General features: G+C 33.2%; 6 protein-coding genes, 2 long non-coding RNA genes and 1 other non-coding gene across 25 annotated transcripts; 3 read left to right on the top strand and 6 right to left on the bottom strand.

Annotated features, from left to right (window-relative positions):
* Nucleotides 1-19,841: 19,841 nt before the first annotated feature.
* On the top strand, nt 19,842-23,404 carry LOC123676412. The gene is made up of 3 exons (XM_045612293.1): nt 19,842-20,031; nt 22,664-23,003; nt 23,286-23,404. Exons 1-3 carry the CDS (start codon nt 19,987-19,989, stop codon nt 23,339-23,341), a joined length of 441 nt encoding a protein of 146 aa, XP_045468249.1. The 5' UTR covers nt 19,842-19,986; the 3' UTR covers nt 23,342-23,404.
* A 2,788-nt stretch (nt 23,405-26,192) lies between these two features.
* On the bottom strand, nt 26,193-26,998 carry LOC123675854 (glycine-rich protein 5-like). Its single transcript, XM_045611394.1, has 3 exons — nt 26,887-26,998; nt 26,553-26,781; nt 26,193-26,447 (listed from the first exon to the last, which is right to left on the bottom strand). The coding sequence occupies exons 1-3, from the start codon at nt 26,935-26,937 to the stop codon at nt 26,233-26,235; spliced, it is 495 nt and encodes a 164-aa protein (XP_045467350.1). The 5' UTR covers nt 26,938-26,998; the 3' UTR covers nt 26,193-26,232.
* A 917-nt stretch (nt 26,999-27,915) lies between these two features.
* LOC123675282 lies at nt 27,916-29,160 on the top strand. The gene has a single exon (XM_045610625.1). It carries the CDS (start codon nt 28,009-28,011, stop codon nt 29,158-29,160), a length of 1,152 nt encoding a protein of 383 aa, XP_045466581.1. The 5' UTR covers nt 27,916-28,008.
* Nucleotides 29,161-34,048: 4,888 nt separating this feature from the next.
* Nucleotides 34,049-35,291, bottom strand: LOC123675056. Its single transcript, XR_006746750.1, has 2 exons — nt 34,853-35,291; nt 34,049-34,784 (listed from the first exon to the last, which is right to left on the bottom strand). It is a non-coding gene; the product is annotated as an uncharacterized LOC123675056 (long non-coding RNA).
* Nucleotides 35,292-36,801: 1,510 nt separating this feature from the next.
* Nucleotides 36,802-45,662, bottom strand: LOC123675281 (probable RNA-binding protein 46; the record flags this gene model as incomplete). Its single annotated transcript, XM_045610624.1, has 4 exons — nt 45,072-45,662; nt 42,901-43,078; nt 42,644-42,715; nt 36,802-36,815 (listed from the first exon to the last, which is right to left on the bottom strand). Coding segments are annotated over exons 1-4 (855 nt in total), but the record flags the coding sequence as incomplete, so codon positions are not given.
* An 11,969-nt stretch (nt 45,663-57,631) lies between these two features.
* Nucleotides 57,632-67,646, bottom strand: LOC123676287. Of its 2 annotated transcripts, none has more exons than XM_045612096.1 (3): nt 67,484-67,646; nt 62,382-62,663; nt 57,632-57,938 (listed from the first exon to the last, which is right to left on the bottom strand). In XM_045612096.1, the coding sequence occupies exons 1-3, from the start codon at nt 67,556-67,558 to the stop codon at nt 57,681-57,683; spliced, it is 615 nt and encodes a 204-aa protein (XP_045468052.1). In that variant the 5' UTR covers nt 67,559-67,646; the 3' UTR covers nt 57,632-57,680. The 2 variants fall into 2 exon arrangements, with proteins under 2 accessions (XP_045468052.1, XP_045468053.1); XM_045612097.1 differs by having other exon boundaries at nt 62,382-62,609; nt 67,484-67,641.
* A 2,225-nt stretch (nt 67,647-69,871) lies between these two features.
* Nucleotides 69,872-71,154, bottom strand: LOC123675643. The gene is made up of 2 exons (XR_006746802.1): nt 70,984-71,154; nt 69,872-70,057 (listed from the first exon to the last, which is right to left on the bottom strand). It is a non-coding gene; the product is annotated as an uncharacterized LOC123675643 (long non-coding RNA).
* A 24,931-nt stretch (nt 71,155-96,085) lies between these two features.
* On the bottom strand, nt 96,086-241,695 carry LOC123674906 (zinc finger transcription factor lin-29-like). 16 transcript variants are annotated; one of them, XM_045610052.1, is made up of 12 exons: nt 241,594-241,695; nt 240,393-241,271; nt 177,002-178,035; nt 175,604-175,708; nt 139,237-139,459; nt 119,142-119,335; nt 106,350-106,500; nt 104,772-104,963; nt 104,116-104,289; nt 103,859-104,005; nt 103,624-103,796; nt 96,086-102,659 (listed from the first exon to the last, which is right to left on the bottom strand). In XM_045610052.1, exons 3-12 carry the CDS (start codon nt 177,563-177,565, stop codon nt 102,180-102,182), a joined length of 2,403 nt encoding a protein of 800 aa, XP_045466008.1. In that variant the 5' UTR covers nt 177,566-178,035; nt 240,393-241,271; nt 241,594-241,695; the 3' UTR covers nt 96,086-102,179. The 16 variants fall into 16 exon arrangements, with proteins under 16 accessions (XP_045466008.1, XP_045466013.1, XP_045466016.1 ...); XM_045610057.1 differs by lacking the exons at nt 240,393-241,271; nt 241,594-241,695 and adding exons at nt 209,736-209,855; nt 211,725-212,013 and having other exon boundaries at nt 119,151-119,335; XM_045610060.1 differs by lacking the exons at nt 240,393-241,271; nt 241,594-241,695 and adding exons at nt 209,736-209,855; nt 211,725-212,013 and having other exon boundaries at nt 106,350-106,482; nt 119,151-119,335.
* Nucleotides 224,722-224,835, top strand: Trnal-caa. Its single transcript has 2 exons — nt 224,722-224,759; nt 224,791-224,835. It is a non-coding gene; the product is annotated as a tRNA-Leu (tRNA).
* Nucleotides 241,696-258,285: the final 16,590 nt, after the last annotated feature.

Genomic DNA, 258,285 nt, shown 5'->3' with positions numbered 1-258,285 from the left:
TAGAGTTTTAATTATCCCCCGAATATTCTGATATCTACATATTACTACAAGTTTTCATTTAAAATTTTATGCTATAAATCTTTGTCATACCAAAATCATGCAAAAAATAACAAAAAGAGCAGTGGATGTAAGCTTCATTTTAGCAGATTTAATTTCGAATTTCATATTTTCGAGTTTTTATACAACAGGAAATAATGATTATCAAATCAATTATTTTTATTGAATTCAATGATTTCGTGTTTATAGTTTGTGCACATCAGTGTGACAATGATTATACAAGCTATTATTTCAATCTCGACCATAAAATTAGGGCTATTAACATCTGAACAATGCCTGCATGGGAAGGTCAATATTGGTATTCAAACATAAACTTACTTGATTAGAAATTGTCATTTTGTCAAGATGAGATTTCTATGACGATGTCGGTCGTGCGTCTACTATATACACGGTAACTTTCGAACGAAAAAAAAAGGAACTTGAAAATTTTTGGTTAGGTTAACATCTCGCAAGCCATGATTAACGGGACAAAAAAAAATCGAATTTAGGTTTCATAAATATGACATTTAGAAATTTTGTTTTATAAACTCAAAATTCAATTGGGATGTAAATTTGTGGCAACAGACCTAATTAAGTGGAGATTTTGTGTGCGCATATAAAACAACAAATTCAAGATCGATGCAGAACTTCTTATTGATCGCATCATCAGAAACAGAAAATTGAAGCTGAATATCGAAAAAAACTAATATTTATATGTCAACAAATCCGTCTGAGACGCAACTTTGCATTTATATGTTAGCAGCTATAAAATAACAATAGAATCCGACTAGGTATGTTAAAATTCAATTATATACCCAAGTAAAATAATCATTCGAATGTTCATGCCTTTAGTTAAGTCAAGTTTGCTTTCTGGTTATTTGAACAAAATCGATTCGGTTAACCATGGGTTGGGCTGATTTGGGTTTCACAACAACTTTTGTCAGTGCTCGTCAAATTACCACTAGTTGACTACAGTTACTTTTCAAACCAAAGATCATTCTAGTTAGTAGTTAATTTCTGGATAATCTGGATAACACCAAAAGAAAAAACTAATCATGACCGAAATCTTAATACCTTATTATACCTATTAATTACTATTTGGAGAGATTAATTAATTAATGATGATGAGTATAAAATTTTTCAATATATTTGTTAAATATTTTATAAAATTTATGAAATTATTTATTGAATTAAATCATTCATAAAATTAATTTCTTGCAGCAAAATGAAAATTTCTGCTTATAAGATACCAATATCGAAGAATTTTACAAGTGGGGCGGAGCAATTGTTAGTCAATTTGATCGAAATGTTAAAAATTTGAAGAGGACAAAAAAAATATTCAGAGGAAAATAGAAACATAACAAAGACAGGTTATATTCATAATTTGTCTCTTGAAAATAATGTTGACGTGATAGTGAAAGAACTCATAGGGAAACGTAACCAGTCTAAGCAATCTATATGATGGTGACCGAGATCAATGGAGAAGTGATATGGTCTGCAATATTGATATTAATAAAGAGGAAATATTGATTTGTTGTATCGACGGAAGGGAAGAGGATTTGCGAAACATTTTCAAATTACTTGAATATAAACCCGAGGATAAGCCAAGCGCAAACCAAGCGCGGTCCCAGGGGGGGGGGGGGCTCAGGGGGGTCATGACAACCCCCCCCCCAAAATGAAACGACTTAACACCTAATATGCCTTTGAAGCAGACAAGGTACGAAATGGTCCTATCATAACACTTGAATCCCATAACGGCGAACCTCCCCAAAATTTAAGGCTAGGATCGCCCCTGGCGCAAACAGGGATGATAATGAGATAACTCAAGATTCGACATGATTCAGTGGCATTGATTTGAGAAGACTTCCAAGAAAATGAAGGAGCAGAAATGTGAGAAAAAATTCCATACCACAAAAAAGGTAATTCACTGAGTACTACCTTCATGTAGGAAAAACTAAAATTTGTAAGAATGCAAAGGCGAAAAACAAGGAAAGAACACTGAATATGGACCTCCTGAAAAGATAGCTATTGCTGGCCAATGCTGAATTAGATTAGATCATGTCAGACATGATTGAACTGAATAATTTTTTTTTTTGTAAACAGTGTCATTTAATTTTTCGTTTATTATTTAATTTCAATACATCCCTAGGAATTGTATTTTGACGAATATTTTTATATTTATCTACTTATACATATATTAGTTTGAGAATACTAAACACTTATTATTTTTTATCTCAATGTATAATAGAATTTATAATCATTCATGTTATAGTTTTATTATTATTTTATTAGTTAACTTTCGAGAAATGGTAACCAACGTCTGTGAAACTCTCTTCTGACATTTCAGCCGAACGTATCGGTAAACTTTAGATAACCAAACATTGTGAAACCACTTCTGATGATACCAATCTGCTGAAATTTGACATGAACAATCAAGTGAATATTTCACATAAACAAACTGAATTTAAACGTGGTTGGATCTGTTGTTACGGAAATATTGAGTGATTTTTTTTATATTCTGTTTATATTTTCTATGGTTCTGATGTCGTGATCAACACAAAGTTTTGCATTAATCTGGAAAACGCTACAGTGGCTTAATAAAACACAGTGGAGACACAACTGGTCTCGTTTTTGATTGGCTGCCGGTTTCTGGGTCTAAATATGGCGGCTTTTTGGTTACATTATCCGTTTAGCTGACTTTTGGGATTTTTTCGAGATGTAAGGCCCATTTTATTAAGTTACTGTAGTAGGTATTGTTCAGTTGAATGAATTTGTTCTATATTCAAATTTATCAGGCTCAATAATTCAGATGAAAATCTAATTTGTAGTTTTGAAGTTATCATGAAAACGAAATTTCGGACGGCATTTTGACGGAACCCTAGTGGGATTTTGCCCATCAACGAATTTATCTGTATTCGATATCCGAACTTACCTTTAGAGTTATCGTTTCTACGAACGGACAGAATCGTATTCGACAACTTATTCGTCATCGTGATCATTAAACCTTATATCATTATGCAAACATCTTTACGAAATGATATGGTACTCTGATCAGTGACTGGGAAAACTTACACTAAAGTATATGAAAAAAAAAAGAAAAAACAAAAGTGTGAATACATTTATTAACAAAATTCTGAGAACAAAATTTTAACCGTATCTTCGTCTACGTCTACGTCTACGTCTTCTGTAACATTCAACGTAGTTTTGAATCCAATTATTCATTTTCTGATCATTCTGATCGACTGTTGAATCCGCTGAATGTGTAACCGATGAAGTTGGTTCTAGGATACTTTGAAGGGATTTATCTTCATTCTGGATTGGCATAGAACAAACATCTTTCTGAAAAAAGCAATGAGCTTAAAAATCGAGAGAAATACCTTTGTATGTACAGGGTGGGCAAATTTCGATGTTTTAGCACTACAACTTTTAAACCAGATGAGATAGACAAAATCTGATACCCCATTCTCGGTCTATTTTTCTGAGAAACTAACAAGATTAGTATTCATTTTAGGCCACCGTCTTTTGTTTTCGAGTTATAAGCGAAAATTGGAAAAATGGCGATATCGAGAATAATAATAATAATAATAATAATTTATTCATCACCATTACATCAAATAGAATATGAAAATAAAATAACAAGATTGTGAATGACCTGAGCAAAGCTTGTATGTATTCCCAATCTGTTGCATTTGAATGAATAATTATCGCGTGCAAAAGACCTAAAAATGAAAATTATTGCCAAACGTGTATACAGGAGAAGACCAAGGAGCGCCCAAAAAAAAAACAAAAAAAAAACAATAATAATAATAACAGTAACAAAAGAAAAAAAGAACACATAAAGCGTGAGTCATAGTTGAAAATACAAGCAAGTCAATACTCTCACAAATCTCTCAGGATTTTCCATTATATAAACTTTCAATCTATTTTTATAACCTTTTTGTCGAGGATTACAATTAACTTTAAACTGAATGGGCAAACTATCATAGAATTTGGCGCCATTATATAGAAAACTGTGTTGTAAATGCGTGCCATATAATCTGGGAATCGGGATAGAATGGTTTGAAGCATATCTTGTGACATAGTTATGCTGCACAGGTTCAACGTTTTTCTTTATTTGTCTTAGAATGCACTCATATATATATATACAGTTGTTCAAATTTAAGTTGCCTTGTCTCATTGAAGAGTTCATTTGTGTTATATAATACTCCAACTCCATGTATAATTTTTAAGATAGAGTTTGGAATGACTTGTATAGAATTCAGATAACATTTAAACATCCCTCCCCATATCGGTAATCCATAGCGTAATATTGAAAGAACTAAGGCCTCATACACTCGTAATAGCATGTTTTCATCAAGAACATTCCTTAAATTATAAAAAATATAGACCAATCCCTTCATTTTTTTAATCATATTCTCAACGTGGACATCCCATCTAAGAAACTGATCGATGTATACGCCCAAATATTTAATGGAGCTCTCTTTGGCAACAGCCTGGCAGTCACAATTTATAGATGTGCAACATTGAGAGTGAACAGGTATGGAATCAAAATCTGGTTGACCAGCTGTTGTAAGTGAAAATGTAATGAACTTGGTTTTATCTATATTCAGTTTTAATTTACTATTTTTCAACCAAGCATACACCGATCTCATACCTCTCACAGCCTCCTCATATACATGGTCCCAAGTGTCCCCACAGAACAATATGACCGAGTCATCTGCATATGAATTTATTTCCAAGTTAGGAATGCAAAGAAGTTCATTTATAAATACAAGGAACAATGTGGGACCAATCACCGTTCCCTGTGGTATTCCCATATTGATCTGTAAAGGCTGACTCAAAACATTTCCTATTTTCACACGCTGTATTCTGTTGCCTAAATAATTTTTCAAGAGTTTCAAACATACCCCTCTTATTCCCAGCCTTTCCAGCCTCTCAATCAGCAATCTATGATCGACAGTGTCGAACGCCTTTGCCAAGTCAAGAAACACTGCCGCGATTTTTTTTTTATCATTCAATGTATTCAGTGTCTTCTCAATGAGAACCTCCATAGCATCCACTGTCGATAAACCCTCCCTGAAACCGTATTGTTTGGAACTGAGTAATTTGAATTTATTAAAAAATGCCATTAATCTTGTTTTCAAACATTTTTCAAATATTTTGGGTATATTATTGATTAAGGTAATTGGACGATAGTTTGTCATTTTCTTTTTATTCCCAGATTTGAATGCACAGATGACATGAGTGTTCTTCCATTCTTCAGGCACTATACCAGTTTCTAACACTGAATTAAAAATATGCGATAGTGGGTCAAGTATATGGCAATGAATATTTTTTAACAACTTTGCTGTGATATTATCAGGTCCAGGTGAAGAATTGTTTTTAAGGGACGCTATGCATACCACAATTTCCTCATGAGTTATAGGTTGAAGATATATAGAATGAGAATTTGTTTGCTGGGTTTTTGAAGGAGTTAAATTTCCAATGTTATCGCACATTTTTTTCCCTATATTTATGAAAAATTTATTAAATTCTTTTGCCTTTTCAACGTCATTTCTAATATAATTTCCTTCCTCATCTATTATTTCAATTGGAATACAATTTTTGTGTGAGGACCTATTGTTTATTTCATTAATTGTCTGCCAAATTTTTCTTGTACAACTCCCCGCCATATCTATCCTTTCGCGATAATAATTGTCTTTTGTTATTCTGATTTTTTTGGTAAGTTGGTTCCTAAATTTATTAAAAGAAACCTTTTTCTCGATAGAATAATTTTTTGTCAACTCTTTTTTCATTTTATCCCGTTGTTTTATCAAGCGTATAATTTCTTCCGTTATCCACGGCTGAATCTTCTTTACTGTTTTAGATTTAACATGTTTAACTAATTGAGATTTCCTGATATATTTCTGTAAAAGACCGATGAACTTAAAGTAGGCTTCCCGTGGAGTACAAGCACTCATAACCGACCCCCAATTTTCCCTAACCAAATATGAATTGAGTTTTTCATAATTTAATACATTTATGGGTTCTCGCTGTATTACTTCTTTATCATAATTCACTGGGGAATTAATATTGATCATTATGGGATAATGATCAGTAATTGATGATTGTATAATTCCCGCTGATACTGCAAGTTTACGTTCATTTTTTGAATCAAGCTTCACATAAATGTGATCAATTATAGATTTAGTTAGTTCTGTTTTTCTAGTAGTTTCATTAATCATTGCTCTGAATCCATGTTCTCCCAGACACGATTCATAATCTATACTCATTTGATTTAAATTATTACTTATGTCTATATTTATATCCCCAATAAAAATTTCCATCCCACAAACTTCAGTTTTAATGAAATATTCATTAAGATCACGAATATATTGTCGAATATTTGTGGATGGTGGCCTGTATGTCGCTGTCACTCCACAATTGATCCCCTCTACATCGAGGCGCAAGCGCAGAACATTTGTTTCTGAGAAATTAACTACTTCAATCTCTGCCCTATATCTACTTTTGACATATACAAGTAAACCATCGTTCTTATTATAATGAGAATCATTACTAAACAATTCATAACCATCTATTGAAAACTGTAATTTATTGGTTATATTCCAACATTCAGATAGGACAATCACATCTATTTTCTCCAATTTCAACATTTGCAAATATACCAACAACTCATCAAAATGTTTACGAATACTCCTGATATTAAAATGAACAACATTCAACAAACTGTTACTCTCGAGCACCTCCCTGGCCTCCCCAATATCTGCATACACCCTTGTCTCCTCGAATTGTAAATCTTCAATGAAATCAACCATCACATACAAAAACTAACCCCGCTCATGTGAACAAATCAATTCAGAAAATATTCAATAACATTAAACAAAAACAATCCCAATATCATATCAAATAGAAATTACATTACATTTCAATCAGTTTTAAACTATAATTTAATATAAATCAAATAATTTGACAACTTTGTGTCTAATCCTTCACAATAATATATCTGTATGATATATTCAGTTTATTTTTGTCTTGGAATATATTCCAATTCTAAAAATGACAAATTTAATAATCAACCAAAAGAAAAATTCAAAATGACTAAAATTGTACAAATTGAGTAAACGGTTAATAAATTGAACAACTAAATTAACATAAAGACAGACGTACGTTTCGGAATTTTTGTATTTAATAATACAATTTTTCCTCATCAGTGCCTTACAGTTCAACGGAATTATTAAATTTACAAACTTACCACGTGTATATCTAACCTCAACAAAATTGCAAGTAAGAAACCACTAACTAAACGTAACGGTTGCTTTTGTGAGGATTCACAGAACAAGCCATTACTTAAGGTAGTCATAGATTTCTTCATTGTTATTCTTTTGAAATACATATACACATCGACATTTACAATTGAATAAACAATTTCAGAAATTCTAAATTTATCAATTGGTTGATACTGACTCTCTAATCAATAAATGATTACATCAAATTATAAAAGTTTAATGAGTCTTCTTGATGAAGGATATTTAATATAAATCAAATAATTTGACAACTTTGTGTCTAATCCTTCACAATAATATATCTGTATGATATATTCAGTTTATTTTTGTCTTGGAATATATTCCAATTCTAAAAATGACAAATTTAATTTTAGAATTGGAATATATTCCAAGACAAAAATAAACTGAATATATCATACAGATATATTATTGTGAAGGATTAGACACAAAGTTGTCAAATTATTTGATTTATATTAAATATCCTTCATCAAGAAGACTCATTAAACTTTTATAATTTGATGTAATCATTTATTGATTAGAGAGTCAGTATCAACCAATTGATAAATTTAGAATTTCTGAAATTGTTTATTCAATTGTAAATGTCGATGTGTATATGTATTTCAAAAGAATAACAATGAAGAAATCTATGACTACCTTAAGTAATGGCTTGTTCTGTGAATCCTCACAAAAGCAACCGTTACGTTTAGTTAGTGGTTTCTTACTTGCAATTTTGTTGAGGTTAGATATACACGTGGTAAGTTTGTAAATTTAATAATTCCGTTGAACTGTAAGGCACTGATGAGGAAAAATTGTATTATTAAATACAAAAATTCCGAAACGTACGTCTGTCTTTATGTTAATTTAGTTGTTCAATTTATTAACCGTTTACTCAATTTGTACAATTTTAGTCATTTTGAATTTTTCTTTTGGTTGATTATTAAATTTGTCATTTTTAGAATTGGAATATATTCCAAGACAAAAATAAACTGAATATATCATACAGATATATTATTGTGAAGGATTAGACACAAAGTTGTCAAATTATTTGATTTATATTAAATATCCTTCATCAAGAAGACTCATTAAACTTTTATACTATAATTTAATCTCTTAGGTTAGACTTTCCCCAATTTCTGCACATTCCCATCATTCGAATCATGTTCTTTCATCTTCTTCAGTTCTTCATAATGAGTCCATGTTGTCACCAAATAAGTTCGCTCATTCGATTTGATTTTTATTCGTCCATTGCTAGACCATACATTTTTAAATCCAAATTGTCGAACGGCATCTTTGAAGATGTTATACCTTTTTTTCGTGAGATCTTCTTTAATTCCAATTTTCGAGCTATAGAACAGCTTCCTCTTACTAAGTATGTTATCTCTGTGTTTTTCGTAATGAAATTTTATGAGAATCGGCCTCTGTTTATTTTCGTTTTTTTTCCAAATCGATAACATTTTGAAATGTGTCCCTCGTCTAAGTCAATATTTAGACTGTGGCATATGCTGATGATTTTGTCGTTCACAATTTCGTTTTGTGTTTCCGGAATACCATTTATTATTAGATTTCTAGATTTCATCTCTTGTTGAAGTTGATCAACTTTATCTTCGTATTCCTTTAGTTGTTGTATGATATTTGCATTACTTCCTCCATTGCGCTCTTCAAACATTTCCATCACTTTCTCAGTGATTTTTTCAATATACGAATTCATAACTTCCGCCACAGTCACTCTAACAATTTCCTTGATTTCGGCCTTATTTTCCCTTGTGAGACCCATAATTCTTTATTATCTTCTCAGTTGAGAATTTAACAGAAGAAATCTTATGAAACTGATTATTTACCGGAATTCGGCTTGTTTCGTAGTTCGTAGAATGTGTTCACAAGCGAGGCAGCAGATGTTACTCTGATGGAATCATACACACGAATGAAACATTTATATTTCCGCTAATACTGATGATAGAGCTCTGAAATCAAAACATTATACAGGCACTTTTTTACGTAGAATCCAGTGGCGTGCTCGTATTTCCAAAAGGGTTTTTAATTACGAAGCTATGACCCAAAGTTATGTTGTTTCAAATGGGAACATTAGATTTTTGTGCCATTTTCTGAAAGCTTAATTTTTCCTGATTTCAAAAATATATAACATCGTATGATTCGTATTAAAATAAATAACAGAAAATGGTCAAAAACCTTTTTTTACTTAGGAGTCTCAATATTTCTATGGTTTCAACTGTTGATGAGCACAGAAAAATTGAGCTTTCTATAACAAGAGCAGTGTCCTTCCTTCAATGTGATTATTTCTATGCTTTTCACTTATTTCTACAAAATTCGAATCTAGATATGTTTTATAAATTTTTTTATCTGAAAATTGATGGTTTGACATCGATATACAGTTTTCGACCTGTACCTACATATATTTCAACAGTAGATTCTTGAGGTTGAAAGAAACACTTTTTTCCTTTGTCATTTTTTCCGATTTGGTCTATATGAAAAGATATAGGTAGTCATTTTAAATTTTCATAATGAGCTACACCACCCCTGGAAACCTGCACATTGAAGTTTTTACTACCATCAGATATAACATTTTAACCTTGGAAATGAACTTCTAGATCAAGAAAAACATTATGAACCCACTTTTATAATACAATAAATGACTTATCGCAATTTCTTTGTCGATAAATATTGAATATTTTTCTCTTGATTTAAATCTCATTTTCGATAATAACAACGAATTCGGCATGCTACCACCCATATAAGCTCTTTTATTCATCGCCAATCCAAGGGTGTAAAAATGGGAGGGTATTGGGGGTAATTACTCCCTCAAGATTTACAAAATATAAAATTGCAGAATTATCGCAAAGACAATGAACGAATATTTTTTCATAAAATGAACCAATTGTCATTTTACTTTTCGTCGAAATAAATACGGCAGTATAAAATCAGACCCTTTTACGATTTGAGTTTATTATCACTTTCAAGATAAGATGAGTACTTTTATTGCACTACGAGCACGTTTTTGTCCGACGTTTATTATTTTCCTGTATCTATCCGCTTTCTCGGCATCTTCCCCTATTTGCCATCTATGATTTTTGCATTCGTCATCGGTATACACTTGAGGTTTTGTATCATTCTCATCACAAAATTTCAATACTTTAGTTTTCAAAGAACTGAACTGAGTAATTCGCATAGAAAAATTGACTGGGACATGTTGTACCATTGTTTGTGTTTCGTTCAAATTGCAAATTATTTGCGACGACATCAGTTCTGAATTGACAAATCTACACGGTGTGCCTAAATTTTAGGTACAAATGAAAATGACAAATTTCTCTGATCATTTCAAGAAAAAAAGTCCTATAAGATTAGTCCCCAAACACTTTGTTTTTGAGATACAGGTGTTTTTTTCCATAGAACCTTCCCTCCACAAGATATTCAATTTGAATTGACCATAGATATTTCAATTTGAAGTTTTCATCATATTAGATGCTAATTTGGAATGCAAATCGATAGGGTGATATTTTTTCTGGAAGGGTGCCTGATTCTTTCCTTCAGAACTATTTTTTGGTGAAAAGCTCGTATGTAGTTTAAAAAAATGTAAAAAAAAACTCTGGTCTAGTACTACACTTTTTGGTTTGTTATAGTTAAATTGTATCTGCTATGCATTTCGAGAAAAATAATCCTTTGGAAAATCCAAACTATTATAAAGATCCTGCTGGTAAGCCGTAATAAACGAATCAATTAATAGTTTTGGTACTTATTTACCCACTCTGTAGCGAAGATTAATAAAGATTTGATAAACTGATCTCAGTCCTGATCCTGTTACATCCAAAATTCATTCAATTTTTCTCTGAGTTGTAATTATTACTTTCTTATGCAACAAAGACATTGCAATTATTACTTGAACTTCTGGCATTGAATATTTTATTTTACTATACTTCTCAATGGCATTCTTCATGTTATAGTCAACTATACTACTTGATTCCAAAAGTGAAAATTTAATTCGTTTTCATATTAAAATAATTATGGCCCTTCTGAAGGTATTCCAATCATATGTTCTAGGATGAAATTATCGAATACCAAAATGAATAGAAGTATTCAGTGACATAAAAATGTATTTCAGTATGTAGTGGTATGTTTCAATGTAATCTTGAATGACCTGAAAAAGAATACAGTAATGTTCGGTAGCGGCAGTGTTTAGTGGTATTTTCATATTGATTGGTGTTTATAATGAGTCGTTTTAACCAAGCTACTACCAAAAGATGCGTGTAAAAATTTAGGAATAGTTAAGCTTGGGTCGAGATATTCAAGGTTAAGAGACACTACATTTATGGTTGTTTGAAAATGGCTCCGAACGAGTTTCGTGTGTTTCAGTGTGTTATCAATAAAACACACTGTTTTTGATGGGAGAAAATACTGCGCTAGCTGTGTCAGATAGGTATCTGTAATTTGTGATCGAATTGGAAATGGAAATGCTCGAAAAGATGATGATTCAAATTGTAGGAGTTGAGGTGAGGTTATTCGAAGAACTTTTATTTCAAACTAAGTCGGCTAGTGATTCAATTCTAAATTTTAGGGATTACGACATTGCAAAGGTTTATTTCTGCGGGTTCTTCAACAGAATTCCCTTCAGCCAAAGTACCTATTTTTTTCTAATTTACTCACACAGATTTACTCGAAAACGGCGCATTGTACTAGAACATTTGAGGAATATTTTATTTTTAAAAATGCCTAAAGCGTTGAACCTACTTATGAGAGTTGGGTTCTTCGAATTTTATGTATTTTCAAAGAATGTAATGGTCACAATGAAGAAACTGGAAGATGTGGATAAAATTTTGTGTACGGAGAAGATCATCACATCCATGAAAAACTATATATCTTTAATCATTTCCTTCGATGGAACCCTTTGCAAGATATAACTAAAAAATCCATTTTTTATGGATTTTCATCAACCGGTATATTTTCAACCGAGTCGAAACGGAAACAATGGTCAAAGACTCCTTTATAATGGCATAGGTATATCGAAAGAGAATAATCAAACCTTCAACCTCTGATTCCCTATTATTAGGTATATGTCTTTTCGTTTTCTTAAAAGTATCAAGATATTTATTTCTCTAATTCTGTGGTTATTCCGTTCATTCTTCCACATCTTGTAGAACAAAATCGTGCGAGAATATATCAGAAACGCACTGTTTTCATGATTATATTTCATTATTATATGTTCGTACTCCGAACTTTCCGCCACGGCTTTAACTGTCAATTCATCAATTTGCCCTTAAGAAATCAGTTCTGCCAACCAACAATTTTCGATGCAAAAATCACTAAATGATATTTATGGAAATATTTCATGAATTTCAATAAGAATGAAATGAATTAGAGAAAATAATGTATAATACTCGTATAGAAGGCCCATTCTACAACTCGTTCATTCAAAAACTCGCCACTTCGTTGCTCGTTTTTGAATTTTGAACTCGTGGAAGAATATCAATGCCTTCTGCACTTGTATTATAAATAACTATTTTGTGACATAGATCAGGAAGTGTTAACCTCAGATTTGTGATGAATTAAGTGTATTGAATCAAAAATCTACATGCGAAATTACATAAAAAAATTACACGATCAGAATGATCAGACAGGTCTTTTTGGAAAAAGTAGAACTTCGCAGTTAAAACATTCAAATGTACTTACCTGAAACACGAATATAATGAAAAAAGCAACGACCAAAATTTCTCCGGAAGCCATTGCATGTCAAATCGTATACTGACTGATACAGTCGAGAGAAAATACTCCAGGTTCTAGTTCCAACTAAATATCCTACTATTATCGCCAATTTGAAATTGCATGTTTTCCTACGGAATTTTCCAGTTGCTAAGGCAAGAATACAAATCAAATGTTCTCTCATGCCTTATAGTTAAAGGTAATTAGTATGACATTAGTATTGTGAGCTAGCTGGGAAAATGTTAGAAAAATAACAGGAGAAATATTACGCTGTAAAGAAAATGAGGGGCTCTGATAGAAAGCTAAATTAAAAATTAACAACCGTACACGACCAAGCACTATCCTTCCAATATTTTAAATATCTGGGAGTGTTCCTTTTAGCTGGGAGTGAGAAAGCCGATTGCGGGGAGATTTTTCTCTACTACGCCCATAGGCTGAGAAACAAAAATACATGATATAGGGAAGATAGACTTCTTCCCTAAATCATGTATTTTCGTTTCTCACTATCGCAAAGGCACTATTATTATTCCCGACTTCAGCCTATGAGCTACTCCACTTAAAACAAAAAATCCAAGAAAATACTTACAAAAAATAGCAACAATGAACAATAACCTTGAAACAGCAAATTTAACAACAGTGAATCCAACTTAACAAATTTTCTGTTCCCTTAACAACCTTCCCCTGAAAATTTTCCTAATGATGTCACAGAGAGCTCTCCACATAAAATGGAATAAACATTATGTAATTTCACTGCATTATAAGTGGAGGAACGCTGAAAAATAGCTGAACCAAATCTAGGCAACGAAAGCCTTTGTCCATGCCTAATGGTAACTTCACGAACATCGAGCCTAAAAATCAAATTTTTCATCAAATAAGGGGGAATAGAGGAACTCAATATTCTTTGTACCGTGATCGTCATCAGAAGCCGAAAAATATTTTCGACCCTGAGCCATGCAAGCTTATTTTATCCAACACATTCCCCTATTATGTTTTTTCGAGCCAAAGATGGACCGGCAGCAAGGTTTCTGTACCTTCTGCAATCTAAAAATGCAATCGCAAAAAAAGTCAAGATAAGAAAAATAAATTGCCAATCCATAGCTCAATTTGGACAATACAAGTGACTCACAGAGATACTTTCGCGATGAGAATCCAAAAAATGTCTCTGCCCATACAAATGATGCAGTGCAAGAAAGGATTCTTTCAATAGCAATGAGACATCTCAGCTTACAATCATAAACTCGATCATAAATGATGCCAAGGTTCCTACAACAAGTAGATGATGAAATTTTCTCACCACCCTTATTTATTTCAACTGTAACAGAAAGCATTCTAGGGAAAAAATGTATGTGGAAACATTTTATCACATTTATTTTCAAATTATTCGACTAACAATAGCACATTATTGCAAACAAATCTTCGTTTAACTGACAACACGAAAAACAAGAGAGGGATGAAACGATAGACGAACATGGGTGTTATCGCAATAAAAAATAGGTGAAAATGAATCTAACTACTTAATACATGTACAATATATATCAAAAATAGTAATGGACCGAGAATAGAGCCCTGCGAAACACCTGAGGTTAATGGGCAAAAATCTGAAAAGATGTCACGCAATCGAACACATTGATATCTTCCAAAAAAGTAGTACCAAAAAAACCTCAGGGCTGTTTCGTCCAAACCGAAATAGCTCAACTTAGCACAAAGTATAAGGTCTAAGAGATCGAACGCCTTTGCGACATTTAACAGACAAGAATGGTAGCATCACCCTTATTTACAGATCGTAAAATGTTGTCAGTTATATTCAGCGGAAGAGTTGTAGCACTAAAACCACTCCTGAAACCTGACAGTTGGGCGATAACAATTCCTTTTTGAGTAACGTAATTACAAATCTGAAGATACAGTATTTTTTCGAGAACTTTCGACAACTGGATATACTTATGGGGCGAAAATCGGCCAAATTGTCAGGATTTGTGACCTTGGATAGAAGGTTTACAACAGAGTACTTCCAAGCTTCCGGAAGTATCCAGATTTAATGCAAGAATTAACTATATGTGTGATGCATCTTGATTATTAATAGAATTTTAAAATTGAATAATCAATTACAAGTATTCAAAATGATGAAGAACCAACACATACTTCAATTGCGCCATATTGGTGGATGTATGTGGTCTCCAACCCAAGGCCGTATAGTCAGGGGGGAGGCAATGCGGAATTTTTTTCTCTAGCTGCGGGCGCTACGGCCTTGATGGTATCCAAGGACGCAATTGACACATAAGCTTTCACAAGCTCTTCACTTTACCTCAGTACTTATTTTTCTTCGACATTCTGTTTGAATTTCCTAATTCTAATTGATTCTAATGATGTGATCAATAAGAATTTATTTGTAAAACTTGAGATTTTTTTTTATATTTATTTGTGAAATCTCAACTCAGTTGGCTTTAGTCACTGAAATATTTTTTCGATATTCTGCTCGAATTTTTATAGATCTAAGAAAATGCCATAAAAAATTGTGTATTACGTTCAAGTACAGAACGTTCAAGTTCGATTATAAATAAGAAAGTTCACTAATTTTTGCCGAACACCTGGAGATATTGGAATACAAATTTCTCGGCCTAATTTCCAGCGTGGTAGCAAGTTTTGGGATGGAAATTATTTTTTTGTCGCATCAGTTGCGTCTGTATTATGATAGTATTTCAAATAAGAACCTTCGAAGAATGAACATTCAAAATTATGAATGATACTATTAGTTTTGAAAAAAAAATTCATTATTTTTCTAATAGATGGTGTGAATTATCTGTATCTTGCGTTGTGTAAGTCCGATCGGGTTCCACTAGATGGTGCTAGAAAGAGAAGATTTCGTACTACAAAAACTTTTCTGACTGTTTTGTGATTAGTTGACTCAGTTTAGTTTGGAGTGCGTTAAATATGGACGCTAGCGAAGAGAAAATATGCTTTATTTCAAGTTTCTCTTCGATAAAGGCGAAAATGCAAGCCAGGCAGCAAATGTAAATAGTGTTTATGGTCCTGATACTGTAAATGCCAATCTCCACGCACTGGAAAGCCAATTGGCGAAAATGTCTATAGAATCATGGAGGTTGTTGAGTCCAACCGTCATGTAAGCACTGCTTCGAGTGCCGAAGATCTACCAATGAGGTATCACTCGTCAAATTGATGCCATTTAAAAATTTAGAGGTGACGGTTACAGTTCCGAGAAATGGAATGTATTACGGCCAACGATATCCCCCTCGAAAATGTGGTTGACATGTCCGAGCTATTTTATATAATTCTATTCTGCCAACCTACAAAGCCGTTGTTTCGTTTTCAAAGGCTTCACTCTGTATGTATATGGACATAGTATAAGGAACTTTATACTATCATATGGAATAACAATTCCATATTTCGTGTTGATAGAGACGTCAGAACCCAAAAAAGGTCAAGCAATATATCGAAAAAATATGAGAAATCACTGACGATATATCAGAAGCTTATGAGCGCTCGTTTATTCAATTCCACCCTTGTGATCCACATTTATTTATACCTATACACTATAGGTACTATAGACTAATAGTCTCTCACTGCAGATTCAAGACATTTTGTCTGAATCAGTGTATTGGAAATATGTCTGAAGTATATTCTTTCGAACGATACAGCTGTTTTTAGGATTATATCGAACATTCTTAATCGGCGTTACTCTCGAACGCAACATCTATAATATATTTGCAAATTAGAAATAAAAAAAACACAAAAAAAAAGGAGAAAGATGAATGATTCGTGACCTGTCTTCGAACTTTGGTTTACTTCGATAAATAAAATGATTCTATTGTCTTTGGAAGTAAATGGAAAATGGGATGGATTCTGGTGAAGAAGGAATTTGGATATTTTTTTCTGATTTCCTCATAGATGATGAGAGTTGATGAACAAACAGGAGACACTGGTTGCATTTCAGAACAAAGTCACTGAATTATATAAATTACACTTTCCAAATCTGTGATGTCTAAGGTCTATGAATCTACGATTGCTATGACGATTGATTGAAAACGAGATCAAATTTATTCTAAAATATTTATCACATTTTCATAAGTACAATTACAAAAAGAACAAAAATCTACAACAGGAATACGTCAGGTGGCAAGTACATAAGACCAAAATCATCAAAATATAAACATAAAAACAAATTGTTGGGAGAAACAAGTACATACTTATAAACTAGTTTATGCAAACGTAACCACCTTTTCCCTAGCTCCCAAATCTTCATCTTCTGTCTGTAGATCATCTAAAGTACGCACAATTGAACTGCTAAAACTAAACCTATCTGAATTGTCCTCAACTGTAGAAGCAGTATCTTCTGAAGAAGATTCGGGAAGGCTTTGGAACCTTCTGCCTTCCAGTAGCTTGATGCATTTATCATGCCACAAGTAGACCCCAGTTTTGGTTGTTCCAACAAATTGATCATATAATCAGTTCAGAATGATAAATTATCTGAAAACTTGATTTTTTTCCCTATCTGGCAGAATGAATTGATGTCATACCTATGTTAAATAAGCATTCATGCATGATGTGAAGAGAGTTTCCCAAAATATTTTGAAGCCTTCCAAGACTTCTAAAAGAAAATCAGAAGCAATCATATTCATCATGCGAAAGTTATAACGGGTGTTTTTCAAGAGCTTGGGAAGTTTAAATAATAATACAATACAAGACAAAAATATTATCGGAATTAATTTTTTATCATTATAATTTATTATAATCTGATAAATAATTTCATGACATTTGTTTTTTGGATATGATTTCCGGCATATTATCGCCGCAGCTCTTAGTTACATAGTTCATTCCATTTGTCCAATTTTGTCTACTTTTTCCATTAAATCCATTGACCACATCTATGGCGGTTTGAATGTTGGCTTCCAATCCTCCATCGGCATAACCCAATGACTTAACATAGCCCCATAAAAAGTAATCGAGAGGCGTTAAGTCGCAGTTAACGACACTTGTGGAAATAAAGTTGTCACCGAATTGATTTCAAATAAATTGATGGTTAAGCGCGCTGTGTGGTGAGTTGGAAGGACTTGTTGGGTACAAATGTAGTTTATTTAATTATTTACTCACGGACGAGCCATTTTACTTATTGACATATGATAATTACCAACAAAAAAAAAAGAAATTTCAAATAAACCAAAAATATCAGCAGATATATCAAAACAATTTGAAATATCTTTTCAATTGAAAGATTGGTGCATGAAAAGATCTATCTCTATCGAACCAGCAGCTCGCAATGCTCTATCGAGAGTATTGTTCATTGAGTAGTTGGTTCTTCCAAATTTTATATTGAATTGTTTCCAAGTTCTGAGATTCCTTCGGGCCACATTCAAATTGATTTTTTGTGAAAGATAAGGAAAGTCTATGTAATTGTATACAAAATCTTATACAGGGTGTAGTTACACCCTGTTACCGCCTAACTTCGAGGGGAGATTATACAAGTGATTTGCAACAAAAAAAAACATATAACACGTGGTCGAAATGCTGGCGGTTATTCTTCAATTTAACATTTCTTGATTTCACGGAATTTATCACTTTTTTCCATAAAACCAATTATATCTTATTCATTTCAGCATCCTGATCGAATTTGATTATATATTCCGAAAGAGCATTAAATTTGCCTTAATATGAGAAGTTATGAGTGGCAAAAGAGTTTTACTGACGAGTGTGGTGAGGTGGTGTATATGAATATTCTGAAGAGAGCGAAATAAGTCGTATCTTTCCAATCGTTTTATGAATGAAAAACTATAAATGAGAATATGTTTTCTTTGCAGTAAAAACTTCTCCATTTTGCAGGCTTTCGAATGACATAAATTCAAAAAAGGGCATTTTGAGTTATCGCAGCCTACCACTTGAAAACTGGTTACTTAGCTGGCCAAGTGGTTCTTAAAATTTGAAACTCTGTGGTACTCAGAATAAGAGAGATAGACCAAACATATGTTTTATATTTGTAATCAGGGAAAAAAGAGCTAGTCAAATATGGAAAAATATACAGGGTGTCCATTTGGAAAAATGAAGTTGCAATCAATATGTTGGACACTCTGTATATATTTCATTTTGTGAAATCGTTTTAAAAAACACTAGTCAATTTCGTGAAACTTTTGTAGAAACCCTTTTTTTGTACCTCTTTTAGTTACAAAGTTAACGGGGGGCTCAAATTAAAGTGAAAACCCGGTACATAGTCTTTATGGAAGAAACACTCAAGTCCTGCATATGTCTTTTGAGAAAGCTTATCATTCTAACATGGTAACACCCTGTATAAATTTTTCCGGTACCTATTACCTGGCTTCTGATAGTTTGAAAGTATCGACAGAAGAAAAAAATTAAAACGCGTATAAGAATATTTAGATAAGCCAATATTAACTTTTGTACACAATGTACCTACATATTAATCAACAGAGTTCATTAAAAATCGATCACTTAAATTCTTATATTTCGACATGTATTTTCATGATGTTTTAATTGTGAAGGCATAGGTATATTAATATTAATCGTGGTTAATTTTACTTTTCTTGACCTTTCCGAGCATTTTGCTTGAAAACATTCAATAACGAAGTTGGGAATTTTGTTCCTTATTTTATCCACACACTGTATATAGCATTAAAATATGTGTAAATTCCAATCTTTGGTAATCTGATTGTACAAAAAATAAGTAAAAAGTTAAATGCAGGAAACATAAATCACTTTATTATTTATTGTGTGTCATATTTTTCACGCTTCTATTTAAAAGAACAAAAATTGTTTGAACCAAGGCCAACGACGATGATGAAAACTCAAAACGCCTAACAGGAAGTGATAATAAGTTGGGCATTCATATATTCTGGGAATTGAAAACGAAAATGAACTGGTGATTGGTGAAAAATCGTGGCCAACCTTATATTATTCTATTTGAAAATTTGTCGCGAAGAGAAAACGTTCAAAAATGGAAATTTTTCAATTGGGTGTTGTTTTTTTTGGATGTTTGCTGGTGAGTTAAAGGATTTAAAAAATAAGTATCTCGTCTTAATGGATTCTGAAGTTGTGTACTCACTTCATACGGAATTTATGTAAACTTCAATCGCTACTAATTCGCAAATAAAATACAACTATTGGTGTAGTGTGGCTGTATCAAGTTCATATTTTCAATTCTATATGGGGTATAACATCAGATCTAGAGTGAAGATGTTTTGTGGAACATGGACAGAGGGAAAGGGACAAAACTGAAAGAAATGCTGGGATTCCCAAATCATCTGGACATGTTAAACACAGGAAATTTATTATTAACTATTCATACGAAATAATAAGGTACAGAAACAATGAACTTTGTTAAATTTGCATGAGTGTATTTCATTCCAGTTATTTTATGTTTTTCACTTCCTGTTCTTGGTTGTTAGCAATCATCGTACAAATAAATTATTGAATTTCACAAAGAAAATGGATAACGGTGAGAAATTTGATTTTATGACATCTTAACCAATAACATACATTGATGTAGCAGAAGGATTTTTTCAAGTACTCAAGTTAAATAAGCACATGAACTGAACTTGCATAAAGAAGTTGAATAGGGAATTTTTGGAAAAAAATTTTTGATTTTGAAAATCTATATCATTTGACTATTGTAGTCCAGGGTTATACAGGTTGATTTATTAGCTCTCCGAAAAACGACTTCTAAAAATAAAATCTCGTCTTGGCGAGAATTCTGAAATTTTATATTTTAGGAGTCTTAAGGGGGGGGGGTTAATTACTCGCAGTACCCCACATTTCTACGCCCTGACTTCGGTTCCTTATGTATTGAAGTCAAGGGACGTTGAAAGTCATAGAAAAAACTATAGAGTTGGACGTCGTTTTTCGCCTGTGAACAACAGCTTCAGCGACAGTTCATTTGTGAAGAAGATTTCACACGGTAAACGAGACTTCGCACTTTCGTTTATGGAACTGGCCCCTGAAAAAATACTCAAATCCCCTCTGCCCTAGACACTAGACAACGAATTTGCAACACCCGATACGTGTTCACTGAATATACAGGGTGGCCACTTTTTCAATGGGATTGTATTAGTAACTTTTAAACCATAAGAGTTAGGAGGTCGGTCAAATGGAGAAAAAGTTGCATGCATAGAAGCATTACCAAGCAGTTCAAACAAATCGAGATTATCAGGGCCGGTTTTCGAGATATCATAAGAAAAGTAAATTATGTCATTTTGATTTTTCTTTTTTTCCCACTTTATTTCAAATATTATAAAAAAATGTTACAGGAATTTTTTATTCGACAGTAAATTATTCTCAATTTGACGTAATCAGATTTCGTATCCAACGTTTCGTACTCTCTGGGCCACCCTCAACCTCATTTTCTTCAATACGGACCTGCATATTTTATGACATTTTCCGATTCAACGATATATCATACAATGTCATTCAAAGTTGATTTTCAGGAGATTTTGACCCTCATCCAAAATTAATGGTGTGTATGTAAGAAAAAACAAGTCTATTAACGATATCAATGTTCTGACCCAAATTCAATCGAACCCAGAAAAAAAATCGAGAACTGAGGCCAGTCAATGGAATTTTTCAAAAACTGCTCTTAATAAAATAGTCAAGAGACGCGAATACAATGATTTGAATACCAAGCCTTGCAAAAATTATATCGTAATGCTCTCAAAATAAATTTCGATTCTGTAATTCGTTTCAACGGAACAAATGACAAATACAACAGTAGCGATACCTCGCGAGAAAATTGAGAATGTTTTGGAAGGTATTCAAGGAGACCAAACAAGGAAATGTATAAGAAGAAGAAGTATGGGCTCCAGAACCGTAAGGTGCATTTTACAAAATGGTGGACATTTCGAACACTTACTTCATTAATTTTCATTTACTTTCGAATAATCATTTGGTTTTTCTTTCATAAATGATACTTTCGTTTAATTATTATGAATTGAAATATTTGAATGATTATTATAAAAGAAGAACCAAGAAACCAGTATACTGGTTTCTTGCTTTGATTCTAATATGTTCCATTTAGTTCAAGATGGGTAAGTTGATTTTCTTATCGAAATTTATTGCATGTTGCATGTTGTTAATTAAACTAAATGAAGGTAATACAGATCCGACCCGAAGAAAATTGGATGAGGGTCAAAATCACCTGAAAATCTACTTTGAATGACATTGTGTGAGATATCGTTGAATTCAGTGTTGAAAGTTATTTCGAAAAATGTCATAAAATATGCAGGTCCGTATTGAAGAAAATGAGGTTGAGGGTGGCCCAGAGAGTACGAAACGTTGGATACGAAATCTGATTACGTCAAATTGAGGATAATTTACTGTCAAATAAAAAATTCCTGTGACATTTTTTGATGATATTTGAAATGAAGTGGGAAAAAAAGAAAAATCAAAATGACATAATTTACTTTTCTTATGATATCTCGAAAACCCGCCCTGATAATCTCAATTTGTTTGAACTGCTTGATAATGCTTCTATACATGCAACTTTTTGTCCATTCGACCGACCTTCTAACACTTATGGTTTAAAAGTTACCAATACAATCCCATTGAAAAAGTGGCCACCCTGTAGAATCATTTTTATGATATACTAGGAAGTCATCTCATCTTTTCTCTTAACTCTTCAGATTCGGATTGAAGCTCAAAATACGTCATCACCATTGGATTTCATCAACACTATGAAAACCTCGTTGGAAGCTGCAGGAGCCGGGGCTATCAAGCTAGGACCCATGGGGTTGCTTGGTGATATGAATGGGCAATTTGGATTGAAGGTTAATAAGGAGCAAACAACTTCTGGAACTTCTTCTGCGATCGTAGGGACGGTTAGAAATAAAAGGTTACTTTCAGCTCTCGGTACAAAAGATGGAAAGGGGTACAAAAGTTTGATACATGGAACTAAAACCTCTTTATCTAAGGAGGATCCGAAAAATTGTTATGGACGTTATGGACGTCAACCTATTATAATACGTGAGTGCAATATAAAAATGAAATAAAATTTATTAGTCGAGTTTTTTTAAGTTAACCAATCTAACTCTGTAATAAGTATTAACATATCATAGTCACACCTGTATTGTACATTCTGAAAATGGATTTTGGTTGTTTTTTAAGTTTTGGAAAATTTATTGTGTATTTTCTATCACTTCAGGGATTAAGTTGAATAGCTTGCTAGACTTCGCCCTGCTGTGATAATGATCTGCAAATAAAGACCAGCTATCTATCTATCTATATAACTCAATATTTATGTTACAGCTATTATAGTACAATCTACAACAGCAGCTACAACTACAACAACAGCTGCGGGATAATTCTTGAAATAATTGAATTGAGATTCTAAATAAAAAACCAATAATAAAAAAATTCTATATCGACTGAGTTTTTGTTCTAGTTGTGACCATGATTTACTATGTTTGCCCTCAAAAAGTCATGTATTTCTAGGTGTTTTTGTTCCTTAAAATATTGGATCAAAGGTCTAAATAACCTTTTTCGGCAACCGTCCGGGAAGTGCTCACTTCCCGGACGCTTTTTCTCTGAGAAAGTAGCATTTCCCGGCCTAGTCCGGAAAGTACGTACTTCCCGGACTAGGCCGGAAAAGAATCATAGAATCCATAGCAACCGAGATAACGGCTGACAGTTCATATGAAATTAGTTGTCAAAAATTTGCATGATTTTTGATCGCAATCGCAATAAAATATGGAAAGCAGCAGCGATAGTGTTATTTTACATGGTTGCCGAAAAAATATTGTACGCAACACGCCCGAAAATGGTTTTTTTGGACTCACAGACTTCCAGGACGAGCGTAAGCGTCTATTCGTCCAAAAAAACCCTATTTTCCGGACTTGTTACGTAAATTACTATTACCAACTCAATCGATTCCAAGGTACTCAGAAGGGTTCTATCCAAAACGGATAATTTAATTCATTTGATAAAGTTACCTCTTGAAAGAGAAATTCAACCAATATGTGTTTTGAATAGATAGTCTCTTCTACATAGACCTCTAGAAAACACTTCATGTTTTTGTTTGTTCCAACATTTTTGATGCCTTGGTCTCTAAGAGACCTCTCAGAAGATAATAGCTTGTACGAGTTTTGTTTTGTGTAGGCTTTGTTACTATGTATCATCTTCACTTCGGGCAATGTTTGATGTAATGTTATTATATTGCAAACTCCTTGAACTTTCTGTTTTAAATATGTCAGAATATGTAGATGTTGGTACATCATTCAGAATATTTTCATCTCAAAATATAAAACATCTAAAATATACAACACCACCTCTGTAAGATTGCACATAAGTGTTTCTATTTCGGTTTTCTCCTTCTTTGAAAACTCATTTTTATAAGTGCACTAAAAAATACAAAATCCAGAAAATAAATTAATTGAAAAGGTTCGATTGCAGCGTGCTCCAACTGACATTTCAAGTTATTCACTGTTATTCATTATAATTCAATGGTTCCAGAAGATTTCATTGTTAAGAAAAAGCAGTGGTCAATACAATCCACAGTTCACATGCTGAACGAATATCAAAGAATGAATAATTGACGATTCTCTCACACTCACATCAAGAAATGGCCATTCAGTCTTGTAGGGCCTTATAAGAATTCTTGAATTATAGAAAATTACTTAGAAAATTTTGACTTATTTTTTAGAAACGTTAACACCCTGCAGCTCAAAGGTTAAGAAGTTCAACACATAATTTACTAAGAATTTGACTTCTTAAAAGGAGTCACACTCATTAGAATCTTCTCATATTATGGAAGACCCTGCATATAAAGAAATCCAGCATATTATAATGGCGATGAAACATGCAGTTTCAAACTATTAAGAAATAATTACTTTTGCCTGAGTCAAGCAATGAGACACACTCTTTTCTAGATATACAGGGTGTCCCGTAAAGACCACGTCAAGAGATAATGTAGATCAAAGGATAACCCACCTGCTATGACAAAATTCCCATTATAAAAGTCTTACCGTTTTCGAGATTTTTTTTTTTTGAAAATAATGAATTTTTGGCCCTTTCAATAGTTTTGCCCTTACGGTTGGTACAATTTTACATCTTTCTGGTAAATTTTTTCAGTAAAATATTGCTGAAGAATGATTTCAACGTTTACATTAAAAACATCCTCCGAAAATTTTAAAGGGGGGCTATGAGAAATATTTCTATTGGAAATTTTGGTTGTGGATTATTTTGTTCATGAAGTTCAGCCGAGCTACTGCTGCACATTACACCAATATATTGTCTATTTTATAGTGATTTCAAGGAGGTATCACACAAGTCATTTGTTATTCAAAGAAAAAAGATATGGCTGTTTTTATCCAAATGGGTACGTTTCTGACAAAATCAAGTTTGTCAATTCTGTTGAGAAAACTTCGATGTTGCATTACTTAGTGAACACTGGCAATTGTTTACGTGCGAAAATATTACTTGCATAATTATTCACCTCAACGAAATTCAATTTTGCCGGCAAATTTTGGAAAACATCATGCAGATCTAGATTTTTTTTGTAAGATCATTTGGAGCGACGAGTCTTCCTGTACCAAGGATGGGCAAAACTATTGAAAGGGGCAAAAATTCATTATTTTCAAAAAAAAAAAATATCTCGAAAACGGTAAGACTTTTATAATGGGAATTTTGTCATAGCAGGTGAGTTATCCTTTGATCTACATTCTCCCTCGGTTTGACGTGGTCTTTACGGGACACCCTGTATAGAAGAATGAGGCAATAATTAAAGTTTTGGTAAAAATGTATATCCTTCGGTTCCGTCCGTAGTAATGAATCAGATTCAAAGTAATGGAGTTTCTGAAATGGCGATAAGTCTGAAAATTTCAAAAGAAAACAGTTTATTAGGAAAATGGTTATTTATAACTTTTGATTTCCTCTCCCACAAATTATTTATCTACCTTTCGGAATTATGGCTTCGGTTTTATCAAGGCTTATTTTTTCAGTAAAAAAACTTTTGACATAACAAAAAAAAAAAGAATTAAGATTTTTCACTGATTAAATAAGTCTTTTCAAGTCTTAATGAAAGCACGAATTGTGCCGGAACGTCGGTAGATACTTAGATAGTTTGCGACATGGGAAATTAAGAATTACGAATATCCATTTGCCTGATAAATTGCTTTTAAATTAAAAATCAGAGATGATATTTAAAAATTACAACTATAAATTTTAAGTTTTTCTCTTTATTCTAATCAAAAAATTTTCAAGCTGTTGGTACTGCAGTTACACCAGAAGCAGTGCCCGATGCTGCAGCTGCTGGTACCGGGAAACCTCCCGTACCTCCTGCTGCTGTACCTCCAGCTCCTGGAATAGCACCACCAGCTCCTGGAATAGCACCACCAGCTCCTGGAAAGGCACCACCAGCTCCTGGAATTGCACCACCAGCTCCTGGAATCACACCATTAGCGCCACCCCCACCTATAAAAATGAAAGAAGAAAATTTATTGAAAATATTCAACGCCTACTGGCAGATATTTAGTTTTTAAAATGAAAAATTGAAACCACGTTATTATCAAACGTTACCAATGATGATGATTGGTGGACCACCTCCAGTACCACCTCCACCACTAGTTCTGTATCCCCCACGGTAACAGTCAGCTTTCTTTTGACCCTCACCAATAAGACCTGCTAATCCATAACTTTCTGTAGCTCTCAAACTTTCCGTTTTTCTCATATTTCTGCTACGAGATGGCCTGAAGATTGCATCAAGATTGTCGTCCATGCCATTTTTCAGAGCAATAGTTATAGTAATCTACGAAAAACATAACATTTTGTAACGATATTTGATGAATAATCATTGAAAATTGTTTGCTTCATTATTACCCAAAATTCAACGAAATTATTATCAACAACTCACCAATAATAATAAGAAAAATAGCTTAGGTGCTGAAAGGGAAGTGGACAACATTGCGAAACATTCAAACTCGAACTAGGTACGATAACATGCATTATGCGTTAAGATTCCAATTTTTATATTTTCGACAACAGTGGGTATACACTTCCTCTAATATTAACTTTTTTCATCACCAAATGATAGTGGGTATATTATGAGCTTGAAATTCAACGGAAATATGAAATTATCTCTGTTAGACTAGATTTATTCGAGGATTTTTTTAATATGAAATTAATGAATTTTGAATAATGTTCTTTTCGATACATGTCATGGAAATTTTCTGGAATGAATGATGGATATGTGACTAGGATTCAAAATGTAACTGTCTCTCAAAATTTAATTTTAATATGGTTTATCAAATTACCTTTTGAAGACCAAGAACAAGAAAATAAGAAATGTTGGTGAAAAATTTTCAAATGAAATAAAAGTTGTGAATTGCTTATTAATTATTTGCTGAAATGGATCTTTTCGGTTTCCAATATATTTTTAGTTTTAGTTTCAAATAAGTAGGGATGTGATGAAATAAATCTTCTGAGGATTCTAAAAGTCTATCGTATCGGAATAACGAATAACTTTTTAAAGTACTTTTGAAAGGATTGAGGTTAAAGATGTTGGTTTGGTGAATTTGTTTTAAAAGATTCAGTGTGGAAGTGTGAAAAACTCCACACTTTTTCATAAAAAGTATTTTAGGAAGGAAAAAATGTATTTTTAGTGTAACTATTTTTTATGGATTCAAATTTTAATCCAGTTAATGATTTAGGATATGGGGAATGCAATAAACGTGCTCAACTGAATTCTAATGAATAAATGATAATAGTTATTCATACAACAAGTGAGTTAAATGAATGTTTATTCATGAGAAGAAAGTTCAACCCACGAGCCCGAAGGGCGAGTGGGTTAATTTCTTCGAGTGAATAAACATTTTTAACTCACGTGTCGTATACAAAATTTTATCCCATTTTGATGAAATTTCAAGGAATGAATACTTTTTAGAGGAAATATTAGGTATAATTCAAATTCATAACGAGATTTCCCTTCGATCGATGGTTGCTAGGGCACTATGTAATTAATTGTTTGCAAGTGTCAATGAAAATTATAGAACCGTCAAAGAATTTTTATTTCGAAAAAATGTTGAGCGGTGACGACGAGGTTGTAGTTCCTGAGTGCATTATACAAGAAGCAAATGAGGCAGCAGAAGCAGTAATTCCATTAAAATCAAAAATATTGTACGAAAAGCAATATACGGCATTTTGTGCCTGGAGAAATAATAAAAAAGCCAAAGGTGTCAACGAAAAAATAATTTTGGCGTATATTTCCGAACAATCCAAGAAAGTTAAGTCGTCGTCTTTATGGTCCTACTATTCGCAACTCAAGAAAATGTTGGCTCTGAAAGAAAAAATAGACATCGGCAGATTTAACCAAGTCACCGCCTTTTTGAAGCAACATTCCAAGGGATACGTAGCAAAGAAGTCGAAGGTATTCACAAGAGAGGAGTTTGAATACTTTTTAGATGCCGCTCCTGATGAGCAATATTTATTGATAAAGGTTGTTTTTATTATGGGTGTTGCTGGAGGGTGTAGAATCGGCGAGCTGGTGACTATGACCGTAGATGACGTGGAAGATCGGGGCAGCGTATTGGTTATTCAGATTCCAGATACGAAAACTTATAAGAAAAGAGTGTTCACTGTGGTCAATGGTACTAATAAGGTTGCTGCACTCGATATATTCCGCAAGTATAGGAACTTGAGGCCAAGCAAAGTTGCTCACAAGCGACTATTTATAAATTATAAAAATGAAAAATGTACCGTCCAGCCTGTAGGTGTGAATACATTTTCGAAAATGCCCGTTACTATTGCAAAGTATTTGGGCCTTTCTGATGCTGAACAATATACAGGGCACAGTTTCAGGCGTTCTTCTGCAACCCTACTCGCAAATTCTGGGGCAGATTTGACAGTTTTGAAAAGACATGGTGGATGGCGCTCAAGTTCTGTTGCAGAAGGATATATTGAAGATTCACTACAAAACAAAATAAATATTTCTGAACAAATACTTGGTGGGGTCACAAAAACCGGAGTTCCCGATGCAGAAATGGATATTCCAGCAGGGCCTGAGAAGTCCTCAAACACATGTGCTATAACGACTGAGCGTGTTTCCTTTGGAGGAGGTTCAGGTTTCCAGTTCCATTTTCAAAATCTTAGTAATTGTAATTTTTACTTTAATGATAGAAATGACTGTTAATGTAGAATTTTTGATAAATTTTAATAAACATACTTTAAAATGAGTTTTACGTGCATTGTGTGTGGAAAGAATAATTTTCAGAAAGTGAGTGGTGAACATTTTATTCCACTAGTGAATTAAAAAAATTTTAATTCACTCAGTGGATAAACGTCAACTTACCCTTGTTACCATGGGTTGAATATTGTCGTCTTTAAACGTCAAAATGGGATAAAATATATTAATCAATTTCAGGTTTCAGATCCTTCTGGTGAGTTTTGACTATACATATAACGCTCGAACATGTCGTTTTTTTCTTTGATATGATTGAATTGGATGATCGGATGATGCGAATGAACGATTATTCTGAATTAATATAGATATTATAGATATTCACGATGCAAAGATGTTTAAGATTAGTAAATTTGATAAAAAAATCATTTATGAAATTCGTTTAAATCAAAATAAAATTATTTAATATTCGTTCTTCCAGTAAAATAGATTTCCTAGAGAAAGTAGATTATGCCACCCTCCATTATTGGCCGCCCCTCTAGAGAGAACCCTGGATTTTCAGGCTCCTAATTCAGTTTCGATTTTAGAAAAAGCTTGAAAATTTGTTTTTTTTGTTTGAGATTATTGAGTAAAACAATTGGATGATGCGGATGAACCATTATTTAATTCGAATGCGCCCACGCCCAATACATGATATTTGATATAAAAAAATTAAGAATATTATAAAATAATGGAATGTGGTATGAAATAATGAAATTTCTCAAGAAAGATCAGTTGAAAGTGATGAAATGGAATTGTTTTCTTATATTCTGCATTCCATTATGAGGACTCAACATTCTGATTAGAGAATTAAAAAGAAAATAATCCAGAACCCCAAGTGGCAATAAAATTCGGCAACGTAACACCGACAAGACTGATAAGTGCATGTGTTTTTTATGGTCAATAAATCGTAAACAGCACTATGAGGGGAGACTTGCCAAGTTTGCATGGATGAAAAACTAAGGAATCTTCTTAGTGTTGCATATTTTGTTATCTGTCTGTTGCTATATCTCCTTGATTACTTTGGTTACTTGGAAATTGGAACCTTTTTCGCATTGTATCCATGGTGTATTTACGGCTCGTTTCAGGATCGTATTCTGTTCGACTTGAAGTCCCTGCAGATAGATCTTTATGGCGTATCCCCAAGCCGGGAAAGCGTAAGACATGACCGGCCGAATTGTGGACTTGATGTATAAACAGACCAATGCAGACTACGGGAGCGTCAGCGGGAGCGGAAACGAAACTTTTGTGGGATGTAAATCTACGGCGGGATATGAGGGAGTGCATACTGGTACGAATAGGACGCTTGCGAATTGTGGAATGTCTGCGAATTAATTTCGGTTCGCAGCGTGCAGTGTTTTCCCGCAGTTCGCACAGTAGTTTAGTCTTATTATTATCGCGTTGGTGTGCATGCTATGCTATCTACCCGCTGCCGCATCTAATGCATCGCTCCCGCTCTGCGTTGGTCTGTTTATACCTTAAGATAGAGGAAGCTTGTTGAAAAGAGAGATTTTCCTGCTTTTGCAAAGTAGCGGTTGCAACGCTGCCGCTGCTGTATTTCCTTTCGTCACGATTGATGTGACGTGTTGTTTCCAAGTAAGCTTCTTGTCTTACTCCCATAAACTTGGCCTCGTTTTTTCATTCGATCTTCGTACCGAACATTACGACTTGTCCTTGGGGATCATTTTTCTTTCTCAGGGTTTACTTCAATTCTCCATCGAGAAAACCACTATTGATGTCTGTAGATGGCTTCTTGTAGGTACTTCGTTGCCATTTTGGGACATCCCGAACTAGCAAGAATGGCAGCAGTTCCATGGAGTTTTATACAGTTTTTGGCATGTCAGTTACATATATTGTGAACAATAACGGAGACGGCAGAGAGAACTCCGTGCTGAAAGAAACCTCTCTGAAGACAATACTACGTCACCTCTAGCTCTAAACCTGCGAGAATGCAGGTAAGAGGCTAAAAGTTGGACCATGGAGAGTGGGAAACCGGCCGCAAGCAGTTTGTATAGAAGTTCTTTGCGCCATGCTTTATCAAACGCTTTGGCCACATCCAAGAACACATCCCCTGTGACTTGTTTGCGGTTATATCCATACGTGATTTGTTCCACTACTCGGAGCACTTGTTGCACAGTGGAAAACCAAACTGTTCCAACTGTATGATCTTCCTATCTTCTGTTATTCTCTTCAATCTTTTCAACATGACCTCTTCCGTAATTTTTCCTATGCACGAGAGAAGACTGATCGGACGGTAGTTCTGAGGAAATTTAGCATCTTTGCAGGACTTGTGGATTGAACCACGTTGGCTTTCTTTCATTTCTCGGAAAGTACTTTAGTCGTATTGTAGCATTGACTATATTCGTCAGTGCGACTAAGTCTTTTCGAGGTAGGTTTCGCAATGTCAAGTTGGTGATGCTGTCCGGTCCTGGTGCCGTTTTCACTTTACTCGACATAATTGTGTTCTGGATTTCCTGAACGGTTGACGTCGTCGATGTGCTCCAAATCCACATGGTTGTAATCGGGGTTGCATTGGCTTTCGAGGTTATCTGCGAAAGAAGCTTCAGCCTTTTTTCTGGACTATATAACATTCCTTGTAGACCGTGAATCGTTGGGGTTGGTTTCCTATCTGAGCGCAGTGCTTTGGCCGTTCGCCAAACACTGTTGTCTCTTTTGGAGAGAGAGATTATTTTATCTTCCCAACGATCATTTCGGTCCTTTCTGAGAGCCTCCTTGACTCTATCCTTTAGCTGATTGAACACTCGATGGTGCTCAGGGCTGAGTGTGTTCTGAGCTCTGAGCATCGCTCTGTGCTTCTCCCTGATAAGCTCCTTGGTATCCTCTGGGATCCAGTTTTTCTGACTAGGCAAAGATGAAATTCGTGTTGAAGCGTCCAATGACGTTTTGGTGTTCTTCGTTTACGACGTACAGTCCAGTTACTTGGAGTCATATATGAATGTAATCGGACCCATATTTGTCATCATTTGATCCTTGAAATCCTGTCAATTCAAATTATCCATTCCATGGTTCTAACATTTCATTTCCTTCAATTGTAGAAACTGGTATTATATGAATAGAATAAGGATTTTCTCAGTGAGAAAATATAAGAATTGAATATAAGAATTTACATTGTACATTGATACAATTTTATCAAGATGTGAAGAATAAATAATACACAAAATTTATATCCAGACACAATATTTCGTCAAACGAAATAATTTAATCAGATTATTTATTTACTTATTCATTTTGTGAAAGAAAACAAATCACTTAAACCTCTCAAACATACATACATGCACATTTAGCAGTGATTAGCAGCTCCAGAAAACGCGGATTCTGGTGAAGTTGGTGGTATACTCTATATATATATATATATAGAATATAGATACTTTTTTGCTAGTTCTGACAATTTTCGGGGTGCTTGTATCTATTATTTTTCCACTATTCTAGTGTATTTAAATCTTTGGATATTGGCGTGAATATCTTTTTCATTTAACAATAATTCGTATGATTCGTATTATTTTTTTATCGATTCATCTAAATGGTTTTCGACAGGTAATTCTAATGCCGTCATTTCAATCGATTGCAAAGTTTCTCATTTAAACCCTTGCTTTCCTGTTCCATATGCATTGCCATTTCTACAAATTTCTTTATTTCTGTGGACAAATATTGTTTTATTTTGAATGGCGAACTGACGCATATTTCTATTCGTTTAAATCTAGGGTCCAAAAATGTACACACATCAACTGGAGAAAAACCTCCTCTACCAAACTGAATCAGAAAAAAGTTTGGTGAATCTTTCGTAGAATTGAATAAGAAGAGTATTTATTGTTCCTAGAATTTGTTTGATCATTCTTTTTTTCAATAAAATTTTGTGATATGATTGAATTATCGGCATGAATATTGAAAGTGTTGGCTGAGGTTCCATTGATAATAAATTGGTGACGACCTCAAGAGATTTCAAGAATTGCATAAGGTGAGAAAAAAGTGAAATCATTAATTTGTAATTCGTTGAAATTTTTAACTGAAGGTTGGAACCTATTATCACAATGAAAATACTCTAAATATTCGGTTTGTGATCTAAATAACAAGTTTCCTTAAACATTAATTAGAAATAAGAAACCTTACGATCCTATATTTTAAACTTGATCTATATATTTCAAAAACTATGAGCTATGAGGAGAGCTATGGAGATAGGTAATACTAAAAAAATCTTGCAATTCAAACGCTATGTAGTTCGGTAACCAAGCGTTAGCGGACACATGTTTATGGAAAAAAGTCCTTATTTGACCTGAAAAATACGACCCTGAAATCTTGATACTGAATTTCGAATCACCCTGTATAATGGATTTATTATACCTGTATACCTGCAGAAGTGAGTCTATGTAGAGCCATAGTATATACTACGTTAGAGCGCCAGAGAAGATGTTATTACGTCTATTTACCCAAGGGGTAATTTGAAAGATCAATTATCTTCTCTTTGCATGTAATAAAAATAATTGTTGGCTTTTCGAAACGGTATATGGCTTTTTTCGGTATAACCAGGGTACTCCCAACTTTCCAAGAATAACGAACCTTTTTACATTTTTGCATAGTAACAGTGAATTTTGTTCGATAATATAATTGCTGTTCGTTAAATAGATCTATGTAATATTTATGCATATTTATTGCTAGAGATTAACGAAGATCCAGTCCTGTCATCAGTGTCTAGGTTTTTTGTGTGGAATATGCCACGGTAGTACTTTCTTTATTATAACCTGTGATAATAAATTCCAATTATAAAGTTGCTGATGAGACAATTAATCAGTCATAAACAATTAATTAATCAGGGTTGGGTTAAGTACTTTTAATCACAAATAAATTTTTAAATCTGAAATAACAATAACTATAATCTAATAAGTTTCTTACAAATATATAATTCTTAGTTCTAATAGACTGAATCGAAAGATTGCAATACCGTGCACTTAGGACAATTATACACTAATGAGTAATTTAGATAATGAAGTTCTAGTTAAAGCAGTCAAAATGTGAATAATGAAAAATTTAAAGTATCAAGCTAATATGGAATGTAATCTCTAAGAATAAGGATGAAGTTGAATTTGGAAAAATATACGATTAAGAAAATTTAAAAAAAGATACTCAATTTGGATAAGTTGAAATATAAGACAATATGAAATTATGAGTACTAAACTTTGAGAACTGCGAATACAAATCTGGAATATTAAATATACTGAATATAATGTGAAAATTACAATATTTAAATATTGGTAATGTTAATATCAGAAAATATAATAAAAATTTAGAAAAGGAAATGTGCCAAAGGTGAATTTAATATTATATCCAAAATTGTATCTAATCAACAATGAAGAAAAAAAAACCATGAGAAGGAACTTATCTTAAAATTAGGGTGAATCTCCTCCCCAAGCCAACTGTACCAAGTGACTCAAAATGAAACGGTATGAAAATCTCTAGCAACAAATGTAGGACCAATTGAACAATTTTCCCAGGAGGTATGCACCATTAACTCGCAATTTTCGTGAAGATCTTGAATGATACCAATACGTCCAATAGAAAAAAAATTACCATATAATAAAAATCTAAGAATGACAGAAAAAAGTATGTATTACTTTAAAATTCAATTCAAATTGATCACAAGGTAACTTACCCTCGTTGTCGAGGATTTTCACTCAATTGTAGCTCACAAAATAAATACTTGATTTGACTAGGCTATCCAAATTAAATTGATTATTGCCTTAGCAGAAAAATTAATTCAGCTACCATAATAAATTTCAAAAAATGCCGACTTTAAACTCTACTGCTCGCCAAAATTTCGTCGTTACTCTGTGAGAGGCTACGATGGAAAAAGAACGATATTCGAAATGCATTTTCAAAAGAACTCAAATTGAATGATAACCGAGATACAAAAAAATGAATGAAAAAACTGAACGTGTTGATGTTACTTTTTGTGTTTTAAATGCAAGTTTGAATTTAACGCTATAACATGACATCTACCGGCAATGCAACATACCTCCTGTTACAGAAATCATTAACCACAGGAACAAATTATAAGGAATACTGTAAATAATTAAATTCAAATTCAAACCGTAACAAATATTCGAATAAATATTAACTGAATAAAAATTGAATATTTATTGAATATTCATTGAATAATCAACGAATACCTTTTCAGAGAATACTCATTGAATATTCAATGAATAGTTGAATATTCATGACTATCAATGAATAATCAAGCATGAATATTTATTCGAATATTTTATTCGAAAAATCGAATGAACTTGAGAACGAATATTCGAATACCAAAAGGCAAAAAAGTCCCAGACACGGACCATACCTCTTATGACACACTGTATAGGAGTAACGAGGAAGGAGGGGGACATAAACTTCCACCTCTTTATAAAAAGAAATAAAGAATGCAAGTTAAAATTTAGAAAAATCAAATTTTATTCTGTAGTATTCACGTCCATGTCTAAAATTGAGCAATTTATCACAGGAATTTGGACCGAAAAAATTAATAATCAACTATGATTTTGCCAACGTTTCGGAACGTCTCATCATACAATTAATAAAATATATTTTTAAAATAGTTAGCCAAAGTAAAGAATAAACAAACGGTTTCGACGTATGTCAGTCAAATAAAATTTTATAAACAATTGGAAGATTTTGCGTTTTCGAAAGGGGGGGGGGGTAACCACCTATGAGACTACTCTAGTGACGCCACTGTGCCATAGAGTATATATTTATGAATGGTATTGTTTCTCGATTAGGTACATTATTTCTGAAAAACGAAAAATATTTCACTTCAGTGCATTCCTCATTTTTTAAATTATTTAATAATGTCCATACGATTTAGGTATGGTTTGATTATTCACCTAGTGAGATTTTGGCGCCTACTGACATTTATTGTTGGATAGAAGGGTTCATAAATCTGGGGATATTTGCTTGCCCTACTGTTGCCAACAATTCAGAATGTTACCTTGTATCAAAAACAAGATTATTACTTCATTTGACACATTTACTTTGATTTTCGTTGTTATTCTTTCCTAAAACGATTTGGTTTAAGTAGAGTATCCGACTAAGAACACCATTTTTGAAAAATAATCTTCAGGAATTTCAATTCCTCCGAAAGATTTGCGAAGATACCATTAGCGTTCAAATTGGAGACGTAATATCGAATAATTTTTTATCTATCCTACTGAAAATGTTCATAGTCACCTCGGAATATCTTAGGTAATTCTGGAATTATTGCAGAAAGAATAATTTCTTCAAATAATGTTTATCCCTGAAGTGAAAAGGGTTATTGTTTGCAGGAAATATTTTTTTATTAGCATTTTCTACCGAAACAGCTTGTTACACCTGTCATAAGCAGTGACGGCTCGTGCCCTCGAGATGTGGGTCGGCCACACTCCGGAAAATTACGAACGTATATATCAAATTTATTAAAATTCATTAGTTCCAAAAAATGAAGTGATGAAATGTTATAATTAAATCCAGAATTTCACAAAAAAGCCGTTTCATTGAGGAATTATCCGTGAGCTGAATTTCGGAATCTATTTTACGTTTTCGACGTCTAGCACTCGGTGGCGTTACTTCTGGGAGTTTTTCTACTTCTGAATATAAGCGAATGAAATACTCATCTTCTGTGCGAAATTTTTTCAGAGTCGATAATAAAGAAGTGATTCTGGCGTTGCAATAAGTTATATCTGATAACTTATGCTGGATTATAGAAAAAACGGGATCTGTGTATGTAAAATCAAATTAAAAGAGTGGAGAATGAACAAAAATTCGAAATCATTCAACATTTTCCTCAGACCGGTAGCTTCACGTATTGTAATATCATCCCATTCATCTAAATTGTCGCTGATATGATCAAAAACTTCAATTAATTCTTATCTCTTATCGAATATTGTTTTTACAGCGCGAGATTTGAAATTCCAATGAGTTTCCGAGCTAGAGGGTAATCTTTTTTTGCAAATTTCGTCTAGAATATTAGTGCGTTTACTTGATTCAGTGAAAAACGACGAAAATCCTGAAAGATTCGAAAAAAACACGCTATACTCATTGATTTTCTTGGTCGAATCTTGTAACACTAAATTCAATTTATGTGCATAACAGTGCGTGAATAGTGCTTGAGGAGCAATTGTTTTTATTCGCGCTTGTAACCCATTAATTTCCCCCGCCATCACAGCTGCCCCGTCATATGTTTGACCTACTAATTTAGTCGCTAAATTGAAATCTTCAAAATTGTCCAACAAGGTATTGAAAATATCATTCGCGGTTCGACCTTTACTAACATCGAAAAAACCCCAAAATCGTTCGGATATTTTACCTTCTCGAACGAAGCGGAAAATTACTGACATCTGACAAAAACATTTAACATCCGTTGTTTCGTCTATTTCCCAAGAAAAGCACGCAGAATTATTTATTTCCTCGCGAATTTTCTCCCTCGAAATTACAGAACTTTTGAAATCAGGATGTTTTCGAAGTTAGGAATATATTAATTATATTTTCATGATCAGAAAATCAATACCTAACTACTATCGAACGGCATAAATAAGTTCTTTTCTGATTGAGATGTAATATCCCATAATTAACCATTCATTTGAATATATTAATTATATTTTCATGATCTGAAAATCAATAGCTACTATCGAACGGCATAAATGAGTTCTTTTCTGATTAAGACATAATGTCTCATAATTTAATAAAAATATAAATAAATACATAAATTAACCATTCATTTAATTATCAAATATTTGAAATAAACTGTGAAAAGTTGCTGCTTGACGCTCTGCAATACGATAACCGGCTAGCCGACCCTGTGTATTGGGAAGCGACCTTACATCGAGTTGTTGTGCCGTTCTATTGAGTGGTCGTATTCTGGGCGTATGTCGTAGTATCTTTTCCTTTACGTAGCGCTCTCGGTAGCGCTGGTTCCGCCATCGGCTCTTGGCCGACCTAACGTGATGAGATGCTTTCAGTGACATTCCAGGGGTTGCAATTGTATAATTGTAACATTTGTGTTACATTTCAGACCTAATGTCACGGTGTTACGTACAATTCTGGAATAACCTGTTTGGGGTGATGTTACGAAAAGTAACCATTTACGATTGTGGTTTGTTACAATTTATGAAAGGGAATAACAACGCTGGATGCTTTGGAAATCGAATATTAGGTGGGTCCGAAAGAAAATATTGGCCGGTATAAGCTATATTTTCCTGTTCTGAGTGGAAATATTCATTACCGAGGAAATTTGGATATCGAAATCGATAACTCCGATTGAGTTTGAATGAATTGAATATCTAGAATTATTTTCTATTTCCCGATAATTTTTGGGTCGGCCCGGCCGACCCTGCCGACCCTGACGAGCCGTCACTGGTCATAAGGATCCTTTTTGGAGATTTCAAGAGATAGTGTGTTTGAAGAGAAATGTAAATAAGTTGAAAGGATGAAGGAATATATAAATAATTTAGGTACGTGCAACACATTATCATTTATTATATAAAATATCAAAAACAAGTAAAATTTAACTACACTGAAGTAAACAAAGAAATGTAATAATATACAATATAATATATAAAATAAACAAACAGTTAATAATGGATAGTATAAAAGAATTTCCAAATCTCTCAGAAATTCATAAATGATACAAAATCAATCAAAAACTAATTAACTAGTTTTAAATGAACTATAAGAAGTTCCAAATCAACTCCAATTTGAAAAATTCACATTTATAGTGGTATGAAATTATATTGGCTATTTTATGGCAAAAATTCATTTCAATTGATACCTATCCGTACATTTTGGTAGCATAAAATTTCACAAATGTAAACTCATCTAAATTATTCAAACAATTGAATCTAACGACATCTATGAAAATTTTAATCAAGAGATCTACCTATATAAAATCCTAAAAATCTAGGGGCAAATTAATGATGTTAAGAGTAAATTGAATCACAACGAAAATAATCAATTGGAAGAATTGTTGGCAAATAATTGGATTCAGTACTTTCATCTTTCAGGGGTTATTTTTTAAATTGTTCTCAATTTAAAATTGATCCGATGAATCTGGAATTTTGCTGCTGGAACTCTGAAAAATCAATTGGTATTTTAATTGAAATATTCGACAATCGAAAGAAAATTTGTATTGAAAAATCTCTTTTTTTTTTGTTTCGAAAATTTTATCCGTTTTTGATGAAAATCAAGACGAAATTCGAAGTTCTGAAATTACCAGAAAAAAAATTGGAATGGTTATATATAACTTCCTAGTCGGATTCGTTTATTGGTGGACTTGTTGTTTCCATTCAAAATTTGTGCTTTGGGTATCTGATTCGACTTACGAATGAAATATTTCTTTATGAGGTCGGTTTTTCGAAATTCACCTCCAAAAAAATTTCGAACAAATTGAAAAACACAATTTAAAGAATTGGAAAATTTTCCATTATATTCTTACCCAGGAGCAGGGAAAAGTTGGCCAAGTATATTTATATTCGGCATCTCTTCCGTTGTTCAGATCTGATCGGAAAGGAGATGTGTTCGAACGTAAATGGTCCCAGCGCGGCCAATTTTCTTTGTCTTCTTCTCTAAATTTCGGTTCTTCAAACTGAAATTCCGCTTTCTTAGGCAGTTTCTCTGGAATCGCCCTTTCTGTTCGTGGTAGTAATGGCCATTGCTGAAATTCTGATATTGAACTTGGTACTAATTTTGGTTCCAAAGATGATGACCTCTCATGTACCCCTAACATATCTCTCTTCCTTGAATCATCAACTCGATTAAGCAAGATGTTTCGTGAGGAAGCAGAAGATCTGAAGAAATCACTGTGTTCGATTTCAGACCAATTTCCAGAGTCATTCGAATCATTAATATTCAGATATTTACTTAATTCCCTGCTAAGTTTTTCAAAATCTGTCATCACTGATGGGGGAGTAGATAACCGAGGAAGAAACATCGAATTCTCCTTTGCAAAGCCATGTGATTTCCGCTGGTCTTGAGAGGACATTATACTCTCTAGTTTTCGATCACTCCATCCAGCTTTTGTCCTTCAGAAAATGGATTATATTTATTAAATTACATAAAATAAAATATTAATTTCCATCAATATTTACAGATTGATAACTAATGGTCAAAATATCGATGAAACCCAAATATGTTAAAAATTGAAAATCATAATATAATTCTGCAAAACAGTTAAAATCACCATTTATAAACATTACAATTAATTATTCATGTAAAAACAGATTCAAAACAGAAGGCACAGTTAAAGAAAATACGAAATCAAGAGAAATACGTAGCGAAAATTCAATATTTTTATGGTTGATGAACTGATCGGGTGAACAACCATTATTTTTTTCGTGTTAATAGCAATATCAGTACCAAAGAAAATTAAGAGGAGTTAAACCACGTGACTTTCTCGTGATCTGCCAAAGTTCAACTACTCCTGTCTCCTCTAGTACATGAAGAATTCAAAATACATTTTTACGTCTTTATTTTTAATTTTAGGAGACACGCATTTTCAGCCTTCGATGAGACTTTATGTATAATATTTTATGTGAAAATTCATTTAAAAATAAATGTTTGTTGGGAAAGTTATATCATACCTATATTTATTATTCAAAAAAAAAACTTATTTTTTTTCCATTCCAAAAAATTTATAAAAAGGACTTTCCGCAATGATGAACTTTTCAAAATGAACAATGGTGAAAACTTCATCTAAATCGATGATCTTTAGAGTAAAATAAAGCGTACTAATTCTTGAACTGATTCCTGAAACGATATAGACCTCTGTTAAGCAGAATATTGAAAAAAATATAACCTTAAAATTCCGTTGCAACAAGTCAGACCTAGCTGAGATTCTGTTAATATTATTATTATTATAAGTTTATTGACCAAAATTAAAACATTCTCCAGAGTAAAAAAATAAAAATAAAAAAATTAATAAAATAACAATTTCAATTTTATGCGAAGTTTCGTGATGATTGCGTCCTAAGAATTATAAAAAAAGTGGAAAGCGCACTGACGTGAAGCCAAAAGCTCCAAGGACACGATTGGAGCATGAATGTGGCAGCATTTGAAAGCTCCTGTCAATGTTTTCCTCTTTTTCAATAATTTTGACGCGGTCAACATTTTTTGAATAGGTGAAGCATTCCAAAAACTGAAAACATAAAAGTAATTTGACCACAATCAAAGTTTTGCGAGACCGCTATTGCATGTACAGGCAGTGGCGTACCCAGACATAAGCCTTGGGGGGGGATAAAGAAAAAAAATGTTCAAATTTTCCTTCTTTTGAAGAAGTTTTCCAAAGAATTTTGCGCATTCATAATAAGATTGTGATATATAAGGTTGTTACATATAATGGATATTCCTTCTGGGGGGGATATATCCCCTTATCCGCCCCCTTGGGTACATCACTGTGTACAGGTGTCCCGAATTCAATGCTCACAGAAAGCATAACGAGAACTATAAGAATTGGAGAAAAAATTCTCAAGGACCCCTGATTATTTTTTTCGAAATAATAATATACCGAAAAGCCGATCATAGATATATTGATTCGTTCTTAAATTACATGGTTTCTGTTCGAGATATTTTTAATTTTCATAGTTTATATGAAACTCGTAACAGATCATATAAATCAATTATTGTTTTAGAGATATGGTGTTTCTTAAATGGGACACCCAATATTTTTCTAGGCACTAAAGCAGTTTGCCGCATATTTGTCGAAAAGCATCCCGTTATCGGTATTTCAAAAATATTGAGTTTTCGACTTCATTCTTGAAATTGGACACCCAAAATATAAATATTTTTCATTTATTTCAAGATTTAATCAATTTTGTGTCTATTTCATTATTTTAATGAAGTCGTATATGTGGTGTCACATTTAAAAACACAAACTCTCCTCTATATCCCTAAAACGATAATTAATTTCTAATCAAATGGCACAACATTTATATAACTTGATCACAATTATGCAATGAACACAAAATGAATTAGATCTCGAAATAAATGAAAGAATATTTATATACATGTAGAGTCTCATTTCAAGAATGAAGTTGAAAAACTTAATATTTTTGAAACGGATGACATTTTTGAAAAATGATAAGGACACGCTTTTCGACAAATCTGCAGACGAAAAACTGCGTTAAAAAATGTTTTCAATATCTCGAACAGAAACCAAGAATTTGAAACCAATACAATATTTGAAACAGTCATTTTTCAGAAATGCTCTGTAACTCTAGAACGAATCAAGATATCTATGATATGTTTTCTGATATCTTATTATTTCGAAAAAAGAGACCGGAGTCGTTCAAAATTCTTTTCTCTAAGTCTAATAGTTCTCAGGGTTCCCATTATGGGGTCTAAATAATTGAATGGAATCGAAGTAAAATTAAAGAAGGTATTTGCTGAAGGAGGTGATTGTATTATACTTACAACATTCTTTTACGATACTCTGGTTTTGTATACTCAGTGCTCGGCTTAGCGAAAACAACTTCAACAGGAGTATTTCGATAATGTTCTGGAAAAAATAAATTAGTGAAAAAAATTATTGTGCTTTTATTCTCACAAATGGGTCATTAATCGTTGCACTGGGAATTTTACTTTGTATGTTTTATGTTAGCAAATCCAGAGTATGTCCAACAAAGCAAGAATTAAAAATATCAAGTAGCAATAGAAGTTTAAATGGTTCACTCAAAAACTCACCTTTCAAAGAAAACAAAAGCTCCAGTGCTATTTCTCTTGAAACCAAGTGGATGAAAGCATAATTCTTGAATTTATAAACTTTTTCTATGAACTCAGGTTTGACATAACTCCCAATTACTGCTTTCAGATACTCTCGTGATTCCATAACCGGAAGGTTACTGAGGTGGAGAATTTTGACCTAAAAATGTATAATATAGTATTAAATTTTAAATTTTTCTTAGGTGTTTGGAAACACTGATAATTCAAATTTGTGTATGAATCAAATTAAAAAATATTTTTAGTTGAATTTTTTTCAAGCCCTCGATCTTTCATTTCGTCATAATGTCTGTTATATTCGGACTTTGAGCCGATCAGATGATTTTATTATCTTCGATGACTTTCAAATTTCAGAAATTATTTGAAAGAAAAATTGTTCCAAATAAATTACAGTAGATAATTTTAACATAATTTAAAATAATGAAAAATCGAACCTATGCTTATATCATGAATATGTTAATCACTCGAAACCTGGATCCTATTAATTTAAAGGTACTATTGAGAGAGAAATGGAGGGCTATTGTTTATTAACTTATCAATCGATTATAAATTAGTTTGATTCCATCACAGAAGATATATCAATTTAGCGAAAACCAACGATTGTTAGTTGCCTTTAAAATTCATTTTAAGTATAATAGAGTAAATGCACTGGTTATCCGACCGGCACTGGTTCTCGACCATTCCGTGATTTGAGATAAAATAATAATAAAAATATATCATGTAGTGCAAAATTTTTTCGAGTTACGTGTTCTCGACCGTTCTACCCTTCCAAGATAGTTTGCATAGTAGTGGTATAGGTCAAAGTTTTCGCGCTAAAAATTAATTTATAATCGTCTATCATAGAAAAGGGTTCTTTCTCGTCCTCTCTTAGAAAAGTGCTTTGTGATATATGACCAGAAAATAGTAATTATTTCTTATTTTAAATTAATTATGTGTATATATTTTGTTCCATATCAACTATAGGATATATTTTTGAGTGTATTTCAATCAAAAAGCAAATAAATGTATATTTTTTTGTTCAATATTCGGTGGTCGCGAACTGATATTGGAAAATTTATATCTTTTATTTCTCGACCAAAGTGGTCGAGAACCAATATGTTACTTCAATAATTGTTTATTTCAACAGATATATTTCTGTTGGATCATTTTCGTTTTTTTTCGATACCCTGATTCATTTATATATCTACTTTCTGAATATTAGTTTGCGACCACCGAATTACCGTTGAAACTTATTTCTACCCTTTATTTATTCGCGGTCGAGAACCAATTTGATTGTACTTAATTCTCGACCACTGGTGGTCGGTGTTTTATATTTTATTTACTCATTAGTTTCTAAATAGATATTAAGAGCAAAATAACCAAATAATGTTGTATGAGTTGCTATTTTGAAATATTTATAGAAAGTGGAAACTTTTGCAAAATAATTTTTTTTACGTTCCGAGTGTTTCTTACTTGATAACCTCATCTGAAACTTATCTGAGTGATAGATAGTAATGTCAATGGTACGGTATGAAAGTAAGTACTAATCACTCATCTTGCTCTTAAGTTTTTTATAAAATTTTCAAGTGGAGCGGCCACTATTATTAGTGGTCGAAAACTAACACAAAAATGGTCTAGAACTCTGCGGCGTGGTCGAAAACCGAAGATTATTGAGATTTTCTATATGTTTTCACATTTCAAAGGTTAAATGCGTAAAGAACGCTTAAAATTATATGAAAAATCATTTAAAAAACTCGCCAAAGAATCGATGAACAGCAACACCATTAAAATTTTATAAGTTTATGTGTGAAAAAATCGTGCTCGAAATCGATGTTTCTGTTAACTGGTCGAGAACCAGTGCATTTACCCTATTTAATACCTATACGCGTACAGCCTCTTGCCTCTGCGAACAATGTTTATTTTTAATAAACTATTATCATTATATAATATATGATAATATATAACAAAAAAAATCAAATCCATTTCTCGGTAATGATTTCGATAAGGAAAAAAACGAAAGAAAGCCGTAAATTTAGATTAAGAATATGAATTTTTCAGTAATTCACTCGTAATTCATGAAATGAAAACGACTAATCGAGATCTAAAATATAGGTAGGAACGATAAAAAATGATTGATCTACTGATGATATACGTACCTTCTTCATATCTTCTTCACATACCACAGGTTCTGCTACAGACCAATCAACGATAACTTCTTTATTCCAAAGACACATATTCATCATTTTGTTTCTCATCTTTGCAGCATACTGATGTGTCGGAAATTCCACAAATACGAACCCTCTGTTCTCAGACCTGTTGGAGTAGGATCTATACATGATGACATCTACTATTCCTGTTATTCCTTTCTTGGCCAGCTCCAGCCAAACCTCATCTTTCGTTTTTTGAACTGGTATTCCGCCAACAAATATTCTACAGTTGTTCATGGAAATTGACACCTTAACGGGGTAACCTGGAGCGATTTCTCTACCGTCCAAATATTTCACAGCCAAATGCGCAACTTTATTGTTGAGGTAAGTAACATAAACGAAACCTCTATTACCTTCGTTGTTATGGTCCATCATTAATCTCAAACAATGTAAAGGTCCTACACGCTCGAAAAATGGCACTATGTCATCTTCGTCCAGATTTTGAGGAATATTTTTAGCAAAAAGTTCGACCCTTGGTTCATCTTCAGATGTTGAGAACGATTTTAAAATTCGCTGGCCTCGGAGATTATCAACTTTCATGTCGTTTAGGTAAGACTTCATTTTATTCGATGTTTTCGTCACTTAACCAGCTATCAAAACAAATCTACAGCTGTAACTGTCGGCGAGTGAGACTATAAAGTTTTTGTGTTGAAAATAGTTTATAAGGCCCTCGCAGAAACAGACAATTAGGTGGGGTAGTTACTTTTTATTGGGTGGTTTGAGTTTCTTTTTTGCGATTGGTTGCATCAGGTATGGTTGGTACTTCGGACAGTTGGGATTGGACAATTCTTGTTTTTTTTCCGAACATTAGGAATTTCACACAAAGGCAAAAAGACTGATTGAATTAAAAAAATAGAAGAACATTGAAGTGAAGTTAAAAGCTTTTGAATGATAGTTCTTTCTAGCATCAATTTCAATTTTGACACCACATAATACTATTAGGTATATGGTTTCCAAGGGTGTAGTTAGAGCATGGATTAACGAACAGTGCTTTCCTAAATTTATTATTACCTTTATTTCAGTAGAATGTTGTATTATCTAGGAAGAAATTATATAATAACACTAATATAAATGGGAAAAGTAAAGTCAATTTTATATTGCTGTGTTTTTTATCTTCTCTATTTTCAACTCGTTATCTCACAATTTGAAAAACAATAGAATTATTCTAGATCATTGTTTCATAATCTTTGCAATATGGTAATCCCTTTGACCTATTAGAAAAACTGATTTCACAAAGACCTTCAAATTTTATCAATACAAAGAATAAAAGCAAACTTTTCATTAATCACAACATATTTCATACACCGGGTGTTCTTTAATTGAAGGTATAAATGAAAATGAAATAGTCCTTGGATAATTTTAGGAAAAGAATGGCCTATAAAAATTGGGCCGCAAATTTTGTTTTGAAAATGCAGGGTGTTTCTTGTAGTCTATATCTTTTTATACTTTTATACGAGTTAATCAAAACTTTATGAATCATTACTGCCGATCGGCAAAATAAACACTGAAATTAATAATTAGTTTATTGTTCACAACTTACTAACTAGATTTTTATGATGATTTGGGTTTTCCTGAGGATTTCGAGATAAGCGTTTGAGTTCGAAATCGGTAGCAGATACTAAAAAACTATAGGAAACAAAAAAGATTAGTATCGAACCAAAGATTCTCTTTACAACTACCAGTGGGCCGTGAAAAAGTTCTAAAGGAAAAAAGCGGGCACAGCTCTAGCAAAAATATCACCCAGTAGATCTGCAATTGAAATTAGCATATAACGTGAAATGAAACCCAATTTGCATCATCTATTCCAAAATTTCAGTTAAATATCCTTTAAATTACAGATGCTATCAGGAGAAAAAATTTAAATTTAATAACCTGTATTTTGAGAAGAAAGGGTCGATGTTCATAGAACTTTTTTTCAATTATCTAAGGAATCTTTCAATTTATTTTGTACCTCCAATTAAGGAACACTCTGCATAAACAAACACACAAACATAAATCAATTGAATCAAATTCAATCAAATTTTGTAGTGGATTCTATGCATATTAAATTAATTAAATCCTGAATAAAGAGTACTACGGTGAAGTACATACTGACAAATGAAAATAATATTTTTATTATACTATATATAATAATATTCTAAATATATACTGTTCTTCGATTTTTGCTTCCTAGTTTATTGAAGTTATGTGTTTGTTATGTAAATAAAATAAAGTATTTACTTATTTCCACTTTTTCACATATTTTTGTTTTTTCTCGCTTGTTGGTCTTGGAATACCTATATTACAAATTTTTAAGATATGAATTACCAAATTTCATACTTTGATTATTGATAAAACTTTTGTTGGTATACCTACACCTGTTTTCTGGACTAATTGCTCTATCATTTCATCAGAATGACTGTACTTTCTCAATTATGAGCAAAAATGATCTCAAACAATAATGTTTGCCGTAGGAAGGACCTAGAAATTTAGAAATTCGTAGGTGCGATGAGTTCGACTTTGGATATTTGTTATTAATGGACAAAATCACATTAGGTGTTCCGTAAATATGACCGTTTGAAATTTTGGTCTCTTGTTAATTTGTAGACTGCATAATTCGATCGAGAAGAAAATGAGCATGTAGAATTATTTATTTATTTAATTTACGTGTCTCAACACTTATGGTCATTGACACGAGGAATAAGATGTAGAATGTATTTTCAAAACTTGCAAAATTTCATGTCGATTTTTTATCTAGAACCATAGAGAATCCATGAAGAAAAAATACCCAATATTTTCTGATCACATAAACGACGTATTTAAGATTATGAGTGTCGATATGAAATAACAGTTCAATAGAAAATTCGATCTGAGCATAGGATTACAACATTAGAAAATTTATGAAGAACATTGAAAACAAATAGGTACCCAATATTTCCGTGATTGAAAATTCAATTCAATTTAGCATGGTTATAAAGATAACCATGTCCTGTTTAGTGCAAAATTTCGGGCTGATAGCGCAATCAGAACCATAGGAACCATATCTAAAAAAAGCGTGATATTTCAATCAACCACAAGTAATCACAGCTTGAGGACTGGTGAAACAGCAAGAAAGGAACAAAATCTTTTATTGAATTTTACCTACGTTTCAAATCTTCATCGATTCTTTATCAAGTCTACAAATGATAAAAAAAAATTACTAAGATATTTGTTATTATTTTTTTTATTTTCTGTAGCCCTGATGAAGAATCAAAAAAGATTCGAAACGTTGGCAAATTTAATAAGGGTTCCTGTTCCTTTCTTGCTGGTGAAAACCAGTTGTCAAGCTATGATTACTTGTGGTTTATTAATTACAAGCACGAGATTTAAATACCCTAATATTTCAGTGAAAGCAGATCCAACTGGTTGAAATTTTGCGTATAGGATCTATAGAATAGTCATTCCAAAAAATGAGGTGAGCACTGACGTGAGATCAAGAGCTTTTGAGCGCTTGTCATTTAGCACCCTTGCCGGCCACATTTATACCTATACAAGTTAGGTAGTCTCCAAGGGTGCAATTAACGCATTGATAAACGAGCGCTCAAATGCGGCTGACATCTTCACCTCAGTTTTTGCCTTGTTTCTAATCGATCCTATAAATCTCAAATTTTTATTGGAACTTCTCATAGGTATTTAAAACTACACCAATTCCATTGTCACAAACACAAAATGTTCAGAAGATTACGTTTATGACCTTCAGGGCAATGGGATCAGTAGGGAAATGTTTGAAAACAACCTTCCTTTCTCCATTATTCAGTTCAACTGAAAAAACCGACAACATGTTGAATATTTCGACACCATAAAATCCCAATAACAAGGGTTGGTTTTACCAATAATCTAATTGTTTAAGGTTTTGGGAGTTCAATTAGGAACACATTGTGCTTTTACTTTCTTAGAAGATCTTTCACACTTGTTTTGTTTACGTGAATGGCTTCCACACAGTGGCGTTACAAGAAAGGTATTATGGAGTGATTTTCGAGCAATTGAAACTAGTTCAGTTAATATCACAAAATTCATGTTTGAGAATTATCGATCTTGAACATTCCATTTCACTATCTGGTTAAATATTTTTCGTACGACCCAGTTTCCTGGACGGTATCTATTGACAACACGGTAGATCTTATCACGGACGGCTATGATCTTATTTACCAAGACGTCGCCTAAATTATTCACCTAAATTATTCGCCAAAAAATTTGTGTCAATCAACGTCAGAATGATTGAAATTAATTTAGTTTCTCAACTGATTCTACAATAGGTATTTGAGCAACCAGTTGGGTAAAGCACTATTTTTCGTTGCGCACCTTAATAGGTATATGTATCAGCATGAAATTTCGAACGGAGCTTTATATTCTTATTCTACATCAATAAGAAATTTTTCATCTCGATCGAATCTTGATTTTGGAAATGCAAATTCGTTAATCTGATTTTGCAGCTGGAATAATCTTGTGCTGTGTTTCATGCAAAAAGGTTTTGTTTTTTATGAAAAAGGCGTACTAACATTTTAATTTGATTTTCGTGTTCTAATGGTTTCTAATGGTAAACTGTGATGATTTTATGAGGTATCAAATTTAATTCTTCGATATTTTAGTCGTTTAAGTTACTATCTGACTGGGAGTATCTAGGAAATACATATGTAGAAATTGAAGGACTTAATTTCCAAAATTCATTTTCATCCTCTCTACCAATACTATGTTATGAATGGAAATAAACACCAATTATAATTATTGATTTTGACTGCTCTGTATGAATTTGATGATTATCTTCTCCGAATTTAATTCCAAAAATTGCTCTTGGCGAGTATTTGTCTGAAGATGTGATCTCATCTTATCGCGAAACCGGTAACAAATAAAATTTTCACAAAAAAGTAATTGTTAATATTTATTCTTGCTGTAAAGTTGATAGATTCATAGTTTACATTTTATCAGATGTTCACGTCTTTTTGTTTTGAATTATATCTAGTTTCAAAAGACTATTCATAGTATGATCATGCATACTTCCAATCAATATTTAACGCAGCTTGTTACAATACTCAGTATGTGCTGAGAGTTGTAGAATGAAGAAAAGTTTAAAAAAATTCATAAAATTAAGAATCTCAGCTGATAACATCAAATATTATCACGAAAGAAATAAAAACAGGACCGTATTAAAAAAAAATTGAGTCAACCATAAACTCTTTCGTTTGCTACTAATCTGAAAAAAGTGTGCCCTTCAAAGTAAAATCGGAATTCATTACAACTAATGATGTATTTTTTCATGGCAATAACGACATTCCTCTAATACGTGTAAGAAATTAACATTTCGGACTTCAAAAGAAGATACTCAATAATATGAGTACTCCCCTGGTCCTGGAAATATCAAAATTACATGAAAAGTTTTCAAGAGTTGTAGTGAACAAACCCACAAAATTCAAACAAAATCGAACTGCTGATTTCCGAGTTATGGTTATCAGAAATTCAGACCAATTTTCATGAATCGCTCTGTATCTCTAAAACCAACAGTCTCAGAATACACCATAAGCTACTTTTCTGAAATAACTACACCCTGTATACGACCACATATATTCCGTCATAAGTTAGGTAGCCTTCAAGGGAATAACTGTCGCATTAATAAACGAGTGCTCAAAAGCGCTGACTTTGTGTTTGATTCATTTTTTAATCGATCCTTTAAATCTCAAATTTCTTTTGGGACTCCTCGCATTAAAACTACACCAATTCTATTATCACAAACATAAAATGTTCAGAAGATTACATTTATGACCTTCAGGGCAATGGGATTAGTAGGGAAATGTTTGAAAACAATCTCCCTTTCTCCATTATTCAGTTCAACTGAAAAAACCGACAACATGTTGAATATTTCGACACCATAAAATCCCAATAACAAGGGTTGGTTTTACCAATAATCTAATGCTTTAAGGTTTTGGGAGTTCAATTAGGAACACATTGTGCTTTTACGTTAGAAGATCTTTCACACTTGTTTTGTTTACGTGAATTGCTTCCACACAGTGGCGTTACAAGAAAGGTATTATGCAGTGGTTTTCGAGCAATTGAAACTAGTTCAGTTAATATCACATAATCCATGTTTGAGAATTATCGATCTTGAACATTCCATTTCACTATCTGGTTAAATATTTTTCGTACGATCCATTTTCCTGATATTGAATATTCTATTTCATTATATGGCCAAAAAAAAATCGCGAATTCGAAAGTGGTTCTGCTAGCTTAACCGGGGTTAAATATCTTTTGTATACGATCCAGTTTCCTGGTTTAGTTCCGTATCTTTAAAGTAATTACCAAAAAATTTTGGGCAACCAACGTCACAATTGCATTAATTTAGTTTCCCAACTGATTCTACAATAGTTATTTGAGCAACCAGTTGGGTAAAGCACTATTTTTCGTTGCGCAAAAGAACAGCAAAATAGTGCTTTCCAACGTTTTTCACAAAAAAGTTTTCTGATTGTGAATAGGATGGGACCATTTGAATCCAAATCGGAAGAACTGAAAATTTGAATGGAAAATGCAGGTATTAATACATTTGGAAATATTCCGAAAATAATCGTTTTTGAAGTTGCTAAATCTTTATAGGCGGTCATCGACTTCTCACCTTGTGAATTCTGGTGCTGATTTGCATTGGGGGTGGAAGCCTGATATAGTGGCTGAGGATTATGTGAAGAATTCCATAACCAAAAAGCAGGAGTTTGCCACAAATATCCTTGGTGTTGATTTCATGAAAAATACCGCAAATCATAGCTAAACAGAAATATATGACAACTGGGATCAATATCACCAATTGATCAAATTGTTTCATTAATATTTATATAAAATTGAAAAAATGAATATCTTGATGATAATTAGTACACTAATTTCAATGACAATAAAGCGGTCGTTCAAATAGTCCAATCTTACAATTATTTTATATTTTTCGCTTTTCGTAACTTCACAAAAACACCAATGAGTTTCGAAAATGTCCAAATTGAAAAAACTAATTTATTCCGTTTGTAGATAATTTTATGTGTTTGTGAAAGGGTACTGTAGTTTTTCATCAGACAATATATAATCTTCAGGAGGAATAGTAGATAGAACTCCACGAAATCATCAGTTTCAGTATTGGAATTTCTTGAATCCAGAGTGGAATTTCGTAATATCCATTAGCCAGTCAATTTGATTTGACAATTTTATTAATTGAATGAGATCGTTGAATCAAATTGATAAAGAAAAATGTAAAAAATAGATATAGGGGATTAGGACCATTGAAATCAGGTTACCTATTTGGACTAAACCTGAGCTAATGTTTCGTCCATATATTCATATCAAGGATACATAGAAAACAAACAAAAATATGAATGGGAGTAACAAAAATGTATAAATAACAGGTAACAAAGTTGAATAAAATATATGCTAACCAAGTTGATTTAGTCTAATAAAAATTCTTTGTTTGGATACAGAGAATATTGGAAATTTACTTTTATCACATTTTGAAGAAATGAAATCTAATAAGGAAGAACATGCACATTAAAAATTTTATCAAAAATTGCAATCACTATCAGAAACAACTCCGGAAGGAGTAATTTTTGAATTTCGTAAGCGCACAGATGTCATATTTGTCATATTTATGTGTTTTAAGTGTTGTGGAATTCCCGATATGTCCGATAAACTAGCTTATAGGTAATTGACTTTGTATAAGTCCTGTAAATGAGGTTAAAAATATATGGATATAAATTGAATCGCCCAACTAAATTATCATTTGCATTACTGACGAAGCAAACTCAACAAATTTTAAACATTAATTATGTTTCTTCACTGCAACCATTTCATTTCAACCAGAAGCCCCAGCGCTTGTTACGCTACTGTTACACTAATGTTCGTAATGCTCAACCGAATTCACATAGACGGTTTTAACTACTGGAGATATTTTATGATGTCACGTACAAATGTAATTTTTAAATAATTTTATTTGGGTTCATTTCATACCCAGGGTAGTTTAGCAACATCTGTGTTCGGTTTATTTCTTCGATAATTTCTCTCTCTATGGCGTTGTAAAATTAGGTTTTTAGAAATCCCTTTAAGGGGCCCACTGAGGTTCATATTTTCGTTTCCAATGGCCACTCATTGAAAAAATATTCTAATAATATTTGGTCTACTTGGAATGTTCAATTCATTCTCTTTTTTTTTTTTTGAAACCCAGCTATCTGATTTCAGAGTTCCCTGATGATATATGAAACGGTTTTTTTGTATAATAGAACTTTTTAAACTTTAGTTAGTTAGATCACTAAAAAATGTTTGGTATTTATGTAGTTCTGTTTCATTTTCATATTGCAAATCATAATGCAATGGATGAACCTGAAAAATTTAGGTATACGTCAGCTGTTTGAATCTCCACAGTGGCGTAGGAAAGGTTCCCGCAGATCTCGTGATGAAGGGGAACGGCACTAAGGACCCTCGTTAAGCTAGCAGAACCACTTTCGAATTTTTGATTTTTTTAGGCGATAATTTCAGGCTCATTTTGGGCTAATTTATTACCCTATTCAATAATACTTTGCTCCTGAATTATCGGAGAAATCGCGGGATCTGCTAGCTAAACCCTAAAGCTAGCATAACCCAGGGTTAAAAAAAAAAAACATAAATTCAGAAATTTGGTAATGGGTTCAAACGTGAGCCTAAAAAGAACCTTAAATTATGGTGTAATCAGATTTTCCATAAGAAATTGATTAGCTTGGTGGTTCTGCTAGCTTAACGTTAAGCTAGCAGATAAATTTTTGAAAAGGGTAATAAATAAGCCTAAGATGAGCCTAAAATTATGGCCTAACAAAAAATAAAATTCGAAAGTGGTTTTGCTAGCTTAACGGGGGTGCACTAAGGGGGCTCCTAAGCCTAAAGAAAGATCATAAAATGGGGCTCCAATATTTTTGTTCTGTTATAATTCCAATTTTGCGATTTTTTCTGTTGATATAATGAATAACACACATATATATATATATATATATTCAATAGTAGCCAATGAAAGTATAATTAGGAGCAAATAATATAAAAAGCATAAATTCTTATCGCAATTCAATCCAGTAGCTGATGTACGATAAGGCTGAATAGGCTGAAGCCTAGGGCGAAAAATTGTAAGAGGCGGCAAGAAGGACCTTATTGATTCTTTATTTTGATTTACAGAATTAAAAACGGAAACCGAAAAAATCACGAACATTGCAGATTTTCCGCCATTTTGGAATTTGTTTTCCAGAGTTCTTCACCTTTTCTGAATTGAGCATTCAAAAATATTCTGATATGACCAGAAATTGTAACTTCAAAGGTTATACATAACTTACCTCAGTATAGAATATTGCTCAGAAATAACGGTGAACATAAACATAAACATAAACGCTGTATATGTCATAGGGCAACTTTGGAGATATAAGGTGAGAAAGTTTTCAAAAATAAAAACTTTGCCTGTATGTATTTTCATTTTATCTCTGAGAGATCATTTCAATTGAGATATTCCATATGAGATATGGTTTATTGTTAGGCAATAAATTCACTGGCCCCGAAGGAATTTCTGCAAATTCCGACAACCCTTGTATAACAGAAATATTCTGGCTTCCTCCAAGCCTCCAAGTGACTTTGGATAAACTATACCAATCTTTCGAAGAAGTAAAACAGAAACAGTTTTTCATTAATTTATTTATTTTTTAGTACATAATTCGAAACCAACAAACAACGAAATTTGTCGAAATCGATCAAAAATTTAGTGATTCATTTGTTTCATTCCCATTTCCAAGGCCTTCTCTGCTGTTTGCTGTCCTTCTTTGACGAATTTTTTGGCCATATCGACACCAGTTTGCATAGCACCAGCAGCTTGCTGAGCTCCAGGTATTGGAACACTTCCCATGGCTGAAGTCATCTTGCTAGCAACATTTTGAGCCATTTGGTCTGGTGATTGACAAAAGCCAAGCTCCTAGTGAACCAAAAAAGTTACATTTTTTTACTAGAAATAATGATGTAATAAAGTGAAAAAAATCATTTTGCTTCATTAGGTATTTTCATAAATTTGCGCCTGTCATTTAGAAAATTTCTCAAAAATATAAGAGATAACTACGAGTGTTCGTGTAAAACAAATTGATGTACCGCATTGGAATTTCTGGTTCTTGGTTTCATTATATTATTTTCAGGATAAACATTGATTAATTGAATAGAGATAATCTTGCAATTTTCACTCTGAGGTCATTATTATACAATTTTTTGGTTCGATAGAAAAACAGCTTAGAAAATAAAATAAAAATAAAAGTTGTTTGAATTTGGACTTAGGACTGAAATAAAATTTCAGATGAATATTCAGAGTACATAGTTTATGATTTTATTCCAGTCATCTCGGAAAACGAAATTTCGAAATTAATTCCGATGAATCTCTACTTGCATCTATAATTTTTTTGCTTCATCAAAATATTGAATCTTTACACAATGAAAAACTCACCAGGAAAATGGCGAAGAGGAGAGTAAGGCAGATGATTCTTGAACACATTTTACTAGTTTGGTTCACCACATGCACCTAGAGATGAATACTTACTCCAATCATTTTTGTTGGGTTATTTATATCACACACTTTCATTTGTTGATGCTGCTAACTGCAAAATAATTGAATTTTTTCCGTACTTCCGATTCGGATATTTTCGCGCTTTAAGTCAATATCATTGGATTTGAACGATTATCTCGTTTTGGTCTTTGGTTACCTACTTGTAATTATATCGGTAATTTGGTTCACTCTGCCACCTATTTTTCCCGAATATAATAAAATCTCATGATAATGTTTATTTAATTTTAAAGGAAACATTTTTGATCCACTATTTCTATTTCTGCTCCAATCGATTTTTTTTCTATTACCAAAACGGAAATAATCTCTGAGAGGTTTGCCTCTTTACTATACAGACTGTTCCATGAATAACTGTAGGTACTCAACTCGATCTTTGAAAACTGTTTTCAATTTTGTCTACATTTAACTTTTTCATATTCAAGAAAGTGGACTTCTGTGTGTTGAATTTTATACACTGGGGTAGGAAAAATATTTTTATGGCCAAATTATCTGTTGGCATAGGTAATAATAATTTACTTAAGAAGTTCGAAAACTACTGGTTTTTTTTTGACGATTAGACAATAGACTTCTATGGAAGTCTAAAATTCCAAAAAAAAATGTTTTAGAACGTGTTTCGTACACTTGTTTTTAACCGTGTGAAAACATTTCTTTCCTTTTTTTATTCTTATTTGTATGAAATATTGAAATTCTGTGAATTAGAGAAAATAATGTATGATTCTCTAACAGAAGACTCATTCTGACACTCGTTCATTCGAAAATTAATATAATAAATGTTAATTGATTAATTAAAAATGAAAATTATAAATAACTATGTATTTTGTATCAATGACCAATTCCCTATTTTCCTTTGACATACCTTTCAATTTAACTATGGAAAAACCGATTCGGGAATAAATATATTACGACTAAAATGATTTCAATTTAAAAAGAAATAGAATAGTATCTGGAAATGGAATTAAGATATCTATTATCTGCTTTGTGATATCTAATTATTTCGATGTTCGATGAAGGCTCAGACTATAAGACTCAGAGAAAAAATGTTCAAAGACCCGAGATGGTCTCTGCAGGTTTTTTCTCTGAGTCTTACAGTTCTTGGAATGTTCTCAGTGAACATCAAATTTGGGACACCCTGTAGAACAGTGGCGTAATTAGAGTTGAGTTAGGGTAGGTTAACTCCTTCTTTGAAAAGCAAAATCTCTCAAATTTTTATATATATTTTTTTTGAATTGTTACTTACAATTTTTTTTAAATTCTTCTAATCAATCATATTACCTTATGGGAAAGCAATATTTGTCGAGCAAAAGTGTTTGATTTACGATGTTTTCCTACGAGAAATGTTAGTTCGAAGAAATGCCATTTTCCAACTTCGACATCTTAAACATCTAAATTAATTATACTGATTGACTTCAACATTTTAAATTTTTTCAATATTGTTAACCATAAATGGCAATGCGAATTAGGCTTCTGCCTGGTTCTTTATCAATATAATTCTTGTTGTTTCTGACTGAATTACAGTAACATTTGGTAATTTGAATTTCCAGACATATTTTTTGTTGATCTAGTTGGGAATACCGCCCATGAATTTTGGCGCCCTAGGCGACCTCATACCCTGCCTACTTCCTAGCAACGGCCCTAAAAGTGGATTACATCTAGGATTAATAACAATCTCCACGAGAAGAGCGATTGTTTTCAGAAATCATGGTGAAACTCAAATCCATATGTTTTAAATATTAGAATATGAGAACAAGTTTTTATTTTGAAAATTTCCTATGTTGTTCAACATTTAACTGTAGATGTTTCCGACCTTTCTAAATCAATTTTTTTTTATTGTCCAGGGAGAATATGTCTAGACTCTATGAGATTATAGATTTGGGCAAGATATTAACCTGCTGAAAACATAGAATTGAAATATAATATACCATTCTTGTGATAATACAATTTTATTTCGATTTGAATCAAAAATCAATATTTCATTGTAGTTTGGCCTTTCCATCAGGACCTATAATGTACTTTATGCGAATAGCACTTGGTGGAACTGGACCTGGTGTTTGTTCTGATTCGGTTGTTTTGGGTAGGCTAGTAGTAGTTTCTTGTTGGGTTGGCTTAGCGGTTTCACCTGCTTGTCCAGTTTCACCTATCGTCAATTTTACACGAACATTTTTACTGGGGACTTCTTGCTTTGATTCATCAGAATTTTCGCCTGAATGTTCTTCAGAGCTTTTTAGTACCTGTAAATTATTTATTATTTCACTAATAATTATGACGATTTCACAATTACACACCAAAAAGAATGATTCTAGCTAGCTGTAGAAGCTGAAGAGCTAGCTGTTCAATCTATTACTAGTGATATATTATATCATATGCAATCAGTGTTCAAGAAATACAGAAATGTTTTCATGACTTTTTCCGATTATGATAAGGCTTTTACAAAAATTTGAAGAATTTACAAGATTGATTCAACTTTCTAAAATATGCGATTTTCACTTGGAGAACGAGCATAAAATATTTTGCGTCAAACGCAATAATTTCTTTTCTGGAACACGATCAAAGAGGAAGGCAATATTCGATGCTGTACGCCTTGTAATGAAGGGCATCAAGGAATAAGCAGACATCAAATATTATAGCTGAAAAACATCTGAGGAATTATTCAGATTGGCAATACACCGGCAAGTATTCTCTGAAGTGATCGCCAACATCAGAGAGGCCTGTGAAGAAGAAGTATATAACTAATTATCAGATTTCAATTGGGAGAGGAAGTTTTCTGAAGATTCCTCATCCTTTTATGGTTGTGCTCAGTGAAACCTCTCCCTAAACAAAAGAACGTTACTGAAATAGATTTCAACATTAGAGGCATATATGGATGATTAAAAAATATGTCAACAAGAAATCATTTGAAAGATTGAAAGTGATGGTCAAACTAGTGGAAAATTGTTTGAAGGATGTATGTATAGGATGATATTGAGGCGGATAAGAGATAGAAGCAATGTATGTAATGAACTGAATCAACCATCAGTCAACGAAGAAAATTAAGCAACTACTGTTAGAAGAATCAAATAAATTCTGAACAGAAACAACATGACAAAAGCCATCAATAGACATACAATATGCATGTTCAATCCTAACAAACTCTTTGGGTTTATTTCCATGGAGTAAAATAGATGTCGAAAACTTGCAATGCAAAATATGGACTTCGATGAGAAAAGCAATCAAGCACCACCTGAAAAGCAGCATTAAGAGGACAACTCTACCAAGGAATAAAGAGGTAGGGGTCTGTTGGAACTTTTTCATCTTGATTATGGAAATATATAAAGTCTATGAAAAAAAGACCTAAGAAAATAAGATCAAGTAAGCACATTGATGTCCACAACCATTGTATGAATAAGACAAATCAACACCATTATAACTGCATAAAGATCATTTTTCATTTCACAACTAGATAATCCATGAAAAACTGCGAAGAAGGAAGGAGAATTTCTACATGAAAGACATTTCAACCAGGTGAATAAGGATCATGTCGACATTGCAGCGTTGAACTATCCTCTCACATGCAGTAAAATGTATCCAGAAACGTCAGGTCTTCTCCTAGCCATCCAAGGTCAAGTGATATCGATAAGAAACTAGTACGCCCATAGATCTACCTTGTAGGTAGATCAATATATCCTGTAGATCTACCTAATAGGTAGATCAATGTTGTCCATAGATCTACCTTGTAGGTAGATCAATGTTGCCCACAGATCTACCTTGTAGGTAGATCAATGTTGTCCATAGATCTACCTTGTAGGTAGATCATCATAGCCCATAGATCTACCTTTTAGGTTGATCAATATAGCCCATAGATCTATATTTTAATTCATTCATAAATACTTCCATATCTCCTGTAAAATCGATATCGCACTGTATAAAAAGTATTCATCGCACGTATATCTTCGCAAATTATGCAAGAGAAAACAAATCTAAAGCTCTTATTCCAATTTCCAGATTTCATAAGGTCTCGATTTTCCAGAAATGTATAATTGGCGCTTGAAAATTGTACACCCTGTATATAATCGTCAATCCCCACCTGTATACCTTCAAGAATTATGCAATTGAATGATAACCTATAGAGCTAACATGACAACTATAAGAAAAGTTTTCAGTTCTCCAGAGACATTTCGGAAATTGTACACTCTGTATAAACGTTATTCATCGCACGTATATCTTCGCAAATTATGTGAGAGAAATCTAACTTGAAATTTCAATTTTCAGATTTCATAAGTTTTCAATTTTACAGAAAAGCATAATTGGCGCTCGAAAATTGTACACCCTGTATAATATGGTCAATTTATCGAAAAACCTCTTATAGGCAACTTGAAAAAAAACAATGTATAATCGTTATTCTTATATGTACTTTGAAAATCGGAAAAACATAATTATATGTGTATACTACGAAATCATTCACACAATAGACTAAACAAAAAATTGATCCATTTCAATAATCCGAAGCATTCACCGCCAAATAATATAAAAATTAATAACTGGCGAAAAATTAAGAAAAAAAAAATTATCACCTGCTGCAAGATTTGAACTCGCATCCCAAAAGAGACCTCTGATTGTACGACCGCATCCCTAACGACCCGGCCACAATGCCTTTGCATAATTATGTGCATTTGTGCTCCTTATAGGAATAATGTCAAAATAACTGGTGACAGAGATTCTATAAATTCATGAATTTCGTTTGAAAAATCGTTAAATATAAGGGAAATCGAATTAAAATATCTCTACCTACCAGTTTTTTTCGCCTCAAATGCTGATATCTTTCCAAAATGATATATTTACCTTAACAATTCACATGAAACGGAATGCTTCAAGATTTGACCAATTTCCATGAAAATATCAACAAAACGCAAAAATACCATCATAAAAGGGCGGTACATACAGGTGTAGTCTATTATTTCCTCAAATTTCTCGTTAAAAACTTTTCAAATAACCAAATGACTCCTGTAGAGGCTTCTGGCAAACCAAGCTTTCCACTGACACAAAACGATTCCGCTTGAAAATATCATAAAATATACATGGAAAAAGGGATATAAATCGCATCTGATTCATCTTTTCTTGTATATTTCCTCTCGATTCGTCCAAATTTCAACATTTCCATTAAAATATCATGTGACGTTTCCCATTTTCATTCTGTATTTCGACGATTTCATGAATGAGCACAGAATTGGTTAAAACGTCAGAATATTTCGAATAGATTATTAGATTGATCCTTGATTTTATTATACAGTTATTCATATTTCAAATAGTTCTATTCATCAAGAGCCCTCTAATGGACACAGTAAAAATAATATAAAACCTAAATATTCTAGAAACGTCAATTGCCGCGGACGTTGCTAGGCCCGTTGCTACCCAAGGACATCGTAGTATTTTCCTATTGGTCGTTCACGTCGACGTGAATCTGGAAATTCGTCGGGAAATTTCCCAAACTTTATCCGTTCATTCCCAGGTAATCCCGAAAAATCGGGAAACGGGAATATCCGCGGGAGTTAATTCGACATTTTCTCTTTCTTCCCGTACTTTTAGTTTTTCTCGTATCTCTCCCAGAGCCGAGAACACTCGACCGCAAAATCGGTCCAAAATCGTTCGATTTTCGGTGGGAGGAGCGCTTACGAGTTTAATATAGTATAGACTATCGTGAACAGATCATAAATGATCAGACAATAGGGATGCCCAACGAACGATATAATCTAATATATAACGGGTGAATGTCAACTTTGTGTAGAAAAAGAATATAAAGAAAAACACAATGCAGTAGGCTAGATACTTCAAGCAACTAAGAGAATCTATATATTCTCCCTAAATGAACCGCTTTATTCAGATAAGATTTATTCTGATAAGAAACCCGACTGCGCAGTGGGTTTTACCTCCTGCGCTGATAGGCTGAAGTCAGAGGATAGTTTCATTATTAATAAGTGGAAGATCTGAAGCAGCAGATGTGATTGTATTGTGTTGAATCTTTTTGGTACTTCAACCTTTATAATTCAACTGTACTATATTTATGGAATACACACTTAACTTTTCTTGAAGACATAAAACAGCTCATCTTTAAACAATATGCTTATACAAAATGATAAGTGGTTTCTACCCTCATTTTTTTTTTAAATTGAGAAGATCCTCTGAGACTTTTCCTGGCTTAAAATCTGGAAAATATTGACATTGTGACGAAATTATATGTCCTATTTTCTGGAAGTAGTGCTCAAAAAGGATATTATTCCTTAATTTGGTGTTGAAAAAGAAGTATGAAACAAGTCACATTGCATACTGATCGAATGTCGATATGAATTCTCGCATGTTCCAATATTATATTAACGCAACCTGCCTCCGGCACTGTGGATTATTGAGCGTAGCTCTAATTATCATTTGACGTTTTTAATTTAGTCAGTGATTTTCATTTTCTGAAACTGAAGAGATTGGTTTAAACTGCGTTAAACATCATTAAAAATTCCGTGAACAAGATTGTAGTAACTTCAACTTTTGAGGATAGTACCGAATTAACTGAGAACTCGATAAGCTTCACTTTTGTGATAAGAGGTCTTTAGATATGCTTATTTCCTGATCTTGATAAATATGCTGTGTGACTGTGTGTTTAAGCTATATTTCAGAAGTTTGAGTATTATTATCTCAATTATTGTTACCTCCTCTCCAACATCATGAACAACTTTGACCACAAGGTTTGCTCCGTTTTCTATATCTGACTCGATCTGGTCAACAATTTCCTTCAGGACTTTATGTACCATCTTAATGCCATTTCCAATGTTTTTCTCTGCGGAATTCACTCCTGCCTCCACTGCGTCTCCGATTTGTGACAATAGTCCATTTTTCTCGAAGAGGCTCAACTTATCGATTTCTTCGGAGCTTTTTGACTGAAACAACGATTGAGTTGAGTAGAATTTCCATATTCCATTTTCAATGGAAGCCTAAGAAGGAGATAAAAGATGGATTATATTATTCGGAAATAAACATATTATTTCCTAAAGTTGTTCATTGTAATTCAGGAAATAATTCAGATTATTCGAAAAAATACACATTTACTAGAGTTGTTTATTTTAATTCAGGAAAGGATTTAAATTCATACAACCTTACTTGCTGTGGAAAATGGAATTTGTTCAAATCTCGAAAAAAAAAATTCGAGAAAACTCGTTATGATGACATCCAATTCACATCGTATCATTTAATTGTAACTTATTCACTTTCGTATGAAATATTTATAAAGAGATCCAATTCAATAGTGCGAAAATGGCGAATGCGAAGGTTGCAGATTTATTTATCAAGTTTTCATCCAAAATTGTTCTCAGTTATTCTGTTTTTTGTTACATACAGAGGTAAACAAAAAAATGAAAAGTAAACTTTTATTCAGAAACCCCTATGGAGTGATTCGTTGACAGACGAGAATGTTTATGAACTCTAAAAAAAAACTCTTAGATATTGTCTCATCTTCACTGAACATTTCCTCCTTTTATTTATTGCGATATCACTATTCTGTAATTGATGTTGAGTGTTCGTTGTTTCGATGAAATATTTATTGGGTAGAAGAACTTTGTTCATTAGATGTATAAATTACATCCAGATGACATTTAACTTTTCATATTGATGTACCTAATACCTCAGCATCATTTTCATTGTCCACTTGTCAATGTGCAGAAGTTATAATAATCTTCAGAGTGTGGATATATTTTTCTTGTTTTTATATCAATTTAGGCACTTATTGTTCAGTGCACTTCAGAATTAAATTATATTTTTAAATATTTTTTTGTAGTAGGCTTATCATGATTTGTTTCTTTTTGTTTTGATAGTATAATTATTGTATAATTTTATAAGATAGTTTAATTATGTACACCTGTAATTGGGCTTTACGGCCTGTTGGATGTATTATTTTCAAAATAAAATAAAATAAAATAAAGTCGTTCATTAACTACTTCGGATAATTTCAATGAAAGTACATTATTGATACAAAGTAAAGTATATCCAAAGTCACTTGGAGGAAGCCAAAATATTTCAATTATACCAAGTTGTCCAAGTTATCAGAAATTTCTTTGGAATTTATGAAAATATTGCTAACAATACTCTCAAATTAACCCCGGTATTTAGCAAATCGTCTTGGAAACAAGAATGTCTCGATTCATTTGATATTATTTGGCTAATAATTCGGATAGACCAGTGTGGTCCATAGGGTACCTATTTTTGAAATGCATTATTACGTAGGTTTAGTTCGTTGTGTGATTGTTTTTAATGATTTCGACTATGATGTTTGACAAAATTCTGTGGTTTATGTAAAATAAGGTGAATATTTTGCAATTAGACCTATTCCTCCATTTATTTTCAAAGTCAGAATTGATATGAAGAGTTCTGGAAAAAATGATTTCGCAAAGATCTTCATACCACTGAAGGAAAAATTTTTGGTGAAATACGAAAAGGACTTGGTGAGATTAACCATCAAATTTTTCATTATATTTTTTGATTTTATCAAAGTTATTAATGGTTTGAGTAAACATGCAGAATACGGAAATGACCTTGAGGCTCTATGATTTAGTACGTCATAACAGCAGCTACGTAGCCAGATCGAAAAATCAATCAAGTATTCTATAGAAAATAGAAATATTTTACTATTTCCTTATATCTTGAATATTTATTCCGATTCTGAATTGGAAAAATTTAAGAGTTATTGAGGAAAAACTTGAAATTTGGATGAATAAATTTGAAATTTCATGAAAGGTCATTAATTATTCGTACTTGAAAATTTGATTGTTTTATTAATTCTCAACCATCTTAACGATCAATTTAAAACAATTCATGAAATTTCGACTCTTCAGTTTCTTTTTATATTTTCTGGAAATCATAGACTACTCCATTCAATGAGAAATTTCCTTAGTTCAAGTTTTTCCTCGATAACTCTTAAAGTATAGGATTTTCTTGAGACCGCTCTCTTTCTATATCTACGTGAAATTGACAGAATGAATAAAAAATATTGGTTTTTTCCAAAAAACTTTGTCATAAGATTTTTGATAAGAATCTCATTAATTCATGAACTGTTGAGCTTATACCCAAGTATTGGCATATTGCTGAAATTATCATCAACCAAGCTATCATAATGCAATAATATACTGGGTGTGCCATTTGAAATAAGAAAGTAGTACTCTGTTTACGGTATAAAAGGAAATTGTAGAGGTCTGAAAATATTTAAGGGAGAAGGATCATCACCACAAACCCCAATTTACAAATTTTCAGCTCAAAATTATTATTAGTTTTCCATAAACAAGAGGCCATCGCGGTGAATCACCCTGTACATCATTATCATTTAGCCTTCTACTTCCACTGAGGGACATAAATTTCGCCTTACAATAACGAAGAAATAAAATTCAATTCGGCAACGTAGCTGCTGATTTGACATAGAAAATTCGATGTCATTCAAGGATCTCAAGGTCATGCATCTATTCTACCCTAGTTGTCTTATCTTTAGACAGAACATTTCCGAATTCATCTCAAACATTTTCCTGCTCTTATAATTTTATGCAACGATCAGTTCATCATCGTTGATGATGTTCCTTGATAGTATATTACAGGTCAAGAATAAAGAATAATCAAATCATAACACCGTAGAATGACATAGTATCATTTTTGATGTGACAGCAAAAGCTATTCACGTCGCAAATTTTCTGAAAGAATCGATATCTGAGTCCCATACATACGCAAAAATATTATTTTCAACTCAAGGCTTCTGAAAGTGTGCGCCTATGATTTATGACTGTTTTGCAATAATCTCTGGCCAACATGGGCGCCCGCAGAAATTTTTCTCAGGGGGGGCAAAATGAAAATTATTGAAAAACGATAAGGCGTCATTGATTATCATTGAAAACCGGAAAATTGTTGTGAATCCATTACTTTCCTTTTTTCCTTGCTCTTTGGATTGATAAAGTTATATTGAGGGTGTTGTGCTGAAAAATGAGGAAATCAAAATCTATGGCCCCCCCCCCTGCGGGCACCCATGCTGGCCAAGCGTTTTTATAGACTAATTCAAGTGACTTTGGATATACGTACTATACAACCGATCGAATAATGAACCCAATACTTAAGTACCTAATCAAAATTCTATTGATTTGATGAAAGTTATTTCTGGATTCAATGAAAACAATTCATTAATATAAATCAAATCAAATTAAATTAAAAATTGTCAGGGAGACATCATATATTTATAATTAATTTCAGACGTTAACCAATTTTTCAAAAAAACTAGTTTTGAGGTAGTTATCCGAAAAGTTAATCATTCTTCAAGGTGCTCTTTTTTATTTCGATTTATTGAAAATGTAGGTATTAAATTGGCTAATTGAAGTTAGTGTGAACCGTTTTTTTTTAGCGGAGAGTTTCATTCTGAAAAATGTTTCTGCTAATAATGAAAAAAAGGTCTTGTAATCAAGAATGAATTGAATTGTCTTGAAACATTCCTAGCAAATAAGGAACTTGAAATTGTAAATATTGTAGAACACTGGTGCAGTCGTGAATATGTGAAGACCTTAGAATATAGATACAAGGAGCGGAAAGTTAACATTTGTGCTCGATCTCGATTCCCGAATACAAGAGAGATGGAAATTTAGTGTCGCCAATCACAATCGAGCTAGCCGATTGTATTTGCGAGCCATAGGCGTGGAGAATCCTGATTTGATTGTTGCAATGAATGCTTCATCACAAATCCTTTTTTCATGACTTCACAATAGCTACATCAATAACTGAGAAAAACATTGACCCTTTTGAAACACGAAAGAATTTTTATGAAAACTATTTATGAGCATCAATTGATAATTTCGAAATAAATCAAATTATGTTACGCTACTGCTATAGTATCCCATCAGACAAGAAGTGAGGAATGTTGGCATCAAAAACAAATGCATCGGTTACCTGGTGGTTTCCGTTCCTCTTATTAATGTTCTTAGGTGAAGACCATGCCCATATCTGGATTGTAGAAGGTGAACTTTTAAACCAGAGGAGATAGACAAAATCTGATACTATTCTCCTCTTTTTTTTCTGAGAAACTAACAAAAGTAGTATTCGAAAATTAGAAAAATGGCGAATTCGAAGAACATTTTCTATCTCCGCTAATACTGATGATCTGAAGATCTTAAAACATCATACAAGGACTTTCTTACGTAGAATTCAATTGCCTGTGTGTATACAGGGTGTCCCAAATTTGAGGTTCGAACGAAAATGACAGATTCCTTGGACCATTTAAAGAAACATAAGTCCTATAAAGATGGGCTGGCGAACGCCTTGTTTCCGAATTTTTCAAATTTGATTTTTTTTCGAGTTTTTTCTAATAGACCTTTTCCTTTACAAGATTTAAATTAAATTTGAACTAAAAACTTCATTGAGATTTTGTCCGTTACCCTAATTTTCCCTGTGTGTACAGGGTGTCCTAAATTGGAGGTACATACGCAAATGACAGATTTCTTGTATTCTTGGACCATTTCAAGTGAAAAGAGTCCTATGAATTCGAGTTGTTAAAATTTTGATTTTATTAGGAGTTTTTCTTCTCAAAGTTCTTTTCCTTCACAACATACATATTTGAATTGAATTTAAATAAAAAGTACCTCCTCGAGTGAGAGGTTGCGGGTTCGAGTCCCGCTTGAGGAATTTGGAACTCATGGAAGAATATCCATATCTTCTGCACTTGTATTAGGTAGAAATAACTATTCCTGTATGACTTTCAAGTAAGATTTTTCAAGGAACAAAAAAAATCAATACTCACGGAAGGCCTACCCTCAATTTTTGTCAATACTAACACCAGTATACCAAGAAAGAGGACGATATGGTGTTTCTCCATAACGAATTTCTAGTTGGTCACTTTGGAATTCTTTTTGAACGTGTTAACAGTAGTGGAGCACGAGGAAAATCTGCGTTTTATATTTATAGCAACAACGCATTAATCGATTTTCAGGATAAAATGAAATAATTATTGTCCTCTTTTGAGAAAAAAATTATTGAATTAGTTTCCGTCAGGAAATATGTCAAGTTATGCTTTTCCAACGAAACAATTCCGGTTTTCGTTGTTACAAATGTAGCAATTTTCCTGCTTCGAAAATGAAAAGGAAAAACCTGGTTTATATTCCACACCTACCGAAAGATAAGAGCGAGTCCAGATTGTGAACAAATTTGAGGAGAATATTTATAAGAATTGAATTCACTATTTCGAACTGACTGTCCTTTCCACGTCAATTGAGTTAATTAGTAGATATCAATTTTCTGGGTATGGATGAGAACAAGATACAAAATTCATTCTTAACGAAAATTTAAAAAATTTTAAATTTAAAAAAATTACTGTTGCAATTGCAGTGTGGATAAGTTTGCATATGTAATATGAATATTTTTTTTCCTGATGTTTTCAACAGAATATAATTTTATGTTCAGTTATCGAATTATTCTCAAGAATTGTACTTTTTTTTGTTATTACAAATTTTGTTTTTTTTTTCTTTTTTTAAAGAGGTTGAGTAAAAGTAGCTATGCTTAACTTCGCCTCTTGATATGTATTTTTCTTTTCTTTAATAAAGGCAATTTATTATTATTATTATTATTATTATAACTTTTGTAAATTTTTGCGCCATGCCCGTGACTGACGTGTTCGTGTTCATTTGTCCTCTCGATACTCTTATTCGGATATGCTCAACTCTTTTTCCACACGCATTTTGAATCACAAAGAGTCACTTTCCCACACACTCAACGGCAGTTTCGTGTGGGAAAATACCACTATCCGCACTTGTTAGGAGAATAACTATTTTCATTTTCATAAAAATCCGAAAACTGGCGGCAAATCGCGACACAATCACGAAACGTCAAAAAGATATTTTCTCTATTTCAGTATCGTAATGAGTTCATTACAATATAAAAACAGTGCTGTAATGAACTCATTACAGCATCGTTTTCAGTTATATTTTTCGTTTTGTGGTTGTCTATACTGACTTCCAATCCAATCAAATTTCAACAAACGTCAATAATCGTCAATATGATATGATTTGGATATAGTGAAATGATTCGCAACAATATTCGCAATTTCTTTCAATTCTGGTGGTGTTAAATCGATTTCGTGAGAGATAATTCACGAATTTAATGCCTAATTGTAAATTATTTCAAAATTCGAAACTTACGATCCATATCCAAATTCCGTAATCTGTCAATATTCGTAACAGTTACACCAACTGCGAAAATACAATGCAAAAGTCACTAGGATATATAATCTGAATTTTGCATTGAATTTCGACAGAAACTTGACTGAAAAAGAGAAAATATCGTCTAATACTCGTTGCAGAAGGCCATTCCAACACTCATGCGAATTTCGCATTCGTGTTGGAACTTGTTTTAGAATATACTATTCTACACAGACTTTCATTCGTTTCCGTGGCAACTATCAAAGGTTTCACCGTATTGGTTATTTGCCGTGCGATTTACTTTACAGGTGCTATCGTATTGGTTATTTGATCGTGCTTTCTGTTTACGGAAGAGTAAAGCACACAGTTTTACATTGCACAGTGACAGACAGTTATATAGTTGGCAAGTTGTACAAATTTCGTCATTTTCTGTAGGGGGAGTAGAAAAAGTTTATGCTTCTTCATACTCTAGGACAATAATGTTTATTGAGAATTCAATACTTGTGTTTCGTTCGATCCATGTTAATCATAGCAGAACTTTCCAATATAATTTCTTCATATTTTTCACATTTTTCTTATATTTTTTTTTAACTTTGATTTTACTCCTTTATTTTGCTGTTGATGGAATATATTCCGTGCTATAACCTGAGTAAAAATATATAGAGGGTTTTCCAATAAGAGGTTTCATTTTTAATAGCCCGCCATCTGGACATCTGTCTATATTTGACATTTTAAGTAAAAACTACGCCATTGTAAAAATGGAACGATACACTGTTCAACAACCCAATGAAAATGTTAAAATTCGCTACAAAAACGGTGAACATTTTGCAGTCACAGTTTGCAGAAGAAGAATTTTGGATCGTCGTGAAACATCTCTTCATGAAGGTGATTGTAAAATTGGTTGAGCCTACGTATCTTTCGAACGTGGCTTAGGAATTACAAATAGTAATTGACAACTGCTTTTCAGTTTTTGGCCAAGGTGAATTAAAATATTCTTAATGTTCTTTTCTATTTATTGTGAAACTACATGATAGGAATAACAAAATCGTTCAATAGTTTAGTTCAATAGCCTTCTGCATTATATTACTAGGGTGGTGTATAGGGTATAGGTATATTACCTCTTCCTAAAGAATTGTTGGAGTCACAATCGGTCTGCTAATAGGTATCATAACTTGTGGACGCTGAAAATATAAGAGGAATATTGAAGATTGGATGAATTGCATAAGTTTGTCGTAAAAAATTTCCATGTAGTGTAATTTAAATGTTTACATTTCAACTGTCAAAGACATTACGAGTTTCAAATATGCTTCCCTCTTTTCCTTAAAAATAGTAGTAACGACCAATGAGGCCTCTCTCTCTCTCTCTCCTGTATCTGTATATTTCTAATATAGAGCTCACATAATTTTGGTTATAATATGATGAAATAGGAAAGATCTACGTTATGTATACCATCCAAAATGATTTGCTATAGAAAACCGGGAAATTCCAGGAAAAAATAAAATAAAACTACCACGTTATTGAATTGAATAAAAAAAGATTATTAATTTACTCGATTTCATTGGTATATTTATATAAAGGCATTTTTTTTGGTTAAGTGTACGGTAAATAAACGAACATAAAATAAACAATACTGGAGCCCAAAATCCTACACTCAATTTGAGATTTTTTGTTTAAAAAGCATTGTTGGTTCTGGTTATAGTGAAAAAGTTGAAAAGCTCAACTTCTACAGTAATTTATAGTATCATCAGAAAAAAATATTACTAATAATATTAAACTGATTATTGGTTCTCATTAGAGAAGTGGATAATTTCTCTTAATGATATAAGCACTTTTAATATTGATAACCAATAAAGCTAGTCGCCGTTATTCACATGTTCTGAAACCTTATATTTAACAATAAAGTTACTGTTTTTTGTTTTTAGTACTTGGGGCTGGATAGTTCGACATAGAATTTAATCGAGAATATTCCTTAGCGAATATGGAATCATTTTCGGATATAAATTTCGACCTATTACCTACTCGACACATTTCTGTACATATCCTTGGATATAAAATTATGTAACTGCAATCAGCCAAGATACCTATAAAAAACATGATTCGCACTTACTGTTGGGTCAATTTCCCGATGTAAGACGACTTGGTATGGAACACATGAAACAATAGCAATTATTGCAAAGATGAAGATCAAGCAAGTTTTGAAGTGCAACATTTTTCGACTACCTGATGAAATATTTTTCTTATAACTGAATAATAATGTGAAACTATTGAATTTTTTCATTAGTATAAATACTCATTCCGTATCTGAATTTTATATTTTCCTGAGACTATTTGGAAGGAAATGCACAGATAATATTGAGGAGATGAGGAAATTTATCCTGTTCACAAATAGTGAAGTTGATTGCATTTAGAACAAAGGAAAATATTGATAATTATATTCCGCAAAGTTTTTATCTCTTTTGATGAGAATGAAACTTCGCAAATAGCTATTACGATTATTAAAAACTATAATCAGGGTTATGTATTTCTTCAAATTCACGGTGGTCAATAGATATAGTGTTGTACTATTACATTAGAAATACCCAGGGCCGTCGCCAGACATTTTGGCGCCCCGGCAAAATGAAATTTCGGCACCCTTCTTTATAGGCAATACTCAACAAAAAAAACCTATTTTTGGATATTGTTAAAATATTGTAGGTTTGGTTTTGTATGACCAAAGATGTGAAAACTATCACGTATCACGCATTCACTAGACGTCTGATCAGTTCCCTATTTGCCTCTTAATTTTGATACCTTAGTTCACAATCATATCAATTACATTTTCTATCAATAAAAATAAAATTATATCTTTATAATTTGCATCCATCATCCTCATTGCATCAACTGATGGTTCCCTGATGGTTCGTATCATTTTGAGAACTAAGGTACCTATACTGAGTCATATCCTTGGTTATTTTCACTGCGAAGAATTTCCAAAAAAAAAATAATTTTAAGCAGAAAATTTTAATGTAAGGGGAGGTTTATGTCTTTGTCTAAAAAATATACAATATTTAATTAGACCTTTCGGAGAGACCTTCCTTCTTCAATAAAAATGACCAATTTAATAATTTACAATATGAAACAAATTAATTAAAATTGAAGAACGTTTACAATATTTCTTATTATATTCACAATTTGAAAATAATACGATAAATTTCCTTTCTCAATTATCTGTTATAGTATTACAGTTTAAATTCAAATTATATTATAAAATCATTACAATACCTCTTTTCGAAACTTAAAATTCTCAAAATCATTTGATATATAATAATAATAATAATAATAATAATAATAAGGGTCGAAGGGTCCCTGTCCAGGGTAACGGACGAAGCCGTGTGGAAAGCAGCTCAAGAATTCTCCCACCGTAGCTCTGCGGATCGTAAAAAGCGATCAAAGGCCGTCTCCCCCACGACACGGGGGAACCCATGAATGATGGTGAATTTGAGGAATAGGAATATAGAGCCGCTGCCTGAGGTTCGTCAGGGCGTGTCTGGAGCCGGCGCTGGACATGACAGTATGCGGGACGTCGGTGACAGAGTGCTTAGGAGACGGGCGTCTGTCGAACAAAATGCTACGCCTCCACAATCTCAACATTCTAGGAGAAGAATAACACGAGTTTCTCCGACCGCTGAAGGTGCTGCGCAGGATCCCCAACCAGCACTCACCCAAGCAGGTCTACCAAGAAGACGCATGAAATGGACAAGTTCGATAAATGAAACGATCATGCGCATATACTATGAAGTGACTAATATGGAAGAGGATAAAATAGGCTACCGGCAAAAATTATTTGCAGAATTCGAAAGAAACTATCCCGAACTCCAAGTTTCTGAGCAAAGAGTAGCCGACCAATACCGGGTCATATTGAGAAATAAACTTGTACCCGATGAGAGACTTAACACCATAAAAAATGAAGTCCAACTGAGGCTACAGAATAGAGACCTCACTAACAACGAAAGGACAATTGAACAAAACTACGAATGTGCTGAAAACCAACAGAACATCAATGCACAAATGAACACTGAGGAACAAAACAACGCAGATGTGATAGCAATAAGTGATGCTCAACGACGGAAAATATATGCTGCACCCGTCGAAAATCCAGAAGAAGACCAAAGAGAACTACTGGAGCGATTATCTGCCACAATGAATAGATGCGTTATAGATTTTGAGGGCACAGATCCATTGAGACGACCGATTCTACCAAGATTGAGGACATCCAAGAAACTATCTCATCTTCTGGTCATGACCAACAAGGAGATTATACCAAAGTATCTTTCTGACTACCATGATCTCGAATCATTACACCTCATCATATACTGTGCAGCATTTTCAATAGCAACAGTGCTAGGTGTGAAGCCAAAACCTAAAAGTCAGCAACCAGCCAGAGAAAAACAACAAAATAAACCACATTGGCAAAAAAGACTAGAAAATAAAGTGCACAGCATCCGCCAAGATATTGGGAAGCTCACCCAATTTGCAAAAGGTTCGCCGTCTAGAAAATTACAAAAAATGGTGAATATAATGATGGATCGTCACCGGCAACATACAACATATGATCCAAACAATGAAAATGCTCAACAAATTTTAGACACATTGAAACAAAAACTTAGTGTGTACTCCGAAAGACTCAGAAGATACAATGAGAGCTATAGAAGAAAACAGGATAATATGATTTTTGAAAACTCCGAAAGAAAATTCTATAGAATGTTAAACAACAATATGTCAGCAACACCAGGAAGTTATCCAATCGTCGAGGATATTGAGAATTTTTGGACAGATCAACTGGCTTCACCAACCCCCTACAACTCCCAGGCTGATTGGATAAGAAGTGAAGAGAAATCCTGTGAGACAATAGAACACATGCCGCATAACGCAGTTTCTATAGAAGAATTCCATGAAATATTGAAAAACGCACACAATTGGAAATCACCCGGCCCAGATGGAATCCACAACTTTTGGTTGAAGAAATTTTGGTGTATACACGGCAGGCTAGTTGAAACCATAAATGAGGTTATGAGGAATCCAACGGAAATGCCCAAATTTCTAACAACAGGGACCACTTATCTCCTACCGAAGGATCTGCAACACACAGCGGATCCATCGAAATACAGACCCATTACATGTCTACCAACAATATATAAAATCATCACATCATGTATAGCATCTCGTATCTACAAGCATTGCGAGACAAATAACATAATGACAGCACAGCAGAAAGGATGTTCCAAGAATGCACTAGGATCGAAGGAACTGCTGATCATAGATTCCATCATATGTAACCAAGCCTTCAAAAAACACAGAAATCTTTTTATGACATATTTTGACTATAAGAAGGCCTTCGACTCTATTCCACATGGGTGGCTGACAAAAATTTTGGAAATATACAAGATCGATCCAATTACAATAAACTTTCTGAAGTATGCAATGTGCAACTGGAGAACGAATATCGAACTCTCTACGGCGAACATAACTACTAAAGAAATTCCAATAAAGAGGGGAATTTTCCAAGGAGATTCATTGAGTCCCTTATGGTTCTGCTTGGCGCTGAACCCCCTTTCTAAACAACTGAATGCTACTGAAAAAGGTTTCAATGTCAAAGGAAATAGAAATACCATTACACTCAATCATTTGCTATACATGGATGACCTAAAACTTATAACAGGCAACAAAAACCACTTGCAAATTATGGTCAAACTAGTGGAAAATTTTTCGAAAGACGTGGGGATGAAATTCGGATTGGACAAGTGTCGTACGATTAGCGTAGTGCGTGGAAAAATCCAAGATGAACCAATAGCTCTCTCCAATGGACAGGAGATAGAAGCAATGAAATCGGACGATCTTTATAAATACTTAGGAATGAAACAAAACCGACGAATAAACCATCAAAGAATGAAGGAAGACTTAACAACTGAGTTCATTAGGAGAATCAACAAAATTTTAAAAACAAACCTCAACAGCAAGAACATGACGAGAGCCATCAACACATATGCATGTTCAATTCTCACATACTCTTTCGGTATCATTCCATGGAGCAAAACAGATATGGAAAACCTGCAACGCAAAATGAGAACCTTGATGACGAAAGCACACAAGCACCATCCGAAAAGTAGCATTGAGAGGACGACACTGCCGAGGAATAAAGGAGGCAGAGGTCTGCTAGACATCATGGAACTTGCCAATGGTCAAATTGAATGCCTACGAACATACTTCAAAGACAAATCAGGCACGTCAGAGATCTACAAAGTACTGTGTGAAGCAGACGAATCAACACCTTTGCAACTGCACAAGGAGCAATTGTCATACAACCACCAGACAATCCAAGAAAAAGTGCAAAGATGGAGAGAAAAGCCCCTACATGGACGACATTTCAACGAGGTGAACCAGGATCATGTCGACATTGAAGCGTCGAACTATTGGCTCACATCAGGTGCGATGTATCCAGAAACGGAAGGATTTCTTTTAGCCATCCAAGATCAAGTGATCTCAACAAGAAATTACTGCAAGCATATCATAAAGGATCGAACTATTACTGACGATCGATGCCGTTATGGGTGTCCAACGAATGAGACAATCCAACATATCACGGGAGGATGTCAAATGTTTGCAGGAAATGAATATAAAGAGAGACACGATGCAGTAGGAAAGATTCTACACCAAGAAATGGCAACTAAATTAACACTAATTCATTCTGAAAAAGTGCCATACTACAAATACCGACCGGAAACCATCCTGGAAAACGAACGCTATAAACTGTACTGGGATCGTACAGTTTTGACTGATAAAACAGTCCCTCACAACAGGCCAGATATATTGCTAGTTGATAAACATCAAAAGGCAGCAATACTCATCGACGTAGCAATACCCAATAACAACAACATGCGTCAAAAAGAGGTCGAAAAAATTTCAAAATATAGGGACCTCGAATTTCAGATAAAGCGCCAGTGGGGAATGATATCAACGAGAACTATTCCAATTATCATCTCAACAACAGGAATAGTACCCAAAAATCTCAAGAGAAATATCAAGGAACTAGGTCTTAGTGAGTATATATGTAATATAATGCAAAAAGCTGTTCTTTTAGGTACTGCAAGGACGGTGAGAAAATTCCTAGGAAGCGAAGGACAGGTCCAAGGATCACGTGTGAGAGGACCAGAAGTTCGACGAGAACCAGGGGGACCACAACGACCGGACACGACCGAGCTCTGCCCTTCTGATATTTTAAATATCTGGGATTGAGTGAATGTTCCTCTTAGCGAGGAGTGAGAAGCCGACGGCGAGGAGAAATCCTACGCGTATAGGCAAAAGTCGTTTTTATAATAATAATAAGGCCTTTATTTCGTTATAGAAATCTCAAGGGGAAGTTCACCCATAGGTGTTCTACCACTTAACCCTTGTTGATACATGAAAGAAAAAAAAATCAAATACATATATACATTGTGTGCAATCCATCCAATAACATTGATAAATAAACAATAATAGAGCATAAAAAATTGAAAAAAAATAATAATTTCCTTTTTTACCCTCTCGGAGATAGAAGGTGAGCTAGGAGGAGCTGAGCAGGTATTCTCTGATTTTGTTCCTGAATCTGTGATCATTAAGTTGTTTCAATTCATAAGGTATAACATTGTACAATTTACAGATGTTGTATCTAAAACTTCTTTGAAAAGTTGAGGTTCTATGATGAGGACATGTAAGCAAATTTCTATATCTGATATTAACATTGTGAACATCAGCTCTGTATTGCAACTTATTGAAGAGATAAGGTGGTCTTCTCTTCACAACTATTTTATGAAAAGTACAGAGAGCATGATAGTTGAAACGAATTCTCATAGGAAGCCAACCCAACTCCACCAGTTTATGGGATACATGTTCAAATTTTCTAATACCGAAGATAAATCTTATACAGTTGTTCTGTAACCGTTGAATTCGACCAAGAGAGTCCTGGTCCAAGCAGAAGCTGAACACAGGGGAGCAGTAAGTAACTTCGATAATACCAGACTCTCACACAGAAGTTTTTTAGTATGGATAGGTAAATACGATCTATGCGGATATAAGATTCTTAACGCTCCATAAGCTCTACCAACCGTATTCTCTACATGCTCGCGAAACCTCAGCGACTCATCCATAATTAACAAATTACGTGCACTATCAACGAAAGTAACAACATCATTCGCAACCACGATTTTGATATTATCCTTAACGAGTTGTCTATTGTTTTTGGAGCCGAATGCAAGAGCAAATGATTTTTTTGCATTCAAAGACAAGCCATGTCTCCTAGCAATGTCCCATAACCGATGTAAATCCTCATTGATTCGGATGGTTGCATTATTTAGCTCATCAATGAAGAAATCAATGAAGAGCTGAAAGTCGTCGGCATACATATGCACCCTGCAGTGATGAATATACTTCACAAATTGACTGGTATACAAAATGAAGAGCAGGGGTCCAAGAACCGAGCCTTGAGGGACTTGAGACACTTGATACACTTTTAGCTTTAGATATTTTAGTACCCAATTTAACAATTTGCGAACGACCAATCAGATAAGACTCGAAGAGATCGAGTGCGCCCTCAAATATACCACAAGACCTCAGTATAGCAATAAGAATATCATGTCGGACAGTATCAAAGGCCTTGCTGAAATCGAGTAACAGTAATGCAGCACATTTAGATTCATCGATTGACCCAAGAATATCATCGGTTACACCCAAAAGAGTAGAGGTGGTGCTGTAACCCGGACGAAAACCGGACTGAACATCAGGAATAATCTTATTTAATTCAAGAAACTCTTCCAGTTGTACCGCCATTATTTTTTCCATTAACTTAGACAATCCCGATAAAATACTAATTGGTCTAAAATCCGATACTCCCATAGGCATAATATATATATCATAATACAAAATCTTATTCATAAGTATATTTTAAAGAGTGTTTAGAAATTGTTCAGGCATAGATCTTGAAATATTGTCTGTATAGGACGACATATATGTATTTCTATTTCTTGAATAATTAAATTTTTCTCCAAATTTCGAAATTCTTACTTTATGTGAGTATAATAATTTTTTTAAATTATGTAAATCAAAATAGAACAATTTATACGCTCAATCTGCCGATTCTTAGAATTTGCTGCCCTAGGCTTCAGCTTGCTGTTGAATCCGCCACTGTTACAGACTGATTACGAAGTCAATGAGAAAACTTACCTTCAATTTGAATCCCTGAAATCCAAAGACACAAAAAATATTGAATAATTGAACTCTGAATACACTTGCAACGTGGTTGTGCGTATTTGTTTCTCTAGAATAGGAAATAAACTGAACAGATTCTGCAATATTAACCCCCTTCTCGGAAAACAATATCATGATTGGAGAAAGGATAATTATTTTGCATTTTTGAAATATCAAAGAAGCTGCCTTAAGAATATCCCTCATTATGAAGTTGAGTGAGATAACAGATAATGCCGACAAGCTTTACGACCGTAAAACACATGTGTAAATAAATAGGGGAGCACAGGGAACGTAATGCCGACTGAAACTTGTTATTTTTAACATAATGGACTGGTTTAGTGATGTTGATAATACTATATTTGACACGATAGAATTAAAATATAGAGCAAAACTGATAAATCAGTGAAAAAATTTTGAAAATCCATCAATAAATGACTGAGAAATAGATTATTTAAATTTACGTATTTAAGCGCGGAACGTCTTTGGTCTCCGACTCGTCTGTGACTCACGCCACTTGCCTGTGATCGCTACACCATAAATTACGTTTAAATACTCAGCCGCGCCAAGGCTCTCGCGCCGTTTGTAGTTGTACTACTGTACAACTACAAACGGCGAGTTAAAACTATACTTAGTTTTAACTCGAGTTTTGTTTTTATGTCACCATAATGAAAGAAGGCTTCGTGAAAGGACAAAGTTATTTTTACTCAATAACTTATTTCAAACCAACTTACACCTTAGTATTTTTATTATCAGAAATAGACAGCTAGTGCTGATAGGTACTTACATCAAAATGATCTTCACACACATATGAAGTAGTTTTAGGTCCAATTAAGTCACGCCTAATTAATTTGCACCACTTCTTCCTTCGATTCATGTCATTTGTTAGATGAAAAAACAATTTATTGGGGTTTTTAATTGTCGTGTTTGCACACATAGGCACAATACAATATTTGTAGGATTTTTTTTTTATTTCAGCCATCGTGTAACGAACAAAACACGACACGAACGGCACAAGTGATTGTACACCAATGAATTCGTAAGCACTCTGCGAATACCAGTCGCCTCGTGTAAGTGGCGTGACGTCACACACTAGACTATGAAATTATTCTTCCAAGCGCAAATTCAAAGTCCCAGAACTTTTTCATTTCTAGAGATATTTCAATGATTCTTCCACATTTTTGTTTCATTTTACTTAAATGTTTAGAATTAATCCTTAACAAAAAAATGAAAACTAGTCCATTGAAAAATCTTTCTCTATATTTCCCGTCCAATTAACTGCTGTTGTTTTGTAATTTTATAACTAGTTGAGATCGCCTATTCGATTTTTTTGTACCACAAAGCGTGGTATTTCCACTAAAAAGAAAATTCTGTGTCAAAAAGTATGTCTTGTTTCATTAACTGACTTTGCGCCCCTAGAATTTGGCGCCCCGGCAAAATATTCGGTATGCCGGTCCTGGCGGTGGCCCTGGAGATACCTTCAGGACGATGAAGAAATTTGAAGATGAAATCAACTCATTTCATTGGACGCTCGTCTCCTTGGATGTTTGAAGATTAGCAGAAATGTTTCTTGTACCTATTACAATTAGGGCACTTCAAGACTATGATAATAGATATCAGAGATGTCGCTTCTGAAGTCTACCAGCAACAGACAACCATGGAAAATAGGTAGTTCTTCGAGTCTTCAACTAGAGTAAGAAGAGTGTTTGATTGTCTCAGTCTTTACTTGTCGGAAATTCATCTTGATGATTAAAAAGTAAAATAACTAAATAATAATTAATTAATAAAATAAAGCGGAAATAAGTTATTTTACTTTTTAATCATAGAGTAAGAAGAGTATTTTCAATACTGAGTCAATAGTGCTCGATTGGTCTTTAACTCCGGTAAATTTTGGGATAGGAAAATTATTCAAATTTTGAATCGACAGCACTGAGCGCATAAGCTCAAATTATTTTTGACCCTACAGGCAATCCGAAAGTGGCGAAACACGATACCACCTTGTTTTTTAAATGGAAATGTCCATTGGGTATATCATACTCATAATTATCGATCGAGCGAGCACTATTGGCTCACCCTGTACAAAGGGTTTTCCAAAAAGAGGTTTCATTTTGAATATCCCGCCTATGGAGATATATGGAGAGATATATCTCTACCCAACATAATTCCGCCATCTTGGCAGCTGTCACTTTTGAAGCTGTCTACTTTTGATATTTGACAAATAAAAACTACGCCATTACTGAAAGTAAAATGACACACAGTTCAAAACTCACTGAAATTATTAAGTCACTACAAAAATGGTGAAAATTTTGCAGTTTAAGTTTGCAAAACTAAAAACTTTTGGGTAGTCGTGAAACATTTTTTCGGCCGGCGATAGAAAAACTGGTGAAAAAATTTGTTGGGACAGATTAGTGATGTGAAGAATTGAAACCATGTGCGTCCCTCAACAACTGAGAATATTGGTGCTGTAGTCCGTAGTGTTGATCAAAATACAGTTTTGCCGATTCCTCATCGTCAATCTTGGGAATTAGGCATTGCAAAAACGACATTACCTATAACTTTTTTCAAATAAAGACTTAGACTTTTAAAGTTGAGTTAACACAAGAACTCGATCGGGTCCAACAAAAGCAACGGCGTATCTTGGCTGATTGAGTACTTGAAATGCATCAAATTGATGAGGATTTTCCTCGAAAAGTCATCTCCAATAATGAGGCCTATTTTCACCTAGGAGGATACGTTAATAAGCAGAATTATGGCATTTGGAATGGGGTTGCTCGGAAAATCCAAGAATTATATGGTTGAAAAGCCACTTCTTCTTCAACATGTCACTCTTTGGTGCCTTTTTTGAGCAGGTGTTGTGATTGGATCTTACTTATTCTGAAATGAGGCTGGTTACGGTAAATGAATTGCACTACCAAGCTATGATGATTCTTTTATGGTAAGATATTGATTTGAACGCCGTTGTCGCCGTTTATTTTCAACATGAGGGCACTACCACACAAGCAACGAAACAATAGCAATTTTGCGAGAAAAGTTTCCTGGCCGTGGTATTTTTCGGTGATCACAATAAACCACCGAGTCCTTGTGATTTAACTCCTTTAGGTATATGCCAATGCCACACAATCGTTTCAAGACCTTAAAGATGGAATTGGTGAAGTTATCGAGGACATAGAGCTGCAAATATACGAATTGTTCTGATTTTCCAGATAAAGTTCATGAGCCATCTTGAAATAATCGGAATCAATTTTGCGCATTCTGGATTCTACCAGGTGCTGAAATCTAGTATGTATATTTGGGTTAGGACATTAGACATTCCATTGGAATGCCTACCTTAACTTAAAATATCCTCGAAAAAATATAGTAAAAAGACCGAAAATGATATAAAATGGAGAACTGGCATTTCAGGAGGTAGAAACGAAGAAGTCTTACCAATTGTCAGAGTTTTCTTTCTTGGCAGTGGCGGATCAACCGGTATGCTTAGTATGCTGAAGAGTAGGACCTCTGATTGAATCAACTTTTCTTTAGGATGAAAATTTTTCCTATAAGTGACAATGAAAAATAACGAAATAAGGAAGAATAGTGTGTAAATTGCCACGATCACACGAATCTCAAACAGACCCAGAACTGATGGTTTTCAGGAAATAAAAAACGAATGTACAGTCCATTCAGGAATTATTGACATCTCGGGTGGCTTTGGAAAATCGAAATTGAATTGGTACTGGCTCATTCAGTAACATTTTGAATTGCAGATTTCGGGTTGGCATTGGAAATGTCATTGACAGGAGGTTAGATTTCAGTTTGTTTGTGTTTTGATCGAAGAAATTTTGAAACTTAAAAAATGTATCAATTTCAAACACACATTGATTAGTTTATTTGAGTATTTCCCACAGTACTGTTTGAATAAAGAAGGCAAGTCATTACAACCTGGATTATTTGTGAAGACCTGTGCAATACGATTTCACCTTCAAAAGAATCATTGAATGATTTGATTGTTACCAGAAGCCGAGCCAAAAGCAACCAATATATCAGCCTGGATGAAATTTGACCAAAAAGCATCTGGATTTTAATCAATCAAAGACAATATTACATAAACTTAATTGATTACAAGTTCAAAACAGTTAATAAACGGAAAATTCTTATTGATAAACAGAAAAATATAATAAGTTGAGTACGATTTTATGGTGAATACAGAGAATATTTGCAACAAAATTTGAAATTCATTTATATGAAGGAAACTTGGTTATTTGAAAATGCCAGCATTATTCAACAGTGGACTCTAGAAAGAAAACAAAATGTTTTTCAAGTATATTCAAGGGAAAGTAGAAGGAGCACTGTTTTGAATGCTGGATATTTGGATTTTACCTGGATGTTTTGTTTTGACAGTGGTGATCATGAGGATTATATAAATCTATGAAGAGAGAATTATTTTATAATTGGATGGCTAAACAAAATCTTGGCATTGCATCTTTAGTTTATTTATATTCTTTATTGAAATTAAGTATTGTTATATCTGTTTTTTGTTCTTCAATGAGTAATCCAAAAATCTAATCAATTCCAATTGCTTTATAGAATTTTTAGTGAGTATTTAATCGAAAAATATATTCAGAAGAGTAACTTCAAGAATTTCTTCACCTCTTGCCCACTTGAAGATAATAATAGAATGCAAAAAAATTTTAAAATTCACAAATTAAAAATAATTTCATGTAAAAATGCTTTTAGTGAGTGAGTTAAAGCTGTTATGGGCAAAATAATTTATGTAATTTAATAGAAACTAGTATAAAAGCATTTCAATAAAAAACAGAAAACTCGAGTACAAATAGTACCTATATTTTTCATACAAGTTTAATCAATCATTCATGTCATGAACAGTTTCAATAAATAGTGACTTTAGAAAGTAATTTACACATCGGCTGATAAATTGGTTCCAATTTTAAAAGTTACAGTACAACTGTGATGTCAAAATTTTTCATATACTAAATGGATTCTTTGAATTTTATTTCTGTCTTATTATGATATGGCTCTTCCATTCACTAAGCTGCACTATTTAAATTTATCAACCAGTTTTTTCTGTTTTCTTCACCAGTTTAGACACCACAGTTAAAATGATCCATAAGAGTTATTCAATGAGAATTTTGCAAGCAGGTTGGTATCCAGTGTCCATCAGTAATGCAACAATTTTTGAAGAGCCTTTGGTGAAAAGGAATATGCATATCTTAATGATTTTCAATGGAATCTTTCATGGGCGACTCTTAAATGAATAGATATCTCTTCATTGGATTTCCTTGAAATGAGATAGCATTTCTCTATATTTTTACATTATATAATCTGAATTTCAATTTATGAAATCATGACTGTATGCGCCCCTTCGTAATAATCGTAATTTCGAAAATTCAGGATCTTTCGGATACAAAAATGATGAAAATAATTTAAACTGGTTATTTCTTTGATGAACCATAGCAATTTTTAGTGATATTTTTGTAACCAGAAATAAAGCCGCGACTAGACGTTCATAGCCTACTTCGATGTCAATAATTCCTGAATGGACTGTATATGCTTCTCTACTGTCACTGTGGGAGACAACACTATTGATAATAAAAGCCATTCTATCATTCAAACTGATACGAAGGTTGTGAAATATTCTGAGTACAGCGGTGAAATAATTACAAAATTGAAATTCGATAACACTACTGATAGGTACCAAAATTTAGCATTTTGGCCACAATCTATAGACATTGATGCAATTGATATTTTGAGAATGTGTCTCCGAAAAAATTTTCCATAGTTTCAAAATTGTAGCCATGATAACAGATAATGTTCCAATAATGCAATAACGGACAAAAGATAAGAAGGCATTGGCTATCCTACTCATCAAGTAGCAGAATGTTTTTTTTTGTGAATTGTTCTCCTCAGATGAATCAAAATTTGAAACTGGAATGAACGATTACGATTGGTCCAATATTACACGATTACTAGATATACACCATAAAAGCAAAAATCACAAGCAGTAAATGATAACATGGTTTGCTAGGAAGGAAAGTAAGAATACCATTGACACACAAATAGAGCAGCAAACTGGAGGTAGTCTACTTTTACAAAGTATTGGAAAGGGTTGAAACAGTTTATAATTTTTGTGTCAAAGAGGCTTGACATTGAGAGGGCATAGAGAAAAATGGGACTCACCCAACAATGATAATTTTTTGGGAATTATCAAGCTAATTTTAGCATTTGATCTGTTTCTTCAGGGACATTTGAAAAATGCCAATCTGTTTCAAAAATATCAATTTTCTATTTGTCTAAAATTAACTATGAAGAAATAGTTGCCTTAATGGGAAAGCAAGTACTAAGAACAATAAAATTGTAAATCAAATAAATGAAAACGATTTTCAGTAGGTAATATTCATAAATTGTTGATTCTACACCAGATTTGGCATATATTGATCAGCTTTCTATAATTTTGAGATACAGCTATGTAAGGTGTTTGACATAAAGTGTTATGAACGAAAAAAAATTTGGTTATTCGTTTCCAATTTCCTTTGAATTTACAGACACTTCTTGAAATTGATTTCCACCTGTCGAAGTGTCAGCTGTTGAATTCAAACACGAAAAACTAGAATATTCGCCTTATTTGGAAAGAGTTTTCCAAAGAAGTTAGCTTACACATAATAAGATTTTAGTTTTGAGATCATGCAAAACACATCAAAAGTTTAACACGGGTTATAATAGAGAATATTGAGAAATTTCACGTCATCCACCCTAAACTAAGAATCGACAGAATATATACTAAACCTACTGATATATCTTTGTGAGTGAAGATGTCATGGCAATAGGTAATGAAATTCGAAGTACCGACAAACAGTCTATTTGCGTCAATAGGATAATTAGATATAATATGATATTATTTATTTACTTTAAGGTGGAGAAATTGCAATAAGGGTTGCCGCCGATTAAATTCGAGTAATTCGGAGCTTTAACTTCAGGATCTCAATAATTTTTACGCGATTTTCATCATCAATTTGGCATTTGTAACCCGTATGCTAATAATGATTGTGCCGATGACAGTCCGGATCAGATCAAGCCCTTTGATGTAACCGTTGGTTGATGAATTCGTGGATTCAATTTTTACACGCTTAAATTATTGAGTCTTATAATGGAAATTTTGCTGGAGGGGGAGGGGGCACCCTTCTTCGGTATGCCACAGGCTGTGGCGGATCAAGACAACTGGGGGCCCGACACGCAAGGCAAATCTGGGGCCCCTTTACATACTTCAAAATATGTTCAAACGCAAGGATAAACAGCTTTCTATTAATGTATAATAATCAACATAAAATATATAAAATTTCGAAAATATAAGAAATTTGAAAAAAAAAATAACTGAAAATCTAACATCACTTGTGCAAGAATGAATTCATTAACATGAAATATATATATACGGGTCTGACGTGCTACATATTTGCTTGACATATTGGAAGCATTGTCATATGTTTGGCCTCTACACTACATATATATTTGTGAAACAGTATTTTCTAGATATTCACCATCGGGCTGATCTATGGCAAAAAATCCCAAAAATCTCTCCTTCCTTTCTTCTCCTCTGCTTACATACCTCAAAATGAGCGTTAGCTGATCGACATGGTTCATGTCTGGATTGGAATCAACAAAAATTGAATGATATCTAGCCTCTCGAACTTCTGCTATGATTTCCTATTTCACATTGTTTGCCATCAAATCAATAAATTCATCATAACTTTGATGTGATCGATAATTTACCTTGCCTCGACCTACCTGATAAAATCTGTTCGAATGATCTCTCAAACAAATATCGAATTCAGATAAATACTCCATCCAGGTCAAAAAATTTCTTTTTCTTGCGGGTTCTTCACCCCCGTTAAGCTAGCAGAACCACTTTCGAATTTTTGATTTTTTACACCTTAATTTAGGTTTATTTAAGGCTAATTTAGTACCCTATTCAACAATTTTTTGCTCCTAAATTGTCGGATAAATTGCGAGAAATCAATTAGCTTGATGGTTCTGCTAGTTTAAAGTTAAGCTAGCAGAATCATCAAGCTAATCGATTTCTCATGGATAATCTGATTACACCATAATTTTAGGCTTTTTTTAGGCTCACGTTTGAACCCGTTACCAAAGTTCTGTTTCTTTAAAGAAACCCAGGGTTCTGCCAGCTTTATGGTTAAGCCATAGTATAATTCCTTATACTATGGTTAAGCTAGCAGAACCCAATCGTAAATAAACTCTCCAGAAAAATTCAACTTACATATTAATTTTAGTCTCAATTCAGGCTAAATTATTAACCTATTACGACATATCGAGATATCCAGGGTACTACTACAACTACATTCATCAATCATCCCATACCGGCAGTAGGTACGTAAAAAATGCAAATCGAATGTGGATATGGAAAAAATTATTACGGCATAATTTTAGTCTCTATTCAAACTAATTTATTACCCCATTACGAAAATGTTTACTCAGATTACCGAGATCTCATGAGTATTATTGCTATATTCATCCCATTCCGGCAGTAGGTAGGTACGTGAAAAATGCAAATCGAATATGAATATGGAAATAATAATTACGGCATAATTACTGAATTTACTTTACAATTCGCTGTTTCCTATAAGAACTCCAGTAATAACGTGATTCCAATAGAGGGTAGAAGCGGTTTTGTTTGTTCTCATTTAATCAACCTAAAGTAGGAAGTCACAGTTTTTTTCCGCAATCCATATAGCGAATTACCCATTAGCGGCAAAATCAAAGGGGGTTGAAATAAATGATACATCTGGAGGTTTGATGACCTGAACCAAAGGGCACGCATTTTGTTTAGACGATGTCGTTATTATTATTTGTTTTTGGCTGTCCGTGTTCTTAGCTCAATCATAGGTGTTTTTCACGTCGCATATTTTTACCCGGATTTCTTTCAACGGTTTACAAACTTCATATTATGTGTCTAATACCTATAAGCAAAACAAATTGAAAAATAGACACGGCTGACCTAAATCGTCTTTACTGAACAGTTTAGGTTTATGGGGCCCCTCTGCTCCCGGGGCCCCAAGACCGCGCTCATTGTGCCCATAGGGATGATCAGCCACTGGCCACAGGGAGGCAATAAGGAAAATGAGCGTTGTTTTGTTGAGCAGTTAATTCAATTTGATTCCACGGAAATCATATTAAACTACATGTAAGGTTTCGAAAAGGAAGTCTACTGATGCCAGAACCTCTTCCATTTAATTCCATTTAATTGCAGATTCATATTCTACGGCAAAAAAATTAAAGTTGTGGAACAATTTTTCACCAATCGTCACAGATGGCTTTGTATTCAAGTGTGAATTTTCCGTCTGATCAACATAGGTACCCCTTCTATTGATCATTCACATAAAATTCGCATGTTTTTTGTTGAACTGTTTGTTTTTTGTATATTATGTACTATCAGTGATCATTTGGCGAAATTATGTGTTTTTGGTTCAAAAATCAAAATAAGGATGTTTCATTTCAGTTGAAAGAAGATTATTTGGAATCTAGTACAAATCTACGTCAAGGCGTCTATCACTTAATTTCATGTGAATTATTATAGAACGGATACGTCGATTAGAAGGAAAATTCAAACTCGATTACAGAGCCATCTTTCCAACAAGGGAAAATTCAATGGGAAAGGGTCTAGGATAAGCTTAGAACATTAATAATATCTATATTCTAAGAGGATAAGTGGACGTTCCATTCAAAACCATCAACCTTTTATTAGAAACATTAAAAAATGTTTACTTTTCGATATTTTGGACTGATTCGCACCTTAAAAAAATCACGCAAATATGCACAAGAAATTTCCAGTTTGGTTCGCGCGAGTAAAAATAATGTCTTCTCTTTTTCAACAAACTCTGGACACAACTTTGTAATTTCAATTCAATATTTTATTTCTTCCTGAGGTGAATTTTGATATTTTAGCTATACATTTCCATTAGTGTTAACGTCAACCGATCAAGTAGGTTTATGTTTTTATTAAGTTTTTTATCTTTATTTCACAGGAACTTCAGATCAGAGTGAAGACAGACATAGAAACATTTTTTCACGGCATAAGCAGGTTTTCATGCCTCGAGTGTAAAGCCGGCATAAAGAAAACTTCTACTGTTTTTATGATTCGAATACAGACGACGCCAGCAGTGTGAGTAAAGGATACTCTTTTATTCGGCTAACACTAACTGAAACGTTTCAGCATAGATGACGCTAATGGCGATCGATTTTTAAATTAATACAGAATTCCTTAAAACTTGAACATTTACTGATAAATTGGATCTAGGAAAATTTTATGTGTTTCCGTTTATACGAATAAATTATAGCAATATAGTGCAAGTCTCAAAGTAGTTCATTGAACTCAAGCAGAGATTGCTCTCACAAAATGAAAATATACAGGCTGATCAAGTTTGAAGAAAATTGTTTTTCTTTTGTGCCTTTAATATAATAATTCAAAATGAAATGAATTTTAGTGTGAAGTTTTCTTGAACTTCCAATGATAATTTTTTTTCTATCCTTGACGAAGTTTTCCAAATTTAATATCTTATAGGTATGTGGTTTAATGCATTGATGTTAAAACTAAGCCAGATCATATATTATGTAGGCGGGACTATGGCTATGGTCATAATATGTTTTAGGAGTCTTTCAAGTATGACGTAAGCACTTCTTAGCTTTGCTTATTTTTTATGATAAGGGGGGTCTAGATGGTGATTACGTCAGCAGTAGTTATAGAATAGAACATTAATTATTATACGCCTCAAGAAATTCATAAAAATTGTTTGAGAGAAAAGTTTAAAATTTTATTTCTCGAACGTAGGTATTTGGTTTTTTTCATGAAATTATTCGTAAAACCGGAATAAGGTAACAAAAATCTACCCTCGATTTCAGCAGCTGGTATTAAGTAAACAGAACCGATCTACGACAGAGATATTGGAGGCAATAAAGTGATAAAACTGTGAAAAAAAACCAATTGCTACTCATGAAAAGAAGAAAGGAGAATTTCTTATAATGTCACGTCCCGGTCCGTAATGCTTTCAAGATGTTAACAATGTGGAAATGAAAGCTATTGCAAATGTTCAAAAGTATCCTTTTACAGTTCCGTTTTATGGCTCTTATGCCTATTACCGAAAACAAAATGGCAAGACTTTTTCCCAATTTCAGAATTGTACCTAAAAATATGTACACCTACGCTAATTGTATCAATGAGTAAATACCTTCAAAAAGACCACTGGACGCCATGACAGTATCTTCAGATAACTTTGTACATAGGAAATCCAATCCCGCATCAAAATATCAATCCCGCAAATCCTCGGGATTAAAATTGTCAATCCCGCGGATCCGCAAGAATGCGGAATTGTTAACAACATATATACTCCACCTATTGAACATGCTCATAAGAAGGTATAATGATACAAAAAACATACGATAGTACAAAAGTGTTTATTTCATGGCAAAAGCTGACAATTTTTGCCGCGAAAAAATTCGAAAAATCTGACACAAGATACAAAGATCGGGAGGGCATGCAAAGCTTCGAAAACTAATTGGTATTAAAAACATGTGTTCCGCTGAAAACATTTGGCATTTTAAAGATACTAGTTCTGAATGCAAAATCGTAGGAACTTTCCGTATATCGAATGTGTAAACAACTTCCATATAATTCGAAGCAAAGAGAAGAGTGTTGTTTTTCGTCTTTGTGAAATACATTCATCCCTCTTTCAATTAGGGTAATAGGCAATGCTGTTTATATTGGTTGGGTTGCCATGTGTTATTTATTGAACAGGCGGCTTAGTAAAGACTGTTTGGAGATTTTTATAGCAGGGAATATTGATAAACGCTGCGGAGCGGACCAACCTCATGTTGTTTTCAAGAATCAAGACTATATTTTTTTTAGAAATATCAAAAGGCGGCTACAAACTGGTCTAATTTGCCGCCCTCGAATAGAGGCGTAATTTATGAGTGGTTCATTGCTTTCTGGGACGTTTCAAAAGATGTTTGCGCTCTTATTGTCTAATATGCAGTTTTAATGTTGAATATCGCAGATCCCGCATGAAAAATCCCGCAGAATTTGCGGGATCCAGCATTTGCGGGATTGGATTCCCTAGTCACAATGTCTGTATTTTTTAAACGTTAAGGTTCGACTCACTGATGATAAATCTGTGGTCAAAAATAATTTTGCCAATTCATCCGGTCTGGGCGCCCTTAAAAAATAAAATAACGGAAACCTCTGAACCTGAAATTTTTATGGCAGATTTGAATCCCAAATGCCGCAGCTTAGTTTGTTCGTCCGAAATATTCTTTTCCAAATAATTTCAAAATAAAAAAATCAATTGAGATGAAATTTTGCATTTAGATGTAATAATAATTTGGAGCTTCACGCTTCAAGAAGTGACACTAGTGACGGCTTATCCACTAGGCGTTTTTTGCCTTGAAATGTCCTATCCCAACCGGTGTTTCTTGTTTTGAATTGCAATAGTTCAAGTTGAAAATTCTTCAGAAAAATGGTATTTGATTTTGTGAAAATTTTAGCGCCTATCACGCAGTCCATCGAAAGGGGGGAGAGGACGGTGATGATTCACCTGGGGTCCGTGATTTTTGGGGATCATAATTTTCAGAATCCCGTAATATAGTAATATAGAAGTATAGATAAAAACGTTTTCCACTTTTCTAATGAAACAACATAAGACGTCGCCATCCCTCAACATTATCTATCCTTGTTCTTTGGGGTCTTATGATGTATTCAGGTACTCAATAGTCAATACGATGTTTATTATGAAGACTCTGGGAACGAAAGGCAATAAAAATAGATAGGTAGTTATGAAATAATGACAACACGTGCGTGCGGAATGTTTCCTCTTTGTCGGTATTTTGGAAGTGAGATTCTAAAATAGAGTGCTTGTTTCAATAAAAACAGACTTGTTTCCAAATAAGAAACATCTGCAAAATATTTCCTATTTTGTTTTGCCATCATAAAAACTATTCAGCTCTGTTGGAGAATCTTAGGAAAAAAAAATTCTTATATCTTATGAATAGAAATGACAGTTCTTTCATTTTTATTACCTTTGTTCTTATATAATACCAGATTTGCATTTTTGTTTAATCCACACCGTTTTTCATATGCTGAGTGAACTAGTGTTATTTTGAAGAAAAAAGTTGTACATTCCGAAGTGAATTGATATAAAAAGAATAAAAATTTCCTTCCCTCTAATAATAAGTGCATATATTTTCGAAAAGTTTTGGGAACTTTCATTTCGGAATATAATATGAGAATAAACTCTCTTACTATATTCCGAAGTGAAAGTTCCCAAAACTTTTCGAAAATATATCCACTTATTATTATAGGGGAGGAAATTTTTATTCTTTTTATATCAAGTCGATACCTTTTGTGAAAACCCATTTTTACTGATTTTCCGTTTCTCTTTATATTGAATTATTTTGACGAGAAACAAATTGTAATAAACCCCTTCCTTTCTGAGCGGTAAAGAGTCAATGGAATAGCGGCTTTCCAATGACTATAAAAAAAATGATTTTGTTATAATATTCCTCAAAATGAGGAATGGGATTCGACCCCTTCGCACTAGGGATAGGTCTTCTTGTTGATTTTCTTTCTTGGAGACAGAACTAGATTTCTAGGTTAATTGAAAGCAAGTAATTTTTTGAAATTTAAATATAATAAAGCAAAAAAAATTCCGCTACGAACATTTTTAAGAAAATATCAACCAAAAACACAATTTTTTTTGAGATTTTATTTTTACCTGTCTTGTACAATAAATAACGATTACTACTCGGTTGTTAAAGGTTACGCTTAGAGAATTCTTAGTATTTTTGGTACCAGGATTCAGGAAAATTGTCCGCTTCAGTTATTACTTATTATATAGTGACCAGTTATAGTAGTTGATTTTGTAGTTATATAAGGTAAAAACTAAAAAAGTTGGCAACACATTGGTTCCAGAAATTTTGTCCTGTTAAGGGGGGTGTTCGTTTGTTAGAGATGTCCGCAATGAGAGTTTTCACTCATTCACTGTATACCGAAATTGAAAGAATTTTCCACAATTTGTCGGAAATAGGAATACCCCTCGAGATTCATCATTAGTAAAATTGTCCTTGCGATTTCCTTCTAGGAATACCACATGTCTCTTGTCTTGGGTTTCTCCATTTCATTTATGACCCATCATTATTATCAAAATGCAAAGGGATGCATTTAAGAGGCAATTCAGTTGTTTAACTAGTGATGGTACAAATTTTGTTATTTATTGCATATTAGGTGCGATATCCTCGAAGGGATACCATGTGCCTTTTTTGTGGATGTCCCCATTTTATGAGACCTATTATTTTTATGCATTCGACGGTAAAATTTGAAAGGAACTAATAAAGTTGAGTTTTCACTATCAAGAGAACTTTCCAAATAAACCAAAAAAAAAACATATTTGTAATCAATTCTATTTGAGCACGTGTTGGAGTTTACCGCGATATGGTTCGAAATTTGTTTCGCACGTTTTGCTGCGAGTGGTTCTTGGGTTGTTTCCCTTAATTCCCTTAATGCTGGCAGAAATATTCCTGGAAGAATATTAATAAAATCATTAGGGACTTTTCGACCGAATGGATTCATGTTTATAAATAGGGATTCTGATATTACATTTTTCATTAAACACAAGTTGATGAAAGCAGCGTACACGACTAGTCGTTTTACAGGGTGACCCAAGGTTAAAACGTCAAACGTTTAGGATCATTGTTTCAGGAAAAAATAAGATTTGTTATTCCCATAATCATGTGATCCAACCTGCTTCGTTTTCTGGATAAGTTTTTAGACAAAATAAATTACTTAAAAACTTTTTGTTTGATTTCGAGACAATGAAGGGATCCTTTCTTACCAGCGGGTAATCTAATTAATATTATGACTACCCATTGTACGCCACCATTATTTTCATACGTTCATTTTCCCAATTAGCCATTGGAATCCAAGAGCGTCGATCTTTTTTTTCTTGGGGGTAAATCGAAAAATTTTTTTTGACGACAGCGTTTACTCATATCTGTAATATGATAAAGAATGATTTGATAACGAAGTTGCTTCGTTTACGAGATACAGGGTGTATCTACTTTTTGTGATGCATACCTATGTATAAAAGTTTATTGAATATTCATTGATTTTCTTTACAGATTGGTTAAATAAGTACTAAGACTTATAATTAATTATTTATTCATCACAGCTCACTGGATCTCATAGCCGTATCTAGGACCTCTTGCGCCTGTCGCAAAATATTAGACAGCGCCCCCAATTTTCAAAGATTTTTTTTTATTCATTATATTTTCTTATAGAAATTTTTTGTTCATAATTTAATTTCATAATTACGTTGAAGTTTCAAAATAATACATAATATTATACAGGCTGTATATGAATCGTTGCGAAAAATTTCTGGAAGCGATTCCTTATCAAAAAATAGGGCGGGTCTTTCATATAAACTTTTTTTTGAGCCTCCCGCTGCTTAGTTGCAGCCCCCTAAAGATGGCTCCCGAAAAAAGTTTTCAATTTATGAAAAGTTTATTATTTTTTTTTTTTGTTACATTTATTTTATATTTGTATCAGTTTTCGATAAAAATAATGTTTTGAGATCCACTTATTAGATAAATGTTTTCTCAAAAATCGTGAATTTTATCACAAATTACAAGAGAACTTATTCGTTTAGAATGGATCAGTCTATTGAAAATTAATTTTCTTATTGTAAAATATGAATAAAAAAATTAATTGCGACACAAGTTTGAGGGGAGGTGTTTCCTACCCCTTGAAATTATTGAGGAGCACCACCAACAATTTTTTGAATGCCTTCTCGACCTTATAAAATTTCAGCTTGATTATAATATATAAGGAGATAAGTCCTGAAGATCTAAAAAATCCATTGTTATAAAATTGTATCAAAGAAAAAGAAGTCAAACAAAAACAGAAGGTACCGATGGTCGAAGAAATGCCGACAAGCTCAAAAAAATAGTGAAAATAAGGGTAAGCACACATGCCGAAGAGCGACCGTAATATTTATAACTAGATTACGGCACTTTTGAACATAGCCATATTTATATTGTTTCTTACCTCAAAGTTTTGTTGATCTTGTAATTATTTTAGGCTTTGTACTCAAATTCTAGGGAAAGCAAGCAATATTTTAAATATTTCCAGATTTCTCGGCATCGCTCGTTGCGAGGCGTATATATACATGAAAACCGAGTTGTGATCTTTCGAATTATTTCGTGTGGAGCTCCAATATTTTTTCTTTTGATATTTTTTGGTGCCCCTGCGGACCTTGCGCCCGTGGCTAGTGCCACCTTTGCCACGCCCTATATACGGCTCTGCTGGACCTTATAATTATTTGAATTTTCCTGAGGAATACAGAAGAATTGTTTGACAAGAACCCTTTGAGTGTAGTACTGGACCAGAGTTTCATTTTACATTTTTTGAACTACCAGTGGTTCACCAAAAAAAATTCTGATGGAAAGAAGCGGGCACTCTTCCAGAAAAAATATTACCTTGTAGATTTGCATTAAATAATTAGCATATCACATGATGAAAACTTTAAATTGGAATATGTATATGCCAAAGTTAAATATCTCGTGAGAGAAGGTGCTATGAGGAAAAAACTTGAACTTCTTCATTTGTATCTCGAAAACAAATTGTTTCAGGACCCATGTTATAGGACTTCATTTCTTAAATTGATCCGAGGAATCTGCCATTTTCGTTTGTATCTCCAATTCAGGAAAACCCGGTATAATCAATTCAAAATTGATGTATTTACGAATAAATTGCAATTTGAATGAAGAACAGTAAATTGTAAATTACAACACAGACAATTTCTCGATGTGAATAACTCAGTTCAGTTCAACTTTGTGATGAAAATTATTCAAAAAACTGAAAACAAGTGTATACCAATGAATAATGCAAAAATTACAGATGACGAAACAAGGGGAACGCCGATAAAACCTGTAGATAAAAGAAAATATTAAAACCTCGGACAAAGTAATTATCTTGAAAGCGACAATAAACTTATAAACAGTAAAAGGGTCCGATTTTTTGCTGCCGTGTCGTTTTCAAAGAAAAGTAAAACGAGTGTTGGTTCATATAATGGAAAAATTTTCGTTCTTCGTCTTTGAGAAAATTCTGGAATTTTATATTTTGGAAATCTTGGGGGGGGGACCGGTTAATCACACCCAGTACCCCCTCATTTCTACGCTCTTGGAAATATATCATGCAATTCGTAATGGTATTGAAAGAAGCCATTTATTGCCACCAATCAGCTTGCCAAGTTGGATTTAGAAATCCATTTTAATAATCCTAAAATTTGTTATTTTTTCTTTAACGATAAACATAAATGTTGATGTATATTTATTAATAAACGTTCAATTAATTTACTTTGAAATTTGTTATAGCACAATTTTCTATGGCAGTTTTTGAAAGTTAATTGAAAATATTTAATTTCACTGAGATGATGACCGTTATCTTACCCTTATTGTTATGGGATGAACAATCAAAATGAGATAATATATTATAATCTTGTTCTTGATATTCATGATCCAAATTTCTGAGAAACTATCGTTTCTCTTCATATTATTCTTCATTTAGCGTCTTTCATCTTTTATTCTACTTAGATTAACAAAATTGTCAGGCTTAAAAAAATTTGTAATATTCTGGAGATTCCCTCCAGATATTTTTCTTATACAAATACTCCACCCTAATCATATGGTTTATATGCAATAGTTGAAGCTTATTATTGATGGCTAATATTGTTAAACAAAAAAGGATATTTTTAATGTAAGTGTTATGTTGAATAACCTTCCTGAATTGTTTGTAATGCTGTGATTGTATATGAATTCTCTAACCATCTTGAAGTTTTTATTGAACGAGAAGAAAGGAGTATCAACAATTTTAGAAGGGTTATCGAAAAGAAACACACAGGTAATTTTTGCAATTTGCTATTTTCAGATATCAGATACATTTGTCACACATACATCATACACCAAAATTTCGATTTTTGTTTCTTTCAAAAACATTAACATAATTTATTCATCTAATTCACAATTTTTTGGTGATCTAGTGCCACAGAAATCAATTCTTCAAATCGAATTTGTAATGCCTCAATTTTCACAGATAAGTTTATTTCACTAGACTAAATTCTCAAATTCTTCCGTGGAAAGCTTCAATTACACACCGTGTATATTGCCTTAGTCCCTATAATGTACAATTTTCAGATTCAATTCGTCTAAATTTTTACAAATTTTGTACAATTTCGAGTGTATGTAATTGAGTGATTTCCAAATTTACAAAACCATAATTCAACAAGTGGAACAACGTTTCATTTATGCAACATTCATACAGGAATTCTGTAATGTACCTACAGTTTCTTCGAAAAAAATATATAGGAACTTAAAAATTAATTAAAAAAGCATAAGTTACTATCGAAATGGCAGTCGAATGGAAAATAAAATGGCAAATATTGTAGAAAATTAAAAATAGTATGTAACCTCACTTAAATCTAGTTCAACATTTCACTCTTGATATACAACAATTCCAGAGGAATTGCTCAAAGTATCCATTTTTGTCAGTACAATTCAAATAATATCAAACTTTAAATTGAATATTTTCAACATCTAATTAACTTAAACTATATAACAATTCAATAAATACATTAAAGCAAAAGAAAATTCAACTGTAGTTTCAACATTTACAGTTAGAGAAACTAGAATATTTTGAGCCTCAAAGATTCTTGAACAGATAGTACGAATTTTGATGAAGACCGCCAAGTATTTGGGGAATTTTTTATCACATTCAACAAATTCATTTTACATTTTTCCTCCTTAAGATTTTATTTTCTTTTTCAGTTTATGTTGAAGTTATCAAGACTAGATTTACAGATTTTTTTTCTACTTGGCGAATGAATCTCTATCAAATTTCGAACATCAGAGTTCTAGACACTTTCTTCGAAAGTAACTATGAATTAACGATTCTTCAAGACAATCCTATAAAAATCCAATATTACATCGGATATATCATTGGAAACTGAATATATGGTTTTCGCACAACATTGTTTTATTTTTGGATTGGATATGTTGAGTTTTGTTTAACCGAACTGAAAGTTTGAACTTTTGCGACGAGTTTTGTATACTGGAACCCCAAGAAGTTGATATTACCTTGAATACATTCAACAAAAAACTTGTATTATTCTATTGTAGCTACATCGATGTCAACAAGAAACATTCAACTATTAATCTGTGCTATATCTGTCATAAGGAATTGGCAATATCAACTTTTCTATTGATTATCATCTGAGATTTTTTTTAATAGGAATTTTCTCCATAAAACCATACAACATCTGAAGATTTGAAAAAGAATTTTCAAACGTTCAGTAGTTCATCTAAAGATAAACTATGTTGGACGGTTGAGATATAATAAATGTCGAAAAAGGTTGCAGATTCGAGTATACAAGGGCAATGTTGTACGATGGAGTACCTTACAGTATGACGTATACGAAAAAACACAACTTAACATTAAAAAATTGCAATATAACACAACTAACATTTATATTATTAACTATCTGGGTTTACTATGGAATTACAAGTGGTTTGCCAAATGTAATCGACTGAATTTTGAACGATTTGGAGTATCTGTAGTTGCCGAAAAGTTTTGTTTTTCCCAAAAGTGACTTTTAGATTCCCTAGTTTAAAATTTAAGTGTTGATCTGTTGGAATTAATATAAACGGACCAAAATGTTCTCAACTGTCTGGCTATCGAAAGCGGAAATAAAAATCAACAGAAAACGAAACTAAAAGTGTCATTGTATAACTTCTATCAATTTTGGCGATGTTTTTTCGTTTAATCTGTATTCGTTAATTTTGTATATAAATTCTGAATATATTATTGTAATGAAACGAGGAAAACTCTGCAATGAAAATTTGTTTGGTTAATTTTCCATGCGGAGTTGGTAAAAACTTGAACGAAAGTGTGGTATACCGAACTTTTTTGTATAGCATAAGAACACTCATGCGTTTTGACTATTGCAAATAAAAAATTTTAAGTTCCACAACCGACGAGATGCTGTTCACAAAAAGGGATTTTCTTAGATTTATATGCTCTAATAAGCTGACTGTAGCAAAGCTGAGGGTTGTACAATACACTATGAACATGGAAAATCATGAAACACCAACTGGGGAGAAGATATTAGAATCGGATTGAAACGAAAATGGTAGACAGATATGAATTTAATTGAAATTATAGTGTTCCAGTGAAGCCATTGATCATGTATTGAAAATAACTACGTTCAAAGCTACGTAAGCGTTTACAGAGGGATCGAAGCCTACAGCATATTTTTTTTGAGTCCCCTTTTGCTACACGAACATGACATACTCCATCAGTTGCATGAAACAAGGAAAAATTGTAGAGAAAAAAATCTGGTTTGAACGTTAAAAACGGTGTGCAGAACTGCACATGTATTGTGGGCTATTGCAAAGAAAATTTTGTTTTGATGTAATTTTACAATAAATATTTGTCCATTCGGGCATTAAGACTTGAATATTTATGTAAAATACACTGGTGGTGGAGAGTGAGCTGGGCCCACTCCCCAAGGGCTTGCTAAAAATTTGAATTCAAAGGACGTCTCTGTCGAGCACCTACGCTTGCGTATGTGCCCTCCAGATCCGACCCTTGACTGGGCTATTGTATGATTTTTGAAGGATAATAACTATTGTTATTATAGTGGGCAAAATGTTTGAAGCACTCGGTGCAACTGGGCTATTTCTTATGTTTTTCACTATGTATTTTAATGTCGTCATGATCGGTAGAATGTGGCTCGGTTCTTCTAGAACCGCACCTTAGTCACTTTGTCTTCGTAAAAGGGTGATTTTAACAAGATCTCTCAGTCCATATAAAAGGGTGGAGAAATTTGAAAAAATCACCTGAATCCGTTGCTGAACTTAGTTTGAAAACTCGGAAAAAAGAGCTTTGAATTTTTATGAATGAAGCCGAAAGAGTTAATTATTGTTAATTTAGTCGCCTAAGAGCTATAAGTTCACCATTTTTTTGTATTCCGTCGAAAAACAACCTCTCACGAATCAAAACTGTGTATTGTAAATTACCTCTGGTATATGTCGATTTTCTTCGTCACTTTTGAGGGAATCATAGCAGAAACTGCTATCCTGTATCTATTGTATTTTTCAAACTATTGACTATGAATGACTATTGAAAATGCTGTGGAGTATATTTTAAAAGAATTTTGTTTTTAGTATATACAGAATCCGATATTAAAGACCGAAATTGCCGAAGTTTGATTTTAACACCAAAAATATTTTTCAATGTTGTTGTGCTTTATATACAATATATTCATATGATATATACACTCAATAAAATGCCTAGTTAATCGAAACAATGGATTCCGTAAAAAGGTATACTTTCCAGATAAACTTGAAATTCAAAAAATTTCCTATAAATTTGTTAAATTTCCAAAGGAAAAATATTTTTTACATATTCACATTCTCTGTATATATATAAATTCTGTTGTAAGTACTCTGTTTTCAAAGTTTTATATATATGAAAAAATAAAATATACGACATTCTCTCAATCTCACACGCTCTTAAAAAAATCGAAAAGGAATAACAATTTCCTCTTTGTACTCGCTTGTGGCAAAGTAGCACTAACCGGAAAATTGCCACGTAATTGAAAAAATAAAAATCAAGTTGATATATTCCATTCTAATCACAGTATTTTAATTGCATAATACAGTGGGACTTCGAAGATCGACGCCCACTGTCGAGGTTTTTTAAATCGATTAATTTAGTGATATCGATCTGGAACTAGATGGCGACAATGGGCGTTAATCGGGAAGATCCCTACCAAAACAAGTTTTATTGCTCTACATTCTCGAAATTTTCGAAAATCAAATCACAGAAAAATTTTGATATTACAAAAGATGTATGAACATTCATCTAAAATAAAATATAATCGCATTCGCGCTGACCATTCTCATTTTTTGTATATATTTACAGTCTATCCTATCTCTTAAGTATTTTATACCATCAGTGAGGTATAAATGTTCAACACTTATACTATACAAATCATATATCGTTTTTCTTAAATGATTTCTGCACTTCCAAAGTGCAAATTATATAATTGGTGATGACTTAGTCATCGATTTGAACTGAACGGGTCGAACGTTTATTCCATTTTGATTCATTTGGCACATTTTTATTCAATTTTGACTTTCGCAGTTAAATAAATAACCAGGAATTATCTAGAGAAATCCTATTTTCTGAAATTATTGAAAATTTCTTTGAGGGGAGCAAATTCGAAAAAGATCACCAGATAAAATGACACTTGTCGAAGGAATGTTATTTGAATTCATCACTTTTTTTGAATTGCTAATTTTTAAAAGAATAAATACTATTTCAACTCTTTTCAGAAGCAAACGAAATTACTATTTTGCCTTATACTCTGCATCAGTTAACAGATAAATCTAAATGGGAGATAAAGGCTAAGGAATTCAAAAGGTTATATAAAGAAGAGTTTAGCTTTTCAATGTTTTGATTCTTTAAATTTTTTTATACTCTGGGTGTCAACAGGTTAAAAGAAAATGAATATATTCTATATAATTTGGTTGACTTCCTGATTCTAGAGAAATAAAGATGTTTTGATCAATACTCCAATCCGATTAACTACGTGAACGATGAAGGATAAATCCTGTTGCTACATTAATGATAATTAGAAATATCTAAGAATTTCAACAATACCTATCAATTTAGAATTTATAGTTTCTCAGGATTGAAAATTATAGTCGTGATATCAGAGAACACGGTGTTTTCTATTTAAAATATTCAAAAATTTTTTGTTTCAGTAAATAAAAATCCCTTCCGAAAAGTTTAAGAATAAGAGGGCATTGAATAAGTAGATTTGATATAAATTTGAACTCTTCATTTGTTTTGTCCATTTTCGAATTTCTCCCCCCAATATAGCTCATAAAACGAATATCTCGGTTGAAACGGAGTGAAAAACGATTTTAGGAACTCTGCAAGAAATTTCAATGGTAAATCACAACCTATTTTCAGAAATTATTGAAAATTTCTTTGGGGGGAGCAAATTCGAAAATAATTACCAAAGGAATATTAATTGAATTCATATTTTTTTTGGATTTGCTAATTTTTTAAAGAAAAAATACTATATCCACTCTTTTCTGAGGAAAACGAAATTAATATTTCGCCTTGTACTCTGCATCAGTTAACACATAAGTCTAGATGGGAGATAAAGGCTAAGGAATTCAAAAGGTTTTATGAAGAAATAATGCAAGCCTATAGAGCAAAACAAGATGTAGACTAAGAGTTTAGCTTTTCAATGTTTAGATATAATTCTTTTTGTACTCTGGGTATTAATAGGTTGAAAGTAAATGAATATATTTTATATAATTTCGTTGATTTCCTAGTTATAGAGAAATTAAGATATTTTGATCAATACTCCAATTCGAAAAACTGAGTAAGCCACGAAGGATAAAAATCCTGTTCCGGCATTAATGATGATTAGAAAAATCTAAGAAGTTCAACATAACCTATTAATTTAGAATTTATAGTTTCTCAGGAATGAAAATTAGTGTAGTGATATCAGAGAACATGGTGTTTTCTATTTAAAACATCTAAAAATTTTTGTGACATTAAATAACAATCCTTTCCGAAAAGTTTAAGAATGAGAGGGCATTGAATAAGTAGATTTGATATAAATTTCAATTCTTCATTTGATCTTGTTCATTTTCGAATTTCTCCTCCCGGTATAGATTACAAAACAAATATCTCAATTGAAACGAAGTGAAAAACGATTAAAGGAACTCTGCAAAGAAATTTCAATGATAAATCGGAACAATCATATTTGAAAAAGTGGAAGAAACGTTGTACGTCAAGATAAAATGCAGAAAACAATAAGCACTCACATTAACCTATGTAAGTATATATACATACTTGTACAGGTAAACATATATTTCTATGTTCAACGTAAGACACGTTCAGTAATAGCTAAAGTTTCACGGTTGGTTCTGATTTTGCTGCTGGCCGCTGAGAGAAAAACCCAGCGATCTGGGATCGCTCCCATGCAGCCTCAAGGCCTGTTCCAACCTTTGCTCCTGTAGCCTAAGAGCCTCCGTGAGATCGGGACTCAGTTGTTGCGAAGGCTGCCCTTGATGGCTTTGATAGTTACCGTTATGCCGAAGGGGATTGTTGTTGTCCTGCTGGTTCAGTTGAGGTAATGCCTGGCTCATGGCCAGCCTTAAGGCTGCCTCCGCCTGGGATCTTAGCAGAGCCTCCGCGTGTTGCTGCATCCTCAGCGCTTCCTGCTGTTGCGATTGCTGAGAGTCCATCACCGAAGAGCGCATGGGGTCCATGTTTCTTATGCTTTCCATGGAGGCTCGCATGGCATTCATTGCATTGACGGAAGCATTTACTGCATTGAGTGCATCGTTGTTGATGGGAGGTGTGGAGGGATTGCTATTGTTCACTTGGTTGGCCTGAAAAATTAATGGTTGTTATAAGAAGCCTGGGGTTAGCCAGGGTTTGTATTACCACATTTATTAAATCATGCTGAAGTCGCGTGCGATGTCTTGCTCTAATTATAGAAATTTAACGGAAACTGAAATGGCGAAACCAAGAAAATAAACAAAAATTGGAGTTGGGGAAGGCTTTGTTGAAATTCAGTGGATTTCTGAATACGTTCCAGAAACAAATTATCCAACGATAGATAGAAATATAAGCCCCTATTTGAGTCTTCAAACTCATCTTCAAATTTCTATAATCTTTAAAAAGAGAACAGAATTGCTTCAATACTCAAAAGGGTTACGAATGAGACATTTAATAAAAGGTATGAGAAAAACCTTCTACAAGAATGTTTTTCATTTCAAGTTTTTTTCACCATCCTATAATCTCGAGTTTAATGGAGCCCATAATAAAGGTAAGAAAATAAGTTGGGAAACGTAATGAAATATGCTAACCTGTAGATTTTTTCATTTGGAAATGAAATTAATTCACAGCAGCAAAGGGAGTAGAACGTGGGCTATTTCTGATAGAAATTCAATAAATTTATTACATATGTTTAAACTGTCACATACATAAATCGGAGAGCCCCTACTTGATAGAGCTCTGAATTGGTTCATTTGAAAACAGGGAAATGATCACTTTACATTTTACTTCAAGATAGAATTCTAATTTTGTATTGACAAAATTTAGATTTTATCATTCAAATGTACACCATTAAGTAATTTTTAGAGAAGGAGATTTATCTACTAAAGACAGAATATTCAATCGAAAAAAAATTGTTTTTTATGGTTTGAAAATAATCGTTATGGTCTAGAAGATCGTTTATAAAAGAGTGTGTCTAGAACGTATCCATAACTTCCATTAGTTTTAGCCCATACTAACGAAATATTAAAATAAAATAATCAATACTACTCAAAGCGTTAATAATAAAATACTCACTTGTGTCACTCCTAACCGCATGAGGTTCGCGATGTTGGCAATATTGGAAGCTGGATCAGATCCAAGACCCGGTGGTACACCCCCTTGACTGACCATATTCGCCAAAGCCGCCATTCTGTTTGCATTGTGTAGCTGTTCTTCCACGTTGTATTGTTGATGAAGTCCATTGTTACCTTGAAATTAAGGATTTGGTTATTATCATGATCAGTATTGAGGGAGGGATATCTACACTTACTTCTTAAAATATCTCCTAATTTAGTGTTACAGTTGTTGTTATTGTTATTCAATCCACCAGCATCCGAACCAGTTGATGAAAGTCTTCCGTTGCCGGAAGAACTATCACTATGGGCACTTGGGGACGCACACATAGGGCTTCCTCCTGCTGAAAGAAATTGACAAACATAATATCCCCAATGACTCAAAAATTGAAATGTAACATGTGTTGAAAATAGGTAACTTTTCAATGAAACATTTATTTTCGAATTTACTTACTTTGTCCAGGTATTGGAGGTAATGGAAGAAGTCCGCTACCAGAAGCAGACGCCGAAACGGCAGCCAAGAGTGTTTCTCTCTCCCTTCTTTCAGCTGCAGCTCTTGACAGCACATATTGGGCGGCAAACTGATGTTTGGGATCCATCCTCATGTGCTCCATGTGACTCAGAAGACCTTGAAATTGGAATTAGATAAGTCAGAAGCTCAACAGCAGTGATGAAATCAACCTAATGCCTCCCAAGTTTGAAAGGGTTCGAGAGCATTGTACGTGAATGGATTGATACCCCTGCTTTCAAACTAAGTGGTAGGTGCCAATGTGATAATGTCAACAAATAAGTGAAGACTAGGTCTTGGAGAAGAGATACAGGATGAAACAAACAAACACGACAATTCTGGGAGAAGCCTGCTTGATTTTATTTCTTTTTGTTTCAGATAATTGTCCAAACATCGATTTTGTGGCCGTGGTCCTCAGGTATTCCAAAACTGAAATTTAGATTATGATACGTAGTAACCAAAAATATCAAAACAGTAGGTTCAAGAAGTGAGTTACGTTCGTTTCGACAGATGATGGTGTGCCCAAGGGATACATCCTGGGCCTCTCGGATTCATACAGTGTTTCATCCTGTACTCGTAGTTAGAAAAGAAGGTTTGAATACCTGATTCATGAGTAAAAACGGCTTGACACACTGAGCATGGCCACATTCTCAAAGATGTCGATAATTGCGACGTTTCTGGATGGCAAGCCAAATGCTTCCTCAGAGATCCTTCGTTAACGTAATGCTTGCCGCATACAGGGCAAGGATGATTTGCTGTCCTTCTCTTCGCTAAATAAGGATCGATGACGTCAACAGAGAGAGAAAAACAAGATCAAGCAAAGCACCCCAGGATTTTTGTATAATAAAAGCGGTTTGTGAACAATTGGAGACATCCAAGTCGTTAATTGCTCTTTTGACTATATCCATACCTTCGGAAATTATGCACTGAGGATGTCTCGAATAGTTCGTCATTTTTAAGAATACTTCTCCAGTTTCAAAAGGTCAACAGTAAACTCGTCTCTTGAGACTCGAGACGGGTTTACTGTGAGTCAAAAATAGTGTTAGTAAGCATATGCATGCATCAGTTGGATAAGGGTTCCGCAAAAGCAACCAAAAAAAAATTATTCTTTTGTTTAGTCGTCCTACATATTATGTATATAGTACCGAAGAAAATAATTTTAAGCGTTAAATAAAGGGTTAAAGCGATAAGAAGCTGAACTAAAGAACGTTGGAAAGGATTTCGGATGTGATTCTTGGATTTTTTTTTACAGAATATGCAGTTCGTCTGAAACGGTAGTTTGGATAATGGATAGTTTTCAGCAATCATTGCTTCATTTTAGGACTTCAGGGGAAATAAATATATTCTACATTGATGCTTACAACCGAATTCATGTAACTTGAAGTTAAGTAATATATCGACTAAAATCTCAAATTAAAGCTACACAGGGGCCATATGAATATTCGAAAAATAAACCATTAACGAAAAGTGAACACCATGTCATTATTGGAAAACTGATATAATAGAAGACATTCGGCTGTATTTGTAGCGTTAAATTATTTGTCAATGACAATCAAAAGTCCGAATCATAACAGAAACTTATTGTCAAGCAGTCATATCACCTCAAAACCCTAAAGCCCTATTTATTTACATGGAACACGAAAAACATGATGAAATGCCTCCCTACACAAAATCGACAAGTTCGGCAATAAATCAGTGTCGGATCTCACTTAAAAATACAAAAGGGACCCTTTTATGTTTTCTCGTCTGTACTACATAGAGCTTCGATTAAGGTCTTTTTAAAAACCACTGCTCGAATCCATTTTTAAATTACTTCATCATTAACTTTTACTCGTTTCTTTCTTTTGTTCCTATTCATTCGTTAGTTGGCATTTTCTAGTTTGTTTTGGACTCCTGTTCTCGTTTAGAACAGTTGTTTGTATTTGAAACATAGCTAACTGTTCGCTCAGTGACGTACTTCGAATTTTTGATATTGAGATATTGGAAGTGGAAATACATAGGAAAACGACATACTACGTGATAAAATAACATGGACACAGAAAGTACTAATTTTAGGAGAATTGAAAAAAAAGATCAATCATTGGTTCTTGAAACTAGATTTATCTAGAAAAATTAAGTACTTTCGGTGTCCAATTCAGGAAATCAGCAGAATTGTACTCTAGGACAGCTTTGGTACTTACTGGCTACCCCCGAAGCGTTGGGATCTTTGTGTGTGTGTTTCATGTGCTCCATCAGGCTTTCTCCACCGATGAACATTTTGTGGCACAAGGGACAGGTTGTGGCATTAGGTCCGCCAATGAGAGCTGCATGTTGCTGCAAACGACCAATGCACTGTTGACAAATTTGTCGGTTAATGACATCGCCCAACCAAACCAAACCGTGGTCATTTCTAAACCGCAAAATTCAACTATGTTTGGTTTGATTCGAACATTTCTTCCGATGTACACTGTTTCTTTTTAAACAGAGGGATCCTCTAAGTTTTCCCCTAATTCTTCCAGATTTTGCCATGTTGGCGAAATTTCTTGAGATTGGGGGAAAATATGGATGCTTCTTGGAAGATTTGGATTGCTTTGATTGATTGATTGATTTTTTGATTAGTTTTTTCTTTCAAAAAGTAAGCAGATACAGATAAACGGAATATTTTTCGATATCAAGAGTGCATTTCCTGTTCTAAAAGTGTGACCTCAGTCGAGACTTGCAAGGATTTATGTCGGTTTTTTGAAGCCAAGGTTTTTCGTTGATAAAAGTCATGAATTATCTGCTGACTGCACTTCCTGCTGGCCTAGGTGACGGTCAACCAAATCGATTCATTGTAAATGTTTTTGATAAGTAATGAATCGTTTCAAGGTCTATAATAACGAAAATTTCGAATGCAAACACTGAAGAATGATAGTATAAAAAATATTTCATTTTACGTAAGTTTCGTTCATCTATTATTCGATGTGTTCATTAAAGTGTATCCGATGTTTTTTAAAGTAAAAGAACGTTGAAAAATACGGCAACGGGCTCTGAATGTGATAAAGAATACATGATAATTAGAAGCGCTGCCTGGGAAATTAAATGAGGAAAAATGAGGGAGATTTCCGTTACCCTCGAGCTGAGAAAATCATCATACAATTTTTCCCCGCTTATTTCGTCGAGCAAAAACAACTCTGAAAAAGACCTTAATTTTTATAAACTCATCTGTATGTTAAAATTGAGTTAATGAATGGGTGAAAGTTTTGAATGATAATTTTGTATCATTAGAAAATGTGAGATGATGAAATTCATTTTGGGGACGTATAATCTTCATATTTGTCGATTTTGGAGATTTGAAATTCGATCACTGGACAAGAATGATTCAAAAATAGTGAAATATACTTTTATTCCGAAAAGAGAGTTATGGAAGTAGTATATGGAATTTTCAACATGGATTAAAAAAAAAGTCATGCACTCAGAAGTTTCATAGACTACTTGTCTAATCGATGCCAAATACATATTTATTATGAAGTCAATTTGTTCTCAATATTAAAGTGTTTTATATTTCAGTATTTCTTTCGTGAAAAATTTTATTCTGAACATTATCTCATTAGTAATGTCCATCTGCTAATATTTATTGAATTGAACGTCAATCGCAGAAATGCTGATAATTCTTTCCCCAACTGACAACTCGATCGATAGGCTCATATTAAGAATGATGACAGAAAAATGGAAGGGTTGAATTTGACCTATATTTGATGAGTCATAATATCGAATTGAAAAAAGGGGAACATAGAAAAAAAATCCCTGTAACGAACCGAGGGAAGAGACTCATCCCTCTCTCTTTAAATACATCTCTCTTCGTCTAGCCCGTTCGTCACGTGTTCTGTGGTGCTTAGAAAAAGGGAAATAATTAGGTATTCGACACGGGATAGCAAATTAGAAATTATTGTTCCTTCGACCCCTTTTTTCCAAGTGATGAATCGTTGATTCATATTCATACTTGATGACCGGGGCTACAAAAATATCGGACTGAGGGTGATACAGATAAACTTTTGATCTATTCGATTATTTATGCAAAGTTTCAACACAACATGATGCTACTACATAGGAACTTCTTATCTACATATAAGAGGGGTTGAGTTAAAAAAGAATAATACAGTTATTCGAACAATTTTTTTCAAATAACAATTTTCAAATTATTTAGGTTGGTACATTTCTTGAACTAAAAAATAAGATAATAATAATCAGTCCGCCGAACCTAAGAAAGAATAACGCCCCACTAGAGGCTCTGAAAAAAGGTGGAAAACCAATGGAGTAAAGCCAACTGTAGGTTGATTTTTAATATTTTGTATTTTCATGTGTCAGAGTCACCGAAAAAATAACACCTCGGCGCATTCATTCGTTTGCATTGTTTGGGGAAATAAAATTGATAATTCAAAATATGACAAATAATCCAGAGCTAGATACTTTCATTCGGCCAGTGATTTATTTTTACGTGTAGAATGTATTGAAATTGATGGTCAGCACTTCGAACATTTATACCTTATTCTGTTAAAATGTAAATAATTCTCTCATTTCTTTAATTTTTTTATGAATTTGATATAGGGGTAAGTATGTGTATACAATTAGTAGCGTTTGTCTGCTGAAAGTTGAATCAATATTTTGTAGCATTTATTTAGAAAGATTTTTACTGCTGGGTAATGACCTACGTTTTTATCCCTTGAAAATGTGGTATGCAGGACTTGACAACCCGACAACCGTATATTTTTTAAGGAACACCCAGAATTCTTATCTAATAAATATCGAACTTCATGACTCGTTCGAACTTTTATTAACCATAAAGGATTTAATAACCGACAATGACATGCTTAGGAGAATTCCATGTTGTGTTTGAAACGAAAGACCCACTTGAGATAGGTAAGTAAGGTTACATAAAATGCCATGGTAAATAAAATGGGAATGCGCTTATCTATCTTTACCTTTTCGTCGACAGCCCGCTTGTCGATTTACTCATGGCTCATGTACCAGGGCAGGTTGAAATGTAATTAAATGATAGTGTGAGTACCATGAATATGACTTGTACAGGCAATGACAGATATTTCAAACCAACATTATGAGAGTGATTAAAGTCAGCAATGAATCGAAAGAAGAACCAAACCAACTCTCATTGAAATTATAGTTTCAATTTTTGAAAATGAATAATTTTTTGTTTTCGAAGTACCAGCATGAAAACTAGACAATTTGAACAAAATGAAATGCTCCGTTAGAGTTATACGTGCCTTTGCTGCGAACGACCTAATCTAATGAAATTCTTCTCTTTATATTCCACAGTACGAGCTTCTTGAGTTTATCAAACAATGCGATCAATAATAATTCTTTAAGATGAAGGTTTAAGTACATGAATAATAAAAATATCGTGAATTTTTCCAAACATTGTCTCAAATAACTACGATTTCAAGTAATTTATATGGGTTGTTCTATCATTATTATAGGACATACTTCAAACGTATTTAGTGAGTTAGATAGTGAATTAAGTTTGATTTCTTTTTTCAATATCCGTAAAATATGGAAAAAATCATTGTACATATAAAAAAGAATTCATTTATAACACCATATTCATGAAATTTATTTATTTTTTTCAGACATTTCTATGATTTTCATTTGATATTCTATTTGGATTAACTTATCAGTTGGTGGTTGAATATAAGTAGCGCAAGCTTAACTACTTTTTGTGAACTTGGTACAAAATGAAGACATTTTATTATAAGTGTACGGAGAAAACCATGGAAAATTTGATTATCAAGACCTTTGGGAAAAGGCATCACTATAAAATATTAAAGGAATTCTTGCCTTTTGAAACAACTGAAATTGATGCTCAGATGTCTGCAAACTGTTTTCAAATCGAACTGCACCTCATTTCTATCCTACTGGAATTATTAAAAAAGTTTGCGGACATCTGAGCAGATCATATGAGGGATAAAGAGTGATGAGACTTTTTCAGCGCAAAATATGCAATCATTTCGAACTCAGAATTCAGACTATGTTTCTCTTCATTCACGTGATCCACATTTCATTTTGTCAAAATGGATGTTTTCAAATATTTCGATGATTTCATTGATTTGGCTCATCTTTAATTTATATTATTAAAAGCTATCAAAAGAAGAGTTAAGTAATCATATCCCTCTGAAACTGTAAACGTACAAAACTATTCATTTTAGGCAAGATATGTCTCAACAACAAATGAAGACTACTCATTAGTCTATTTGAAAGGCAAAAAAAAATCAGGGAATGCTATTTGAATAATTGGAAGTATTGACAATTTTTAAAAGTCATTTTTAAAAAATTGTAGTGTCTTGGGGACCACCTGTAGAATGATTCGTAAATTTGCAGAAGACTTGATAACTTTTCGGGAATGCAATAAAAAAAATCGTACAATTATCTTGAACAATTTTCAAGATATGATATTCAGTACGAACCATCATATCCATGAAATTTTTCGAAAAAACGGGCCTACATCAAAAAGTACTATAGATAAAATTATAACAAGTGGGTTACTTCGAAATCAGAATTTCATGGATTTAATGAGTATATCATGAAAATAGAGCATTCTTATCAAAAAGAAAAACATTGTGGTATCGTGTTTCACCACTTTCGGAATGGCCTGTAGAGTCCAAAATAATTTGAACTTATGCGCTGATTACTGTCGATTCCGTCAAAATTTGAATTATTTTAGGAAATATTTGAATTATTTTAGGAAATATTTGAATTATTTTAGGAAATATTTGAATTATTTTAGGAAATATTTGAATTATTTTAGGAAATTCATGGATAGGGCCCTGAATTTCCAAACGAAATCGACCGATCGAGTATTATTGACTAACTTTTGTGGTCTTCAAGAACGTATGAATGCAATAACTCCTGACTTCACGTCAGTGAATTTCCTAATTTTCTCATGAAAGAAATTGTAATTACACAAATTGTTGAATTGATTTTTTATAATCTTTATCCATTTTTTCGATGTAATTAACATAATATGTAAGATGTATACGCTATATGTTGGTCGGTAAAATGTTGATACGTCATATGCGGACGCTTCGGATGGAAAAGAAGACTACATTCAGTACGTAATTTACGCTCCTCGTTAAATAATAACCTGGAACGCACAAATCGATAATGATCCCAACATTCCTATACATATGAACGTCGAAAAAAAACGAAATGGCGTCCTTCCTGCGATTAGAAGCTATCGCACCATTGTTGCCATTACCTAATTTGCAATTGTTCCGCACGGTTCTCATCAGATCCGTGAAAAAAAAAATGAATACTTTCGCTTAATTGTTTTTATCCGCCGCGTCGATCTTCCAAAGCTCCCCCGACTTTCATTTGTCCGTCAGTCCGAAGGCTCCACCCAGGCGTTTTTTCCTTACAAATCGTTCTGAACGAACGCGTGAATTTTTATTTGTGATTTTTTTACGCACGCGAAGCCGCCACCCCGCCCACTTCCGCTGGAAAAAATCGCTATAGGGGAAAAGACAAGCGGATGGAAACTCCCAGGTCGGAGGAAACGAGGGCTATTATCTACGCTTCTTTCCCCTTTTTTCGTATGTAGGTGCGATCTCCGACGTTCGCTCTGATGGTCAGACTTATCGACTTTCACTCTCGAGAAAGTTGGAAAACAGAGGCGTACGCGATTTTCCGACCTCCCATAAGTTTCAACGGAACGTGTGAGGTTAATTCATAGAGTAATAAACATATAGATAGGGGGAGTATACGCAATTTTAACATGTCCCTAACATGGTTAGATTACGTTTGTCGGATTGTGATATATTTTCAAATCCACAATTTTTACTATATCATTATGAATGTATATTATATTGAATGAGTTATATTTATTTGAGTGATTCCTGATTAAATATGCAAATTTGAATATTAGGAATCCGATATTCTTCCTGGTTGTCGAATTTACAATAAGCAGAATATTTATTATTTTTTGTATCTACCTGCTGAAATCCAAGATTTGGCAACTTTTGCTCTCCTAGTGTCATCGGTTGTTTCACGTCGGCGTCGTTTGGCGCGCTTGAAGTTTGTTTTCTGAATTTCTGATATATTTAGGAATTTTATTTCTGTATAATTCGAGTTGATATGAAACGTTGATTCACTATGTGATATGAGAAGTGCATTCTTTGTGGAGAAACCCGAGAATTGAGTGAAATATCGTATCACTGATATTTTCATTTCCGCGCGCTTCATGTCTAATTTGATAGTTCATGATGGGGACAACATTTTCTGAGTTAAAATTACAGTTGCTCCTTCTATCTATGTTTATTACTCTGATGGTTAATCCCAATATCTAATCTACATCTAATCAAAGTAGCAACGTCAGTTGTTACATGACTGAATGTCAGTTTCAACTACTCTTCACCATCAGTTTATTTATTGAATCGTTAAAAGAGTGTACACTACCTTTCTCACCTGGTTTTTCAATGCAGATTCATTTCGATTCTTTGTGGAAATCGCTTGATCGATTCTTTCAGTTTTTGGAAGAATTTTTTTTCACGAAAAATTTAGAGGTTTTGTTTTATATCAATTTGACAATTGAAAGGTCTTTTAATTTCAATTCAAACATTTTTTCATCATCGTGAAATAACCAATTTTTCTAAAACATTACTTTAGGCCAATTGTCACTTATGGCTTTCTTATTTGATAATAATTTCATTTATTGATATTCTGAAGTTTCAAATTGAAATACACGAGAACGAAGGATACAATTCACGGTCTTTCGTTTATATTTGAAGTCAAGATGAGATTGATGGGAAAAGGCCAAAAAGAAGAACTATCAAACTGATATCATACAAGAGAAATTATAATTCGTTTTTGAAAAGTTCTAAATACATGGTATGTAGTATCAGAATGTAGAAATTACAAAAATTTTGAAATTCATCATTGAATCAATTGAGTTACGATTGAAAAACCTTTCAATTTTCAAACTGGTATAAACAAGAACTTTAAATTTCTTCGTGATAAAAATCCGTGAGTGTATTTTGAACTGCCATACAGTGGTTTCCTCCAAAAATTGGAAGAATATATCAAGTGATTCCGCACATATTCAAAATGAATCTGCGATGAAGAATTTAGTGAGAAAGGTATAGTGCACACCCTCAAGTTCAACTAACAGTTTTCTATTCAATCAATACATTGATTGGTAGATCAAAATTTGTGAAACCTGCCATAAATGACAATTGATTACCTACTAGTAGCGATTTATTATCTCGAATGAAAATATGTTAAAATTCCTATTTCTTAAGTGACATTACACTTCTCAGTCGCTTACAATATTAAAGTGAATTGATTGGAAGGCTGCGATAATTCAGAATGCCCTTATTTGAGTTAAGTCATTGGCAACGATATATAACAAACGTTTGTCATTGAATAAAACTATACATCGAATATGCACTACACAGAAGAGGAAAAATTTGAAATATTTTCGATTTATGTGAAGAACAATAAAAATAAGACAGCTACAAGGAGAGAATATATGGAGTTGCATCCAAATGACCCCATTCCAATTTATAGTGAAAAACGTATGTCATATCGTTGCCAACGAGATTACTGAAAAAAGGGCATTTTGAGTTATCACAGCCTTCCACTTGAAAACTGATTAAGAACTCAGCTTGCCAGGTGGTTCTTAAAATTTGAAACTCTGTGGTACTCAGAATATGAGAGATAGGCCAAACATATGTTATTATATTCGAAATCAAGGGAAAAAGAGCTAGTCAAATATAGAAAAATATATAGGCTGTTCTATTTGAAAAAATAAAGTTGCTATCAATATGTTGCCCACAATATATTTCGTTTTGTGAAATCATTTTAAAAAACACTAGTCGATTTCGTGAAACTTTTGTAGAAAACATTTTTTTGTACCTCTTTTATTAACAAAGTTAAAGGGGGTCAAATTATAGTGAAAAACTCGGTACATAACATTCATATTTTGGTTGGCTTCACTTTGGATATTCCGTGGACAAATTCAATTCTGAAAGAGAACCTTCAATCTTTATTCGCCAATTGATTTCGTTAATGGGCATAATCTGGTTGATAGTTTCTGAGATAGAGCTATTGCAATAAATACCGATGACATTGGCAAAGTTATCTGTTCATATGTAAGAAAGTTCATATCTTTAGAAGAATTATATTTTAAAGATATCAACTAAAAACTACATGGTTTTCTAATCATAGTTTTCATTTTGAATACCCCGCTATCTAGTCAGCTTTCACTTGTGAAGCTGTTATCTGTTGACATTTGACAAGTAAAAACTAAGCTATTACTGAAAATAGAACGATACACCTCTTATTGAAAAAATTGTTGTATATATTCAGCTAAATCTAAATGGTTTAACGATGTAAAAAAAATATTAAGTTTTTCCGATTTGGGGGTCAAACAACTGTTCTAATACAAACGCACCAAAACAACGGAGGCCCTTAAACATATCGAAATCGTAGATTTCCATCAGAAACTCAAAGAAAAAGTTTCAATTTCCTTGGGGAGAATAAATAGCAATACAGCAGGCAGGATAACCCGACCACCGTATACAATTAAGGAAAAAGGTATATGCGTGTATAAAATACATTAAAAAACGTTGCATGCTAACCGGGCATTCTCCATTTCTTTGTAAATTGTGGGGGGTCGCTCCCGCACCCGTTAACCTCCACTCTACGAACGTATCCCCCCTTGAAAAATCGGCATCCGATGCATACGAGAATTTCGGAGATATCAGGCAAAAAACGGTTCATTTGTGGGTAAAACAAGATAATTCATACATCAAGATATTGCCATGAATTTACAACCATATCTCAGAATATTTCTCCACTGGAAAAAAATATGAAGGATAGTTTTGATGAATATCTAACTGCGAGATTCGAACCCGGGCACATCTGAATAAAAATTTCAAAAACTCACTCCACTCCGAACGTATAAGGTATACCTAAGCTTTTTATACAATATTGTATTCCTCAATATCGTAGTAATACATATTTTCAACATGATGATTATTGTTGATGAGTTTTCAAAAAATGACTTTTTTTATTTTGTTTTAATTTTGTTGTTTTGTTTGTTTTAATTTAGTCCTCAAAATTCACGCATCGTGTTCTTGAAATATGAGGATCAATGATTTATATCGATTATATTTTGTACCAAGTTTCATGGCGGATTAAAAAATTTTTTCATTCAATTAAACAGGGTGCTCTTAATTTGGAGGGAAGGAAAATGAGAAATTTATTGGATAATATAAAGAAGAAAAAGATCAAAAAATATGAGCAAACGCTTTGTTTTCGAGATACATGGTGTTTCTTGTAGTCCTACTTCTTGTGATGACTATACCATTTTAGTAAACCTTTATCAATTTTAGCTACATATTCGGTAAATAAGTACCAAAACTCATAATTAATTTATTCTTTATGATAATTTGTTTTTTCCGCAGGATTACTAGAGAATTTTTTGAAAATTTTGTCTCGAAATCAATAGCAAATAGGACAAAACTACAATTAACCCAAGGGTGTAATACTGGACCAATGTTTTTTCACATTTTTTTGAACTACCAGTGATACTCCAAAAAAAAATTCTGCAGGAAAGAAGCGAGCACTGGTCCAGAAAAAAAACCAACTTGTAGATTTGCATCAAATATAAGCATATACTTAACATGATGAAAACTTTAGATTAGAATATCTATGCCAAATTGGAGTAGAATATCGTGTTGAATGAATATCTTTAAATAATATGAAACAGTGTAAAAATGAGAGTAACCAAAAGAGGGTAACAGAACAAAAAGCATATTTTGCGATTTTTGTTGGTTTGTACTTATGTACACACTGCAGAATCACAGATAGGATATTCTTTCGATTTTTAGAGATGAGAATAGATATAAAATATAAAACGATTGGAATGTCTCATTGTGATAGTTTCAAAGTGAAATAAACTTTATTCAAAAAAAGATTTTTATGTAGACGTTGATAAAAGCTAATATTCTATTTATTCAATATACTTATCAATATTCATTAAATGATTTAATAATGTGCAGTACCCTAGATATGAAGTTTCATCCACAATTATTTTGTTTGAAGTCCCCAGTTAGAACTAAATCTGATCTTCAATCAACAAGAAGTACCCAAAATAATTTTCAGTAATGAGTTGAGGCACATTTATCCTTACTCGAATAGATTTTTCTATATCCGTAAACGCGTCGACATGCAAATAACCGCATCAGGTGCAGATAATCTAAAAATCTGCGAAAGTTTAATCCTCAATTATTTCTTAAAATATTCTGTAACTGGAGGGTTCAACCCTTTCTCGGTTATAAAGGGGATTATCGGGGCATCTTACCGAACCCTCACTTATCGAAGAATGCGGAGATGAGATGCTAGGATTAGATTTTTCGGTTTTTATGACCCACTGTAAGGCTCCTGTAGCTAACTGATGGGTAAATTTGGACACAGGTGAAAATATGTCTGGTGCATTGCTCCCAAGTTGGAGATTATCGGAATAAATTCTCCCTTCGATCTGAATAGCTTTTAGGACCATTTTTAACAATACAAGAAAAAAAATTCCAATCTAAAATTTTCTTGATTCAAATTTATGAAATGGAAAACACAAAAGAATGTTCATAATTCGCTCAACTCCTCAAAAACTATAAGAGCCTCTCATAAGAAATAATCTCAGTTCGTGTGAAAAAATCACATTATGAAAATCAATATCAAAACCCTCGTGGTTATTCATTCCGATATAGAAAATGAATTGAAAAAAAATGACTCAGTAGGTAGCACACTAGCAATGTATATTTTCAATTTCATGATCATTCTTTCTCATCAAAGTCACGAGCAATAAATAGTTTGAAATTTGAATTTTCTGCCTTTAAAATACAAGGATCGCGTTTTCGAGTTGGGAGCATATCTATCGAAAACTATCATAACACCGTTTAATAACTTTTCCGGTGATTTCCAAGATGATTATCAGTTGACCCTCCCCTACATATTACTCCCAAACCACATCTAACATCAGGAGACGCCATATTCACTAGAACGTTACGATATCGTATATCTGCGTACATAAGAATCATAAATACGAATGAACAACGAAAATTTACGACCGAATTTATTCTTGCGAGCAAAAAGATTGCATGAAACGGGACAGTACATTACGGCAAATTGATTAGTTAGAAAACTTTTTGAAAAGGTAGATGTTGAAAGAGAACATCGATTCAGAAGTTGTTATACGCCCTAAACACGATAGTGGTGTATGGAAATATATTCACTTCTGTACGTAACTATTCGAAATGAGGATTGTTCAGGGGTTCCGTTTGTATTTTAGTTTATTATTTAAGTTTTCAGTCTACTTTTTTGTCAGTTTGTATGAATTCCAAAAATATTCCAAACCATAAATTTCATCTATATTGACTAATACTCTACAATAACACATATTATTCTATATATTAAGGTATACAATTCTTTGGTCTTCAAGGGGGCAATATGCGCATGAACTAAAGTTCCTAACGCCAAGTCAGCACTTTTCTCGAATTGTTTTATTTGTTTCCCTTGATTTTTTATAAATGCTGTATTCGATTTTTGTATCAAATTCCAATCACCAATAAACTTGATGTGGTTACTTCAAGCTCAACTTAAAAAAGTTATTTTCTCTGAATAATTCAAAATGTTTTTCAATGAAAGAAATTAACCAGAATATCTACCTACATACATATAACATACATTGTATGTTATAGAGTTTTAACGAACACTTTAGGTAGGTATTCTGGTTCATTTTTTTCATTCGATATAAACTGCAATCAATCTGATTTTCGAACTGAAAGTTTTATTCAATGAAAAAAATGAACCAGAATATCTACCTACATTATATGGTATAGAGTTCTAACGAAAACTCTATAACATACAATGTTTGTGTGTTATAGAGTTTTAACGAAAACTCTATAAATATTCTGGTTCATTTTTTTCATTGAATAAAACTTTCAGTTCGAAAATCAGATTGATTGCATTTTATATCGAAGCTACTGAATATCGAAAAAATGTCCTACATCTATGTTTCTCTAGAGTTGAATATTGTTCCGTACTAAACAATGTTTCATGAATATTGCAGGTTAAATAGATCCTACGAAACAATTTGTAAGGAAAAGAAGCATAGTTCTTTTCATCAGAGTAGGTAAATGTAGTCGATTTTCATTCCATTTATAGGCACTGCACTTATATGAATAAATAATTGAGTTGAGTTGAATAACAGTGGTGAGAGTATGATTGAAAATAATTATTTATTATTTCAACAGAAAAGTATAAATCAGCCGCAATATTCTCTCATTAATGAATCCCATCAATTCAAAGCGGTCTCAGAACCATAAGGTTTATTTCTAGACGAAGAATTTTAAATCCGCAACTTTTTATTGAGGTGGATCTGTCAGGAAATGAAAAAGCCAGGTGGGCTTTCCCACACTCACGAAGTCTTGAAAATTCGGAGTTTACCCAGGATTTATCGTCGGAAAAGTTTCGAGGCGAAAAGAACCACAATTTCATTTTCATTTATTCTAATCAAAATTGAAATGTTTTATTTTTGTTCGCTACTGGATGCCTGTTTATAATTTACCACCAAGGCAAAATGAGGGGGTTTGTTCTGTTGGTATAATTGCGCCATTAAACAAAATTCTGACGTATTCTCAGACTTCGACAAATATCCTTGACACTGCTCTTTATTAAGTACTTCCAATCGAAATCTTCCACTCGAAAACATACATGCAATTTTTGTGTCAAAACCAACTGAAAAAAAAGTTTGAACCAAAGTTGAAAATAATAATAAAATGATAAAGAACGAACTGTAAAATATTATGTTTAAATTAATATAAATAACCAATAATAAATGAACGATCACTGAAATGCACCCCTGGAGATACATCTCAGTTCAAATCAAACCAGAATAAACTTATAAGAGTTAAGGAAAATAATAAAAAACCAAGTGTACATACATGGCTTACTTTCGACGTGTGGGTTCTCAGGCTGGACTCTGTTGCAAAACCTTTTCCGCAGATGTTGCAGTGAAAGGGCCTATTTTTCGCCCTTTCCACCTGAGCGTCGTGATTCCTAAGGTGTTGCTGCAGGTTGCTTAGCTGGATGAACGCTCTTCCACAATCAGGTAGGTGGCATTTGTAAGGACGTTCACCTGAAGATTAATTAATGTTAGTTATTCAATTCGATGAAGTTATCAATTTATTTGAGCAGTTGTAAAAATTCTAACAAATTTATTAAAAATGTAAATTGAATGAAGATGCATGATGGGTTGGTTGGCATTCAATTACAAATAAAGTCTGCTACCTAAAAGCACACGTGATCTGTTAATATTTGCCCAGAGGAAGGACAAAAATAATGTTGCCAGAACGATTGAATGATAACTAGAGGTTAGGAATATTACAATAGTTCCAACTTTCGTCGTAAGGTTATACTTTACGAATCGTTTTCTATATTTTCACAAAATTGGTGTTTTGTATGATCATTTGTAGGATTTTTCACGAATATTTATATACAAATACATCAGTTCTTTTTAGGGATACCATATTATTAATTCTTTTTCGAAAAATGAATAGTTACCAAAATTATTTTTTTTATTCGCAAATTGAAAATATTGAAATACTACAATGTAGATTATTCTTTAGAACAATTATGTGAAAACCCCATGAACATCGGTGATTTGTAAGAAGAAATATCTCTCATATCCTTTTGAACTGAGTAGCCACGTGGAGGTGTCCCTCTTAATTTTAGTATGTTTCATTTAAAGAAGAGTTTGGCAAATGTTTTGACAGGGTTATTCGATTGGAGACTTTGAAGACAACTAATTTAGATGGATAATGCATATTTTGTATTTCATTGACTAGATCCCGATGGCATAAGTATTACAATTTATTTTTTATTAATTAATATTATTAGGAAGTATGCATTAAATTTATTGATGATGAAATTAATTACCTCAAATAAAAAAATTTTTATAATTTGTTGTGATCTTTCAAAGAAGTCAAACAAGCAACACCTACTACATTCTTCATCAGAACACTTCAACGAAACAAAATTCCTCAATTTGAAGGTATGTGTTCAAAATGAAGATCTATTGCAAAACTTTTTTTATTCCTTTGCCTATAGAAACAATAGTTTCCTAATTGAAAATAAATTTATTTGAATGTTTAACCCTTTCGAACGATCCCAACAAAATTAAACAATATTTATGAAAATCGTTTTTATTGGTAGAACATCTTCTCAAAATGCCATTTCTACAACTATTCAGCAATTTCAAGTAGAAGAAATATCTTTTTACCCTTCTTGTCAGCATGTAATTTTTCAAGGAGAGGACTAAGAACTTGAATTTCCGATATGGATTCACCCCCTGAAAACTATCACACTTATTCGGTAACACCCTCTAGATAACATACATTTATAACAATTGTTCGAGATAGAACATACTTTACTTCAATAAATTTTAGACCAAATCTTTTCGTTTTGGAGTGCAGAAATATCCGAAAATTTTTACTGTAGTCAAACTGTTCCAAAATTATTCAGATCTTCCGAGTCCAGAGGAATGGGAGATCACATCATTATGGTAATGCTTCCGGTTTTCCAGATAAATGTGAAGTTGTAAATTGTGATTTATATTTTGTCCTTTGCATTTTTAGTGTCTTATTAATCACAGTTTTTTACCGATTTTACAATGGAGTTATAAAATATACAACCCTCGTTAGTTCCTTTTCGAAAGCAGCAAATTATTCACAATACATTAAGAATCTGGTTTCCGCTTTAAAACTCTTGATTACTATTTCAACTCGTCATAAAAGAAAGATAACAATGGTGCCCCTTCTTCTACTAGATCCTAGTTCCGTTTCCGAACGAAACGAATAATTCATCGAAGTTGGCCGGTTGAAGTCTATCGAACGGAATGGCTCCCTGCCCCTTTTGATCTCCAAATTAAAAACCTGTAAAAACTTCTTCGACAATTCGGGCTAATAACCAAGTTTTCTTTTTTAATTTCAGATCCACCACTAATCCGACTGTAACTTCGACAAAGGGTTGAAATTGGTCACATTCCTTAGCGATTAGGGGTTCTGAAAAGTTTGATCTGCTTTTTATTCGATACCGTCATTGTTAGAAGGGTTGTTTGTTTCATTCTTAAAGTATTACCCTTTCGTTTTTTGGCGTTCCATAGATTGACATTACTTCGTTTGTGAAAGGGGTTGATTGAGTTTTATTTTTTACTTAGGATATTCAATATCAGTTTGGACCCGCTCCTACGATCATTATGCACACTAATTGACATGTGAAAACAGAAATAAAACCGTTCAGTATTTTGAATGTCTACATACAGAATACCGCAAATTAAAGAAAAATCCCTTCAGGATAATAAAATTTAAGTTTTTCGAAAATGTCAACACTGTATTTCTGGGTGAGGTTCTTCTACAATTTTCACTTTAGTGAAAGAGTTATTATTCAGATCAGAATATTCGTAAATTAATTTCTTCCAAACTATGAAGGGTGGCTAGAAAATATTGTATTTAGTATCATAGAATACAAAGTCGTGAAATTTTCGAGAGTACATATTTTTTTCATTTGTTCAGCTGATATTTTGACCTTCGAAATTCACAGATTATTGTAGAAAATTTTGTGCCAATAGCTCTTCAAATACCTCCTGGGAATTGAGGGGATGACAGTGAAATAGATTGGTTGATAATCGCGTTTAAAATTAACTATATTTGTAAATATCAATCTCGACAACTATCTATGAATTTTCAGGTTCGACAAATTTTGGCGTTTAATATTTAAAATAATCTCGATAAAATTTCCGCATCAGCATCAACTCAACACAGGGTCTAGTGAGCCGTGAACAAATGCGTGAAATATATAATTTCACAGTTTTAATTCAATTCGAAATACCCCGTAATAATTATCGCCATCCCATTGCAGTTTTTAAGCGCAGCGCTAATCAGCAGTGTAAACTCCATCTCCGAAACGATATTGGCAAAATTATTTACTATCGTATCAATAAATCCAAATGCCTCCTCTACATTTATTCCACATAGGGTGGCCGTGTCGGCAAAACCATGTGGAATTTCAGCTGCATGTGGGGTGCCCCGCTCTATCCCTGAAATGCACAATGCACATCGTCCGTAGTCCAGTACATAGGCCTAAGCTCCACCCTTGCCAATATATAACGCCCCCCGTTCGTCTCCCTGCATTTCTACCCCCTCGACGCACCCTCTTGCACATTTGCAATCATCGTTGGCGCGTGTACGCCATGTTTGTAAAATTTTATTCAAAAGTAGGCATTGGAATGCTATCGATTTTATCATCCTGTGTCGGGGGTGCTGGAAGGGGGGCGGGTTTGCTGATATTTGCGTGTGCATCCCTCCGATTCGCATGTAATATTTCAAATGAAATTGTTGTTGGGTTCGGGACGTGTCCGATTTTTTTTTTTGAGGTTGGTTAGGGACGGAATTGTCCGATGGAAAATATTTTTCTCTAGCTCGAAAAGTCCACATTGAAAAATTCAGGTGCTCTGTTTTTTGAAAGGATAGTAATTCAATATTAGCTGATTTGATATAACAAATTGAAATTTGAAATAATTTAAATATTTCTAATTCCAACCTAATTCATATTCTTTCTGTGGAATGTGTATCTTCATATCAGCTGGACAATATTATTAAAGATCAAATCATTTTTCGTTAGACCTACTGTGATAATAATAGAAGGGGGATTCTGAATGAAATAGATTTTGCTTCTAACATTCTCTGAATAGGTATATCCACTGCAAATTGAAAAAAAAAATAGGGATAGTGATTTAGGTATTACTTCCTCCAAACTCCATTAACTTTCATTCTTTGAATTTTCTGGTTCATTATTCCCCTCACTATTCAACAAGATCTAAAGTCAATTTGTCGAAAATTATGAATTCATGGAATTAAACCTACATATATTCTCAGCTTTAATAGAACCATGGTTGAAAATTTTGAAATTTGAGATATTTTTTGAGATGCAGCATTCGTGTATACCTCTCCATAAGATGAACACAAGAGAGATTATAAACAAGATTTGCAGCATCCTTATCCTTCTGAACGGAAGCAATGGGTTTACACACATAAATATTAAGTTACCGTACTTGCCGTTATAAATAATGCTGGAAATGAATGCTAATGAACTCGATTTTCAATTTCTTTAAATGATCTCAAATTAATTTCATTACGACTTGTTTAAGCACATATTATTTTTCCTCATAGTGTTTTCCTTTGAACTATAGAAAAACTTATTTATTAAAATTGCCCTTAAGGTAAAATATTACCGAACGAGAAAAGATGAAAACAATTTCTTAAAATGGAAATTATATCATAACAAGTTAGTTAAGATGTAGCACATGGCATATTTGTGAAATTTTTTATCATCGAGTTTTCCTCCGAACTTATTGAGACTTAGTTTGTAAAAATAAACCGAAAGAAAAAGATGCAAATTTCGATAGAAATATCAGCAGTGGCCTTGAAAAATCACTCTCTGATCATCCCTAAGTGTAACTCCTGCTTTTCAATCCCTGGTAGCGCCAGGCTCGTAGCGGGGTACCTAACCTATCCCAATTCGGATTTCCCACACGTTCTACCTCTGATGAAAATTCGAACATATCCCCACCTCTCGTTTTCCACCCCTCTCACCTCTGTTGTCATGAACCAACACACACTCACGCACTCGTCGAGCTATTTCAACTGATACAGATTTTATTGACAGCATCTCGTGGACCAATAAAACGAACGTATATAATTGTGATATGGTATCCAGAGAACATTCGAAAAAATATTTATTTCGATTTTGGGGTACGACAGACAGGGGAGAACCTCCCTAAATCCAATTGGAACGGTTGATGTGTTGGGATGTCTGGTAGCCTTTAGGTGTTCCGAAAAAATAGACCTGTTTACACTCAACTTTTTGTAGCTTAAATGGTGAAAATTCTATGAGTTTGTTCTATTCAAATGTGGTACAGCCAAATTCGTTTTGAGTTTATATATCAGGATCAGCAACAGTTTCCCAAAATTCTAAATTATCAGAGAAAAGAGTTCATCATTCTCAATGGCAAACTTTTCATATAGTCTGAGCAAAACAAATCTTGGAATTTTAATAATTTATTCATTTGAAGGACCCCCGATCTCTTTTTTTCGAAATAATAAGATATCAGGAAGCAGATCATAGATTTCTTGATTGAAGAGCGTATCAGAATAATGATTGTTTCCAATATTTCGCTATATCTTGGTTTCATGGTCATGACTCCGGAAAAACCAACAAATATCAATGCTTAGGTTCAGTGGAACTCGTTTTCTTTGGTTTTTGAATGACTATTTTCTGTAGAAGAAAATATTCAACTTTTCATTCGACACCTGAAGAAGGTCTAATAAAGGCCGAAACGTTGTGAAAGAATGAAGTGAAACTTGTTCATTTTTTGATTTCCTGAGACCGATATTTCCCAACTTCAATTATTACTTGGAACGAGATTTTTCTATCTATATGAAATTTTCATTTTATTCAACTGTTTGACAATTTTGGTAATAACAGTTGCCCCTCTTAATATATGGCCTGTGTATCTCAAAACAGTTGATAACAAAGCCAATACTATTTGACATTATGATAGTGTACTCGAACTGAAAGTAATGACAAAAAATCAGATAATTCTAAGGACGAATTTTTCAATTAAGTACAGGTTGAATTATGACGTGAACGAATTTCATTTCAAATAATTTTTGACTGACCCCGTATCTAACAATGATTTTAATTAAAAACCAGTCTAAATTCATTACCTTATGGGTCAGCAATATTTGCCGCGCGAAAGTGTTAAAATGAAATGTTACTTTAAAGAAATGTCATTTTACAACCTAGACTTCGCGTAAATCGAAAACTAGACATATGATTGAGTTGGACCCATAGACTTTCTTGTCTCAGAGGTGATATTCTACTAAATACGAAAAATTCAAAAAATTAACCGATGATAATTTTTCCATTAGGCTACTGCATGGTCCAATTCAGTCGAATATTTTTGAGGTATTGATGAAGAATTTAGTGATAACTTTCTCAAAATACACGCAGCACCTACATATTTCGAAGAGTCGGTTGTAGTTCTTGTCTATCATGATATCTATCATGATATACTTTAGCGAACTAGAGGATTCATATTATTTTAGCATGTAAGCTAACTTTCTCAAAATACACGCAGCACCTACATATTTCGAAGAGTCGGTTGTAGTTCTTGTCTATCATGATATCTATCATGATATACTTTAGCGAACTAGAGGATTCATATTATTTTAGCATGTAAGCTTCATCAATGAAAACAACCTAATTGTTTGGGGTGACTTTCGGGTGAAACTTCGAAACTGGAAAACTGAAATCAAACAATTCCACTTCCTAGAAAGCACCCAACCTAATCACCCAATTCTATCCGTTAAACTTTCACTTACTACGGCATATGCCTGTTACCTATGCCAGCTCGTGGCAGCCGAAATCCACCTTTCGACACGTGCCCTCCGTATCCTTTTTCCTCTCTCAACGACGTTTCGAAAGCCGCTCAGGCAGAGTCCCTTATGCAGAACCCACCGCCAAGAACGCACACGTACTGTTTTGCATATGACATGACAATCAATGGGGAAGAAATTTATATATTTCCTCCAGGAAGTTTAAAAGGGTTGTGGATATCTCCGAGGCCCTTCCTTACAAGACATAAATTGTATTTATTTGTTTTTGTGAAGCGGTCATTTGTTTTGAGGGGTTGAAAGGATATATCAGTTTGTAAATGAGGTGTTTTAATGCAGAGATAAAGAGGGAACGACGACGCTCGGAGGACGGTTTGTGAGGCGTAGTTTTTATTCAACGATTTAACGAGGAAATAAAGTCGACAGAATGAAGGAAATATCTGCGGACCATTCAAAAAACTTTGAAAAAAAATTGAAATAAATATAATATTTAAAACAAAAATTTCACTAAAAAAAGTCCGTAGATTCTATTATCGTTTTTTTTCTTGTTAAGAGGGAAGTGAGTGCTCAGTTCAAAACGAAATTAGAGATATTTCTTCTAACAAATCACAGATTTTTATAAGGTGTTCAAATAATTGTAGTACTTCAATATTTTTAATTTGCGAATAAAACAATAATAATTTTGACATCTTTTCTTTTTCGCAAAAGAATTGATGATATAAAAACCCTACAAAGCACGGAAGTATTTTACAAATATTCGTATGAAAAACTTAAAAAATCATTACAGAAGAGACTATACCCTAATTTCGTGGAAATTTATAAAAAGACTCGAAAAGTACTTCCTTCCGTTGAAAGTTGGAACTATTGTAATATTCCTAACTTCTACTGATCATTTAATCGTTCTGGCAACACCAAACATCACGAGAATGTCACGTGGTGTTGTTCCCTCTTAATTTCTTTCTTATTCATTAGGTGCTGCGTACTGAGGATAAACCAGTTCCATCGAATCAAGCCCCATATTTCAACCTGTTTTCGATATCTTCCTTATTTCACCGCGATAAAAACTCATTAACACCTCAATTATCGGCTTGACATCGAAGAACCCTTCCTGCACCTAATCAGTGATAAAAATTCCTATCGATGTTAACGAGAAGCTTCCGTGTTAATTTAAAAATATAGAGAAGCACATCCGGTGCATACAACCGGAATTTTTACACCCTTTTTCATTCGTCTTCCTTGTCCGTAATGACCAAGTCACAGTTCGGAATATTAATAAAGACTTTAGACGAAATTACCTTCTTAATGTATTCAACACCTTCGTCGTCTTCCCAGAAAGAATTGTGACTTCAATTCTCACCCTTCATCCGTATCAGATTTTTATATTTGCATCTTACGACAGGGGTTGCAGAGGGTAGTTCTTTCGGTCGGACGTTCCAGAAACCCTTTTTTCATCTCGGGGAGCAGAAGAATTTTCCTGGGGTTATCTCAGACAGATTAGAGGGTTTTTAATAAACGTTAAGGATCGTTACTTCGACTCACTAGGTTTGTAGGTTACAAGGGTGACTTGGAGAGCTTCCACTAGGGAAGAAATAGAAAGTTTATTATATTACGAATGTTGGAAGATCCAATGAAAACTTATGAGAAATTTTCGAGCGTGATGATCCACCCTGTATAGCAGTAGGAGGCGCTATAAGTCACTGTCCGCATACCAAACAAATATCCACCCTTTCTTATCTTCCTCAAACACATTCATTACCTAAATCAAGCCTGCCATCGACCAGATCGAGAAAAAAAAACAAAAGAAAGGTTCGGAGAACAAATGCAAACCGTTCTTTCATTCAGCCGGATGGACATATGGCGTATACGAGAATGAGAACAATTACTTTTTCTACTTGAAGTACACCTTTATAATGGACTGTAACGATTATTAGTCGTGTGGAGACCCACCCACTATACAATCGAGCTTAACCCTTGTACGCACATTGTTTCAAAAATTTCGTTACACACCTGCCCCCCTCTGAACCGGTCATGCTTGTAATTCTTCCACCGTGTATATCGCTTATCTTATCGACGAAGACGAATGAATAATGGTTGGCCGTGGTTCGAGAATAGCAGCATTGCTCTGGCTCATTTTCAGCTCTGGAATGATGCGTCTCCAAGTGCAATGATTTAATAGCAAGGCGATTTGTTAGTAGGTGTCCAAGAATTATCGGATCAGAATACGAAAATATGTATTTTGTTTTGATGTTTGAACAACTATTAGGAAAATATGATTCACTGCTACTCTTTAAAATGTGTACGGTATCCAAGGGGATGATCGGATTATGCCGATTTTGCAGTATGCTCGATCCCATAATTTTCAGTTCATCGGTTTGCAAAATTTTTAAAATTCAGGTGTTGGTAGAGTCAAGGATTTTGGAAATATTAACTTTTGGTGAAAATATTACATATTGGTGGCAATGGTGGGTCTTACTTAAGAGATAGGGAACAGAGAACAATACGGTAATACTATTGATACTATGATAAACAACACGGGTGTTCCACAAGGAAGTATTTTGGGTCCAATTTTCTTTTTTTTTTGGTCTATTTTTATCAACGATGTAAGAGGAATATTTGATGAATACACCATATCTTGTTTCTTGACCATCGTTGCTGATGATACGAATCTACTTGTGTCTTACTCGAGCTACCCAAGGTTATTACAAAAAATGTTCACTCTACCAGAAAAAATACAGCACTAGTTTGAAGAAAATGACTTGATTCTGAACGTTGAGAAGACTATGAAAGTTCTATTTCGCACCCGTCAGCAAATAATAGATAGAATGGTTAAAAACATCATGATTAATCAGGAGTTGAAACCCAATCAGTGCACTAAATTCTTAGGGGTATTTATCGTGAGCATCTCAGCTGGTCAGAACATATAATCAGTTTAGGTAGAAAGCTGAATTCGATCACTTACAGTATTATAACACTAAAACGAGAAATCCCTGAAAGTCTTTCATTTTGCGAATTTTGAGAGTTTGATGATATTTGGACTGGTGTTTTATTGAATCCCTTTTTGGAGAGACCTGTACATTTGGAAAAAACGATTCGTTTTAAAATGACACAGTTTATCTTTCTCTATCTAGTCATTCTGAGCTTTCCTAAACGAATCTTACTCTCCGAAAAATTCACCCGAACTTAAAGCTGTCGAATATTAAATATCACTTCGTAACATTATCTACAAGGATTCGAATCTACCAAACCCATATCATCAATGATTTCACGTAGACCAGGTGCAAGACACTAATAGGATATATATCCCAACCATCGTAGTTTTTGCTCCATTTTTTGTGTCAGTCTCAGTGCCGTAACCCCTCGGCGTAACATGTAATCATTTGTTTCAATCAATGGGCAATTTTATAAGAGTAATAGGACGCTAGGAACGGTCATTTCATCTTGTATCGGACATATGGTCCGTTGGGGGCCCAACTAGCAACGATTTATGCGTCCAGTATCATTTTTTTTTTGCTTCATATGCATATGTTCCGTGGTTCGATTCCCTAACCCTAAATAATCAAACCATAAAGGCACATCTGCTTGAACCAGAGGTCAAATACGGAATAGGCTTTCGTGGACATTCTAAAGGTGACGCACCAAGCGCACATCGAATTTTTAAATTAGTTTTCATTGTGGCGTTATCGAATGGGGCAATTAAAAAGGCACGTGTGATATGGTAAACACCTTTACCAATTTTGAGGTATGGGAAAATGCTACACTTCACGGATTTCCGATTGGAATTACACGGTCTTGGTCAGGCGATGAAAGCCGTTGTTGGTTCTGTGAAGACAAATGGTCCCTATCAGCTGTCTCAGAAGTGTGGACGGGTTATGTCTATAATTAGTCACATGATGAATGCGAAAGTAATGTTTGAATCTCTTTTGGGGATTGAAAGAATAATTGTTGAGGTTCGGCTCTCACTGATTTTAGATGTTTTCTACAGATTTCTGTCGGAGATAATAATGAAATACAATATTATTTATTAGCGGAATTTATATGAGTAGGAATACTTTTTTCTATGGAATTTGCTCCGAGATTTATATTATTATTATTATAGAACCTACTTAGTTCCTTAAAATTCAAATAATAAGTTAGAAGACAAATTTCGATATACACCTGTAATGTAAGAATATGTTTACTATTGCCGAAAAATACCTCATTTCGGCAATAAACGCAAGTTTCAATCGAAGTTTCTTTTAATCTAATTTTTATCTAGCAGCGCGAAAACGTTCATAGGTGTCATGGCGTTCGCTTATGACGTAAAATTTAAGCAATCCTCTCCAAAGCATTTAATTTTGTGTCCATGCAGAACGAACAAAATATACTGGATTCTAATTTCATGTTCATCCCCAAACCACGAGTAAACAGCGAACAACAATTAATTAGCACACAAATCAATCGAAACACGATCAGTAATAACAACAAAACTTCAAAGCGACACGAGGTAGGGTTCCACAGAATGAAAAACTTGCTATAGTTCGTGTGTTTATTGATTATACTTAATAATGACGTAATTCGCTGGATTCGTCTTCCAAATAACATGGCCGATTGATATGTGTAATCCATATTTTAATTTTATTGAAAGTAGTCATTTTTTCTAATCCGTATGTTATGATCTGTCCCTAAGACAATTAGTTCCAACCTATTTACCAATAACTTCTTGGATTTATTTGGTCAAACGTTGTTTTAAATCAAGACCAATTTAATCCTTTCAATATCCGACATGGTATTCAATAAACATTTGATCTTCAAGAATTAATCTTTTTTTTCGTTTTTTGGAGACTTTTTTATCAACTATGAATTTTTTTTTGGTGGAAAAAATTGATCGATGATGTTAATTTTTCAAGGTTCGTCAAAGGTAATTCTTTGAATGACGCAAATTTTGTTTGATTTTCATCATATGTTGAAAGCCGAATATTACAAAATTTTCATAACTACTTGATGAAATGATGTTTTTGAAAGACTGATTTCGAGGTAGTAAAGATAAGTTCGACTCATTTCAATAACTTCCAGAACTCCAGTTTATTCTACTGAACTGAAAAATATTGAACAATCATCCACCTGGTATGTTCTCACCAAAGGAAAGTTTTCAACAAAATAATTTAATACTTAGCAGAACATATTTTTCTTGTAGGTACAGCTACTAAGGTGGTGACATGAGTGACATACTTGAGAAAAAGAACAACACATTTCAACAAAAATCTCCTCAATGCAAACAACAGAATATTGAATAGAGATGAAGCCGTTCCGCTAAGAATCCAGGTATGTAGGTATATAAAATCACATCCTAAACGGTACCATCTAGAGCAAAAATGACAAGAATAAGACCCCCCTCGAAATCGTCTCGAAGCCCCAGGAAAACTTCCAAACCTTAGATTTTCCTCGCGGTTTTCGATTATACGGGGTATTGCGGATTATTTTAACATTCAAATATCATTCCTCTGAGGGCAATTTGAAAGTACTACGACGAAAAATCTACTGAGGGTCACAATCTCATATTTGATTAGTTATTATCTCCATATTTGAGGTTTGATGTTTTCTTTAATGATAGCAATTTTGATACTCTTCCTTTCAACTATTTTTGTCATAATGAAAATATATTTTTTTTCTGGACATATACCCAGTGAGGGATCTACCGGTATAGTGACGGGGTCCAAGGGGCGGAGACCCTTCGGTGAGCAAAGCGAGTATTGAATATATTCTTGTTGGGATAAAATTATGTTATTTTTTCATAATAAGTATAAGTTTCACTGCTCAGAAAGAGGAGAATTCAAGTCACCACCTATATAAATATTGTTCCTAGATTTACAAGGTTGACGACTCCTTGCTCATGTTCCTGATGTTGTTAAATGTTTCGATCGGTTTGAGATTTTCGTAATGAAATTCGGGGTAGGTTGTGTTATCGTCCTACGTACGGGTAGTAATAGCAACGCGGGCGAACATGTTACACGAGTTCTGTAAATACAGGCCTGGGAAAGCAATTCTCGCGCGCTATATAACGTCGGATTGCATCCCCTGAAATATACCCCGATATCGGACACTTCCAGCATCGGAAGCGAACGCAAATATCCCGCGAATCGATGGCTAGCAAGCGGGACTACGTAGTTTACGTTGTCCGAGAGGGTGCCTCGGACCGAACCACCCTCATCCGAGTCGATAGTGGACACAGGGATCGGACCAACAACCCCTCTCGTCGTGATTTCTCATTTAGGACGTGTTCCGTCCAGATCGAACGTGTATGTGTGTGTGTGTGGACCGAAAATGCACCCCGTCGGCGAAAGGGTGTTGTTGCATCCGAGTCGGATGAAGTGCAGGGTGGCGGAACATCCCATTAGTGCGCTTGACCGCCGAATAGAAGAGGTCAAAAATTGTCTGACCGATATTGCGATGCGGGATAATGCCCACTGGTGCACTGATGGGGTGGATAACACCCCCTGTATCATCTGTGGTCGCGGTGTACTCTCTAACGAGTCCGGGGAAAAATGAGGGAGCTTCAAATTCTAGCGTAACTGTTGCAGACTTTGGAGTAGTAGTTTTTTTGCATTCAATTGATAACAAATTCTGAATATTTGAAGCAACCTCGGGAGCAACAAATTATATGCTAGAAGTTGTAAATTATGAATTTTATAGCGAATTGAAAACGAATCCTAATAAAAACGTTAACCTCTGATTGAATTAATATTTGTATCAAATTTAGTGTAGTTTGCCTCGTAGGTAATATGTATTCATAATACAGGTGCAGAAGGCATTAACATTCTTCAACGAGTTCAAAAAGTTATTGAATGAACTAGTGGTACAATGTGCCTTCTGTACGAGTATTATACATTATTTTCTTTAATTCACTGAATTTTTATTGAAAAGTTTTTATATTACATTAATAGAATATTTCCATAAATATCGTTCAGTGATTTTACATAGGAAAATGTTGTTAGGCAAAAAATAGTTTTTGTATCAAAAATTTCACAAATAATAGATGAATCCGTGAAAGATGAGTCCCTATTACCAACATATATTAAAATTCTCTTATAACCATGAAATCTGTGAGAATCTGAGATATTCTTGCATGATTTTGGTCTACAAGCTATGACAGAATGAACGAATTTACTACTGAATTGGAGAAAATTGCTTCCGAAATGGCATAGGAGTGCAGTTTTTTTGAAAACTAGTTGAAGTTTTTATCAAATCATCGTTACTCGTAAGGGATCTGAAATAATTCGAAATTTTTTTTTTTCGAAAGTGTATTCATTTCATGTATCCACCGAAAATCTCCGTTTTATTTTCTCGAAATAAAATGTAAATATTCACATGGAAGTTGATTTTAAAGGTCAAATGAGTTTACTCGAAGAAAAAAATCTATTATAAATATCGAAATTATGACATCATTTTGCTAAAACATTCACTATCTGATATATCATTTACGATATGTAATTTTTTGTGTAGAAATACACTTTCAACTGACAAAATATCAAAAACAACCCAAAGAAAAATAAATTATCCAAAACTGTACGATTGATTAAACGGTCACTTAATTGGATAACTGAATTAACATAAAGACAGACATACGATTCAGAAGTTTTTATTTTAAAATACTATTTTTCCTCATCATTGTCCGAGAGTTTGCAATCTTACAAATTTTATATTCATTTCACTAACTTGCATTTGACGATACCGTAGGATAACTGTCATAATGGTTGTCCTGGTAGGATTCTCGCCCCCTATGTGAATATTCTCTCCTAATACAACAACTGCAGATGAAGCCATTGCTACATATTTGGGAATTTGTTCGGTTAAAACTAATATTACATGGAAATAATTCATTCCGCATTTCCTGGGACGAAATTCAGCCGAAAATCAATTAAATTTGGTCATAAAATCGACATATAAATTAGTATATATAGGATGCATGCAGCAGAGAGAATAATTGAATTCGAAATTATTTATCGGATATTTAGCGGAATGCGCAGCTACCGGTTTGTGTTGTCCCAGGACAATTGCAATCAATAATAGAATGCAAAAAGCAAATTTTGAAGGTCTCAATAAGCATTGAACTCAAGATAATACTTTTTTCCTCAGTTAGAATTGAATTTTTGGACTCCAAAGTTTATTTGTACACTGCGACCATTTTTTATATTTGGTAGGTAATTGTAACAAATAAAGTAGGGCATCTACCATCTACCTAGTTCAATTTTTGAACCGATGGCGATGGTTTTTTGCAAGGCTATCTACCGCTTAACTCTGGTTGTGTACATATCAAGTATGTGCTAAGTTTGAAGCTCTCTCCTCATGTCTATTACAGTATAGATCCTATCATTATAAATTTATCTATTACTGCCAAAATTCAGCCTGCTGTGAACTCAGAACGAGAAAACTCTTAGTTCCTCTAACAGTCCTCAAGATGTATGTCTTCAAGTTGCCCGTAGTATCTCCTTTTTTAAATGATCAGACAATTCTCATTCTTCTTTTTTCTTCTTTCACATAGGCTTAAACCATCAATGATGTCCCTATTCGGAGCAAAAACTGTCACTTCTCATCTTCCTCTCTAGAAGTGATCTATCTTTTGCTCTTTCTACAGTTCTATCCTACCCCATTCCCTCTATATGCGCATTCCATCATCTCTTTTTTTTTAGTTTTACAGTCCTGGATGCTTTGCACTTCATACAATCTTCTTATATCTTCACTCATTTCTCTTTCGTAAAAAGTTTTTCCGGTAATTCTTTGAACAATTCTCATTTCTGTTGATTCCAACATAAGACTTGCATTAGATGTGTCGGGTCTAGCATCGTCCATATAGGTCATGATCGGTTTCAGTTGATCATACGATGAATCACTCAATTTATTGAAAAAGAAGCAAGTTGATTGGTATAAGAAACTGTCACCAATTCAACCTGAAGTATCTGTAAGAATGGACTACTCTAGAAGGTACATTCAAGTATCCTTCTTTCCAGAAGATTTTTTGATGGCATTGCTCTGCAATCGTTTGTAATGATACTGGACAGATTAACCATTGCAGCTTTAGGCCCAGTTTCACCAAATGCTTTAATCTCGACTTGGCTCTTAAGTGAGGCCTTAGATCACGATTAATGTAATGTAGCGTTTCACCACACTCCAAAGCGCCATTAAATCGACCAATCGCGATTTAGCACTAATCGGCCATTTTTGGAGGATTATAACCTTTCAAGTTGAGATTGATAATTATTTATCAGTATGGAACTCTTGTCTATGTAATTATTTTTCCGGAAATTTCTAATTTTTGGGTCAATTTTATCAAAATATGACTATATGTATAGGCTCAATATTTCCCATTTAAAACACATGTAAACTTTATTTTGTGTTTTATGAAATTTATTGCAAAGAATAATTTATTGATATGTTTGATTGAAATATTATTTAAGAAGCAGTTAAACTTATTAATAAGAATAAATAAGTTGATAAAATTACTTATATAGTTTTTTTTCCAGAATGTGTGGTTTTGTGAAATGGGATAATTTATTTTTAACTTCTGCAAGTTTCCGACATTTCGAAGCACATCACTCGACATTTTCGGCAAAAATTAACTTTGTTTTTTGTTTACAAGATGACAAATGATTTGAAATGTTATGAGTTATGAATGAATGACACCTGACACCTAGCGCCAATGGTGGTCATCACTGCTAATACGATACAGAACACTATTAACTCTTTGTTCACAACGTTGCCAAATGGTTTGACTATTTAATCGCGATTTGGTTAATCGCGATCATCTTCGGACGGGTTGATGCATGGTGAAACAGAAAACACTGTTAAGCCTGCTTTAGTAACAAGCGGAGTTTAATCAATCTGGGATCAAGAGCTGATTGGTGAAACTGGGCCTTAGAGATGTCTGTTGGAATATCTTTTCCTCAGTGCATACCATCAGATTTGTGTGAAAAGCTACAAAGGCAGGAAGTGCTCCAGAAGAACATCTTGGTGAGATAACTGGAAGCAAGTGATTTAGCCCAACAACTGCTCAACTTTTTCATTCAACAATTGTTCCAGAAACGGTCAAAGCATTCCAAGAATAACAAAAAGTCTTTTTCGACAGTTGTGACAAATATCTACTACTGCGAGTCCCTTCGAGGCTGCCGAGGCAAAAAGCCAGTCAGTTAACGCCGAATCTTCATCTCTCTCTCCTTCGCATATCCTGACGAAATTAAAAAACGCTTCGAATCTGGCCGCGATAATTTGAAATGACCGGCAATCGGCCAGACGTAGATTGATTGCTGATCCGTTGGCAGATCGACGATTAACTCTCTGGCTTGTTAGGGGATGGTCAGACCAAATTGGCCCGGAGGGCTATCGGAGAAAGAAATATTCGATTATACCCTCCGCGTTTTTTCATTAGAACGATTAGGGTGTTTATTTGAAATCAATTTATTACTGGGGCGCTTTTTTAGGCGCATTGTTTTCTCGCGGGAACGTCTTTTGATGATCGTCTGCTATTGAGAGGGATGCATAAGGAATTTACGGTCCAGATTTGAGTCCTGAATATATTTAGGGGATGTTGATATATGCTTAATTTGATTTAGAAAAAAAGACAGATTTTATGATAGGTCGAAAAATTCTGATAACGAGTGTTTTCTCAGATGCATGAGTTTCGACACTTGAGAATGTCAGAATGTGTTGACGTTTCTGTTCGTTAAGGTTTGGCAATTCATCATGAATCGTTTAACGCCAGAACAACGCTTCCGAACCAAATTGTGGAAATTTATTTAAAAAAAATAAATCTCTATGAGGAGTTCATTGAGCACGTCCATTTTAGGGTCAAGTAATTGATCGTTTTCGTACTAATTCTACTCATCTCGATTCCAAATCATCAACAAAACAAAGAAATGTATATACCGATGAGAGTATGGCTGCTGTAGCGGGAAATGTTGAAGAAGATGCCCAATTAATGTCGATACGTCGCCGTTCTCAACTTAATGGCCTTTGTCCGCCTCGTAGCCGAGGCGGAAAATATGCTGGTAATCAAATTTAAAGAATAAATATCATGAAATCGTCCACTGTTATAATAAATTCATACGCATTAAGAGTTGAAAGAGGTGCATCTATCTATGAGAAGTATTGACAAAATTGTGTCATTTTATAGAGTTCTGTCCGAAATTTCGCATCCAGATGTATATCAGTATTTGGAATATTCTTTTGCGTCACATTACCAGAACCATAGGAGAATTCGAGAAAAATATAAAAAATATAATTTCTGATATCTTTATGAAGACAGATCCAATCGAGTTCACATATTCCAAGTTGGTAGAAAACAATAGTTTCAAGCTTGGTGTAAAATTTCATTTTCGAATTCGAATTCTGAGCTACAGAAGAAGATGAACATTTTGCCTATTTGATCTCTTTGATTGAGGTACAATTAAATAATTGTTTACTTCCAAGCGAACTAGTTCTAGTAAAATATTGTAAGCTTTGGAGTTGTGAATAAAACTCATCAAAGAAGTCAATCATACCTTAGAGGTCACACATAATGCAGTTCTGAAAATTATTCTCAGTAAACCATGACTTTTCCCAACTAAAGAACTATATGAGTGTAACCGATTGATGAACTTGCGCAACTTGTATTACTTTTGCTCTTTTATATTTTTCTTGAAAGTAGAGGAGATTTTTCCAACCCTAAGCCTCGGTTACTGTACTAGAGGTAACACTAGTAAGAATTTGGTAGTCCCGTTGTTTCATAGGAACATAAATCATAGATTTCCGATTTTCTTGCTACCAAAAATGTATAATCATCTACGCATCAAACTGAGACTGAAAATAACAAAAAACTTCACAAAAAACAACTAACAACATTCATTCTTGATAATAAATCAGTTTTTGAGAAACTATTTTAATTTTCAGTACAACTTCTCATTCAGTGTCAACATGTATCCAGTATTTAACAGTTCTCCGTTCTGTTCACTTTTCTTTTTTATTTCTGTAGGGATGTAGCTGAATACCTAAATTTGTGGCAGGAATTGAGCACACAAACTTTGTTTAGGCAAAATTTCCTGATTATTGTAACATTGTATCGAAAGTGATGATGAATAAATTATTGAATATATTATTAAGTAATTTTAAGGTCTACTGACAATTTTCCTTAGTAGTTTCAGACAAGTTGTTTCAAAAACTCACAACAGCACCTCAACATCTTATTAAATTATTCGATTAGTAAAATTTCCAATCGTTTTCCATAATATTCGAATCGATAAAATAATGACACGTTCATATAACCCTTCCATCATCACTTCCTAACTAATCAATTTCTCCTCAAAACACTACGTTCTTCTTCGAGGTGCTGAATCATCACGACCTCTTCAACCACCGCTTGACACAATTTCGGAGCCCCAAATTAAACTCGCCAACTGTCGCTATCCGGCAAAAAAATCCGAACCTAACGTATAATTGTCCATTTAAATCTGGGGTTCCCAATATACCATGTGCTACCACAACCACTCAATCATGCCTTCTGTTGATGTATCAGTTGCGACACCTGTTTCTAGAGAAGATAGGGAAGAAGATATCGAGACCACCGAGACGATCTTTTTGGCCGTTACTCCCAGGCGGAAGGCCAGGTTGAATTGGGTACCGTAAGTAGAAAAAAAGGGGAATTCGGAAGTATGAATTCAGGTCATGAATATTGTATAAAGACATTGTTGTGTCGTTCTTGTTAGAGTTGTATTACAAGAACGACCTAAACGGTGATCAATTTCAAAATGTAGTCATTAATTTTCAACAATCGAAACAGGAACCCAAAATATTTTTCATCAGAACTGACAACCTTGAGTTAACGAGAAAATACTATTTTATTGGAAAACACTATAAATTCCCTTAGAAGATCAGAATCTATTAGTTAACGATAGAAACATAAATACCGTGTTCCTAAATTGGAGATACAAAGGAAAATGAGAGATTTCTGTGATAATTTTAAGAAAAAAAGAGCCATAAACATGGGCCGCAAAAGCTTTGTTTTTGAGATACTAGGTGTTTCATAACATAACTAACTGGATCTTCATAATCATTTTCCTGAGGATTACTAGAGATTTGTTTGAAATTTTTTTCTCCAAATCGGTAGCAGATACGACTAAACTACAAGAAACCAAAAAGTATTATTACTGGACCAGAGTTTCTCTTTAAATTTTTCTAAGCTACCAGCGGTCCACCAAAAAAATCCAAAGGAAATTGGCATTATTCCAGAAAAAATATCACCCTGTAGATTTGCATTCAAAATCACCATATCACATAAACTTTGGAATTGGAATATCTATGACAAATTTGAGTTTTACCTATATCCTCTGAAGGGAATATGCTATGAAAAATGAACTTGAAAAACATCAAATTTTAACATCCCTTATCTCGAAAACAAAGAGTTTGCGACCAATATTTATAGAACTTTTTTCTCAAAAATGATCCGAGAAATCTGTGATATTTGTTTGTACTTACAATCTAGGAACAAATTCATTAAATCATTACGAATGACTAGTAGGTAAACTCATAACACTATCTTCCAGCATTTTCCCAAAGAAAAAAAAATTAAAATAAAACTTACCTGTATGCAGTCTTGTGTGTTGTTGTACATGGCTCAATTGCTTGAACCTTCTGTCACAATAGGAACATTTGTATGGTTTTTCGCCGGTATGGACCCTGATGTGTTGAACTAGCTGGTGGTTGCTACTGAAGCTTTTTAGACACTGCTGACACTGATGTGGTTTCACCTCAGATCTGCCTGTGAGTTCTCTGGCATGCATGTGCATGGACTTCGTCATGAAGATCTGGAAGATCACAAAGATTGTCAGCGAAACATCGTCAAATCATGGGATGTTGTTTCGTGTATGTGTGTGTTCTGGTAATTGTTCCAGTATTTTGGCTAATATCGTTCTATTCGGAAATTTGAAGATCTTTCTGTAGCATTGAATTTTAGCCAGAAACGAATGATTTCCTTCTGACCCTGAGTGGATGAGTGTAGACTCGTATACCTGACAATTGCAAAGAGAAGCGAATATTGAATATGCCTCTTATGGTAAGTGATCCATATAGAGCATTCTTCTTTGAGTTATTGTCGACTCACTGTTAGTACATTCACTTGCTCACATATTGTGTTTATCATCCATTAATTCATCGGAAAAACCTTGAAAGCGGACTGTCGGCATCCTTACGAGAAACTTGAAAAAGGTGTTTGACGAAATGGAAATGTGAGTTCAAAAATATTTGAATTTGGAAAGCAGTTGGTTGGTAATTTTTTGTACTGAAAGTTATGGAATGAAGTTCCTATGTATCCGTTGATAACCTTTGGGTAAGAATTATTTTAATGGTGTTGCGTACCGATAGATTCTACTATATACTGTTTCCAAATCCAAAAACATAATGATTTTGTGTTATTTCCAAGAAAACAGAAGTAGTTCAATAACAACACTACTGAGGGTAGGACTATAATACCGTATAAAAATGCTATGTGCAAGTTTGTCCTAAAAAACCTTTCCATTCGTCAGTCGTTCAAAAATTACCTTAAACGGCCAACTCGCTCTCACATTTACCTAGTAGAATAGCTGAACTTACTGATAAGACAATGTTCGTGATCTGCACTTTCTATTACGCAATTTTATACACCTATTTTATTCGTCATATTGACCTGTTATAAGCTATTTTAACCAGTCTATTAGTAGGCACCGGTGCAGGTATATCTTGCAAATCTCGGATATAATTATACATTGCGTTGTTATCGTGAAAGCATATATTATTCAACATAGACATCTCTTTCCTTAGTACGATTATTATGTTGTACAATTCCATGTTCTAGGATTTGTGGAGATTCTGTCTTGTTCGTTTATTGGTGATGATATCTGTTCTAGAAAATACCACATTGAGGGGAATGGCAATTTTCATTTTTCACTTTCGTTTTCTTCAATAAAAAATATTACGAGGGTGTCGGCGTATCATTCATGAAATTTATGAAACAAAATGATTAACCTATAAGGTATAATAAGTATTTATTGTAGAAGACGTTAAATTTGTACGTCATCTTTGAGAGGATCTCTTAGCGTCGAGACGCTTATTACTAGAAGATAATGCGATATTATGGTCGTGTGCAATACAAAATTTTTTTTAAAGTAAGACTTCAAATTCAGGTGCCACAGAAATCACAACTGTGTTGCTCCGTTAATTAAAAATTAAAATTAAATTCAAACATTTTATCAACCCTTGCAGTTAAAGTGATAATTTATTTACTCAAAAGCGTTGCTTTAAGAACATTTCAACATTAGCTATAGAAAAAAGAATTTATACGTGTTGAAAGCGTCGTCAAAGCCATATCGAAAAAAATGACATAAGCACTGACGTGAAGTCAGGAAAACACGATTATTCATACACCAATTGCAGCCTTTGATTTATCTTCGTCAAGTGAAAAGCATAGAAATAATCAGATTGACGAAAGGACACTGCTCTTGTTATAGAAATCTCAATTTTTCTGTGCTCATCAACAGTTGAAACCATAGAAATATTGAGACTCTTAAGTAAAAAAGGTTTTTGACCATTTTCTGTTATTTATTTTAATACGACTCATACGATGTTATATATTATTGAAATCCGGAAAAATTAAGCTTTCAGAAAATGGCAGAAAAATCTAGTGTTCCCATCTGAAAAAAACATAACTTTGGGTTATAGCTTCGTAATTAAAAACCCTTTTGAAAATACGAGCACGCCACTGGATTCTACGTAAAAAATTGCCTCTATAATGTTTTAATTTCAGAGCTCTATCATCAGTATTAGCGGAGATATAAATGTTTTTCAATATCGTCATTTTTCCAATTTTCGCTTATAACTCGGAAACAAAAGAAGGTGGCCAAAAATGAATACTACCCTTGTTTAAAAGTTGTAGTGCTAAAACATCGAAATTTGCCTACCCTGTACTTTGAAATTCGTTCTAATCCAGGGACAGGTCAATTTTTTTCTATTCCGAACGTTTATTATCAGTGAGAATAGTCTAAAAAGTGGAATTGGAACTGCTTTCGCCGGGTGCCTCTCAAAGATTCGAATCCGTCAAGAGCGGCCTGATCTAATTGTCCGAAAAGGGGCAAAACGAACGTCTCCCCGATTTTCAAACGTTATTAAATCTCGGAGACTTCCAACCCGGCAATCCAAAAAACCAGGAATAACTGAAATGAAATATTAAAACTCGAGTATTATTTTAATAATGACGAATTAAGAACGGGCAGGTAAGCCGACGATGAGATCGGACTTTCAGAATTCCTGATTAAAAACCGAGTTAATAGCCCGGCAAGAGAGTCGAGGATGGGTTAAAAAGTTGCGAAAGAAATCGAGGGGTATTTCGCCGACTGTCGAGTTTAATTCCGCGATATTTTATTTCCGCGACCCTCAAAGACAAATCCGGGTAAAGTCGCTCGTCGAAGAACTTCTCATCTTTTGATTTGCATTTTCACGTTTCGGAAAACGTTTACTTTGGAAATGGGGACTCTTTCCCAATGAAATTTTTATCTCTAAACTATTGCCTAAGTAGTTTTTCAATTTGAAAAGTTTTAAAAAAGCCTTATATGGAAAGCATTAACTTTATATACTTCCGCGCAATATTTACAAGTAGTGATAAAAAGAAATATTAAAAGAATGGTTACTTATTATACACGTGAAGAAGGTTTTGCGTTCAAAATTCAAGTTTTTGAATGAACTAAGTTATGATGAGCTTTCTGTACGAGTATTATACATTATATTTTCTCCGATTAACAACAAAATATGATTTTGCAGACACAAATCAATCATCAAAGTATTACTTTTTCCGCCTAGGTAGCAAATTAACTACTTTCCTGCCTAGGCAGTAAAGAGATCATTTTCAATGCGAATGAAACATTCGACATTTTCTGACAATCGATATTTTTTGCCACCTTCCTTATTTCTGGAGGAGTTAGAACTTCTGAGTCGCTATCACTGTCCATAATATGAATATATCCGATATTTTTCCAAAAAAACTTTCAGATATTTCAAAAGTTGTGTTCAAGCATAAAGCTTGAAATTGTTATTATTCGCTACTAACTAGGTAGCATTTTGGAGTGTAAGACTTTTTTTCAATATTCTGCTTGAATTTTCTGTAGTTATGATAAAGCGAACAACGCGAAATTGCCCATGAACCTTGAAATTGATATTTTACATACGAAAGCAAAATTTCATTCCAATTTATCAAGAGAATAAAATTTCGAACAGCCTCATTTAAGAAACCCCTAATCGGATTTTTCTCATTTGAGATTCCAATTTATACCTTTTCAAGTCTATCAGGGGCTATTTAAAAAATGTTTTAAAGCTGTTCTGTACATTGAATGCTAAAATATTGAATATATACCGAAATGAAGTGTTTTGATCATTGGCGTAATTTTCTTAAGAATATATTCAAACTTGATTCTATTGATTCTAAAATAACTGATATTTTGCATCGTCATAAATTTTTTGCTCAAAGTCCAATATTTTCCTCCATATTTTCCCTTTATAAATATGGAGTAGGTATGCACCAAATATTCTTACTGATTTTCGTTTCGTCTCATCTTCATCAATCAATAGTACGACAGCTTGGTGACGAAAACGATCCGTGTATGATAATATGAATCGAGCTTCAAAGAATTTTTTCAATTCTTACGCGACCATGCCTTCTACACACGGACATCAATCATCGAAAACAAACCGCCATCAGAAGTGGCACGCCACAAATTGCTTCAGAATTTTATGGTCAATACAACGCCAAATTATCGACGAAAGAAAAAAGGGGCAATAAATTCAAAGTAAACATTTACGGACCCCTACAAAGTTTACCACCATTTCAATTCAAATTACGGTACAAGAAGTTAATGGTCGATTTGGTAAAAAAGCCACGGTATTCTGGATATCGGCGATAAGGGCCGGACCGAGGACAAAATACCTAGTTTGATCGTCATCCCTAAAATTCATATTTAGAATTCAGATTTCCACAAAATGAAAATTTCAAGGCAACTCAATATAATCCAATAAAAAATACTCAGTTAGATTCAGCTAGTTGGGAAAAATATCACGTTTCGGTAGTTGATCAACAAAAACAACATCCACTCCAGTAATTTTTCTGAGATAGCGATGATTTATGGAATCTTATATTGTTAGGAGTATAATTGATGAGAAATAATGAATAACGAAATATTGCATGAAAAACTGAAAAAAGAGATAAGGAAATAAGTAGCAACTAACAGTATAGATAAAGAATGATTGTTTTGACTTCCAGTTCTAAGAATTGCATAATTATCTGCCAAAGGTCCCAATATGAACTCATAGGAAATTATAAAATATAAACTAATTCCGATTATATTATTTTATTTTGGTTGTTTCCTCCAACTTTTATAGCATAGTGAAGAAGACAAGTGTAGATAAAGCCGAACCATTTCTGACCTGAGATCATGAAGGAGTGACTCTAGAGTACGTAGCCGGTACTGCCCTGTGTCATCTCGACAATACCGTACAACATCTGCTGTAAAACTTTTTTATACGTTGCCTAGCAAGCGAACAATTAAAGAGAAAACGCATATTGATCAACGTGTACACCTACACACGTTCTCAGATACAGCCAATTACTTTACTTCCTGTAAAAGTTGAGAGAGTATACCTTCACTTAAAAGTTAATCGAAAAGCATAATCGAAGACGTGAAGGAAAAAAGGCAAAGAACGTTAACCCCACTGTGTCTTGGTTCATATCAAATACTTCTTTGGAGAAATATTTTTTTCATCTGATTGAGAAACAGATATTTCGACTGTTAATTTTTGGGTGCAGAATCCAAAATAGTTCTCAAATTTTGTCTGTCAGATTTTTTTTTTTTGAGATATGTTACATTTAGAGTTTTTTCATTTTCAACTTGTGTATATTTCATGTTAGAAATAACTATGTATATGTACTGCCATCATGCAGATACCCCATAGTTTTTCATCTTTCATATTTTTAATGTCCTGATGAAATCTTTTTCTGTGTTTTTCACTAAAATCAAAAGCTTTCTGGGAAGCGATTTAGGTGGCTAAGAAGGGAGTTTACCTAAGACTACACAAAATAATTTCCATCCCGATTTTTTCTTTTCGTTGTCCTGTGTTATTAATACAAATATCAGAAAGGAGACCATAGGTCTATAGGCCTTTAATCATTCAAATAACCAAATGTGAAGTGATACATATTCATGTGCGACATCAACATGGTTTTCCTTTCATAGAAATTTGTTGCAGCAACAGAACCTAACAACGCCCTCCTTCATTTCATAGAAAACTCCCCCTCCCAAACCAATTACTGACTCGTTATTGGTGCTGCTACCGTGTTGAGCGGCAATTTTTCAAGATGATCAAGTTTTAGGATACAATGATGAGTTATGCCCGTTATCCAATACTCCAAACTGTCCAAACTTCCTTGTGCGCTCATTCGATCCTCCAACTGCAAGAACACGGAGAAGTAGCGAACCACAGAGCGAGAAATATGGCCATTATCATTAATGGCAAAAAACGAAAATTAAAGTAGCTTAAAATTGCGGTCGGACATCTGAATTTCGTGCCGTGATATATTGTCGAGCGCAGTTTTGAAATTGCTTTTTTCATTCAGTGCAAGACAGCCAGTGGCGTAGGACGCAGGAGATGGGGAATTTCGTAGAAGAAACATTCGGTGTTTATTCTGTGATCTTTTTCAGCTGTACATCTACTGAGTATTTGGATTGAAAGAAGCATAATGTGTTTTATAAAGATTTTTCTTGTTGATTGTATTTCTGTGCAATCTTATACTGCTTACATTTTAATTTATGTTCAACTCAATCTTTAGGGTTCAAATCATCTCAATTCCATTTCATATTGCTTACTAATTTGATATTCTTTTTTTGAGTTCTATCAACATGATACAAGGAGCAGTAAAGAGCTTTTTTCCAAAATGAAAGTGCTCTACCCTTTTTTTTTTCAATTTTCGTGATGACAACAATCTAGATGCATTAACTTCCGAAAAGAAGAGAGATATCTTGATATCATATTCCTCAAGTTATTTTCGGCGAAATATTCCTGATATTGAAGTTTTGATTTGAAGAATTGGCATCAATCTTCGATTGATTTGTTTATTTTTTATACACTGTTTTGATATTTCAGCAGCAGAATTCTTCATATCAGGAATATTTCGTCGAAAATAACTTGAGAAATATGATATCAAGATATCTCTCTTCTTTTCTTCATGGTAAATACCTATTTGTGAAGAACTGAACAGAAATCATACAATAGTATACAAACCACGAATATTCACGATGTTAAACCCAACATCAACCCTTGGCGCCACTGAAGTCAGAAGTATAATGTCTTTTTTATCTCAGGGGATGGAGAGAAACCTCACGGTATACAGAAGTAAGGAAGGGTTGTCCCATAACTCATACTTTTAATTCTCTTTCTGTGCGCTATCGAAAGAAAACGTAAGCACGAAAAAAGACGGGGTAAATTATGACGATGGAAGTGATAAATCATCCCTTTAAATTTCATTAATAATTTATTGCGAAGTCGTTTCGGGATTATCGTGATCTGAACTACCTGTTTTTCGGAAAATCCATACTTCAAACGTTTTTCGAATATCACGAAGAAGAAGAAGATTAAATTCTGTGGAAAGCTTTTTATATCGTGCTTCGATTATTTCATCGGAGCATAAAATATTACACAGTCTTTTTACCTGTTGGTAGTCGAACGGGACGTGGTAGGGTGGAAACTGAAACATACTCTGATGGTGGTAAACACCTGAAGACGTGCTAGGACCTGTATCAAAGGTTGGAAATGTCATCGTCATCGCACTGCTGGTGTACATAGACATGGAAGGTGTAGGATGTGATGATTCATTCCAAGTTAGGTTAGAATGCACTAGAGTATTCTGAGGAGGGTTAACTATAGCACTTTGACTCGTGTTCATTCTTGCACCTTGAGGAGACAGTCTAGGAAGTGGGTTTCCACTGTGGTCATTGTTGAACATTTTGCTACTCCATTCAGTATGGCAATTTGAGTTTTTCTTCCTCAACACTCGTTATAACAAATCAATTTTTGATTGTATTCCTTCCACAACTGAATACTTTTTCATTAAAATCAGATTATGCACTTCGAAGCTGGGAGGGAGACGGAACGAGAAAGCCATAGACACGTTCACCCTCGTATCGTTTTCTATGTACACGTCGAAACACAAAATTGAACTGAACGACCAAAATCGACTCGTTGTCGAGATTAGAAAGGAATTATAGGAAAAAGGGGTCTAAAGTTGACAAACTACTAGTAAATAATTTAAATTTGTTCTATATTTATAATTATTATTACGAATCTGAACGAATATAAATCAACTTTTGTTTCATTCGAGATATTTGCGCCAATTTAGAGCTTATTTTCAATAACTTCTTGATTCCGATATGAAAATTGGTCTTAGCTGCATTACAATCGGCCAGTGGAAGGCGTGCACTCGAAACAGCGAATTCTGTGAGTATTTCAGTCGTTCGGATCTACTGGTTGACTGAGCGATTGTAATTAGGTCAGATAACAAGTGTTCTAGGCAAAAATCACAAATGCAATTATTATAATTCAAGTGAGCACGCCGCAGTCATGACTTATGACGTGCAAGAGATCGCAGACGGGTAGATCTGTTGTGTTTATAATATCTCTGTGACGTAACTTCTTACTGGAGGACAATCAGTAAACATCCGGGTAGTAGAAACGTGGCCATCAACCGATTTCATCTCATGACGCAAAGTCTACTGAAAATTCGGTTGTCGAAGTCCTATGAATCGTTGGCTGTGTCGTCAACATGACGTTTCAGGATGATCTAAATGTTTATTGATACAGATTTTTCCTTAGATTTCAAAACTTGACGACGATAGAGAATTTCTAATGTTTAGCCTGGTGTTCAGTTGGTCGAATGGAAATTGAACAGATAACAGCATGCACTTGTATCGCCATGCAGGCTACTAACAGTGATCATTCAGTACCTTATGGCGTACCAACAGAAGTGAAAAATCTTTATGAAGAAGATCTAATGTTCAAGGTCCTACGGATAATTGTTGGAATCTTCAAAAGCTTCACAGTTGTTACTGTTTCATTTGAAGGGAATGAGAGGAATATCCAAGAACTTTTTTGGGTAAGCTGAAGGTTGAAAACAAAAGCATACTCATCCAAATAGAAAGTGTATCTACCGCTTGACAATTGGTTGTTCTCAATATTCGATACTCATTAGTATAATCCTTAACTCTTACTCAAACTACCATTCTGGATGCTATGATGCAAAGGCTATTGCTTTTCCGTTTATCATTAAAGGTCTAAAACGTTTTCGAAGAAGCAAGTGGCACACTTAGTAATCAATGTTATCGGTAGAATTGTATTGAATGCCATGTTTCTCATTGAAAAACCCTTTCAAATGGATAGGTTGTTTCTTCAAAATTAAATGAAAACTTTGAACCGCGAAGTTGCAAACCTTGCCTATTAATATAGAAAAATATGTTTTATAGATATTCTGAAAGATTTGTTATTTCGACAATTCCTGTCTACTTCAACTTCAAACTAAATATAATACTAAGTTGTATATAAAAACGTAGAAGAAAATGAATACCCCAATTATGAATCTCCATCGACAAAAGCCTCAAAAACTGGCCTATTACAAAACAATTGCCATCTCGTACACTGAAATCGGTCGTAATAATCACCTAATACTCGTTAAAATACTTTCGACCTTTTTTCTGTTTTCTCGAAATTTATGCCGCGACCAAAGACGGTCATGAAGAGCACCGTCGGACATCGAATCGCGTCGTCAATCAGTGACCTCTCTGTTCCACCTCGCGCAACATTTACGATCCGAAGAGAGACGGAAGAACCGGCTGAAATACATCATGGACAAGTTTTAATACGTCCATTTCTATTCTACACGAGAAATTAAAGCCATTCAATTTGTTCGGTTCTAATTTCTTGCGGCCTTTAGTTTATTTACGAGTTTTATGTCTCCATTTTCGACGTTTTTCGATCGTGCTCACTTCGGTGTCCGACAGATGTCAATACAATTCGAGTAATTAGGGACACTCATTTAGATTACAATGTGTATTGTGGAATGTGTGTACTTTCCGCTTGATGTAATGCGTTTAACTTGTTTTTATGATGAATTAAAGTACATGTTCATCCAATAAAACGATCCTTCTGAAATAACCGCATATTTGTTATCTATTTGAAACTGCGTTATCATGTTTTGGCATGTCGAATTACAGACATTTTGTATTGATTACTGATATTGACTTTCTACACATCGAGTAGATGTAGCGATATAAATACAAAATTCTTCTTAAAAAAATAATCCTTGAGAGCAATAATAAGCCTTAGAAAGGCCATCGTCACACTATATGTTTTGAAGATTTCATTTTGAAAAAACATCCCTAATATTCTTATGATCAATGAACTGAAACAACACAAGACATTTTCGAATCATTTCTTGACAATTTCACATAGAAGAAACACAAAATAATTATTTATAATATATACTAATAATTCATAAAAATAATATTGCAGAAGGCATTGATATTCTGCCACGAGTTCAAAATTCTAAAACTCTCCACTTCGTGGCTAGTTTTTGAACGAGTGTTGTACATAATTTTCTCTTATTCACCGAATTTTAATTGAATTCAATGGAATATTTCCATAAATACAGTTTATTGATTTTTGCATTGAAAAATTTTGGTTGGCAGAACTGTTTTCTGTATTAAAAATTTTACAGATAATAGAATCCAATAATAACAAATATTATACTGCAATATAACCTTAAAATCTCTGTGCAACTGAAATATTCCCGCAATATTTTGTTCTAAAAGGTAGGCAGAATCAACCGATTCGCCACAATATTAGAGAAAATATTTGTATATAACTATTCAATATACTGATTTGACATCAATCTTTCCAACATAGAAAAATTAATTTTGAGATTGATGAATTAAACCATATACGATAAAGGATTTCACAGAATATTTTTTGGAGTTTAGTTTCGAAATCATTATTTTTGACTTCTCTTCCCATTTTTATTTTATCAAGGTAATAGTTTTCATGTTTCTTCAGGGATCTTGAAAAATTACTCGTTTTGGTATCCAAAACACGAAGTTCAAATACTGTGTATGACCCTTCTCAGAATGATGTACTTTGGTTTCCCTTATTTGTGAAGCAAGACGAACAAAGTGTTATGTAACAAATTTAGCTTATTTTAGATTTTATATAAAAACATCTATATTAATAACTGCTCATACCCTTATGTTTTCATTTAAAAACGAAATGACCTTGTTGAAATATAATTTCCAATAAATTTCTGAAATATTCAACCGGTAACGAGTTCAATGCTGTCTTCTTGATTTAATATCCATAATTCTCATATTTTTCATTGCCGTCAACTTGCCGACATCCTGATTCGATTCCAATGAAATCCAGCGTTGGATAAATCGAAGGAATAAGGAAATGCAGCTTGAAAAAAAACGCCTCTCAATGGTATACGTGGTTGTAGATTGAGTCATCGAAATATCGATGTGTTTTTTTAGGTCTGTCCTTCGATTGCAATATAATTGAAATGCCTGTAGAGGATAAATAAGTTATGAAATGTGTAAATTTTAATTTTTCATTCTAGTGGTAATAACATTTTTCACGATTCTTCAAAAATGTTGAAAGTTATGATTTTAATATTACTCCATATCTATTTGATTGTTTCCTTCAAATCAATTTTCACTAATATTTTTGTCGGGTTAACTCTATGAAGTTTCGGATTATTAACATCATTTTCCTTGAAATGTCGTTGGAGTAAGCGTAAAAGTGCGCGAATGATACAAGGCCATCTTGGGTTTATTGCCTTTGGTCAAGCGTTCCATGGGTTTATTTTTAAGCGTCTGGTTTTTTCAAGTACTCAGACACCTACAGACTTATCATGACGAGGTAAAAGTTCCACAATGTTTACAATTCCACGACTACTAACTCGATACTATTATACTCGAGTGTACGGCATTTCAATTTCAATTGAAGTGCAATGTTTGGAATGCGTTCATTCGTCAATTTTTCTCGGTGCATGCATTATGAATCTATATTTGTGAGAGAAGTTATAATGGACTCTCCTCTGTCCATTGATTCTTCATGATTTGTTCTAGTGTTCATATTTTCATTTTTTCCGGAAGCATGCTTATCGTTTGAGATAAATTAGTGTTTTTTTTTAAACGAAATGCATATATCTAGGGTTATATTAATGTGAGATGAAAAATAGGGCATTGTTATTAGGATTTATTAGTGGATCCGACCACTTATTTCTTCATGTTTTCGTATCGATATGAAATTATGCAAATTTCTAGCCTGTTTTGAAATTTATTGAAGATCTGAAGAAACGAATTCAGTTAACCTCTATCAACATATATGTATGTGATCAACATTTCACAATTATATTGAACACGTAATCAATGAATATAAAAGTTTTGGTAAATTCGACAGAAGTTTGTTTCAGCTTCTCAAATATTTCAATGGACATGAAAATAACACATTATGACGAAGACGTCCAATTTAACCACCATATTGAAAATATTTAATATAGATCTCCGACCAAGTGTTACTTCAGTTCTTCCAACTGAGGATGGAAAATTATGATGGACAAACAAAATTTGAAAATTCAACCAAAGAGCTTAATGATGAAAATAAAATTTCCACTAGAATTTCTGCAACCAACCAAAGATCATACCATAATCAATCAAGAAATGCTATGAGTCCTCTGAAATAAACCCAAAAATATGTTACTCCAGCGTGATTTGAGAATAGAACCAATATAAAAATTTCGCTAGAGACAACCAATTCCAATTTATTATTATTCCAAATTCATTTGGCACGTTTATTTCTAATTTTACATTACGATAAATGAGGAAAATTCTCCGTTCCGGAATTTTATGGAGAAACAACGACATTTTAAGTACCCCTCGAACAGCCAACGTTTTTACTGCCGCCACAGTCCACATATAAGAGATTAAAGGCTATTTTTAAATCTGCAACAACATTTTCACAGTTGAGATAGGTTATGTTATCGCAGCGGACCAGCTGAGCGATCGGCGACGATCGCCTTCAGACTTTTACCCATAGATTAGCTGGGCATCATTGGGTGAATACACTTTGAAAAAGGCAGCTCGCCTCTCAAAAGAAATAAAAATAAGAACAAGTTAAAAATGCATAGTTGTTTTGTTGGCATGTAGAGGGCGTATATCCATTATAAGATTCATGGTTAACTTGATATATTAGAAGTTAGGATCAGGGTCGGATCTCTCCAGAGGAACGATTATGATTATGATATTCACTTGCGTACCTGGGCTATCCGTTGGAAGTTTTGACCTAAAGTCATTGAACAATTTTTATCCATGATTTTGGTCGTTGAATTTGGGACAGGAAATGTTTATTGTCAAAACTAAGAGAACCGCAAAGACTCAAATACACAATTTTCTTGCTGAACTTAATACAAGATTCCTATGAACTTTTAGTTTCTCTTTCTCTGAGTAATTTGAACGAAAATGACAAAATGATAATCTCTTCGCCTATTCTTTTATAGCTCCCTGTATACTTCTTGGATGGCTTCAAATAATCTTCGTCCTGATGTATTACCACAGTCAAGAAAATAAAGTCACCCTAATAGAGTTTATATTGAGTTTAGTAACTTTTTAGAAGCTTCAGGCCTTGTGGATTCTGAATTACCTGAACTTGAAGGATCTTCTTTGCGGCTTTGCTTGAGAAAAGTCATGACGAGTTAACAAGTGGTATAAGTAGTTTTTGATTTCTCAATGCATTAACCAATAATGACCGAAACGTTAATTTCACGAACTACTCAGTATCTGAAAATCCAGATGAATTTTTTATTGCCTTCGTTGAATACGTAAAATTCCAACTAATATTCAATATTCTTGAAAAAACAACATAGCAGTAAGAAATTGGAAAATATTCGCTTAAGAATATCTAAAAAACTGACTACGAGAAACTATCTAGTCCCAAAACCTCCCCTTGCAGAACCCCAAAGAGCCCAAAGGAGAAAAATACCACAGTTACGGCCCTGCAACCCCATCAGTCTGGTTTCTGAACTTTCTCTTCATAAGTCTTCTTGGATACTTCTTCAAATTTATTCTCCTATACGTGGACATTCAATTTACATGATAATGGATTGGAGGTTATGTTCATCGCACTATTTTACACCGGAGGCGTATGACTCTTGCGAGATTGTTAGATAAAGAAGAGTGAGGCGCATATTTCGGTGAGAATGACCAATGCGGCTCGGTATTCCGGTATAGATCTCCTGCGTGGGAAACATCTCGATCTCGATCCGTCATATTGTAAGTCACAGACATGACAAATGTCAATTAGCCGCACAGAAACATAAGATGTCGTTCTGTGCTCATTAAGCGCACAGAACTTGTCGAACGTCATCCAGTTTCCAACTGAACAAACCTATATCAAGAGGAGCTTATTTTCATGCTAATTCCGATACGTGAAAATCATCTAGCGTATATTTTCAACAGCTTTATAAAGCCCGTTCTCCATTTTTATCGACATCTAGTGTGGGAACCCGAGAAAGAGGTCGAGAAAGAATCATTATCGATGAATTTGTCCACAATTTATTTGTAGTTAGTCCGTTTGACCGGAAGCAATACGTTTTATTCCGTAAAGGCAAGATGTATGCACGAGCTTTTTTAAAAAATTGCACTGGAGTTCGTTCCCATGTAACGGTAAATCTTAGATGAAGCTATAGGATTTCAGTTAATTACTATGTTAGTACGCGTTTTGATTCTTGCTCATAACACGAACTAGTGGAATTAAATCTCAGCAGACGGAAATGACAGTAAAATTCTTTATATCAACCGGTGAAAACTTGAAATATATGCATTTAGTTGAAAATATTTAACCATTATAAAAAAAATTGAGATTTTAGATAAATATAAATGTTTAAGATTTTTCAGATAACAGAGATATTAGATTTCTCCAAATGGTTATTCTTGGAGTATCAAAAGTTACAAACTACGGTCGAGAAAACACTGAAGATGCCTACTGTAGTAGGTTCTGTGGTCGGCGAAACGTTAGGTAAAAACGCAGCGTTTTTCAGATTCCACCACTTCTCAGGATGATTGAAGCATATTATCAAACGTTCCTCTGCTTTACCGTCCTTTTCTATCTCATGAAAGATTTCAAAATACGTTTTTACGTCTTTGTTCTTAATTTTATAAGAACCGTTTTTCAGCCTTTGACAAAGCTTTTTGTATAATATTTTTTTGTGAAAATTCATGAAAAAAATAAATGTTTGTTCGAAAAGGTAGGTATATCATGCATAGCTATTGTTTAAAATCATTCTAATTTTTTAATGAATAAGGAATTTTCTGAATGATGAATATTTTGAAATAATTAACAGTGAAAGCCTGATATAAATCGATGGGCGATCGGTATAATAAAGCATACCTACTAATATTTGAACTGACCCATGAATCTGTATAGACCCTTCTCAAAAACTCCAGCATTGACAGCCTTCAGAATCACCTATATACTGTTGATAGTGAGATTTAACTTGAAATTGAACATTACGAAAAATCTTTCAATACCAACATAATAGATCTAATTTCAGCGGAAGCTCTGGCAATGGCTCAAGGGAGAATCGAACTAATTCTAGAATATTTCGAACTCACGGAAGCAAGAAATGTTCGATGGATATGATATATTTCACCTCTATGATCGAACGCAGTCAGCTTTATGATTCATGGCATCTACAAAACTAAAAAATCCCTAGACGGAGCACCTACCGAGACTTTATGACCCTTTTATGCCTCTAATTGAGCGCATTTCTCACAAATAACTATAATATCGCCTTCTAAACAATCTCTATAGCAGAATGGAGGAGAGAAAACAATATCCTAGCAGTAATGATTTCTCTTGGTGTTGGGCAAGATTTAGTGATTCGTCAGCTATTAACGGAACACCCAGTGGAAGATGGTCTATGCATTTCTAGTACCTACTTAGAACTTGTTCAGGTTTATTATTTCTAATAATATGCCTTTGGTATCGTTTAAGAAAATATAAATTTCTGTTATCATTTCCATTTCAGTCACTAGAAACGACTCGACAAGTCTAAGAGTTGATTTCATTGAGGTTGGTTTAAACAATAGATACTACAGAGTATTATCCTGTGATAATTTATTTATAAAACTCAAAAAACAACAGATAAACAACTCGAACGAAAATAATTGAGAAATTCTCTCTGAAAATGTTTCAAACCATCAGCTTGTTTTCATTATAAACCAAAATAAAATGCTTCAAAATTACGGTATATGCATTTTTCATGTTTACATGTGAAATGAGAGTCCAATTCTTTATCGAGGGTCACGGCACCGAAATATCCACGAAGGTTAGTGATTTATTAAAAAAGTTAATCGAAACAAGAGTAACACAAAAATCCACTTTGTCAGAATAATTTTTTCTCCTTCCATCGAAACATTAAAATGATCCCATATTTATCGAGGATATTCATTAATATTTCACTTCGAAATCCGGAGTAATTTCCAATTATTTTGACGTTTCAACCTTTCAAATACATAAATAACGTGACAGATCAACACAAAAATGCGTGGGAAAAAGGTCTGTTCCAACAAAATAACAACGGCTGTTACTAAATAATAAATATCGAAACATTGCATCAAAGCGTATGTCCTTAGGCTATGAAAGTCCCATTTTATCCTGAAAAATTGATTTTCGATTCATTCATTATTTCCGATATTATGGGAATTTTGAAACATCAGTCTCTCTTGTTGGTCACACTTGAATGCCTTCGACAACACAAATACTTTACTCAAAAAATTCGTAGCCTTGCTTATATTTAATTTCCAAAATTAATGAAACTTAAACATGATATAACACCCATATGAACTCACGATGATAGAGCATTTGATTCGTATCTCGAAAAAGTGTGAAATTTTTGGAAGGACCCTCGTATAAACTGAAGGTATTATAAACTTCCTCAATGATGTGGTTAAGTCCTTGAACGTATGTGCATTTTTACAACCACACACAATGTTATTGAAACGCTTATAACCGATAAAAATGCTGCAGTGATACCAGTTCCTTGACCTATCCAACTTGATGCATATACGCTTGCACAAAAACGTTGTCCATTTTTTGTCCTCCTTGGTCCATTCGATGTTGAAAATTCAGTTCGGTGATTTGTGAATTGAAAGCGTGAATTTATAAATACAAATACAATTCTGGAATTTCTGGAGTGTATTTAATTTTTATTATTTAATTTTCAATCAACATTATGAAACTATAGGATTTAAGATTGCATTGAGTCTGAAGGATTATTCAGATCGAATATGACTGAGATGAAATAAGAAACATTGCAAATTTTCGACAATGTTCTTTCAATACCCCATAGTATGGATATCTTAAATCATCTTAAGAAAACTGTTTCTGGAATAAAATATTTGTAAACTAGAGAATTTGATCTCAGCACTTCTGGCCAACTCCTACAACTCAGTACAGCATTGACAAGCGATAAGATCAGATCAGAATATTGATTGATATACATATAATATAATTATAATTAAGATCTCAAGGAGAGAAGAATTATGAACTGTAATGTAAAACTTGAAATGTTCCTCGTGAAACAAACAATTTGCATAGTCTACTGAGGTTCATTTCTTCTACTTCCAGGAAATGCAATTCTGTCCGAATTATATATCGCGCAGATTCATTGAAAATACGCTGGCTAACAATAATAACGAAATCAATGAGGGAATGAGAGATAGGAAATGAAGACAGTAAGAATTCAATAATATTTGAAGCGGAAAAGAACGCAAGAATAAAATAAATACTGTTTGAATCCTCCTCCACACAATACTAACAGAAATATTCATTTTGTTAACTCCATTAACTAAATAGAACAAATTTTCTATAGATACCAATTCCAGGCTTCCAAAGGAAAAAGCGAATCGGAAAAACCGGCATTCGCATTTCCCAGAATGATATAATGATGGAGCGCCTAATAAAAATACCACAAATCCAAGTGACACAGCTAAAGGATGCCGTTTTTCGAATTCTCCTATAATGAAGATAATTGCGAAGCCATCTAGACGCCGTTGACGAAACAAATGAAACACGTTCTCGGACCTAACCTATATGGAACGTTGTCATAAAAAGGTGTCGTACAAGTTATAGAAATAACGATCTATACGCTGACGGGCACGTCGTAGATTTCGTGCTCCTTCGATTCCTGACAGGTTTGTGACGCAAAGGACATCATTTGTGACATTAAGAGACGTCCGATGCGTTCGGTTATCTTTTTGCCGGGTTTTTTTCGCGACGGCAGGAAGATTGATTCGAGATTATAATGAAGGGTAGTTCCTGAATGGGCAAGGAGGTTATGGCGCTGAATATTCGAACAGTGTTCCAAGTAACAGCGCTAGATATAAACCATCATTCAGCTCCTTTAAAAATTTCATGACGATTCGGCATCTCTAATATACAGGGTGTTTCCTAAACATGCGGCAAAAATTCAGGGGGTTGTTCCTTGGACTATTCTAAGAATATTTTGTCCTTTGATGATTTTTGAAAAACCTATTTGTTTCGAAGATACAGGGCGAACAACATTTTTCATATTTTTAAAATTAATAATAGTTTAAATAAAAATGCGTACCGCACTGTGTTTACTAAGTAGGTACAATTTATTTTTAAATTTGTTTAACAACATTCCAATTACTAAAAACGGCCAGTTTTTTGACTAAAAATTGCTAATACATCACAAAACGAATTCAAATGAAAACCGTGTTTAATCTGTATTCCTTTACCATCTGCACTTATCAATTTTTAGTCAAAAAACTGGCCGTTTTTAGTAATTGGAATGTTGTTAAACAAATTTAAAAATGAATTGTACCTTCTTAGTAAACACAGTGCGGTACGCATTTTTATTTAAACTATTATTAATTTTAAAAATATGAAAAATGTTGTTCGCCCTGTATCTTCGAAACAAAGAGGTTTTTCAAAAATCATCCAAGGACAAAACATGCTTAAAATAGTCCAAGGAACAACCCCCTGAATTTTTGCCGCATGTTTAGGAAACACCCTGTATAGGTTAAGAAAAGTTTTAGATCTGAATGTATTATCAGAACACGTATAAACACTTCAGAAGGACGGGACCATCTCACTTGCTTCTGCTAGGTCAGTAACACCGAAGTGTGTACCTATTTTCTCGATTATCATTGAAAACCATTGTTATGATACCACGCAATTTTATGATCGGTTATGAAAAGATCAAACGGTTAATGTTATTGCTATATTGCACTTAATCGATTGAGTGTCGTCGTATTCGTTTAAACTTCAATGATTGGTAAGATTTTTCTCCGGAAACTTTGTCAAATTTTTTTTTTTCTTGTTGCAGGTGACGATCTTTTTCAAAATTAATGTACTTATTTAGAATGATATTACACAGAGATCGGTTGAGCAATGATTTCTATGTCGGCCTCTAGACCCTGTTAATCACACGGAATCTTCTGAGATCACCATAATATTTCCAGTTTTTCATCAATATCCTCATCCATCTTGCGAAGTACCGTCAGAGAGATAGCTAATCAAATATAATTACCACTTTTAATCAAGAAGAAGAAAAATCCTGGTTGTACGAAGGCATAGAGGCACATTCCACGGCAGACCTCTATTCATTAAGCTCTATCAAATATAGTCCTAAACGCAGTACGCCATAAAGTATATTTCTGTAGCCGTTATATGATGTGAGACCAAGTAGGCGAGTTATTGCCGCGATCTTTTTCTTCCTTTTTAATATGCTGGCCGCAAAAATAACTAGCCAGTACTTGGTTTATAACAGACTTGACCTGACCACTATAAACTACCATATTCTTGGCTTTTACCGCATTCTTCGTCGTAAGCAAATTGGTTTTGGAGGAAGGTTTCACGAAGGATGCTTAGTTATAATCATTTTAATGGAAAAGTGCTATAGATTCTGAGGTAATGAACTATGGGAGGCGAAATATGACGTTAGCAGAGGATACTGAAGATACACTGGGTGTTCCAAGTTTTACTACTATCTATCTATCCCAGAAATGAAATTTCAGTTATTGTACACAGTTAAGTAACTCCTAAATTCTCTCTGAATGTCTTTTGTGTGGAGTAACGTTATTCATTATCAAATGGAGATACTTTTATTAGAGTTCCAATATAGCTACACCTAAAATTGAATTTTCTTACAAGAAGGTATTAAAGACAAAATTTATCCTCTAATTATTTTAGTTTCTTGCTATTTCACCAAAATACATCTCAATTAAATCAGACGATTCAATTTTATCACCCAAATTTCAATTTTCGAATGGCGTTATAATCGAATGAAATAATAAGAATAATATGGTATTATTTGTCTCTATCGATGAAAATCTACTTCGTTTTTGTTACTCATTATAGGTAATTGGTACCATGTAATAGTAGGTACTTGTTGCCAATTTTATAATTGAATGTGAATAAATAATTAATTTTTTTTTTCTAGTTGGATCCATTGATTTGGAGTATATAAAATTCATGGATTGTGTCAGTCAATTTGAAGAATTGATGGGATATAGCAAACTTCATATTCAGTAGAACATTCAATTCAATCAATTAGAACATGTTTGTTTGATTCTACACATTCGAAGCATGAACTGAGAACATTTCGTGGAGAAGAAGGTCAAAAAATCTTCTTCCAAACGAAACTACCCATCAACATGGTACCAATTTGATCGTCAAGGAATATGTTAGTATTCTGAGTGTTTATATGGACAAAATTGAAGAACCAAAAAAAATATAGATCAATTTTGCAGTTTAGGTTATTTCATAGGAGAAAAAAGGTCTTGAAATTCATAATAATAAAACAATAAAAAAAGGAAATATTCATAAGAATAGATTGAAAACCTTTCATTAGAATTTTGTATATTGATGAGTATAATAATAAGACTGAAATAATTTTTGTGTGATGAATCACCTTGAAAATAATATTTTCACTCTTTCTCAAAAATTAGGTTATTTTGCAATGGTGCAGTCTCCAGTGTAATTTTAAATAGAAATACAGGAACCTAATCGCTGAAATATGCAGATGTTATGACGCCATCACTGCAACCTTTCGCAAAGAAAGTGCGTAGGAAATGCCAACATTAAATTTATCATCGTTAATTTTGATGATTTCGAATAGTCAATCTTGAATTCAACTCAAGTATTCAGTGAATTTCTTTGAAATCAATTCACTTTTAAATTCAGACAAATATTCGATACTATTGAAAATTGTGCGTAATTCGCAAATTATGGATATGAATTGTGTATATCGAGATTTAATTAGTATTAATGTCGTTTATCGTCATAAAAGAAATAATCGAAATATAAACAATTGAAGTAGATTGTTGAATCCCTGAAATCTCAGTAGCACGATAGTATTTAATGATAAAGAGGCGAGTCATGATAGCAGAGACAAAAAATTAGGTTATGACCTCGACACCACCAGCTATGGGGTTGTTCCAAAAAGAAAATAGCATTTGTACGTACTGTAGGGTCATTTTCCATCATATTGATGAGGCTTCTATCGAAGCACCATGGGAAATCCTTCGAAAAATGTCACATTCATATAAACTCCAAAAAAAGATCGAACTTATTCAAAAGGAAAAAAGTCATGAATCAATGCCCCGGTAAGTTTTCGATGGTTGCAAGTCATGACACACTGGACCGTCACCCACAATAGTTGTAAAAAACGAGACGATTTCGATCTCAATCACAGAGAAATGCGCGAATTGTCCCGTAAACAACACAGAATATCATGTTGGTCAAATTCAATGCACTTGTTAGTTGCAAGTTGCTTTTTCTGTGGTACAGCGCAATGTTCGAGCGAGTAAGTCGAAGGCGGCCTTGCAAACAAATGAAACCCTGGATTTCAGATGTTTTTTTGAAGAGGGGGAACAGTCAAGGGTAAAACGCTGAACAAGATTTGCTTTTATGATTTTATCGAATGTGAGGTGAGTATAAGTCTGGATTTATTTGCTCTTTCGGGTGTGGGACCAGGAAATGAGAGCAATAATCGGTCAATTTGTTGGAAAATTGAATTTGTGAACTGGGAATTTTCGTTTGTTCTCTTTACTCTCGGGCGACATGTGTCAGATGTTGAACAGTTGTTAATAGCTTTATATGTACCCAAGTGAATCAGCCAAATTGCTCTGAAATTTTCTGGTATTATATTTGAACTATTGCATATGCTGATGCAACATAAGAGGAATTAGGCGAAAAGTCGAGAGTATTTATTCGGCTTTTTGCATTGCTTTTCGCAAACAACAAATTATTGTAATTTGGGTAATATTCACGTTAGCACGAATGTGGGGTTAGGTATTTCATTCAACCCACGTACATTTTGACGAAAATGAATGCCTATTACTCCAGTGTCGGTAAACTGGCTTGTAGCAAAGGGTCCTATAAAAAAAATAAATTATAAATGACATGCTTTTCTACATTTCACTATTCACTTCTTCAGTGGTTTGTAGGTCAACTTATGATTTCATCCTCTCCAAATATCTAGAAGAATTTTATTGAGAGGTAATAAATCAGTTTCAAGTGAAATACCGTTTTAGTGTACCAACTACTTCCATATCCCACATTTCGAACAATCGAAAATAATAATCCTTATGAAAGAAAGAAAAATATTCCATTGCAAAAATATCAAAAGATCACATTATTATAGTTCTCTCTATTCGATATGATTTATTCCAGGAAATAAGAAGAAGAGTTTGTAGCTCGATGATCTACTATGCTTTATAAATCTCACTATACGGTCCAATGAACAACCTCTTGGTCCTGTAGATTTATCAGTTATGTCAATTTACCGCCTCCTTGATCCGATTGTATAAGACTGAGTTCAAAGGATCATGAATTTACCATCAGACACATTTTCAAGAAAAATAAAGGATACGGTATATATTCTACTTCTAATAATTAAAATATTCAAAACTTCAGATCAACGTGTGCATTAATATTAGTTTGAAGTGCTGACCATCAATTTCAATGCAGTTTTTACGTCTTCGTTATAAGCTATAATTTAAAGACTCTCTAAAATTATGGAAAATTTATCAAAACCCTCCTATAGCGAAATAAGTCGTACGTTATCTTTACATGTTTTCCTGTAGCACGACTGAGCTTCTTTTACTTGACGTAAATTGCTCAGATCTAAGTAAAAAAATTAAAATCGTCATTGAAGATTGAAATGATTATGTCGAAATACTTCGACAGGGACATTTACAAATAAAATAATAAAGCCGAAACTTTCGACATTCCGATGGAATCTTAATCATTGGGTCAATCGAAATGGGTAATCTGAAGAATGTTCCCCAGCCAAACACCCTCCCAATTCGTCCCCCCCCCATAATTACGAAGAAAGAACGTCGATGAACAAGGGTCGATACTTCAGAAAAACCCATTAAGAATTCAAAAACACTCGTTAAGTTCGTACAGATGAAGGTGGACCTGATTATGAATTTTTGAATGTGAACAAATTGAAACAAATTCTATAGAAAGAATGGAAGATGTGCAGAAGTTGAATAAACCGGTCGCAGAACAGCTCAAGGAATGAAAGAAAGGAGCACTTAGGGGATAACTCGATTATCGGGGTATTTCTGTGGTACTTAAGAGTTGGAAAAGCCGGGTTGGCCGCTGAAAAATTCGGTGGAAATGTACCTAGCATTTTCGGATGGAAAACTCGGTGAGAATTACAGTCAATTCGTCGCGGCGTCTTTCAAAACAGCTTTCCCTTCTATTCTCAATGAGGACTGGTAGACGATAATTTCACGAATGTCTCATTATGTTTCGAATTTTTAATTTAATGGATACCTATTTAGTTATTACCAACTTACAAGAGGTGATTCTTTATGAATAATAATGACAGTTCGCTATAAACAACTTTTGTTCACAAATGCTTCGTATAACGAGATACAAGGGGTTTCTCTGAAAAAAATGACTATTTGTTGCCCTCAATTTTTCTGAAGAAAAAAATGGTACGCCACTGAAATATTTCAAACTAAATATATTTTTTTGCGTAAAAACGCAGCCGTATACAAAAAAGGTATTAAAGATTTTTTTGTCACAAATTGAACAAGGAATCCAAAAATGATTTGCAACTTGAAATAACTCAGTGGCGTACCATTTTTCCTTAAAAAAAATGATCATTCACCCGTATGCTCGCCAATTCTTAATTACACGTTAATAAATGCTCAATAACTTCCTCTAGAATTCCACAAAATATCATTCGAATAGTCTTTAAAAAAAAACTTTTCCACTTCAAAAATAGGAGGCTAAAACAACTTTCGTATTCTTGAACCTCTTTTGATTCTCCTCATTTTTCTTCGCTCTTCAGAGTCTAGTTCTGGAACCATTTTTAAACTGTTCAAGCATCTTAACATGGTAAATTCAAACCGGAAAGCACAATAAGAAAAAAAATTAATTAGTTTCATGACCGTGTCCAATGAAAGAGCCGAGCCGAAAATTTCCATATATAAACCCGGAAAAACTAATGAATTTTCCATGCCTCCCGTTTTCAAGAATGAATAACGTGTATCTCGATCGTGTGACAAGCATGGGGTGGAATTTTCGTATCGGAAAACTCGCGAAAATTCGAGCCCCAGAAAACAATATACCCGATTGGAGAACGACCGGAAAATTTCAATATCGTAAGCGATACACAAAGCCGATCAGCGTTGGAGATAAAAATGGGGGATTGGCGTGTTTGAGGGTCGTTTCGGCCCAAAATTTTTCAAATTATTAGTTTGGTAACGTTACAATTTTATTATATCGCATGCTGACAAGTTTGCATCGAATTGAGAAACTGGGAACATTGCTGCATTTTACTTTTATCGTTTACTAAAATTGGCTAACAGAAATTGCTCTGAATTATTACCTTTACTTTTCTGATCTCAGTTTCGTTTTGATGATGCATTTCATTCAATATAAAAAGATTCTCATACTTATACTACAACAATTATAATTAGATTTTAGTAGTTGCAATAATTCATGATAAGGAATCTATAGTCCAATCAATTTGTGGTCACAAGAGCCCCCACGGGGAAGTTTTGGGGTAGTTTTGATTTAATCGAAATTTTTTTTTCAATGTTCCGTCACGAAATGTTGGTGGCAAACCTCATATTAGGATTCAGCACCAAAAAAAAACATATAAAATCTAAGAAATTTAAACTTCTCCAAAACTTTCCTGAGAAAAACACATATTGACTGTACTACTATTCTTCTTCAAAAGACGCGACTACGCAAGAATACATTAATTCAAGTCAATAAAATATTCAATAATTGTTGGAGATCTTAAGAAAAGGGATAATTGTGAAGTATATTTCAGAACTATAAATAATTCAACACAACAACAAGGAGAATATATAAAGATGATAAATCTAGTGTCCTCAAATTGAATTGTAATTATTGCTCAATGGTTAATGTTGGTCAAACCACAAGATCGTTATGTACATAAGATACTCCATATTCCCCTTGTTGGGTTCATCTTTGTCATTTAACAGTAGCTTTGAAATTCTCGCGCCATAAAAGATTTCATTCAATATTCTAATGCCCGTAACACAGCACCAGTGGCGACACCAGCTTTTCAAAAACAGTGCTGACCAAGGGGGGGGCAGGTTTTTTTTTGGGAGGGTTGGCCAAAGTAAATCGAAATTACAATACAGCTAATCTTGTAATTATTTTAGCCTTAGTATGACAAGTTTAAGGGGGGTGGGGGCAACAGAATTTAAGGGGGGCCCGGGCCTGCCCTAACTCCCCCTATCATCGCCACTACACACCACGATTTTTGTCGCCTCTGTTAAAATGTCGCGTCGGTAGAATTCCGACAGAGGTGCAAAGAGAGAAATAGGACCCTTTCTCACTACGCGGTATGAAAGACTCCTTACTTTTGTATCGCCAACGTAAAAATTAAAAATTGCCTAATGTGTAACGGGCTCAAGAATCTCATCAAATAAGCATAAGATTATGTAAATTATATCCGGAAAAGAAATAGGAAATGCTTTAAACCTTTCTGCTTTTTAATTAAATTTCGTGTTACTGATGAGCCCCCATCCCTTATAATTTCATCGTAGCCGCCTCTGACTTGCAATTCAATAAGTCATAACCGTGCAATGACCCCGCTATCTCTATTATTCTTTGATAAATCCCAATATCACGGTTCGAAATTGGTATCTACATTTTTTTCGAGCAGGCTATGCGAGGAGACGTTGCGCTTGTCGCCTCGAAATGTCAAGGAACCCGCGGTTAAACTCATCGCGACTTTTTTGCCCACGCTAGTATATCCCGCGATAAAAAAATAATAAATAAAAACGTGAAACTGACCCGCACAACTTAAAATCTCGTGTCTGTGCCCGAGCGGCCTACTACGACGATCTACGGTCGCGTATCTGAAAAGTCAACGCCACCTAAGCAAAACGCGGTAAAAAACCGGTCCGGCTCTTATCCACGGGCTTAAAAATCGAGTGGCCCGAGGCGGCGGCTGAAAAAAAGGACGAACGAAATCTCGAGCCAACGCCAACGTCGTTTTCGCGACAATGGTCAGTCACGCGGGACTCTTCGATGTCGCCGATGTATTGTTTCTATGATCTGAATTTGGCTGCATTCGGATGCGGAAGTGAGATTGATTGACAGCCAACGAAAACCGCCTCTGATGAATTCTCCGAAATGAATATAAATGTGTTAATTTCGACGACAAATGTTATATCTCAGAAAACCTTACTTCACATTCGAAACATTTGATCGAACTGAACGAGAAGATTTTTCTCCCTCAAACAGAACTGGCCAAATAGCAATTTCGCCAATACAAATAAAACGTTTCTTGTATATGAACGTTCTTGACTCCCTGTTTTCTTTCTATAAATAGAGTGCAGATGTAAATGCATCCAATATTCAAACAATGAGTCTCAATGACAACTGACTCATAGATGAATGTAGAGCAATTTGATGGTTATTTCGTAAATGCATAGGGAAAAGTACGAGCTTCATAATATGCCGGGTTGTATACCCTTGCAATATAAGGGTAAAATTTTGAAGGAAATTGATGGAAGTTATTACAGTTTTATTTATCTTGGGAAATATTGACAAAAAAATACTAATCCATTGATATATTGAATAATATTTCTGAGGGAAATTGAGGGAAGTAATTGCAGTTTTATTGTTGAATTTTTCTTGGAATATGTCGACAAAAAAATCGCTCATTCATTTGTGTAGAAAAATTCATTGAAGACAACCAATAAGCATTAAATGAAAAATAGTACCGATTGCCTTAAGGTCAGTCGGTTTGATATAGTCTAAAGATTTTTCAAAAAGAGATGAATAAATATTGAGTTGCGTTCAACATAAGGTAATCGCTCTAGAATACTAGAATCTGGTGAAATAAACATAATAATTTCCCAAGAACCAACAGATCTTAACCTCAGAGTAATAAACATAGATAGAGGAAGCATGTATCATTTTCAGTAAGCCATTTTGTCCCCAACATGAACTATCAAATTTGACATGAAGCGAGTAGAAATGAAAATATATCAGTGATCAGATATTTCATTCAATTCGCGAGTTTCTCCACAAAGAACGCAGTTCTTATGTCCCATAGTGAATCAACGTTTCATATTAACTCAAAATATACTGAAATAAATACCTAAATATATCAGAAATTTAGAAAACAAACTTAAAGCGCGCCAAACGACGTGAAACAACGGATGACACTAGGAGAGAAAAAGTTGCCAAACTTTGGATTTCCGCAGGTAGGTATGGAAAATAATAAATATTCTGCTCATTATAAATTCGACAATAAGGAAAAATATCGGAATCCAAATATTCAAATTTGCATATTTAATCGGGAATCACTCGAATAAATTTATTTCATTCAATATAATATACATTCACAATAATATAGTAAAATTGTGAATTTGAAAATATATCACAATCCGACAGCGTAATCTAACCATGTTGGGGACATGTAAAAGCAGCGTATACTTCCTCTATCTATATTCATACTCTATGTTCTTAACGTATCACTTTTTGAATAAAATTTAGTTTATAAATTTCGGTGTCAGCTTGAATTGACCTTGTGGCTTTTTTAACAAGTTTCTTTTTTTTTCTATTTACGTATGTACCTAGTTATTTAAGTCCTGAAGTATATTTCAACTTCAACCAGAATCATTTGCTATGCTTACCAGATAAAATTACAGTACGCCGAAATATCATTTCTTTTTTTTTGTATTAAAAATTAGGTGAATGAAAATTAATAATTATTAATATCACTAATTGTTTCGTATTTTCATTTCACATTCTCTTGTGCATCTTTGAAAAATCAATCCTCCAACTCAACAATTATCTGCTTCCTTATCCACAACTAATCCACAAGAGTTACGAATTTCCATAACTTGTTACGATATAAGAATTGCACGCCCGGCAACTTTCCCACGAAGACAACGCAACATCCCCAAACGGGACAGTGTCATCCACATCTCCTGCGCTATAATTAAAATCGTTCTCAAGACAAAAACTGTATACATTGCCCATTTTTTCTTGCGTGAGAAGATTCGTTTCCTCTTCCTTCAGATCCGTTCTTCCCATTCAAAAGAAATCCTTGTTCTTCCGGACAAGTTCCTATTCTTCTACCTGCCCGGCCGATTTGCATGCGGATATAATTTGGGGTTAATTTTTTGCCTGAAACAATCGCGCATCGGTTGGGGTCCCGCGCCCCTTCGCACTCTCAAGGGTGGCCCAAAAGTGATATGCATATGTGATTAATTTTTTAGTCGGTGGCTTCTGTTTGAGCACTTTTTTTCGATCGGCAGTAAATGAAAAGATATTTGTGCTGGGTTTATTGAATTTCGAGCTGTGAAAGGAAAATTTTCGCCTGTCATCTAGGGGGTTGGTTCAAACAGGTTTTGACTGTGTCATTTTCACACACTTTGTTCTAGCTTGGAAATGAAAAGATGAATGAATGGGAAAACGATTGTCATTCAGGACGAGTTATCTGTGATGAATATACTGACTAATGTGGTCTTTTTAGCGGTTTATCATCATTAAGACTATATGGAGAGTTTTAACTTTATCATTAAGGAATGAAGTTTCACAATTTTATTTAACAGTGTTTCAAGCTTCAACAAGTTATAAAGCTTTCAAAATTATCACTTTTTTGTATTCAAATTCGACCTCTCCAATATTTGTTTTAATAAAAACTGAAAATTCGAAAAAAGTATTTCATGTAAAATTGTTTTCAATCCAAAACGTGTGCTGATTATTCAAAGTTTACAGTTTATTCTTCGGGCAATATATACAGAAAGTGCACCTTGAAGAATTAATGAGACTTTAATAATATTTCTCTTCTCCAATATCGTTTGTTGCAGAGATACAGGGTGTTGAATATGAAAAATTAAAAGTACTTTTCATCCACAACTTTCGCACTTTCCGAAATTTTACCATCGAATTTGAAAGAAGGTTTGTTTTCAACAACTGCTTCATTCAAAAAAATTATATTTTCAGTTGACACCAGTGGCGTACAAAAAGGCCATCATAGTCCCTTTTCTCCCCCATTTTTTACGACACTGGTAAAATCATAAAAATTTTGCACTTTTTGCATTCCCCATCAAATTTTCAGTAAAAAAATATTTGTTTTCAAGAAAATTGCGCTTTCATGAATTCAAACATATGTAACTAGAAATGAAAAATTTGTTCGACAGAAATTAATTTTGCAATTCCAATAAGTGGTCTAAATAACAACTGGATATTCACCAAAAAACAATTACACTTTCACGTGCATTTTTCCACCATTCCACCAAAGAAGCTTTCTTACAGACGTGCATGGTGTTGAAATAATAATAATATTATTACTCATTGTTTGTATTCATAAAAGCGCAATTACCTTGAAAACAGTTAGTTTTTCCGGATTCGAACAATATTACATTTGTTACTCAAAATTGAATGGAGAATGCGAAAAATGCAAAATTTTCCTGATTTTACCAGTGGCGTAAAAAATAGGGAAGAAAAGGGACATGATGCCTTTCTTGTACGCCACTGGTGGCTACTGAAAATGTGTTTTTTAGAAATGGATCACACATTAGACACTAGAAATTCTTTCAAATTTAATTGAAAAATTTTAGTTACTGTGAAAGTTATGAAAAAAATTTACTTTTTGATATTCAACGCGCGGTATCTCTGCAAAGACAATATTTGAGAAAAAAATATTAGGAAAGTCTCATTTATTCTTCAAAGCGAATCGAACAAGCCTTTATATTTACAGTTGCCTGTCTTCAATGACGATTTGATTCAATCAAAACGAATTGCATATTTGAATTCAACTTGTCGTAAAACCTTGAAGATGTTCATAATTCGGAATGAGCAGAGATAATGATTCGAAAGATGGACGTTTAGTTAATTCTCGGTTCGTTCGTTGGAAATCAAAAACGATTTCATGTTAAAGCCTCACTAGCAGCACCGATGCAACAATTTCACCCGGATTTAGGTGGAAATTATTTGGAAAATTGGCAGTAAAGGATAATTTTACCTTCCATTGTTCCTGAATGATTCGATGTCCAAATGAACCTCTCGAAAATTACCTCAAAACACGAATATTATTAAAACTCGCGAGAAGGAGCTATCGGGGGCGCCATTTCGGACACGCGGGAAAAGAAGACGGTAAAATTTGATGGAGTTTTCTCATAACATTGTAAGAAATTATTGACAAAGCGATTCGACTGATTATTTCTCTCATTATGAAATGTACCGAACAGAAACCACCATTTTGGAAATTAATTCTGATCAGATGAGTAATTTAATCTCAAAATATATTTCCTATTTTCCTTTCATCAATAACAAATATTTCGTTACACAGCTTCTTCAGATTTTACAGTTTGAATAACTGAAATTTCAAAATGGAACTATCTGTTATAAAGTAAATGTGAATGTTATCAACAAGGTATTCTGGGAACTCCAGCAATAAATGGTTTATTGAAAGGTATTTGGAAGCGGCGAGTTGTTAACGTCTACTAGGTCGTAATATTGTGTATAACCTTTCTTTTCGGTGTGTAGAAGTTATTCGAAAATGTTAAGTTGGTTTTGGTGTTAAGAAAACTTTTTACATGTTCAATGATTTAGTTTTGAAATTTCTTCCTGTTTTTACATATATTCCTGATCAATCAGCTCTTGATATCTAGGTTCTCAAATTATATTCATTTTATAAATACGTGGCAAATTTTTCCCTAAATACTATTGGTATTATATAGAAATATATTTGAAAATTAAGATTCCTATCATTTCAGCCACATGTTCGAAATTTTACACATTGAAAATGAAAGTTATGCTCCAACTCCGCTTTAGTTGATCTAAAAATAGATAGACACAATAAAATTGGAATATTACTAAAACCTCCATATTGACGTTAACCACTGGCTTTAAAATACATCTCTGTAAACGAGTAAAATAACGATCATTTAATTTTAAGAATTTTTGTCTAATATCAAGATATATGAAAGTAAAAATAATTTTCGATAAAATTTTTACCATTACAATTCTAAGGTACAGTATTGCCATATTTGACAATACTGTACCTCAGAATTCAAAACGTTCACAACCAAAATTTTCTAAGGCGCTTTTCAAAGACAGCAACTAACCGAACTAATAGGTAGTCAAACCTATAATTAATTTGGCACCAAAAATTGTCGAACCTTTATCAAGACCACAACAAAAAAAGTAGTTGACTCTATTTGATCGCATACCATTTGTCCTGCCAATTCAAGTGGTGCTTTTTGGTAAATGATTTTATATTATGCTACTCCTTTTCCAAGTACAATTATGCTAAAGCTATTCTAATCGATTGAATTTATAGCAGAGTGGTAATTTAATATTTGAGAGATCTTTGAAGATGAACGTCCTTGAATACACAATTTTTCATCGCCACTTTTGTTTCTCGAAACCCACCCCAATCAGTCCGAAAATATCTGTCTTATCCTTGCTGAAGACGGATATAAGAAGAGGGATTCAGGTTCAAATTGACGGGGGTAAAAGAACTAAAAGTAAATAATAATTTCCAAAACTTCTCCCCATCTGTTTGTACAGAAACGAATGATGAACGTGTTGGAGTGTAACATAATTGAATATTTTTATTCATGACTGGGACTTGATGCCAGGAAGAGTTCGTCCTGTTCGTTCTTATGATGCTATACGCAAAAGAATATTTCCCACGTAGATTGGGCTCATTTTGTCCAGTTAATAAATATATAGGTAAGTGTAGAGTTTAGAGGAGTTTAGATGAATTTGAGTAGTCCAAGTTGATGGTCTTCTTAAAAAAAACCCTGTACATTTTTGGTCCAAACCGCAAACAGTCTTATAATACTACATATTTGTAGAGTCGAAAAAAATTTTTTTTTTGCAATATTAAAAAAAAATGTGAGTCCTCATCGCCACCATTTTTTCAATAAGAACCCCGTAACTCATGAACCGTCCAGTTTTTACCCAAGGTATGGCATATTGCCGAAATTTTCATCAAAAAAGCTATCTAATGATGCAATAATATACTGGGTGTGCCATTTGAAATGAGGAAATAGTAGTCTGTTGTAGAGATCTGAAAATATTTTAGATTATATTTTAGATCATTTTCTCAAACCCCAATGTGCAAATTTTCAGCTCAAAATTATGATCAGTTTTCCATAAAGGTCTAATGGGCTATCCCGGTGTATCACCCTGTATATGTATAATATAAAATAGTGTGAATTCAAATTTATTTGCTAACTGTAACTATAACTCCTTCTTTCGATGTGCCTATCGCCACCCCAAACGAATATATTCTATAACAACTTCTAGATTGACTTTTTTGACTTCCAACCCTTAAAAATCATGATCGTTAGACACCAGGTTGTCGCAAAATTACGTCGTAATTTTCGAGATCTGCCAGCCGTGAGATGCGTGAATCAGTTCACACAGAATTACGCCCAATCGTTGAACCGAACGGGGTGCAAATTTTCGCCCCAGGCCACCCTGTCTAAAACCAATACTTATTGACACCCTCGTCCGATGAAAAAGTCCCCCATTCGTTCACCGCGTCGTTATTAAATATTGAATTGTGTCAATTTGTTTTTCGAGGGGTGGACAAAAAAAAAATGGAAGCCCATAATAAGGGTGAATGGAAACTGTGTTGGGGCATTTTTACTGAGAAGTGTTCGTTTTAGAGAATTAGTTCGATATATTTCTTGGAGATTTTATTCGTAGGATCATCTTCGTATTCTAAGGAATAAATATGTGTTTGTCATGTTGAAAACAACTCGTATTATTTGTGAGTATAGGTACGTAAATTAAGGTTTCGTTTAGATTATCCTATAGAGAAAATATTCAACTGTTTAAGTAATTTTGGAATTGATTCAATATTGACTAAAATATAATAGATGCTGATTGAAGAAATTTTAATCGATGTTATTTATTTCGTCAATATTTTTAATTGAATAGCACTTCTAGGATTCGAAATATTTGAATGTTCCAGAGGTATGCTCTAAAAAATGATGAACCAAAATTACTCATTAATTATAAGATAACGAACGAAATATTAGAAATAATTGGTATCCATATCACAGTAGATACTTTAAGGAAAAAATAGCTTTCAAAAGAACAATTTTAATAAAATCAATCATTAATGAATATTATTGCTAATAGTTATCAGAAATCAACTCCATTTTCAAATTTTATTTATTTTATCCCTACAAGTCTTAACTGAAGGAATTATAGATAGATATTTCTTTCCCTACAACCTACAAGTCTTGTTTGAAAACCTTCAAATCCGGTTACTAATATTGGTTATATCTATTGAATCATTAATTTTTATTAGAAATAAATTTGTTGTATTGAGGGAAAATTTCAATATCATCTTCCAAATTATTTGTTTTAAATCATTTTCATCTGTTATAATAATTTGTAATAATATAATTTCACTTAGATTTTACGTAATACGAGTATTAATTGGGAAAACTATCGAGGTTGTACCATCTTAATAATGAAACCTTATTTTTATTTTTAAGATTTTTGTTTGAATGTTATATATTGCCTTTATTATTGATTATGAATTTTTCAGGTATTCTTTGATTGAGTCAGTTAGAGGAATCTAAATGTCTTGTTCCGAACGATTATCTTCTGTGAATTCTCCCCGAACCTCCTGTATATTTTCGCATGGAAGATACCCCTTGAAATTTATGGCATGCTTTTCCCACACACGATATCAAGCAGCGATTCCACCGACAATGAAAAATGGGTGAAAATCCAACGAATAACTTTCCTATGTAACATTTTTCAACATATCGAACGCTTTCCCATTATACTGGTACGCGCTGGTACAAATATGCGTATCAAACAAAGAAAATTGCATCCTATACCTTATACCCGTCCTCCTTCCACCCTCGAAATTCTTATCTACGTCTCTCTCCTCCTTCGGGGTCCGTGGTGTGCGTGAAAGGCCTTCTAGATCCTTATCGTTTTTGCAGTTCGTTTTATTTTTGAATCAAATTGTCCGTAGTTGTAACCAAGTTATATTTTATATCGCTATAACCTCATCTTTTATATCTTTCAAAACAGGATTCTTCGGAATCGTAAACCGATACTAAATTGGTATTTTATTACCTCGGTCTGTGATTTTTTCGAGGCAAACGGCGACACGGAAATGGCAGAGAGGTTTCTTTTCGAGCCCTCGTTACCTGAACAGATCGCTCAATCATATTCGAAGTCTGTATTTTTTTAATTTTGAGCTGGGATTGGTATTTAATGGCTGATGAATATACGTCCAAAATTTCGATTCTATCGGTCCGGCCGTAAAAACGGTAAATCCTCAACAAGAAGACGTAGAGCTTTGATATTTTTAGGTTAGGTTTGGATCTTGAATAATGCGGTAAAGTTTGTCAATGGGTCTAAATATGGCCGATCGAAATTTTGTTTTTTCGATCGAGATAAAAATGTGAATTTGGATGTAAATTACCAAATTCAACCTTTGTGGAAAATTGAATTTTAAATGTATAATTAGAAAAATAAATAAGGAATATCGAAAGAATATCATCCAATTTTTCTATGCACATAAAACGGTTGAGTTTCTGGGTGTTTATATAAAACAACAATTTTAATAAGATGGATAGAAAAAAAAGCCGTATCGTTAGGAGCTTTTGAGCGCTCGTCATTCATGTATCATGTGAGCTCTTGAATATAGACACAATTCTCATTCTTGGAATAATTTCAAACTATGTAATTGAATTTTTGGTATGATCCATCAATCAAAACGCGAAGGAATATTAATTTAGAAATTTCATCAGATTAACATTATATTTATCGGAATAATCAGACCTGTCTGCTGCGTGGAAGGAAATGATTCAAATGTGCTCAAAAAATACGCTGGATGTAACTATTTGAATATAATTCGATATTTCTGTCATTCCAATGGAAAATTTAATCTAAACTCAGTTCAATCACTTAAAATTCACGTCAAAATTTTCTTCCGATTATCTGCTTATAACTTTGTTTTCAATTTCTCATATTATTTAAAAAATTGCTCTCGTTGCTGTTTGGAGTTTGAATGTCTATCTATACAACGTAACAAATTTAATAGAATATGATAGCTATTGGCAAAACATACCATTGAAATTTTCGAGGCCTGAGTGATTATTGTAAAAAAAAAAATCATTGAAAGCGTAATCACTAATTGCGTTATATTTGAACAGAATTATTGTATTTATAATACGAAATCGTATTTGAAGATAGAGTTTGCATATAGGAATATAAAATTTTCCCACTTTAAAACATTATTAACTGCCATCAATATCCAATAATAAATATTTATTGCTAAAGAATAGTAACTTTCGATAGAATGCTTGTGTTAACAATTTCGACACTAACCATTATATTCGTTTTATTCGATTAAATCCCACTACGTTTATACGATGTGTTTTCGCATTCTCTAATTAGTAGTTTTGCGAGTTGTTGTTTGTAAATTTTCTTCGAGGATTTTAAACATAAAATTAATTATATGAATAACGAAGATAAGCTTCAAAAACGTTTGTTTCAACAAGGATTTCTCAATTTAATTATTTGATAACGATGACTCGTTCATGGTATGTAGAAAAATCATTGTTTTATTGTGTGTGCTTAGTGTATGTGTGTGTTAGATACTCACCTTTATTTTTCGACATGTTTAATTCCAATACCCCATTTCATGTCTATCAGAATATATCAGAATAGGAGATAAGCTGGCTTAATAGGTCAAGGATACATGCACATTCATACGAAAATTACGGATAATTCAAGATAAAGAAAAAATACGTCTGGATAAATTTTTTGCCAATGTTTGTTTCGTTCGACAACTCGCGAATGTTCATAGTCATAAGGAAATAATTTAATTACGCCAATCAGATTGTAACAAATGGCAGTTCAACGCTTCCATTCTATATTAGAAATATGTAACTAAATATTTTTTTTTGCTATGCGACATTCTTCGATAATGACAATTGATCAGAATTTAACCAATCAAAATTGCTTGATGAAACTATGGTAATATTCCGAAAAGATTTTTTTAACACTTAAAAACACAAGGACACATTCCAAATTCCCGAAAAATACTGTTTGTATAACAAATTTTTGGACTATGTTGTAGCACCATTTTAAATGAAATATTGAGATAATCATCAATGACAAAATCATTCAAACTTTAAATTCTACATTGAATAATGATAGGTATAAATTTTTTTTTGTTTTTATGGTTTTGATTTTAGTTTCAACAGTATTCTCGGTATTTTTCAAGGTGAGGATAGGAATAAAGCAGTTGTTATGGAAGAGTACTCTACACGATTGAACAAGATCCAACTCACACGCTGCAGGGTAGTCCAGCATTCTTCTAGAGTCCTTTCACTGATAGAAGAAGAAGATGTGTTCCTTTGGAGGCTCATATCCGGTAGAGTTAGTTGGGAAAGCAACTGTTTCAAATGAATTAGTACAAAGAAGACAAGGCTTCACGTGAAAACCATAATCTGGATACGGTGATTAAGATTTAATTGAATAATCCAGTAATGATTTCCATTTTCACAAATACAACACAGAAGCATGCTTCGAAAAAAAAACTAAGAAAAAACTCAATAAGACAAACGAAAAATAAGCGTGAAGGAAACATGTTCAAACAGAAATCAATTTGACATAAATCTTGATTTTATATCTTCCATCTCTCGGGAGAAAGCAACAACTTTAGTCAACATCAAAACTTCCTGCCCTAACCGCCGGATCGAAAAGAGATGGTCTACAAAGCACGTGGTTTCCCAGAGTGAATCAACCGACGGGAAAGCGTCGTTAACTTCGCGACGTCTTCGCCTAGAGGGCGTTATAGTACGGACGTAAGAGACTTCGCAGGCAACTGAAAACGATCTCTATTCTATCGTTTGATTTTTTTTTAGTTTGTAGTTGTTTTGGTCGAGTGCATATCGTGAAGGATGTGGAATATATCGTGCCACGCAGTGGCGTCCGGTCGTCTAATAACCCCTTCGAAATTTTCACGTTTGTAAAAAATAATTGATAGTTTAGAAGGTAGTAATCATTCAAAAAAAATCTTGAGATCGTTTTATTAGGTACCATTCTCTCTGGCCTGTTAATTTCAACATATGGTACCGACATATGCTAGTGGTCGAACGGTCAGTCTGTTAGTTACACTTTTAAGTAGAGGCGTGAGAAATTCGAAGGTTTGTGCGAATTCTGGAGGTCCATCAGAGATAAGTTGATTCATTTTCTCTTTTCTTCCTAATTATTTTCAAATGCTATTGTCTTTAGTATTATTAATTTATATTTAGTAAGATTATAAACTTTACTAATCCAATAAATAATCTCGGTTCAATGAATGAAGCCACAAGCTTCATTTGATTTTGAATTTTATCTAGTTCGTTCCCATTTGGAAAATATTAACTATTTTTTTATGATATCTTATCAGATATTTTTGACAGATTTTCATTGTGCAATCTCTTTGGTGGCCTCCTCAAGAAGAAATTTTATATATGAATTTCAACGTTGGCAGAATATGTTGACATAATTCATTTCCGTTTGAGCAAAAAATGAAAAAATCAACAAAATGTATAAAAACAACAAAATAAGAACAACATCAAATATTCACCGAAAAATGCCCAAAAGAATACTAAATTTGAATAAGTGACAGAAATCAGTTCAAGTTATGGATACTCTTTTGGAATTTTTCGGGAAAACATCAAGAATAATTGAAAAAAGCCCACCTGTATATCGTTCACCAACTTTTCATGCAACTTCTCAGGTGAGTTCTGTCCGCTTCCGAGATGGTGCTGAGTCATCTGCGCTAAATGTTGCTGAGCCAGGGCGTGAGCGTGCGCAGCCTGCAAATTATGGTGCTGAGTGTTTGGACTACCCATCTGAGGCGTGTGCTGCTGGTTCTGTCCGTTATTCTGAGGCTGCTGCTGTTGCTGGTGGTTATTGGATTGCTGTGACATTTGACTATTCGGTGTCATCTGCTGAGCATTCTGAGGGTTCTGTGGTGTCTGTGGGTGAGAGTTTGGCGTGTTTGACTGTTGAGGCTGCTGCAGTTGGTTCTGGTTCTGCTGTTGCATCGCCATCTGGTTCTGCGCCATAACGTGGTTTTGATTCTGAGACGAGGTACTGTGCTGAGAAGGCGAATGAGCAGGAATGGAATTCGCACTTCCTGGCACCGGTGAATTCTGGTTTGAGTTGCTCAGGTTCTGAGCCATCATCTGAGGCGGCCCTCTGGCCTGGTTCCAAAAATCGTTGTTCATCTTGAATACCGGTCTGTTGTTTACCTCTGTCATTGGCGGTATCTGAAGTGACAGAGGCGTTGCCCTTAGGTCTAACGCGGTATTTTCTTGAATTTTGAAGGAATTCTGTAACCACTTCGCTACAAGATTCTCATGTTCGACTTTGATATTGTTGATGAGCGTCTGTTCCTCCGTGTTGAAGATTTTAGAAAAATTGTCCAAAATTTCGGAATTTTGGCCTATTTTCAGGCCGTCTCAGCGACGATCTTCACAACGAGGAATTTTTGTACTTAGTATTGCACTTTTTCTGCGTGAAACGTTGCGCGTTTTTCTTCTTGCCGCTCGTAAGGCTGCAGGATCTCGAATGGGTCTCGTTTTAAGGGGTGAAGGTATCACCTCTTCCTATGTCTGTCTTTGTCCGTTGTTTTTTTTAACAACAGCTGTGTTTCTTTCGGCTGTTGGTATATGTTATGGTCCCTTTTAAATACCAATGTACTTAGGGTCCGATAGGGGTTGTTGTTAATCTGAAAATTAAAGACCAGCATATAAAAATCCATATCAATAAAAATGAATTATAATTTTCATCATGGAGGGAAATCAGAGGCTTCGGTAAATTTAAATTTGCATTCCAATTCTCTGCTTATATCTATTTTGTCTCGATATTTTTTCAGGAATAAATTGTGAATTTCTAGAATATCTTGTACAACGAAAACCATTCGCTTTAACTTTTAATCGAAAAATTTCATTCATTAATTTATTATCTATATGATGATAAAATAATTTATTTACATTGCAAAATAATGTGTAGGACTATGTATTCCTTTAATAAACCACTCATCGTATGTGACCAAAATATTACTCTTATATTAAATACTAGCATCAGCAATGTCATTGAATTAAAACTATTCAAACAAATTGCATTCAAAGTCATCACACTTGATGACTTGATGAAGAATCTGTTCATCAGGCAAGAACGACAAATTACACTTCCTTATTTGGGGAAGTTTACTGAATGAAAAACTTCTCGAAGTAACAATTTAAACTTTTATTTTTCTTTCATCTATTGCTCCTGTTTGAAGGTTTATGTTCGGCAATCAAGTAAACGAGTTGAATTGATTTCGATTTTGGCGTGATGTAGTGAGATATGTATGACATCGAATACTTCTTGATAGAGAGAAATTAGCGGGATACATAATTGAAATTAGAATTGAGATTGTCAAATCGATGGTTCAACTCATTAAACAATTGTACCGAATGAAAATTAGGAATTTAATGATAGTTAACTGTGGAACAGCAGCATATTATTTATGTTTTCCTTATAGGATGGAGAATATTCTCTGAAATATTCTTTTTTTGAACAACATGCCGATCCGTTATCAGAGAAAATTGAATTATAAAATTTATGTAGTTTATAAATGATGTTAAAAAAATCGACAATATATTCCAATATAAGGAGGAACAAATATCTTAATCATACTTTTCGAAGTCTTCTTCCAATACAACTAGCTAAAGATGAAAATGAATTCTTACTTTAGTTTAATTATTGAACTACTTTCATTTCATGTGCTTCGAAATGAATTTTTGTGAACTTCTATTGAATTTATACCCAGGCTACCTTCTAATTGATTATTTTTTCTACCTTGATCTACAGAATTCATTTTTAAATTGAAAAAATTCATTCAAGATTCAATGAGTTTGATTATCTTATAGACAAGAGTTGACTTCCTCTTATTTTCAACAACATTTTCAAAATCTGACTTGAAATAATATTGATGATTTTATTAAAAAAGAATCGAATGAAGACTGATTTTAAAAAGTTTCACTTATCAAATTTTTCAGTATAACTCAATCCCCAAAAGATTATTAGAGAATTCTAATATAAGTACTCGAATTTCTTTAAATGAAGATATGAAGAACGAATGAAGATTATATATTTGTAAAATTCTCTATTGAATATTTATGGTTCAGGAAATGAATTGTTTGAGAAAAATCCCAACAAGTTTTCAAGTAATGTCGTAAATTTGTTGGATTGTGAATGACTGTGAATATCTGATACAATTGAAAACATTGTCGAAAGAACGTAAATCAATCTATCATTTAAAAATACTCAAACTTTTTAAATTTGTCTATTCGGTCTATAAGTCCAAGAAAATTCCTCAAGATTTATATACATAAAGAAGCGTAGAACACAGTGAATACGAGAAAAAAATCCAAACAGCGCAACAATCTTCCAACTAATTCTATCAACTCACAGTTGAAAAATATTGCACAAAATCCGGAAAAATCACAAACACAACCGGAAAAACCACTGAATTTCTACCGGTATCACAACGTTATCGCGTTATAAACGAATCCAACGGCCGTACTCACTTTCGTCCACAAAAATTCGAACTTGGAAAATATCTCGGAACTTTGAACTTGATTATCGCAAGTACGTTTAACGGGGAGCGTCGCGACGCTACTAGACGCCAAGAAAGTTAGGATATAACTAAGAAACCGACGGATTCTAGAAGACGCCCCACGTCGTACGAGAGCGCCTTCGGACTAAGAATTTAAGGGAGTAATTCACATTGACGGAGACGAAAATACCCAAGTCTTACGCGAGGGAGTGAAACGAAACAAAAATACTGATAAGGAACGAGGGAGAGGCCGCTATACAAGTGCAACGGGGTCGAGAGAGAGCCCCGACCCGCGTAAGGGTTGCGACCAAGACCGACATACCCAAGTAAACTGCGTCAGAGCGAGAAGGAAGAACGTTAGACTTCGTTCTTGAAGTAACCGCCAACGCGCAAGCGTTCCCGTTGATATTTCAGGGGAAATAAGGAGTGATTCCTTTCCCCCCCTACTTTTAATCTACAAGAAAAAAGCTTCTTCACGTTTTTTCTCATCCCCGCCATCTCTGAGGGAGGGGAGGTTCGGACGTCGGAGCCGGGAATTTTAAGGGATGATTTCAGAAGGAGAATAGTGACCAGTTGTACATGAGGGTGGGTTGGGGAGTATGCAGGGTGGAAGAAACTGGTCCGACGGGTTTTTACAAGTTTATTTTCTGCAGGTGGATTTTTGGTGTGAGGAGGGAGGGTTTTCGGGTTTGTTCAAATCAGTTTGATGACCTTTCTTGCATATTTAATGATATTTGAAGTTTATCCCTTATGGATTCAGTGTTTTTAATTTGTTCTACTAATAGTTTTGTAAGTCAGTTACGAAGATTTTTTCAAACCATTTTTTCGAATTAGTTCGGTGACCTCAGGATACTTTTCCAATATATTGATGAAATATGTGTTTGATGCTGAAAACTCATGAATAAGCGCAAAAAAATTAACATTTTTTCAACAGATTGAACTCCTCATAACAAGATTCCAATACATTGATTAATTTCATTATCGATTTTAAACTTCATGAATTACATATTGAGTTTTCAACGTAAGGACTTCAGAGTCTTATGATAATTTTCCACTGATGATCGCAGGTACCTATAGCATATTATGAATTTAATTGAATATTTTATCGTCTTGGATATGCAAAAATATTTCAAATAAGTATTCGAAAAATTATTTTTCCAAGAACGAATTCTCTCAACTAGATTGGGAATAGCTTATCTATTTGATTTCAATCTATTATGATGAATTCACTGAATTCATGTTTTCGGAAAAATAAATTAATACATATTAAAAATTGGAAAAATTTCTTCAGATAATGCCTAAACTGGGAACTCAAAAATAATTGCTATTGGAAGAAATTGATAAAAGTTGTTAAATGCAAAAATCGAGTCATTTTATTTTTTCATTGAATATTTATGAAGTACTCTTATTTTCTAAAATCTCACATTTTTTTTTCGAATCAGGTTAACCATTTTTATAATAATTTTTCATCGACTTTTTGTTCCAATCAAAATACTCATTTCAATTTCTGATGAAATTTCCATTGATGGAGAGATTCTTCATTCGAAGTGTGGGATTCCTGGGATGAAACAGAAAAGTGATTTTCACGACCTGAGAAAGTTGGTATTGAACGACGCTGCCGCTAGATGGCGGATCATGCCAGTTTAGATCCTCGTTTGTTTCGGCTTGTCTTTGCCAACTTTTCGATGAAATCTTTCACGTTGTATTAAGATGGATAGATCAACAGAGGGGAATTATTTCAAAATTCTGGCCGTTATATAATTTAATATGGAGGACTCACATTTTATTTTATATCGACTCTACTCGGTTTTTCTTTCATTACCAGAATTAGATTCTTTGTTAAAGAAACTCACCCAATATTTGATAGAGATGATGAACTTATTGCAATTTGAGTTAATCTTCTGGAGAACCGTTCAAAAATACCAGAAACTCCTCGATATATAGGTTTTTGTAGTTCATGTTGAAATACGTATAATTAAACAGTCGATTAAACAATTATTTATCCGCTGTCAGAAATTTTCTGGGAAATCAAAAGAAATTGGCAGGAAATGTGTTATTTCCTAAATAATTCCCATTGATTAAATTGTGTATATATATTTGCCCAATTGAAAATTAGAGAAAAATGAAAACCCCATCAATTTAATTCACTTGATAATAGGAAATTGATATATCAAATGAATATATGAATATACATATAATTAATTGATTATAATGGAAAAATCATATTTCATATTTTAATCTCATGAATTTCATAACAATTTGTTCAGAAATCGAAGTTTTACAAATTTGTTGAATAAAGATGAATTGATATTGGTATAGTTATTTATAATACAAGTGCAAATTGCATTGATATTCTTTCACGAGTTAAAAATCCATATGAATATCAACAAATAATAATAAAATATAACCATGAAATCTGTGTGAAACTGGCATGTTCCCACACAATTTTGTTTTACAAGATATGGCAGAATAAACGAATTTGCCACAGAATTAAAGAAGGAAAATGTTAATTCTTCGACCACATATCCTGTTCAATTGATTGATTTCACCTCTGCAAAATAATTGAAATAATGTTTATTTATATTCATAATAATCGAATGAGGGTATCAAGAAAATTAATATACTGAATAATTTAATCAACAAAAAAAAGGAGTTCATAGAATACAACGAATTTCATATAGGTACATTTTCAATGATAAGAAGAAGTCATATTTTCATTGATATACTGATCTTATTTATGTACCCCACTCTTAAATTCATCTTCCCCTCCACTCTTTCATCCCTACCTTTTTTTCCCCCACACCCCGATTTTTAAACTACTGAACTTCCCCTCCAATTTTTTTAAACCCCTCCTATATATAATTACATGACCACCCCCTTTTTTCTCGAACTAATGGGGTGACATAATTCTTTTCCACCCTCTTTTCAACCCACCCCTCGACCAGACGGCGTGACTAGGAAGCTGTGACTCCCTTCCACTTTTTCCGAACGTGCCATTCAAGGTTAAGTCCCTGGTTGTACAATGTCAATGGCTTGACCTTGTCGCCGGTACCCGAACAGATATATGCACGGTTTGTGGTGCAAATAAAAACGTAGATACTGCGTTTTTATTGGCTCTTACACAGGTCGTATTGACTTATATATTTGTTTAGACTGTTCCTTAAGTAGGTTCTCGCTTTACCCGCGAATCCGTCAATGGATTCTTAGCGGAACTAATTACTAGATGACAACTTTTCTGGATAATTATATAGAAATGGTTTCGAAATGAAGTTCCCATTTATCACTGAGAGAAATTATATTTTTTGTGCGTTTTAAGCCTTTTCCAGAAACGTGGATTATTTGGGATGTCTGGTATCCAGCTAAAGACTCAATAGTTGAAAATTTACATTGAAATCGATCGAGTACATAAAATTTCTTCAACTTATTTGATTCTTTTTTCTTTCTGAAGTGAGCTGAATTCGAAAACTATAAAAATATTGACAGCACTGATAGTAAGTCTGAAACTTTTGACCGCTCGTCTGTCATGCGACAATTGAGCCCTTGGATACCTATATAGGTACATTTCTGTTATCCCAAGGGTGCAACTAACAAATGGGTGTATGATTTCTCAGTAGCTATTGGATAACCTATTCAGACAAAATATTCTGCATAATGCCGTTCAAGTATTACATAAACACTACAGGGGGGTGGAGGGGGTTTTAGCTTTACTTATTTTTGATGACATGGAGGCGAAGGGGTCCAGATGGTGATTACGTCAGCAGTAGTTATTACACAATATATTTGTTATTCTTTTTAGTTGTATATTATTCTTTTTTGTGGTGAATATATATTTATTGGAAAATATTTTCAATTTCAAGGGTTTAGAAATGGGGGGGTTCTGGGGGTAATTACTCCCCCCAAAATAGAAAATTGCAGAATACTCGTAAAAACTAAGAACAAAAATTTTTACATAAAATGAAATTCACGGCAGTAAAAAATCGTACCCTTTTACGGTTTATGAGTTTATTATCGCTTTCAAAATGAGTACCGACTTTTATTGCACTACGAGCAAGTCTATGTCCGTGGTTTATTATTTTCCTCTATCTATCTACTTTGTCGGCCCCTTATTTGCCATCTGTTCTTTTTGCATTCGTCATCGGTATACACTTACCCATTGTTTTCGTTTTTTTTGTATCATTCTCGTCACAAAATTTCAATACTGTAGTTATCAATCATGTTTATTTGAATCTAAAATAAACATCTATCTTATCTATCAAAGAACTGAACTCAATAGTTTGCATGAAAAATTGTCTGGGATATGTTGTACAATTTATTTATTGTGTTGCATTCTTATTGCAATTCATTTGTGAAAACACTTTGTTTTTGAGATACAGGTGTTAAATGTTAAGTCTTCTTCTCATAGAACCTTCCATTCAGGTGATATTTAATTTGAATTGCCCATGGATATTCCAATTTAATGTTTTCATCATGTGGTATGCTAATTTTGAATGCAAATCTACAGCGTAATTTTTTTGTAAACCGCTGGTAGTTTAGAAAAATGTAAAAAGAAACTCTGGTCCAGTACTACACTCTTTGGTTTGTTGAAGTTTAGTCGTATCTGCTATCGATTTCGAGAAAAAAATTTCAAACAGCTCTCTAGTTATCCTCAGGAATATCCAAATTATTATAAAGATTCAGATAGTAAGCTGTAATGAATGAAAAAAGTACGACACACTAGAAACACCATGTATCTCAAAAACAAAGCGTTTGCGGAATCTCTCATTTTCCTCCATAGCTTTTATTTAGGAAAGCTCAGTATAAGGTTATAACAACCGAACTGGTAATAAAAAAAACTATTTCGAGCACAAAATCTACCCTCGATTTTAGCAGCTGGTGTTACTTGAACAGAACCGATATTCTTCAGAGAGATTAGAGGCAATAAAGTGATAAAACTGTGAATAGAAACCAATTGCTAGTTATGAAAAGAAGAAAGGAGAATTTCTTATAATGGCACGTCCCGGTCCGTAATGTTTTCAAGATGTTAAAAATGTGGACATGAAAGCTATAGCAAATGTTCAAAATATACCTAGGTATTTCAGTTCTGTTCTCGGTTCTGTTTGTACCGCTCTAATGCTTATCACCGAAAACAATATTGCAATATTTTATCCAAATTTCAGAATGTTACTTGGTACCTAAAAATAGGTACACTTACGCTGTGTCCTACGTGAGCGATTTATTGCGAGCGATGAGAGCAACGCGACCAAACGCGATATATCAAACCTTGGAATATAATAGCGCTGTCCTACGTGCAGTCGTATCGGTCGTAAAACTGTTTCAGGCGATTTCGCGCTCTGTCGGCGATCAAATTGTTTGATATTTCCAAGCGGAATTCGCGCGAACTTCAGTAGTTCTTGTTGATGCAGGCACGTTTACTTCGACCGCTCTACAATGAATGATTTAAACAAAGTTTTAATACTGGCTGTTAGAAATTCCAGTATACTCTGGGACAAGACTGATAAAAGATATCATAATCTACTGTTGGTGGATAGAAAATGGAGTAGAATTGCCGATGAACTGGGGGAAACAAGTAAGATTGACGAATTAACTATAGTATTATATACACTGAGAGAAGTGTTTATTTGATATTATCGAAAATGCATTATAGTTAATGAATCATTTATTGGATCTATGGTCAAACAAATATTAGTTTCATGGAAATAAATAATTCATTTGAAATCCCACCAATAATCATCATTTATTATTACACTTCATTTATTTACGCATAACTTATATTAATAATGCTGAAGAAATATCCATTTGAAGGAAATAAATATAGTTGAGGTTAATATATCATTGAGTAATAATAAATAAACCTTTTTTATATGTATCCATGCAGATTGAAAAAAATATTTCAATTCAGTAAAGGTTAACGTATTTCTTAGATTTTTTTTTTTTTTGGTTTTTTCTATATATAGTCAAATGTTCACTATATAGTCAAATGTTCTAGGAAGCAATCTACAATAACTGAGGAATAAATTTGGAGAAGTCCTTAATTGTTTATTTAAGTGGTGAAACTCTCCAAAATTCATTCGTTCCAAAAAAATTTTTTTTGTTGGATTTCTTTTTCTTCCCATTTTTCTGCGTCTTACAATTAGCATTTTTAAAGCCACATTTTCACATATGAATAATTTACGTTTTCTTGACCACCTCATTATAACTGTTTCTCTACAAGTGTATGACAACGGACTGATCTTCCGCAATGCACAATCCCAACCCAACCATATTTATGTCGCGTCGTGTCGCGATTGTAGATTTCAACGTAGGACAAAAAAAGTCGCGCTGCTCACATCGCTCGCGTAGTACATAAAATTGGCGTCGCTCGCGTCGTAACATTAGTCGCTCACGTAGGACATAAGGTTATGCTAATTGTGTCAAATTGGTAAATTTACCCATGGATAATAATGAGAGTATCTTCAGATACCTCTGCAAAAAAGTATTATACGTTGTATCTAGATCCTCCCGCAAAGTAACTTTAATGACAAGGGGGATGAGGGGGCAAATAATTGTAATAAATCTGCTTACGTAATGCTTGAACCTCCCAAAAATGTATTTTATGTTTACTTGAAAAATTTAAACTCAGTAGGAACTCTTTGTAATATTAGGTAATTTTCTCGATAATTTGCTTGAATTTCCTATTGTTTTGATGACGCTATCAACACGAAATTTCGTTGAAACTTTTATTCTAATTTCACACACATTTCAACTCGGTCGGTTTGTTGGGAAATATTTGGTATTTCTTTTCCCATTTTTTTTCAAATTCTCTATGGTTTTGTTGAACTTGAAATTTAGCGCAAGAAAAAAATTATTCCGCCAGTTGTGTGGTCATAAAAATATTTGTTGATTTTTTTTTGATATTACTTAATTGTGTCATTCGAGATCCGAATCTATCCTGAAAAATTCAAACTTTTTGACCACGATTCCGTCATCAGTGAGTTCAAAATTCCCGGCTCCATATTCGAAAGTTAACATGTGACTAAATTATACAAAAATTCTATTCAATAAATATTTTGCAATCACATATTGTTACTCTGTAAACTTTTGTTTCCATAAAATTGTGAATAACAAATGGGTTTCAACTTGCAATTCATAGGTAGATGAATTTATTAGTCAGTTTATCATTTACATTATGTTGGGAAGTCTCAATATTGAACAAAAATTTGCTTGATACTGAGAAGTTATGGTTGGAATTCACTGACTATAAGGAAGATCTATGGGTAATTGAGTATGTTCCACTATTTTATTATTTAGTACAAAACTAACATGGTAAAAAAACAATAAAACGAATACACATTCGTTTTCTTGTATTTCATAAAATAAGGTACATTTTAAAAACTTCCTTGTGTTTATTCATACACACCGAATCGAACATTTCCTTCAAAGCCATTGCAGGAAACAAACAAGCAAATCGGCGGAAGTGGAACATTTGCGAGGTTGGTACAGTTGGTTACATTTTACCAAAGTGCAGGGTACATAAATACATAATCTTGGCGTATATCTTATCCAGAAAATGCCAAAAATGAAGTGTTAGAGATCACCTGGGAATATACAGGCTGATAAGATCGCATCGGATAAATATTCAAGATACACCCACTAATTGTCGAGTCAGATTTTGAGAGATAAGTGGATATTTTGTTTAATCTTCGTTGTTGGGCGTAGAGCAGGTGTTCCTCAGATCGGAATGGCTATTATTCACACTAAAAATACTTTGAAGAATGGTCATAGAATTTCAGGATGAGTTCTGTGTTGAATCTTTTAAAGGCATTTGTATCGATAACTAATAAATTTGAAGTGATAGGTATTATTAATTTCATTAAACATTAAATATAAGGAAAAAAATTTAATTTCAAGAATACACAAGAGATGATGACTTAACTAATACCTGATTAGTATAAAGGAGAATTCACACGTGTCAAGTAGCTTGGGATTCATCAAGCCAAGTAGCTTGACATTATAACCAACTACTTGACTTGAAAATAAACCTCTTGCAAAATTACATACTTGAGCTTATTTATTGTTGGAATGTTGTTATGTTGGAACAATTGCATTTAAATTTTTATTCAATAAAGACCTTTATTATTATTATTATTATTATTATTGCTTGACTTGATATCAAGCTACTTGATATTACCTGAGCTTGATATGCACGCATCGCACGGCATGTATTTCTGCAATCTCGTGCGCGCTTAGACTAAATAAGGGTATTCCTCGAGTACCGAGAGACTGAAACATTCGCCAGTGTGACTTTATTAGTAGTTTTCTCACATTTCTATGAAATCTATTGGTGGATTTTGGTATTTCAGAAATGTCTTTCCAAACTTGTACCAAATGGCCAAGGATTTTTTATCAACGCCAGCATCTTCAGCTCCTGTTGAAAGACAATTTTCCAGAGCTGCTCATACAGTTACGAAAACCCGCAATAGGTTAAACGACAAATCTATAAAATGCCTCATGTGTCTTAGATCCTGGATGGAAAATTATGGAATCAAACAAAGCCTGGAGGTTTCTCAATATTAAGAAACTTTATTTTTTTAATATTTTTTATTTTGTTATGATTTGTAGTGATTTAATTTATGTTTCTATTCCAAAAAAGTTGATATTTACTGTTCTTTTATAGAATAAGTTTAATATATAAAAGTGTTTTCTGCAAGGTTCCTTCTCATTTCGTCATTTTTTATTGATGTGACATTACACAATAAAACTGCTAAAAATCAAGTAGCTTGATATGATTCAAGTACTCGTTAAATAAATACTTGACTTGAGATTGAAAAACCAATACTTGACTTGAGCTTGAGTTGAAATCAAGTCAAGCCGTGAATCCCTACAAGTGACTAAAGGTCTAAAGCAAGTTACTAAATTAAGTAACTAAAATCAATTGTGGATGCGTCTACACATATTTTAGTATTCTCGTTTAGTATTAATTTTAGAAATGGGTACAAGTATTCGAGCGTTAGTGACAAAATGTATACGAGATACATGTGTACATTGTTAATTTCTGATAATGTAAGCTCTAGTATCGCAGAAAACAAGCCTTTCTCTATATTGTTCAAATTTTCGTACATATTTTAATGTGGTTTCAAACCTACATAATCTATACTAATTAGAAAAACGAAATTACATTCTTTAGTATCACTAAATTTATTTGAATTAGAGTTACATACTCGAGTTTCGTAGTACTATATACTACATTTTCAAAATGAAAGGTTCAGTTGATTAAGGTATATAATTTCTTATAATAAACCTTTGGAAATGTTCACGGTAAATGCCTATTTTTCTAACGCTCCCTGAAATGTTCACAATTTATATTTAATTTATATTTGGATAGAATGTTTTACAACTTTGTCCCATGCTTAGTATCAAACTTGTTAGATTTTTTCACTTATTTTCGCTACGACTTTTTTTTTCAATTTTTTAGAATTCATCTAATCCACTTTCAATACGTCGTAAAGAGATTTTCTCGAGAAGTTCTTGCCGAATTTCAGGAGAATATTGTCATCAGAACTTTTCAGCTATATGAAATAGCCGACAACGATGACATAATAATAAATCACATCTTATGCAATACATACAACAGTTCTGGGATGTCCATGACGCATGAATGAACCAGCCCCGAAATGTTCCTAACACGAAGTCAATTAATTCCTTGATTTTTTTTAATTACGACAAAACTTGTTATCCTATACCTATTATGATGGCTCGAAAACCCGATACCAGAATTGCCACTGAACCAAAAGTGTACATGAATTCAATGAAAAAGTTCATTGAAATGATGAATTCGGTCATCATTTTTCAACCGATGTACAGAAATAGAATAAGAAGTCCTTTCTTCATTTTATCAAGAGACAACTTCCATTTAACCAATGAAATGTTAATTGTTACAATGTTCGGTTCATATAATCGATCGGTTGTACTCTATACTACTTGTATCAATAATGTATTACTGTTCAACATCAACACACTTCAACAGAATCGAGGTATTAATAATATCAATGAAGGGGGTATACGATTAGGAATGAAATTTCATTATATTCATGACAAAGTACATTGAATCAATTGAATCAACATGATCAATACAATGAACAAATTTTTTGCATTGTGAGAATGAAAAATAAATAAATTCACAACTTGTCGATATACCTATTCAGAAAACTGAGTTCTATCCTATACTAACTAAGAGCCAAAATTTGAATTGTGTGCTATTTTGATAGCTAAAAAGACCCGTTGATTATTGCACGACTGATTGACAGGTGACATATGTTACCTATGTCAGGTATACTTCAACTAGAGATCAAAGCCAAAGAATCTTTTTTTTCTGGGTTGTTTTTGTTCGAAGATGAACCAAAAAACCAGCCTATGAGTACAGAAGGTTTGAGTGCTAAGATAAACCAACTGATTTAAGTGGGACCAGTGGCGACGCCAGTTTTCAAGAATAGGGGAGGGGGAGGTCATGATGTCCAGGTCGTTTACTTTAAATTAATTTGAATTTTTTTTTGCTGTTGGTATACATATTTCAGGGGGCGGCTTCATCTGCCCGCCGTCTATTGCCGCCACTGAGTTGAACGATGCAACAAAATACCGCCGCATGTAGGCAATACCGTTATTGAAATTACTGCAGATCTCTTCATTGTAAGTACATTGTTATGATTGTCATATCGAAAATTATAATATTGAAATGCTAGATAAGAAATATTGTATTCAGTATCACCGCAGCAAGTCATTTTCAATTTTATGTGTTGTTAAGTTTTCTAGAAATTATATTTTTTATTGTTTTCTTGATTGTTTGCTGCAATTGCTTAAAAAATTCATGGGTCTTATTCTTGAGGATGAATTCATTATAGCTAATAGTTTTTGACCAAATTCAATGGGAACAGTTCTGAACACCCCTGAATAAAACTTTCGAAGACGCATGGCTAATTTTTTTATTCGATTTTTGGATTCCTTACATTGCAAAACGTTTACTTAGAAAATTTCAAGGTAAGCTATTTGTTTTCTCGATTGAGTTATTATTGAAAATGATTAACCGAAAAAATTTTACCAAAAATAAGTGCATAATAACAAACAAAACCGTGAAGGATAAATATGAGATGTATTGTTCGATACAAAATTCTCAAAATATACAGGGTGTTTCCTAAACATGCGGCAAAAATTCAGGGGGTTGTTCCTTGGACTATTTTAAGCATGTTTTGTCCTTGGATGATTTTTGAAAAACCTCTTTGTTTCGAAGATACAGGGCGAACAACATTTTTCATATTTTTAAAATTAATAATAGTTTAAATAAAAATGCGTACCGCACTGTGTTTACTAAGTAGGTACAATTTATTTTTAAATTTGTTTAACAACATTCCAATTACTAAAAACGGCCAGTTTTTTGACTAAAATCATTAGTTTATACCACTCCAGTAGAAAATGTGGAAGACTTGCGAAATCGGATCATTGCTGGGTGTAACTTAATAAGAAATGATCCTGGTGTTTTTGAAAGGGTTCGGCAGTCAATGAGGAGAAGATTGGATGCTTGTATGCTGGCTAGAGGTGGTCATTTTCAACAGTTTTTGTAGGTTGAGTTGAATTTTCATGTAATTTTTCATAATAAAATGTTATTATCTGAAATTTTGTTTCCCCTATATCTTCGAAACAAATAGATTTTTCAAAAATCATCAAAGGACAAAATATTCTTAGAATAATCCAAGGAACAACCCCCTGAAATTTTGCCGCATGTTTAGGAAACACCCTGTATATCATTTATATTACCTACTTCATAAACAAATCTATAGGAAATGAATTTATGAATTTTAGAAACTATGCCACAAGATATTTCTCATGAGTTTTTTTATCGGCCTTATGAAGATATTGTTTTCATTCGCATTGAAATATTCTATACTATTGAAAAAATATCATATATTAAAATAAACATTTTTTGAGTAAGGATATTCTCTTTGATGGATTCAGTGCTTACTTCATGGAAATTCATTTTAATTCCATAAAAATAAATATGAATACTTTTTAATTTCCAAAGATTTTTAATTAATTCAACAACTGTTGCGTCGTGTGAGCGGCTTTATCAAGAATATGTTACATTGCAAAATATTAATTTATTAAAAATCTATGAAAATTGAAAAGTGTTTATATTTATTTTTATCAAATAAATAAATATTTTTTTGTAAAAATTTTATGAATCTCGGAAGATCTATAAGTCACCAATCATTCATCCTTCCAATCTGGATCGCAGCAAAATAACTCTTCGTATTCCAATTACTGCATGTAAAAATCCTGACGTAGATAGGCCTCTTTATCTTCGGGATCTTCGCAACGTTCCTCAATCACTCGGAAACCGATGCAACGATCTCAATGAAATAATAATTCCAAATTAGCGAATAGCAGAATGCGCTCGACTCCTTAGAGACCTAACCAGTTCTTGCTGCACGTATATGCAATTGCTTCAGCTCGGTCTTAATTATACATTAAAAGAGTTTATAATAATTGAAGTGTGCAATTTATCAAGGCTCTAATCTCTTCCGCGATTGCCGTCGAGGGTTTTAGACTCTGCGAACTGGCAGAGTTGACCCGGTGAAAAATGCATAACGGTGATCAATTTCGAATAACTGAACAAAATATGATGAAGAACGAAGAATTTTTTTCTTCGGCGTTAATGCCAGGAAGCATCGCAACGCGGATATTAATGAGGATGACTTTTTGGTTTTTTCTCACAGCTGAAAATTTTGTATGATGTGTTTATGGCATACTATCTTGATAACTCTTCTTCTATTTCTGATACACAATAAACACGTGTGATTATTAGATTAGAAACAGCGTAGATTCTACAATTATTTTCTTTGGAAAGTGGATTCTGAACATCCATCAAAAGGATGCTGATCCAAATATTCAATGGCAATACTTTGGCATCTAGAAGACCGGTGGTTGTCGTCAGCATTTTTCATAAATTACTGAATGATGATTGTGCTGTGACTCTGTGCTTGTTCGAGAGATGGAGTCGTGAGATGCGCACCTCTCGATATATAAACCCAACCGTGCTACGGAAAAGTCACCATGCTCCGCTAGGGAGATGAGAGCTGTATTTGGCAAAGATCACGGATTGCAAGAAAAGTTTTCTGGCCGAATTTTTTTTAGAAGATTTGTTCACAATAGGACATCGAGATCTTATGAAAGATATTTCTTTTTTCAATGCACCATAATCTATTCAAGATCTAAAAGATCGAGGACTTGAAGCCGCTAATGTGCGAACTGGTAAAGGAAAATGGTATAGTGCTGAACCATAGCCGTGGCGGCTATTTGGGTAATATTTTTTTCATCGTTAATGGCATATCTTCCTCTTTGTAATATCATAAAAGCCCATTAATTTCTCTCAAATGATCTTAATTCAAAATCCAATAATTTCAGAGAAACAATTCTTTCCTATTTAATACTGAATTTTTTGGATTTATTTTAAAGTTAGCTACGTGAATGCAATCATGCAAATCAAGCAAATGATACCACAAAAAATACTCTCAAAAACAAATTGAATTTCGAAAAAAAATTATCGAATATTTCCGTGGTCACGACATCAAGTTTTTGGGTGTTGATATGAAATAACAATTTCAAACATATAAAAGAAAATTCAAAGAGAATATTGGAAGAATAGTACATATTAATATCAATGTCGTGATTACAAATTCGACTGGATTGAGAATTTGCAAGTATCTGAAGAATAACCATTTCAACATTAGTGCAAAATTTCATGTTTATAGTGATACCTTCACCCTTCGAACGAAATTCGCAAGATAATTTATGCTATAATTCTACAATCAAATGCCAAATTTCATATCGATCGAGTATGCACATCTGAACAAGACCATAGCCTTATTTTATCAAACGAGTTGCATGTTTCCATAAATTGAAAAAAAGGTTCGAATCCTCGAGTAATATTAGTTATTTTTATTCCCAGAACCACTTGTATGAGAGAAAATAATAAACCATTGTGTTATTTATCGAATTTCAAATTCTACTAAAGTTCTACTATTATTCTTCATTCCATAGCGTGACCCATAGATATCTGAATAATTATTTTGAATCATCTAATTGTGCACTGAATGAGAACAATTCTATTTTATTGCTATGCATATGACTTCGAATTATATATAATAAAATAATTGTGAAGATTAACACTGAACTATAAATATTGTGCTAAAAAATACGACTACAATAACTTTCACAGTTGTTACGATATTCGAACAGAATTGAAAAAATATGCTTACAAAGGGTTTCATAAAACTTTGATTGACCCGTTGATTATAGTTTTAAATCTATGGAAGAAATGATTTGATAGAGCAAACCATCACTATAAAAATTTCATGAAACCCACCATCAGTCTTTTAAATTCTTTCTTGTGAACTATTCGAAATCATATCGATTGCTATTTCGGCATTGATAATCGTCACTTTAAAATTTGAGGTTTAAAAAAATTTTACCAATTGGTATAGATTATATCATTTGCACTATTCGGTATGATCATGAAATTGACTTAATCACAATGCTTCAATTAAACAGGTCGTGAATTATTCAGTTTTTAAAATTGGTCCGATTCCTGTGCAATTTTTTTGTCAATTTTCACGATTAAGCTGATTTAAGGCAAGGGCGTAGACCCTTTTTTCTTGGAAGGCGGGTTTTCGAAAAAAATTTTTGTCAATTATTTCATCAAAAAGAAATATTTATGAAACGTTTATACGCAACAAGGAACATTTTGAAAACAACATACTTTTTCCCCTAATAAAACATTTGATAAATTTGTGATTATAATAAACAAAGAAAACATAAATATAATATGCCTATAAATTAATGACTCATAACCAATTGTTGTGAAAGGGAAATAAAATTATTCACTGGTTTTAGTTTGTACAAGATTCTCCTCTTTATATTCTCAAAATCAATATCGAGTTCGATTTCCCTATGGATGTATAATAAGGCTAAACCTGCCAATCTTTCGTGACCTATTGTTGGTCTGTGTCAAGTTTTCAACCTCCTCAATGTCAAAAAATTCCTCTCAGAGCTCGCCACACATACAGGCATTACGGAGATCAAATATAGTGACAAGTAAACTTTCGAATATATTGACTCGCAAAATTTTAGTGCCATCAATGCAGTATCTGGCATATTTTCTGTCTCAATGGTGCAACTCTCATTCTGTTGCTATTAAACTAAAAATGTACTATTAATTCGGAAAATTAATTCCGTAAAATTCTGCCTGAGACCAGAATCATATTTTCTTTCTTATTCAAATTGCAGTTTGATTGAAACACAGCACGGACAATTTTTCGATGCGAATAACTTAGTTCAGTTCTTCGACAACTGCAGTATTGAAATTGCGTGAAGAGAATGATACATAAAAATAAAACCGAAAAGATGAGGTAAGTGTTTAGCAATGATGAATGCAAAAATTACACATGGCAAAACAAGGTGCGACAAAGCGGATAGATATGTGAAAATTATAAACCTTGGACGTAGACATCATGCTCTTAGTGCAATAAAAGTACCTAATCATCTTGAAAGCGATAATAAATTCATCAACCGTTAAAGCGTACGATTTTTTACTTTAAATTTGTTTTTAAATTTTCGTTCGTCATCTTGGTGAGAATTCTGAAATTTTGGAAGGTAATTACTCCTGGTGCCCCGAAGGGCGTAGAAATGGGGGGTACTGGGGGTAATTACTCCCCCCCAAGATTTTCAAAATATAAAATTTTAGAAATTTCGCAAAGACGAAGAACCAAAATTTCTCCATAAAATGAACCAATAATAATAATTTCACTTTCCTTTTAATCGACACGTTAGTAGAAAATCGGACCCCTCTACGATTTATTAGTATATTATCGCTTTCAAGATGAGTACTTTTATTGCACTATGAGCTCGTCTTTGTCTTAGGTTTATTATTTTCCTTCATCTATCCGCTTTCTCGGCATCGCCCATTATTTACCATCTGTGATTTTTCAATCGTTATCGCAATACACTTACCCGTTGTTTTCGGTTTTTTGTATCTTCTCGTCACACAATTTCAATATGTAGGTATCAAAGAACCGAACTGAGTAATTCGCATCGAAAAATTGTTTGGGTTGTGTCGTACAATTTATTGTGTTTCATTCAAATTGCAATTTATTTGTGAAGACAACAGTTTTGAATTGACTATATCTATAGGGTGTTCCTAAATTGGAGGTACAAATGAAAATGACCGATTTCTCGGACCATTGCAAGAAAAAAGTCCTATAACATGAGTCCATAAACGTTTTGTTTTTGAGATACAGGTGTTCAAGTTTTTCATTTATAGCGCCTTCCCTTCACAAGATATTTAACTTGAATTGGCATAGATATTCCAATTTAAAGTGTTTATCATGTGCTATTCTAATTTTAAATGCAAATCTACAGGGTGATTTTTCTCTGGAAGGGTGCCCGCTTCTTTCCACCAGAATTATTTTTTTGTGAACCTCTGGTATTTTAGAAAAATTTAAAGAGAAACACCGGTTCAGTACTACACTTTTTGATTTGTTGTAGTTTCGTCGTACCTGCAATCGATTTCGAAAAAAAAATTCAAACACCTCTCTATATTCTCAGGAAAATCCAAATTGTTATGAAGATCCAGTAAGGTAGCTGTGATAAATAAATTAATTATAAGTTTTGGTAGTTATTTACCAACTCTGTAGCGGAGTTTAATAAATATTCGATAAACTGGTTAAGCATAAAAAAAGTAGGACTACAAGAAATACCCTATATCTCGAAAACGAAGTGTAGTATAATATAAGAACAATCGAATTGTTAATAAAAAAAATTGATTCGAGTATTGGTTCAAACTTTATTATCAAATCTCTTTTTCTCACATTATAGATATGAGTAAACAATGTCTTGAAATTTTTTTTTTCGATAACCCCCCCCCCCAAAAAAAAAGATCTACGCCCTTAGTACCTCCCAATATCTACGTCCTTGATTTCGGGTGCAAGGTGAAACTTGAAACATTAGGAATATCTAAAGCACGAAAAACGAATCCGGCGACCATATCGGGCATTTCTACCAACGTGCAGTAATAAAAAAGGCGAATCGTACAAAAACCGAATACCAACAAGACCGGACAGCCGATACCAATTAATAAAATCGGTTTGGTATCCTCATTAAACTTTATGCTAATGCCAATTACATGCAGCCAAGTGCGGCATTCGCCTTCTTTTCTTCTTTTTATCGGAACTGTCCTACCTTCACTTTCATTAACAGTCGAATATAATAACCCCAACTTATTGCTTTAATGAATACATAACTGACGCCTGAGTTTGGTTTGGTTTGATGATGGATTGTGTATCGACATCAGACAGAAAAAATGAAAAGGCAGAGAAAGTGGTTGCTGGATGATTCCAAGAATAATCGCAAATTATTGTTACAGTTACAGAACTATTCACCTGTGTTCAGTTAAGATTCTGATTGCTTTTCTTCACATCGTCTTCTGGCAGAAGGTACAATTGTGAATTTGTTTATATTTACTTACTTAATTATGTTATTTACCCAGATACTTCCTTTTGTTTCAACAATATTTTGGAAATATTCGAAGATATTAGAACTTTACCCCAGTGAAGATAGCAGAACCACTTTGGAACTCGAGATTTATTTTTGGCCATAATTTTAGGCTAATTAATTATGCTATTAATTTTTTTTTCCTCTCTATTGTCGAATAAATCGCGGCTTCCTAACCTAACCTAAAAGCCTAATCATGTGATCAAAGAAGGCTTGAAGGTTTCTCAATATCAAGAAACTTATTTTTTTCATTTTCCTTAATTTGTTATTACTATTATGATACTATTTATAGTGATTTGAGTTGGATGCCCATTTTGAAATGGTTGATATTTTTGGTTCTTTCAAACAATATAGTTCAATAAATGCAAGTTCTATTTGCAAAGTTCCTTTCCATTTCATCATTTCAGCATTTATGTGGCACTACACAATAGTAAAAATCAAGAATCTTGATAGACTTCAAGTACTTGATAAATAAATATTTGACTTGACTTGATATTGAGAAACTACTACTTGACTTGATTTCAAGTCAAGCCAAGCCAAGTAGCTTGAATATCAAGTCAAGCCGTGAATCCCAAATACCAATGTACACAAACACAAGTTTGGTTTTAACAGAGGATAGTTTGTTCTTATAGCTGCTGTGTGCTTCAACCTTCGAACTATCTTTTCAAGTTACTAGCAAACGTGAATACATTTACTCTACCGAAATGAGCATAGTAGAGTATTTCAGAAAAGAGTATGCAAAAGAACTCTACTACTATTATTCTAATGTATACCAGGCTTAAGACTGACCTGCAATGCACTTGCACTTTCCATTGGTTGTCGGAATGTTCAAATTGAAGGCAATTCGATTACTCTCCAAATGAACTGACAGAAGTTGGTACGTAGTGTGTAGAATTTACTTGAACTCCGGACAAGTATTATCTTGGTCAAATAACTTGACAAGTTCCGTACTGAATGGCCGGCGTACTACACTACATAGCGATTAAGCTTTTTTAATTTTTTTTAATATTTGGTTTTTGATACCACCGTATTATCAAACGGTATCAACAGGAATGTTGAGAAATTAATATTCTATTGATCCTATAATTTTAGCCTTAAAATTTATCCATATTTATCAAATAGTTTTTCAGTTTTCGGGAGAGGCTATTGGTGTCAGTCATGTGGGTAGTGTTGGCTCGATTTTTTGTTTTTTAATGGAAAAAAATATTTAAAAAAAATTTCAATACCTACGTTCTTTCCCAAATTGATATTTAGTGGAGATCTGTATCTATCTGTGTTTTCTAGCTTAGTCATTTCATGAAACAGAAAACAATTCCTCCATTTTGTCGAATTTTCGTGGTTATTCGTTATCTGATCCATTGTTTACTTGTCTAGAGAGTACTTAATCAAATAAAATGGCGTCACTATGTCGAAATGATAACCGTAACCTTTGAATAAATATCTGACTCGAATATTGTCTGAGTGTTTAATACTTATTTCCTATCTATGCTATAAATATCCCACAAATCACATACTTCTGTTTTGCAAAATATTTTATTTGGGGATTTTTTTGGAATGAAGCGCGAATGATAACAATCTGGGTGTGTTTTTGGGAGAGTTTTGTACTATAAAAATATCTCGTGAGGGTATTTTATTGTTCATATATGTATAATAAATGAAATCCACTTCATTGGGAATTGAGCTTCGATTTGATAATTCATTATTTAGTGATTTTTTGTTGGAAACTTAACAGAACCATCAGGCTGACAAGACATGAATTAATTATTTTTAATATCTTTTGTAAGTTGATAAAAAAGTTACACAAGTTCTAATTTTTACATTCATCTAGAAAATCAAATTTTATTTGATTATATTCGGTGAATTACTAGTTCACCCAATTAATGCGTATGGTACTATGCTTCCTTGTCCTTCGTTTTGAAAAGTCAGCACTTCACAGTATTATCCTCCGAATTCTATTCAACCATGCTAAACGAATACCATGAATTCAATAAGGCTCACACTCTTAGAAGTAGTAATACATCAAAATCGGAATAGTAGAACGCAAAATAATAATATGATCTCGGCCATTTACGGTTTAATCTGAATACTTACACCAAGTTCCATTTAAATCGGTTGATAATTGGCGAAATCAACGCTGTTACAAAGATGTGCGCACACACAGACAGACACGAAACCAAAGTTGTTCGATTGTTCATTTTGCGGTCATAAATATAAACGATTGAATGACCGCCCATTTAGTCCATTCATTCTGAAGTCGTATTAAGTTATAAAAATTGAAAATTTCACATTATTTTTAATCATAAAAACTTACGAAACTAGTACACAATCAATTTATCCACAGCAATATAATATTTATTAATAATAATAATTATTTTTTTTTCAAATATCATCTGAATGAAACAGCTCATGGTTTTTGCAAAAAGTTGAAAAATATTACAGGCAATGTGCAGCGTGATGTTTATTACAGTTTACGTCTTGTCCAACTGACAAATTCACATCGCCTGCCATAAACTATTACTTTTTGAACGTATTGCAATATATAGTTAATAGCTTAATTTTGCTAGTAATTAGATTCCAGTGAATAATTGTATAATGGTGTTTTTACGAAAAACTTTCCAAAGGACCTAGCCAATCTATATAACATTTGGTATATCCATCTCCTCTTTCAAAATAATTCAATTTATTATGCAGTGAAAAAGCCTCATTGAATTAAAAACTCAAATTACTTAATTAACGCTGATCGATCACAATCGAAAACAAACAATCCTTAAAAACACTACACACCTGCTTTACACCAAGACTGAACCCACATTATAATATTACGTAATTCCTATCATCTGAAAAAATTATTCACATCTTGTACCTTGCAATTAATAAGGTCGCGTTCAGTTACACCTTTATGCTTTATGTATTTTAATCCTGTCGAATGAAGATATATGCGCTTATTAATGTTAAAATGCAGTATCTTCGTTTGACACGACAGGAAATTAAGCTTGGATGAAAGTGAAATTAAAACTACTGTTGGTCGGTAAAAAGTGGTTGAATGTGTTGGACGTCAGACATAATGATCGGCCTCTGAGATGATAATTAGAGGAAGGCCGGTCTATATTTGGGAGAACTTAAAATAAATAATAATATAATAAAGAGGATTCGTTAGTAATTGTCGGTTTACGTATTGATTGTGAGTAGCTGATTGAATTTCACAATACAGCTTTCCATGTATGTAATTGATAACAGAACATTTTTTTTTTTTTGTTATTAACAAAGTTCTTCATTGTATATTCTTATTAGTTTATTACAAATTTTATAGAAACACGCTAAAAAACACCTATTCCAATTCATGCTTATTGAATCAGTTCATTTTTCATTGAGTGCTTCAATTTTTATATATAACAGCAGAAATAATAGAAGGCTAACTGTACAACACGAAATATAGTTTGGTTACTAATATTAACAAAAATTCGGTCCTCTGCTGAAATCAATGCCACAAATAATTAAAGACTCTACTGGCTATGGTTTTCTGTCTGCTCTATCAACTATTTAGATATATTTATCATCCTGTTAGATCAGCAACAAACAAGATGATACATCTAAATAGTCGGTAAAGCAGATAGAAAACCATGGTTTTCTGTCTGCTCTATCAACTATTTAGATGTATCATCCTGTTAGATCAGCTACTAACAAGAGGATACATCTAAATAGTCGATAGAGCAGATAGAAAACCATAGCGAGTAGATCCACAGAGTCAGCAGATGAATAGAGTCAATGATCTAATTAAATTTAGATTTTATTTTGGGTCAACATCAGGTTCTTCAAATATTATACAATTGTAAAAAATAGGGATAGGGAGGAATTGACTCCAACATACTGATGAAATACTCGATGTTCTTCATTCTCTCCTCCATGGTCACGTGACCGGAGGCCCAATCTTTCTCTCTTTAACGTTGGAGTCAATTTTCAGCATTGTCCGATGCTTCAAGGGCGCATCTAAGTATTACCAAATCCTTGAAAACAGCTAATAAATTCACAAAATTCAATGAAAAATAGTGCTCATCTATTCATGGAGCTGGTAATGCAATAAAACTGATAGATGCACAGATATTGAGATTCAAAAGATAAAAATCAATATAAATAATCAATTCTTCACTTCTGGTTTGAAGAAAAAAATCTGCTGTCTCAAAATTTTATAGTTCACTGTTTAGAAAAAATCCACCCGTTTTTCAGAAACTTTAACCGCTATTTGCTTGAAATTTGGGAATTAAATGTCTGTCGCCGTTTGTTCCTGACACGATCGATACATTTATAAGTTTGAATCAAGAAATCGAATCAGAATAAATCAATTATGAAGTACTATAGCCCGTATAGTTTCGGAATTATGAATTTCTTGAAATTTTAGGTAAGTATATGATTTTATATCTATTCTTTTTTCTTAAATACGAGAAGCAAAATCATTATTTTCTGCTGTTGCCGATCAAAATTCAATATTAATGAAAACCTGACAACTTAAAACCTTCAACTTGGGAGCTATCTGGTATAAACAATATACATAGATAGTTTCTGAAAAATTTGGTTCCATAGAAATAATCTCTGGAAAAAAATGTTTCCTTCAGTAAATGAAATTATTTTATCAAATTGGCAATTAGAATATAAAGTATTAATTTTTCAATCACGCTTCAATTTCACTATTATCCTGTAGTTTACGTTATTTTCCATTACGAAGAATGAGAAATCTTATCATTATCATTTCAAAAGTCGCCTCGTCGTAATGATAAATCCTGATTTTTTTTCAAATTTATCACGCATGAACGCAATTACTGAAGTGCATTTATCTATTCACGATAAAAAAAGGTCCTATAATACGATTGCGTTTCAAATAAAACCCCCATCACTACATACAAAAATAATCCCTTGACCTAGCCAACTCATCCAACATTAGCTCATAGAACACAGATAACTGAAGAAAAAACGACAGATAACAACAATGTTGAAAGAGAAAACTGGGCTAAGTGCAAATATTTACCTTGCGCGAGAAAAACAACGCATCCACCACGAGAAAAAACATGAAACGTAAAACGACGACAAACAGGATCTGTCTTCTTTACCCGTTAAATGTTAACACAAAACTGGAATTTTTTGCGCCAGATTTTTCATTCGAAGCTGTATTATTTGTTGAACTTGGTACTTTTAACGTTATCTGTTGATAACGACAACGAAAAAAATCTGATTCCCATTTTTCGTAGATTAGGGAAGTTAGTTTTGATAAGAAAGAGTGCAGTTTTGACCTCTAAAAGATCGTTTTTACGGTATTGCTCCTGCTTGATGTTTTTCTATCTTGCTCTACTTATTCTGGAATCCATTTATAGGGATCAGAAATATAAAGAGTTTCAAAACGTAAACAACTCGATTCCGATTGTAGGTATTCCAATAATAATGTGCAATTCGATTATAGAGATGTGCCTCTACCTATTGTATATAGTGGGTTCTATCAATACCACTCGATTAAATAGAAATAGCTATTATAGTTTTCTTAATAATTAGGAGTTGTCGGTAATTTTTCTGATTTATTCATACCAAAAATTTGCCGTGAAATTTCAGGATTGTTAGAAAAATGTTTCACTTGAACGTTAGAAAGCTTCGATAATAATTGATATCATTAGAAATAATACATAAAAAATATTATGATGCACTATTATCACAGGTTTTCAGTTTACATAATATTTAAAATTAACTACCTATTCAATGAAGGATACTTCTTAATTTTCAATATTAGTTTGTATTATTATGCAAGGAGACTTATTTCCGTTGAGCGATAAAATAAAAAAATGTTAAATTGCCGATGAATGTTCAATGTTTTTTAATTCTTGAAATATTTGATCCGAATCTTCAATTCAATACACAATGAACAATCGTGAAGAATAATTATTCTATCATATACATATTTGAAGTCTCATTTCGATTTCATGTCATGGAAATTTGATTCATAATATTATTGAAAGAGTTTTAAAAATTTTTACTTTTAAATGGGAATTGTGTGTATTCTGGATCACTTCTCTGATGATCCTTGAAAGATTTATAAGCAATCCACGGTGTAATTTGTGGATAATCAAAAACATTCAAATTAATGACTTAATTGGATTAGATATCCCAAACACTGGTCATGAAAAGTTCTACCTTAGACACATTTACAGATCAACCATTGCTTTGGGGGTCGATTAGTAATTTTTCATGTATATTTTCCGTATTGAAAAAAATTAAATATTCATTTTATTGAATTATTTATATTTATGCATTAAACATAGATAAAATTTAATTGAATTCTTTGAAATATGGTCATGAAATATTAATTTTCAAAATATTAAAGAAATATCATAATTTTGGGGAAATGTTCAACATCATCTGGGGTATTTTCAATGAAGAACCCTGTTTCAGTCACACCATCTTCGATGTTTTCTTCATTCACACATTTAACTCAGGGAAGAAATAAAAATGCACAAGAAATATCATAAATATTTACTTTTCCGTTTGAGAGTCAGTAACTTAATGGCATGAATTGAGTCCTATTTTACCAATAACACAACTCATTAGGTCTTTTGGGTTCAAGTTTGATTTTTCCTCTTACCTTGATTATAATAATTCCCCAATGACGAATCATATTAACTAGCTTTCCAATGACATCGATAGTTTTTTTTTTTAGCTCATTCTCATTTTATGCTAAACTTCCACCCTACCATAGCTCTATAGGCTTCTGCAAAATAATTTTTTTTTTGTTATTGGACAACAATTCTTATATCTTCTAGATTGTCATCAACAAAATGTAATTTTTTTTTGGAATTTGTACACGAGTTGATTCAACCAAATTACGAGAATAATTTCATCTCTGAAATGAGAAACTCACTCAAAAAGTATTTTATGTTTGAAGTTTTTATAGTTTTAGTTGTTTAAAACAAAAAACGTTTTTTTCACTCTATTCCTGGATTCCAAAAGTTCTAAAACGTAAACTGAAAATTTCATGTTGGGTTAACATTTTTTTTCTCGAACGATTTCAAACGTTGATTATCGAGAATAATAAACCAAAATGAAATTAATAAACCTTCTTTTGCTATTTGCTACTCCATAAGATATAGATAACAAAAAAATAAATCTTCTATAAAAATCCATAACATTTACTCTCGTAAGAAAATAAACCACGATATGGAGCTTTCATCTCTCAGTATAAAAATATGAATGGGTTCCAAGTCTACAGAGAGAGATGGATTGATTTTTTCTGCATCACATCTCCCTCGCATCTGTTTTTACATTCGAGATATTTTTAAATGTGCATATCTTCAATGCCAGCAGCTTTTTCCTGGTCTGTGCATTTTTGCAACTGATCAGGCCTTCATGAATGCGATTATGCATTTTTGAGCCACGTGATCGCCTCATTTATATTTTTGGAATTACGTATTTCGAAATAGGTCGAGATGATTCGTTTGATTTTTGTGTGCGGATCCTGTGATGGGTAACGTTTGATTAGAATTTTTTCATCAGAAAATCCTTTAGGTACGGAATACTTTGAGAACAAAACATATTCGTTTAGATTTATTATTCATTTGATGTTTTATATGTGGAATATACCGGGTGTCCCAAGTTATCGCATATAGGCAATATCTAGCCTATTTGACAAGATGATAAAAAACTAAAAAATTGTTGTAAAATATTGTCAGTGAGAATTGCATGTCATTCTATTTGGAATATACAACGATAGCACATACTTGGTATTTTTCCATTAATAACAACAAAAACATTAACATTCTGTGAAGTACGAATTGCAACGAAAATAGCTACTATGCAATTCGAAAAACGAAGAAACATTCAAAGCAAGTGTTCAAACTCATTTATTATTTCCCTATTTCTCGGTTTTTTAAAACAAAAAATTCATCTACTTTTCATATGCGAAAATTGTACAAACATGGGTGGAGGCATTTTATTTTTATAAAGATCAATAAATAACGTAAAAGAAGACGCAAAATATTAATGTTCTTCTTGTTAATACCAAGTATGTGCTATCGTTGTATTCCAAATAGAATAACATGCAATTTTCATTGATGATATACAGGGGGTGCTATTTGAAAATAAAAAGTGAGGGGAAGCTACCACCGGGCTGTCAAATGTGAGAACCTTTTTTAAACCTTATTGAAAAGATATTTTCATGTTATTCATAGCAAAATTTTTAATATCTTGTCCAATAAGCGAGATATTGCATGTATACAATAACTTGGGACACCCGGTATTAGAGAAGTTTGAATTTATAATATTAATTATATAATATTTTGATGATTTGAGAAACTTTACTATACGAAAAATGTAAGTGAATGTAAGTGCATATTAAATCACACAAACTATAGTTTTTGTGCATTTGGATTTATTGGTTATAGAGAACAAAAAAATACTTATAAATTTTATATTTCTTGAATTTTTTTATGTTTTAAGTGAAGAAGGAAGAGCTAATCAAAAAAGGATGGAATTGATCTTTATTTTCCCGAAAACTAATAAGTATCAGATGTGGGAAATATTATAGAAGATTCAAATCAATACGAAAAAGAACAATTGTCTCCTCACAATTGTTAAGAAAACGAATGACATATTCAACTGGTTCTGGAAAGCTAATGTATCAGTTTTCAAATTGGTATTGTTGAATATGGAAAAAAAGGAGAAAATAAATAGTTGCATTGAATCTTGGCACCTTTACCCAATAAAAAATGAAATATCTCTATTGAAAATAACAATCACAAATGAGTAATTGAAGGTAATTAATCTGGTGCTCTTCTTCAAATGAAGTTATTAGGATGTCTTATGCTCGATATTGGTCAGAATGATATTTCTTTCAAGGAAATATAGACTTCCTTGTATAATATATTCAAATCACCTGAAAAATTTTCAATTTCATCAATATCTACGGAGTTCTCCATAACAGCAAAGAGAGTTGTAGATTGTTAGATCTCCTGAAATGAATATGATATAATATCCAAGAACTTCTTTGAAAAAATTTAAAGAGAAAAACATTGGAAGTACCGATTATTACTTTCTTATATTTCTTTTCTTCCTCCATGTTTAACAATGCTAGAATTCGAACCTGATTAAATTCTCCAATCTTTAGATATATCACATTTTGTAAAGAAAAATAACATCACCCCCACTCTTTGAATGAGAACTTCTTTATATTTCTTGAGCTCACGAATAATTTCCAGATAAATCTCATATCGAATATTTGTTGTAATAATAATCTAAGAGATTTAAAAAAACTTCGAAAGCTTCAATACAAAACTTTCCCAGTATATTAATGAATCTGAAACAAGGCCAGTTGTCATCATAATATTGCCCCAAGAAGAGATCCTTGCGGATTATCGTTAACACCAATACTCATTTTTCAATATCAGCCACTTGTAGACCACATCCTCCGTCATCTTATTCCCTTAAATGTAGCACGTGAGAAAAAGTTCACCAATGGAGTAGAACAGTTCGATTAAAACATTTCTGTCCAGATCACCGATGGCAATTAAAACGCTGAATTTAAATAGAGAAAGAAACTAGACACACACGCTTTTTCTGCACGTACAGCTCGCCTGTAAGGTCTCATTTCCTCCTTTATTATTTCAACCTAGATTTGAGAGAATTAGAAAGTATGATCCTTACAAGAGATGGCAATTACTACGATGTAAAGGTCTGGAAATAATCTGAAATTTGCAATGTGTGGAAGGTTTATTCTAAGGGGGGAGGTGCATCATGAATTTTATTTTCGGGTTTCGTAATGCAATAAAAGATAAGAACGTACGAATTACAAGGATTTTTCCTTTGCAAATGGAGAAGGAACAGATTTCTTAGATGAAGAGAGCTGGAACTGGCTCGATAAAATATTTATTTATGATATGAATCCACTACTAAAATGTAACTCTGCTGTAAAGATCATAATAACTGATTTTCAAATACTTATTAGATATCCCAAATTTTATTTTATAGGGAAAATTATTCTTACTCAACTCAAAATAAAATTCAAAATTTGTATATAAAAATGTACTCGGAGATGATCTATCACTTCATTATAACTTATTGAGAAACCAAGAATTCAAGAATACAGGAATGCTTTCGATTTGTTGATTCGATTTTGTCGTCGGACACATTAAACCAAAGTTAGTATGAACATACAATTCTTTTAAGAACGATTTTTAAATTGAACCAATATCGAATAAAATTTTTTGGAATTTGCACCATATCAATTTTTTTTCTGTAATAACCCCAGGGGTCAGGATACAAATCTTAGTGCTTCGGATTAGTTTGAAATTAAACGGATTAAAAACGAAATTTGTAGTGCTGACACACAAAAAAAATTAACACAATTCGAAAATGAAAGTCAAATTAAGGAACAGAAAATGTATGTAAAATCTCGACAAATTCTTTCGAACAATCATCCAATTCATCTCATATGATTTTTACGAATCCTTGGTTGAATTTCAATTATTTCCGCATGTCCGTCTAGCCGTAAACGTAATAACGTAAAAACCTAGAAATTTGAAATTTTCAGTCAAGTTTCGAATCTCGAATGCCTCTTTTTAGTTCGGGAATTGACAAAATCCGATAAAAAAGAAAATTCTTGAAAATTATCCGAAAAATATTTCAGTAAAAACGGGCGCGATCGAGATTCGATTTTACCTAAATATACATATAATATAAAATAACAATTTCAGCTTTATACGAATTTTCCTGGAAAGAATTAGGAAACAATTTTAAAAAAATGCTAATATTTCAGGGACAACAGATCAGATCATCTTCAGTTTTGGTAGTTATAGATATATTGTGTATATTAATTTCTAGCTTGATGCAGAATTTCATATTGATTGGGTCATCAGAAGCATTAAAAATTTCAACGTTAATTATATGGAAAAATATTTCTGATAAAACAGATCCCGTCAGGTTAAAATTTAATTTGTTTATGAAAAATAATCACTCGAAGGTCATGTGCAATTTCAGAAGGATCTTAATGTAAGAGATTCTCATCCAGATCAACTAACTAGCACATATATGACAGGCACTCAAATGCTTTTGACGAGTTTTTTTCTTCCTGAAACTCAAATTTCTATTTCAAGTCATTACCATTTTAAATCTATATAAAAAAAAATTCGTTACGAGCCCTGAAATTGTTTCTTGAAAATGTATTGATAAAGCGGAAATTTAGAATTTCGGAAGCGCACGAATGGAAAAGCGATAGAAAAAAATTGAATAAATAACACAAACTTTATATCTCCTTGACTAATTGCTAATATTTTTTTGAAAAAGGCACAAAAATTCAAGTATTCAAGAATTTTAAAATTCATCCAAACTGAGGATGCCATTATAATAATAGCGAAACAATGTAATTTTGAACTGAAATCAAGTGAAAATTTCAATATTTTAAATTCACTATTGTATGAAATTTCAGAATCTAACGATTGTGAAAATTAAAATGTTAAATTTATGAAAGCTTGAATGTTAACTCTGAAAAAGTAAATCAATGAAAACAGAAAAAATAGAGACGGCTCTAAAGGTAATGAACGAATTTTATGCTCGTTGAAAGAATGTATGTATGTAATGACAATCAACAAATAAACTCTTTATTTCCAATAATTGGATTACTCATAACTTCCTTCTAAAATGGTAAGTATAACTCAAATACATTTTTCTTCATTCATTTCATTTCACAAAATATCTCAAATAAGAAAAATGAACACTCATTTCATTATATGAGAATTCTGTTGAATAGTGAATACCACTAATTAACCAATTCTCAAAATACAATGTGATAGAATAAAACAACACGTCCCAAAATTTATGTCTAGTGAAAAAGTCATTATACATTATAGATGACAATTATTTTCTCGAAATATTTCAAATTTTAATTTTGGAACTAATAAAAAATTAGAAAGTTTAGGCATATGAAAGATTCAAACAATATAATATATAACAAAGGCAGTTATACTTCAGTTTTATTTAATTTGACGATTATGATTTTTCAAGTTTACTTTGAAGATTCAAGTGATACAAAGTGTAAACATATCAACGTGATCATTTGAAAGTGTATTTTCATAATTAATTAAATTTAATGATTTAGTAAAAATTTGACTATTCAATAACCACAAATCATCTATTGAAAATAGAATGATTCCAATAACTCATTGTTATAGACTATAAAATAATTCATTTCAATTGAACACTTCAACAACTGATCTTATCTTACTTACGTTTCTAATCCTAAGATCATAGATGGCAAGAACAAAATCACAGAAAATTGTCAATTGCAGTCACAAAAAAATCAGTCTTTCGTTCGATCATCCGCCAATCCAACACGGGACCATGACCAACTGAAGAAAACAGGACGATATTGAAAACAAAAGAACGGCCTATAAATAAAACAAAATCGCAACCAGTCACCTACACCGAAAAAATCTAGATGACCGTGCCCTCGCCAAAAAAAATTCTTCTACCCAAGAAATCCCAAGAATCGATGACACAATATTTACTCTGCATAGATAGCTAGATTTGCTTTGAGACCCGTCGAATTTGGGCGGGGAATTTTTAAAAGTCGTGAATTGGTTGGTCGATTTTTTACCGCAAGATATAAAAATCAAGATGGCTGTTCAAATAGTCTATTTTTATCTAGACGCGCTTAGAAATTCTCACCGGTTTTATTGGACGGAATCCCCCTAGAAACGTCGGAAATTGTATCAAATGAGGATTGAACGAAACAGGAAGACTCTCCAGACAACGTGAGTAACCGATAATTTTTGTTAACAATTTAATAATCGAATTGAAGTATTGAGATTGGGTACAGTTGATTAGAGCGTGTTTTAGTATACAAATTCACGGTTAACAATGTCGATATAAGTACAAACGACATTTCGTATGTATTAATTCCAAAAAAAATATAAAAAATTGTACGTAAGGTCGAACTTGGCCTAGAAAAAAATTTACTGAATTAGAAAATGACTATTCTATTCTCGAATGGAAGCAATAACGTGGTAGTTAATTGATGTTATTACATTCGTTGAAAATATAACATTTTGTACGATACAATACACTATTCAAATAATCGAACACAAATACATAGAAATGTACTTATATTCTTAATACAAATTATTTGGCATAACCTATAGATAAACAATCTTTATTGAAATCCCGAAGGTTATTTACCGAATCTTTACTGTATCCGAAACAATGTAGCATAACGAAATTTTTTTGGTTACCTTGCCGCTTCCTTCTAATCAGGAATCATCAACAGTGTAATTGAAACACAGTCAATGGAGGATGTAAATGATGTTTTACACTTAAAATTCAGGAATTTTGTGATATCCTGGAAAATTTATAGGTTTTAATGATAGAGGATATTAATTTCTTAAAATATTCAAGATTTGAATATGTTTTGTTGATTCCTTTGTTGAAAAATTCTAAGAAAATATAATATTTCAGATGATAGATTGGGGGACCCGACTTGTTAATCTATAATGCAAAACATACTAACTTAAGGACAAAATAAACATTTTTGAATTTAATAATTACACGAGAGTTAACTGATATATAGAAGAATCACGAGAAGAATCAATCAATGAATACAATCAAGAAAAGAATTTTTGTAGGGGCTACTGATTTGAAAAATAATTTAAAAAATTGTTAAAAAATTCTGTTTATACTATAAGAATTTCTATCCATTCCAAGTTGAGAGATATTCATAAATAAGGAGTTTTGTTCAAATGGAGAAATGGGAAATATTGAATCGTTTCAGTTTTCCTCGGAAAAATCAGATTGTAGGAATTTGATTTTGCACAAATCCGCATAAATCATACAGGCATAGTATGCCAACATTTCCCTTTTGCATTTTATCGGTTTTCTAATTTCTTTCCTGCAATTTATCACCTTATTTGAATACCAAAACACGAACTTTTCCAGTGCATTCGATACACCGCAAGATTTCCTCGATTTTTTATCCTCCTCGGTAATAAATTTCGAAATAGCGTGTCTTAACCAGGCCAGGAAATTTCTGACTATTTCTAAGAAATTAATAAATGCACCCAAAGGTCATTTCAATTTGAATAAATAAGAAGATTTGTTTTTGTTATTCTTCTGCGCGATAAAAACGGCCGTTCATTTGTTTCCATTTCGTTATCTCCCGCAAAAAATACTTCTCTATGGCAGGGCATGGAACTAATCACTTATCCAACATTTTTATCACTGACCAATCAGATTCACGTGCTATTCGATCTTCGGTCACTCAAAATCCAATCACGTTTCACTGTTACCCGACGAAATTCGGTAGTTCACCGATTGCACTTATCAACTGTCAAAAATATCAATTGGTTAACTCGAACTAAGGTGTCAAAATGTAGTAGTTTTGGAACTTGGCGTTTTCTACACGATATTCTATAGTCCGAAACGTGTCGATGGTCATTTTAAGCATAGATATCTATGATTTAGTTGAAACTTGCATTGCATCGGAGACTTGCCGCAAGAAAAGCTCGCAAATGCATAGGAGGCGTAGAACCGGGTGGGGGTATTTGAAATTGCATAAGTGAGTCTAGAGCATTGAATATTGCATTGGTTACTTAGGAATGCAATTCGATGGAACAGCGGGAAGAAGAGGAAGAAAGACGCGGTCTGGGGTCACAGAAATAGTATAATGGTTCGGTGTATTTTTGCGAGGACGTTGCCGTCACAGGACGCATGAGGAAGAGGGCGTTTGGAATAGTTTCTTACGATCCGTCCTTTTCGAAGATGGACGTTGGTTCTGGAAATATACGTGTGTATATACGTGCATTGTTCTCTGATTAATTCGACTCCGCGTTTATTGTTATACAGAAGAAAGTTGTGAGATGAAAAGAGGGAAGGAATAATAATATTATTTCTACCTAAATATTTTATGACAAAGTCATCGGCGCTCATGAAATTGAATATTTTCTGTGTTATTTTGTAATGAATTATTTCATACTTTGGGATTATATTTGCAATTCTTAACACATCTCAATTGCATTCAACTTCAATTGAAGTTGCCATGATTGGTGATAAAATTACCTTCGAAAGCTCAGGTTCGATTGGTTGTTTAGTGAATTGAGATCAATTCGTTTAGTCTTCAGTGGTCCCCGTTTTCAATTATAAATATTTTATTCTATTGTTGAATGAAAAGTAAATCATACCACTGAAATTTTGGCAGGAATTTTATAAAAAAAATTATAAAGTTTGTCATTGAAAGGTTTTCTGATGAATTGCAGTCAAATTCATCAGAAAACTTTTCAATTCATAAAATTTCTCTATAAAAAATAATTGCTGAACCAATTGATGATTTTCTTAGCTAATCATATGTTTCTATTTCCCCTATTAATCCTATTATATATTATTATTATTATATATTATTCATCCTCAAAATTGAAAATACGTTAAAGTAAGATGACAACAATAGAATATTTTTGAAGGTAAACTCTACTTTCCATATGAATATTTGATTACGAAAAAATAACTAGGGGTGGAAACCTTCGACCTTCTATTCATAGATATATTTCCTCAATTAAATTCCGATATTATGTGAGAGATAAATAAAATTAACCTGTAGCTCTCCAATTCAATCTAGTTAAAACTACAATGTTAGATATTATAAGTTTAATGTTGATGAGGCACTGAAAAAATATGATAAATTTACTTGGATATGCAAATGAATCATACCTTTCTATCTAATGAACGTAATCGAATTATTTATTATAATACAAAAATGTCAATTTCAGAAAAAAATGTTGTACAACTTTGTTTCCGCCGTTTTGCAATAGAAAGGCTGTAGCGGTGAGTGGTAGTCGAAATTAATAAATCATAAATGTCATACAATGAGTGGAAGACTCGTGTCAAACGCAACAACAATTGGCAGGATCATTGGGATTTGTGACACAACAAGCCATTTCAAAACGCCTGAAAGTCATGGGAATGATTCAGAAGCAAGGAAATTGGGTGCCGTACTGGTTGAAGCCGAGAGATGTTGAAAGGCGTTTGTTTGCTTGTGAGCAGTTGCTTGCAACGCAAAGACAGAATTTATTTCTGCATCACATTGTAACTGGAGACGAAAAATGGATTCATTACGATAATCCCAAGAGCAGACAATTATGGGGATATCCCGGCCATGCATCCACGTCGACGTCCAAACCGTCATGCTCAGTTTTTGATGGGACCAGCTCGGCGTAGTGTATTATGACTTCCTGAAACCGACTGAAACAATCACATGCGATCGTAATCAAATGCAATTAATGTATAAAAGTATATAGTCTAAGGGTAATTCAGTGAGTGTGGAAAGAATTTTAATATCTTAGAAAAGAATTTTACGTTTAATTTTTGGTTTGAGCACTCGCACCTCATGTTTTTGCTAATAAGCAGATAACGACTGTGTCTTCATTATATATTTATAAGTGTTTGATTTATGTGAAGGAAAATAATAGGAATCTTCTGACAGTCATCGCTACAATACAAGAAATGTATCAATTCTGTTTGTTCCTGCTCACAGAGATCCAAATATGAGCGTTCTCCTCATTTTCAGAGTATAAGGTTGTATAATCATCTTCCAGTTTCGTTAAAAGAGTTTGACGTTACTGTGTTCAGGACTAAACTGAGACAATTATTAGTGAATAAGGCTTATTATAGTGTGAATGAGTATTTGAGAGATGCAGATGTTTTGTTTGATTTTTGATCTCATCTGGTGCCTACTTGCACAAGCTTATAGAATTTCTTTTTTTCTTTGTTTTTTGTAGTGGACGTATCCTGTATGTACATATGTATGTCAGAAGGAATTTAATAAATATTATTATTATCATGAATTCCCTGAACTTTTGATATTATACCTATAGTACGGTTTGAACTTAGCCCAATACTAGCCAGAACTCAAATAGAATAAAAACGGGTATTTTTTTTGTATAAACTGGTTTTTGAGTGTTCTCTAATGAAATATTCACTAAAATTTTGAAACAAAAATTTCTCAATCCGCAGAAAATTAGCGTCCCATTTTTGGGACGATGGCTGAAAGGGAATGATATATAATGAAGATCTATTTGGATAAAAACAAGACGAAAATGACCAACCACTTTAGTAGCAACATTCATTCAATTAATTCATAAAAACATTATATACAACAAAAAATAAAAAAAAAATTTTTCAGAAAAAAAAATTTTTAGGAAAAAAAATTATTTTTTATGGAATGGTACGAAGCAAATATCGTGGTGGGGTACAATCACATTTTTCGCAAATTCTTGTGTTATCTCGAGAAATAATATCAGTCTTTGAATATGTCACTTGCCCTTTCGTCCACGTTAGAGTATCGTTACTCTTTGGAATTGAATTATCACAGTTTGAGCTCTTTTCTTTGGTCCACTTTACTATTTTTTCAGATAAAGGTTCGTCGTCAATATCAAATTCGGATTCGTCAATAGGGTTAGAAGTAAACAGTTCCATCGTACCTGCAACATCGACTATTTCTTCTCCTTCTAAGTCGTTCTCTTCAAAATTTTCTGTGTCGGTTAAAATATCCGGGTCAGGAGGAATTATGGCTTCCTCAACATCTTCTATTGAAGATGTATGTATGTATATATTTTGCGTATCTCTCCAAAATTCTGGATCTTCAAATATGTGTTCAATGTCACAGACAGTCATATATTTTTTGCTACTCACAATTATCACTTCCAGCCAATGTCCCAAAATTGGGACAACAAACTCAACAACGAATTAGTAACAGATTACGATGTGAGTAATTTCAATTTCATTTCGTATCGCACAAGACACTATTCATTTAAAAACTGCAATGGTCTAATTATAATTTCTTCGGCAGGAATACATTGAAAACACTATGTATGTATCACAACCTGAACGCACCAGACAAGTGCCAACTTGTTGAATCAGTAACGGTTATTTTATTGTTGCTGAGAGCCATCTGACAATAAATACGGGAAGGACATACTTTAATCTATAAGAAAATACCACTTCACTTTTGATTTCAGTGATCGTATTGAAGAAAGCCGGAAAAAATGGCGCGTCCCAAAAAAGGGACGTTGGCTGGTGTTGGGTTAAAATAAACTATTCCGGATTGCCACAGCTTGTTCATAATATATTTTTGTTATGACCATTTGAATTCTTAAAGAACTTAGGTCCAGACTATAACTAAGTATAATTCGTCAACACAAGCTAACAAAGAACCATAATTCAGCATTACATAGATCGGGTTTGTTGCGTGTGTTGGATCCACGTCCGTAAACAACTAATCGAAAGATCGAGAAGTCAGAGGCTGCTGAGGAATGGTTGCGGAACGACCTAGTTTCGAACAATATTCGATTCATTATTTTAATCGACAACAAATGAAATCTTTTTTGTTGTATTGCAGGTATTGGCGTCGACGCGGATACCGCCTTGGGTGCTTAGGCCTGACGGAGCACCTGGTTTGTTATGGTTTTACGAAATGGGTGAAATTTCAGGTGCCGAGATGTTGTGGGTGGATGGAATTGGATTGAGTGTGTTCCGGTACGGCGAGCTCACTCTCGGTCTGTTATTTTTGCGGTCGAGGATCCAAGACCCAAACAAGATACGTAATCGGCAAAGACGATGTTTCTGCTTCATTGTTTTCTAAAGAGCCAAATATATATGTAGTAGTCCTCAATTGGATGAATACTTGCATTGAAAAGTATGAGGATACTGTTTTGAATAGAGGACAAAGTTATCTTCATGTTTCGATACATTCTGAATGTATTTATACGGGAAACTACTGAACGTATTTTCATGAAATTCAGCACTTATAAGTATTTCACGATGCTGATGAAATCTAAAATATTTTCAAGGCATGAGCACCTCCGGTTTTTCCGGAAATGACGTCAACTTCCGTTTTTCAAATTAGAACACCATTTTTTTATTGCAGAAATAGATTCCTTAGAAAATTTCAAGTTATTTTGATGTAACATTTTTCAGTTTTGGTTGGAAAATTCTCTCTAAGCGGGAAAATTCGAAAAAAAAATCGAAAATAGAGCTCCGCTGAAACAAGAATAACTTCGAGGTTTTTAGATGGAAAATTTTCATTTTTGGGATTTTTCAAGATGTAAGATTGATGTATCCACTTTGAAAATCGAAATCGCGATTCATGATACAAGGGGTGAAAAAATCACTTTCAAAGTTAGGGATGACAAAATCGTGAAAAATCAATTTTTTCAAATTAAAACCCTATTTTTTTATGGCAGATATTGAATCTACGTTAAAAAATAATGTGAGTGTATGCATCACACCCTTGCCCTAAAGTGGATATTTTCTGAGTTATTCACAAAAAACTGTTTTTCGTCTTGAATTTTCAGCTATTTCTTTTCCCTTCACGCCAAAAGGATGAAATTTTCAGGAACTGTTACTTAAACCATGTTTTAGATTTTACTACCCTAATATGCAAGAGAAAAAAGTTACAGGTTGTTCCTAAATAGATGGCGAATTTTGATTCGAATTTGTATCGGAAACCTCTTTATTTCAACTAATCGGCCATCGGTTTTCTCTCCAGTGATAAATAAATAATTCCTTATAAACCAAATGCAAAAACTTACCATGTTTTACATTCTTTTTTTTTTAATGATAGATATCATTAATTACATCTGCCAAATTCCTCTTTATTCAGTAGCATTTTGTGTTTCCTATTAATTTGGTGAAAATTCGTATTAAGTTATAAAATCGATCACTATGCCTAATTTTCTCTTGCATATTAAGGTAGTAAAATCTAAAACATGGTTTAAGTAAAAGTTCCTGAAAATTTCATCTTTTTGGCGTGAAGGGAAAAGAAATAGCTGAAAATTCAAGACGAAAAACAGTTTTTTGTGAATAACTCAGAAAATATCCATTTTAGGGTAGATTCAATATCTGCCATAAAAAAATGGGGTTCTAATTTGAAAAAATTGATTTTTCACGATTTTGTCATCCCTAACTTTGAAAGCGATTTTTTCACCCCCTGTATCATGAATCGCAATTTCGATTTTCAAAGTGGATACATCAATCTTACATCTTGAAAAATCCCAAAAATGAAAATTGTCCATCCAAAAACCTCGAAGTTATTTATGCTTCAGCGGACCTCTATTTTCGATTTTTTTTTCGAATTTTCCCGCTCAGAGAGAATTTTCCAACCAAAACTGAAAAATGTTACATCAAAATAACTTGAAGGGAATCTATTTCTGCAATAAAAAAATGGTGTTCTAATTTGAAAAACGGAAGTTGACGTCATTTCCGGAAAAACCGGAGGTGCTCATGCCTTGAAAATATTTTAGATTTCATCAGCATCGTGAAATACTTATAAGTGCTGAATTTCATGAAAATACGTTCAGTAGTTTCCCGTATAAATATGGGTGAGGTTCCTCGTGAAAGACCCTGTATATGATTCTTTTAATTTTTGGAAGAAACCTTCGTATGGCAATTTAATTTAAACTCACTATAATTTTTTCACAAAAAAATTTTAATTTTTGTTTCATATCATTTTGAAAATTGAAGGGTTTTTCCATCGTATGTCAATTATTTCAATGATGACCAAGTCTGGGTTTTTTGACTGATTTTTATTCAATGACTGTGGAATGTTCCTCCCTTGTTTTCACTATCTTTGTTATGTTATGTTGACTTATTTCATTTTTGAGATACGTTAATCTTACCTTTTATATACTTTTTGGATAATATGTTTTCATTTCTTCGAATGTTATATAAGCCATTTTCGATGATAGAATACATAATGTTTTTTGATGATTTGGATTCTTTTTATGCAGAACGATATTTATTTCATTGATCATTAATATGATTAATGAAAAAAATAATGTTTTGATTTTTTCCATGCTGGTCAGATATGTTGTTTGGAATTATATTTTCATCTGATTCCAGTGACAAAACACAGGTGGTCTTTATATATAGGACTAGAGGTGTAGGGACGCCTCTACTAAATATAATTTTTTACTATTGTCTAATTGGAAGACTTTTCTTCCTTCTGCATGTCACTTTTTTCTTCTATTTGGTTCTTTGAAAGAGGTATTTCTTTCTATCTGTCTTCCTTATTGAGATTTGTATTATGTTTCTTAATTCCCTATTATCTTGCTCTTTCAACGTCTCTATTGTCTTCTTTATTTGTTTGTTAGCTATTTCCTCCATAGTTTCAATTTTCAATTCTTCTCTGATTTGTTGGTTGCTTACATACCATAGGGCGCCAACCGCTGTTCTGATAATTCTATTTAGTGTTGTACTTTGTGACTGAACTTTCTTATTGTCTTTCGTATTATACCAGGCTACTCCTGCTTGGTATTAGCACTATTTTTATCATACTCAGCTTGCTTTCTAAGGAAAGTTCACATTTTGGGTTGAGCCCATGCAATTACTCCGTTTAATTGATATATTGATAAAAAGAAATAGGAAAATGAAATGAATCAATAAAAAAATATACAGACAAAATATATTCCAGAATTTTTTGAGACAAATTAATCGATGACGTTCTACGTAGTTCAATATTTATTTCTCTGTGAATCGATAGTGGAACATCCGTTCAGTATCTCCTGACCTATGAAGTTTCTCGAATATATTTTGAAGAAAAGGATCTCTCCAGAGTAGGTATCAGCAAATTGTAACAGGTAAAATTGGCAATTTCTTCAAGAGTTTATGAATATTTGGAAACAATTTCCAACTACATTCTCCGAGTGTTCATATAGTACGATTTTTTCACACATAAACTTATCAAATTTTAATGGTGTTGGTGTTCATCGATTGTTTGGCGAGTTTTAAATGATTTGTCAAATAATTTTAAGCGTTCTTTCCGCATTCAACCTTTGAAATGTGGAAACATATAGAAAATCTCAATAACCTTCGGTTCTCGACCCCGCCGCAGAGTTCTCGACCATTTTTGTGTTAGTTTTCGACCACTAATAATAGTGGCTGCTCCACTTGAAAATTTTATAAAAAACTTAAGAGCGAGATGAGTGATTAGTACTTACTTTCGTACCGTACCATCGACATTACTATCTATCACTCAGATAAGTTTCAGATGAGGTTATCAAGTAAGAAACACTCGGAACGTAAAAAAAAATTATTTTGCAAAAGTTTCCACTTTCTATAAATATTTCAAAATAGCATCTCATACTTATTTGGTTATTTTGCTCTTAATATTTATTTAGAAACTAATGAGTAAATAAAATATGAAACACCGACCACCAGTGGTCGAGATTTAATTACAATCAAATTGGTTCTCGACCGCGAATAAATAAAGGGTAGAAATAAGTGTTTCAACGTTAATTCGGTGGTCGCAAACTAATATTCAGAAAGTAGATATATAAATGAATCAGAGTATCGAAAAAAAAACGAAAATGATCCAACAGAAATATATCGGTTGAAATAAACAATTATTGAAGTAACATATTGGTTCTCGACCACTTTGGTCGAGAAATAAAAGATACAAATTTTCCAATAGCAGTTCGCGACCGCCGAATATTGAACAAAAAAATATACATTTATTTGCTTTTTGATTGAAATACACTCGAAAATATATCTTATAGTTGATATGGAACGAAATATACACACATAATTCATTTAAAATAAGAAATAATTACTATTTTCTGGTCATATATCACAAAGCACTTTTCTAAGAGAGGACGAGAAAGAACCCTTTTCTATGATAGACGATTATAAACTAATTTTTAGCGCGAAAACTTTGACCTATACCACTACTATGCAAACTATCTTGGAAGGGTAGAATGATAAATTTTTATTATTATTTTATCTCAAATCACGGAATGGTCGAGAACCAGTGCCGGTCGGCTAACCAGTGCATTTACCCTACGCAACATTTGAAAAATATTACAAGAAAAATGCCCCGGTATGTGGTTAAATTATTATATTTTGGTATATTGTTATGCAGTCGTTTTATTCAAAGACTATTCCATCTCAGACCAACTTCCTCCCCTAATCATCAACCTCTTGTGCTGAAATATGTGTCGAATTGCGGCAGTACCACTTCCCCCATCATCCTTCAATCCGTGAACCGACCGAAAGCTCCATGCACCTTTCTTCGATACTTAACATATCGTACTTCGGGCAGCACTTGATGTGGGAGAGCGCACCGTCCTAGAAAAACCAGTTACGGCTTACAGAACCCGCACCAAGCGCGTATAGTATTAATTCCACCTATAATAATCTCTTCTTTCGTTCCTATCTAGAAGTCCAACAAACCGGCGCGCAACGGTACATTCGAGAGCTTCAGAGTTGTCTGGTCTAAACTCTCTTACCTGATTAGTTGAGGAATTTCTTCTCTTTCAGCTCTATTCTTCCCTCCACCTTCATGAGCTATGCCGTGTGGTGGGCGATCTACGAGTTCACGAACGATCTAGAAGGCGCCATTTTAAAAAATACGATCTGTAGGATTTGGGAAGAAAGAGAGCGAGCGCTATATGCAGAACGACTTTTCGCCGATTTTGGCTACAATTTAATTTGATGTCACCCATGCACAGACAGCTTGGAATTGGTAAAATGGCAAGAAGAATATCCTAGGCTAATCGCCCAAACAGGGCCCCCGCAAGGGACATCAACGCCCGCGTGCGGAACATATTTTGGCGCCCCTTAAAGGGGGGAGGTGAAGAAAAGCACTGCTGGATAATCGGAAATTTTTTTTTTTTAGGTTTGTTAAGAATTCAGTGTAGAATCGTTGAAAATCTATCAGCAACCTTCATTGCCTTAAGAACTTTATGGTGTTAGTTGTAATATAATATAATACATTTCAAATGTGTTTCAAAACTTAAGCTGTATTTTTCTATAAATTATTCATAAAGGCATAAACATTTAATTAGGATCAATCCAGAAATTGAATAGATGTTTGTCTAGATTTGGCTGTTGCAAATTCTTTTATATTATCAATCAATCAATTTTATCGAGTATCTTTTGCTGTATATCTAAGATTGCCAATCCAGGAAATCTTTCTTATGACATGGTAAAGTTTAAATAGCTTTTAATTTAGTGAATGATCTCTTACCAGAAGCAACATACACAGGTAAAGTGAGAAGGATTCTTGAGGCAATACTAAGATTCGGTAGAGAAGAAGTTAGATTATTTTCAAAAATATATTGTAGAATTTCAAAAGGATTTTCGCTTCAGATAATGAGAACAATCTTAGGGCTTTCATCTCGTTGAATAAATCATTTTCTTTCACGTCAGCGTCTTTTTTTCCTGATCAGTTAGCATTTGTGGAAGAGCATGGCAGCATTTTAATAGAAATTCTTCATTCAATAGAAGAATATCTCAAATAAAACAAAAAACGTTATCGTAATCAGATATCATATCAAACCCACTATTTAAGGAACTTAGTGTTGGATCAATTATTTTCAAAAAGAAATTTTTGGATCTTGAGGTGCCTCATCCGTCTGTTCATAATCGAACAATTTCGGTTTATACTTTCGTCTTACAGTATATAACAGAGAAAAACCTTCTCTATTATCTTATCTATCTCAAGAACAGTCGCTAGTTTTCCAGCTTCCGCATGTTTTTCCTCGAGAACATTATCATCCCTATAATTTTTGAAATGATCAACTAAATTCTTCAAATAGTTTTGGCACACTATCTATGACAATCTATGTCAATCACTACACTTTACATTATTTTGCTTACAATATTAATCTGGAATGAACATCCAGCTTGGAATTGGTAAAATGGCAAGAAGAATATCCTAGGCTAATCGCCCAAATAAAAATTCTCGATTGTGTTATTAGAAGACTAACAAGAAAAGGTGCATGAAATCAGGAGCTTTTGAGTCCTCGTTCTTTCAAGCGCCCATAGAGAACATTTATTATTAATATGGGCGAGCGCTGAAAATTTCCTATTTTGTTTGAATTTTCTATGATTCTGATGATGCGATCAACACGAAATTCTGCATAAAGCTGAAAATTGTTCTATTATATTCACTTGCAAAATCTCATATCTTGAGATCTCTTCTCATTGATATGATACTTTTTTCGATATTCTACATGAATTTTCTGTGGTTCTGATGATGCTGCCGAAATTCTGCACCAGTGCACCAATCTTGGAATTACTATTCTAAATATATACGTACTTTTTACACAATCATTCAATACATTCTAAATTGAAAGTACAGGGTCGTATCTAGGGCGCGGCAAAGGTGGCCCTTGTCACGGGCGCAAGGACCGTAGGAGCGCCCAAAGGTATTAAAAAAAATTTTTTGAGCGATACCGAGGAATCTGGATTCTGGAAACATTTAAAATATGGCTAGCCTTACCTAGAATTTGATTACTAAGCCTAAAATAATTACAAGATCAACAAAACTTTAACTAAAGGTAAGAAACAATATAAATATGGATATGTTCAAACGTATAGTAATCTAGTCATAAATATTTCTGTCGGGTGTCGGCATGTTCAAAGGTGCCGCATTTAGATCATAAATATTACGGTTGCGCGTCGGCATGTGTGCTAACCCCTATTTTCACGAGTTTTTTGCGCTTCATCAAGCTTGGGGACTGTGGTATTTCTTCGGCAAACGGTACCATCTATTTTTGTGTGAAGTGCGGCTTCTTTTTCTTTGATATAATTTTATAACGATCGGTTTTTTATATCTTCAGGAGTTATCTTTTTATACGTACATGAAATGTGTATTTCAATGGTTTAAATGAAAATACGTAAATATTGTATACAGAATGTTTATGAATAGTTGCGCAGAAAATTAAGTGGTGATTTCTTATCAAAAATTGAGTGGGTCTTTTATATAAACTTTTTTTCAGCCCCTTCCTGCTTATTATAGCCCTAAAGGTGTTGCACAAAAAGTAGTTTTAAATTTTTTCTTGAAAACCAAAATATTCACTGAAATTAAATTGAGCTGACATTTTATGCGGGCAAAAAGCATTCAAAAAAATTGTTGGTGGTGTTTCACAATAACTTTTTCTTCATTCATATTTTACAATAAGAACATAAATTTAGGATAGACTGATCCATACTTAACGAATAATGTCTCTTGTAGTTTCATTGAAATTCACGGTTTTTGAGAAAAAAATCAACAGATATATAATACGCCTGAATTGTGGAAAGTACCTCATATTTATCCAATAGGCGGATATCAAAACGATATTCATTTCGAGAACTGGTAAAAATATAAAATAAATGTTAAAAAAAAAATTACAATTTTTTCACAATTTAAAAACAAATTTTCGGGGGCCATCTGGAGGCTCAAAAAAAAGTTAATATGAATAGTACCTTGATGCGGCTCTGACAAAGGTGAATGAATGATTTCAAAGGATAATTTTAAGAAAAAAGTTCTATAAACAACTCAATTGAATTTTTCTTGAATTCTCTATGGTTTCAATCATGTGATCAGGTTGAAATTTCGCAAGAAGCTCAAAATTATTTTTTTAAATCATCTCCCAAAATCTAAACGCGATCAATATGATTTTTTGCATGATACTTCAAATTATCATTCAAAATCCAAATGCAAATTTTCATTTCGATCGAATATGCTATTTTGAAAAGCAAAATTTCGAACAGCCATATTCAAGGAACCCCTAATCTACAATTTAGCTGCGACATTCAAATCGGAACGTACCCTGCAGATTTCATGTTTCTAGATCATACCGTTCGATAATAATTATGTATGTGTACCTACACGAATTTGAAACAGGTTTCATCATCAGCGAGTCGAAGCTAATGGTTTGAGACCATTTCCGGTTCAAAATTCGAAAATCACAGAATATGTGACAAAATGATGGACCTAGATGGCCGCTCAAAAATTAAAATTTTCACGTTTGGGAATGAATATCATCGGGTGGTTTTCTCATCTAGATAGAATAACAGACATCGGTATAATAACAAAATAAACCATAGCTCATTATATAGGTTGTATTTATATACTGTTCTGTGTTCTCGTAGGTCGCTGAAATAGACGAATGCTCAAAAGCAGCAGAACCAGGCCAGTGTTTTTTTTATTTTTTATTAAAATTATCTTCTTTACTCTTTAGTGCCGAACAGATTGTATTGAATTTAACCACTAAATCTAAAAGTGATCATTTATTGAATAAGTTCGGCTCGAAAATTACAAATTTATAATATGATGTTATGTCCAGATGAATCCGATATGCATCTAAAATCTGTGAAAATATAAGAATAACCTGCTTATATGTAAACCATTTTGAGATATCATTTGGCTTTACATCGAATAGCTGTATAGTTCGATGTGATACACATGTCAGGATGGCCGAGCGGTCTAAGGCGCCAGACTCAAGTGACACTTGCCTGCATTGCAGGTTTCGGGCGTTCTGGTCCTCTCTGAGGGCGTGGGTTCGAATCCCACTTCTGACAAATTCTTTTGAAAAAGTTATGAACTTTTTTTTGTGTAAGTTGAAAGACGTAGCCTGACATAACATATTATATAGACAATGTAGGTAGGTAGCAAATAGCTTTGTTATCTATATCTATTTTATTGACAGAAAACTAAGTAATTTTTATTACTATTCAAAAAGAACTGAGTAACTCTTATAAACGGATTACTCCATTTCCATATGAAAGATGAAATGTAAAAAGACCTTTCATTACTAAAAGTCATTATGTTCGTTTCAATTCCAGTTATTTAGAGAATAATCTCAATACTGGATAGTCAACCTATAAATTTCAATACATACATTTTTCGCATGATTATACAATTCAGTTAAATATTTCATTCACATCAGTATAATTCTGAAATAAAATCTCAGGGGTTTGACCATTTCCGAAGCAGCAGAATGCTGAAAATACTCCTTTAGCTTGAATGATCAGTAAGGATCATTGTATAGATACACTTTTTTGAGCCGTATAATATGTTCTATTTGTTTATCATAGTATTTGTTTATTTTTCTAAAATAATGGCTAATTTACATATACTTTCACAGAATATACCATATGTGTATAATACATTGAAAAAGCTCATTCACAATATTTGTTTACAGCTATTTAATATACTTACTAATATGAACACTATAACTACCTATACACTATAATTTCAGTTCAATTAAAATACCTACCACACCTACATGAGTGCACTTATGCTTTTTTATGATAAAAATGTGTAATTTGCAAACGAAAAACCCAAATCTTAATTTCTAAATATGTTCGAGACTCGAGAGTAGTTTACACAAAAATCACATCCTCAAATCTAGGTAGTCTCCTATTTCCATCCTGAGTACGTTCCTGTATATATAAATATTTATTGTTATAACTATGACCATTCATCATTTTGACTCTGTTCTTTTCAACATTTTATTAACCATTTTCAATTATCTTCATCGCGTCGTGAAATCATGAAGCTTCATAGTAAGACACACATTGCGATTATTTATTCTCGGATTTCCTATCGAATATGACTTATTATTATTATTCATTTATCGAATTGGTGAGAGAGGAGAAGATACTACCACCATTGTGTGTCTAATAATAAAGTTAACAGTAATTGATGGCAATTTCTCGATGGTAGTTATTAATCAGATATTCTCCGCACAAAATTATTTTTTTTTCCAAGGGCAGAAAGTATTATCAACTATTTTGCGATTGCGAAATTTCTGTTAGAGTTAGAAGTGATTTCTTTGTATCAGAATTAAATGAAACGATAGTATCTTGAGAATTCCACTTCCTATCGAAAAAAAGTAATAATAATAAATAGGTAACGGCTATAGCAGGCGCTAGCAGGGCCACCGCCAGGAGCGGCATACCGGAAAATTTGCCGGGGCGCCAAATTGTAGGGGTTCAGAGTCAGTTAATAAAACAAGACTTTTTGCACCCTTAAGAACCACGTCTTCTTTTCACTATAAACTTATGAATAGAGCGTCGTACTTTAAAAAAATGCAGGACGTTTTTAAATTGTGACGCATTCGAGTGCATACCAACAACTAGATGAAGAACAACATTTGAATCTTTTCAAAATTTAAGAAAGGACAATCTCTATTACCAATTAAATATCAGAAAATTTAATTAGGATCATATTATACTTCAGGATTCCTTCCGCAATCGAATGGAAAAATCCCCAAATAATGGACAACAATAATTGTAATTTTACTTCGAAAATTCAATTCAAGTTCCAATTCAATTATCAAAACTTGGTATTTCCTCAAAATCATTGAGAAACGTTGGAACAAAGTATTCGATTCATCAGTTTGAATTTTCATATAAACGAATTTTCATTTGCCAGACTCGTTTTAATGTGCAGAACCTGGACTAATAATCATGACATAAAAAATGATATTTGTAATTTTCTTCAATATTTCATTTTACTGCAACTTTAGTGATGAGTGATAACTTATAGGAGTAATTCGTATTATGAGTTCTCATTTCCCTACACTTCTATAACGTTTTCTCGATTTCAGTGAATTTTGGTGATGAGTGAAGTTGCAATTTTAGAGAGATCTATACCTTGGCTTCCTCAGAACTTCATCAACATTCAATACTTAATCAAATATTATATAAAATCTTCGATGGTGTCATCTCATTCTTGAAAATCCTTCTATTTTGAAAAATATCCTTGAATTTGAAAGATATACCTATATGAATTTGAATAATTCTTTTCTTCGATGATTACAAATGCCATCCCTTTCCTTGATCAGAATGGATATCCTCGTTAATCTCAGTCATATTTCTCTACGATATGAACCTATTGATCAAGGATAGATGTTCGATAAGCTATTTTTAAGCTATAGTAATTGTGTTGCCGTAAACGCTCAGATCTATCCTTTTTTTCTGCTATCTGAACCAACCCAAACATCTTCAAACACATTTCAAGTTATCTTTGTTTCGTAATCGGTAATTTAATGATTGCGTATAACCTACTGAATCATATATTGAACTTTCTGAATGAAAAAAATCTCTTATCGGAGTCCATGAACAAAAAAGATGATTCAAGAAATTGCAAATGCTAAAAGCTTTCTAACAATATATTAAATTATTGTTTGCCAGAATGAGCACATATTTTGTAACATTTTCCCCAAGAACATTCAGATAATCTTCAAGTTCTGTAAAAGTGCGTTTGTTTTTATTTACTTACATATCTATTATAATTCTTGAAAACTTGAAATGAGGAAAACACATACACGAAGTTAGGAGCTTTTGCGCGCTCGTCATTCATGCGCCAATTGCACTTTTGGAAATCGCATAACTGTTTATAGATATATTTGTGCTCTCCAAAGGGTGTAATTGCCACAGGAATGAACGAGAGCTCAAAAGCTCCTTGATTCATGTAGGTGCTTTCCTCATTTTTTTTCGATATTCTGCTTGAACGTTTTATTGTTACGACGACGCTATTAACGCAAAATGCATCATGAAGCTTGGAATTGTTATAATTTATACAGGGTGAGCCACGGTCGATGGTACCCTAGACTTTTACGGAGAACGGAAGGTACGATTTTATTGGAAATTTGGTACTAACAACTTCGATATTTCAAATGGAACACCCTGTATATTATTACTTTTTTCAGTTTGCCGTAGCCTCCTTAATATGTATGTGTTAACTTCCTTGTTCCTATCTCTAGAGGTTTTCCATAATGTAATAGATCGATTTACTTCTTTGTTTGCGCAGACTGTTTACTCAATGAAAATAGCTTAGTTTTCTTTGGATGCTATCGAGTTATGAAATAATAAATAATAATTTATTCATTTTTTTTTTCAGTTCTTTATATGTGGGAAAGAGTACAAAACATGGTCGGGAGAATGCCAGCACAAAAGTTGAAGTTGTCCGTGCTCATATGGCATTCTCTCGACCCAGAAATTTTTTTTTACCGATATACATATTTTTCAAACAATTGACACATTAATGATAATTAGAAATAAAAGAAGTAGAGGGGGACCGATCGGAAACAAAACTATCACAATAATTACTAAATGCAGTAGGGCAACAATTGGGAGCTTGACTGGAAAACAAGTCAAGCTCAAGCCAAGTAGCTTGAAAATCAAACCATGCCGTGCATCCCTATGACTGAAGGACAGAATCGAATTTCATGATGTATAGGTCATCAGCGAATCGAACCTTATCGTTGTAGGCCATTCCCGGTTCAAAATTCGAATGTTACAGACATTCAAAGACAGTCTTTGAAAGTATGTACGAGTATACACTCTTCCTCAATTCCAAAACTAGCGAATGGATGTCATTACTTCCACAGGTTGATTTAGTTCAGCTCAGAGCATTTGGGTTTCATTGAAATCGAATAAATAAAAAAAGGTTATTGTAATTCCACTCCGACGAAAAATGGATAAAAGAATTGAGTCGTTATATTTATACCTACGTGTATCTCCTAATAAACTATGAAGACAGTTCGTTTTATAATCGTTAAACTACACTCATAGGAATAACATGCACTTATTAATAAAAAAAATTCAAATGCACAAAAATATGTATTGAATCTTTTGGTGAGATCTGCTGAATGTTTCATTCAGTGTATCAAGCTGTCCTGTACTGATTTTATAACCTGAGAATTCTCGTTGAAAAGTAATAAAATGACTGTATAGTACCTAAAGAACCATATAACCTCAGGTCCTTAAATTATCCTCTTAGATCTGCAAGCGATCTCTCTACATACGATAACAAACTTAATAACGCCGAATAAAAGCAAAACAACTTCTTGCCGCGATCATTTATATAATATAAAACCATCTATTAATCTAAGTCATATGCCCAGTCCGGAATAAAAAGAAAAGGAGGCGTGCGATTCTATGCGCAACATACGGTATTTGAACTTGAGACCTTTAACTTCGATGTCAAACTACTTCCATCTGTGACCGTTACACCCCTCGGTGTAAGAACTTTTTCTCTTGTTCGCGCGGCGTGGTTGAATCGACACCGAGAGGCCTCAGGTAATTCCTATTTAACCAGCTTGCGTATGAGTTATATCCATTGGTTGATCTGATGCGAAATATATGAGGTTTTTTTAATGGATTTCATGATAGATCTCGATGTAGGTAAAATATTTGTTGAAAATATTTGCATCAAGAAGATCTACTTCTAACTGCCTTCACGGGAAAACTATGCCTTAAGTTTCTTGAAGGTACTTCAACGTAAAATTATGGAATCAAGAAAAATAACAGGCAGTTGTGATTGGAAATCTTCAGAGATCCACCTATCAGGAGAACTGAATCGACTTCTGCCCATCTCACCACCCCAGTTTCAGATGCATTCTGATACATGAAGCTGAAACCTGCCGAAGGTCCAGGGTTAGAATGAAGCCATGTGGAAAGCAGCTCAATAATTCTTACACCGTAGGTCTACGGCTCGTAGAAAGCCATCAAAGGTCGTCAAATTTGAGGAATAGGAATATAAAGCCGCTATATGAGGTTCGTAAAGTCATTTCTGGAGCTGGAGCTGGACATGACAACATTCGAGACGTCGTTGGCAATGCTGAGGAGGCTCATATCGAAAAGAATGCTACGACTCCACAAATTCAAGAACCTAGGAGAATAATAACGTGACTTTCTCCGACTCCTGAAGGTGTTGCGCAAGATCCTCAATGAGGAATAAAATAAAATGGATAAAATCTATGAATGAATCATTTACCTTGAAGATGAATTTCACAGAAACTATCTCGAATTCCAAGTTTCTCAGTCAAGAGTATCTGATCGATAACAAGTTGTAAAACTGAAGCCCATACAAAAAAACATCTGGCTACAGAATGGAAACATCACTAATAACGAAGTGGCAATCGAAGAAAACCAAGAATATGGCGACAATAAGACCAACAATACACAAATGAATGCTAGGGAACATTCAATAGTTGATTTGGTATCAGTGAAAGTCGAGCAATAACCAAACATATATGCTGCATCCGTCGACAATCTGGCATAATGACAAGAACAAGAGGAGATGTTAGGGCGTTTATCTGCTACAATCAAAAGATGCTTCCCAGAATTCGAGAGCACTGAACTACTAAATTCATCTATTCTGCCAAGATTGAGGACATGGAAAAACTCTTCCAACTACCCAAATTTCTTCCTGACGACCAGAATCTCATAGCATTGCACCTTATCATTTTGTGAGCAGTCTTCTCAATAGCAACATTACTAGGGCTAAAGGCATAATGCAGGCATCAGCAACCAACACAAAAAAAACTACATAATAAACCACATTGGCAGAAGGAGAGAAGCCAAAGTAAAAAACCTGAGATGGCTGGCACAATTTGCGAAAGGCCCCTCCTCGAGAAAATTCCAAAAAATGGCGAGGATAACGATTGATTGTCATCGACAAAATACAAGTTATAATCTGAATAATAAAGGTTCTTAACAATTTTCGAACAAACTCCAACAAACACTGAATGTATACTTCGAAAGACTGAGAATTTATATGGAGAGCTTGAGAGCTATAAACGAAAACATGATAATATGAATTTTGAAAAACCTATCACCGTTTCAAACAGACAGGAGATTGAAGCAATAAAATCATACACTCTTTACAAATATACAAATCAAAATTATTCCAACTATAAAAATTTGAGGCACTGACTTGGCATTACGAGCTTATATGTGTTCATTCATGCACCTCTTTCGCCCACGCCCTTGGAGGCCACAACATCTTAATATATCTATCTTAATGATGGGTCTGGTAATAAAATTCTCTTCAAATTTTGCAAGAACATTCGAACGGTAAGTTGTCAGATCTATTGTTGAGAAAATATTTGGGCATTTTTTTTTTAATTTTCTGTGGATCTAGTGACGCGACCGTTATGAAATTATGTACACAGCGTTATTTGTACATCCACAAGAAAAATTTCAACTCAATCGGATCTCTTGCTATTAAAATAGTAAGCTTTTCTATAAAATTTCTACAATTATACAGATGCGATCAACAAGAAATTTTGCAACTAGTTTGAAACTGTTATTCTTCATTTGTACCCACACAAATTGGCTGCAGAGAAAAAATTTCTCATTGTTTATGAGGATTATAGAGAAACTGTTCATCAAAATCCATTCTAATTCCAGAAAAAAAATTAATTAAACTCGTAGTAATTCCAGCCAACTATCTCCTTATAATTTGAATTTCTGAAACTCGTAGTAATTCTAGCCAACTATGTATCTCCTTATAATTCGAATTTCTAAAGACATAGATCAAATTAGAAAAAGGCGAGAAAGATGAAATTTCAAAACCCACTTTTTTCCCGCGTATGAACACGATCAGATTACGGATTTCATCTCCGGAAAGACGGCACCGGTCTAAGTCTTCAATAAACGCAACATATGTTAGTTCAAGAATAATTAATCCCTACGCAAAAATAACCCGAGTTAACAAACTCTCATAGAGAAAAATAAATCGCTCGGAGTGAGCTAGAGAGAGAAAGGATGAGAGACGCGAAAAAATAAACGAAAGTAAAAAATGTATACACTTGGAAGAGACCATAACCTATCCCAGCGCAAGCTGAGTTATTTCAGTTAAAGTAGGCTGTAAAAGAACGCAACAAGATAAAAAAAACACATGCAAATAAAGTACTGTAGAAAGAAACCTTTGGGTCAACGTACTTCGGTTGTGAGGCTGTCTCTGTCCCCCGCACTGTACTGAGAGAGTTCAGGCATAGGCGTAGGTGAGGATGGGAGAGTTAAGACGAAAAAATTAAGGATGTTTTTTACTTGTAGCTAGAAAAAATTTGATTATGTATTCGGAGAGGTGCCAATCAGAATCTAGAGAAATTGAGCATTGGAATTTCGAAAAAGACGACCTTTTATAAATTTTGACAAGAAAACAGTTAAATTTAGTATTTTTTCACTTAACTATAAAAATGCCACATTAAGATTTAACCAAGTTAGATAGTCCAAAATAAGTAAATTGATAGATATGAGCAAGGACATATTTTTCCAGGGGAAAGGCAGGCTATCATTTTGCCAAATGTCTGTTATTTTCGAACATATAGCCTTAAAGGTTTCTTTAACCGATTGGGTTCGACTCACTGATGCAGAATTTGAGGTCAAAAGCAATTCTGTCCGTCTGTCCACCATTTTTAGACAACTGACTGTGCTATATACTTCTTCCATCTGATCAAAATGAAATTTAGAAATCCGTTGCAAAATGGTAAAACGAGAGTTCTTGCAAAAATTCGGTGCGGATCTTATTATAGGAAAAAAATTCTGAAATTTCGATAAACTTACGGCCGGTTTCTGAAAGGCCAATCAACGTAAAATTCAACTTAACAGCTGTCAATTCTATGGCCAAGCGTCATTTGGGTTGCTGAAAGTAAGGTTAACTCCTTTTATTTGAACATTCTGCGTCACTTTGGGTTTATGAAATGCGGTTTAATTTTTTTTTCAAGTTAAAAGATCCAGATAACATAGATAAGTTAATTTTACACTGTACAACATTTCGGAAACCAAAATGGATATGACATCGCTGTTAAGTTGAATTTATATTAGTTGAACAAAGATTTGATCAGTCTTTTAGAAACCGGGGGTATTTGTATATTTAGATTCATTTACACGAGAAAAAAAAAGTATCTCTGATCTGATGAATCATAGAATATCTTTCGGAAGATGAACAGATTTGTTTAGAACATTTTTGATATTAGAAGGGAGGGTCGAAGAAATACAAAGATGTAATAGGAGGCAAATTTTCTTGTTTTTTTGCAAGATGATGCAGACCTAGTTTAAAAAAAAGTAAATTTCAGAAAAAGATCAATTTCATTCGAAATGAACAAATTTCTTCCATAATTTGGTGTCGATATACAATTATGACATATGTTTAATAAAAAAGAAAAAGTCTAAGCCTTCAAGGGTACATTCTTCGTCCCTAAGGAAATTTTTTCTAAAAAAAAAACTTCGAATTGAAATTTTATGATCTCATCGCATATCATCAGTCCTGAATGTTTTGACTTGCATTCAAAATATGTGAAAAATTGAACAATAGCGCAAACCTTCTGGCTGCACGTCAATGTTTTTCTCTTTTTCGAACATATCGACTAGGCTAGGAGTAAATATGACCATTTGGAATTTTGTTTTCCAGATTATTTCATAAGTACTAATGCGATCGGCATTTAGATGTGAAATAAGAATTTCAAGCTTTCTGCAAAATGTTCATCGCGTGACCAGAACAAAAAACTGGAAGAAAAATATCGAAAAAAAACGAATTTTCCAAGCAGACCCGACTGATTTGAAATTTGTGAAAAACAATAACAATTTCAAGCTCGATGCATACTTTATATTAATTGGTAACCTCAACCATAGAAAATACAGACAAAATATCTAAATGAAATATACAATATTTCTGTACACAACATCCAATAAGGTTGAAATTTTACTGGTAGCTATAAAATGATCATTTGAATGTTCACACCGAATTTCAATTAATCGTTTCATCGATATTCCTTATCTAGATAAAATAACCGACAACGATGACATTATAATAAATACATCCATATAATAATAGATATGAGAGTATGAGGTATGAGTATGAGTTCTGTGATTTTCGATATGCTCAGCACTCAAAAGCTTTTGACATCAAGTTCGTTTTTCCCTTAAATATTTTTCAAGTCACGAATTGTATAAACATCAATTACTCAAGAGTCAACATAGTACAAAAAAAATGTCAAGAAATTTCCTTACTAGAAGCAACTCAAAAAAAGAAATATATAATAATAAGTCGTCATCTTTCATCAAATATAATTCATCTCACTAACCGGTATTATGCTGAAATCTCTGAGTGTCGAATCTTGAAACACCTTTTCGTATTTCTCGATGTCGCGCGCCACTGTCTTATATGTATACATGCACAGCCTCCTTATAGTTAACAGATTCTGTGTAGGGTAGGTCAATGTATTTCGTCGTCGTTTTATTTCACTTATGCTCCGTACACTCCATCGAGTTCTTTTGACTTTTTTCTTACGTACGAAGCATGTTGGTTCTTCGGTTCTATCTTTATAAAACCCACAGGCATCGTCCAAACTATCAAGGTTCATTTGCCGGGCGCAACTCCATTAGATTTTCCGGAAAAATCTAATTGTCAGAGTAATTGGTTTATTGAATCTTTGTGCTGCTCGCAGATATTGGTAGTCCAGACCACACAGGATGGATTGGATGAATGAATAAGAGACGCCCCTGTTTTACAATTTTCCGACAGCATTGGAATTTTTTACTCTCAAAATTTGGGTTTACCAAAATTTAAAAATTGTAAAAGAGTCCTTACTTTTTAAATAGTTTTATTTCGTGCGAAATCGATGATCAAATATGTTTTTATCATATTATGATGTCGATAATAATATAATAATTTTATGTAATATAAACGCTAATGATCTAGTTGCGTGTATTTAATAAAAAAAAATACTGATAATGTTTTCCTGAATTATGAATACTATAAATAATATATTTAACAATAGTTTTTCTAAATTGCATTGCTTTGAGATCAAAATCCTAGTTAGGAAGTAATGCCTAAAGGTAGGTAGATATAAGTACAGGGTGTTTTTTTCAGAGCTATAGAACATTAAATTGCAATAAAAAAACGATGGATTATTCGATTGACATGAATTTTATTTATCCGCAAGATAATCTTGTGGCATTATATCCTAAGTATGATTTCTGGCATATGACCGCTACGGCTGGCTCGGATGTAGTCCAATCTGGACGTCCAATTTTCGATGACTTTTTCCAACATTTGTGTCCGTATATCGGCAATAACACGGCGAATGTTGTCTTCCAAATGGTCAAGGGTTTGTGGCTTATCCGCATAGACCAATGACTTTACATAGTCCCACAGAAAGTAGTCTAGCGGTGTTAAATCACAAGATCTTGGAGGCCAATTCACAGGTCCAAAACGTGAAATTAGGCGATCACCAAACGTGTCTTTCAATAAATCGATTGTGGCACGAGCTGTGTGACATGTTGCGCCGTCTTGTTGGAACCACAGCTCCTGGACATCGTGGTTGTTCAATTCAGGAATGAAAAAGTTAGTAATCATGGCTCTATACCGATCACCATTGACTGTAACGTTCTGGCCATCATCTTTTTTGAAGAAGTACGGACCAATGATTCCACCAGCCCATAAAGCGCACCAAACAGTCAGTTTTTCTGGATGTAACGGTGTTTCGACATACACTTGAGGATTAGCTTCACTCCTAATGAGGCAGATTTGTTTGTTGACGTAGCCATTCAACCAGTAGTGCGCTTCATTGCTAAACGATAAAATGGACGTAGTGCGCGATACGTATTCCTCACAGAACCATTATTTTCGAAATAAAATTGCACTATTTGCAAGCGTTTTTCAGGCGTGAGTCTATTCATGATGAATTGCCAAACCAAACTGAGAATAAATCACTTGACAGCTTTTAAATCGGTCGCCATCTTGAACAGAAATGCCAACTTAAAGTTATATACCTCGAAAAAAACACCCTATATTACTGTATTATGCACCTAGAAGAAAGAGAGAGGGAAACCGATAGAGAAATACTCTGGTAGAATCTTCTGCAGATGGATCACGCCAAAGAGCTCCTAATAGATACCGCAAAATCTAAAAATTATTTGAATCGCAATAAGACCATGCTACACCCTTCTCACTTTCTATCGCTTTAGGAAGCACCTTATAAGAAGATCGTTATCAGAAACTTATGAGTTTAGATTCTGTGGGGAAGAAGAAAAAACTCTTGGTCACCTGGTCTCAGAATGACCAAACCAAACGCAAAAAATGCTACCAAAGAGAAATTTGTAGACCCGAGAATGTAACCTTCTTGAAACCATCCTTCGAGTTAATTAGAACTCGAACTGAAAGACGAGCTGTAGATGGTGCAGTAGTGAGAACAACTTTGATGGGGGCACAATAGACCTCTAAGTCCCGGTGCAAAGTAACCAGTAATCAGTAATCCAGGGGATGTGACTAAGTGAAGATGCATTTACGAAAAATATTTATTCTTATACCTATCAAATTTTCTTATTCATGGAATCTTCATTTACGTTTAACGCCGTTTTGACAACAATGTCGAAATATTTCATATCCATGTGAATTTCTGTTTGAGTGGTTGTTCCTCGACACATCGCTCATTTCTTCAGGAATTCTGAATTTTTCGGAAATAGTTTCAAGCGATAAAGCTGTACTCAATGCAAATTACATAGGTATTCATTCGTAATAAATTCGAGTAGTTTATCGAACAGAATTACCCAATGTACACACAATAGATCTGACTAGATTGAAATCCACTATTCAGTTTGTTTAGTTATTTGCAGAAAATCAGATGCACCCCATCTATAGTTCTTTTCATCCTACTAACTTTTAGTAGATACATATAGGGCAATAGTACAATTGTTGTTATTTTGAATGTTAATTTCAAACTATGGTTTTGGTGACAATTAATCCTAATTTATATTTATATTATACAGTTTCTTGTATAATATAACAAGGATATTATCATCGAAATTTTTTTGATATCAACACAAAAATAACAATAAAAATATTAATGATTCACACCCTGTCCATCCAATATTCGTTCTAAGGAAGGCTTGCAATGTAATAGACAAGAAAAATTCAGCTTGCTGTTGCTATGATTGCTAGAAATAACGAAGAGGAAAGCACTTTTGTGAAGCACCAACCTTTGAGTGCTCGTTCATTTATGCGGAAATTGCAATCTTGGAGACCATAGAACTGTATAGTGTAAGGTATATACAAGGATGTAATTGACTCATGAATGAACGAGTTAAATATTTTATATTCTTCTATCTAAATCTATAAATAGTGGAACCATTGCCTATCAGGTACCTGAACTGACTGAGTAAGAAAAAAAATCATACTTCCTCCGTTACATATAAAGTTGAGCTTAATGAAGCAATTTGTAAAGGCTCTTGATAAGAATGGGTCATGTTTTACATATATAGGGGTAAAAAGGCATCAGTTGAGCACAGAAAAACTCAAAGCAGGAATATTTGACGGACCACAAATAAGACAATTAATACAGCATCCTGCCTTCATAAAGTCAATGAATCAAGTTGAAATCTTGAAAATTTGAGCTCCTAGGTAAAAAAGAATATGTTATTTGAATTCAGGACATCGAATTGATTTAGAATCAGCTCAAAAAAACCTCGACAGCAAAACATCTGTTGCCCTGTGTAATATATGTGTAACAAACAAACTCCTTTTACTATTACATTGAAAGAACTTGGAATGAATGAAAAACATCTTGCATACTGTGACTTGTGATTTCACATATCACATATCACATATCCCAATAATCATATAAGACACCCTATATTGGAATTTTTACTCATGCATCCTCAGAGCGATTTCACCCGTTCATTGATCTTTCTACTCATAAGCAAAGTTCCTCTTTATCATTTACGATGTTTATCTATTCGAATCATGCCAGAGCACATTGCGGATGCCAGTTCAGAAAACTTTACATTGCGTTGTCAACAAAATGAAGCGTTGTCTAGGTCAAGATCGGAAGGTGTAAACAAAAGGATTCAATAGTTACTTGGAGTAGTCAACAATTGAAGCATTGAACAATCAATGACTAAATTAAGAATGACCAAAATATGAAAAAATTCGAACCATTTGAAAGAATTTCTAGATAATTTCTGAAAACTAATACAAATACATTTATTTTCTTTAGAGAAAAGTGAAAACCAGAAATTCAATACACAGTTACTCGATATTGAATTTCAAATTCGGCATCATCTATATGTATGTTTGAGGTAGGTATGACAAGTCATAAAAACATCACATTATCACCTTATCAAAATTTGGCCAACAGTTTCGAAGGGAGTAATGAAATTTGTTTTCATAATACATAATTCAGAAAATTACAATTATGTAGATTAAATTTAATATTAGTGGATTTTTGAAGAATATGGGATCAAATCAAGTTTTTTAGAGGACTCTGAGTGGCATTAATAATATATAAAAATTCAGACTTCCTGATGTTGAATTTGATAGATTGATATGACTTAAATCTGAACCTATGGTTGGTATCTACACTTTCACAATCGCCAACTTCGCTATTCAAATTTAGAAGTCGTTTATTTCAATCAGTTCTCAACTAGGTAACTGTACTTCCTCATGATCTAACGAAAATCATGTTCCCTGTCTAGGAAGTTAACCTTAACATCTGCTCATTAAAGCTTAAGAGCCGATCAGTCTGTGAGATGAATAATGACTATTGAGATCGAAAGAAAATCTATCGTGGGGACCATGTTGGATCATTTGTTTTCTTGAATGGAATATAATATTTTATGATGCTATCTTCCTAAGGTTTGTGGTAGATGAGGATGATTATGTCTTCTGTGATTCTAATATTTCTAGATCATAAAATAAAAGCTCTAGGTCTTCGAGTATTTTTTTTATTTTTTGAGCCGTTCAATATATTACCTACCATCAACTTTGCTTTTTGAGTGCTCAAAATTTCTGTATTTCGTAATTTTGTTCATGAAAAGATTTGAACTGAGTGAATTTTGTCCTATAAATTATTTCAGAATATATTTTGCTGTGGGTAAAAGACACTTATGAATGATTACGATGAAAATATTGAATACTCTGCTCAAAATTTAAGTAATCGACTTGAAGTGACCGCTTGATTAAACAACAACTCATCATCATTTTGAAGCTATACTTTTCATTGCAAATTTTTGAATGAACTCGTCACAATTTCACTGCAAGTTTCTTGAAAGTGATTAACTTTCGAATACTTCGATACGAATAATTTTTCAGAAAGAAATAAAAAAATGCCAAAAAATGGTAGACTCCTCTCAACTGAATGATATAAAAAATACTAGAGGAATAACATACCTATTTCATTTTTCAAAAAATTACGCCCTTAATGATATCTCATAATACTTATTTTTGTGAGTCAACTTCCAGAGTGTTTAAGCTCCCAAAGGACACAAAAAAAATTTTATTTGATTCTTATGACTGGAAAATTTTGAAAAACTATCTATATTAAAAATTTATTTCAATTATATTCTACAGAAAATTGATATAATCCCCTAATTTTAGACATTTTTAAAGTTTAAATTTCCATGGATGTTTTTTAATCATCAATGAAGATGATTCTTTTTTAATGCATTCACATATAAAATTTATATACTAAACAAAATTTCAATGGAATCTTGAGAATTGAGATGCTGACTAGATTAATCTAATAGTTATCAATGAACACACTTTTTTTTTATTACGTTGGCACTTATTCATACGTGAATGTAAAAAAGTTCATTATGAGAATAATCATAATAGGAATAAGTTGTTGACTTGAATGATTCGAATATCATTAAGCGAATGTAAGAAAGTTATTTTTGTTAAGTACAAGAATATTTTTATTTTTATGTCGCGATCCATATCTAAATCTCATGTTGACAAATGAAATCATTCTAGTTCATTCGAAAAAGTGTTTCAAATGGGAAGGGAAAAGATTTATCTTTTCAAAATGGCGAACATTAGGCGCATCGGACAAATTTTTTTCTTTAGATTCTAAATCCAATAAAACTATTTCCATCCAAAATACATTAATAATCTAGGGTGTGGCGTAGCAATAAATATATCAACATTGTAAAAACAAAATTGCAGAGAATCGGAGCTCTTCTATTGGTCAGCGCCGACAAGGGTAGTGTTACGTCACGGCGGCCATTTTGGACAATCGCACTGAAGTTGTTCAAACCCAGCCATCATCGACATTTCGAATTTATAACCTAGAAGCGGATTTTCGGAAAATTTCGAAAAAACGGAGCATGCGCAGTCGAATGATATATACCGATAAAAAAGTTATATACTGAATTATAATAAGTTAGGGGTTGGAGGGTGGCGCGTCGGTGTATTCATTGGAAATTGATTAAATAGGAATTGCGAATTTGCATGCATTGTGAATAGGCTGAAAACGGAAACTAGAACAATTTGTTTTATTGAATTTATTATTAGCCGTTTCATTTTTCAGCCTTTTACGATGATTTTACGACAGTTAACTTACCCCCTTTGTGTGGAAGTCCAAACTCAATGTCCTTCCAGATGAGGTGTCGTAGTTGGTCGGTTTTCAGTCACTATTAGGAAATTTTCAACAATTTTCGCTAACAATTTTATACTTTCCAAAATAAGCCACGATTTTCCTTTTCGATTTTTTTATTATCTTTTTTATTTATTTTTTTAATAATATACAAACTTTTCTAATAGGAAGTTTTTTAAGGCCGACAATAAGGCACAAGAGTCGTATATTTGGAAAAATATGTTTTTCGTCTTAACTGAAGAATCTTTTCGAAAAAGTTACACCTAAACCGAGAAATTAATATATCCTTTTTATATATAAAGATCACAGACGTTTCAAGTAGTTCGAAATGTTAAAAAATCAATTGTGTTAAGATCAACTGAGATGTTCAAATTATATTAATCGTTTTATAATCAATATCAAATTGTCAATTGTTGTTATTCTATTGTTAATTAACTTAGCCCGTTTAGTTAGTTGCCCTGTTTAAAAAATATCTAAGTGTGTTCAACAAAAAGACTGGAGGGAAGATTGCCCTTATTATTATTATCAAAGTTTGAGGTTTATTGAAAGAATTCTTAACCGGCACTTTTAAAATATTGAGTCTGTTATGATGTTTTTTGCCCGATACAGTTTTTCAATATTTTAAAAATCCGTGAGTTATGTAGAGAAATTTTTTTTTAAATATGCCCTTCAAAAAGCCACGTGCGAAAGAAATTATTATATTTGAACTTAGCTTTATTTTCGGTAAAAAAATTGTTCTTTTGGTCTATAGCTGCTGCGTTACAATGTGCGTTTTATCTGAATGAGTTGCCGAATTTGTTTTATCACGAATGTTTGATTTGTACTATTAGTTCCAATGGTGAATTTCTGAAATAAAAAAAATTTAATTAGAAGGAAGTATCACTAAGAAATTTTGGACATTCAAACTTAAAGCCCTTGATGCATAATGGTTGAAAAACATGCATTCCACAATGAACAAAAATGAACGAGTTAGCCGAAAGTAGTCTCAATCATGCACAAGCATGCGCCTCTCTTTCTAAGAAATCTCGAAGCCAACGAAAACTCAAGATGAAAAAGAAACCAGAAGGTGGAAGAAGGAAGCACACACGATTGCAGAACACTGTGCACCACACACACATTCACAGTTTAAGGGTGGCCATGCACACAAATAAGAATTTTTTCAACTTACAGTTGATTTAGTTTATTGTGATTTTTTCGTAATTTAACTGTAGGTTTAGACTGGGTAAAAAGGGTATGTTGAAGGGATTTCGAACGCAGTTAGCTATGCACTGAAGCTTTTCCCTGATTTTGCAAAGGCAGGGTTGGTAAATGGCCGACAAGTATATAGAATTGTACATAAGCCGAGGTACATAGATAGGGCTTGCCTATCACTCGATAGGGATGCATTTTGAAATCGTCGTACGCTTGTTGTCTCTCTTCACTGTTTGGGTAGTGGGAACGGACGTTGAGCGCTACATTCGATTAGTAGGCGTTGCTCTGATAGAATTGAAAAATTTTGTGGAATTCACAGATGAAAAATCTCTATTCAATCTTAGTAAAACTAATTATTATTGGTAATTCATCTAAAATGTTCTCTTTTGAATATTGGTTATCATGAAACCATATTCTTCAGATAAATTATTCCAAGAGCTTAGCAATAAATTATTCATTTGAACAGCCTGTCGAATTCTAGATGAATATTACAATTCGTTATTATTTTGTTTTAAATTCTACCTTTTCTAGTAAGTATGACGCTATGGCTGAAAACATGATGACATGAAATAAAAAACATATATTGACAAATGACACAATATTATTGAATATTATATTTTCTACCACTTAATTGGGTATTTAAGTTACGAATAATAAAATTTTCTCTGAAATGCGGCACAACCCAAGGTCAAAACTCATGATCGATTATTCCATTGACCTTGGGTTTTACCACATTTCAAAGAATATTTCGAAACATAACTCATATCCATAATGATGAGATTACGATTTGCGATGTATTTGTTTGAGATATAGGAAGACAAACAAAAAATTCAATACCCAAATAAATGATAGACATTGTATCAATATATGTTTACAATTTTTCATTTCATGTCATCTTGTTTTCTTGAAATCAATTTTTTGTATATGAGATTTCTCTACTTTTGTGATAATTTTGATCCAACTTTCAAAGTTTTTGAGAATATCTATTCAATGCGGACGCCTTAGTACGAACGGGATTTTCAATTCGATTTTGAGGTTGCACCCTTTCCAAACCGTAAAAATTTAGGAAATCTACAATTTGAACCATTATAAGCAACAAAAAACAATAGCGTTCTCATACCCAGTACTCAAATACTATAGGACTTATCTAGTGGCCAATATCTTCGAAGCACACATAATTTTTCTAGATGTATGGTATTGTTATGATTATTTGCAAACAAAGAAAACAAGCCACATTGTTTTCATTCGAACATCCTGATAACAGAGTATATTCAGCCTATATAAAATTAGAAATACTGACGATGAATAAGCTGGCGTGGTAGGTATCTATTATGCGTGTATATTAATACAAAAAGTCTTTATTGCTTTCAGTTTTACTATTTGTGAATTTCACCTGGGATAAATATGATAGAATATTAGAAAAAAGTTAATAGATAGCTTGTATGTGTTAACGATCCAAATTTTATTATGAGATTCTTAGCTATAAAATATATTATTGGAATAATATGGAATTCTGGGGATAAAAGTCATAAGCTTGAGAGATGGTAGAAAATGAAAGAACAATCTCCAAAATGAAATAAATATATCGATTGATTTGTTTTATTAATTTTTCAGGATTGAGTTGGAATTTTTGGGGAGAATAAGGACACAGAGAGATGAGGAAATTATTCATAATGTGTTGGTTGGGTTCTGGATTATTTTATTATAGATACATATTGCTGTAGAATCCCCTGTACCATCTGAAATACGTTTGTATTGAAACACAATGATTGTATGATTGGTTGCTGCATCAAGTAAACGATTAATTTATATCTATTATCCATATTATCGATTTGTCATGAAAGTTTTTCTCAAATAATATCAAATAAACTCGTCACTGATGATGTATTAAACTTTTTTGGGAGAAAAACATTGTTTTTTTTTAATTTTTCGTTGAAAAATTAAAAATCAGTACCTATAATAATTTCTTTTCAGTATAAAAATTCTTCCTCTGAGTATAAGTAGCGTTAAAATGTGTTTGAACTGTTAATTCTTTTGAACACGCTACTTTAAAAAATTTCGTTGAATTGAGTAATACTATTATAACTTGATAAGTGATGAATCGTGGGGTACCTACCATTGTTCATACGAAACGAAAATTACTTTGTTGAACGAGAATGTGGGTCCTTCTTCATACTCAAGTAAACTCAAGACTCATTATCCTAATTTTTGTATCACGAAACCTTATAATAGTAGGCAAGAAATTAAATATGTATGTTATAAATCATAAGAAGTTTTTATTGGTTTTCTAAAGATATCTTTCGCGAATAAGATTTGATTGATTTCTTTGATTTTCAATAGTTTAAAATACTGAATTTGTGAGATATCAAAGTTCAGTGGACACAACCGTTTTCTCTGCCACACCCATTGGTAGAGTTTTGTTTAACTTGGTTTATTTATTTCCAGTTAAATATTTCAAATTTTCAATTCCGTCATTGTTTGACCTAATTAGTATAGATAGGAGTTCAATAATATAATTCATCTAGTAGGGTAAAGGGTTTTCCAATAAGGGATTGAAATTTATAAAAAAAGAATCAGTTTTAAGAGAAGTTTTTCATGTTTCATTGTAAAGAGGAAGATACCTATGTCATTAACGATGGGAAATTATATCTGCCAAATGGCCGTCACGGCTACTGTTGCAGCACCATATGCTTTTCATGAAATTTTCTATGACCATTTCACACATTTGCAGCTGTATGCTCTCGATAACTTTCATATTTAGGGTTTTGTGGCGAATTGGAATAGACCTTATCTTTCACGTGGCCTCAAAGAAAAAAGTCTAAAGGTGTCGAATCACAAGATGTCGGTGGCAAATTTTGATGACCTTTTCGAGAACAAGCATGGACCAGGAATTCCTTGCAAAATTGCGATTGTTTCATTACTTGTGTGACGTAGTGATGTCAGAATCTTCCAATTCCTGTCATAAGAATTCATTAATCATAGCCTAATCCCAAAAGTCAACAAGGAATAGAAAAATATGGGTTTTCGCCAACACTACAGGCTAACAGAAGCAATATTCTAAGTTGATCTTGAGCGATGCACACGGTTCCGATTCTTCACTCCAATAACTTGTACCAACAGCTCAAATTTTTCAACCAGTTTCACTTGTGCCAACCGAAAAAGAGTTTCACGACTACCCAAAACTGCTCCAGTTTTGCGAACTGTGATTGCAGAATTTTCACTATTTTTGTAGTGTATTTCAACAATTTCAAGTTAGGAGATAGTGTAGTTTTTACTTCTCAAATGTCAAAAGATAACAGGTTCAAAAGTGACTGCTGCCCAAATAGCGGGCTATTCAAAATAAAACCACTTATTTTGCAAAACGCTTTATTTGTACCAAATTAGATATGAACTGCCCCTCCACAATTCCGTCTCAGTCTCAAATAAAATTTTTTTTTGGTATGGATTTCTGAATTCTGAACGTTCCAAAATTCAAAATGTACCTATTGTATTAAAAATTAAAGGAATGTGTGAAATTTTATTTTCTCCAACGAATCCAATATTGATAGTTAAAAATAATATAACAAAGACGTTCATTTCAATTCTTTTTTGATCGACAACAAATCTAAACTATTCGATGAACTTTCGAAAACGATTTGAAACCCCTCTCCCCTCAACCCCTTTGAAATGTCCACTCGTCCACCCTGTCCAGAATATATTTCAACAAACATGGTATATCAATTCAAAACAAACAAGAGGATTCATTTTAAATTAAAATACATAAATTGCGTACTGCAATACATTATTTCACTCTGAAAATCATTAATCCCCCTCCGCCCCTCCCGTACTGGCCCGCGCCTCGCCAGTCGTCCCCCAACAAAATTGCATTTTTGCTGGAAAAAACCAATCATATAGTGGCAGTGCGAGTTCTGATATTGTAAATCAATATAGAGTCCAACAATGCAGCAGGCCGCGTATTGTGAAAATGCAACGCATGGGAGGTACGTTGTTGTGGAGGGAAGCAGAGGGGGACCTGCGAAAATATGGTGGATTCGCCGGGACACATCCGCATAGTGGATTTTGTTTTTCGGAAACGCATTCCATCACGGTTACAACTGAGAATGTGAAAAATCTTGATGAATTATATAAATCTCTATTGGAGGCTCTGCTGATTGGTGTAGAATGAATAGATTTTTTTTTTATTTAGGAAACACTGATCAAATTCGGACCGAGGGAAGGAAGAGCTTCTGTTCCTAGCTATGGCTCAAACACATCAATTTCCAAGGACTTTAAGTTCTGAGGTTTTTGTATTGTTAACTGCTTAAGATGATTTGATCAACTTGTCTATATTAGCAGAAAATTCAGTTCTTCCTTCTATGCAGTCCGTGGAAAAAATAATCTTCCATTCACAGCTATTCTAGTATAGCTTATTGTATAGCCATATTGTCTGCAATATTAAGTTTGGGGATTGCTCTGTCGATTTCGTCAGGGTATTTATAGGTCAGAAACGTGCCCTTGTATCTATACAGAGTGCTAAAAAAGTAACGTAACTCGTCAATAATTTTGTACGAAGAATTATTAAGGAAAATCCTCGGACCCGTCGATTTTTAATTTCAAAAGGAATGAATCCTGTGCCTTTTTGAATTTGACATTTCTCACCTCCTACTCAATTATTTCAAATAAGAATATAGGATTGTGATATATCAAATGAAAGGAAATTGATCATTGAATGATGTCACTGAAAAAAGGATTTGTTAAGGTATTTTTTTTAACAAAATTAACAATTTGTGATTGGTGTCAGGTTCTTATTCTTTAAATATTAAATATTGACAAATATCCTCAACAATTTTTTTCTATTGGAAAAATATTGCTTGTGATATATCGCATCAAAGGTCATTCGATGACCAATTCAGTAATGTGAAAATAAAATTTTACCTTGCAATAAAAATGTTACAATGAAAAGAAAATTTCATTCACAAATTAAAAACAGCTGTGAATTACTGTATTAGATCGCAAATAATGTCTTTTCATTCGATATATCACAATCCATATATTCCTATTTAAAAAAAAAAAAACAATAGGGTGTGGAGCGTAAATTCGAAAAAGCATAGTGGGACCTGCTTTTGAAAATAAAAATCAATGTATTCGTGCATTTCCCTCATTAATAATTAGTAAAAGAATAATGGTCTGATTGCAGTTACTCTCTGATCACAAATTGTTAATTATTTCCTAATTTTTAATAAAAAACGATACAGCCAATTCTACTTTTAGCCATATCGCTGAAAAGATAATCAAATTATCTTTCAATTGATATACCTACCACAATCCATACATTTCCATTTGAAAAAATTGAGTAGAGGGGTGCGGGGCGTAGGGGGTGAGAAATATTAAATTCAAAAAAGCATACGATAAATTGATAAATTTGAAATTTTAGACTGAATGTCTGAAATGTAATTGAGATAAATTACTTTAATGCAAATGAAGGAAGTCCTAAATTCCCTTTGATAGCATTTCAAGAACTGTAACAATTAGAGCATAAAACAAGATATTATCAGGTTATTTTCGGATTTAGAATGAGGGGTTAATGAGGCCGGTCAAATATTTGTTTTTTTGTTAATGTCAAAATGACTATTTCCAGTTTTGTGATAAATTTCATATGAACCACTTATACACAATTGTCTAAATTTCAAGAAGAATATCAAAAAAATATTACCCAATATATCACAAAGCTTTGCCCATTTTTCAAAATGATATAATAGATACCATAAATCTTGATTCCTTCTCGAATTAAAGAAGTTTCTGATGAATGTTCTTTTTAATATATTTCAGAAATTCTTGAATGTTTTTTCAGTAATTTTTTCGATTACTTCTGTCTGAGAAATTAAATACCATTAAGGAATTATAAAGTGATGGTGCTTTAAATCATGCTACCGGTAAAACTATCCTTTTCTTTTGAATTTTCATAATCATTTTGGGAACAACTGTATAGTTGTATCACCACATCACAATGAGAGTTTTAATTGAAAACAAGCCTACTTGGAAGGCGAGCTATGGAAAGGTTGAATGGAATAGGGTGGCACATACTGATGCAATATGTTAAAAATTCTCTGGTCTGGTCAAAAATGTGTTGCCTTTGATTTCCCTTATATATGTTTAATACAGTCTAGTGTGCGGTCACCTTTCATATAAAATCCTGCTATGGAAAATTCCTCAGATATTAAAAGATATTGGAAGGAACAGTCTTTATGATTCAGAAAAAAATGTTGAGTATGATATTCATTGTGTCCCCTCAGCCCTCTTATACAGATTTATTTTTTTGTAAAATTGCTTGTTAATAGTAGTCTCTATTTTTATATTTATATACCTTATTTATGTAAGGAAAAATGAGATAAGTGTTATGAAAGATGAAACTATCTAGCTTTTATTTTCATAATACATAGTATGAATAAGTAAATATCATTCATTTCTAGACATTAAAGAGAACAACATGTTAGCGAAACTTCCTCGCGAAATTCAACTAGGCGAAACTTACTCGCTTCGAGTATAATTTCGCACCACCCAAAATAGAGCACAATTTAGCGCAAAAAATTGCGCGAGTAGAGCAAGCCCTCAAACGAGCAGTTCAAATATGCAAATAAAAAACTGAGTTCAGAATAAATTTCTTTTCACGCATCTTCTCCTTTACTTCGAACAAAATAACTTGTTTTTGGACCACGTTTCCCACCAAGCGCATCTCGATGAGCGAAATCCTTTGATGCGCAGCAAGAGTCGACAATCGAAATAACTCATAAGTGAGGGAGCGTTTGCACAAGGCGCAATTCCGTCGCAGAGTTATTTCGCGAGGAAATTTCGCCTAGTGTAAACGCAGTTTCACCTTAGTATCTCTGCTACCTCCTAATATTGGGTCGCTTAAAATTATTGTAAGGTTTGAGAAAACAGCTGAGGCATTGCTTTCGCAGAAGTTATAGGATGAATAAATAACAATAATTATTATCTAATATTTATTATTATTATAATATACAATAATCATGTCTTTCGGCTTGTTGCCATAAACCTATGATTTTAAATAGTTTAAATAGTTCAATCAGTTATCAAATCTCACGAACGAGGTGGCCAAATCTTTTCACCAAACACGACAGAACTCGTGGGAGACAATTTTTTGGCCAATTCTGTTGGGAACATTTCCTCCTACAATGAACATCTGTAGGGTAGTACAGTTTTAGTATACGGTTATCAGCTAACTTCATATTTTCAAATGTATTACGTTGCTAGCAAAATATGCAGAATTGATAAGTGCAAAGTGAAAAGTCAAAGAAAGGATTCCAAAGGTGAAATAGGTCTAGGATCAGATAAACGTGATTATCTTTTCCTCTGTATTATCTATATATTATCAAAAATACTTATTGTCTAGCGGCAATAGGTTTGAATGTAACACCCTGTAGTTTGTTACATTTTTTATTAATTAAAATGAGCTGTTTTTTTGGTATTCATGGTCTAGCAGACAGAATATGAAAGAAATTATTTCTTTTTAATTTAAAAACATGTAATGAATGTAACAAACTACATTCAAACCAATTGCCGCTAGACAATAAGTATTTTCGAGAATATTGTTGATTCAACTAATAAAGATAAAATACTTTATGAGCACACAAAACTATTGTATTTTTGTCCACCCTGTACCAAGTGGAATCAACGTGTGATACATTTTTGGAAACAACTCAGCGAGAGTAATCGGAAAATTGAGACAAAATGGGGGTGTTCCATTTAAAAAAAATGGCGAGGTCGTCATTATTCGAAAGTAATTCACCCTGTATATTAGATTATTATATTAAAATACGGTAAATTAAAATCAAAAATCGACGTGTTTCAGGATTATTTATTAAAATGGTTTCTTTAGCTAAAATTGAATTTGTTCCATATTTTACGTCACAGTGTATGTATACAGGGTGGCCACTTTTTCAATGGGATTGTATTGGTAACTTTTAAACCATAAGAGTTAGAAGGTCGGTCTAATGGAGAAAAAGTTGCATGCATAGAAGCATTATCAAGCAGTTCAAACAAATAGAGATTATCAGGGCCGGTTATTGAGATATCATAAGAAAAGTAAATTATGTCATTTCGATTTTTCTTTTTTTCCCACTTCATTTCAAATATCATCAAAAAATGTTACAGGAATTTTTTATTCGACAGTAAATTATCCTCAATTTGACGTAATCAGATTTCGTATCTAACGTTTCGTACTCTCTGGGCCACCCTCAACCTCATTTTTTTCAATACGGACCTGCATATTTCATGACATTTTTCGAAATAACTTTTAACGCTGAATTCAACGATTTATCATACAATGTCATTCAAAGTAGATTTTCAGGTGATTTTGACCTTTATCCAATTTTCTTTGGGTCGGATCTGTATAACCTTCATTTAGTTTAATTAACAACATTCAATATGCAATAAATTTCGATAAGAAAATCAACTTTCCCATCTTGAACTAAATGGAACATATTAGAATCAAAGCAAGAAACCAGTATACTGGTTTCTTGGTTCTTCTTTTATAATAATCATTTAAATATTTCAATTCATAATAATTAAACGAAAGTATCATTTAATGAAAGAAAAATCAAATGATTATTCGAAAGTAAATGAAAATTGATGAAGTAAGTGTTCGAGATGTCCACCATTTTGTAAAATGCACTTTACGGTTCTGGAACCCATACTTCTTATACATTTGCTTGTTTGGTCTAATTGAATACCTTCCAAACATTCTCAATTTTCTCGCGAGGTATCACTATTGTTGTATTTGTCATTTGTTCCGTTGAAACAAATTACAGAATCGAACTTTATTTTGAGATCATTACGATATAATTGTTGCAAGGCTTGGTATTCAGATTTAAAATCATTGTATTCGCGTCTCTTGGCTATTTTATCAACAACAGTTGTTGAGAAATTCCATTCACTGGCCACAGTTCTCGATTTTTTTTCTGGGTTCGATTGAATTTGGATCAGAACATTGATATCTTTAATAGACTTGTTCTTTCTTACATACACACCATTTAATTTGGATGAGGGTCAAAATCACCTGAAAATCAACTTTGAATGACATTGTATGTTGTATGATATATCGTTGAATTCAGCGTTAAAAGTTAATTTGAAAAATGTCATAAAATATGCAGGTCTGTATTGACAAAAATGAGGCTGAGGGTGGCCCAGAGAGTACGAAACGTTGGATATGAAATCTGATTAAGTCAAATTGAGGATAATTTACTGTCGAATAAAAAATTCCTGTAACATTTTTTGATGATATTTAAAATAAAGTGGGAAAAAAAGAAAAATCAAAATGACATAATTTACTTTTCTTATGATATCTCAATAACCGACCCTGATAATCTCGATTTGTTTGAACTGTTTGATAATGCTTCTATGCATGCAACTTTTTCTCCATTTGACCGACCTTCTAACTCTTATGGTTCAAAAGTTACCAATACAATCCCATTGAAAAAGTGGCCACCCTGTATAACTCTAAAGTTCAAGATACAAAATTTCAGTGAAATTGGAGAAGATATTATGACTCTAGTGAGAGGATCTCAGAATTACTTTGAGCTAGAAAAAAATGATTGACATATTTTAGGGCTTGATTTTTGGGAAAATTAATTTGGTGGAAACCACAACCTCGTAAATTCAACTGTTTTCAAGCTATGAGGAAAAATTGGCGTGAAATGAAAAGTTCTCATAACTTCTTTATTAGTTGTGCTATTATTATGAAACAAAAACATTTTACGGTCGTTTTTTTCAGTAGAATCCATTGGTTGCTTTTTGTAATTAGTTTTGTATTTATTCTCAGTAAGCGAATTTTGTCCCTAACATGAACTATCAAATTTGACATGAAGCGCGCGGAAATGAAAACTTATCTGTGATACGATATTTCACTCAATTCGCGAGTTTCTCCAAAAAGAACGCACTTCTTATGTTCCATATTCAATCAATTTTTCATATATAACTCAAAATATATGAACAAGGACAACTCAAATTAATCAAAACTCAAAATGTTCAAATTAGATCCTATACTTTTTATCAATCAATTCTGCGAGTAAAAAGAGGGGGAATTACTTAAACAAACCCTATACCACAAATGAGTTATCGAGGAAATTTTCCACAAAACAGAATAGAATTCATTTCAACCTCCAATTCTTCGTTTAAGGTAAAGCTTGTTTTAAAATTCAATTTTTGGCAATAATTTGGCACGCTGTTCTTCTCTCGGTTCTTTTGGAACAGACGTGCAAAACGTTGTATGTAAGTTAAATGGAAAATCATCAAATTGATTCTATGAATGGAAAGCGATATCGGGAGCATTTCTGAGAAGTCTGGAAAAATGCAATTAGTGAATTCGGAGACTAACTTAGCGAAAGAATTTCCCATCGTTGAGAATCGCTGAAAAATATATTGGCCATAAAGTTCACTGTCTGTTATTAATTGTCGCCCATAAAAGATCGCAGAGACAAAAGAGAGAATCGGCTATCGATTTAAAATTAAGCTTTTGTTCCAAAGCCACCGACGATATAAAAATAACAATGGGCAGAGGAAACCTATCTTCAAGAACTGATGACGGATTTTCTTTGGAGTCGATTGACCTTTCATGGAGGAATTCGTTTAGTAAAAGGGCTTCTTTTATGAAAGGAAAATTGAGTTTAAATTCTCATTACTGATAGATCTTCATTTGTTTTATTTTTGATTTCGTGAACTCATCAATTTTATTCATCTTTTAATTTATTGTTTGCTTCGGAATATTTTTCTTCAGTCCAGACATGTTTGAATGATTCTCATGAAATAATTTTCATGGAAAAATAAAAGATTCAGAATTTAGTTTATACCTAATTCCCTTTAATAAAACTTTGGAAGAGAAGTATTTTTCAACAATGGATTGTTGTGTATTACGTTTAGAAAATAGTTGATCTAATTTAGTGGCTAAGGGCCAATGATACTTACCTATTAGTGTGAAAAGAGTTTGAACCCATCAGGACAAAAAAAAATTCTGCTTTCGGACACATATTAGGTAACAACTATTTTGTCGAAATGCAATCATTCTTTTTTGGATCGTTCAGTGCTTCTCTGAGAAATCTATAACAGCTCCTTGTATGAAATTTTGTCAAAAAGTTCAGCATCAAAATAAAAATTTTTTTTTCCTTGGTAATAGACTAACACCCTTCAAAGTGAACAGGGAATTTCAAAGTTCCAAATATTATCCTGAATTCAAACCCTGTAGGGTGGTATTCAGATTTGTTTCATACCAAGTGTGATTGATCTGGGAGTCGAAAAATTAGTTTAAAAAATAAGCAATTTTTTTTTCAAGAATTGTATTCGTTTTTGTTGAAATTTTTGAATTCTTTGGGTGAAAAATTCCCATTTCAATCCCTTGAATTTTTCACAGGTTATAGGAAGAATCTAAGCCCATTAAGAAATTAAATAAGTATGTGGTTTCAGTTTCTAGTCCACAGATATCCAATGCTATTTCAGAGCTTTTTGATGATTTGATCCAGTATATGCAATATTTACAGTGAACTCAATACTATACTTAAGTCATAAAATCTCCAAAAAATAAATTAATTTTTTTTGAAGTTTGATAAATTTGTCTTGATCAATTGAAAAATCTGATTATAATTATTGAATATTAATTGGGATCGTCACTAACACAACTAAGCTCACCTGATCTCAGACTACAAGAGGTATTATCTCTTGAAGTCTGAGATTTCCCCAAACAGAATTAAAATAGAGGAAAACCCGTCTGAAAATTGAAAAAGAATGATCTAATTATTTTTTCTCACCCTTTGATAAAGTGTCTGTCAAGAGCGACACCCCAAGTAAATGTAGTTCGGTGCACAATCTTTGGCAGCGGAGCTAATTTGCGTCTCCTTTTACTTTCAGAGAACCGGGCGAATAATTGAAATTGAGAGTTTCAAGAAAAATTCTTCGGCAGCTATCAACAATTTTCAATATTAATCAGCAGCATCAAATTGTTCTGAATGTTCTAATTATTTTCATCTAGGAGAAAATGATATAGATATTTATTGATAGATACTGAAATGATTGAATGAAAGAAATTCTAGCTTACAAACGTTTTCAATTACTTCAAAATTTGAGAAATAATATCTGATTTCCAAAAAAATCAATTTCAATGAAATACTTTCCGAAAAATCTTAAGATATAATTTCTATTAATGTTGAATGGTTGTGTTTATTATAGACTTAATTAAAGATAATCATGGATTTCCGGACGAAACACTATATAAACCACATCTATTATACATGTAAATTTACATTTCTTCATCGTTTTCTCATTCATAACATTTAGGTACCTATGAGAGAAATAATAACAAGACAACAGATAATCCAATCAGCATCAATTATAAAATAAAATCGAAAAAATTTAAACCGTCAAGTTCAAATCTTGGACAAAAAAAATAAAAGTATTCGCTGTAGGGTAAACAATTGACAGAGATGTTCCTAAAGTAAGAAAAGTAGTAAGAAAGCCTATACAGTCATCACCTAACTTGAATGAACTTTGTGGTTTTGAAAGTTTTCACAGAATCTTAGGACTGTTTAGCAGTGGCGACGCCAGCTTTTAAAAGCAGGGGTGGTCAAGAGGAGGCCAGATTTTCTTGGGGGTCAGAGTGAAGTGAAATTATAGTGCTGCTAATATTTCAGCCTTAGTATGTCAAATTTTAGGAGAGGCCCAAGCCCCCTGGCCCTCCCTAGCGCCGCCGCTGCTGTTTAGATAAAAAATATTGAACCTTGTCTTCCTTGATTCATTATTGGATTAGTATTTACTACAAAAGAATTAGGAGGTTCTTACTTGGGAGCAAATCATGACACCATATCATATTCATCTCAGATTACCGTTTTTTTCGATATAATAAAACAGACAATATAATTATTTATGAATTATATGATTCAAGATATGAATCTATGTATGTATATGGCTTATGAAACAAAGATACCTACAGTGTGAAATTTAAAAACTCAAAATTAAAAAAAATTAAATTTTCAATACAGGCGGTATATTTTTTTTTGATTTGCCAATTTCACTAATCACATTCATAGATGGGAATAGATTTCAGGCTTGAAAATTGTATTTCTGTATATGTATAGAGGATCTATGGATATTATGTAAGGGCATCACGTTCAAACGACTGCACACAATTGGATAATTCTTTTTTTATTGTGCTCATTACTGTCATGAGGAGGTTTATACAATAAATATATTCGAGAAAATTGTACAAAAAAAAAATTCCGTTTTCCTCCGACAGAGCGAACAATCATCAGAGTGTAATTTGTCACTTCGAAGGATGTATTTTGTGCGAATCCGAAAGCTAGTATGAAATATGTGGTGGAACTTTTCTTTCCTTCATATGGGAAACATAAAATTTTGGTGATTAGGTAGGTATCGAAATTTTCCTTTTCAATTTTTTCAATTCAGCATTGAAATGCCGCTCTGCAGCAATGATGAAGAACTCTCAAGTGGTTTAAACGGAAGGGTATTTCTTTAAAAGGCTTTTTTCCCCACGTTTCATTTTTCTTCCACCCCAAACTGCTCCGTCGCGCGCTTCTCGGGATGGCGTTTTTCATTTCGATGAATTAATTCTGTATTTTGAAATTTGCATTTTCTTGATTAGTTATCGATTCATTTCTGATAATGTCCGCTAAGAATATGATGGAAATTGGGGTTGTTTCGCAAAATATACGAAGACCCTTTATTTTTCCAGCTTCGATTCAAATAGGAGATTTCAACTGAATTCATTAATTTACAGGGTTTTCCATCATAAACTGGACAAACATATACATGATGATAGATGACACTGGAAGAATCATTTTTGCAATGACATATACCTTGCTTTCGAAGCATAGATACGCGAGATACAGAGTGTTCAATGTTATTTCCGAGCAATCTTCCATTGAATATGGTTAATTTCGAGTGAATTTTTTTTTCTGTAGATATGTACCTACAAAATCTTTTTTCATTGTACCTTGTGTTAATGGCCTAGCTGCTGAGACACGTTAATTTAAATAAAAAAAAAACTTTTTTATTCGATATATGCAATTTTTTTTTAAAGAAATTCTTAGAAAATTGAGTTCATTCAGAAAACGAAATGAGGTACACTTTGATTTGATTCATCCTAACTTCTCAATATATTTTGATTTACTCCGTAATTTGCTATAATATTTTCCAATTCAGTGCCACCATGCATTACACATAAAAGGACAAATCGATATGATTTATTGTTTCGGAGAAGATGAAAGATGAAAGAAATTCTTTTTTCGAATCACGAATTTATGCACAGAAATATCCTGAAAGAAGACCTCAGACGAGATGGATTATTTCAAGGAATGATTTGAGTGTACTGGTCATGTGAATTATGGGAAAACCCTTCGAAGTAAGAAGGTGTGCAACGAAGACGAGTTATTCATTGGTTTATGCAAGCGCTTTTGAAGATTCTCATATGGCTCATACCTTTCACACTAGTACAAGATGTATCACAGTACATAACTAAATATGAGTCGAACATCAGATCATCAGGAAAACATCGATGATCATATTTTTTTTGGGAGAAGAGAATTTTAATGCTGAACAATATTTAGAGATGCTTAGAGCTAAATTATTAAATTATATTGATGATTCAATGATGAAACAATATTGTCTGAATGGAAATAATTTACTATCAATTTAAATATTATAAATAATGTATATTTCTTCAAATATTTTAGAAACTTTTTATTTATAATTACGCACAGGTAAATATATCGCGAAATAAATACCTCTGTAATTTTTTTATTTTTATAGTGAATAAACATTATTATTATATATATATTATTATTATTATTATATTAGTTATCTCAGCCTACCACTTGAAAACTGATTACTGAGCATGCCAGGTGGTTCTTAAAATTTGAAACTCTGTGGTACTTAGAATAAGAGAGTAGACCAAACATATGTTATATATTCGAAATCAGGGAAAGAAGAGCTAGTCAAATTTAGAAAAATATACAGGGTGTTCCATTTAAATAAATGAAGTTGCAATCAATATGTTGCCCACTTTGTAAATATTTCGTTTTGTAAAATCATTCTGAAAAACACAAGTCGATTTCGTGGAAAATTTGTATAAAACACCTTTTTGTACCTCTTTTAGTAACGAAGTTAAAAGGGGGGTCAAATTATGGTGAAAAACCCGGTACATACACTTCATCTTTTTTCTTTTTTCGAAGCAAATAGGTAGAGGCCAGTACTGTACGTCACAAAATTATAGTTTTAATTGTTTTGTAATGATTTTTGATAGGTTTTTTTCTAACGAATATTTTAAAAATATATCAGTGCTTTGTACAAAGTAGGTACTTATCAACAATTTTTTTGCCGAAAAAGAAAAGTTACCGAATTTTTTCTAATTTTTCATTCGGAAATTAAAAATATTCACTTTTTTTCAGGTAGATCTTTGTTTGAGAAAATTATGTGAAAACATCATAAAAATCTATGAGAACAATCTCTAATTTCGTTTCGAACTGAGAAGCCACGAGATGGTGTTCCCTCTTAATCTCAAAAATCTTTAATTGAGTAATACATTGGTATATGCAAAGAATTATTGGTTTACTCAGGATTTGACGTCCTTAACCTTTAGTTAACAGTTTTTGTGATCAACTTTCCGGAAATCGGCAGTAGATATGTTGTTTAGACTCAAACGCAGGTTTTCGGTCACAATTTCCTTCACTTTAGCGATGTTCTGTTCAGTTGAATGCTAGACTATAGCAAATCCCTCACTCTTCTCAACAACTTTTTGAAATAAACATGTGCAGCATTCCCTCCTTTTTGATCATTGTTTGGAAATTTCTGTGGTATGTTGCAAAGCTATTTAACTCTTTCATTATGTTCCTTTTTCCTTTCCATTTAACCATACTGAATATTACTTATTCAAGATCTGTATCTGTTAAAATATAAACATAATGAAGCTATTATGTTCGGAAACAAGGGTCGTTTCTATTGAAAATTGTGGAAATTGTTAATATTATATTTCACAAACAATGGATTGTTGTCTAGTATAGACAGAACCAATAAAAAAATGGTCTTAGGTGGAGCCTAGTTGACAATCGCGAATGGTTCTTCAAAGAGTTAGGAGAGTTTAAGTTTGTTCCACCATTTATTTAATAGGTCCGCCCCTTATAATTTCCATATACTTCTGGCTGCCGGTTTCCTAGTAAACAAAAACCGAAACATGTTAATCCGCAACGAATAAACTGGCTCGCAAAATCTAGCGCCATCTATATTTGCCACGAGAGGACATATATTAAAAAGGACATCATTCCCGTACCATTGTAGACCGGATAATTAAGTATCATTAATCTTTATGCGGATCCGAAAATATGGCGGAAAACTGGACAGGAAATGATGATTTGTGTCGCCCGCGTCACTTCCGATATGGGTTCCGCCTGGACCGTTTTGATTTTGACGTATGACTCGTACGTTGTTTTTCCGGATTTTGTGTCGGTCGTATATTAATGAGATAGTTGACAAGTTTTGGCGTGTTTGGTCGACAGATCGACAAGAATATTAGAGGAACATATGAATATTATATAGTATACAAATATCTATAGTCACACTTCTTTGTACTCATGTTGATTGAGAAAAAGTTTTTTCCAAATTAAAAACAATTTTG

The sequence above is a fragment of the Harmonia axyridis genome, chromosome 3 (genome assembly GCF_914767665.1).
Source record: "Harmonia axyridis chromosome 3, icHarAxyr1.1, whole genome shotgun sequence".
In the NCBI taxonomy this organism is placed as follows: domain Eukaryota; kingdom Metazoa; phylum Arthropoda; class Insecta; order Coleoptera; family Coccinellidae; genus Harmonia; species Harmonia axyridis.
This window is presented reverse-complemented; position numbering and strand designations above follow the sequence as displayed.

Bases quoted from the DNA above. Each gene is read 5' to 3' on its own strand.
- LOC123675282 (XM_045610625.1), top strand. From the start codon at position 28,009: ATGAAAATTATAGAACCGTCAAAGAATTTTTATTTCGAAAAAATGTTG.
- LOC123676287 (XM_045612096.1), bottom strand. From the start codon at position 67,558: ATGGAGAAACACCATATCGTCCTCTTTCTTGGTATACTGGTGTTAGTA. The intron at 62,664-67,483 runs GTGAGTATTGAT...TCTCCTTCTTAG, and splicing joins AAATTGAGGGTAGGCCTTCC to GCTTCCATTGAAAATGGAAT. The intron at 57,939-62,381 runs GTAACAATAATT...AATAATTTACAG, and splicing joins TTCATGATGTTGGAGAGGAG to GTACTAAAAAGCTCTGAAGA.
- LOC123676412 (XM_045612293.1), top strand. From the start codon at position 19,987: ATGGAAATTTTTCAATTGGGTGTTGTTTTTTTTGGATGTTTGCTG. The intron at 20,032-22,663 runs GTGAGTTAAAGG...TTAACTCTTCAG, and splicing joins TTTTTTTTGGATGTTTGCTG to ATTCGGATTGAAGCTCAAAA. The intron at 23,004-23,285 runs GTGAGTGCAATA...TTTATGTTACAG, and splicing joins ACGTCAACCTATTATAATAC to CTATTATAGTACAATCTACA.
- LOC123674906 (XM_045610052.1), bottom strand. From the start codon at position 177,565: ATGACAGAGGTAAACAACAGACCGGTATTCAAGATGAACAACGATTTT. The intron at 106,501-119,141 runs GTATGTACACTT...ATTTGTCAACAG, and splicing joins ACACGTCGAAAGTAAGCCAT to TGCATTGGTCGTTTGCAGCA. The intron at 102,660-103,623 runs GTGAGTATTTTA...TTAATTTTTCAG, and splicing joins TGCGGTTAGGAGTGACACAA to GCCAACCAAGTGAACAATAG.
- LOC123675854 (XM_045611394.1), bottom strand. From the start codon at position 26,937: ATGTTGTCCACTTCCCTTTCAGCACCTAAGCTATTTTTCTTATTATTA. The intron at 26,782-26,886 runs GTGAGTTGTTGA...TGTTTTTCGTAG, and splicing joins TATTTTTCTTATTATTATTG to ATTACTATAACTATTGCTCT. The intron at 26,448-26,552 runs GTAACGTTTGAT...TCATTTTTATAG, and splicing joins TCCACCAATCATCATCATTG to GTGGGGGTGGCGCTAATGGT.